The sequence below is a fragment of the Perognathus longimembris genome, chromosome 7 (genome assembly GCF_023159225.1).
Source record: "Perognathus longimembris pacificus isolate PPM17 chromosome 7, ASM2315922v1, whole genome shotgun sequence".
Classification (NCBI taxonomy): Eukaryota; Metazoa; Chordata; class Mammalia; order Rodentia; family Heteromyidae; genus Perognathus; species Perognathus longimembris.
This window is the reverse complement of record NC_063167.1, coordinates 44,584,090-44,833,488: the sequence shown is the minus strand read 5'-3', so window position 1 is coordinate 44,833,488 and position 249,399 is coordinate 44,584,090. Positions and strand designations below refer to the sequence as shown.

The window sequence follows — 249,399 nt, the reverse complement described above, 5'->3', positions numbered from 1 at the left end:
CCCACCTGTGATCATTTTAATGACAAATTTTCAACATTCTGTCTACATAGTACCGCTGCTACATTTGTTCACCCTTTGTCCCTCCATTTCTGTACTCCCTTATTGCCCCCCACAAAGACAGATAAGTGAACCAGCAAGACGAATTAAAAATCATCTTGTTTCCATTTCCTGGAATTCACTGGGCTAAACACTTAGTGAAGCATTCCACTGAACCTTTAGTTTTTGACAAGATGTATCAGGGTCTTCTCACTTTGTCTTTCCCTAAGATTTAGTCCCACATAGTTCCTGTGGAGATTACAAAACAATTCTGTAAGCAGAAAAACTATGGGTATTTGAAGTTTCCATTGTTTTTCCTCATTACTATTAGAAGCAGTTTAAGCTGAAATCTATAAAGGAAGCAGAAATTATCCAGATGAAGTAGCAAGATGGTCTTGGGCTTGGGGAGATGCAATGAGGCAACACAACTAAAAGGCAGTAGAAGAGTGGGTACTAACTGACAAGACCTAGGAGAGAAAGAGACTCAGGAAGCACAACCTACTACCAATTCCCAACCCCCAGCTGGGAATTGAGGAGTTGGTGGGGAAGGCTTACTGAACAAAGTCATTACTGACTTAGATAAGAGGTGTTGCTAATGCTCACCATGTCCAGTTCATCTTTCTTTCCTGAGCATTACTGGAAGGCAATCCTTTCTGGTGTCCCTTTAATTGATCTAGGTCACATAGCTAATTAATATCATTTCCTAGATGAGGCACTGAAAGACTCTCTTCCTGTGATGTAGCAGGCTGAAGCAGGAGGGTGGAGAGTTCCAGGCCAGCCTGGGCTAGGTAGATATTCTAGGCTAGTGTGTGGCATGTATAGAGATGATTTGTCAAACAAACTCCCTAACAACAACAAAATCCACCTAGTCTGAGCTGAGGTTGTAGCTTAGTGGTAGAACATTTGCCATTCATATTGGGTTTGATCTTCGGCACCACAAAAGTCTAGCAAAACAAACACCCTTTGCAGGAACTAGTGATTTATGCCTACAATTCTAGCTACTCAAGATGTTGAGATTTAAAAATCATTGTTCAAAGTCAGCCTGGACAGGCAAATCCAAAAGGTCCGTATCTCCAAAGAACTTACAAAAAGCCAGAAGTAGGATCCTACATTCAGGTCCTAGTAGAAGCACCGAACACAAAACAAAATAAAAACAAACTCTATTCTGTTTACACTAGTCATGATCTGTGGATCAGTCATTGTTGCACTGAAAAGAGTAGAGTGGAATTCTGTTGGGCTAAAGCAGATGGAGACCACTGTCATTCTTTGTTTGAGAGATGAAAATGACTCAGGCCAACAAACATAGTCACAGTGAGGGCGGAGAGAAACAAATTTGACATATACTTAGATGAAAGATAGGATTTGATACTTGTATGTTAGAAGCTATGAGGTGAGAATCAAAATGTCTGCCTTGAGTAGGAGGGCATGAAGATGGAAAATAATGAGCCAGTTGGTATGGATTACTATGAGCTAGCCAAGTATCAATACTCAGTAGGCAATTATATATATCCATTCTGAGACTCAGAACACAGGACAGTCAATGATCATGTTTGAAAACCAGGTTGGGGAAATAGCACAGCATAGAAACTTCTAGCCACCTTATAAAGTAGATGAAAGAAAAGCAGACTGAGAAATGAGGGTCTACCCTGAAGATTACGTACATGTGTTCCCTCCCTCCCTCCCCCTCTCTCCCTCCCTCCTTACCTCCCTCCCTCTCTCTGTCCCTTCTTACTTTCCTTCCTTCCTCCTCCCTCTATCCCTCCCTACCTTTCTTTCCTCCATATCTGTCACTATCTGCCTCTCTCCTTCCTCCTTCCTCTCAGCATCCTTCCCTCCTTCTTTTACATTGGGTGGTCTTGATAAGATATAGTCAAAAATAGCTTCATTCTTCCATCATTGCATTCAAACCTTTCCATGTAGGACAATATTGGTGTTTAAACAGATCCATTTTTCATACATATAAGCTGTCAGACCTGTCTAAGTTAGAGCTTCCACCTCACATGGAGTCCACCTTTTAAATTCCTTCTCCCACCTTGAGGCTGAACCAACTCTTTTTTTTTTTTTTTTTTTTTGCCAGTCCTGGGCCTTGGACTCAGGGCCTGAGCACTGTCCCTGGCTTCTTCCCGCTCAAGGCTAGCACTCTGCCACTTGAGCCACAGCGCCGCTTCTGGCCATTTTCTGTATATGTGGTGCTGGGGAATCGAACCTAGGACCTCGTGTATCCGAGGCAGGCACTCTTGCCACTAGGCTATATCCCCAGCCCTGAACCAACTCTTAATCAAGGAGCAGAGAGGGGAGGGCATGTGGTCTGTTCTTCCACTTTTGCACTTCACATTTCCCCCATGACTCTTAGTAAACTCCAAGTTAAGGAGGAATAGGATAAAATGTGGCAAAAACATTTTTTTGGTTATGTACCCAACCCTCATCTACCTGCAAATCTCTGTGGAGAGGGAAAAAACTGGAAGAAAACGAGGGAGGAGGTGACACTTCAAAAAGAAATGTACTCATTAACTGATATATGTAACTATAACCCCTCTGTACATTACCTCTACAACAAAATTTTTTTTTTTTTGTTTTGTTTTGTTTTTTTTTTGGCCAGTCCTGAGCCTTGGACTCAGGGCCTGAGCACTGTCCCTGGCTTCTTCCCGCTCAAGGCTAGCACTCTGCCACTTGAGCCACAGCGCCGCTTCTGGCCGTTTTCTGTATATGTGGTGCTGGGGAATCGAACCTAGGGCCTCGTGTATCCGAGGCAGGCACTCTTGCCACTAGGCTATATCCCCAGCCCTACAACAAAATTTAAAAAAAAAAAAATCTCCGCAGACCTCTATGGTACAATCCTCCTTGAAAACCCAAGTTCTAACTGATCTCTTACAATTTTCCTCTACTTCCATCTTTGTGTGTGTGTGTGTGTGTGTGTGTGTGTGTGTGTGTGTGTGTGTGTGTGCATGTGCATGCATTCATGTGCATGCTGACCCTGGGGCTTGAGCCCATGGCATGGGTGCTGAGCTTCTGTGCTCAAGGCTAGTTCTCTGCCACTTGAGCCACAGCTCTACTTCCAGTATTTTTTTTTTTTCAGTAGTTAATTGGAGATAAGTGTCTCACAGACTTTCCCTCCAGGCCTGGTTTTGAACCTGAATATTCAAATCTCAGTCTCCTAAGTAGCTAGGATTACAAGGATGAGCCACTGTACACCTAGTTCATCTTTGCATTCTTGATGGGGTTATTAGCCCTCATATAACCCACCTCTCAGGTACAATTCCTGTGAGACCATGCCACCTTCCTATCAGCTGGGTTATGCCACAGCAGCTCCTAAGTCTCAGTCGTGTTCTCTCACTTGTGTTCCATGTCCATTGCAAGTGAGCAGCAAGGCTCTGCTTCTTGTCTTTCAGGACACCAGGCTGATAATCAGCCTCAAGTCATGCTTGTGAGGCCCCTGGCAGATGGGGAAACATGGAGAGCCTTATGCTGACTCCTCAGATGCATGCACAGAAATGATCTGTTGGGTTACCCATCACATCCTCTGGGTTCACTGCACTCATAGAAAATGTTCTGGCCAGCTTCTGTCTTTCAACTCTTTATAGTCTTGTATTTGGCTCTGGTCAGAGCTTGAATGCAGGTCAGAGGTTTTTACATTGCCCCAAGCATCTAGATGGGTGTGTTTTTGCTGAAAGCACCTTCCATACATTCCTTCCAGCTTCACCTCTCACCTGGCCTGTGGGAATAGCATGGCCCTTACCTCTCCTGTGAGGGGAAAACTGTGGTTCTCTGTGCTTGGCCAGGGACCTTCTCTCAAGAAGTCATCTAGTGGCAAGATGTAATGGTACATACCTGTAATATCAGCTATCACTGGAGGTGAAAACAGTAGTCTTACAGCCCTGGCTCATCCCTGGGTATAAAAGTGTGAGACCCTCTCTGAAAAACAAACTAAAGCAAGAGAGTGGCTCAAGGGAGAGTGCTTGTCAAGTAAGTGCAAACCTAGTACTTCTAAGGAAAGAAGAAAGGAAGGAAGGAAGGAAGGGCTTCCAAAACAGGAAGAAAGGAAGGGAGGGAAGGAGGGAAGCCCCAGTGATCCCTTGGCAATCTAGGGGTGCAGGATGAGTCCTCTCCACTCCTCTCTTGCTTATGGGGATACTTTGCCATTGCTTCCAGCTTGGAGTTTCAGTTTAAATTTGAAACACCAGGAAAAGTCCTATTTAACATTTTGCTACGTCTCCAAATGACTGGCTGGACATCCAGAGGGGTACGAAGAAAATCAGGAGAATATAGATGGTCCTGGCAGCCAAACAGAGTGTTGTAAAAAGAAAATATTCCAACAGTTTGGAATTTGTTGAGTGGCCAAGAGAAATAAAGATGTGAAAAGTGTTCACCGAGTGTTGGAAAATGTGAATCCTTGGCACCCTTGCCAAGGTGGTGGTGGCATTGGTAGAAGGAAGGGCAGAGGCAGAGGAGCAAAGGGAAGTGTGGATGTGAGGGGGAGGGAGGGGAAGGTGAGGAACCCCAATAGTGAGCAGTGTGGATATGAGGGGGAGAGTGGGAGAAAAGGGAAGTAGGGAGTAAAAAGACGTTTTCTTATTATTTAAAAAAAAATCTAGTGTTGGGACTGGAGCTTAAACCCAGGGTGTGGGGCTGTTGTTTGGCTTTGCTCAAGGTTGGCCCTCTACCACTTGAGCTACAGTTCCATATCCAATATTTGGTTTCATTTTGTTTTGGTGGTTAATTGGACATAAGAGTCTCAGGGACTTTTCTTCCTTTGGCTGACTGCTAACCTTGATCTTTAGACCTCAGTCTCCCCAACAGCTAGGATTACAAGCCTGAGCCCCTGGTACCTGGTGAAAGGTTTATTTTTTTTAAATAAAAGATGTGACCATGCCGAAGTGTTATTATAAAAGGAAGTAGTTGACAATGAGAGATTAAACAGAAGATAGAATGGTTTTCAATTCCTTTTTTTTTTCATCTTCTAAGGAAAACAAACCCACACCACTGATGCTAACATTCACTGCACATATGCCAACAGGCAGTGGAGCTGGGTTTGGTGTGTGGAGGGGGAGGGGGGGGAGGAGAAGAAGAATTGGAGCTCTGTGTGTATACTGGTGGTGTTTGGCCAGTTGTGGTTTTCCATTCAGCAGAACAGAATGGAAAGTTCACAGGACTCTAAAACTTTATCTTAGCATCCTCAGTGCAGACTTCTATTCCCTGTACACACAAGAGGCTTATAACTTGTTTTCCTTGGTGCTATTTATACAGGTTATTAAAACAAAATTTTATTCAGTTCATTGCTTTTCATAGGAAAACCCCTAAAGGTACAAAGTTAGCATTTATACATAAAGAACTCATCTGCTAAGCACTTTGTGTCTTCCTACTCCCACTCAAGAACTTCTGGAGTGAAAGCCCAATCTCCTTTCCAGATATGCAAACCCTTTCATTTCTACACATTTTAAATTATTTTATTTTGGGTAATGTCTTTAAAAAAGAAACTAACTTCCTGTGGTATGTGTAAAAAAAAAGTGTCTCCACACCTCCATTTCAAACTTGCTTCCAAATTAAGTTAGGTGAATTGCTAAATTTCATTGTGAAACTTTGTAGATATAACTTAAATCCAGGTCATTATTTTGACCTCCTTTCCCTAATCATCTTGTGCCTGGAAACAGTAAGCATTTGTGCAGTGTCAGATGAAGGAACAAATGAAGTGATGGAGGAAGGTGTGAAAGAATAAAGAAATGGTGAGCTGTACAAAAGTAGCACTGACTATTTCATTCAAATCTCTTTCCAACCCCCTGGAGAGACCTAACTGAGCCATCAGAGCTGGAAACTCAGGACTACACAATTCACACTTCCTCACAGGGCACTTCCCATTCACAACCTCCCTTCCATACAGGAGGAATATATATGCCAAGGCTGGAAGATAGGAATGACTACTATGAGATGGAATGGTGTTTGTCATTTCTCATTTCTCTTTGGAGAGATTTTTCTGTAGCTTTGGTAACTGAGGTTCTAGTCTATGGTCCTTAACTGAGGGAATATTTGGAGGTTAATGATATGTCTTAATTTCCTAAGGAAAAAAAGAGGGGGGCTTCCAAAAGAAGAGGCTGAAGCAGTGTAGTCCCAGAAGCAGTTGCCATGACTACAGCTTCTGAAAATTTACAGAAGCATCAGTGACCTGCTGTGTCAGTTCTGCAGGTTGTTCTGAGCATCATTTCAGATCTTCCTCCCTCTTGGACCAAGCAAGGAAGTCACTAGAGCAGATAACTACATCTTATTTCTGGTTTCCCCTTTTCCAAGTATGGGGTAGGATCGCTTTACCCTGCCTACTTGGAGCTGGATCTGGCTAGTGTGACTTGCTGAAACCAATGAAAAGGGAACAGAGGTGAGTTTTCCAGAATATGGGTTCCCTTTCCACAGGGAATGAAGGTACCACAAAATGAGATCCCAAGGCAATTCAGTGTTCCCACAGCATATGTGAGAAGTAAACCTTCAACCTGCATCTGTTGATGCAGAGAGTAATCCCTTTTTTTGAGAGTGATCTCAGGTGAGTTCTGTCATCTACAGTCCCTCAGTTGACATTGACAAACAGTTTAGAAACTAACCACTGTCAGCCTTAGGAGATCACAGATTGCACACCGGTAGATTGCATCTCTCACCTTGTGGTGGTACCCCGATGAGTTACTCCTGATTTTTGGCAAGGCCATGACCCAAGCAAGCAGAGTGCTAGGAGTCTACCTGGAAAAGTATCTACCCTCATTCGTTTCAAAACAATGTTATGCTTTACTGAATTATTAACTAAGTTCATATAGTCATGGTGACTAGAAGATCCTGGTATGAAAAGCTGATTATTTGGAACCAACAGTATTTTATTAAAATGCTGAATACAAATCTGGTACTTTTGTTTCAATTCTGGTATTTTTTTATTTTGAGGTTTTAAGCTTCTAATCTATCATGAAACTGATGACAGATGGTGTACTCATTAGGATTAGGTCCAGCAGAAAGGTCCTAAATAACAGTGACTTACAAAGGGCAGAGATTTATTTCTCTTTTACACACATGTGTAATAGGAGTCTGCCTAGAATAGGTTTGCCTCTTGAACTTGTCAGGAGCTCAGGGATGTTGCCATCTATAGCATGTGTCCACCATGTCACACACCAGAATGGCCGATCGAATCAACATTCCATGTCTACATGCCAAGAAGTGAGAAAGTTAAGAGGGAAGAAGACTATATTCTTTCTCTTTAAGGAGTCACACAATGCTTCTGGTTGCATCTTACAGGTTAGAACTCTGCACACAGTCTTAGTTAAAAAGCTAAGGAAATGAAGATTTTTATTTTGGATAGCCCTAATTAAAAATTGAAGTTAGCTGGGTAACAGTGGCTCTCACCTATAATCCTAGCTAGTTGGGATGCTGGGAATAAGAGGATTTGGGTTTACATCAGCCCAGGCAGAAAAGTTTGTGAGGTGGGCTGGGGATATGGCCTAGTGGCAAGAGTGCTTGCCTCATATACATGAAGCCCTGAGTTCGATTCCCCAGCACCACATATATAGAAAACAGCCAGAAGTGGTGCTGTGGCTCAAGTGGCACAGTGCTAGCCTTGAGCAAAAAGAAGCCAGGGACAGTGCTCAGGCCCTGAGTCCAAGGCCCAGGACTGGCAAAAAAAAAAAAAAAAAAAAAAAAGTTTGTGAGACTGCTTCTCTGTCCATAGATAGGCATATACCTGTCATCCTTACAAGCTGCATGGAGGGCTGATGGGAAGCTCCTGGTGCCAGTCCAGTCCAGGCAGACTGTGAGATTCCATTTCCACAGAACAAATCTGGATGTGGTATTGAGCACCTGCAATCCCAGGCATGATGGGGAAGCCTGAAAGTAGGTAAATTACAGACCAGGTGGGAAGGGATACCCTATTCTGAATATAACCGGCAAAAACAGGAGTGGAGGCACAGCTCAACAAGATCGTATGTCAGCCTAGCAAGCATAAAGCCCTAAGTCCAAATGCCTAGGACTGACCAAAAAATAAATAAAAAGGAAAATGTTGCAGTTAATATTAATAAGGAAGAAGGAATAAATTGGAGGGGTATTTAGCAATCTATACTGCAGACAGTATAAAAGATTAAATAATGTCCCTCAACAATTTGAGTATACTATAAGCCGTAGGAGGTAACCTGATTTGGAGCTAGGCCCTTTACAGATGAAATCAGTTAAGGATCTTGAGCTGAAATCATCCTGGATCTAGAGAGGGACCAGAGTCTAATGGTGGTTTCCAAAGAGGATGACAAGAGGACATACAAACACAGAGAAAGCCATGGGAGGATGGAGACAGAAATGAGTTATATTATCAGAAGCAGAAGAATGATGTCAGAGATCAATTCAGTTGCAAGGAGATGAAGCTTTCCAGGCAGCTTCTTTCTAACAAAGCATTTCGAAGCAGATAAACTTACTAACATTTTATGTGCTGGACTCTGGCAGAGATACAAATGCTGAAGGGGAGCTACAAAGAACTGGGAAAGGCAACAAGAGACTCTTCTCTAGCGATTTCAGAGGGAGCATGGCCCAGCAGACACCTTCTTTGACTTCTGTCCCCCATCCCTGAATTATGAACAAATAAATTCCTATTGTATCAAGTCATCAAGTTTGGGTTAATGTGTTTCAAGACCACTAATACAGTTAGGTAACTATTGTAGCTATTAGTAAGGGCACAGCTGTAACAACAAGGTTTGTGCTTTGTCTCCATTATAATTTTTTATAGTGATCCAGAAGCCAGTTGGATTTTGCTCTGGTAGGGAGGGTATCTGTAGTTCTGAATCTGATTGCTCACTATCATCATAGAGCCAGGATTAGCAAGCTCTACACAGAAGGAAATAGGAATATAATGTAGATCATTTACATAGACCCAGAACCTGCCATGTAGCAAGAACCTAACATATATTTTCTCACTCTTTACAATTATTTATGCATTCAACAAATGAAGAAACAAAGAAAGAAAGAGATAACATAAGTAGGTATTCAAAGGTAGAGATGATGATGCTATCTGGGTCTGCCCAGATTGTCAAGTACAAGACTCTTCCTCACAGGAATATTCAGAGTGGGGAGACCCCCCCCCCTCCTCTACCTACCAAGTCATTTTATGCCAGAGGCCAATTAATTTCCAGAGGGAACAAAGATTTCCTATGACTGTGTGCTCATTTCCAGCCAACGTCCCTACAGCAAAGCAACTCAAAGCAGATAAACTCAATCATATTTTATGTGCTGGACCCTGAATCTAAGATGATTCTTCTCCAATGGATAACCATGTAAGCATTGGCCAGAGACTAAGGATTTCTTTCTTTGGCCAGTCCTGGGATTTGGGACTCAGGACCTGAGCACTGCCCCTGGCTTCTTTTTGCTCAAGGCTGGTACTCTACCTTTTGAGCCACAGTGCCACTTCCAACCTTTTCTGTTTATGTGGTACTGAGGAATCGAACCCAGGGCTTCATGCATGCTAAGCAGCACTCTACCGCCAAGCTACATTCCAAGCCCAAGACTAAGGATTTCTGAGAGGACACAATGAACATTTGTGAACACTGATTCTTATATGTGGTTGCATGTCAAAAATCAGTGGAGTGAACCCCCATAAATCTACATTGCTCTGCCCTCCCCTGGCCTGTGGAGTCAGACTATTCGAGAATGGGATATGGGATTCTGCATGGTTAAAAGAGCTCTCTCAATGATACCTCACTATTCTAGCTAGGTACCTATACCTGGTGTTTAAGGAAGAAATACTTTTCTACAAACCCATAAGTATTATGACAAATGAAAACACCAGCTACACATAAAAATACATGTTTTCCTAATAGGAATTACCCAAGACTGGTACACAGGAGCACTGGTTACATAGTTTCTATGTTCCTTGCAGTGCCCCTTGGAGGAAGGAAAAGCACCTCCTAATCCATAGATAAATATGATAGCATGTTATACAGAAGCCTGTAATCTAATTTACATGCCATCAAAAACCATCAAGCCATCATCTAGTTCTACCACAACTAGAATTTCCACATGGACCAACATGGTAATGGAGCTCTTTCACTGTGAACTTGCCCTGGGTGAATTCCTAATCCTGGGAGGCACAAAGACAGCTATAACTACCACCTAAGTTCCATTCACTGCAGTTAAATCACAAAATTATAATTAGACATGGGGTTCTTGCTGAGTACAATAAGCATTCACAATGAATTCATTGCAGTTTAGCATTTTCTTGAATCATATGCAACTTACTCACCACCCCCAGGAATTCAGGTTATTTTTCTTTAACATTCTTTCCACTTCATGGATGGAACACTCTGAAGATGGGCTCCACTTCACACAGGCACAGCAGCTGCTACCCAGGCTTCCTGCAAACTTTTTAAAATTTTTAATTGTCCTAGAAGATGAATACAAAAGGAAAAGACTATGTAAAATCCCCCCACGAGTGTGGCAATAAAACTATCCAAATGGTACTGGGGAAACCAAAGCAAGTGATTTCCATTTGGTGGAAATGTTTTTCTAGGCATGTAACACCACATTTCCTCATACAGCACCCCCCCCCAAAACAACCCCCACAAGTCCAAAAATATACTTATTTAATTAGATAGTATATGTTCAATTTATTGTCCTTATTGTCAAAAAAACTGAGTTTCTCTTAAAGTACACTCTTCCATTAATACAAAAAAATACGTTACAGCAAGAATTCGATGTTGGGGAAATAATTTATGGAAGGGACTATAGGAATGAGAGTGAATATTGAGGAAAGGAATCTCCCTCTCAGTCCCTCCGCCCAGTGTGGAAAAACAAAGACGTGAAAATATTTAAATGAGTCTTTATGAAGTAATCTTTTCCATTTCCATGAGTGGAGAACCATCCTGAATAGTCTTTAGTGGGGATGATGTACAGGGAGGGCCTATGTACTCTCAGCAAATACTGGCCATGCCCTGTCTCCCATCCAGACTCGCCAGATGATTCTCTTCTCTCAAGGTACCTGCTTGTGAGAGGCTCTGAGAATGGGGAAGGACACCCAGAGACTTTTGAGTCCACACTGACTGTGTGCTCATACCAAGCCTGCTTTTCTGTACCTCAGCTTCCTCCCCTGTAATGAGGACAGTAACCCCCACCTTAAAAGAGGTTTGCAAGAATGAAGTGACCTACTTATGTGTGATGTCCTTAGAACAAAGTGTGGCACAGAGAGGGCCCTCATTAATCTCAGCTGTTATGGTTACCCTAATTTATTTCAGGGTTGTCCTCTATTCCTTAGTGTACCAAAAGAACAAGGGTTTAGCATCTAGGAGATGGACAGCTAAGGGGCCTGTCTCACATATGCCCGGTTGTAATGGGGTCATTCCTCAGTGAGGATTTTCTGTCAGCTGCAACTGATCTAGGTATCTGAGATATATCAATGACCAAAAGGAAAAAAAAAATTCATGGCCCAGTGAAGCTTTACTTTTTATTAAAAGTAAACTGTATCCTAAGCTGTAAGGTAACAGGTGTTTGGTTAAGAAGAAAATAAGAGCAAGATACCGAGAATTAAGCTCAGGTAGAGGGATCAGAGTATATTAAAAAGGTGAAATTTGAGCCAAGACACAGAAGAGATCAGAAAGAACACTGTGAGGTATCCAGAGACACCCTCCATCCCCTCTGTTTCTGTCATGCTTAACCAATGTCATGACCTTGAATATCAACATTTGAACTATTTGGACTCCCACATTTATACTACCTAAACAGCCTTCTCTCTCCTCTTCTTCTACTGCAGCTCTCTTTTTATTTTTAACCAAATTTTTAGTTGGTGGCTACTCCAACCTTCCTGTTGTGCACCTTCACATTATTCTTCATGCTTCTTTTTCACATTTTTCATCCTAGTTATCAGGTAATTACATTTTGGTCCTACTGTGGATGAAGATGCCAAGGCTCATGTCTGGAGTTTCCATCCAAAGAATGATCAGTTTGTCAGGAAACTCTTTGGAGTTGACCTTGAACACCCTAACTCTGACTACTCCTTGCTTGCCCTCTGCATTATTCCTACCCCAGTGTAAATACTCACCAGCCTTTGCTGGAGTACTATAGTCATTGTCTATAAGGTAGAGTCATAGTCTCTGTATGTGTGGCAGAATCCCCTATGGATTGAAAGGCTAAGATTGGGTCATTCTTCTTCCCTAATACCTTCAGTAGTTCTCTGAGTAAAAGCTGAAACTCTTAAAAGGAACCAAAAGACCAGACACAATTGCCCTTCTCTTACTTCCTATATCTTAGGTCTTTAGTCTTCTCTTTCTTCTAGTCCTGGCATTACTCTCCATCTCATTCAAGGTACAGCGACAATGTTCTTGCCTTGCTGTTTCTTGATCCCCTGCTAGGCCTGTCATTGTTGCTGTCAGCCTGGAAGGCCCTTTCTTACATACCCACAGGACCTTCAACCCCTTCAGGTCTCTCCACTCTCACCTGCTCAGTAAGGACAATCATAATCATCTCCCTGTTTCTGTACATTTTTTGTTTAGTGTTTCCTATGTTTTTTATATCTATTTATTTTGTTTTTTCCCTCATTTGTTTTCTCTCTTTCTCACTAGACTAACTGGGGAGGCTTGTTGTTTTTTTTTTTTTTTTTTTTTTTTTTTTGCCAGTCCTGGGCCTTGGACTCAGGGCCTGAGCACTGTCCCTGGCTTCTTCCCGCTCAAGGATAGCACTCTGCCACTTGAGCCACAGCGCCGCTTCTGGCCGTTTTCTGTATATGTGGTGCTGGGGAATCAAACCTAGGGCCTCGTGTATCCGAGGCAGGCACTCTTGCCACTAGGCTATATCCCCAGCCTGGGAGGCTTGTTTTGTTTACTATCATATCCAAGTACCTAGACAGTGCTTGACACATAGCATGCGCCACAAATGATTAGGCAGCATTCTATTATGCTCACATTTCTATTTCTATGATAACCTTCTTTTTTTTTTTTTTTTTTTTTTTTTTGGCCAGTCCTGGGCCTTGGACTCAGGGCCTGAGCACTGTCCCTGGCTTCTTTTTGCTCAAGGCTAGCACTCTGCCACTTGAGCCACAGCTCCGCTTCTGGCCGTTTTCTGTATATGTGGTGCTGGGGAATCGAACCTAGGGCCTCGTGTATCCGAGGCAGGCACTCTTGCCACTAGGCTATATCCCCAGCCCCTATGATAACCTTCTTAAAAAAAAAACAACTGTATTAGAAAGCTGGACACCAGAGGCTTGTGCCTGTTATCCTACCTACCGAAGAGGCTGAGATCTAAGGATTGCAGTTCAAAAGCACTCCAGGCAGGAGTCTTATCTCTAATAAACTACTCTGTCCTCTCCCCCAACCCCCAAAGGCAGAAGTAGAACTGTGGCTCAGAGTGCTAGCCTTGAGCAAACAAAGCTCAGGGACAGCATCTGAGCCCCGAGTTCAAGCCTCAGGACCAGGGCTGATAAAATTTTCTTAACTTAATATTTTTGTTTTTGTTATGAGGCTTGAACTGAGGGCCTAAGTGCTATCCTGGAGTTCTTTTTCTCAAGGCTACTGTTCTGCCACTTTAAGCCACAGCCCTGCTTCTGGTTTTCTGGAGGTTAATTGGAGGTAAGAGTCTCATGGACTTTCCTGCCCAGGCTGGCTTTGAACCTCTTTCCTCAGATCTCAACTTCCTGAGTAGGTAGGATTTGAGCTGTTAGCACCATGCTAATTTTGTTTTTTACATGATAACAGCTTGAGTTAGGTTCTGTTCTGAGATTTGTTTAGACTGAGGTATGATGAGGCTAATCAACACATTAGGGGAGAACTGTGTTGAAAAAGTAAGTTCACAATTCATATGAAAAGGGGCCATGTCATTCTGAGTAGGGCCATAGGGGGCAGCACGGAGACAGATAAGGCACCAGGAGTGAAGGGGAAGCAGCAGCTTGGTTCTTGCAGCAGGGCAAGGCAAGGCAGGCCATGCAACTTAGGGTTGGCTTGCTTAAACTTTTTGATAGGCTTGCAGCTACAAGGGTGGTTCCCTCTTGTTCTGTACTGGCTCTGAGGCGATTTAGGGCAGGGGGATATGACTTAGACTATAGGAACATGCTAAAAGGCAGAGGCAGAGGTATGAATTCACAAGTGATTGGCTTGCCTATCAAAGTCAAGTTAGTTTGCTAGGACTAGTTAACTGGGAAAGGTAGGATCTCCCCAAATCCTCAAGGCCTCAAGACAGTACTGAAAATAAAGGTCCAAGTAACACAGGTTCATGAAACTGTACGTGAAACTGTAAGTTATAAGTCAAGACACTTAAAAAAAAAATCCAGGCCATCTAACATGTTATCTCCTGGCTGCAACACCTTCCATTTCCTTTTCTGAATGCCTGACTCACATGTCACATTTTACTTGAAGGTCATTTAGTACCCAAGCTGTGGTACACAGCGCTTGGGCTGTCCATTGGGGGTCTGGCAGGTGGTAAAGGCTCAAAAACTACTTTTATGATTTTATAAAGAAATTTGTCATATTAACCCTCAATTTATAATAAGCAAAAATTATGTCTTATTCCCAAAATTAATGAATGCTTAACACATGCTCAGTTGTAATTCAGAGTTTCTGCTTTCTTATTATTGACCTTACCCTTTTTATTTATTTATTTATTTATTTTGGCCAGTCCTGGGCCTTGGACTCAGGGCCTAAACACTGTCCCTGGCTTCTTCCCGCTCAAGGCTAGCAACTCTGCCACTTGAGCCACAGCGCCGCTTCTGGCCGTTTTCTGTATATGTGGTGCTGGGGAATCGAACCTAGGGCCTCGTGTATCCGAGGCAGGCACTCTTGCCACTAGGCTATATCCCCAGCCCCGACCTTACCCTTTTTAAAGCCATAAGTATGAAAAGGGTTTTGTTATACCTATTTATTAATTGTTTACCTATTTGCTATTTATTTATTGGCTGTACTAAAGTTTGAATTCAGCTGTTATCACTTGAGCTAGTTCCTCAGTCTTTTCTATCTGGGGTTCTGGGGCTTGAACTCTGAGGTTGGGCGATGTTCCTGAACTTCTTTTTACTCAAGGCTAGTGCTCTATCACTTGAGCCACAGCACCACTTCTGGCTTCTGAGTAGTTCATTGGAGATAAGAGTCTCACTGACTTTCCTTCTGGGGCTGGCTTCAAACAGTGATCCTCAGATCTCTGACTCCATTGGTGCCCTGTCCACCCAGCCTTTTTACTTTATTTTTCAAGTGGAGGGTTTCTTTTTTTTTTTTTTTTTTTTTTGCCTGGGTCAGACTCAGATTGCCTTCTACTTCCAGCCTCCCAAATAGTTGGAAGTACAGACCCAAACCAACTTACCCAGCTTTCTGATTGAGGTGGGGTCTTGCTAACTTTGTGATCAGGCCATGAATCACCATTTTCTTAATTTCTGCTGCCTGTATAACTGGGATTACAATTGTAAGCCAACATACCGGACTGAGTTTTAAATTAGCAATATAATCCATCACTTGATAGTCTGGCATCACAATTTAAAGGTAATCCAGTACACAATTTCCAGAAACTTTAAAAACTCTTATTTAAATTTAGTAGGTCAGGCAACTGCTTAAAGACTTCACACAGATACAACAGTCAGTAATGCTGTTAAATTTCTCAACTTTGGAAAGCATATGCTCCCATTTCCAAAGTACAATTTTGGAGTTGTTGGAAACTTTAGAAATGTGACCTGATTTCATCCTTTAAAAAATACCCAGAACTTTTCCAAGTGACCCTGTTTATACATCACACATACTTTATCCTATGCCTTGGGAGAAAGGATTAACTTCAAGTGACTGCATTTTCCCTAACTCACCATGATGTTTGAAACAGACTGGCATAGCAGCCAAGTGGATGACATGGCTACACTTGAATGGATACCTAAATAAAGGACACTTTTCTACCACAAAGTCTCCTGAGATCACATTTCTATCTCAATTTGCATTCTTTTCTTTGGGTGAGACATGCTCTGTATTTCCCCAGAGGAGGGTTTTACCCCTAAGCAAAGTTTTCAGCTACATTTAACCTTTAATTACAAGTAAATTTGAGTGCCTGAGAGTTACAGTACAATTTAACAAAAGATGACATGTCCCAGGCTAGCTATAACAAGCAATTTTCCTATAAGAGAAAATGTGTGTATGGAAGGCTCAGAAATGCTCTTCTCAACAACCCTAGTCCAATCATCCTACTTATTAAAAAAGAATATAAAGCAGGAAAGAGTGAAGGTGTAGCAATCAATCATTCACTCTTCCAGGTTGTATCTGACAGCCAGCCTGTCCTGAGCATCAAGCATTTGCTCCAAGTTGGGCCAGATGTTGGTGCTGTGCTGGGCGGGGGCGAGGCAGTCACAGATCAGTCCTGTTAAAGCTCCTCAGTGAATGAGCTAGGCTTCTAGTCTGATGCTATCAAAGATACTTACATTCATAGACCTTTTGACTTCAAGAAATAAAAGCTAACTTGATTTAGATTGGATGCAAAGGAATGTTTCTTCTAAGATGTAATATCTCAGTAGGGTAGGGTTTCACAGCCTTAGAGAAGATAAGAAGAAGGTCACAAATGTCGTGGGAATTTATTATTACCTTGGGGCTCTCTTTTTGCTCTGTACATCAGCAATTATCCTCTTCTCTTCTGAAATTGACTTTACTTCTTAGTCTACAAGGCAGACAATATGATCACCATCCAGTCCTTGAATAGACATTCAAAAGGACCTTTGATTTTTTTTTTAATCATTGTAATATCCCACCATGCAGGAAATAGGATCCGAAGGGCCTAGTTTGAGTTGGATGCCCACCTATGGACCAAGTGACTGTGGCCAAGGAAAGGAAGCTGTCTCATACATTCATGGGTCCCAGCAATCAGTTCCATGACACTGTAGATCTAGAATGGGCATTAGGGAATACCTTACAGACAAGTTTTCTGTTTAGCTGACTAGTTAACCCAATATTTGTTCAAAACAACACTGCAAAATAACCTTCCAGTTTTTAACTTAAGAAATTAATAAACATTGTGAAAAGATTGGAAAATAAAGAAGTGTTGAGAAAAATTATATCTCTGTAACATTCACAACACAGTTAAAAAATCTACTCTTAACATTTGCATAAGCAAAACGGTGAAGTGCCTATGCAAATGAATTCCTCTCTGTATTTTTAACTCTGACATTAAACATATAATTTCAAAATTATTTTCAAAACTTACAATTTGTAGTTTCCCCATGTAAGTATACACCCTTTAAAAAATCCATGTTAGATGTCTGTAAGTCATTCCATTGTCCAATAATTTCTTCTTTCACTCATTTTTTTTTTCTTGGTGAGGCTTGGGCTAAAGTTTTCCTTAATTCTCTGATTTCTATTTTCTAATGTTTTACTTTTGAAAATAATAAGATGAACATTCCCATAAACCAATCTTTATGTACTTCTAATCTTTATAAAAGGGACAGAAGCCAGCTGCTGGTTGGTGGCTCACACCTGTAATCCTAGCTATCCCGGAGCCTGAGATCTGAAGATCCAGGTTTGAAGTCAGCCCAGGCAGGAAAGTCAGGGAGACTCTTATATCCAATTATTCACCAAAAAGCTGGAAGTAGAGCTCTAGCTCAAGTGCTGAAGTGCTACATTTGAGCACAAGGGCTCAAGGACAATGGCCAGCCCCTGAATTCAAGCCCCAGGACCAGTACAGAAAGATAGAGGCAGAAATAAAGATTTTAGAGATATATGTAGTCTTAAGGAAGTATAAAAGAGCTTAATGGAACAACCAGGCTTCCATCACTCATGACCGGCAAATCCTAATATAGATAAATAATAACCATACAACCACCCTCAACCCAGGCACTTCCTTATTTCCATCCTCCTTTGACAGCCTGTCAGTGCTTAACTGATGCTAGTTTCTTTTCCAGCCCCCCTCCCCTTACTCCAAGAGAAATATAACCCATACGTACATTCTATCACACCTGCACAGGGCACTGTCTTTTTTGGTAACTCTAACACTGTATTATCATTATTCATGAGTTCCCAAAGGACACAGATGGATTCTGTGTTATTGTTCTTCATGTATTCAGTATCTGAGTGCTGGGTACATAGCATATGATGAATCCATCATGGAACTAATTAATTAATGAATAGATAAGTGACTTAATTGGCTAATTGTCCAACTTCTTGCCACAATGCACCTTTCTTTTTGTAGGCTCTTCTTGAACACCTTCAATGTTCTAGCCTGTGAGAAAATATGGAGTTAATTTAGCTGTTCATTTGTTCATGGAATACACGTCTCTCTGTTGTCTATTATACACTGGGTACTGTGACCATTGCTGGGGATTCAGACATCTTCAGATTCCCACACATGGATTTCCAAGGCCCCAGGGCATGGATACTGACAATGGAGTCTGTCTTAGGATTTCCCAGAGAAATAGAATCTCTCTCTCTCTCTCCCTCTCCCCCCCCACATACACACACGCACACACACACACACACACACTTTTATTATAAGGATTGGCTTACCTGATTATGGATGTAGGGAAGACTCACTGTAGGTCAGGCAGCAAGCTAGAGTAGAGCTAGATGTAGTTTCAGTATAAAGGGCAGAAGGATCCAGAAAAGATCCATAGAGTTGACATACTGGTACAAGTCTGAAGACAGAAAAGAAACTAACAACCCAGTTCCATTGCTGTCAGACATCATCTACTGAATATCTGATACTTTGTATCTTTAGGCCATTACAAGAATTTGGCAGTAAGGCTTCTGCAATGGACAAATCTACCTGAGTAGCTAGGAACAGTAGGGCAGAATGAGTAGAGAACAAGGTAGATACAGCTCCTGATTAAAAATCAAGAGACCTAGTTTTGAGTCCTAGCTCTAGCATCATATGGCTTTGGGGCTTTTAGCAAAACCTTTGTGACTGTTAGTTTCCTTATTTGTACAAAAGCAGTGTGTAGGGATATTTTCTAAATTCCTTGGAACTCTAACACCCAATTATGGAATTATCATTTCACAAGTCGAGGAGGTAAAAAGTATCTATCAATTGGGATAACAGAATCACTCTGGGAATAGTGATGGTGATTACACAATGTTGCACATGCTCTTAAAATGGTTAAAGGAGCAAGTGTTATTTTATGGGTCATGAATTGCTTCACACTGAGGAGACAGTCTGAGAAATGCATGGTTAGGTAATTTTGTGGAGTAAACACCTCAGCATGTACTTACGCAAACTAAGATAGCTACTGCCTTCCTAGGGAACATGTCATAAGCAGTCTGTAATTATGTGGTAGATGACTACATACATTTTACCATAATAAAAATATTGTTTTAAAAATCAAGTATCTGCATGGTTTTGGACCCTGTCCTCCATCATTGAGCTATATAATCCATTAATGGATGAGGCTTACAGGATGATACAAAGTGGACAGAATAGCCAGTAGTTTGGATTAAGCCTAAACCATGGACAGCTACAAGGCACAGGTGCTCTGGTCTCCTGACTTTGGTAATTTCCTAGCCTGCATGTTGTCTCGCTGTCTGCCCAGTCCCCTTCATGCCATGGATAACTGAGTCTCTAGGCTGTCCACACCTTCTAGGGAGCAAACTACTATTTCCTCCATTACTCTGATGATGCTGTAAGAATGATCTATTTCTCTCTCATTGCCTTTCCTTATGGCTGCTGTGTGTGTGTGTGTGTGTGTGTGTGTGTGTGTGTGTGTGTGTGTGTGTGATATTTGCAAAGAGCAAAAACAGACTGAAATTTCAGATGGCTTTTCATATTAGAACTTGTCCAGCAACTGTTAAGTAACTCTTACTAATGGCTCCATAATAACAAGCAGTGTTGTCAATGCAAGGATTCACTTCATTCTCACTCCACCCCAAGCATATGACATTGTACATCTTACAGTGAATTTGGCTTCTAGGAATTCCAGTCCTAGACCTGCGAGGAAGGGCATGTAACCTGCCTCTGTCCCTTCTCTCCTCTCCCAGGCTTGGTGAAGCTCTATGTTTGTAGTGAAGTTCCTGGAAGACGTGGAGAACTGAGCTAAGAGGGCCATGGCTCTGTGAAAGCCAGCAGAGACCCCAGTTCTGAGGCTGCTCTTTCTATCAGCAAGGCAGGCCCAATGGGCTTTGTCCCTTTGTCTTTTCCAGCTTTTCCATAATTAAAAGGCCAAACCAGTATTCTTTCCCTATTCATCCACTCTGCGTCTCATGTCTGTAAACTGATCACTGAGCATATGCTGATCAGTTAGCACGGTGGACAAGTGACTCACCATTCCTCTCGTGTCCTGTGGGTGGGGCTGGCCACACAGTGTCACAATTCCTTCTCAAAGCAGAATTCCAGCCAGCAGCTCTCATTTTCTGCTTTCCCTCAAACTATATTCTTATATGTGGCTAGGATGCCTGGTCATCTTCTCCAAGTGGTTTGTGTGGCTGGTAAATCTACAACAGGATGACAGAGATAGGAATTACATGATAAAATGAAGAGATATTTAATTTTAGAAAAAAATGATTCTATTTTTCACACTCTTGCTATGTAGCCCAGATTAGTCTTCAATTTGTGATCTTCCTGCTTCAGCTTCCCTCGGGCTGTGATTATAGGAATGTACCATGATACCTAGCCTTAAAAACATTTGGCACAGCTGGGTGCTGTTGGCTAAGGCCTGTACTCCTAGCTACTCAGGAGGCTGAGATCTGAGGATTACAGTGTGAAGTCAGTCTGGGCAAAAAAGGCCAAAAGACTCTTATCTCCAATTAACCACCAGGAAACTAGAAGTGGCATTGTGGCTCACAGTGGTAGAGCACTAGCCTTGAGCAGAAAAGCTCAGGGACAGCGCCTAGGCCCTGAGATCAAGCCCCAAGACTGACAAAACAAACAAAACAAAACAAAACCTTCAAAATCTCAATGCATGTGTACACAAACACTCATTATTAATTCAACTGTCCTCTATTGGCATAAATAACAGACTTAGAAATATTATCTTTCAAATTTAAGATTAAGCAAGATAATCAGAAAAGAATTTTGACTATGGCATTGCATCTCAGCCAGGAAAGTCAGCACTAGTGGAGAACAAAAAGAACACAAAGGAGGGCTGGGGATATGGCCTAGTGGCAAGAGTACTTGCCTCGTGTACATGAGGCCCTGGGTTCAATTCCCCAGCACCACATATACAGAAAACAGCCAGAAGTAGTACTGTGGCTCAAGTGGCAGAGTGCTAGCCTTGAGCAAAAAAGAAGCCAGGGACAGTGCTCAGGCCCTAAGTCCAAGCCCCAGGACTGGCCAAAAAAATCCAAAAACAAACAAACAAAAAAAAACCACAAAGGAGACTGGACTGCTATGTTTTAATGTAACGATTCTACCAGATACATATTTCCAAAAATAGTACCATGGGAATAACCCACTGCTACAAGAAAATCAGTCTAAGGGATGCAGGATTTCTCTTCACATGGCAGTCATCTGGTAGGCAAAGAAAGCCTATCTTAGTAAATTAACAATTTTTCCAATAAACATATTAATGAGGATTAGCTGAAAGTTTCAATTCAATCAAGTAATAGGAAAAAAACCCTACATTTCCAAAACATTTAAAACAAATATGTCTGAAGAACAGATGAATGTATGTTATAAGTATGGTTGGACTCTATTTGTCTTGAGCCACAAAGACGTTTCCTTTTCTCCCATACAAAGTGACTAGGAATACCCTGAGCTGGATACTTACCAACATTGATGAGCAGTGTTGGTTGTAGGTATCAGGAGGCCTTGGGGAGTAAGAAGGTATCGATAGTATCTTTCTTCAGGATTCCCAGGGAAGACCTTAATAAACAATGCTATCAGAGGTACATAAAACAGTGATGGCCACCATGAAAAAAAATTCCATCTGGGGATGGATGGTTCACACCTGTAATCCTAGCTACTCAGAAGGCTAAGATCTGAGGATCATGGTTTGAAGCCAGCTGAGGCAAGAAAGCCAGGGAGACTTTTATCTCCAATTACCCACCAAAAAGTGAGATGGAGCTGTGGCTCAGGTTAAGCACAAAAGCTGAAGGACAGCACCAGGCCCTGAGTTTAAGTCTCAGGACTAGTAGATGCACATGCACGGGTGTGCATGAACACGTGCATGCACATGCATACACGCGCACACACACACACACACACACACACACACACACACACACACACTCTCTTCCAGAATTTTTTTCGTGCCTGGGGCTTGAACTCAGGGTCTGGTCATTGAACTTAAACTTTTGGGCTCAAGGCTAGAGCTCTGAGCCATAGCTCCACTTCCAGCTTTTTGGCAGTTTATTGGTGATAAGAGTCTTAATCTTCCTGCTGGAGCTGGCTTTGACCCCGAACCCTCAGATCTCAGCCTCCTGAATAGCTAGGATTACAGGTATAACCCCCTGGCATCCCACTCCTGTTTTACTTTAAAACATAACAGCAACAACACAAACATCTTTTCTACCATGGCAAAATGTTTAAACATCATTACATAGAATGCTGGGGAAAGAAGATAAAAGATTAATTTAGAAGTGGATAACTGTAGCATACACTTCAGAAACCCATGTGTCATACTCCACAGATCTTTAAAGCTTGGCGAGATTTTCTTGCTCAGGTTATATACATTTGGCCACTTCCATCTAGGTCAGGATAGGAGAATTTCATTGTAAATGATGCAAAAAGGCATTTCTGTTACTGTGTTTGAGATGACTGGACATATTTTGTTGTTCTGCTCAGAGCTTTGAGAGTCTTGTCTTGGAAAGATCACAATTCCACTTGAATCCCTTTCCTCCTCAACCAGCAAGCTAGGCTCTTATCCCAGAGACCCTCATCTTGAGGGACAATAATGTAGTGCATGGAGAAGTTTACTTTTCTGAATAGGAAACCCAAGCAACTAACCCCTTTTCAAAGAATTAACCATTTAATACTAATGACACCCACTTACCTACTCAGGAAGAGGGAAGCTACATTTTACACATTTATTTTTATTTTTTTTCAGGATAAAATTGAACTCTAGACCTTATTTATAGTAGGTAAGTGCTCTACCACTGAGTCCTTTAAACAATTTTTTGACATTTCTCCTTATAGTTTAGGCTGGTTTCAAACAGATGATCTCCCTCTTTCAACCTTCTGAATATTAGGATTATCGGCATGAAGTTTGTGCCCAGCAGTTATTTTAATTTTTGTTGTTTTTTGTGGAGCTGGTCCCAGGGCTTGAACTCAGGGCCTTGGTATTGTACCTAGCTTTCTTTTTTCCACTCAAGGTTAGCATTCTACCACTTGAGCCATAACTTCACCTTCAGTTTTTTGGTGAGTAATTAGAGGTAAGAGTCTCCCAGACTTTCCTATCTGGGCTGGCTTCAAACAGTGATCCTGGGATCTCAGCCTCCTGAGTTGTTAGGATTGCAGCCACAATTGCCTGGATTTACACATATTTTAAGCACTTATTGTTAATGTTACCATACATTAAATTTCTTTGCATGCTTCAGGTGTCCAAGAAGGGCTACAGTTGGCCATAGCTTTGAAACGATGCCTGCTTTCAGTTTGGCAAATGACAGAATGAAGGAGACTTGTCAGCCAGGCACTGGTGGCTCAGACCTGTTATCCTAGCTACTCAGGAGGCTGAGATATGAGGATCACTGCTCCAAGCCAGATTGGGCAGGAAAGTCCATGAGAAAACCAGAAGTGGCGCTGTGGTTCAAAGTGGTAGAGTGACAGCTTTGAGGAAAAAAATCTCAGAGATAGTGGCCCAGAACCTGAGTTCAAGATCCATGACCAACCACCACCACCACCACCACCACCACCACCACCACCACCACCAATAACAACAACAACCTCTCCCCCCCACCCCAAGGGATTTAGAGCATGAGGACTGATGCAGTAACAAATCACTGTAACCATTCACACTGTTGGTTGCGTAGTTTATTTCACTAGACTGCAATTTTATACACAGTATGAAGGGGTCGCCAAGTAGCACATAATATAGTTTACTTTCTGTACTGTTGAAGAACCCATTTATTTTATATCATAATACCCTATCATTAAAACATTATTCAGTGAATTTTTTTCCCAACTACATATAAATGGAGGTTCACCAACACACGGTGCAAGGAGGTCTTTATAACATATCTGAATCACAAAATGTGAATCTAAAATACATCACTGTAATTAGAACACTACTTTAAAATTACAATGTCCCATGTTCTTAGTAGCCAGATTTGATCAATCCTTGTATAAATCAAAAGCAGTTTGGTGGGTAACTTCTTAATAACTGGCAGCAGCTTTATACTATGATTTCAAAAGAAATCTTTAATTAAGAACCAAAATTCCACAATTTTAAAATGCCATTCCTTATGTGAGTGATATTCTCAGAGTCAAAATGAGACATTTTAAAATTTAGTCTTTAAAACAAGGTGAATAAATGCAACCCTGACCAAGTTGAAAGGCTGGGGTTGTCATATTAGATTTCGTAGAAATCTAAGAAACGTATTATATGGGGACTGGAAATGAGTTCTAAAGAAACAAACTTCCTTTTTCAAACATCTTGGATTCTCTGCCCCTCCCCTCTGCCCCTTGGTCAATCACAGAGAAATACTGCATTAAAAATAAAATGTTCTTCCCAGGAAATACGTAAACAAGCCAGAGAGAAAGGTTTCTTCATTTTTTTTTCCCATTGTGCACACTGGGGCAGTGGGATGCTAAGCAGTTAAATAAGAAACAGAACTCCTTAATCAAACAATCACGTCATCACACATACATCAGGGAGGGCGAACTGCTGAGAAATTTTCCTGTTTCCTTTTCTCTCCCCCAAAGTTTGAGAATGTTTCAAAGTTCAATAAATAGTAGAAAAATAATCCTTTACTTAGAAATTTTGAGATGCATCACTTAGAGCTTAACGTTTGAGTGGCACACAGCAATCGTGGTGTCTAGGTACCGCTAAGAAACAAAGAACAATCTTCAATGCACACGTGGGGTGCCTGGGTATGCCACGTCCCCCCATCTCTGGTGGAGCAGCCTTTCCTCTTTTCCAGTTAAGGACAGCCGGAGGCTTCTGGCTCCTGAGAACATTCCTCTGGCTCAGTTTCCTTTACCCATGTGTCTGTGTTTGGAGGTTCGCCTTCTGTTCCATTCCATTAGCGTTTATGGCAGGCCCATTAATCAGGCTTCCTTCTCCCCTCCATTTCCGAGCCAGCTTCAGTCTTCACAAACGTGATTTGGTGGCAGTTTCTGTTTTTAAACATGTTAACCTGCAGCAAATGGATGAGACCACTCTGGACAAAGCACAAACCACAGGGATCTGCTGTGTTTTCTAGCAGGTTTGGGGCTTTTTCTTTCCAGGACATTCAGTGTGTCCTGGATCCCATCTTCTCATGGAGGTGAGGAGATCGTTAGCACTCTGCATCGACGCTGTGCACTGTCACAGCTGCCTGTAAGTGGTGGCTGTGGTGAAGGGCAGGGTGTGGGGAGCGGTAGTGATGGAACTTGTGGCTTAGTAGGGCTGCAGTCTGAGGCGGAGTGTCCAGGTCCAAGTCCTCCTCATGGTTTCCCACATCAACTCCGGCTGACAAAGGGTCATTGTTGCATGGGGGATTCTCGCTGTCCTCCTGTGGGCTCATGGTACTGTAGCCTAGAAAAGCAACACACAAAGATGCAGCTGACGGCTTCAAGACATAAAGAAGATTTATTCAGAACTTGGAGGATGGAGGAATTGCTCCTGTCTTTGCAATACATAAGTACAAACATTTGCACACTATCAGCAGATGCAGATAACTTACTTTTAAAGGGCTCTAAAGTTAACGTTTTTTTCTCTTAAAAAACAATAGCACAGGGCTGGGATGTGGCCTAGTGGTAAAGTGCTTGTCTTACATACATGAAACCCTGGGTTTGATTCCTCAGCACCACATATATAGAAAAACCCAGAAGAGGGCTGGGGATATGGCCTAGTGGCAAGAGTGCTTGCCTCGTATACATGAGGCCCTGGGTTCAATTCCCCAGCACCACATATACAGAAAATGGCCAGAAGTGGCGCTGTGGCTCAAGTGGCAGAGTGCTAGCCTTGAGCAAGCAGAAGCCAGGGACAGTGCTCAGGCCCTGAGTCCAAGCCCCAGGACTAGCCAAAAAAAAAAAAAAAAAGAGGAGAAAAAGCCAGAAGAGGCACTGTGGCTCAAGTGGTATAGGGCTAGCCTTGAGCAAAAAGAAGCTAGGGACAGTGCTCAGGCCCTGAGTTCAAGCCCCAGGACTGGCCAAAAACAAACAACAACAAAAACCAATAGCACAATCAATAGTCATTTTTAGACAATAAATGCATGGCAACTAGGATCCTTTACCCCAAATCTCCAAATCAACAACGACTAAAAAAGCAAAGAACATTAAAAAAAAGGGAATCACCTCACATATTTCTTTATTTGTGTGTGTGTGTATATATATATATACTTAGGAAGCTATACCACTAGTCTTCTTCTGGTGATTAAGAATTTTTCCTGTATTAAAGAAACCCAAACAAATAGACCATTAGTGGCTATGAGAAAGATGCAAACAGGACACAGATCCATTGGGCTGGGGCAGGAAAAGTTGAGCACTGAAATCCTGCATTTGCAGCCAGTAAGAATAAAACCAAGTGGCGCCATTACCTGCACACCTGCTCTTCAGCAGGTACTCATGTCAGGTAATTCTTGTACATCACTGAGGCATGCATTTTAATATCCATGACACAAAGGAGGGAAAGGATGATCAGAAATGTTAAGGAACTTTCCCAGGGTTCTAAGCACCTAATGAAACACCAACTCCAGACCTTCCCATAGCAATTGAAAGTGGAATCAACTATTCTCTGTGTGAGCTGGCTCACAGTGTTTAAAGATTAATTTCTTTCAGAATTCGAAGTCATGCATGTTTCAATAGAAAATGTCCTTGTTGATCAAAGGATTCTGTTTCAGGAATCCTGGCATGTTTTTAAATATTGCAGAAATCTCCCTTTAAACGCTTTGAAAAGTGACAGCTCATTAATATTTTTGCCACATCGACAGTTAGCAAATCAGCATTCACTCGTGGGAAGTACTATCACATTTGTGGCTATACAAGTTGATGCACTTGAACACAGCCAAGGAAGAGGAGCTTATGGTGGAAAATGTAATACATTCTGTGCAAGAAAAAAAAATGAGAAAGGCGAACAAATATCCTCAATGAAACATTATTGAAATGACAGAATTATTTAACAGTTGGTCCAATGCAGCAAACATTTATTAGGCACTTCCTGTGTACAAATTACTATGTTGGGCTCTGAGGGAGATAAAAAGATGCAAACTTGGTCCATCAGAAGGAGCTCAAAAGTCAGTGTGGGAGAAGCAAAACAAATACAAGCACAGGTGATTGAATTACTCATTAGCTGAAGACCATATGGGCTAGAAGGGGGGATGACAACCCATGAATAAATGATGTCTTCTTTCCTTAATGAGTTTACAATTGAGTATCAGTCGGATGCTTACAAAACTCGGCTTCTAATGCAGATAGTGAGGAAGGGTATAATGGAAGTATAATTGAAATCCAAAAGAAGGAATTACTAATTCTGGCTAGGAAGATAAGGGAGCATCTCAGGAGTAATATTTTTGTTGGGCTTAAATGTGCATGAATGTGTTCCACTACGTCCTTCTGCCATGACTTTCTATCTTGCCATAGCCCAGTTGATCATGGTTGGAAACTTCTGAAACCATGATCCAAAATGAAGATTTCCTCCATTTTCCCCCCTTTTTTCGGTTGGTTGTGGGGCTTGAACTCAGGGCCAGATGCTGCCCCTGAGCTTTTCTGCTCAAGGCTAATGCTCTACTTTGAGCCACAGTGCCACTTCTTGTTTTCTAGTGATTGGAGATTATAGAGTCGCTAGGACTTTCCTGCAAGATGGCTTAGCCTTCAGAGTAGGTAGGATTTTAGGCATGAGCCACCAGCACCTGGCTTTTTTTCCTTTTAAATTCTTTCTCTCCAGTATTTGTCATAGTGATGGAAAAACTAGCACCGATACTAGTGCTCAAACTCTCTGCATGTTCCTTTTTTTAATTAATAGAAATTGGAAGGTGTAGAAACAGGACTAAGACAAACATATTTTCTCACTGATCAAATGAAGCATTCAATAGCAGGTTCTGCTGAGGACTGGAAGCAGTGATAAAGCATAAGGACAGACAGAGACCCCAACCCCGGATGAGGAATCATTACTTGAACACAAATGTCTGCTAACACTTTTGCAGAACTTATTACTTTCCTTAGGTATGTATAGAAAAGTATCTGCAAAGAAGATCTCAGGTGAGAACAGGCCTCAGGAAGGCAGCCAGGCATCTGACTCTTATCTCATGGTCCTATGAAACTCTTTGCTAGGTCCCTCTAGGGATTCAGGTGCCATCGTGTGGCCCCAGAGAGTAACTGCAGGAAGATATGGGAGCACGGTTCTTCTCTTTTTCACTATTATTTTCAAGTCTCAGTATGTGCCGCTTAATTATTTTGGCATCTTCTGAGAACAAAGGAAATATTCATTTTTTTCTTTGCTGGGCTCATGCTTCCATGGCAGTTCCTTGAGCCATACTTTTGGACCATAATTTGAGGCCCAAATTAATTTACATTTCAACAGTTGGTTTTGGGATGGGATCTCACTTTATTCCCTGGGTTAGCCTGGGCTACAATCCTCTTATTAGTGCTTCCCCATGTTGCTGGGGATGACAGGAAGCGGATGCTGTATCAAGTTACTGTGCTTCTCCTGTAGCTGGGATACTAATCACACACTCCTAACTTTTCTGCCAGGACTGGCCTCCAAATGTCATCCATCCCTCAATGTCTACCTGACAACTAGCTAACAGGAGACTGCATGAGACTCTTATCTTCAATTAACCCACAAAAAGCCAGAAGCAGAGGTATGGGCCAATGGTAGAGTGGCTAGCCTTGAGTGAAAAAGTTAAGGGACAGCATCCAGGCCCTGAGTTCAAGACCTAGTTTCAGCAGGAAAAAAAAAAAAATGAACGAACTAGAAAGTTAAAGTCCAAAGTTGTTTGCTAGAATTTCAAGTTGGTTAAAAGAAACGAGCAAAGAGACAAACAAAAACAAGGTTGGTAGAATTCAAAATGAGGCTGGCCTGACTCTTCTACCCTCTTTCCACTGCACTCCCTTCACAGTGCCTAGCACACCGGAGATGCCCCCTACCGGCACCACACAAGAGAACATGCAGGTGAGCTAGCACCTTGTGGATAAAACCATGAGGTTGGAGGTGCATGCAGTTTACCCTGCCCTCATTACATGAGGTGCCACACGATGGCACCACTTCTCGTGAGCCACCCAGCCACCCGGCAGCTACAGGATGGCGACATCATGTGGTTAGCCTCTCTTGATTTGTTGACACATTGGGAATATGTGAAATGTCATTGCCTTCTATTTCTTTTGTATTACCTTCTGTCTGCCTGAAAAACTATAGTGTTTTATTCCTTAGGGAAAACAGGGATCCAATTACTGGGAAAGAATGAAAGCAAGCAAGCCCTTCGCTGGATTCTTTGGGTTTCAGATACTGACACTGCACTATGCGTTTTATCTCAGTAGATGCTTTTGGTATCATTTTACTAAGATAGTGGGAGGGGCTGAAGGAACTTTAGAAACATCACTCAGAATCCCAGCTTGCCATTGATGTGATGGGTGGTGGGATGGAGGAGACAGAGAGAGGGAGAGAGGAAAGAGGGAGAGGGAGAAGGAGGGGGAGGAAGGGAGTAAGAGGAAGGAGGGAGGGAGGGAAAGAGAGGGTGAGGGGGGAAGGCTGGAGGGAGAGGGGGAGAGAGAGAGAGAGAGAGAAATGCATTCAATGTCTCTGCTGAATTAGAAATTATTTCTGTTGAACTTTAGTAGCCCCAAGCCTACTTTAGTATTCAAAGGAGAGGTCACAAAACTGCCTAGCAGAAAGATTTTATGCAGGTTCAAAGTGGTGTTTTTTTTTGGGGGGGGGGAGAGCCAAGGAAGTCAGGAAACTGAAAAACTTCAATTGTGTGTTGGCTTTCCATAGGAACCAAAGGTTCTCTGCACTCAGTGGGAACAATGTCAGTGAAAACCCAAACGAGCAACAGTCTTACATTTTCCCTGCACAGCATCAGCATCTCCCAAAGGGAATCTGAAGCCTCCCAGCAGCCTTTCCCCCAGCCACACTGGCTGCCTGAAGGCTCCCAGGAACCTGATGTTCTTTGTGACATCAGGAAGGTTGGGGGTGGGAAACGGGGGTGGGTGGGGGTGGAGACAGTGCTGTTTCCAGGAGAACACATAGAATTCCCATTTCATGGCTTCCTTCACATGGCTCTCAGTGCCCTCTCAGCTTTGACTCTGCCAGAGCATTGGTTGCACTGAACTTTATGTCATTGATGACAGGACAAATTCAAGCCTGTGCACCTGACTTTTCATCAAGGCTTTCTTTGGTGAAGACTTCTCTGAGCATCCCTGACAAGGCCAGACAACAGGCTGGGAACACTAGGGGAAGGCTAAGACTCCAGTCAAGCCCCAAGGGTACTTGTGTAGGAGATCCTTTAGTGAGCTGATGTTCCGTCACCAGCACTGGGTGCCTATCCATTGCACTGAGAACCTAGTGGAGGAGTGAGCAGGTTCCATGCAGACAAAATGAATAACTGGTTTATGGAGAGAAACTTGGAAGTGAGCTCAGTGGCCAGAGGCAACCTGGCTTACACCTGGCAACACAGATTATGTCAAAGTAAGTAATGATTTGTTTGGGCTCAGCAGTTCAAGGTTCAAGGTAATCTCAGCTATGGCAGAGGCAGAGATTTGAAAAGACAGAACTTCAAGGTCAGCATGGGCAAAAAGTTAGAGATTGTATCTAAACAAATAAGCAAGTCGTGGTGGTTCATAGTTATGGTGATTTCAGTTGGGTCACAGGATAAGTAGGAATACCATGGTCTGAGGCCAGCCCTGGGCAAAAACACACATGACTTTACCAGAGAAATGACTAAAGCAAATAAGAGCTGGAGGTATGGCTCAAGAGAAGGCATGCCTACCTAGCAAGTACAAGGCTTAGAGTTCAAACCCCAGTACCACAAAAGCCAAATTACCAGGATATGGTAAAGACACTTGCACATCCATATTTACTACTGCACTATTCATAGTAACCAAATTATAGAAATAGCCCAGATGCCCTACAACAGGTGAGTGGGTTGATAAAGTGAGGTATATATACACAATGGAAGTTTACTCATCCAGCAGAATTAATTAGATTATGTCATTTGCAGGGAAATAGATGGGCCTGAAACAAATCATGAGGTTTGCTCTAAGTGAGGTTAGCCAAGCTCAGAGATCAACGGCGCATGATTTCCCTCATACATGGAAGTTAGATCTAAAATATAACTGGGCACGATAACACATACAGGACTCTAGGTATTCACACCCAATCAGACTAAAAGAGGATACCGCTAAGAGGAACACAAGTGTAACTCCTCTGAAAATTTAAATTACTATTTATTAAAATGAACTTTGTGAAAAGGAAACATGGTTTCGTTGTTGTTGTTACTGTTGTTGTTGGTGGTGATGTTTGTTTTTGTTATGGTGGGATAGGAGGGGTGCAGAAAGAGAATGGAGGAAGGGTGAACAAATGCAAGTTTCCTATTCAGTACACATTATGTAGAAATGACCTATGTAACTTGTAGGCAGAGATGGGAGGGGGAAATTGGTGGAAAGTTAATGAAGGGATGGCATTGTCTAAAAAAGAAAGAAGGAAAGAACGAAAGAAAAGAAAGGTATTCTCATTACTTAGGAAATTGTAGCCTCTCTGTACACCACAACAATAATTATAAAATTATTAAAACTAACCAAACAAAGAAATCATGCACAGAACAGGAGAATGGGGAGGAGGGGAGGCAGGCATGTGTGTGAGAGTCACACAGGAAGCCATATCTTACCATGATCACTTTCTGTTCCTGACCGGCCCCAGTAGCGCCGCCTCCTTTCTGGACTGTGTGCGTGCCGCTCAATGACTGCGGCTATGAACCGGGTGTTGCTGACTGTGGGAAGACAAGGAGAGTTAGCACCACTCTTATGCCAGCACCTTCATGGTTCAGTCCCCTCTGAGCATGCACACTCACACAGGAGCAGAGTACTCTGATAGCTAGACTAAATATTATTTGCTTTGTTTTCATGTTGGTCCTGGGGCTTGTACTCAGAGCCTGGACCCTGTCCCTAAGCTTCTTTTGCTCAAGGATAGTGTTCTACCACTTGAGCCACAGCTCTACTTCCAGCATTTTGGTAGTTAATGGGAGATAAGAGTTTCCTAAGTAGCTAGGATTATGGGTGTAAACTACTGAAACCTGGCTAACTTTTAAAATAATTCTAGAGCTGGGCACTGGTATACCTATAATCCTAGCTATTCAGGAGGCTGGGTTATGAGGATCAGTTTGAAGCCAGTGTGGGCAGGACAGTTTGTTCTTATTTCCAATTAATCAGCAAAAATCTGGCAGTGGAGCTGTGGCTCAAGTGGTGGAGTGCCATCCCTGAGTGAAAAAGGGACAACATCTAGGCCTTGAGTTCAGATCCCAATACCAGCACCAAACACTAAACAAAACAAAATCTTAGGAGGAGAGGGAGAGAAGAGAGGAGAGAGGAGAGAGGAGAAAGGGGGAGAGGAGAGGAGAGGGAAAGGAAGGGAAGGGATAAGGGAAAGGGAGTGGAGGATAGAGGAGAGAAGAGAGAACAGGGGAGGACTGAATGCAGATAGGTACTTACTCCCACAACTTCAGTTCTCAGGGAGCTGAAGGTCAGAGTACCTCAACATCAATAGGACTCTCCTTTGATAAGGAAAATGCTCTTTTTCCCCATGCACCGTATACATTAAGGGACTAAATGCATCCTAGAAACTTTCTCTTTTTAAGACAACATCTTGGAAAGTTAATGAGGAGAATGAAAGCAAAGCATAACCAAGCTTCTTCAGGCCACTTGATGCCAAAAAAAAAGATCTTCTGAGATTTTTTTTTCCAAAACAAAGCAAAGACCTTCACTTATTCCTAACAAGAAAGGGAGAACAGGATAGAAATAAAGAAAAAAACCCCAGCCAAGTGTCAAGGCTTCTTAAATTTTAATACAAGCCAAAAGGACATGAGAAGGAATATTTATTCTGGATTTGCCTCCTGCTGACAGCGGCTACAGGAGGCAGCTGGATACTCACTGATGCCTCTGTCTTCGTGGCTGTCCTCGTCTCTTTCATCTCTGTCATTCTCCAGGTTGGACATACGCACTGACATTTCTACCCATCATTAAAAAAAAGAGAAACATGACTATTTAATCAAACAAAACCACCCGCTTTAATCCCCTGCTGAGCAATCACGTGACGGCTGGGTGACAGCATCCACCCAGGGTGGATCTGGGATAGGGTTTGGGATTTAGCTCCATGGGAAGATGCTTGCCTAGCATGGGCTGGCTTCGATCCCTAGCACTGACACAGACAAAACAAAACCACCAGAAAGAAAGAGTGAATCTCATCTTGGAAGAGAATGGACTAATGTCCCCTAACCATCACACTTTTAAAAGGAGGAGGAAACAGGGACCAAAAGGAGAAAAGAAGTTGATGGAGCCAAGTGATGGTGAATCTCTGCTGAGGTCCCTGAGATGGGAGGAAAAGGCTCTACCCCATGGCTGACTGCTGATTTAATGGTGTTAAAAAGACTGTGAAAGGCCAAGTCTAGGGCAACACTGGATGATGGTCATCCTTGCCGAGCCAAACTTCAGCGAAGGTAGGCTCTGTCACCATCCCTTGGGGGTAACTCGGGCAATATTTCCCATGTGGTCACCAAACAGCCTAATAACCTGCAATTACTGCTGCAAGGCTGAGACCAGCCCTGGCAAGCAGATTAGACCTTTTTCAACCAATAGATGACATGTACTTGTTATCCCAGCTACATGGGAGGCTGAGATAAGGGAAGGTCACAATTTTAGGCCAGTCCAGACATAAGAGTTTGTGAGACTCTTATCTCAAAAGAAGAAAGTGGGCATGGAGATGTGCATGTGTCATCCCAGCTACTGTGGGAAGCATAAAATAGATGGATCATAGTCCATCTTGGGTGCCCAGGAAAAAAATGAGCCCCTATTTCAAAATTACCAGTACAATGAAGTGCTGTAGGTATAGCTCAGCAATACAATACCTCCCTACCAAGTCCAAAGCCCTGAGTTCAAGCCCCAGTATTACAAGGGTACAGGAGATGTGATTCTTCAAACATATGTACACACACACACACACACACACACACACGTAATAGCAGTTGTAGTAAAATTGTAATAAAATGGGCTTGTGATCATGGCAATAATGATCCAGGGTACCTCTGATTCACTCATCTTTTTAGAACTGCACAGGCAGCATATCTGACACACATGATTTTCTACCCTGCACCCTGTTCCTCTGATTGGCTTATCCATAGCAGACCATGGCAAACTAATGTAGGCAAGAAGGGAGAGGAATTCTAGGAGGCTGGCATGGTTTAGGCACTACATTTTTGAAATGTCTAAAACGACTTCAAAGCATTTGGAGATGTAGCACTGCCCTTTTAACTTTCTCACAGCTTAAGCAACTGACCATTGTCCTTGTAGCCTTGGACCAACCTGCAGGAGGCTCTGGGACTCTCTCTGCACTCACCTTGGGCAGCAAGAGGAGACATATGTTGGTGACTTCGGCGATGAATCTGGTGGCGGTAGGCATACACTGCCAGGACTAGTACCATGATGCAGCCCATGATCCCTCCGGCCACAGGTCCCACAGGGGCACTCTTGATCATATTTAAGGTGATCACCTCATCACCTGTGGTAAACCAGCAGATGTTTCTGATAAGATTTCCCACCAGTGGTGGAAGGCGGGTGGTGAGATGGGAAGGGCCACCATGGCAGGGGTATTGGTGAACAGCTGTGATACACCCCAGGTTCTTCATTAAACACCCACCAGATTGTGGGGGCCAAGACTTAACTACAGATTCTTAAATGTTGGCTGCTAGAACAGAGCAAGAACACACAGGGCAAGGCCTGCTGCAAGTGAGCATGTGGACATTCCTTATACACACAACACCCAGTGCTAACAGAATGCTTGCTACTCTTGGAAGAACAGAACTATCACCTTATAGAGAGGCCAGAGCACTCTGGGCCTATCTTAGGGGTGGGGGGAATGTCTTACGACTTACCCACTGAAACAAGGGACATGAGGAATAATGATGGTGATGGTGATGGTGATGGTGATGGTGATGATGATGATGATGATGATGATATAATAATAATAAAAATAGAAGAGATGTGCTACATAGATGGAATTTCAGGGCTCTGGTTCCTTCTAAGGGATCTACTCGATTCTTCCCACTAGGAAGTGCAGGTAGGCATACACTAACTTCATGAGTAAGTTCATGTCAACTGTGCCCCCACTTGGTTCATTAGTAATAGGCAAGTTCAAAACCTTCCCCTGCTGCACATCTATGTTCATTGCTGCACTATTCACAATAGCTAAGACATGGAAACAGCCCAGATGCCCCACAATAGATGAGCGAATCCAAAAAATGTGGTACCTATACGCAATGAATTTTACACAGCCATTAGAAAGAATAAAATTATTTGATATGGAAACAAGATCTCTCTTCTTAAACTTTTATGTCTTGGTGATTTGTCATCTTTTCTTTATGTATGTGTATTTACATGTGTATCTTCAGGAGGGTGGGGGAAAGGGTACAGAACTCAAGGGAAAGGGGGTGTACAAGTGCAGTAGTGGAGCTCACTGGACATGGATGAAAGTAAACTATACAACTCGGGGGTAGAGACGAGAGGGAGGGACTAGAAGAGAAGGAAACACTGTAGGAAATGAAATGTACTCATTACTTGATCCATGTAATTGTAATCCCTCTGTACATCACCTTTAAAATAACAAAGTGAAAAAAACAAACAACCCTTCCCTTGCATGATGGCTTTTCTTCTTCTAGGCAGGCTTATTAATGTGGCAGCTATTAAAAATCAAGGCTACTCAGGAGGCTGAGCTATGAAGATCATGGTTCAAAGACAGGAAAATCCATGAGACTCATTTCCAATTAATCACCAAGAAAGTCAGAAGTGGAGCTGTGGCTCAAAGGGTAGAACATCAGCCTTCAGTGAAAAGGCTAAGGGACAATGCCCAGGCCCTAACTTTAAGCCCCACCAAAGTTAGACAATCCCTAACTTTCGATGGTTTGGCTCCCCTCCCCCCCGCCCCAGCATTATGATGATAGTAAAGCGAATGAATTTTGTGAAACTGTGCACTGCCTTTGGAATCCAGGTCCTTTCCTAGGATGGTGACATGATGTACGATCCTGTTTCATGACGCAGGGCAGTAGCAGAGGGTGAGCTGTAGCTCTGCCAGCCACAGGATCACCAGCAAGGGTAAGCTGCCAGCGCCCTACTGTGAACTACATTGTTAATATTGATGGGCTAGGTATAGCAAACACACTTCAACTTATTATTATTATTTAACTCAGGATGGGTTGGTCTGGATTTAACCCCAGTCCTAAACTGAAGAGCCTCTGTATTAACTAAAGCATCAAATATTTGGCTCACCTGCCAGCTAAGAATGAGAATTTGGGGTTAATTCTAGAAAAACACTGAAAAAAATAAATATCTAATGAGGGATACAATCTCCTCAACAGTATTCTGCAGCTCTTGGGGTTGCCCTCCATTTGGTGTCCCTGTCCCCTCTTCTAAGGTGCTGGGGCATCACTGGGTCACTCTGGTGTCTACTGACCCTATGCCCTGAAATACTGACTTGAAGCTCCTGCCCTGTGAAGATTACAAGGAGAGAGAAAAGAAGGAAGGCTGGGAAGAGACAAGCTGTGATGGCTCTGCACACCGCTGGCTGTGAGTTTCTGACAGCTGCGATGCACATTCAAACACTCCTGCGTTCAGCCATGCGGAAATCAGGCCTGTGTTCCTCAGAGCAAGCTTTATGGGAATGAATTCCAGGCTTGCAAAATTTGGCAGGATGAGTTGGCTGCTTCACTGTCTCTGTACAGAGTACCGAGCCAACTCTGAAGGTAATTATCTGCCTCGGTTTTTTGTAACTAAAGACTACTGTCAAAGGAATCAGGAAAAGTTGGGCCAAGGATGATTATTTAACATGCTCAGTCCCAGGACATAGGTAGGAAAATTGCATCTAAAACTCAAAATTGCTCGAGGTTCCCAATATACATACCTATAGCTCCCATGTCATCAACGTAGGGACTTTTGGCTCCCACAATTCCCCCGAAGCATTCCTTCTGGGGTGCACAGTATGATTTGTCCAAGTGAGTCTTTCCATCACTGTCCACCATACACCACTCACAGTCGAGCACACCAAAGCAGTCCCTGCCGGAGACAAGGCTCTGTGCTACAGAAAGCGCAGGAGTGGGTGGGGTGGGGTGGGTAGGGAACATGCAGCCAGGCCATCAAACAGTTCTCTGGGCTCCAGGACTTACTGGCACTGTGAATACTGCCCTAGAGTTGTCTCTCCTTATAAAATGGTATTAGCAATAATCTGCCCAGGGAGAGCTGGTTTAGGCTTTTCAACTACATGCAAACGAGAAATGCAACTGCTCTGTGAATTAAAATCAGGACACCACACATCACGGATTGATTGTTGCAGGGTTACATAAAATCATCATCATAAAAAAAAAAAATCAACCAAATGGAAATTGCCCCCATGGTTTCTTAGTTGTCCTTTCTTTCTTCTTCTTCTTCTTCTTGTTTTTTTTTGTTTGTTTGTTTTGTCTAACATCTCCCATGTGTGGTCATCATTTAAATGAAAAGGAGAATCGAATATATTTAGGAATTACTAGGCCAGTTAAAACAGACTTCCTAACAGGCAATTTCTTCAAGCCTTTAACATTCTGTGCATAATGACTCTTAAGAGAACATATTACTGTCAGTGTTTCTCAAACCTAATTGGTGTGGGTTGCCACGTAACACCCCAAATTAGCCAATGCAGATGGTAGACACTTTCTCTGCTGAAGGAACAAAAGTGGATCTGGATGTTCCTTCTATGCCCTTATTCTGCTTAATTGAATGGTAACCACCAGCTATGAATGAACTGTTCTTCCTACTCTATTTGGTCTACCATAGTCACTGCTCCATAATATCTACTCTATAACACCCTCAGAAAGAGTGGGGAAAATAGGAAATATGTAGATTTTTGTTTTCAAAAGTGTCATTTACACAGTCATGGTGGAACATACCTGTAATCCCAGCTATTTGGGGGCTGGGATTGGGAGGATTGTGGTTGGAGATCGGCCTAGTCAAAAAGTTTGTGATACCCTATCTCTGCCTCATAAAAAGGTGGCTGTGGTGGTATGTACCTGTTTTCCTAGTTACACAGGATGTGTAACTAGGAAATAGGAGGAGTGTGGTCCAAACTAACCTGGGTAAAAAGTGAGATCCTATCTCAAAACAACCAATGCAAAAAGTACTATCAGAGTGGCACCAGTGTCCGTCTTGGGAAGTGTGAACCCAAGCACTGCTGAGAAAAATCATAAAAATGAAATGAATTAAGTAAATTTCAAAAATCTGCCAAGAAGCAAATATACTTTTTAAGAAAATAAAATGAAGAAGTTTCAAAGTATCACAGGGGTGCTTTTCTTTCTGGGCCCAGGTGATCCTGTTCCCTTGCCTTGCTTCTTTATACCATGTCTCCATTCATTTCAAGAAATACTTTCCCGCCACAGATGAGGCCTCTAGCTTACTGTATAAATGCTGAATAACTGTGAAAGTGGGAACTGAACATCTAACTTAGTGGACAAAAGGCTATGGAAATTTGTGTCACAGCTGAGAAATGGGTATCTTAGAGCACCCATAATGGGAAGATAAACATGGTGGGAAAAGCTAGACGAGGTTGCTGGCTGCTGTTCTAGGCTGGGTATGCTTACCCACTCTCTATCCTCTGGCTGCACCTGCTGTTGACACACTGGTGCAGAGCATCCTGCAGGCCAGGATCAATAGCTGTGTACGTCACTGGCTCCTGGTGGACCTCGCAGCTTGGGTTTCTGTGCAGGAAACAAGTCTTAAGGTCAAGATCCACTCCCTCTACCTTCTGAGTTCATTTTGCCCCTGATAGTCCACAGGGCCAGACACATCTGAGTTGCACTCCTGGCTTTGACACTCTTTAAAACCTTGGGTCAATTGTCTCACTACTCTGAGCTCCAAGTTGTTTATATTTATGTACGCTAGAAATAATATATGTGCATATATCTGTGACATACATATATGTATGAAATCATTAATATTCAACATAGCAGGACTGCATAAAACCAGAAGCAAGTGTTACCTTCCTTGCTCAGAGTTCTCTATTTTATTTTTCCAAGGTAACCAGTGTTAGTTGCTTAATGAGGACCCTTTGAGATAGTTTTCCCTGTGTCTAAACAAACATATACTGTGTTGGTATGTACATGTACAAAACACTGTTTGGAACTCTAGGGAAGGGATTAATCATGAATAACTGGTCTTAGAGTTTGCTAGTTAGTAAATATAAATAAATGACACTATATCACCTTGAGTACATGTGCAATAATTACCTATATACGGGTTAATTAAAAGCTAAGTGACTCAGTATACATAAAGTACTGGACACATAAGTATTTAGTAAATGCTTATAGTTCTAATTTTTTACATAGCATCTACATTTTTGACATTTTAGAACCATTTAAGTTTAACAGCATAATAGACATTATTTAAAATCTGCCTCATTGACTAGCTTCAGCATTAGAATGGGTCATAGCCAAACTCCAAATAAATTTATAGGAGGACTTACAGTATTTTGTATATAGAGATCAAATACATACAAATGCATATACATTCTCTCTCTTACACACACACACACACACACACACACACCACCACCACCACCACCACCACCACCACACTCTTACCTGTTCTCTGCATTGGTGAGGTTGCCAGTGCACTCATTGACCTCTAGGGGGCACTCACAAGGACATTCACACTCATTTTGTTCCATTCTGTAAAGAAAAAGGGAGTCACCAAGTCCAATAACAGCATACGGTACACACAGTAGGGAAATAAAATTTAAAAAAATAAAAATTCTTTGCCAGTTACAAATGATGGTTAAAACAGACATTATCACCAAAGGTTTAAATACACTACCGTTATTAATCCATACCCTGTGGGTAAGGACATGCAAAGCATTCAGCTTAGAGTAGTTCTGTAACCCAAACTTTCCTTCTCCTCAGGACACTGTCCTCCTCTTCCTCATATTGTGAATGGCTTCAAAATGCCCAGCATCAGTTAGAATATTAAACAGTGTGGTGAACTTGGACCACAACCCAGCCTGTCTTTACCGGTGACAGTTGAGGCAAAGCCGGTCCACCATGCTACAAGCACAGAAGGCGAGGGAGTCACACGTCTCATTGACAATGCCAACGAAGGCATTGGTTCCTGGGATCCTGGTCAGTCTGTATTTAGAACAGTGGCTGCCATGCACGAGGTTCGTCAGATCCCCCTACAGAACAACCAAGGTGTCAGCACAACAGACAACAAACAGTGCCTAAACTAGGCCTTTCTTTGGTGAAAACAGCTCTTTATTCATTGGCGAAAACACCATAAACTAAGACTTTGCTTCTGCTGGTAAAAGTAGTCTAGTCATTGTCAAAGATATGGGCATAATGTGGTCCAGAGAGAAGTGAAATCCAAGCATTGCTGATTGAAAGAGAAATGTGGGAAAGAATTCCTCATAATTCCACCAATCAGAGATAATTTCCATCTAGCTGCTGTGTACATGGAGGTATTCTTTTATTCACGCTTATACAAATTCAGATCCTTTTTAAATTTTTTTATTTTTTATTTATTTATTTTATAGATTTTTTTTTCCCCCAGAGCTGAGGACTGAACTCAGGGCCTTGCGTTCTCCAGGCAGGCACTCTTCTGCTGAGCTGAATCCCCAGCCCCCAAATTTAGATCCTTATAGCTGATCTTATAATGGTTCTTAAATGTCTCCTTTGTAAAACAAACAAACAAACCAAAACAAAACAAAAAAAAACAGGTCTGTTCTAAAATGAGGACTAAATGGGGGTAGTAATAACATCCTTTGCTTTGATGACATCATTCCATAACCACATACTTTTTTTCTTTTTGGTGGTACCGGGATTTGAACTAAGAATCTTGCTAGGCAGATACTCTTGCTACTTGACTTGAGCCATCATATAGGCCCTTTTACCTTTGTTATTACTTGAATATGGCCTTAGTGGTTTTTTTTTTTTTTTTTTTTGGCCAGTCCTGGGGCTTGGACTCGGGGCCTGAGCACTGTCCCTGGCTTCTTCCCGCTCAAGGCTAGCACTCTGCCACTTGAGCCACAGCGCCGCTTCTGGCCGTTTTCTGTATATGTGGTGCTGGGGAATCGAACCTAGGGCCTCGTGTATCCGAGGCAGGCACTCTTGCCACTAGGCTATATCCCCAGCCCCTAGTGGTTTTTTTTTTTTTTAACCTGGGCTTGCCTGAACTGCGATCTTCCTTTAAGACTTCTGGCACAGCTGGCTGGCTGGCATGTTGTGCTATGGCATCTAGCTATTTTTATTGGTTGAGATGTGATCTGGGGAACTTTATTGCACAGGCTGACTTTGAATTAAGATGCAATTTCTGCCTCTCAAATTGCAATGATTACAGGCATGAACCACTACACTTTGCTATTATTACATTCAATTATTAAGCTTCTCTTTTCTACTGCATAATTGATTTTTACAACCAACTTCTTTCAATTTAGTTTAGGATTTTCATTTTAACCTGGTACACTTGCAAACTTAATTTTTAGTTACATATTCAACAATTTCCATAACACCTAATCTAAATTAAAATTTTACTTCCTATAAATAATCCTCAAATTACACATAGTTGTTTTGTTTTGTTTTTGTTTTTGTTGCCAGTCCTGGGGCGTGGATTCATGGCCTGGGCACTGTCCTTGGCTTCTTTTTGCTCAAGGTTAGCACTCTACCTCTTGAGCCACAGTGTCGCTTCTGGCTTTTTTCTATATATGTCGTGCTGAGGAATTGAACCCAGGGCTTCAGGTATTCGAGGCGAGCACTTTACCACTAGGCCATATCCCCAGCCCTACACACAGTCTTCTAAGCCACAGAGAGAGCTTATTTTTGGATGACTTCCATGAGAGTTCCCATTTAACAGAATGATGTAAATTGGTCTTAGGAATTCAAGGAGGTTGGGCAATTTTAAGACAACAGGAAGAGAGAAGTACATGGTACCATGTACATTTATACAAGAGTGTGGGAACCAGCTTCAGCAGATATTTCAAAGGCATGGATTGGGAGAATATTTAAACAAACAGATCCCTAACAAAATACCAACTGTGAGACTTAAAAGCATCCCCTTCTCCACTCCAGGATTTTTTTTATCCGCTAGTCATCAAATTGGGAGCTGGACTAGAGTCTTGTCCCTGCTAAGCTTCTGCAATTATAAAGCAAGGATATAGGAGAGCAATACTCGTTTTTCTTGTTTCCTATTTTATGATGGGAATGGAGACATACTATTTGACAATGTTGAGGGAAAAAACTCACCACAAGGCTAGTGTTGAATTTATAAAACCTCTGGACTGTCCGGTCGCTGAAGCTGTTACACAGGTTCTTCTTCACAAAATTGGGGTGGTTTAGGATATCATTTGCTACCAGAGGCTCCTAACATGGCCAAAGAGCACAGAAGACAAATGTCAGGTAATGCAATGCAGGCTGTTGGGACCTGGGCACATCAACTTGGCAACAAGTACCTTGTGGGTGATATGTTGCTGTTCCACAGGTGCATGTCCTTTGGGGTCAATGAGAGTGGGGTGTGCCACCAGGTAACCCCTGTCTTCCATAATGAAGCACCTGCACCAAAACAAGTAATGTCCTTTATTCACCTGAGCTGCGTGTCTGGCCTTTCAGAGGAGTGTTTACTTGGCTAGTCTCGAAACAAATGGCTTTTATCTCAACTTCTCAAGAAATACTCATGGAAGATATGAAGGAAAGCTAGTGGGCAGCTAGACAGATACATTATTGCTGAGGTGATGGGTCACCTGGGATGTAGGTTAAGGAGAGATCCCCATACCTCTATGTGGTCACTTACATAGTTCACACAGAACATATCCACCCAGTTCAAGAAGGAGGGACTCAAAAATCTTTTGCAAAGATGTAGAAATGGGATGTTAATTTATGGGAGGAAGCAGTCTTGGGTATCTATAGTGACAAGCTTTAAGGGAACCATCTAATTTCTTCTCTCAGTGATAGACATACACACAACAGAACATTCAAGATATATAGAAAAACATACTCAATGGAAACAGTGCATAAGGCTGGAATAGCTTTAATTAAGACTATCTACTGCCTTATTTTGCTGTATATTAGTCATCTCAGTCAGCAATCTGGCATGTCCCCATCAAAGACCAATGGGAGATTCAGCAGTGACATGAAGCGTGGACCATGAGATTGAATTAGGAAGGCTTTTTTTTTTTTTTTTTTTAAGCAGCCTGCATTAAATCAAGGGAATGCCCTTGCTTTGATCAGACATGTTCTTTTGAAATTCAGAAGGCAAAGACTTTTAGTTCCATGAGCCTCTTTCTGGGGAAATGTAAAAAAGAGCAGTCTAAGCAGCTAAAATTTCACAAAGACTGGTTTAATGACTAAGTTAACATCAAAAGTACAACCCTAAAGTACCCTTTGGTCTTTCTAGTACCAAAGATATGGGAAGCCTCTAATTACTGACTTTGAGGGAAACAAGAGCTTTGGAGCATTATGTATTCCTCTTGTTATGTACTGTGTCTATTTGTCTAAATCATAAACAGCATGCATCTTAGAAAAGGGGAAGATGAGAGAAAGAACAAAAACCTCCATAATAGAACCCCCAGGCTATGAACTTGATTTCCTTCTTGACTATAACTATATGGATGCCATTCAAGGTTGGATTTTGGTGGTTCACAGGAGATTGTGTCCCTAAAGACCTTACCTTATTTTGTTGCCACCGTCTTGGTTACATACTGGTAACAGGTCCATCAGAACCTTGTAGAAGTATCTAAGTGTGAAGTCAATGCCCATCACAGCCACTGTGTGCCCGGAAGACAGCTGTGTGCTGGATGTGAGATCAATGAGAAAGAATGGATGGCTCATTTAAAGTAAAAGCAAGTCACAGGGACATTGCATAGTCAAAGAAATATATTCTCATTATCCCTGCCCTTTTCCTATGCCTGTAAAAAATGGCTCATTTCATGTATTGTGCAGATTTCATAAAAGAAAACATGAAGATTTAAGGTATGACTTTCTGAATAAGGGCAGTTTGGACCATGAGCAGTTGTGGAGTATAGCGGCTCTCTTGAAATCACAAAGGTGCAACGAGTTTGGCTGGACTTTTTGGCAAAAAATAATAATAATAATTTTTTTTGAGTGCAGAAGTATTAGGGTGGGAAGCTGAGTGCCTGGATACAACAGCTATGTGAAGTAAATCCTTAGTAATGAAACCTGAGCAACCCTCTTAATTATTTCATCTGTAGATAAGGACTGAGATCTCACAATGGTCTTCTTACTGGTGTTAGGTCACCCATAACTCGTAGGAACAATGTCAAGTCTAATCCTCTCTCCACAGCATTAAGGTGGCCTCAACTCAAAAGCACAGTTCACATTCAAGAACAAGTGTTGTCTGGTTCACAAGCCACTGTTTTCTCCATCTTTCAATGTTATCTATTCTCAGAGGAAGGGAGTCAGGGAAAGGAATGCCTGGTATCATAATACAGTACCCATTGCTAAGTTTTCAGTAGATCTCAAGTCAAAACATGGCCCTGCTGGATTCTATTTATGTGACTTCATGGATGCTATTTAATCTGAAAATGGAGACAATAGGTGCTACTTTATAAACCTGCTATTAAGATAAAATGAGATGGAGTTTGCAGTGATTAGCAGGCTGCCTAACACAGAGAAATACCCAAGTAGGTTGAGAATGAATTCTTTCAGAGAAAAGCACTTCAAGGAATCTCTAGATATGTCAACAGCATCTATCTTGTAACCTTTGTTCAGTGTGTGTGTGTGTGTGTGTGTTCCCCTTCTTTTCTTTTTGTGCTGGTGCTGGGTCTTGAATTCACAGTCTGGGCTGTCCCTGAGCTTTTGTGCTCAAGTCTACTGTTCTACCATTTGAACCACAGCTCCACTTTCAATTTTGGGGCAGAAAACTGGAGATAAGAGTCACATGGATTTTCTTGCCCGGATTGGTTTTGAACCATGGTCCTCAGATCCCAGCTTCTGGGGTAGCTAAGATCACAGGTGTGAGCCACTGGTGCTCAGCTTGTAATCTTTGTTCTTTGAAAACTATACACATGGGGCTGGGAATATGGCCTAGTGGCAAGAGTGCTTGCCTCATATATATGAAGTCCTGGGTTCAATTCCCCAGCACCACATATACAGAAAATGGCCAGAAGTGGCACTGTGGCTCAAGTGGCAGAGTGCTAGCCCTGAGTTCAAGGCCCATGACTGGCAAAAAAAAAAATCCTTATAAAAGAAAACTATACACATGAGTACTGGATGGGCCTGGACCACCTACCCATAAGCTCCTGTATTCTTTTGGTTGATGGTTTGCAGGGTTCATTCAACATGGCACTTTTAAGAGGCCATTGTTTATCACCACCCTATCTGATTTTTCTTTTTATGTTTTTGCCAGTCCTGGGGCTTGGACTCAGGACCTGGGCACTGTCCCTAAGCTTCTTTTACTCAAGGCTAGCCTTCTACCACTTGAGCCATAGCATCACTTCCGGCCTTTTCTGTGTATGTGGTACCAAGGAATTGAACCCAGAGCTTCATGTATGTTAGGCAAGCAATCTACCACTAGGCCTAACTCCTGGCCCCTGATTTTTCTTTATATAGAAAGAAAATGACAAAAAGTTCCCCTTGTGGGTTTTTTTTTTTAAAGTGCTGAGATTTGAATTTAGGGCTTCATGACTGCTACACATATGCTCTACCACTTGAGCTATACTTATAGCCCTCTCATATAATGTTATAAGGCTTTATCAATTTAAGAATACCAATGCCGGGCTGGGAATATGGCCTAGTGGCAAGAGTGCTTGCCTCACATACATGAAGCCCTGGGTTCAATTCCCCAGCACCACATATATAGAAAAGGACAGAAGTGGCGCTGTGGCTCAAATGGCAGAGTGCTAGCTAGCCTTGAGCAAAAAGAAGCCAAGACAGTCCTCAGGCCCTGAGTCCAAGGCCCAGGACTGGCAAAAAACGAAAACAAAAACAAAAAAACAAATAAGTATACCAGTGCCTAAGAGATGAGGTATTTAGTCAATGTTGTATAGTGGGTAACAAATAGATACAGGCATAGAAATTCAAGTGCCTTCAATTACGAAACATATTCTCTTAAGCAGTCAGGCAGATTAGAGGGCAGTCAGGAGTTTCTAGGCCATTTAAAACTATTTGATATCCTATAAAGAATCTGGGAAGGAATTATACTTCATACTTTATGAATGAAAACAGGCTTCGAATGGTTACAAGATTTACATGAAATAAATCAGGTCACCTTTTATTTTAGAGATTGGTAACCCAAATCTGTCTCTCTCCAAAATACTATAGCTTCCTCCCCTGCATAACTGCTATTTGCTTTCATATGACCAACCTGTCAGCGTGGCTCTTGACCACATAGGTCCAGTCTATATTTTCATCTGTATTAAAGATATTGTTACCATAGCAACTCATAAAGAAATTCCTAGAAAAATCCAGGCAAACCTATATTTCTAAGCATAACAGACTGGGATGTTTGTAGTGTTTATCTGAGATTTTTCTAGTTCAAAACACACATAGTCAACTCTAGTCCATCTTTAAGCTGCATTGTCATTCTCCAAGAATATGAAGCTAGATTCTCAGTCTACCAAAAATGTCTATGGAAGAATTGCAGCTGAGCTACTGAGAGTCACTGATAAGCAAGTGTTAAATTTGGAAACCCTTCTCCTGATTCTCAGTCAAACCACTTCTGGATTTTTATATATTTTTTTTTTTTTGGCCAGTCCTGGGGCTTGGACTCAGGGCCTGAGCACTGTCCCTGGCTTCTTTTTGCTTAAGGCTAGCACTCAGCCACTTGAGTCACGGCTCCACTTCTGGCCATTTTCTATATATGTGGTGCTGGGGAATTGAACCCAGGGCCTCATGTATACGGGGCAAGCACTCTTGCCACTAGGCCATATCCTCAGCCCTCAAACCACTTCTGAAAACCAATGGTGAATTGACATGCTTCATGGAGTGTGCAAGGAAGAGCTTACATACTTGCTTCTGACCTATTGAGGTGCCATGTATTTAAAGCCTGAATGGTATGATAATGAAAATAGCTACCAGTTATTTGAGTCTTAATAATGGCAGCGCCACACATTTTACATGAATTATCTCTTACTGTTATTATGGGCATTATCAACATGGCATTAAATATAGGCATTATCTCTGCTTTACATATGAAGCTTAAAGAGATCATAGAACAGAAAAATAATAAACAAGATTTTCTGAGTCCTTCTCATGTACCAGGCAGTATGCGCGCGCGTGCACGCGCGCGCGCACACCCCCCCCCCCCACCCACATACATACAATTTGATTTAGTTCTTTGTGTGTGCCTCAGTACTGGAGCTTGAACTCAGGGCATGAATGCTGTCCCTTAGTCTTCACTTCCATACTTTTGGGGGTTAATTAGAGACAAGAATCTCATGGACTTTCCTGCCTGGCTGGCTTTAAACCATGACCCTCAAATCTCAGCCTCCTGAGTAGATAGGATTGCAAGTGTGAGCCACGAGTACCTGGCATAGTTTAATTCTTAAAATAATCATACAAGTTGTGCCCTAGTATTCCCCTTTCCTAGAGTGGAAACAAAGGCAAAAGTATTTTTTATAGTTATACAACACTAAATGGCAACTCTACTACCTATGTACATTTTAGAAGGGGGGTTAGACTCTCAAGCTGACATATGAGGCCAAGATCATGTGTAATAACCTGAAAAACAAAACAAAACAAAAAAATAAACCTTTGCAAAGCCTATTGATTCCTCCATCACAGCCTTAGACTCTCACTGAGCGCCAGAACAGGTAGTTGATTTGTAACCTCAACTATGTTAAATAAAAAATTCACAGCTTTCAACAGTCAACTCACACTCAACCAAGCAAAATATGCAAATGATGAAGACTGTGGGCTGCATATTGAGCAGAGCCTATCTTGTGGAATACATATTCATCAAGTGAATTAGTAGGCAGAATCTAGGATTTGCATTGTCACATTCTGGCTTCTGTTAAATTTACATAGGTAAACATAACAATCTAAAGATTACCAAAAAGAAGATTTGAATTCAGGATTTTCTAATTTGAAAGTTTATCCTATTTCTGCCATGGCTTCATTTGGAAAGGCACAATCAATATTTGTAAATGAAAGAGTCAAAATTCTTCTCTTCATTCAAACACCAATCAAAGCATGTGTATCTACATACATAAGCACACTAATCTGTCTTGATTCTTACTCTCCTGCCAGGGGAAGAGAGCCAGATGGGACACCTAAAGGCTAAGACAGGCTTTACTGTAGCAATGGCTCAGTTTGGACATATTGTATTGTAATCATATTCCAAGAGGGTTGATATCCTCAAAGAAACTGCCTTTATTTTCTTTTCCTTTATTGATTAGGATATAGGGGAGGAATGACAAGTCTTACCCCCAACACTTGTAAGTACAGATGGCCTGTTAAGGAAAGTATGGAGAGATCGGTCTTAAAATAAGTGTTTACTTGTTTGTGTGTGAACTACTGTATTATGGAAGCAGCTGACAGAGACAGATACTATGCCCTACAAAGGGAATGAATATTGGGCTGGCTGCTAAGACATGGTTCCATGGAAACACAGGCCACCATATTGAAATTCTACACTACTGTTTCCCAATGAACCTGAGTTAGAGGAGTTTTACTATCATTTAGCATAGGAGCACAAGTTAAAAGCCATTAAGCTAAACAAGAAAATCTGTCCTTTATAAGGCAATCATCACAGGTTAAAAAAATCATATGGTTAAAAAAAAAGCGTTGATTTTTATAATGAAGAGATTATGTGACTTGCCTGTCCACCTATGCTTTCACTGACACTTGCAGCTTCATTAGCGAAGCCTCACATTGCTTCAGGAAATACAAAGCTATATAGATGGTGATATTGATATCATGCAACATTCTGGAAAAAAATCATTTTCAGAAGGCATTCCCTCTTTTTTGAGAGGCAATTTCAAAGGCACCAAAAGGAAATGTATGAAAACTCCCCAAACTCATATAATTCTACAGAGTTAAACTCAAACACAAGAGGGGATAGATTTGATGTTTTGGTATTTTTTCCTCATTAAAAATGCTCCTTTGCTTTGAAACCATTCTGGCAATGAAAGCTTTCTTGTTTTTATTGATATTTCTCTCACCATTTGAAAACTGGAACTTCTACAAATGACTCTAGTGACTCTAGCATCTTTCTTTTTCTTCCTCTTGTTACTGTGGCTGCCTAGATCAGGGCTTTCACTCACCCACCTCACACAATAACCCTGTGAAGGAGGCATTCCCTCCATTTTCTAGGTGTCAGGGGAAAGCTCAGGTCACCAGGGCAATAGCAAGGAGACTTCAAATCCTAGCTTGCCTCATTTCTAAGGTCATGCTCTTGCCACGAGTTTTTGGTGTCTCCTATTCTACTTGGTCTCTAAAATATTACTGATGGTACTAAAAAAATTAACCAAGAATTAATTAGATTACCTGGATGAATGAATTGTGTGACTGATGGTCACAACATAGCCAGCACCTCCAACATCGAGGTAAGGACCAGTCAAGGAAATCAACCCTGGGTTAGCGACTGCATGAAGATACCTAATGGAGACCAAAGAAAGGCATGTTATCTTAGGTCTAAACAACTACCCTGTCAATTTCAAAGAAGAGTGAGGTTGTAACTCTAAAAATATTATGTGCTTATATTAACATTAAAGTTCATAAAGATCTCAGGGTTTTGTTGTTGTTTGTAGTTTTTGTGCCAATCCTGGGGCAGCCTGGGCACTGTTCCTGAGTTTCTGTGCTTAAGACTAACACTCTACCACTTTAGCCATGCACCACTTTTGGCTTTTTAGTGGTTACTGGAAGATAAGAGTCTCACAGGCATTCTTGCCCAGGCTGACTTTGAACCTTGATCCTTAAATCTCAGCCCTCTGAGTAACTAGGGTAACAGGCTTGAACTGGTACACACTGGGGATTCTTAAAGTTTTTATGTCTGACTAGTATCAATACAAAAGGCTAAAATAATCTGAAATTCTCTTTCGTAAAACACAAATGAAGTCAGTATAAACCTGAGCCTTTGGATTTCTTATCTTTCTTTTTAATACAGTTTCATTACATAGTCCAGGGTGGCCTCAAACTTGAGATCTTCCTGCCTCCTCCTCCTAAGTACTGGCATTACAGGCATGTAACACCATGTCTAACTTATATCTGAGTGTTCTTTTTCTTTTTTTGGTTGGTCATGGGGTTTGAACTCAGGGCCAGGGTGCTGTCCTTGAGCTCTTTTTGCTCTAGGCTAGTACTCTACCACTATGAGCCACAGCTCTACATCCAGTTTTTGAGTGGTTAATTGGAGATAAGAGTCTCATGGAAACTTTTCTTCCCAGGCTGGCTTTGAACCATGACACTCAGATCTCAGCCTCTTGAGTGGCTGGGAATATAGGTATAAGCTACTGGTGCCTGGCTAAGGTTTTGTTTTTTTTCTTCTTCTTCTTTTTCTTCTTTTCTTCCTCCTCCTTCTCCTCCTCCTCCTCGCCATTGTGCAAGGGGGTTACCATTATGTGACCATTTATGTCTCCATTTAAGATAACCATTTATGTGTCCTGTGCTTCTTGATCATATCTGCACTTTTTCCTAAGATCTGTCATAGTGAGTAGGCTAGCAGTGAATATATAAAGAGATTAGTGAATGAAAAAGAAAGAAATGCACACGAAAATGCAGCCAGGGTTATTCGAGGTAGGAAGGAATGGGCAGGAGCTCACTCAAAAGTGAATCAGTTGATGTCTAGCACAGGATGAGAAATTCATTTCTAATGCCTGTGCTGTTCTACCTGCTTGTTGCTTTTCCTAGATACTACTGGCTTTGAAAACTTGAGTACAAATAGATTCCAGAAAGAAAAGAATGTTCCTGAATTTGTATGGGCTTATTTTCCACAGGCTACACATGAGCTATAGGAATTCCACGTCATCATCACATGTAATAAAATATCCAGGCCACCTACACCAACATCTATCAGGTAGGACTCAAACTGGTAGGAGGAACTGAAACCATTATAAAGCGTTTCAGTCTCAAAGTTTCAACAAAGAGATAGAAACACCACAGTGGAGAAAGCCTACAGAACTCTCCACAATGCTACTTTAAGAAAATGGCTCAAAACCAAGTTCACTCTCATATACAAGTGTCTTCCACATGTGATAACCTGATATTGTCCACAGTCATCATATCTCTCCAGGACTGGTAGGGGGGAGGACCTTTGACCATGGAGGGCCCCCCTTCCCTCCCAAACTCACCACTGTCTCCTAGTGGGATCAAATGCTTTGTCCATGAGGGAACCAGGATAAATTCTGAGGACGCCATTGGGCGTTGCTATGTAACGGCGGACAATGTAAGTGTTCAGGCTACTCATTTCCATTTGGGTCATCCATTCATCTGTGACGTGGCTGGTAGCCATTACTTCATTTCTGACCGAGAACTGGGAAACAAAGAAAGACATAGCAGGGCTTCTTTAAAACTCACATGAAAAGAGTGTGGGCTGTTGGCCGGGCTCCCTCACCCAGGTTGAGAAGCCAAATCTGATTACTTCTTAAATACAACAACAATCACAACAACAACAAACTTTGCACAGCAGATGGGTACAACCAAAGTGGATGAACACAAAACCATACAGAAATATACTTAGTAGATATGTGATTACTCTGTTCTTCACCATACCCAGGCTCAGTTGAGTAAGAAAAAAATCCTATAGTGACACACAAAAGATCTGCACACAGGCCCCCTTCCCTCCCATCTGGGCTCCTTGAAGGTCATATTTATTCCAACTGACAGCAGTGAGCACTTTTACTTCCTGATCCTGGGAAACAAATTGGGCCGAGAAAGTTCCACTGCTCTCCCCAACTCCACCTTGGAAAGGCTCAGGGTATGTGAATCCTGATAGAGATTCATTGTGTGGCCCTTTGGCCTCCTTAATCCATCAGAAGGCTCATAGCAGACCAGTCTGCCCTGGCTACCTGTCACTCTGGCTCTCTAGCGGAGAGCCCCAAATGCAGAGCTAGACTTTGGCACTTCAAAGATTCGGGGCTACATTCCCTCCTGGGCCTGTGGAGAGGGACACGAGAGATGGGCCTCCTGCCAGTACTCACTTTGAGCCCCGGGTTAGCAATGAGGCGGGTGTTGTCACTGAGATAGGCTGTGTAATGCTCCACCATGCGCTTTGTCTCTGGCTGGCTGAGGTGCTCGTATGGGGAAGAAAAGCTGCCAGCAGACAGCATGACGGTTGGATTTTCTGAAAGAGAAGCAAACAAAGCAGGCCTGAGAACACGGAGCCTTCTTCGTCTCAGGCCAAACAAAAGCATCACTCAGGCTCTGCCAATCGGTCTGCCACGGTGGCTTAATGCCTTCCAGAAGGAACAAAAGAGCTTGACACCGAGAGTAGAAGAAAAGGGAAAAGGGCCGCATATACTCCCTTCAGGGAGCGTATGGTCCTAAAAGTGAAGCAGCACAGGTATCCGTCCCAATAGGTACAAGGGCTGGAAATGGAAATTTAGAAGTGTCTTAGATCAATGTGTATGTATTAGGAGTGGGAAGCCAAATGGCTATTTCTCATTTGGTTCTCATTATATCTCCGTAGGGTATCTTGGAGAAAATTCTTTTATTAATCAAGAGAAGAAAAGCAGAGGCCAGAATGCCTTGCTGTGTGCTATTGATTCATATGCCCATGTACTCATGTGTCCTTTCATGCAAGCATGTACCAGAAAGTCAAACCACTTTGGATTTGGTCTGAGAGCCTAGGAGTGAGGGAAATAAAGGCAAATGTTAAGAATAACACAGTGATATGAAGGCATACACTTGGCATAGTCCTGTAGGTTGCAGAAGGACAAGAGCAGAGAGAAGTAGAGATGCTTTGGGAAGTGGCATTTTGTAATTTGTTGTAATGAGAGAATGGCACTTCAGGAAAGGCTGGTGCTTTTTTTTTTTTTTTTTTTTTTTTTTGCCAGTCCTGGGCCTTGGACTCAGGGCCTGAGCACTGTCCCTGGCTTCTTCCCGCTCAAGGCTAGCACTCCGCCACTTGAGCCACAGCGCCGCTTCTGGCCGTTTTCTGTATATGTGGTGCTGGGGAATCGAACCTAGGGCCTCGTGTATCCGAGGCAGGCACTCTTGCCACTAGGCTATATCCCCAGCCCGGCTGGTGCTTTAAGATGGATAGAGCACATGGGAGAGAAAGAATCCAGATATAGGACCCAAAGCTTTGTGATAGGAGGTAGACATAGAAGTTATACACTACATGCTGATGTACATACATGTGTACTAAACTACCTCAGATGACGCACTCTTAAAAAATGCTTTTTTTTTTTTTGGTAAACCAAAAAAGACCATGTTATTCTAAAATAATGTTCTCTCCCCCTTCTCCAGGTAGGGATTGGTATTGAACTGGGGTCTTTTTTTTTTTTTCTTTCAGTCGTGGGGCTTGAATTCTGGGCCTGGGTGCTGTTCCTGAGCTCTTCATCTCAAGGCTAGTTCTCTACCATTTTGAGGCACAGTGCCACTTCTGGTTTCCTGGTGGCTAGCTGGAGCTAAGAGTCTTATGAACTTTACTGCCAGGGCTGGCTTTGAACCATGATCCTCAAATCTCAGCCTACAGAGTAGCTAGTTATGGGCATAGCCATGGGCACTAGCACCAACAAACTAGGGTCTTGTACATGTTAGGCAAGGCTCTATCATGGGGTTAGCACCTCTCTCAAAATGCTGACAACGATTTAACATGTTGCCTCAAAATCCACATCACCAATGAAGTCAGAAAACATTTATTTGCCATTGTAATGTTAAGTGAAACTTGTCTGTCTTTGGTGACTCCCTCCACATTGTCTCTGGAGAGCTCTATCACCCAAGTAGCCATGGGTGGAATAGTGAAAGAGCCCCCAGGGAAGGTCATCACTTGCATAAGATCTGTTTTGGGGTCCTGTGATCAGTCAGTAAAAAGTATGGCATTTGAGTTGATGAGCTATCTTTAGCATTGATTCCAAGAAACAGTGCTGTCCAATTGAAATACAAAGCATTCCACGAATGTAACTTAAACGTTTTCAATAGACACAACACAAAATGAAAAGAAAAGGGTTGAATGCATGTTTACTGTTTATAAAATCAAACATTGAAAGCATCATTGTTAAGTTGGAATCAGTATAGACATATCATGCGTGTATTTTACACTCAGATCTTAATTAACTAGCCCCATTTTAAGTGTTCAATAGCTAACCTCAGCAAGGGGCTAATATACTGGATAGAATAGCTATGAGGTATTATCTAAGGGAAAATTTAAAAAAAAATCTGGTCTTGAGCCTCTTTCTCATAAAGAAAACTTGCACCAAACGTATACCTAAATTTTAGGGAAGTGATCTCATCTTCTCCAGTAGTAGTATTTAGCTTACTGACAGAGAACTTAAAGGGGTCACGAATATATTAGCTTATCAGTAAAAATTTTCTTATGAATATGATAAACGATGTCCTCTTTTGCGTAAAAGCAAACAACAAGCCCCACAAAATCAGTAGTCAAAACAAACAAAAGCATTTAATTTTTTCTTTGACCAATATTATAGGCTGTCTATAAATTGTGATGTTCTGGAATGTGTGATGGAACGGGTCACTTAGTCTGGCTTGGTCTTTCACTTTCATATTGAGGAAGTATTTTCTATAATGGAATTTAAAGGAGGAGCTCAAACCCCAGAGTTTTCATTTAGAATCTAGAAGAGTAGAGAAATCTTTCTTCCATACTCTTCCAACCTGTGCATACTCTACTGACGTTACTATATGTGATGATTTAAAACAACAACAACAAAAAAAAACTTTATTTTTTATTTATTTTGCTAGTCCTGGTCATTGGACTCAGGGCCTGAGCACTGTCCCTGGCTTCTTCTTGCTCAAGGCTAGCACTCTGCCACTTGAGCCACAGCACCACTTTTGGCCTTTTCTATATATGTGGTGCTGAAGAATCGAACCCAGGGCTTCATGTATACAAGGCAAGCACTCTTGACACTAGGCCATATTCCCAGCCCCTGTGATGACTCTTAGTTATTAACTTTTCTGAACTTAAATATTTTCAACATGGAAAAAGGGAACATCTGTTTTATTGTGTATACAGTAATATAGTGACAAGAACCACAAAGAGATGTGTGTATGTTGTGTATGTGTGTGTGTGTGTGTGTGTGTGTGTGTTGGTTTGTCTCTCCTCAAGAGCACTTAATCTGTTTGTTTTCTGCTTGCCTGCTTGCTTATTTAAAGCTCTTCCAAGTTTTGTTACAAAACAAACAAAAGAGCCACAAAGGCCTCCTATGTATCTGGTAAAATATAAATTATCACAGTCATTATAAAAAACATTATGGAGGTTTCCTAAGAAATTAAAAATAGTACTATCAAAGGAACTGGCTATCACACACTTGGAGATGTGTGTGTGTGCACATATATACACATACACATATATAATAATTACAGGAAATAAACTCAGCCTTTCAAAAAAGATATCTGTACTCTTAAGTTCATTGCAGCACTATTCACAATAGTCAAACAATGAACACAACGTAAGTGTCCATCACCTGGCCATTGAATAAAGATGATATTCAGACACAATGAAAATCTATGTGGCCATAAAATGGAAGAAATTCTGTGATTTCTGACAACTTGAATGGAACTGGAGATAATTATATTAAGTGAAGTAAGTCAGATACAGAAAGATAAGAACAGCAGTATGTTACTCATAATTGAACCTAGAAAAGCTGTTCATAGAAGTAGAATGGTGATTACCAGAGGCCGAGGTATGTGGTGGTTGGGAGGAGGGAGAAGGAATGATGGATAATGGGTACTAAGATATAGATATAGTTAAATTTAGTCTCATTTAAACATGACACAAGGTAGGAAACACTGCATAGTACCTTAATATGAATAAGTTTTGGCTTTGTACATCAATAAAAAATAAATTTTAAAACTCCAGAAAAAGTAGACTATAAGAAATGTAATAGGAATATACATAGGAATATAAGGATAAATTCACAGAAAAGAGTAATACATAGTAGACATTAATTAGTGTGTGTGTGTGTGGATATATATATATACATATATATATCCACACACACACACACACACACACACACATATATATGATCAACTTAAGTTTCAATGGTCTGAATAAATAATTTCACCAAAAGATTGTGGCTGAGTGTGGGGAAGTATACCAGTAGTTGCAGTACTAAGGAGGCTGAAGGAAGATATTTGAGTTCAAGGTCAACTTGGGCTAAATAGTAAGATTGTGTCTCAAAAAACAAGGATGAGGGAGAGAAATGGAAGAAAAGATAGATTGTCAAGATAGATTTTTTTTTAAAGCCCCCAAGATCAAATTATATGTTCTGTATAAGAAAAGCACTTTAGGATGTATATAGATTAAGTATAACTGTATGAAGATAAATCATGCCAATGCTAATCAAAAGAAGTTAGAGGTTGCTATATTAATTTCAAACAGAGCTGACTTCAGAGCAAGGAACACACAGAGGGACAAAAAGGGGGCTACAAAATGATAAATGCTACTTTTTGTGTTATTTTGGGAAGATTATTTATTTTTGCTGATCATGGGCTTGAACTCAGAGCCTTGATGCTATCCCTGCTCTCTTTGTCTCAAGGATAATACTGTACCACTTTGAGCCACAGCTCTACTTCTGGTTTTGGAGTGGTTAATTAGAGACAAGAGTCTCACAGGGGCTTTTCTGCCTGGGCTGACTTCAAATAACAATTCTTAGATCACAACGTCCTGAGTAGCTAGGATTATAGTTGGGAGCCAATGGCCTCTGGTGGGAAGATTATTTATTTCTGGTAATCTCTCTTTTTTTTTTTTGGCCAGTCCTGGGCCTTGAACTCAGGGCCTGAGCACTGTCCCTGGCTTCCTTTTGCTCAAGACTAGCACTCTGCCACTTGAGCCACAGCGCCACTTCTGGCCGTTTTCTGTATATGTGGTGCTGGGGAATTGAACCCAGGGCCTCATGTATACGAGGCAAGCTCTCTTGCCACTAGGCCATATCCCCAGCCCTATTTCTGGTAATCTCTATGTCCTCTTCTGTCACAGCTCAACTCTCTATTTTCCACCCTACCCCATATTCCATGTCTGCCTCCTGACTTTAATGAGGCCATAACTTTGCCTTTCTTTTTTCTTTTTCTTTTTTTGCAATGTTGGGAATTGAGTTCTGGGCTTTGAGCTTTCAAGGCAGTTGTTCTGTCACCTAAGCCAACCTTCACTTTTTTTACATTATTTTTGTGAGAGAGTCTCACTTTATACTCAGCCTGGCCTGGACCATCATTTTCCTGTTCATACCTCCTCGCATTGCTCAAGATAACAGACACACAGCCAGTCATTTGTTGGGATGGGGTCTGGAGAACACTTTGTTTTAGCCTGAGCTGGCCTCAAACTATGATCTCCTTATCAATGTCCCCCAAGTAGCCAAAATCACAGGCTTGAACCACTCACTGTATCCAGCTCTGACTTCCTCTATACACTGTCTTGGGCTCCCTCTTTCCTCAGCACTTGCAGAAAGCTGAGGGTGACTGAGGAACAAGGAAGGGAAAGTCTGCTTCTGGGTCCACACAAACTCTGCTGGGGTAGGCATTCAGAGCTTCTAGAGGAGCACGAAACTTCACCTGAAATCAAAGCTTGCCCATTTCCCCTATTTGTCCAGATTGGTTTACTCTGAGAGCTCTAACATCTACTTCACATGTTCACTCCCACCTGCTGCTTTGGGCATTGGTAGGTGGTGAGTAGAGGGGACACGATTCAAACACAGGAGGCTGCAATGCACACAGCTTTACCTAAGGTTGCTAGTTGCTTGAAGTGGAGGCAGGCACTAGGCTGGCCAAGGAGATCCAGACGGTGGTACAGCAACTTGCTGCTGGGCACAGTGTTGAGGTTCTTCAGCTGTTTGACAGGTATTTCTGGTTGTATTACTACAATACACAGTATAAAGGAAGTGTCTTGTACCTGGAAAACAAATCAGTAAGAATTTCTGACACAAAAAATGAAGGGTCCACAGAGAAAGGGACATTACCTAGATGATTTTCTGCTGTTTCTGTGTTTTCTAGACTCACTTGAAAGGTGCTAATTATATACTTGATGAGTGAATGAAAGACACCAAAACAAGGGACAGAAAGTATCATTCTGGCTTCTTTTCTTGTTGAGGGATGTTAGTCGTAAAACAGAAAATCATGGGGCGAATGAAATGATAGGAGAGAAGCACTTTTGAAAAATGGGAGCTTAGTCCTTCTCATGTGTATGAGTTCTTAGACATAAGATAAAAAATATAATAATGAACACTTCTATTTGGTTTTAAATGTAATTACAAGTACATAATTGACAGGCACTGGAAGCTCATGCCAATGATCCTAACTACTCAGGAGGCAAAGATCTGAGGATTGTGTTTTAAAGCCAGCCCAGGCAGAAAAGTCTTTGAGACTCTTACCTCCAATTAGCCACAACCAACAAAAATATAAAGCAAAAATTTTTAAAAGCTGGAAGTGAGCTAGGCGCCTGTAACAGCTTCATGCCTCTAATCCTACCTACTCAGGAAAGAGGTTGAAATCTGAGGATGGCAGTTCAAAGCCAGCCTGGACAGGAAATAATTAACCACCAGAAAATTGAAACTAGCACTGTGGCTCAAGTGAAAGAGCACTAGCCTTGAGCTGAAGAGATCAGGGGCAGCGGCCCAGGCCCTGAGTTCAAGCCCCATGACAAAAAAAAAAAAAAAAAAAAAAGCTGGAAGTAGATCTGTGGCTCCAGTGGTACAGTGTCAGCTTTGAGAGGATTTAAAAAAAGGAAAAAAAGGCTGAAGGACAGCTCCCAGGTTCTGAGTTCAAGCCCTACTACGGAACAACAACAACAACAACAAGTATAACTGGGGTGGGGAATGTGGTCTAGTGGTAGAGTGCTTGCCTCGTATACATGAAGCCCTGGGTTCAATTCCTTAGCACCACATAAACAGAAAAAGCCAGAAGTGGCTCTGTGGCTCAAGTGGTAGAGTGCTAGCCTTGAGCAAAAAGAAGTCAGGGACAGTGCTCAGGCCCTGAGTCCAAGTTCCAGGACTGGCAAAAAACAAAAGTATAACTGGTTTTGCATTAAGTGTTCTGAGAGTATTTTTGAAGGTGCCTGTGAATCTTCACTTTAAGAGAAAAGATCAGAGATCACCCAATAAAGAATCCATTTCATTCATCTTGTTTTCAAATAACACCTTCTGTTTTCCTGGTCAGAGCTGATCAAATCATCACTAAAACTCACGGGAAGCACAAATGCTACTGGCACTCTGGCCCAGGCTGGGTTTTCAGGGCAGGGTAGGGATGTATGCTCTAGCTTAAAGTTTGAAGCTCCTTTTCAGGAACAGTAGTACTTGCAGTCCCACGTGACTTATAGAAATGGGTGCCTGAACAAAATTTAGTGAGAAAACATTCACTGAAAAATCAAAAGCCAATCTCTGACTGCCTTGTCATCATAAAAGATGATGTACACATAACAATGAAATGGTTTTCTCAGATTATGTCTGTCTTTAAATGGGGTATCAATTAGATTAGGAAAGAGACATGTAAAAGATTTATTGTAAGAGAGTGAGGACAAGCTAAGTCAGAACTAGTGTTCAACTGTCTTATAAAGCATCTCAAATATCCTTGCTGATTAGGAGAAATTTTTAATGAGTCAGGTTAGAGTTAAGGGTTAGGACTTCTGAGAATGGCTGTAGAATCTTTAAACACAGAAGCAATTTAGATCTTCCTGGAATTGCTTTTTAAGTCCTGCTGGCAAAGATACTCAATTAGATTAGCAAATTTAATCCTCTTCCTTGATTCCCTGAATTGAAAAGTGGCAGGGTGTTCTGAGGCACCATTTACAATGCCCTTTCTGCTCAACCTCTCACAGTTGTCCTATAAGGCATTTTCCTAGGTTGCAGGAATAATGGGATATACTTTTATAACCGGGTCTATTCTAAAAGTAGCACTGTAAGGTATTTCTTTAGAAAGCACACTTAGAAAAGATAGGTATTTCTAATGCGTTCTTAGCTGATAACGTAGCTTCCACATTGAAAGGAACTATGGTGTTTTTGGAGGGGTGTCCATGACTGGGAAGTATCTGCCACAAACAATTAGTGGTCATATAAATACCAAAAGAAAAAAGGGTTATAAAACATCCATGGAATGCCTCATTTTTCCCAAACACTTTAAAAATTGTTCAAGTTATCTGCCCAGGTCCCCCAGAGCTCCTAGAAGAAAAACAGCACTGTATCTGTCACCAGTCACACCAATGGTGACTTCCTCCCACTCACCATCTTCCAGGCGTAGCTGACATTGTAGGCTTCCTTTCCAGTCTCCCTCAGCTTGTTTATGTGCCAAGACAGGGAGGAGTTCACAGGGACTGCAATAATCTGGCTGCCCAGAGGGAGGCTGTGTGGGAAAACAGAATTAAATACTTCAGGCAAAAGACAAAATTAAGCACTTAATTAAAAGGCAACGAAGAAGCTGTGAGTCAATGACCACCTCCTGATTTCTGAATAGCAATGAAGCTCATCACTTTTGAAAGACATCATGTGAGGTTTTCAATTTTGTAGAAGCATTATGTCAGCTCGGCATTAAAAACATTCCTTACTCTTTCTGCTTTCCCCAGTTCTAATTCTTTCCAGAGACCAACTTGTCTCAAACCACCCGGTCATTAATTTTCAACCAATGAGCACAAAGACCCATTTCTCTATAGGTTACCATCTGCCAAAATAATGTATCACAGTTGGGAAATATCCAATCTGCTTTTACTTTAAGAGAAAAAGTTGTATAAGACTCTGCTGTCCAGTTGGAATGGACACCACATTGCCAAGCTATTTTTTTTGGCAAATGCAACAGAACTGGTCCTCAGCCTTTTAGTTTGCTGATATTTTTCCAGTTTGGTAAAATCAGAGCACTTGAGATAATGCATACCTTATTTTATAATTAAAGTTAATGTGAGCATAGTATTTGATTTATAGAAGAGTACTCCCAAATCACAATCTAAGACCTTATTGGTTATATAAAGTTAACAAGATCTTGATTACTATTCTTATGGGGTTTGAATTCAGGGGCTGGGCGCTATCCCTTAACTTTTTCACTTAAAGCTGGAGCTCTACCACTTGAGCCACAGATCTACTTTTGAAATTTTGGTGGTTAATTGGAGGTAAGAGTTTCCCAGACTTTCCTGCATATCTGGCTTCAAACCACAATTCTCAGATCTCACCCTCCTGAGAAGCAAGGATTATAAGAGCATATTACTGTCACATGGCTTCAAGATACTTTTGTTAGCAATAAATATGATCTGTCCATTGTCTTACACTCTGCAGCAAAAATTAGCTTAGATGGGTCTCATTCCCCCCAAAATAAAAAGAAATACTATGACCTTCATCTTTTCCTTACCTTAGGATATTTTGCCGAACCAATTCAAATTTGGGGATATTTTCATAATGTATGATGTCAGTATGTAGTGGGGGTTCTGATAGCAAATATGGTCTGGTAAGGGATGGATGCATAAGTGTATACCCTGAAATCAGAAAATAAAAATGCACGCTGTAAGAAACAGGTTACTGGTGCTAATAAAAACGTCTACCACTGGCTTGAAATGTAAGATTGTCTGGGATGGTTTCCTTGTATTCATTTTCTCAGTATGTTGAATAAGAGCAGAGTTTGTTTTATATGTACTTGCTGAAAACCAGTGAAGTATAGAAAGAAGTCTTAAATTATTAAATACCAGTCTAATGAAGGTTTTTGTGGTGATATTATGTTTTTTATGTCATTAAATGTCTACCACACAAATCTTAATGTCAGTAAATCTAAAGATAATATTTTTTAAAAATAACCTAAAGAATCGCATTTTATGTATTATTCAATTCTAACTCTTCTTTCCTGGTATTAAAATAACATGTTACCACCCCACAGCTCAACAGAGGAAGGCAGTGAATAATCTGTAGATTCACTCAGCTATCTTTGTTCCCCTACCAATATGAAGTCCTAAGTCACACTGCTTTTGTTTAAATACTTTTTTAAATCCCACTTTATTCATGAAACATAGAATGTCTACAGATTATTTTCTTTAGGCTAATTTTAAAAAAAAGCAAATTCTTTCCTATGATGAACTTTGAGCAAATTACCTTTGTCGTCGATGAGAAAAGTATAGGAAGCCAAAGAATCTTGGTAATATGTCACGTCTTCAAGAATGTAAGCCAGATTCACGTCCACACCTACAATTCCCAGGAGGAGGTTTCCAAAATAACAGGGCTTGCTCACCGTCATGATTAAACCTATGGGTTAAAAACAGAAAGAATCTAAAGGACAGCATTGAAGGCTATGGAGAGAGAGTGGAGATGGGCTCTACTGAGCCCTGAAGACTATCTGCCTTCTTGGCTGTGCTCACAAGAGAAGTTTTCTTGTGATCTAGTAAGCAAGCTCTGCCTTTGCAGAAAGTATAGGAAGTAAGAGGGAAAGAATCCATTAGCAGTTCAGATTGTAGTTCATTTAAATGGAGGAAATTTTGATGTTTCTGCCACTTTTCAGCTAAGTCATGACATTCCAGATTAGGACAAAACAAAGGCAGTACCTATCACTCTATCTTCAAATGGAGACATACAGCTGGATTTGAAAAAGTATTGGGCAAATAATCTAAGAATTTAGATTCTAGTACGGCTGTACCCTTTTTGTATTGCATGCATGACACAGGACATGACTTCCCTGTGTCTCGGTTTATAGGTCTATTAAAAAGACACAGTGTTGGGAGCCTGTGACTCATGCCTGAAATCTTCACTACTCAAGAGGCTAAGATCTGAGGATCATGGTTTGAAGCCAGCTTGGACAGGAAGGTCCATAAGACTCTCTTATTTCCAATTAACTGCCAAAAAGCTGGATTGGAGCTGTGGGTCAGGTGGTAGAGCATTAGACTAGAGCAAAAAGGCCTAGATATAGCACCCAGGCCCTGAGTTCAGGCCCCAGGACTGGCACCAAAAAAGACAGTGGCAAATGTCTTACTGATTTCTAGGGGGTGCTTGGTCAAAAGAGATTGCAAATAAAGGAATACTTCAAGGGTATTGTTATTGGGTTAGAGTTATGGCTCAGAGGTTTGAGTGCCAGTCTAGGAAGGAAGAGAATTCAAGTTCAAATTCAAGTACCACTTAAAAAAAAAAAGATATTGATATTATAGCTCAATGTTGCACCCTTTCAAAAAGTGAGAAGACAAAAAAAAAAAAAAACTTAGAAAGTTATAAAATCTGACCACACAAAAATTTGATTAACTGGAGAAACAACTAAGTTTCCAAAGAAAAGCATTTTCAGTTACTTAGGCCAGGAGTCCTTTTAAAGGACCAGTAAACACACAGTGAGCATTTCAGGCTTTGTTGGCTATACAGCCTGTGGTGTACACCACATATAACACACACACACACACACACACACACACACACACACACACACACACACACACCTGCACACTTGGAAAAAGTGCAGGAAGACAGTGTGACCAGAAGGGAAGGCATGGCTCTAAGCATCTGCTGCTGGGCCCTTTTCCTGGTGTCCCTACAGAGCTGAGAAAGTTGTACCACCTTTAACAGTACAAGAAATGTATCCAATGCCTAACGTATGGAACTGTAACCTCTCTGTACATCAGTTTGATAATAAAAATTGGAAAAAAACCCTAAAAATAAAATAAAAATAAAAAAAGAAAGTTGTACCACCTTAATGATCCAAGTCTCTTTGTGTGTTTGATGTTGAGTGGAGACAAAGCCAACTCTGTAATCCCTAGCAATGTTACAATACTAAGTAAAACTAAGATGGAGCATTCCCCTCCATCTTGCTCTGGTACTTTTCTGTTCTTGGTGATTAGTGTATGCTTCAGTGACACATGAGAAAATCTTCTCTAATACCGAGCAAAGGGAACTGATCACTATAAAAGCCTCTACAAAGCATGGGCTTCCATAGAGAGAATCATACATGACGTGCACTCCAGGCATTGCCCATTCTCATGGACCAACCAAACAGAACATCTAAGAGTGGACATGACAATGGAAACAATTATGAAAAGTCATTCAAGAGTCGTTTCTTCTAATCCAAAAGCCATTCACCTTTACAGTGCTTTCTTGCTATGTGTTTTAGAACAGTTGGAAACAATGGATATTTAAGAAAGCCTTAAGTATGCATTTTGCAGAATTTAGCTCAGGTATGAGTTCTAAGAGGCAGGAGGACCTCTGTAAAGGCCAGCATGGAGACAGAGGTCCTAAAACATAGGCCACATTTCTCTGGACTTTAGCCTGGGATTAAAGCCATTTGTAAAGTTTAGTAATTTAGAACAGACAGCATGACTGAGATGCATGATCACTGCACATTTCTTTTTCCTTTGTATATGTAACAATGCCTTAAGAAAGAAACTCAATCTCACTTTTCAATGAGCAATTTGGACAGAGCATTCTTAATCCCAATGGGAAAAGGTATGCTAATTCTAGCACAAAGACAAAATCTTCAAACCATCTCTATACCTTAAACAAAAGCACATAGTTTTGTTTTTTTTAAAGAAATGTTACTGATTTAATCTGTGGTGGTTTTGAAATAGAGCCATGTAAATATGAGTTTCCTTATCCTGAAGTTCTCATGTCACAGAGCCGTAGGCTGTGTCACTCAATAAGTCTAGGGATGGAAAACTAAAGATGAAAATTAATATGCTCTAGTAGGGGTATTCAAGATCTGCAAAAAAAAAAAAAATGACTGGAGGGCTGGGAATATGGACTAGTGGCAAGAGTGCTTGCCTTGTATACATGAAGCCCTGAGTTCGATTCCTCAGCACCACATATATAGAAAATGGCCAGAAGTAGCGCTGTGGCTCAAGTGGTAGAGTGCTAGCCTTCAGTAAAAAAGAAGCCAGGGAGAATACTCAGACCCTGAGTTCAAGGCCCAGGACTGGCAAAAAAAAAAAAAAAAAAGGACTGGAATCCACTGCACGATTGTAATCCTAAGGATTACAATTGGGATGGTATCAGTAATCACCTGTTGACTAAAGCTTCACACAGATGTGGTTTAAAGCATTCAGGGTAGTTCTTGGGTTGTAGAGGCAAAATTGAGAAGGGTTCCATCCTTCTTAATACCACTACTGGAAACAGAATGAGCCTGCTCAGTCCTCTTGAGTTTCTACAGGACTAGGTTTCTTTATCTGTTCCCTTCTCACAGTATTAGCAGGATTTCATGATCCTTCTCGTATCAGACAACACCTTGGTGAGGGGGTGTGTGGCTTTCCCATCACTGTCTAGTACAATGCTTGATTGGACCCCGGTAGTATTGCCAAATGCATAAAAAGTCACATTCATTTAAGATGCGACATTGTTACTATAAAGGGAACCATGGAAAGGGGAAAGTTTCTATCTTATACATATCTGTGGGCCCTGCCAGAAAGGTGAGGAGTAAATAGAAATGGAAGAGTAATAGCAGTTACCATGTTTCTTATTCTTTTGGGGGACAGTACTAAAGTTTGAACTTAGGCTTTGTGCTTGCTAGGCAGGTGCTTTACTGGTCGACGCCTCAGTGATGGAACCCAGGGCCTTATGCCTGCTAGACAACTGTTCTCAGTCAAGCCCTCCATTCTAAGTTCGGTAATTATTGTAAGTGAAAGTTCTTTGAATATCCATGCTTTTGAGAGTTCTTAGTTAACTGAACATAAAAATAAGATCTCAGATTATGATGATGTATATCTAACTAGTAATCAGCTGCCTTTTTGACCTTCAGTGTTAAGTATATGAGGAAAAGAATATGTAAGGATGTAAAAATTAAAAATAAAAAACCCATAGTTTTTACTAAGAATATACTGTGGGCCAGTTTATTTTTGCATTTAATTTTCATAATTGCTTAAAGGGAAATGTATATTTCTCTCTCTTTCTAGTGCTGGTCCTGGGGCTTCAACTCAGGGTTTGGGCACTGTCCCTGAGCTTTTTTTTGCTCAAGGTTAGTGCTTACCACTTGAGCCATAGCTCCAATTCCAGCTTTTTTGGGGGGTAGGTAGGGAGGGAAGGGGTTAATTAGAGATAAGAGTCTCAAAGACTTTCTTGCCTGGGCTGGCTTCCAATAGCAATCCAAAAATATCAGCTTCCTGAGTAGCTAGGACTATAGGTGTGAACCACCAGTACCCAGATCTTTCACTTTCTTTTTTGGTCAGTCATGTCTAGTGCCACAGTGCCACTTCTGGTTTTCTGGTGGTTAACTGGAGAAAAGTGTTTCTCAGACTTTCCTGCCTAGGCTGGCTTTGACTTGTGATCCTCAGATATCACCTTCTGAGTACCTAAAGATTACAGGCATAAGCCACCTGTGTATGGCTTTTTTCACATTTTTTTAAGCCACGAGAATGATAGAATGATGATGATGACAGTAAGAAAGCTAAAACAAAATATTAAACAAGAATAGTAATTATTGGATGTCCTGCTGGTTATTGATAAATGGCATCTATCTCCAAAGTAATATTAAATTTTTAAAGAATTATTACCTTACTTAGCAGATGACCGAATGGGGAATTAACAAGATTAAATTAGCCATCCAGGACAATAATGTAGGAGGAAAAATGGAGCACGCACCTGATAACAAACCTGTTTGTTTGAGTATGGCCTGTATTTGAGGCTAAACCAGAAGCACCTCTGATCTTTATTTGTGACTTGAGATGCAAAGCTACTCTTTAGTTCCCACTGGCTAAATCTGGAAACTGGAGAATCATCATGAAGCTAATCAGAAAATGCATCATTTGTCTCCTGAGGCTGGGGCAATGGATGAAACAGGGATCGGGATTTCTGCTGCTGAATATAATATGCAGGTTAGCCAGCAGGGGCTCCATAATCCTATGCTCTAGAAAAAGTAGTGTCCATTTCTATCTGTTCTTTCCCTACTCCTACCTCCCGCCCTTTGTATAAAGTTTCTCCAAACTTACCATCTCCCATCTCATCAGAGAAGGGGAGGCTAAAGACAGCCTCGTCAATCATCCGGTTGGGAAGGTTAGTGTAGAACCTGCCGACCGTGGTCTCCAGGTTGCTCAGCTGGTTCAGCACCATCATGCTGCCCTTAATCACAGGCAAGGTCGTCCGGTCTGGCACACCGTACTTCCCAGAGTTCTGTTCAGCCAAGTCCCTCAGGAAAGCTAGCTCTTTCAGACCAGTCACTCCATCTAGAATCAAAAGCCATGGGGAAAACATGAAAGGCAAAGTGGCTATATCCATGTAGCATCTGAACATTTATTCTTATTATGGACAAAGTTGAGGTCTTGCTATGTCCAAGAGGTCTTTACAGGGACAATATGGACGAGTGAGGAAGACAAGTCTGAGACAGAGTCTTTTCTTTATCTACTCAAGAGGACAGGGGGATGCTTCAAAAGGCTAGAGGAACGGCAGTTGGGCGTTGAATGGCTCATGCCTGCAATCCTAGCTATTCAGATCTGAGGACCATGGTTCAAACCCAGCCTGGGCAAAAACGTCTGCAAGCCTCAGATCTCCAATTAAGCCAGAAGCAGAGCTATGGCTCACGTGGCAGGGCATGAACCTTGAGTAAAAAAGATCAAAAACCCCATGTAGACTCTGAGTTTAAGCCCTAATATGGGCACACATGTGTACCAGTGTGCGTGCCCTGGTGCGCATGTGCACACACACCCTCCCAATGGAAATGAAAAACAAAGATTAAATAGAAACTCATTTACAAGGGTGTATTCCCCCCAAAAATGTTTAATTACAAGATTTAAATTCCTTTGCTGCATTTAATATTTGAAAGCCAAACTAATGGTTTAAAAAGCCTGTATTTAATTTAAAGGAGATATAATTTTCAAGTTTTAAAAGATAAAACTTGACCATTTAATTCCTTACTTCTTTGCCTATAAAAATGCCAAAAATCTCATGAAACTAAATGACAGAATTGTGGGTTGCATTTAGTGATGTCTCCAAATCCTGTTCATTTTAATTATAAATGTTTTCCTGCTTGATACCGTTAGGATAATACTGAGTTTGATTTATTTAATGTGGACTTTTTACATTAGAGGGTTTTGCAAACTTTGTAAAAGATTTAAGCATAGTGGGATGTATTGTTCTCCAGCATCTGTAATCTATAGTGCAAAATAAATTTAATAAACTTTTTAAAAAAAGTTTGTTATTGTTGGCACACAGTCAAAAGGATTCGTAACTGGTCGCATATGGGTACCAGTGTAAATAAATTCAGATGATTTCAGTCATCACTGAGCGTCTACAATGGTTTTACTTCATATTCTTGAAGATTTTACTTCAATTCTTTTGGATTTCAATAGTGAACCAGTTGCAAAAACAAACAAAAAACCCTGAAGCAGTTGGGTACCAGTGGCTTATGCCTCTAATACCAACTACTTAGAAGGCTGAGATATGAGGATTACAGATCAAAGCCATCCCGGGCAAACAAACCTGGAGATTCTTATTTCTAATTAGCCACCAAAAAAACTGGAAGTAGAGCTGTGGCTCAAGTGGTAGAGCACTAGTGTTGATAAAAAAAAAAGCTGAGGGATAGTACCCTGACCCTAAATTAAAGCCTTAGTACTAGTGCATGTACATGCATGCACGTGCATGCATGCACGCACACGCGCGTGCGCACGCACACACACACACATTCAGAACCACCTGATTGATGCTTTCATGGTTTAGTTACAATTTGGAGTATATACATTTCTAGCATCAGAAACCAGAAGTCTATTTGTCAGTAGTAGCAAGACCTAAGTGATAGCCTTTCTTTCTTAAGACATGGTATTTATACAAACTGGGAGTTTACTCCACTCATGCAATCCGAAAGGAAAGCAAGAAAATATCAGGGCCAAATTAATCAGAATCAGATTACTCTTCCCTTTGCTTGGCACACAGCTAAGACATGGAGGTTAAGATATCTGCTCCAGAATAAAACAATACCAAAGACAAAACTCATCTATGACCTGATGCACTTGAAAAGCTTACGGAGGCAAAATAATAAAGGGCAACAACTCAGGCAATAAACACATTTCCTTTCTTGTGTATGTCTTGGGATTCTCAAATATAAGAAACAAGAATCTCTTCTGGACAAAGCAGAGCAGGAAATGGATGGAAAGTTATCAGTGTCGAGTATTAGCTTTGTCACTGTAGCATGAATTGTGAGGAAGGGGTGGCATTAGGGTCAGTGTAATGGTAATTGTGCTGCATTGTCTACCACCAGTAGGATCATGCTAGAAGCCACACTGCTCAGATTCCTCCTTGCTGTGTGCTTCCAAGTTAAAGATGCCAAATGTCAAGTATTGCAAGGCTTGGGAGATGAAGCAAGTAACGGAGAGAGATGGACACAGAGGCTCCAGAATGTTCCAGCTTGTCCCACTGTTGTTTGATCAAATTGAGTTCTCTTTCTCAATCTCTGGCTTGCTCATTAATAGTAAACCCTGCATACTCTAGATATTTTATGCATACTACATATGGGACTGGCAGCCATAAAAAGCCAATAGTGCTTCAGAGCCTTCTTCAGAAGGCCCCCTGCATGGGTCTTTAGACACTGTACTTTTAGGTTTCCCTGAAATCTCCAGCTTGGTGACAAAACTTTCTCCAAGTCATCAACTCTTTTTCTTGAATTTTCCCTTTTTTAATAACCTTCCTCCACTTCCTACTGAGTTGCTGCTTCAACCCTTTCTTGTGGCCATTTGTGAGCTAGTGTCTCTCACTGCCTGCCCAGGCTTACACCTGGACCCACAACCCTTCTATATTATATACAGTTGGGAAGTCGGGAGTGTACAACCACATCCAGCCTTTTCTATTGAGATGAGGTCCTATGACCTTTTTGTCCCTGGGATAGGCTGGATCCATGATACCCACCCCCAACCCCTGCCATCTGTTTTCCATGTAGCTAGGATGATAGACACAATTATTGGTTAGGAAGGAATCTTTCTAACGTTTTGCCTGAGTTGACTTCAAATGGTGATACTTTCAATCTTAGCCATCCACATAGCTAGGATTATCGGCATGAACCACTGTGCCTGACAATAAATTCTTTCTTCCCAAATTCTCACAGTAGTTAAACTGATAGAGCTGGGAAAGAATGTGTCTGCCTTAGTGAACAGCACTAAGACATTCTGAGAGGGAAACAAAGGAAAGAGAGAAAATTGGCAGTGCATGTATGTGTTGCTAGATAATGAGAAAGTGAAAAGGATGTACTACTAACTAGATTTTGTTGTTGTTCTTTTGTTTGTGCAGGTCCTGGGGCTTGAACTCAGGGATTAGGTTGTCCCCAAACTTTTGTGCTCAAAAGCTACTTCTAGCTTTTTGGTGGTTAATTTGAGATGAAAGTCTTTCCAACATTCCTGGCTGCACTGGCTTTGAACTGTGATCCTCAGATATCAGCCTCCTGAGTTGCTAGGATTACAGGCATGAGCCACTGGTACCTGGTGTAACTAGAGGTTTTAACCTGTGGCATTATCAGGACACTGAAAATGTGCGGGAGAGTGGTGGGAAAATTTATGATGGGAGAGGCAAGGAGGCTTTGTATCTGTCACAAAGAAGACGGGATCACTTTCTCTGGTCTTCTCACTCCTCTATTGCATTTAATTCACTTGGTTTATCCATCTGACTTCCTCACTGGGTAGTGAGGAAGACCAGGAAGCTCTTGAAGGCTGCAGGTGCTCGTGGGATTTTACATGCCACCTTTCTTTCCCACCATGAGTAAAAGATGCTTAATCAGGGGAAAAGATAACCAGAGATGACCATACAGGATATGTGCCCAGGCACAAAGAAGGCATCCTCCCCCATTCGAGCTGTGCTCTGTCCCCAGGCTGAAGGCTGAGTACACTCCTGTAAAGCTCACATTGCTGGAGTCAGTGGATGCACAGGGAGGAGAAGACAACATGTGAGCATCTCATTGTAGTACAGGGAAAGGAAGCGGGGCAGGCCGGGAGTGCAGTGGTAAATGAGCACTTACCTATACTACCTGAGACAAGAGACACAGTATATTCTACTACTCCATTGTAAACCTATTTTCCAGGTTCTGGCATATCACATCACATCATATTTTATTTGTGATGATACATTCCTATGTAATAGACTTTATTATTCTTATTTCATAGATAAAATTGAAACTGACAGCCAGTGTGGTACATACCTCTAAATCTCAGCACTTGGGAGCTATGTAGGGGGATCATGAGTTTGAGGCCAGTTTGGAGGACATAGTAAGTTCTAGTAGGGTAGAAGAAATTGCATGGTGAGAACTTATCTCAAAAAGGAAAGAGAAAATGAGAGGGGAGGTGGGGGGCTTAAGTAACTTGTCTATCACTAGTAAATGTATATTACAAGTACAGAGGCTGGACTAATACAGCTGGGCTTCCTTCAGGTGTGGTCAGTTACCTTTTTTTTTTTTTTTTTTTGTCAGTTGTGGGGCTTGAACTCTGGACCTGGGCACTGTCCCTTAGTTCTTCAGCTCAAGGCTAGCATTCTACCACTTGAGCCACAGCACCACTTCTGGTTTTCTGGTGGTCAATTGGAGATAAGAGTCTCATGGACTTTTCTGCCTGTGCTGGCTTTGAACTGTGATCCTTAGATCTCAGCCTCTTGAGTAGCTAGGATTACAGGCATGAACCGCTGGTGCCTGGCAAGAATTCCTGTTATGAAAACCCATATGTGTGGACCCCTTTTGAAGAGGATATGAAAAAGGATTTGAGGACAGTGCCTAGGAATCTGCATTTCAGCAGCATTCCTCCAACAATACTTAGCCTATTAAAATGGAATCACTATCCCTAAATCCACAGGGTTCTGCACGGATATTTGGGAGTGTGAAGAGCTGGAAGTTTCAGAGTTGGCCTCTGAAACACAGAAGCTGGCTGTCTCGATCAGTGGCGAGGGGCCTGAGCAAGAAGATGGTGTAGAAGACAAGCCACCCATGAGCAGGTACGAAAATATGACAGCCTACAGGTGGGAGATCAGGCTGCAGAGACTAGAAGATTGTGGGGAAAAAAATAGGACTATCCCCTCAATTTTGCCAATTTGCTAAACCCTTCCGGCACACAAATATTTAGCAACACAGTCATTTTAACAAAAGCCTAGCATGCACCAAGTGCTGGTTCACTTAGTATTTGAGGATGATCTTGCAAAAGCAGAGAGGTTTTGTTTTTTTTTCTTTTCCTTTTGAGACAGAGTCTCAGAAGGGCACCGGCTGGCCCCAAACTTGCTATCCTTTTGCCTCAAGTTTTCCAGTGCTTATAGGTGGGTACCACCATACTAAGCCATCACTTTTATCTGCATGTGAACACTAAAGAAGCTGGTGGTGATGCTATGTGAAAGAAAAGAATCTACCACAAAAAAGTGTTTTGTCTTCTGCTGCTGAAATCCATAAGGGGAGTAATTTAGCCTCTCTGTGTGAGAATCTCAGATAACCTCAAATAAGAAGGAAACGGGGCTGGAGAAAGAGGCAGTCATACAAAATCCTCTGGAGGATACAGAAATGGACATTTAGGAAAAAGCAGTTGGCTGGACAGAAAGATGCAGAATGATGCCTGCTGACTTGCTCTTAATACGAGCATTGGATACAGAAGGAACTGTTGGGTGTCCTATTCCAATAGCCTTCATCAAAGCACACTGTCATTGAATCTCTCTCTCTCTCTCTCTCAGCAGCATCCACTTAGAGAGAACTTTCATCTGAAAGCAAAATCTGGAACACTGCCTACCGTTCATGAGGGCATAGGTGAGAATCATTACAGAGTTGTTCAGAAAGCTATTTTCTTCATTGATGACACGAAGAGTTGCCTTTTTATCTTCTTCGGAGGAGTCCTTTGATGTAATCCCAGCTGACAGGTAAATGATGACCATGTCTGTATCTAAACAAAAACACACAAACTGAGGTTATACTCGGATTCTGGCTGGAGGCAGCTGTGTAGTTTCATTTGCACGTCCCTTGCATTTCCCCACCCGATGACCTTGTGAGCTCAAGTTTCCTTCCTTCCCATGTGACTGTTGTCTTTCATCTTCCTGCCTGTCCTCTCTGGACCACTAGGCCTCATTCTGCGTAGGGATGCTGTTGATGCATTTGCTACATAAAGGAAGATGCTCCCGTGGCTGTAAGGCTGTGTGAAATAACATTACTCTCTTTTGGACTCCTCCCCTGCCTTCTGAGGTAGAAGACTCAGAACATGAATTTGCCTTTCCTCAATGACTCAAAGGCACCAGCACAAGGCCATACTTTATTTTTTGTGGGGGGGGGGGGAGAGGGGAGACTTGAGGATGGAGATTCTTCAGGTATGTAAGGTTACTCTCCCTACACAATCTCCAAGTCCATTTGTATTCTGAACATGAATCAATGCAGTAAAATCACAAGAACATGGATATAGGAGCCTGTGCTCAAAATTCAGCCCTATTATTTCCATATTGTGTGGGGCATTTTAGACAAATGCTCTACCTCTCTACGTGTCCATTTCCTTGTCTACAAAATGATATAATGACAAGGTAGACCTCCCAGGGTTAGGTGTGAGGACTAGCTGGGTAATTTAGGTAGAGTGTACAAGCAAGAGGATTCTTACATGAGAGAATGAAAAGAAATCAATATTCCTCTCCCCATACACACTCCCCCCACCCCACACCTTCTATTAGTCTGAAGCAGTCTATGACTTGTGATTAAAGTCCTCCAAATCAGGCTGATGAGCAGAGAAATGGAAACTATTTTAGCTCAAGGAGACTAACTTCTAACAACCTTCCTCCTGCTGCTGATAACAAGCAGAGGCTGGACAGCCACTTTACTAACGGAAGGAAGGAAGAGAGCTGGATTTTTACCTTTCTTTCTAATCTGAAGCTCGCTTAGTCACAGATATTTTTAGGACATCCTGCATGGGAGCTTATCCTTTTATGGAGAAGTAAACATGTGTATGTTTTTTCCACAGGTTCCTATGGCTGTCATCTGGCTAAGGTTGCTTTATAGTGAGTGTGGTGGGCACTCTATGAAGCCCTTTTTCTTCTCTCCCATTCCTTGGGTCACTGCCTCCCTCTGATGGTGGGCTGAATTCAATGACTGCTTATAGAACAGAATGCATCCAAGAGGGTGGGATGTGGAGCCCAAGGTTAGGTGACAACACAGTTACAAGAAGACAGTGGCTTCTGTTGTGGTGCTGTCTCACTCTATGATCTGTCCTAAGGATAAGTGAGCAACAAGGCCCTCAGATCTGACCATCCTGCTGGCGGTGAGTGACTTCCAAAGCCAGTGCTTTTCCAGTTGAACTCTGATCTGATGTTATTAAACTAGGTTGCCATATCAAAGAGTTTGAACCAGAGGCACCCACCAATGGGACATCTAGACTCCTGTTCTATGGACTATCAGATGATTAAAGTTCATAGTTTAAGTTGTTCAGTACTGGGTTAATTTGTTACACAGTCAATCATAACAATACAGTTACCCCCCCCCCTTTTTTTTTGCCAGTCCTGGGGCTTGGGACTCAGGGTCTGAGCACTGTCTCTAGCTTCTTTTTGCTCAAGGCTAGCACTCTATCACTTGAGCCACGGCACCACTTCTAGCCTTTTCTGTATATGTGGTGCTGAGGAATCGAACCCAGGGCTTCATGCATGCAAGGCAAGCACTCTACCATTAAGCCATATTACTAGCCTCTACAGTTACCCTTAAAGTTACTCTACCAATGAAGATACAATGGTACAATTTCCATGGGTTTATAAATTTCTACTTTAGATTTTGAAGTATTCCTTATAAGGTAGGATTTCATAATTAAGGTTAATATTCTCTGTTATAGACAACTGAACTAAGTTTTAAAAATGTGACTGAAAAATTAGATTTAAATTTCCTTTATTTACTACTGGCATGCAAATATATTCTTAAAGTCAATTTTTGGGGGAGAGGGCGGAGAGAGGGGTTGTACCAAAGTTTGACGCCTGTCATCCTTGCTACTGAAGAGGCTCAGATCTGAGGATCACAGTTCAAAGCCAGCCGGGGTAGGAAACTCTGTTGGACTCATCTCCAATTAACCACCAGAAAACTGAAGTGGAGCTGCGGCTCAAAGTGGTAGAGCACTAACCTTGAGCAAAACAGCTCAGGGGCTGGCACCAGTGGCCCATGTCTGTAATCTTAGCTATTTAGGGGGCTGAGGTCTGAGGATTGTGGTTCAAAGCCAGCCCCAGCAGCAAAGTCCATGAGATTCTTATCTCCAATTAACCACCAGAACACTGGAAGTGGTGCTGTGGCTCAAAGTGGAGAGTGCCCAGGCCCTGAATTCAAGCCCCAGGACCAACCAAAAACAAACAAACAAACAAACAGATCAGGGTCTTGAGCTTGTTTGGATAGCACTATACTACTTGACCATGCTGCCAGCACTGCTTTTTGCTGATTATTTTGCAAGTGAATCTTGTGGACTTTGGCTTCAAAATTGGGATATTCCAGATCTCAACTTCCTGAGTATCTAGGTTTACAGGCGTGAGCCACCAGAGTCAGCTTTCAGGGATATTTTTCAGGATAGAATGGGCTGTTACCAAAAGCTACTTTTAGGACACAGGGCTATGATTAGAGAAGCAGAGAGGCCTGTAGCACTCAGGGTCCGCTAGCACTCAAGCACATTTTCTTTCTTTTTTTTTTTTTTTTGGTCAGTCCTGGGGCATGGACTCAGGGCCTGAGCACTGTTCCTGGCTTCTTTTTCCTCAAGGCTAGCACTCTACCATTTGAGCCACAGCACCATTTGTGGCTTTTTATGTTTATGTGGTGCAGAGGAATTGAACCCAGGGCTTCATGCACGGAAGGCAAGCATTCTACCACTAAGCCACATTCCCAGCCCCCAGGCATATTTTCATTCTATCAAAAAAATCATAAGACACATACTCACTAGCTCTGCCCAGATGCAGACTCGATTATTGCCTAATTGTCAAGCAAAACTGAGTTATTTTTCCATTCACAATGATCAAATCCATCAAATCTAATCTGATTTTATTATTTTACTTATCAAGATAGTCTCCTCCTTGTCATTCATTTAATCCTTCTAACTAGTGATGTTAAGGATGATTATAGGGATTTGGGGAACCAGAACAAAATACAACAGACTAGTGGGGAAGGGCAGGTCTCGAAGTCACAAGCATGTCTTGAAATCAATATAGCAGGGAGAAAAGCAATTACAATTTGAGCCTAGCCTGTAACAATCCTTAATCTAACCAGTTTACTCCTTCTGCTATAAAATGATCCTTCTGCCACCCCTTCCCCCCTCTGGAAAAAAAAAAAAACAAAAACAACAACTCAGAAGAAAACACCTAAAAGTATAAATAATACCATTTTGGATCTATCACAGCACTGAAAAATAACTTCTATTGCAAGATGAAAGGGGGTGACAACATCCAAGATGCATTGCACTCCCAAACTGATATGTTGAATTGAAACTCCTTTGTACAACTACTTAAAGACAATTTTTGAAAAGTGAAAAAACAAATAAAAGACACAGACACAAAAAAGAATTTGCACTGCATAAGGCCTTTAGATGTCTTCCTTGGTACAAATCAAGTTATGCAAAGCTGCAATGATTTAATGGAGTGTAACTTCTGTTCCTCTGGCCACTACTGTGGGCAGATGCTTCACACTTATGGGCAGGCAAATCACTACAACAGACCTATAGGACCTGTCTTACTCATTAAAATACCTTTATCTCCAGGCACCTTAAAGATGCACCAGAAAACAGAAGGATTCTACCTGTCTATACAGCGAACAGAAATAGTGATGCACCTCCACTTGGCTCTTACTGAACCTACTGGTGGCCTTTAGCTATCTTTGGGTTTAGGTAAAGTGCCTGGGCAATCTGCTCTAGCTTGACTACTGCTAGAAGTCTGAAAGGAAATAGAATAATAGTTACAACTAATGTTACCAAAAACTTATGATGGGATACTGGGTCTACTTATTAACTGCCAGCTTACAGATGACACCTGAAGAGGTCAAATAATTGCTGAAGATAACAAGATTAGAAAAGTTTCAGAGTAGAACACTAGTTGAAATTCAAAATTCACATTCTTAAGCACTTAGGCTCTAATGCTTGAGAACAATCTAAAACGTCTCCTAAATTTAGTAGACAATGCAAATCCCTGAATCATTTCTTTTTTAGTTGTTGATACTTCTTTTAAATTAAATTTTATTGACAAGGTGTTGTGCAAAGGGGGTACAGTTACATAATAAGGCAGTGAATACATTTCTTGTGATATCGTACACCCTCATTTTTCTTTCCCTTCCCTAGATCAGGTAGGCATATATACAATATCCAGTGTACCAAAATCATATACAGTAACCACGTAGGGTATGCTACAGGAAATTCACCTAGAACTTTAAAGATAACATCAACAGTAGAATCCTCCTGTGTCCTCTTGGAGTTGTTTCTGCTTATCTTCATCTTATACGATCATATGTACGTAGCTGTTGAGCTATGTGATCCACTGATAGGTTTATTCTAGACCTTTTTATGTTTAGTAATTGTTTGGTTTTAGATACATAATGTAAAGTCGCTGCCCCAACCATGTGGAAATACCATTTGAAAAGAAGTTTGTTGTTTTGCAGACCTGGTCTCTATTGTCTTCTTCCCTCCCTAACAGTCATATATCAAGGAAACCATGCCCCTTTGTTCTCTGTGTTCTAGGCTTGTCTCGCTCAATATTATTTGTTCAAGTTCTGACTATTTCTGCAAATACCAATCATTTCTGAATCATACCTGAATCATTTCCTTATGAAAACTAATTCAGCTTCCTCTTTTGCTTTGAACTGACACTACAAGCTATAAACTGGAGGATGGTGAGCTAAACCTTAAAATCATCTTACTTGGCCTAAAAAAAAAGAGGCTTCTCCTGAATATTTTAGAACCTGTACCCTTAAAAATTGTCCAAGTCTTTGATGGTCAGTTTTTTTTTTTGCCATGTTTTTGTTTGCCAACATTAACGGAACAAATACCCAATACCCCAGAGGAGATACATCTCCCACCCGTCCAAGCTCCTGCTACTATGAGCTGCAAGAAGGTATGAGAAAAGCGGTTTAGTAAGGCCTTTGTTCATAGTTTTAAAGCTGGAATAAAGGCCAACCTTTGAAAATCAGTTGACTTTTCCATTAAAAAGTGCAAATTCTGGCTTGAGTCAGAAGATGAAGCAACATTGGGCAGGCTCTCCCAGTGTGACAAGATGGAAGAGCAGTCACCCCGTGGTGAAATGCTTACCCTTCGAGCTAACTATGTTCTTAAAATGGTCCTCATGACTTAATCTCCACTTGCTTGACCCACATTCACTGTCTGGTCACACAGGCATCTGGGTTTTCAAGTGTTAATCTAACATTTCTTTCTATTCTTTAACTCACACAATAATCAAACTCAGACTGAAATACTAATGATGGTTCAAAACTCAGGTATCAAGTAGAAAGAACACTTCCAGTGACTGACACTGACAAATTCAGTCAATCTGCCTTCATTACCTATGAGCCCAGCAACTGAACTGAACTGTGGGCAACTTATCCCTCAGCAGGCAATATTGGTTTAGGGATAGCTGGTACTCGACAATGGCAGTAGGAAAAATACTTAAGATGGTTCAAAGGATCCCTAGGCTAAGCACCATATTGTTTGCTTGGGCATATACTATATGTTGCTTCTAACCAATAGAAAATAGCAATGGTGATGGGTTATCACTCCATTGTGCCATATATTGGCAGAGAGGGACAAAGGTTGCAGATGTAATAATTAAGTTCCTACTTGTGCCTCCCAAATCAGATACACTTTACATACAAGACAAAAGGTACAGAAATCAAAAACTGTGGCAAAAGGAGAAAAAAGAGGAAAAAAAATAAGGAAAAACACAAAAAGGAAAATTTTTTTTTAAATCTCATTTTTAAAATAAGAAACCTCATCTGATTTGGGAAGTATGAGGAGAAGCACAAAAAATGGCCAGACCAAAGGTGAACTAATTCAGCAGTATCCTCACTAGATACTATGTTGAAAATGAATTACATAACTTGTGGGGATGGGAGGTGGAAGGGATAAAACTGGGAGAAAATGAGGGAAGAGGTGACACTGTTCAAAAGAAATGTACTGAATACTTGACTTTTGTAACTACAACACATCTTTACATCACCTTTACAATAAAAAAATATAGTGCAATATAGCTTATATTTCATTCACTCATATACACACAACATAACACAACATAAAAGATGACCTAGCAGTGTTTGCCATTGGAAAACTTTAAAAAAAAAAAAAAAGGTCCCACAAAGTTGACATTGAATTAATCACAAGGGAAAGTTCCATGATAAAATTTAAAAAGCAAAAGGACAGTGCTTCTGGTCTAATCAGATGACTGTGTTAAAAGAAGGCCCAAGTCTTTCCTGAAGGCAGAGACTTAAACAGAAGACAGGTTCCCCTACTAGGCTCAAGGAAACAAATAAACATGAATTTTATACTTGCCAGGAAACAGATTCTGCCAGTGAGCAGGTGAGCTTAGGAAAGGACTGAGGAGCCTCAGCTGAGATCATAGCCCTGGTTGACTGTGCGTTTGTAGCCTTGCAAAGCTCTAGACAGGAGACCCAGTTAATCTGTAGTGACCAAGAGAAACTGGGAGCTAATACATATATGCTACTTTAAAAGCTACTGAATTTAAAGCCAATTCTTATAAAGATCAAGCCAATATGCCATCTATTATTAATTACCATGATTATAGTGACTTCTGTCACTCAGAGTGTATCACACGTGAGACACTATGCATTGTTTTGTCAGAGCCACTTTGCTTTAAATTCAGATACACAAGAGAACCTAAAAATGTATTCCTAACACTCACTTATCTCAGGAAAACACATTAAACCTGATGTGCTAGTGCATAATCCTAGCACTTGGGAGGCTGAAGGAGGACCATGAGGCTAGCCGAAGGTTACATTGCAAAACCGTGTCTCAAAAAATGAAAACAAGGGGGGGTAAAAAAACTCCATTCATGTTTTCCAAAAAAGGAGAGGGGAAGAAAAGCAATAGATTTTCAAATATAAAAGGGAAAATGAAATATTCTTTTTAGTAACTTCAAAGCAGAGTCCCATTTCAAGTATCTTTTCTTTTCCTTTAGCTCGAATCTGAATTCCAGATTTTCTTTAATACATGGAAATTAAATTAGAGTCCCTTTGCACATGTAAAGGGCCATGCTCATCTAAAGGAGAGCTGGTTAGAAGAGGCAGGAATCAAGGCAAGAATTCATGTGCACATGTGCACAGGCAGGGACCAGACTCAAGTCCAGGAGAAAGGCAAAGCTGACAAGCCACAATGGAAAGCATGTGGTTGTACTCTTAGGCAACAAGGGGGAATGTGTTCCTAATAAAGAAGCCAGATGGAGACGCTCTAGGAGTCAAAGAGATAATGTTCTGACTAATTATCTTTGATTGGAAGATATCTAGTGAGAAGCTCAGTAGTTAGATGAGCATGAAGACAATTCATGAAAAACGTATCCCAAGTCAGTTTAAAACATTAGCCCTAAACAGTGCTAAACATTCACACCATCCTTTTTGCCAGTTCTATCAATGATGGTCCTTGGAGAGAATGCACCTACTTGCTTGGAATCTTGTGTTATTGTTCGTGTTTCGGATTAACTGAAATGCCTTTTGAAATCCCACTGCATGCTGGGTGGGACTGTCTGAAGACTTGACACTGCTAACGAACGTCGACATCTTCCTTTTGGTCTCACTGGTGGCAGGAGACAGGAAGGTCTTATAGCACTGGTCTAGGGAGCAAGTCCGGACAATGTCTGCTACAGTCAACACAGAAATCTAGAGGAGAAGGCAAATTAAAAGAAAAACTGTTATCCAACAATTTAAAAGATTCAAACAAAAATTTAGAAATACCTTTTCCCTGAGTTGCCCTGGTTGATTGATCCCAATTGCTAGGCTTAAACTATTTTCCTTGCATTGAAGAAGTTGGTACTATGAGCATCTATCATGCATCCAGCCAGGAGTTTTACACAACAAAAGAGGCCAAATCAGTGGACCTGCAGAACAGTTTCTAAGTTTAAAAATAAATAACTACAGTCATAAGTCTATCAAATATGAAAAAGATGAGTGAGGCAGAGGAAGCCAAAGGCTTATTTTTTGTCTCCAAATTTAAAAGTAGTATTGTGTTCTTAGAATGGTGGCTCATGCCTGAAATCCTAGCTATTTAAGACGCTAAGATCTGAAGGATTGTGGTTCAAAGCTAGACTAGGCAGGAAAGTCCGTCAGACTCTTATCTCCAATTAAGCTCCCCACCCTCACTCCAAAAGCTGGAAGTGGAGCTGTGTGGCTCAAGTGGTAGAGTGCTAGCCTTGACCAAAAGAGCTCTCAGGGACAGAATCTAGGCCCTGAGTTCAAATCCCATAACTGGCACAAAATAAAATTAAAAAAACTACAAAACACATATACAGGGAGAAATGTTGGTTTTCAAACTGGAGGCAAGGATTGAGTATAAAGGAGTTGACTTGTGTTTGTTTTTTGTCTTGTTTTTGCTGGTCCTGAGTCTTGAGTTCAGGGTCTCGGTGCTGTCCCTGAGCTTTCTGTGCTCAAGGCTAGCCCTCAACCACGTGACTCAGAGCTTCACTTACGGCTTTTTGGTGGTTAACTGGAGATAAGAGTGTCTTAGACTTTCCTGCCTGGGTTGGCAATGAATGATGATCCTCAGATCTCAGCCTCTTTAATAGATAGGATTGCAGGTGTAAGCCACCTGCACCCAGGTGACGTGTGTTTTATGCAGTCGGATGAGTTAGTTTTGGAGATGGAATTATCCACAGGCAGTAGATTATCATTAGCTACCCACATGCCTGTCCTCGGCCATGTCCTCTGAGACTTGCAAACTTCTAACAGCTTCCCTCTCCCTCTCTTCCCATTCAGTCTTGGAATTAAGTTCAGCCCCCAACCAGCATCCAAATCCTTCTTAGCTTCTAATATGCAAGTCCTTGCTAAATAACAACACTAATAGGAAGCATAAATGTGAGACTCAGCTCCTGGTAGTGGGGGTTATGAAAGAGATTTTGGATTGATAGCTGCTTTCCCAAATATTAGAATTAGAATTTAGAAAACTGAATTACTCTTTCTTTCCTCCTCATTGTAAGGTTAGCTTAAGAAAATATACAAACTGAGTGCAATGGTATAGCATATATATATATAATCCCAGGACTCACAGGCAGGAGTGTGAATTGAAGACTAAGTTGGGTCACATCTTGAGTTGAAGGCAAGCATGATATACATAGAGAGGCCTTGTCTCATAAAATATATGTGTTTATGCATATATTGCTTTTAATAATTGGAGATATGCTCAGAGAGATGCATCGTTGGGAGATTTTGCACTTGCATAACATACATCCTATCATATCCTATGTAAATAGTACATTCTACTTACACAGCTTATATGGTATGGTTTACTATATTTAATAATTTTATTAGGCCACCAATATATATGTGGTACATAACTGTCTGAGATGTAGCACTATGAGGTTCAAGAGTATAAGCCATAAAACAATATAGGCATTCAAGGAGGTGTGACTAGCACAATGGTACCTTATCATGTTCATCGATGGCACTAAGGATGACTTGAGCAGCATCCTTGGCGATCTGGAGCTGGGTGTCCGTGACTGAAGCCCCGTGGTCCAGGATCACAACTATGTGTTTAGACTGTGGCCGAACGGTAGAGACATAGATGGGTCTGAAGGGAGGAGAAATGCTATGAGGTCAGTTAAAAGGCTTAAATCAATCCAGATGTGATGTATGAGCAAAGTAGTGTCCATATGTTCTTCTGGGGATGGCCCAAGGGTGGACAGAGATCAGGACTGAAGGAGAAACTAAACAAGTGTATCAGAAACAACATTTCAAGACAACAATGTACACTTGTAGAACGTGGACTGGGAATTTCTGACTTTAGAGATGGGGAAGCCACAGCGGGCATTTTCAAGACATAAACCTTCTGGGAAATTGCTTCTTCAGCACACTCCAATATCACCCATCACCTTTTCATGCACATGTTGCCTACTATTGGGTACTCTGCTGTAAGAAATGAAGTGGTGATCCCTTGGGCTGCAGAGACTGGCAAACAGGGAGAGGAAAGGCCATTAAAAAATAATTTTGTTGTTAAGGTGTTGTACAGAATGGGACATCACTATTTTCTAAGTCAGGTAATAAGAGAACATACTTTTTTTTTGGATTATGTCACCCCTTCCTTTACTTTCCCCCAGGTCCCCCTTCCTATCCCTGCCAACAAATTACATAGATCATTTTCCAAATAGTGTATGCTGAATAGCATGATTGCATTGGTTCACCCTTCCTCATCCCCTCCATTTCTGCACCTTTCATTTACATGCCCTCCCCCCGCCCCCGAGGGGAAAAAACCCAAAGTAATAACAAACACCACCTTAAAAAATAACAATAACAAAACACCCCAAACTACATTTCCATTTCCTAGAGCTCATTTAATAGATAATATTTTAAATGTTCAGAGAAGCTACACCTTTGCGTTCAAAAGAGTATCTTCCTTTTGTTTGACTGTTCATGTGGGAATGCCTGAAGTCCTGAATAGGTTATTATGTCCAGTTATATTTTAGATCTTTCACATACGAGAGAAAACATGTACCATTGGTCATACTGAGCTTGGCTTACCTCACTTAGCATGATTTATTCTAGGCCCATCCATTTCCTTGCCAATAATATAATCTTTCTAACAGATGAGTAAAATTCCATTCCACATGTTGTTAATCCACTCATCTGTTGTAGGGCATCTGGGATGTTTTCATAACTTGGCTATTGTGAATAGTGTAGCAATGAACATGGATGTCCAATGTCCAGGAGTGGTATGGCTGAGCCATAGAAGTTCTATGCTTACTTTTTTGAGGAACCTGCAAACCTCCTTCCAGAGTGGATTCATCTTTGCAGTCTCACTGAATGAAGCTTTGCTTCAAGCTAGGTAGCCCATAACCTGCCCAGCTCTGAATAGCAGATTTGGCTGCTCTCTTCCCATATGAGCAATCCTCTGAAGAGGCCCCCTTCCTTTTCTGTACTGGGACAATCCATACTGGTCAACCATCAAAAGTCTCCTTAGCTGAGCATTTAAAACCATGCCATCAAAATCTGTCTAAGACCCTGATAGCCACTCTTCTTGCCAGGGTTTTGTTTGCCAACATTAAGAAAAAGGGGGATGGGGTGAGGGCATGCCCAAAAGGCAATGGCTCTGATAAAAGTAGCCTTCTGCTTATGCGCTATACAAGGGGGTTTGTGAGAAAGGGTTTAATGAGGTTGCTATTCACAAGTTGTTTTTCTTCCTTCCTTTCTTTTTTTTTTCTTCTTACTACTCACAGTTTTAAAGCTGGAACAAATTAGAGGAGGCTTAAAAAAATCAAATTGGCCTCAGGAGAATTCTCTCTTTTATTGACACCCCTAAAACACTAAATTTTTCCTTGAAATGCTAGGTGCCAGTGAGTCACAAAAGTCTGAGTGTAAGTTAAGAAATGTAGGCAAAAATACCAAATCCCCTCAATATCTAGCCAAGTTTATACTAATTGTTCTCAAGCCAAAAGTCTTGCATTAACACTAACGTGTTACTTTCATAAGTCACTACCAGTAGTGAAATGGGATAAAGTGAATGTAAGAGATGAGGTTACAGAAATGGGACAAGGACTAGAAAAGAAGGTACATTTGACCATCTTCAACCCGACTACTCAGTAAAATGTTTAATATTCTAGGTTCTTCAGGCTCTAAGGAGAGGATTTTCTGTAAAATGATATTTTTTGTTTAAAAAAAAATTTGTTCCCAGTGGATGCACACAAATGCAAAGCAGGGTATGTGTTGGCATTGTCATAACTAAGTTGTTGAAATGGCTTTAGTGGGATACATAAAAAGCATTGTAGTTGGATGTCAGTGGCTCATGCCTGTAATCCTAACTTACTTAAGAGGCTGAGAACTGAAGATCACAGTTCAAAGCCAGCATTGACAGGAAAAAGAAAAAAAAAAAGCACTGCATGTTAAATGTACAAATGTACAAACTAGGAAGCATCCTCATACCATGCCTGCCCACCAGTCCCATTCTTGTCTTGTTATGCTCTGTCATGTCATGCTATGTCTTCCAAGGGATGTACAGAAGTTGCAAAGGTATCAGAGAAAAAAGCGAGGACAAGAGATGAGAATGGCAATCATGAGGAGAGAAATGCAGATTACTGAGAGAAGAAAGGCTCAAGGGTTAATTCACTGCAGAGTTAGGCTGAGAACAGCCTAAGAAACCTTCCAAGCTTGTGATGTAGGTGAATGGTTTGTGGCCTGGCAAAGCCCTGCCCTGTCATTTGGATTATCCATCTAGGTGATTCATGAGAAGCAGTGTGCCATCTCATCTGTCTTCTAGAAGCAAATAAAAATTAGATGACTTATGATAGCCTTGGCAATCTTGAGATGATCCTATTAGAAGCCAAAACCATGATGTCCAGTCCAGATTCCAAGATATCAGTCTTACTAGAATATCCAGGAAGGTCAAAACACACAGCAAAAATGTTTTGCTTTGTCTTTTTCGAGTAGAAGCATAGAAGAATTATCTTTCCTTGGACAAACCCTAGGTACTTCAAAGGAAAGATAAGGGGAAGCTAAAGGGATGGTTTAGATACTAGAAAATGGCAGAGCATGGAAAGCGGGCAGCTGTCACTGTTTCCATATGTTCTGGCATCAAACAACACAGAAAAAAATGAAACTGTCTAGCCTCAAAAAGAAAGCTTCTTTGCCTATGGGATTCCTACAAAATGATGAGTCTTGTCATACAAATGATCTCCCCATTACTCTCTCCTCTCTGGCTATATATAGTACAGTCCTAAATTGTTTCTGTGAGAAAAGCAGGACAGTAGTTATATCTAATCCAGTGCCTTTTGAACAATCTTAATAGTTGAAATAGTACTAGTTGAACGACTTCTAGTAGCTGAAGGGACCATAATTTATTTATGTTTCAACAAAAATGTCTGAAGTTCAAAAACGCTTATGTGGTTCCAACAAGCCAATTTTATAAGTACCTATGTGTTTGGCTTAGGTGGGCAGGTCTTGGAAAGATCGTCTGGGCTTTATCGCCTGCCCTGCACTAGCCTATCACATCCTCATGTATCAAATGGCGACATCATTTTAGAACAGCTCAAATTTCTCAACTTAGAGCTTTGAGGCAGAGCTGCATATGGCCTAAAAACTATGCTTCATGTGGGTCACACATTTTGCTATTTATTTGCACACTGGGGGTTGAACACCAGTGTCACCAAGGTTAGGCCAGGGTTCTACCATGAGCCATGTCCTCAGCCTGTTTATGTAAATCACCTTTAGCATATCAACATACCTACTGCGATGTTCATAGCTGCCTTTACACCGGAACTTGTGAGCTGGGAAAACTGTGAAAATTCCTTCTTCTGAACTGAAATACTGCCACTTAATTCCAGGGTTGGATTTCAGGTTGTCTGCAAGAACTGGAGGAGTAGGGAAAAATATAACCATCAAATCCACAGGTGTACATAATCACAGTCATCAGCATCTGTTTTGCATAACCTGCTTGTAGTATGAAGAAATTCCACTAGATAACAAGGTTGTAAATTTTCTACAAAATACTTTCTTTTTGCTCTTAAAAAAAAACAATATCCTGGGGCTGGGAATATGGCCTAGTGGCAAGAGTGTTCGCCTCGTATACATGAAGCCCTGGGTTCGATTCCCCAGCACCACATATGTACAAAATGGCCAGAGTGGTGTTGTGGCTCAAGTGGCAGAGTGCTAGCCTTGAGCAAAAAGAAGCCAGGAACAGTGCTCAGGCCCCTGAGTCCAAGGCCCAGGATTGGCAAAAACAAACAAACACAAAAAACAACAACAAAAAAAACCAATATTCTGTGAATAGAAAGTATAATGTTTCAGTTAAGTGAAACTATTATTCTTAACATCATAGGGTGATATTCTATGTCCTGGATTGTTTTTCTAGCACAAATGAGTCATTTGCATTAACCACTCTTCTTCTCGCATAGGGCCAATCCTTGTTGAGCCAGTGTACACTTGCTGGCTTAAGGTACAATGTCCAACTGAAGAATGATGTGATGTTAACAGACCTTGCCTTCATTTGTATCACTTCACAATGAGGGAAATAGCACAGATGGTGTATGAGGCCTAAAACCATAACCACTTAGAATCATGGCTGTTGTTTATAAAGTGATAGAATGATTCCTATGCTCCCAGGGCAGGGATAGAGAAGTACCTTTATTTTCCATCATTTCATTCATAAAAAAAAAAAACCCTAGGAAGTTGGTGGTTGATATTATTTTGTTTGGGATTCAAGAAATATGCCTACAAGCTGAACCAATTCATAAAGGGCTAGTTGGAGTTTAAGCTGGGGAGTACAGGTTCCTGCTCATCATATCATGTTGCACTTGAACTGTATGCCTTCCTGCCACTGGTCTACTCCTGACTTGCCCTCAGGCAGGGCCACCCAACTTGTATGCAAACTTGTTTCATTATTTATTTGTTTACACAGTGTGTCAGGATGTATTCCAGGCTGGCCTCAAATTCTCAGTTCTCATGTCCTTGCTCAAAATATAGGTATGCAAAAACACACCCAGCCTTATAAAACACACTCACAATCCAAATTCTCTTCTTTCTTTGAGCATTTAGGCACTTGTTCTGTGCTATACCAACTCAGTCCTTTGCTAGACACTAAGTACTTACTACATGTAGGTTAGCTTTCCACGCTGCTAGATGTATAAAGATGAGCAAGACTGCAGTCCTGGTGTCATAACTGGTAGATCAACAGACTTAAAGAGATGCAAATGGAGCACAAAGCAATTTAGTGAAGGAAAGAGCCTGAGCAAAGGCAAAAGGGAAGGAATGCAAGTGTGTTTGGCTAAGTACACATGGAAGCTGAAATGCCCAGTTGAGGATGTGTTTGTGGATGGGTTGGAGTGCTGAGTTGTGTCTGATAGGGATCCTGGACTTTGGCCTCTAGAGTGACAAAAAGCACTCACACAGGTATTTAATTATCCAAGATGAAACATGATTTGGGGTTCTAATTTCCATGTTGCAAATGAGGTTCCTGGTTCTTTCTAACCTTACTGTTTCCTTCACTGAACTTCCCCTTGCAAAAACTGTCATATTGGTTTAAAATACCAGCTTTTTCTTTCCCTCCTTGCCCTATGTTATATAGTTAGTGCTGTGCAAACAGTAATTCAGCATCATTCTCCTAGAGCCTAACTAGAGCAAGGTATGTAGAGAGTGTCTAGTGAATATTTCTTGAGTAAATGCAATTCCACAGTTAGCAGGTGGTAAGGTTGCTTCTCAGACATAGCTCTTCTGAGTCAACTGTGTGTTCTATTTCTTTCTTAGCAAAATCCTTCCACTCCCTATGACAAAAGGGAGGACAATTTACAAGACTATGTTTTAATACCATAGTAAACATCAAGGACCAAAACTCTGAAACAGAAATGTGAAGATATAGTAGTAGGGGTGCAGATACCTGGGCAGTTCAATAGAGGTGAGGTGATAATCATGTGCCTGCTTCCCTTCCTCCAGATCATCATGAAGGTAAGGCATGGGTCTTCTCTGTCTCCTTCAGTCTAGTACCTGGTCTGCCAGGGTGCCATTTTACATCGACTAGACTGAATTTCCATTTGACATGGGAAGCCCAGCTTCTGCTCACTTTCAGCTCACTGGGTTTCTCTACATGATCGTGATGCCTGCTTGGCTTGGTTGACTCACCTGCATTTACACTTGGCCTACCATTGGCAGGATGAAAGGAAGGGGAGCAAAATGATAAAATTCTTTCTTCAAAAACAATATGCTTGGTGCTGGTGGCTGACACTGGTAATCCTGGCTACTCAGGAAGCTGAGATCTGAGGATTTGGGCCCTTAGTTCAAGTACCATGATGGACAAAAAACCCCAAAACAAACAGACTAGTTGAGGGAGATTAGGAAGACCCACCAAACCATTTATTAATTAGCATACTGTCTGATTATCAGCGTGGATCAGGTTTGGAGAAGGGCTATCCAAAGATAGATGGCCCAGCACCAAAAACATTATGCTAGGTGTCTTGCACATGGTGCAATGGATTTTTGCACTTGGGTGTGTAGAATGCAAATGACCTCTCAAGATGGCAGCTGAAATGCTGACATAGTAAAATCGGAGGCCAGAAGCAAAGGCCTGATTGCAAAGTCATCCAAGGACAGCAGATGCAGCAATCAGCTGTGGTTGCCCTGAATGAGGTGGAACACAGAGTGAGACTCTACTTGGTTCATGACTTCCTCTCACCATTTGAGTGAGGCTCACCAAGTTTAGAGTTGTATTTACTTTGCAGGTGTCTCTCTGTCATGAAAAATATGTTTTCTAGGGACTCTCTTTCTGAACCATGACAAATACTTTGATTGTTTTCCAGAAATGAACAAATGTGACAGCAATTAAAGTATCAGACTGATGTTTACATGGCAGCTTCATCTTTATTCCTGGCAGTTACAGATGCAGATCTGGTGTTTGAGCCAGCTCCACCTGTCACTGGATCCCTTCCAAAATATAAAGCAAAGATCAAGATGTTGGTCAATAAACCCCATATTTTATGCTGCTCATTAACTCCAACTTTGGAAGAAAATGTGAGATAACATATGACTATGCCATAAACACTGTCAGCAGGCTCCTTCCAGGAACATCTGCCAGGGCTGACCCAGGGCTATGCCTATGAATGGTCTGATGAGACCACAAGGTGGACTTGACTGCAGCAAGCATGCGCCAGGCTTGTATGTGGCCAGTCATGTGCTAATACCTGCACATATGCTGTTGGATTCTTCCCTTAATAAACTGGTCATTTCACATGCAGTAAGGTTTCCAGTGTTTAGGTCAGAATGAGATGAACCCCACAAACATTCAGAAGCACTTGACATACACTCATTCCTTATTACTTCCTGGTTTCAACGACTAGATCTCAGCACAGAACTTTCCTTCAGTCTGCTATAGTGGTTGTCAACTTCTATTAAGGATCACCTAGTAGAACTCACTTTGCAGACCATAGGGTCTCTGTCAAAGCTACTCAACTCTACTTTTGTAATGAGAAGTCAACCACAGGCCCATGTAAATGAATGAGTGTGGCTGTGTGCCAATGAAAGTCTATTTACAAAAATCAGTGGCAAGCCCTAGCTGGTCAGAGGTCCTCTCAAAGAACCCTGTAAAACTTACTGCATGTAGGGCTTGAGGCCTTTCCAAAGCCTTAAACTTTTAGTAACAATTACCTCACATTCCCCTATCACCAAGGAGGGATAGCACTGTTTAGCCTCACAAAAATTGTAGGAGTAAAAATGATTACCTCTTTCAATGACTAAAGATTAAAAATTAAATTTTAAAAAATTACCTCTAAGTCACAGGTAAGGAAAACAGCTTTTGTGACATGCCTGCGCTTTCACTTTGGGCAAAAAGGGAATGTAAAAATCAAGGATTTGTGACTGCAATGCCCTTTTCAAGGTCATCATGAGGTGGAGTGGCCACACCCTTGTGAAACATCTGGTTGATAGGAATGTACCCACATGGATGAAGTTTCTCTGCCTTATCTCTTGGGGTCCAAATTTTGACCTTGATCTAATTTAAACGGTTCTATGAGCAGCCCTGTCAACCCTGCAATAAAAACTCAAATACTGCCTTTGCAAGGAAAGCTCAATTACTTCATTTAAAAGTAACATCTGTAATAATAAACAGGCTCCAGTGAAACTATTAAAAGGGGAGCCAATGGGACCAACAATGTTTTATAAATAAATCAGAAGTCATACGGTGCGTGACACATTTAGTTTTACCTCGTTCCCCTCCCACAGAATCATTCTGGTTCCTTAACAATCGTTCCAGCACTATAGTTCAGTATCAGGCAAGGTTTATCAGTTTCTCCCAGTGAGGTCTCCTTTGGCATGCGATTAAATTTCATCCAGTATTTGGTACTAACAGAAGATGATGGATGTGTTGACTATGAGCTCCCCCACCACCCCAACTCTGCCCCAGAAGTAATTTATCAGTGTGGCACAATCCAAGCAGGCTCCTCTCTGACCTAGATGTGGTGGTGAATGAGGGCCTTCCTATCCATGAAGGCAATCCAGAGGGGCTTTTTCCATTCATACAAATAACTTGGACCACATGGGCTAGTATTCAAACACAAGGTCCTACACACTCATTCCTTCTTTAAACATGTAGAAAGTTGTCTGGGAATAAAGCTGGGCAGGTGGTCAACCTGCTGGTCCTTGATGCACAGCGTTAGGCTTCAATGGGTAGGAACTGAATCCGTCTACATAGCTCTGTGCACTTTCCACAGATAGGCATGTTTTCCTTTTCCTCACTAAAGTTCATCCTCAGGCTGGGGGTTTCCGATGTCTTCTAGAATCGCTTATTGAGTTAGCGCCCCACCATCTACTCAGTGGTATAAGTTCCAGATCCCTCATTCTTACAGGCTGAGATGCTTCTGGGCTAGCCTTGTGTCTAACTCCCCTTTGTGTTTCTGAAGTAGAGTCCCCAGTCTTTTCACATTCAGGCACCTGTTCTTGGAGAATTTGTGGAACTGATGCCCTGTACCTGTGGTTGATAAAATTATAAGGGATAGGGTCCAGGCTATAAGCTTAAGCCCCAGTGCTGGTTCAAAAATAAAATAATAAATACGAATAGTAGAATATTTTAGCTGTCTACTCTTTTTTTGGTCAGTCGTGGGGCTTGAACTCTGGGCCTAGGCCACTGTCCTTGAGCTCTTCAGCTCAAGGCTAGCATTCTATCACTTAAGCCACAGCGCAACTAGTTAGTAGACTATTTTAGATTAGACAGGAAACTCTTAGATGGCAGCGAAACTATATAATTAAGATATCTCAATTTTCTTGTAAGTGTTGCACAGGTAAGAGATGTAAGCCTCAGGACTCTTTTCTTTCAATATCATCAATATCAAAGTCATTTGGACATGAGCTCAGTACCATTTTGTACTTTCTATTTATTTAAGGTTGGCACTTAACAACTATAAGGAAGACTGATAGTCAGGAAGGAGTGGGATTCATGTCCCATTGTTTAATCCTAGCAAGACTCAGGACCTTAAATTTCATCTCTATAGGACAGCATCTAAAGGCATTTTTCTAAAATATATACCACAGAGTATTTGCCTAGCAAGGGCAAATTCCTGAGTGCAAAATCTCAGTGCCATTAACCCCCCCCCCCAAAATAATAAGGGAAATCATATCCCAGTATTGCTTAGCTTGGAACTGTTCAAAAATCTTCCATGGTACCTACCATTAAATCCAAACTCTACAAGGCCCTATGTGGTCTGGCTCCTCTCTGTTTTTTCTACCGCTTTCTCTCCTGAAATTCACTGTCTACCTACCAACAGTTAATTCTTTCCATTCCACAAATGTGCAGACCTACTATAGGGCTGATAACCCCTTTCTCTAGCCACTATTCTCCTATTAGCTTTTTTGTAGCCTTCAAGTTGGGACTTCAAGTGAACTCTCTAGAGATCCTTGGCAGATACTGTCCATTGTTGCCATCTTCTATGATACCAAGTACTTTCCTTCATAAGAAAACCTTGACAATGTCTTGTTTATTCGCTTATGTGGCTATATATGCAACAACTCTCACACAGAGCTGTGGTAAGCTACACAAAGGCAGGAACCAAGGCTGTCTATCCATCACATTCCCAGTGTCTAGAACATGCTGGTTTAATAAGTGCTGTCAATATTTGCTGAGTGAATGCATGACTGATGACTTTGGCTAAAGGTTTTCACCTGTTTTCTGTAGGATCTCACAGTTTCTGCATTTATAAAGTAATTATTTTAGACAAAATGTTTTCAGAGATCATTTGGGAATGAAAAGATAGATAAAAGTAGGCAAAACACAGAAAAAATAGCAAGTAACTGATATTTCTGGACTTACGACCAGGTTAGTTCCTTGTGATACACCTGATAATAATGCGTCTACTTTACCAAACATCATAACTTAGTCTCGCTTACCATACACATATTCAGAATACTTGCATTAGCCCACAGTTGGGAAAAATAATCTCATAACAAACCTTATTTTATAAAATGTTGACTGTTCCAGCATGCACCCAGATGGAAATTTTGTAGACATGAGCTGGACTGCAAAACCCTAAACAAAATAGCCAAAAGCCACTAGCAACATGATATACTCTAGAGAATGGGCTATTTGCTCTAGGATAAGGAGACTGGCTGGGAGCTTGGATCACTGCCATTGCCTGGTATCATGAGAGACTATTGTGCCACATAGCACTCTCCTGGGAAGATTGAAATTCAAAATCCCAACTATAATTCTTACTGAATATGTATCATCTTCGCACCATTCCTAAACAACGACAACAACAAAACACCAACAACAAAGCTGGACCACCATAAACCAGTGACTATGCAGCTAGAGAGGAGGGCCAAAGTTCTATCTTTCATAAAGTGCATGCAAAAAGGGGAGAAAAGGAGAGTATTCTCACTTTCTGGGGATTTAGAAATTATAAGTGGGTACTATGTGCCAGATGTCCAAAAATAGTTGGAAATGTCTTTTAGATTAGCAGACAGAGAACAGTTCATGGTGGTCTTTAAACAAAGAGGGGCTGCCACAGGCTGTGATCTCTGGGAAGCAAAGAAGTGAGAGGAAGCATATTCTTGCCTCGGATAGTAAGTTAATTGTAGAGGCCACTATAGCACCTCTTACCACAAGCCCTAAAACTCAGGAATGATGCCTAAGAGTGTAAAACTATTTGGACAAAGCTCTGTGGACCATCATGTGGACATTGGTAGTTATACTGAGCTCTAAAAAGTTTGTTTTTCAATTTTGCTTCAGACTGTGTAATAAGAACATTTGTATCTGGTCATGAGTTCACAACAATACTCCATCAATCAACTCGGAGGTGGACAAGATTAACATTTCTATTACAATGGATTATATTAAAACGTTAGGCATACATATGTATGTTATACATACAAACATACACACACATATAGCTAGAGGAGGAGAGAAGAGAAGGGAGGAGAGGGGAAGGGAAGAAAGACTAAAAGGGGAAAGAATGGAAGAAGATGAGAGGAACTAGTGAATACTGACTCACTTTTTGTCCCTCATCACATAATGCCCTATGCTACTTCACAATTCCGCCAAAAGGAAAGCCACCCTTAAGAACTCCAGGTTACTATTATTTTTGATGTCCAGTTCAACTATATTAAGCCATATATATATATATATCAATGCAGCTTCTGGACATTGGACTAGAATTATGAGCTTAAAAAAATCTCTCTTTTAAAAAATATGTTAGCCTGTCTCAGGCATTTTGCTATAGTGATTGACAGTCTAATGCCTCTATAACTGGAATGAATGACATATAATGGTATTATAAGACATTTTCATCAACCATTACCTAGGACAAACCAGCTATGATTTCTTTGGATAAACAGTCACCAGCACAGCAAGTGCACTGTGGAGGATTGTCTTAATATATCATTGAATTAGAGACCAGTGAAAATAAAGACCTAATTCATTTAACATCCACACTCATGAATACCTTAATTCTTTGCAGGAAGCCCTTTGGAGGGGATAGGATGTGTAGACACCAGGTTACAGTACTTCTTGAACAGACCATACACTCTTGTTGCCTTTACTATTCATAGGGATTATGAATTCACTTAAAAGAAGTTTCATTGTACAGCTACAATGGTTTCACTACTGACATGAAGGAGAACTCTAAATACCTACACTCAGGGATGGGAAGGCATCGAAATACTCACTGTTCCCAAAGCTAGTATTGTTCCTGAAACTTTGTAGCAGTTTGGAGAAAAACCAAAATGCTTCTAAAAATTAAAAACATCCAAGGCCTAGGAAGAAAGACTGGTAAGATAGGATGCCACCAGCACAACCTTTTTCTCTGAATCTAAAAATTACCAAGATGCCAATCAGTGATAATCAGTAGAGACAGATGAGAGTAAGAGAAACATTGTAATAATGTTCCACACATTTTATTTATATTTTTGAAATCTTACAACATTAATTAATGTAAGTTTTACAAGGAGAAAACTGAAGCTAAGGCAGGTAGAGTGATTTATCCATGAGTCTACTATTATTGAAAGGCTAGGAGGTAAGCTCCAATCAGTGGATCTAGTAAGTTACCTGGCTTTCTTCTCTCCTTTCTGCCTTTAAAATAGTTACTGAGTCCAAACTGTGTGTGAAGCACTAGGCAGGGGTTATACCTCCTGCCTTCCCATCTAGAGCACTTCCTACTAAACTACAGGTAAGACTTGCTGGTAAGATGAAGAACACAGGTGAGACAGAGAGAGATGCTCTTAGATCTGACCTCTAAGCACCTATTTGTGTACTTTCTTGTTCAGCACAATCACTAAGTAAGGCTCTCAACTGTAGGAACTGTTTAATTTCTGTACCACTGAATGCCAACAAGTGAATGTAAGATGGCAACAGGTCTTCCAGCAAGCAGGAGATTCCTTTTCCCTTTCTGTGTAAGGACTTTATCATAATGACTAGTTTTCTTTGCAGTTCCTATATGAATTCTAAGCAAAGACCCACACTTTGCAAGAACCATTGGCTTATTTTTCTTTCATAATAGCATATAAACTATTGCCAGATAAGCAGCTGAGAAAAAACCATGCCTTCCTCCTCTCCTTTCCTTTCCTTCCCATTTATTCTCAAGATCCAGCAGCATACAGTGTATTCAACTCTCTGTGGATCATTTCAACATATGGACCCCAGACTCCCTGGTCCTCAGATGTTTTCCTTCTGATTTCACCATCCACATCTAACTGACTCTTATGTCATCGGCCACTCCAGTCAAAACAAAACCATCTATTTCCTTCAAACTCCTTGCCTGTCTTCAATGCAATAGGAAAGAGATGGATCACAAACTGCTTATACCTGGGTTGGGACTTTTTTTCCCCCCCTGAACAATATTTTCCAACAGGGGAAGGGACAAAAAGAAGAAAGTTTGTTGCTGCCTACCTTAAGAGCTCTAAATTTTTCTGCTGTCCAGCTCAAAACTATTCAGCCCATATGCCACAGATTTCCAAAGAGAACATACAGGAACTGTTCTAAATGCAAAGGCATAGACACACGACAATTCATATACTTTCTCAACAGACCAGAACTCACACAGCATGTCTCAATAGTAAGTCTGCAAAATAGCAGGCATTTTGGAGAGGAGGAAAAAAGCTTTCTGTTTTTCTGACTGCAAATGAAATTTAGACTCTAAATGAAATGTCTGGCATTGTATTTACCATACCTTTCCAGTTTCACTCATTGTTACACCCTAAGTACTGCTTCACCATGTATTCAGAAGGGGTCAGAATTCAGAGACCTCTGAATTCTGTTTACACTACTGCAGGCTGGAGTTAGTTGTAAGCATGTGGTGTACTTGACCATATACCAGGAGCTTTATTAATTCTTTCATACAGAATATTGTAGTTATTTCTTTTGTTGTTGTTGGTGGTGGTGGTAGATGTGGGGCTTGAACTCAGGGCTTGAGTGCTGTCCCTGAGCTTTTGTGCTCAAGGCTAGTAATCTACCACTTTGAGTCACAGCTCAACATATGGTTTTGGGGGTGGTTAATTGGAGATGAGAGTTTCATGGACTTTCCTGCCTGGGCTGGCTCTGAATCATGATCCTCAGATCTCAACTTCCTGAGTAGCAGGACTATAGGCAAAAGCCACAGTGCCTGGTTAACAGCTCAGTTCTGTCCTCTAACTGTTTTATTTATTATGCAGGAAGCCAAGGTATGGAGAGATTAATCTTGAAAGTATATTATAGTTAGCTAGAGCCAGAATGTGGAGGTCAACTAAAGAGCTAGCATAATTCTCATTTGACAGCTAACAGTATTTCAGTTGAGAAAAGGAAAAGTGACTTAGGGCTGGAACCCTGAATTGTACCCAGACCATGAAGTATTATGACAGGTGACCACACTTGCTCTATGTATAACCAATAATCCTTTCCTATTTCCTTATATTTGTAATAGTCTAATATGAAGGAAAAGACAATCTTAAATCTCTGATTCTGTTCTATGTCCAGGGCTCTTTATGTCCATTTTAAGTTACTTATTGTTTTTTGTTTTGTTTTGTTTTGTTTTTTGCCAGTCCTGGGCCTTGAACTCAGGGCCTGAGCACTGTCCCTTGCTTCTTTTTGCTCAAGGCTAGCACTCTGCCACTTGAGCCACAGCACCACTTCTGGCTGTTTTCTGTATATGTGGTGCTGAGGAATCGAACCGAGGGCTTCATGTATACGAGGCAAGCACTTTACCACTAGGCCATATTCCCAGCCCCAAGTTACTTATATAATGCAAAAAATATTAGGTGTAGAAAGGCCACTTGTGGTTCACAAGTAACCCTAGGAGGCTGTAACCCTAGGAGGCTGAGATCTGAGGATTGCACTTTGAAGCCAGACCTGGCAAGAAAAGTTATGAGACGCTTATCTCCAACAAAATACTCAGAAAAGGGGCTGGGGATATGGCCTAGTGGCAAGAGTGCTTGCCTCGTATACATGAGGCCCTGGGTTCAATTCCCCAGCACCACATATACAGAAAATGGCCAGAAGTGGCGCTGTGGCTCAAGCGGCAGAGTGCTAGCCTTGAGCAAAAAGAAGCCAGGGACAGTGCTCAGGCCCTGAGTCCAACTGGCAAAAAAAAAAAAAAAAAAAAAGGGTTGGAAGTGGTACTGTGGCTCAAGTTGTAGAACACTGGCCTTGAGCAAAAAGAAGCTCAGGGACAGCTCCCAGGCCCAAGTTCAAGTCTCAGGATTGGTGTGCAAGCAGGCATACATGAGTACACTATTTTTTTTTTATTCATTCATGGGCCCAGGGAAATAAAACTGTAAAGGTCCTATTGCTCTCCCTTCTCTCTCTACAGTATACAATCCCAGAGGATACAAACAGTGAAGAAATATCCAGATATTTGGGAAAAAGAATGACAGAAAATAATTTAGTAAAACCCAAGAGATGACAACTTTACAAAAATAAGATTTGTAGACAACAGCTACAAAATGTCCTTTGTACATCTATTTAATGATGATTTTTAAAAATTTAAAAATAGGGGCTGGGAATGTGGCTTAGCGGTAGAGTGCTTGCCTAGCATGCACAAAGCCCTGGGTTCTATTCCTCAGCACCACATAAACAGAAAAAGCTGGAAGTGGTGCTGTGGCTCAAGTGGTAGAGTGCTAGCCTTGAACAAATGGAAGACAGGGACAATGCTCAGGCCCTGAGTCCAAGCCCCAGGAATGGGAAAAAAATAAAGAAATGAAAAGACCCCCACCACCCCCCCGCCCAAATAACCCAACTCTTAAAAAACAAAAAAAAGCTACAAAATGGCCAAGTAGAAATGGAGAACCTTATTCAATATTTTTAATGAGGAATAAACAAGAGCACCTAAGTTTTGGACTTGATTGCTTAATTAATTTACATAATCATCAGTACAATGATATGGAAGTATATATATTTGCTAAGTTACAAAAAGCAGGCTGTATCCATTATGCCCATATATAATTACCATATGTTATGTGCTAACAAGCTATATTTACTATGATCATATAAAAATATATAGCATGTGGATCACAAAATAATCACAAATTAATAGGTTTGATTTTAAAGTATAATACAGACCAGACTTTTTTTTTTTTTTTGGCCAGTCCTGGGCCTTGGACTCAGGGCCTGAGCACTGTCCCTGGCTTCTTCCCGCTCAAGGCTAGCACTCTGCCACTTGAGCCACAGCGCCGCTTCTGGCCGTTTTCTGTATATGTGGTGCTGGGGAATCGAACCTAGGGCCTCGTGTGTCCGAGGCAGGCACTCTTGCCACTAGGCTATATCCCCAGCCCCAGACCAGACTTTAAATTAGCAATTTGAAAGGAAAAGTAGAGTTAAAAAAAAAAAAAACACAACCCTGTTTTGATACTTAATTTGCATGTATACATATATGTATAAGTAGATGGACATATAAACTGAACCAAGAATCTGGCTGAAGAATCTAGATTTTGAAGTGACTGAATTGTTTTTAGATGCTATGTAAGTAACTACCATAGCTTCAATGACCCTAATAATGCTGGAGGGATGGAGCATAAAAAGGAGCAGAAATTCCTAGTGTGGTTGATTTTTCTTCTTCTGTTTTAGACTGTGCCTTTTCATTGTACTGTTACTAGGAGAATGTTGCTAACATCAAACAGATAATTTTCATTGTACAGTTTGATCCATAATTTACAATGGGTTTACATCCTGATAAAATCATCATAGATCAGAAATATAATAAAGTCAAGGGTGCATTTAATATGCCCTGCATACACTACTAGATTAGGAACTAAGAATGACATAGAGTCTCTACTGTCTGTCTGCTTTTATGATTGAGTGATGGTTCAAAGCTGCTGCCCTGTTTGTGGATACAAACAGCTACCCCAGAACAAGACCAAAATTCAAAGGACTGTTTCTATAGAATGAGTAGAAACCTTTGCATGATCAAATATGAATATTAAAAATATCTTTAAAAACTTAATTTTTTAAAGAACATTTTTTAAAAAATTGAATCACTGTAATCTGGGGACTGTATATTTTGGAAAAATCTATCTCATGTAGGAAGACATGGCCATTCCCACAGAAGGAAGTGAAGAAGACACTGAAACACAGAACAGTATGCAGCCTCCGGCGCCCACCTGCACATCCTGTACCATTTACCTCTGTAACATGACTTCCCAATGCCCCTCACACCCCGTGAATCTGTATCTCAATGAAGACTGCAACATCACCAAGACTGAAGTTTCCAACTTCAAATGCTCTTTCAATCAAACACAATAAAGAAAGTTAGACGCTTTTCCTTTCAGCAAGAAAGACTAACTCCTACTCTCACCTCAATTACATAACTCAAGAGAGCAGAAGGCAACTTTTCTTGGACTCTTTCAAATAAACTCTCTTTAGGGATCAAGGCATGCTCAAGAAAATAGCACAGCAGGAAATTTGAAAGAAAAAGAAGGGGGAAAAAAAACACACCAAAGAATGAGAAACTTAGAATAAAAGCAGGGAAAGAACCTGAGCAAAACATTACCAGCACCATAATATAACACATGTGCTGTCAAATTTTAGTTATTTAAATGGAATCAGGGATAAGGAGTCAATTTAGAAAGTACAGATCTAGTGAGGCGTGGGGGGTTAGGGGATGGTGATTTAAAGTGAACCAAAAAAAAAAAAAAAAAAAGAAAGTACACGTGTGTTGGATGGATGGACACATGACCTAGTTTTGGATAAATGAATCTAAGAACAGTTTATAATTTATGTGAGTCTGTTTCCAGCTAGTCTGAAAGGCAATCTGAAACTGTGTTATCAATTAGGGGTCCATTGATGGATTATATACAGTCTGAAAGAGCCTGGGGCTGGACATCTTACAGATGTAAATATCAGACATGTGATAGCCTACAGAGTGCATTAATTTTGCTCTCAGAAGGGGCATGAGCTGAGGGAGGAGGAAAAGGCTGGGGGCGGGGAGGGGGCGGATTCTGAGGTCACATTACCCCATCTACCACTCTTCTCATGTTACAAATAACTGCTCTAGGATGTGGACTTTGGGATGCAGCCACTGCCCGGCAGAATGTCACAAAACTTCAATTGCAAGCAAGCCAGTTCTTAAATACCTAAAGATGGCCAAAAGTGGCATATAAATCCAGCTAAGTCAACTCTGCTGAGAATAACTCTTGATAGGTTGTAGGTTACACTTTGAGACATGGACTTAGAAATATCAGAAATCAAGATCTTACTCTTTAACTATAGTCTACTGAGTTCTGCCATCCCTAACAGTTTTAAAATTCTTTTACCTAGCTTATTAACCTTAACAATAAACATTGAAATAAAGCAGCATTATGTATAGCTTTTAATTTTTATTTACTATTTGGGTGATGGGGATCAACCCACTGATTTTTCTTTTCACACACTAGACAAGTGTGCTAAGTGACCCACAATCTCTAGATGTATAGTGTAGTCCTTTCTTATCCCCTTTCTCTTCCTTCTCCTACTAGCTAAATTTTACTCCAAAACCTCAGCATTGAAATTCTCGGATACATCTGACATCTCTACTCACATTTCCTCACTTATTCCTGTTACTATAGATGAATTACCTTGCCTCTTGTGACACCCCCTATGTCCTACTTCATCAAGGAAATGGCTACCGTGTCACTAGCTTTCCTTTCTTGCATTCCTTCAAACATACACATATACATGCTATAATTCCTCCAGGCTTTCTTCAAGCAATCCTTAAGAGTGTATGTGCTCACTGTTTCAAAATAATTGCTTCATTTCAACAGCTTGATTTCACTTTCAGGATCAGTCTTTCACTCTTATCTACTATTCCACTGAATGATCCTCTCCAAGCTCATCAATGATGACCACATGATCAGGCATTTAATCCTCCTACTGCACCTTCTTAACACAGCTGACCTTCTGCTGGAAGTACTGCATCACTTGCCTTCAGGGAGATCGCCTACCATACTGACTATGCCTTCTAATTCTTCTCCTGTTCTCTCAGTGCTCTCAACAAGGCAAAATACCCTCTGATCACTTGTGTGCCAATGCTACCTAGACTGAATGCAGCTCACATTTACATCTGGCTCGGTCCCTGCACTGTAGACATGCATATATAAGCATACGTGATGTTTTTCTAATTGGGTGTCTACTGAATACCACAATCTACTCTTACAAAAGTAGCATAAGTTGACCCCCATGGAAATGCTCTATTGCACTCAGAGCAAAAGCTGAAATCCTTCCAATGGACAGTAAAGTAATACTTTCCATGACCTGGTTCCCGATTACCTTTCTGACCTAATCTCACACACAAACACACCTGCCCCTACTTCCTATTCATCCAGTCACAGCCACAGTGGTCTTCTTACAGTTTCAGAGCACACCAAATATTCTACCACCCCAAGACTTTTGCCTGGAATACATTTCTTCCAGGAATCTTCATGATTTATAGCTCTGACATATTCACATCTCACCAAGTGAGCTTCTATTTTAAAATAGAAACTTTTTCTCTTCTTCCTGTCCCCAAATCCCAACCAATATTATCCACTATGCCTCATTTCGCAGTTGCTGCTCTTTGATAGCATTGTTGTCATCCATTGTGTGGTGCTCTAATAGAATACCAGAATGAATAGTTTATAAGTGATAGAAGGCTATTGAGAGGCCTTCTTGTTACCTGTTTACATGTAGAAAGCATCCTGTGCACAGAAGAGAAATTGAACTTGTGGTCTCAAGAACTTTGATCATTGTTACTAATCCATTCAGAAGGGAGGTGATGCTCATGCACACATTGAAATAGAGTACTACATCTTCATCTGGAATTGCATATGCACTTGCTTAAAATCTGTAAGGCTCAACCCCCTCATCATAAGTACCGTTTTATTTATAGCTTCAGAACGAGTATTTACCATATAGGAAGTGCTTAATAAATAACTGCTGAACAAATTCTATGTATGTATTTATTCCAGTTAGCAGATAGGAGGCTATAACTTGGAAAAAGCACTTCAGTATTCACTAAGAGTAAAGCATTACAACTGCTACCAATGATGTAGCTATAGACCAGCCATGTGCTTATTAACAGGAACAATGGACAGACATCAAATAAAGAAATGAGGACCAGGTCATGGCTGTGGCAGTTTCCAGCTCCTCTAGGTTCTGGTCTACCCACTGAGGTATGTGGTCTGGGTCAGAGCAGGAAAGCATCACTCTGGATCCCAGGTGAGCATGTACCACCCTCACTGACCAGTCTGCCATTTCTTATTCGCAGAGCTTCCAATAGAAGCTCAACGCCAGACTGAGGTTCTCTTACCAAAAATATATAAGAAAGTTACTACCTAACCAAAAAGAGTTAAAATTGCATTTGAAAATAGTCAGCCTTCCACCTCTGTGGATTAAGCCATCCTAAAATGAAAATCACCCTGGAAAGAAATTAAGTCTGTGCTGAACAGGTACAATTAAGCAATACCACTAAACAATACAATTAGACAATACAATGTAATAATTTACTTCACATTTTTCTAACATTAGGTATTAACAGTAATTTAGAGATGACTTAAAGCTTGTGGAAAGATGTATGCAAATATTGTGCCATTTTTATAGGGGCTTGAGTATCTCCAGATTCAGTCATCCACAGAGGGGAACCTAGGACTAATCTATGGATAATCAGGAACTACTGTAGTTTATAATTCCTTTTTCCCCCCACTCCTGTTTAGAAGAACAATCTATTCTTAGTTTAAAACTAAGTAAATAAGAAACTTGAAAGTACTCCACTCTTCAACTAGTAAAAGTTAACTGTTAGTTGGGCACTTGTGGCTCATACCTGGAATTCTAGCTACTCAGAAGGATGAGATCTGAGGATCACAATTAGAAACAAGCACAGAAGAAAATTCCATGAGACTCTTATCACCAACTAAACACCCCAAAAGCCAGAAGTGCACTGTAACTCAAGTTGTAGAGTGCCAGTTTTGAGCAAAAAGTATCTCAGGGACAGTGCCCAGGTCCCATGACAGCCAAAAAGATAACTGTTAAACTTAAGTGGTCCTCTCAATCTTATATAAATGAGTAATGCAGGGTTTTTCTTTATTAAGTCAAATTGATCCCTCACAGGTTAGCATGAATTATAAAATCCTTAACTATACACAATGTCGTATTTTGGGGGGAAGCACTTAAACTTAATTCTATTCAAAGATTTCTATTTCAACCTGAAGTCTTCATGCACAACAACATGTCTTGTGTTACTAAGCACTTTTGAAGAAGGAAAATACATTTTGAGACTCTGAGGAATCAAGTACTAGCTCTACACCTTCTGCTAGCTATGAAATCTTCCATAACTAATATTCTTACCATTTCATGTCCTATCTGTTCTCTCCTGTTACTTTTTAAATGGAAAACACTGTCATTTAACTTCCTTTCTAGTAGTAAACCTCACCTGCTCTAGAAGACTCCCAAGTTCTCTGATCATTCAAAAAAAAAAGGGGGGGGGGGCTGGGGATATGGCCTAGTGGCAAGAGTGCCTGCCTCATATACATGAGGCCCTGGGTTCGATTCCCCAGCACCACATATACAGAAAATGGCCAGAAGGGGCGCTGTGGCTCAAGTGGCAGAGTGCTAGCCTTGAGCAAAAAGAAGCCAGGGACAGTGCTCAGGCCCTGAGTCCAAGCCCCAGGACTGGCAAAAAAAAAAAAAAAAAAAAAAGACTGAATCATATACATGTATTTATGTCCAGAGAATATGCCTGGCAGATTTAGATTGAATCATTTGTCTACAGCTAAAATTTTATTATCCCTAAGAAACCTAAAGCTAACAGTTCTTTCTCTCCAGATCCAACAGATTGATTGCCTAGTTTGTGTGCATAATTCCCAAAGGCAACAATTTCACCCACCCCCCCCCCCCCACCCAGACAGGGTCTGGATGAGGACTCACAAGTACATATTCTAGGCTTCTAACTTGTCTCTTGAGTTTAATGTGTCCACAGTCGTCCTTGGCTTTGGGAATAAAATGCTTAACACTTAAAGATTAGATACATGCTTTAATTTCCCAGGAATAAGGGAAGGCTGAGGACCAGAAAATCAAAGCGACATATATTACTTCTAAAAATTCTTCCATCTGTTAGTCAGTGAAGCCTTTAAGTGTTGAGATCCATTAGTCAATGAGTATACATAAGACAAACTGAAAAACAAGTATGGAGTGGAAGTCTGAGGCAAGAGAGCATAGAGACAATATGACTTGGATGCTATGACGTAGTACATATTATAACTGCCTGTAGATGAGTTATAGTAAGACAAGGAAGCAAGTTCAACCCTCATGTACAGTGTTACAGTATCTAAGTGTGAACTTAATAAACTTTTGTGGTATTCAGAAAACCCACAAAACAAATTTGAAATTACAAATAGAGAAAGTAAATAAAAATCTAATACCTGTTGTTGCAATAATAATGTGGTCTCTAACCAACCTTTAGCAATCCAAAGGTAACACTCCTTACAAATAACAAGATGAATTAAAGAGCCTACCAAGTTACTTGGTAGGTGGTGTTTATAGCTGCATATAGATGTATGCCAGCTTTCTTTTCTTTCTTCATTGGGGGTTAACTTTCCAGAAAAAAACATACCCAGTTTTAAGTATATGATAGTCTTCTTGAAAACTTATAGAAAAAGAAACATGACTGAACTGGGCTTAGCAAACAGGAGGCTCTGATTTCAAACTCCAGTCCATTAACACATAAATGAAGGGATGAATAAACAAATAAGGCCATACATTTATTCAATTTACACATGGTGGTTCATTTTTCATTACTTACCTGAATTTAAATCTCGTCCTGGATTGAAGGCTCGGCTATTAACAGTAGTAGAAAGCCGATCACAACTAATTGTTCTGGATACATTAGTGTTAAAGTTCCCATCAAATCTGAAACAACAGAAGAAGATTTTAAAAATACTTACTTGGTCATTTTCTGTCCAGAAAAGCCAACCAACACAAAAATAATAGGTCACTGTGTGGGCAAATATGTCAGCCCATAAATAGTAATGGCTTTACATTGAAAGCAGTTATTTTTTCTAAAAAATCAGAATATGGAGAAAATCAACACTCAAATCTAGAAGATTTAGAAATTGAGTTAAATGCTAAGGAGTACAAAAAACAACTGATTTGTTAAACCATTTTTTTAAAAGAGGAACTTTTTAGTATCATTGATAAAAATCACAAAGAAAACAGATGACAAAATCCAGACTAGACTTAGAAAAATTCACACTTGAGCTCTAATTCTTTCAATTATCCTATATGAAAAATTAGTACGTATAAAAATAGCCAAGAGATGAAGGGAAAGAATGCTGGGAGTAACACAGGCCTGACTGGAACCTCTGCTCTGTCACCACTAAATGTGGAAACTTGAGAAACATGTTCAACTTTGAGCCTCTGCTTTCCTGAGAAGTAAAGATAAGATTTTCTGAAGCTGCCAAAAAAAAAAAATTAGAAATAATGTATGAAGTACCTCTTGTGGAATATGGCATATCCTGTGACTGCTATATTTTAGTTGGCGTGGGGCTGATAGTAGTCAGGAATTAATTATTAAATAAATAATTAATGTGCTGGTGATTGAATCCAGGGCTAGTCCTGTGGCCTCTCAATGCTAGTACTCTGGATGGTTGCTGATCACATATTTTACATATAGTTTTTAGGGCTATTTTATTTGTATCTAGTCTGAAAAAGCATTAAAAAAAAGCACAAGATTTTTAAACTTGTAATCTACTTAGGATATCAGATACTGAGAAGGACTCTTGAAGTTTTTAAGATATACTCAAATTCCATTTGATAATAGAACTTATTTTTTTAAGGCTAATGTTATGATGTACACCTTAATGAAATTCTATTAACATATAACCTAGTAGAAACATGGCCATTTGGGACGTCTGATTGTCTATTAGTCACATATCATAAAATATAAGAACTACTGAGCTGAAATGACTGCATCAATAAGCAGGTGAGGTTTTCACATGATGTGAGTTTCAACAGCACAAGTTAAACCACGTGTTTGTATACATATCACCACAAAGAAGGAAGTAGCAGATTTTATGAGCCCTGTCTTTCTTCCAGCTTCTACCCCAATGCAGAATTACATCAACAATGTCAACAGTGCCTCTGAGGACATAGTTGCTTCACCAACATAGCTGCTCTTCCTTGGACCTGATCCAATTTGTCTAGACGAGAAGATTGCTGTCTTAAAGCCACAGGTAGAGAGACATAGAAGAGGTAATACAGCAGCAGCTGTCTATGTGCATGCTGGGACAGCAGCACCACCCTTCTCTCTACATAGAGCCAGCAACACAGTATTTTCTCACAAATGCCTTTATATTACATGAAGCCAGATCATAAATGTTTTAGGGTTTGTGGGCTATACATTCTGTTGGAATAACTCAACTCTTCTTACAGCAAAGCAACCACTGAGGGCCTATAAGAGATGAAGTGCGGCTGTTACAATAAAATGTAGTTTTTAAAGCAGGAGGCTGCTAGACTTGTTTGACCAAGGAAGTCAAAGGTAAAAGTTCCTCCAATAATGTTTATGGCATTCGTTCAGTCCAATATTATAGCTATGTGTGCCTACTTAACATTTGAAATACATATAATGGAAACACTAAGGTTCCCACTTGATTGACTTTTAAGTGAATCACGGCACAGGCTTGCTGTATTTGACAATGAAGTCTACTTCCTCACAAAAAAACTGTTGTTGGCTTTCTAAGTCTATGCCATGTGTGCCTCCCTATTGTTTCAAAACATATGCCTTTGTTATGGGTGTGTGTGTGTGTGTGTGCGCGTGCGTGCATGTGTGTGTGTGTGTGTATTTTCAAAGCATCTTAACTAATTTTATTGAGGTAGGGTCTTGCTATATAACCCAGGCTTGCCTGGAACTTGCTATGTAGTTTAGGCTGGCTTTGAGTACATGACTTTTCTGTTTCTACCTCCTGAGTGCTGGGTGCTGGGATTACCATTGTTCATTAGTATGCTTGGCTCGTTTTTTTTTTTTTTTTTTTTGGATATTCTTAGGCTTCCTGCTATAGTTGGATGACATATGTCCATCACCATGCCCATGAATATCCATGGCGCCTATTCCTGTTCTGGGCTTCTCTTGAAAGCTTCAGATGTCTCAGTAGGTAAAGACTGTCACTCCTTTGAATGGTTATGAAATGCTGAGAGCCAAGCTACCCCAGAAAGCACTGATAGGTATGCTGGAATACACCTGCACCTGGGGTACACCCTTGAAGAGTTTGATTTAGTGAAGAAGGAGTAAGGCTCAGGAATCTGATTTTGATAGATTATGAGGAAGGAGAACAGCTTTCTGATGAGCACAGGAATATCTCAGAATGCCTCTAAAAGACCAAGAACAGAAGGCCTTGTATTTCATTTGGAAGAAGAGAACAGGCATCCTTAGGCATGGCTACAGTTTAGAGAGAGATTTTCCTATAAGAATTATGAACTTCTTTATTGCCTACCCATTTCACAGGAGAGAAACAACTCCAAACATCATGTAGTCAAGGACCTATGAGAGATGTCAGAACCTATGAATCAATGTTTCTAGATGGATAAACCATACATACTGCTTGGCTTCACTGACTTCATACTGTTACTCTGTGATACATACAAAGAAGAACTTGTTGAAAAGGTAGCTAGGATGATAACTGACAAATCTACCCAGGAGAAGGTACATTCAAAGCCAGCCCTTGTCTAGCTGGATGGGGAACTTGCAGCTCAAGATAGCTGCTATTTGCTTCACCTCTTGAAGGGTGAAGTACAGTGCTGAGGATGCAAGGATTTCTCATGCTTTTGTGAAATAAAAGCTGGCTCCCAGGAACCAGGAAGAACAAGGAACCATTAATATAGGTTCTTTTATTTCCTTCACAGAGAAGATCATCACCAAGGGCATTAAAGAAGACATTTTTATAACAACAAAAATGAAAGTGACTTATTAACAAAAGAAGGTGCTTGGTAAACATTAGTTAGTCATAAAATGGTTTCACAATGTAGTATGTCATCAATTATCAACCTGCCCTTCCCAATTCCCACCATCTCCCAACCATACTTGGCCCTTAAAGCATGTTTTTTTTCCTGTGGAACCTCAACTAAGCCAATCACCAGTGTCTACTTCACTCATTCTTTAACCCATCCTCCTCCCTCATATTTCTATCACCAGGTCAGCCAAGGATGAGTCCTTCTTCTTCAAGTCCTATGGCCCTTGGCACATGAGCTTTTTTTTTTTTTTTTGGCCAGTCCTGGGCCTTGGACTCAGGGCCTGAGCACTGTCCCTGGCTTCTTCCTGCTCAAGGCTAGCACTCTGCCACTTGAGCCACAGCGCCGCTTCTGGCCGTTTTCTGTATATGTGGTGCTGGGGAATCGAACCTAGGGCCTCGTGTATCCGAGGCAGGCACTCTTGCCACTAGGCTATATCCCCAGCCCGCACATGAGCTTTTTTAATCATAAGCCTGTGAGACTCTTATCTCCAATTCACCACCAGAAAACCAGAAGTGGAGCTGAGGCTCAAAGTGGTAGAGCCTAAGCCTTGAGTGAAAAAACGCAGAGACCGTCCCCAAACCCTGAGTTCAAGCCCTATTGCTGACAGAAAATAAAAGACGAAAAATGTATTTCTCATAGTTCTGGAAGCTAGTTAGTCCATGATCAAAGTGGTGGCAGATGCAGTGTCTGCTGAGGCCCACAAGACACACTGCTGGGTTTATCTGTGCTACACCTGATCTGTGCGGGATCCAGAGTCTCTTTCATAAGGGCCCTAAAAGGCCTCATCTCCTAACATGATCATCCTAATGATTAAGTTTCAATGTATTTCTTTCAGGGTCCAGATACCAAATAATAGTATCAATAAAAACTTTAACATTAAAATTTATTGGAAATAGGAAGCTAAGTTAACAGAAATCTCTGGGCATTGTATCTCATAAAATTCATCAAACAGCTATTTTTCTCTCACAACAATTTGGATTGCTTTAGATTTCTCTCATATGTACTACATGTCAGAGATGGAACACACACCCATCCATCTGCCAAGTTCAAGTGGAAAGCCTGGAAATAAGCCTACTCTGGTGCTTTTCTCACCACCCATGCCACCCATGTATCGGCCCAGTAAGGAAGTTGGTATCAACATAGGGCTTAAGAGATAAAGAAGGAATAGGGCAGGTGGGCCAGTTAGACTAGGAGAAGTAATTGCTAGAAACAGTAATGAAAGGGAGGGAATGTCTCTGACTCTGTACTCAACATGCCAATGCCTGATGTTCTGTCTGGACTCCGGATTTACTGGACTCCCAAACACAGGAACAAAACATGATTAGCCATCCACGATACACTAGCCACTTCCTGTCCCTGGCAGAATGGTTGCCTAGCCAAAGGCAGGAAGACAGAGAAGGCAGGAAGGCATTTAATACCTGTGTGCCTTTGAGAAAAGCAACTTACACACACACACACACACACACACACACACACACACACACACAGAGCATACTTTTTATTCATCCAGTTTGGAGAATGTGGAAATTTAAAGTTCATGCTTAAGATATTTTATTTAAAAAACAACAACAACACACTCCAGTTACTCCTCAGGGTTACGTTGAAGACTTTCCTTTGTGAAGCATATTGGCTTGAGACAGTACATTCATATAATTCTAGCTCTATGAAAAGGTCAAAAATTGAAGGGGAAATAATAGATTTTCATCAAAAATAAGCAATTCAATTTAAGAAGTTGAGTTTACTTCATTCTTTGTATTTATGCTTTTAGAAAGTTAGTAATGACAATAGAAAATCCTATCTAAATCTCCTTTAGACCTCAACTCTTTAAAAAAAGAGATATTGGATAAAAACTGCCTTCTGTGCTTGCTTTCATAAGATACAATTCTGTTTCAAGAGAAATAACTCCATCTCTCCCAGCCCCTTAAGAAAAACGTGGGAGGGGGGGTGGGGGGAGATGGGAGAGAAACTTCCTTCTGGATTTGCTTTCATGAACAACTGATCGAAACTGCATCCCGAGGGAGAAAACAGAACTGTGACTCCCACTTTGATCTCTTCCCCATGGAGAAATTCACTCCCTGCCTGCCTTGCAAGATGTTCATTTGATTGACGTTCGCTCTGATGTGCAAACTGCTTTGAACTTCAGACATTTAATTCCCATCAGGCTGCAGTCATTTTTATTCTCCTTCAACAGGATTTACAAGCAGGAGATCAGCAAATGTAGAAGATAAAATAAATTTGCAGAAGCTTTGAATCTTACATCAAAACAGTGTTCGAGTGAGTTCCAATTGGATTTCATTCAGCCTCAATTCACAGTGTAAATCAACTTTTCAGTGGAGTCCCAGTTTAGCAAGATATTTTTTAACACACACACACACACACACACACACACACACACACACACTTGGGGTTTATTTCCTGAATCTCTTTCTTGGTCTTTGTTTAAATTTCCTAAAGAAGGTGACTTGCCAGGCCAATCATTCAGAATCCTGGGTTTTCCTGAACATTTCTAGGGAAGCCTGCCCAATTCATCACATAACACACAGAAAACCACACCCCCAGTGTGGGCTCCAAGGGCGGTGGTGAAATGTGGTATTGTTCATGGATATGTTTTTAAGGCAATGATTTAAAAAGCAAATCCCTGTGGCTTTCTCAGAAGAGTAAGGCTTAAGCACTCACTGAGTTCATACACAAAGCCAATATCATGGAAGCTAATGAGGCAAAGGCTATTTAAAAAAATAATTTGTGTGCTTATATTTTTAATCACTGCTAAAATGCTGAGAAAAGTACACGAGGTTAAAAAACCATATCCTTTCTTCTGAAAGCAAAGAGGCTCTCAGGGGAGTTCTCCACATAAGCAAGTCCTGGCTGTTGGGCTGTGGCATCACCAAGCTCCTTTTCTGGAAAATGGAGGATCAAAAGCCCTTACTAGTAGCTAAGGGAGGTTGTAGATACCAAGTGATACCCCCTCACCTGGCAGAAGCCCTGGTCCTGGAGACAGCCTGACAGGGTCAGATTTACTGTGCTATGACTAGACATGGAGACTTATCTCACCTCTATAGCACTAGGCTCCTAGGCTCCTCCCTCCTTGCTCATTCTTTCTGGAAGCATCCACTCTCTAAATATTTGAGCAACACCAGTTGAAAAGAATTAAACAGAACCCCCTTATCTTCCACTTAACCACCCAGGAGAATAAAGTTAAACAAAGAAAGAACTAAGATAAGAATCAAACATCTGCCCTGGCAAATATTTAAACTCTGTTTGAATGGTACAGGAAAAAGACTAAGAGTAGGATCACTTCAAAAAGGAACCATCACATTTATAAAGTCAAGGATACTTGAACCTTCCCAACTGAGTTTACTTATTCAAACACCTAAATTAATGGGCAAACTGAAAAGCTGTCAAATAGCGTGTAATCATGTTTCAAGAAATGGTTTTTCCTTCTATCTAAGCAGTGATGGGAGTGATAAGTCACATTCTTTTTGTTCTTATCAGTAATAAGGATTAAACCTGCAGGGTTCAGCCTGTGGGCCAGACTGGAAAAAGGCTGGTTACAAACTCTTACAAGGTGAGGGTTTCAGCACATTCATAGGATGTGGCCCTCTTTACTCAGGTCTGTGTGTTATGCAAACCAACCACATAGCTTCTTCACTATTTCCCCACAACAGTCCTTGGCTCTGGTTCCATAGGTAAATAGAAGCTGGAGAAGTTGTACAGGTGACAACAAGGGCCAATTGAAACTGGATCTACAGGCAGAGCAAACATTTCTTCTTATCTACCATCAAGTTGGAATGGGATACATGTAGGGGGAGGAGTAGAAGAGAGGAAGAGGAGAGAGAAAAAGGAAGAGAATGGAGGAGACGGGGGAAGAGAATGGAGGATCAGGAAGAAAGGAAAAGAGGGGAAGGGGGGAGGAGGAGGTAGAGAAGGGAGGAAGATGATAAAAGAGGAGGAGGAGGAAGGAAGAGGAAGAAACTAGAGGAAGAGGAGGAAGAGGAAAAGGGGGGAGGAGAAGGATGGAAGAGGAAAAGGAGAGGTATCTGGGAGAATAAAAAAGGAAGCAGGCAGACAGTGGCCTGGTGGAACTCAATTACAGTATCCTATAGTACTTTTGTCCTGTGGTCAATGTCCAGCAGAGACTTACTATCCCACACCTTCTTTCTTGTTTGGGTCACATAAAGGAAGAGATCCTCTCTACTTCTTTATGGATAAGGCCTCTCCTAGAATCAGCCTGCGAAGAGGTTAGTCCCTAATACATCTAAATGTAGAAAACTTAAAGACCATTTTCTTAGTACTACACACTAGAGATTGCAAATCAAATGTTTTCCTCTTCCTTCATACACACAGAGTATAGAGTGAATAGCAGACAACCATGAGTGGTACAGTAGAAACATCAAAGACAACCACTAAGAACCTCAGTGAGCAGATGACCTTAGAGATGAGCTAGGTCCATCTTCCAGGCACCTGTGCACTGAGGAGGAAAGAGGACCTTCCAAATCTCCCTTCTGCTGCAAACAAAATAGGATGCATTATATGGAATACTTTGGGCTGTGTCAGTAAAAGGAATTACTGACCCACTATTAAATAGTTGATAAAGCTAGACTAGGAAGACAGACCTGCACATCACCACACTAGATAAATCCCCAGGAAAGGATCTCAGAAAGAATGTTTTTTAGATCTCAGCCTTCTTTGAAAGCACTTTGATGTTTTAGCACAATAAGACATACACAAAGCTAATAGGGAGATTTCTGGGTTTCAGTTAAAACAGAATCTATTTTTTAAAGCTAGTACTTCCCACAAGCTAGTTTCTTTTAGAGACAGATTTTAAAAAGAAAGAAAAGCCCCAAACCAACTCTATAAAATGTAGATGGGGTAATTAAATATTAGAGGCAGCAAGGTGGGCCTACCTAGCCTCTGTCTGTGAAGGCAGAGCAGGAAAATGCAGAAAGCTGGATTCCCACTCAGCTGACCCAAGGGCTCTCATGTGAGGGTGCTTACTTATAAATAATAGTCCCACAGATGCCCACAGAGGTAGATATCTCTCTGTTTATCTGCATTCATAGAAATGGTTAGTGGAACCATTCAGGAACCTGGCTTTCGATGAAGGAACAAAGTAGTCAGACTGTGGAACACCTTTATATACAGAAACTTATCTTCAGAAAGTTCAGAAGATTATTCTGAAAATAAAATGAAAAAATTTAAAAAGATAGGTGAGCACTTCAATGGACAGATTCCACCCTGATCAATGTATTTTATCATTAAAAGAAAAACTTGCTGGAACCAGATATGGTGGTATACTAATCTCTGCATTTGGGAAGCAGGGGGAGGAGGATCATTAGTTTCAAACAAGCTTGGGCTACATAGAACGATCCATTCTCCAAACACCAAGACAACAGAACTAATGAAACACAGCAAAGCAAAGCAAAACAAACAACAATAAAGCCCCAACTCATTTGGAATTAAGAAACGTAGCTTCTAAGGCCATGTTTCTGCTATAACCTCTCTATTTCCTTACTGGTACAATGGAGAGGGCAGGCAGGGATTAAAAGCTGGACAGAAATATTTCTGAACCTATCAGGTTATACAGATCATGTGAAGAATGTAATATAGAACAACTACTGTTTGCATAAGTAAAAGGCTAAGAATTTTAGGGAAACATAAGCAAGCATATGTAACTTTTTGTATATGTTAACTGATGTAACTGAGTGGGTTTTCAGAAATGCAAATGTTCTGCAAAATCTAGCTTAGCTCAAGGAAGGCCTGCTGGTACCAATATCCGTAAAGCCTGTATCTGTACCATTTAGTTTGCCTGCAGGTAATACTTGTTAGAGAGACTGGAGATGGAAACATGAGATTAAAAAGATTTACCACACAGTACTTTCTGGATTAAAAACCCCAAACACACCTTCTTGGAGAAGAAACAAGGCTTGAGATTAAATTAAATTCCATGGTTAGGGACCAAGTTTGTCAGTTTATTTGTCCTTGTGTCACAGAGTGAAAGCCAGGAGTCACGAGGGTGCCACTACTGAGCTGAGTCATGGTGTTTTATCCCATGCAAGAACAGAAACAGTAAGAAACAAAAGGAAAACATGTTCAAACACTTTACATCATACTTTCCCACGTGTATCACCTTAAAATCAGGCTTGAGAGAAAACAGAAGTGATTCGCATGTGGCTCAGCTATTCCAGCTAGAAGCATTATTAAATGATGCATGAATACAACATAAAATAGAGAAATTTCTGAAGTGGTAGATATGCCAATAAGGCATTGCATTCTACATTGTATGTGTGTGTTAACACTTTGCACTCTATTCCGTAAGTAAGAACATTTCTGTGCCAAGGAATACTTAAGATACATTAAAAATATACTTGTACATGTCAATTATGCCTTCTCTCCTTAACATAGCTCTCTTTATATGTCTTACATCGTTATGAGGGGAAAATATTTGTGAGCGGAAACTAAAATGATGCTACTGGTTGCTTTCAACTGCTTGCTAACCACTTCCTAAGAATGACCCACATGCAACTCAAAATCCAAATCAGCAGCTTCGTATTGACTTTATTTTTCTCTTAAATAGCTTTTGCTCTTATTTTTCCCCTTTAGTCAGCAAATGGTCATCCTCTCGGGTGTTCAATTAAAAATTTAGATCCATCTTTCTCCTTTATCAAACTACATTGTGTCTGTAGATGAAGATGGCATCGGGAAACTCATTGAAAGCTGTTAAAGAATAGAGCGGGAGAGCAGGGAAAGAGAGAGCAATGGAAGGGACTGATGAGGGTAAAATATATGTGTGGCAAGTGGTACATATGCTCAATGGAATTTTACTCATCCATTAGAAGGAAAGACATCATACCATTCCTAAGGAAATGGAAAAGACTTGGAAAAAAATATGTTAAATGAAGTAAGCCAGACCCCAGAGAAATTTTGCATAGCTTTCCTCATCTGTGATAGAATGTACCTATATATCTATAAGTAAACACGTTGGGTGGTATGCAAGTGGTTACAACTGAATTAACTGAGGTATAATAGACTATGGAGAGCTCAAATAGTACAATGTTTTAGAAAGACATAGTCAAAACCCAATAAAATCAGTACCCGGAAATGGGTACATGCAAGAGGGAGGGTGGAGTGAAGGGGTGAAGCATGGAGGAAAGAAGAGGAGAAGGGGGGCAGGATGCAGTCAAGAATTCATTGTATATACCACAAAGAAAAAGTAAGAAAAGTAAGGGAAAGAGGGAGCAAGTGGGTCAAGGAGGTGACAAAGTTGAAGGGGGTAATGATCAAAATGCACTGTATTCATAAACTGCTTATTAAATGGTACTTGCTTTGTTAAATGACACCTCCTCATTTTTAAGAGTGGAGATGGCCAATGTGGAGGGTGAATGAGGGTAAATATGGTAATACTTTATACACATATGAAAAATAGAAAAATGAAGCTGGTTGAAATGGTTTAAGATGTGGGAAAGACGAAGAGAGCAAGCACGGTAAAGAGGTGAATTTGGCCCAGATAATATTGTATTCATGTAGGAAAATATCACAATGAAACCCTCTTGCACAACAGAGACATGCTAATAAAATTCTTAACAAAATTAATGAAACAAAAAAAGGCAAATCAAATTCTATACCCAAACCTTTAATAGAACCTAATTGCCAGGGCCCACATATCCTGTACTCCTTGTCTTTATAGTCTGTGTTTCACCCCTGCCAGTCACATGTCTTCTAATTTCCCATGGTTGTCCCTCAACATATGATGCTTTTCTCTGTAATTATCAAATTGGGCCAACCTGCTGGGCAACATGCCTTTCAAACTCCCAACTTGGCTAAACTCACTGACCTGACCACAGACTTTCCTGGCTACAGAGAGAAACTGTCTAGGCAACCCCAGATTGCCAGCCCAAGTGTGTCCCTTGTCCACAGCTCCAGCAGCGTCTCTGCTTCCTCTCATTCAATTGCTGCCTGTTTTCTGGTCTGGAGCATTCTTATTCTAGAGCTAGCTGTAGAAACCTACTGTCTTTCTACCAAGCCTGAGTATTCAGAGTCCTCAGTAGCCTCTTTCTCCTGTAAAGCAATCTCTGCCTTCTCACATTCACTTGCCAGTTTGCCTTAGCTTAGTTGAACTGTGTCCTAGGAGCTCATGAAGGCAATTTTCTTCATCTAGACAGTGTCTACCACAATGTCTTGCACATTTACCATATTGAATATAATCAGGCAAATTAGACTGAAAATAGCACATACATAGGTTTGCAAATTTTGTATAGTTATGTACAATAAACTGATAAAGTATAACTGACAGCTAACTATGTCAACATCAACTCCATATGGCAGCTTGTAATCTAGAATCATGTCTAGGACAATGTAACAACTTATGAAAGGGCACTAAACTATGTATTGATACTCTCCCCTTTCTGTCTAAGGTAAAGTAGCTTGAAAATTCCATCGTCATCACTGCTGAGCCTCAAAAACTAAGTACAAAATCAGGTTTGTTACCAGGTATTAACTCTTTCAACAAATATTTACAGAGGACCTGTTCAAGCAAGGTATTGACACAACATTGGATGTGACAGGCCTTGAACTTCAATAATAAGAAAAAAGAGCACATACAAAGTGCAAACACACCTTACCTTACCTGTTTTTACCATTATGCTCACAGTACACAAGAATCAGCCTCAAATACTTGTGATTCTCCACCACCGCTCCCTCCCCCCACCCCCCACCCCCAAACAGGAGACAGTAGTAGGCACCAATAGGCCAATTCAGGTCTTGTCTTGTTACTTGTTTGCATAAATGAAATCAGACTACATTTTCCATTTGTTTCATGGTTGGAAAAATCTCACCTTGTCATTTCATTCTCTTTCTCCAGCATCTCTAATTTTTAAAATATAGAATAAATCCCTAAAGAATCTACTACAGAAATCTGAATGAGTCAGCATGTTAATTATCAAAATGAACATCAAATCTCCAGTAACTGATTTTTGGCTCATCTGCTATCAATGGTACTTAAAGAATCAGAAATGATAACATAAAAATTTATACAACTTCAAAATCATGCCAGAACTTCTTTCAGGTGTTTGATTAACATAGGCCTTAACTTATAAAAGAGTGTAGGAGGAAAGTACAGCAGAAAGTTCTGGGAATAAGAACTGACACTCTCTTGTCTACATTTGAAAGTTCATGGAAGCTTTAATGGTTCAAAAACCTCTAATCCTTTCTGTAAGAATATGCTAGTTAATTTGACTTGGTTTGATATGGTATCCAGCTATGTAGTCAAACATTACTGTAGACTCTGTGAAGTCATCTTTAGGTGAGATTAGTAGTTAAATTGTGAGTTTTCAGTAAAGCAGAGTACTCAGTGTAGGTAGGCCTCATCCAATCAGTTGACAGCCTTAGTAGAACAAACATGGACCTCCTTAAAGAAGGAATTCTCCCAACTTTGGGACTTGAACTGTAGCTCTTCTCCAGACTTCCTTGCAGACTTTGGATTTGTACCAATAATCACATAAATGAACTTCTTAAAATCAATAACCATGTCTCTCTCCATGTGTATGCCCTTATAAGTATTGGTTTTGTTTCGCTGAAGAACTCTGATTGACATAAAGAGTTGTAAGGGTGGCAATGTATCAGAACTATATAATCAGGAGCCTGAGGGTTCTTGCAATAGAACCTAAAGCTAATTGGTTTGTCTGCAATACACTGCCCTCCAGACTCCTGACATATCTCCTGAGAAAACACTCATAGAAAATTAGATGGATTCTACTTTCCTACTTCAGAGATGCCTATAAGACAGCAGGAATCCAATGAGTTTCTTCATGTTTTGAATCAGTGAAGCTTTTAAAGTCTTGCCTGATGGGCATGAGAGAATGATTATCTATTCAGGCGAAGTCTCCTAGCTGTAGGTGGCTGGATTCAGACAGCCTTGGAAACAAGTTGCTTACCAACTCCAACTCCATCACGGAATCACTTTGCTCACCAGGCCAGGCCTAATGGCTGCATGCCAATTCCATGATTTTCAAATGAAAAATAGTTAAGAGAATGGCAATAGTACTGACTCCTTCATGGAGAGGCGAAAAAGAACCTGAAACTAAGTTTATCGTCCTAGTAGAGCTTCTACCTTCTCCTTACTAAATAAAGACATTTAAAAAAACCAAAAACAGAAAGGAAGAATGAATGCTTGAACAAGCAGTAACACTTATGAAAGAAATTAAGTGAGAAATGGATTAAGTACTGTGGAAGATAAAATTATTGATTGCTTCATATAGAAGCCTAGGGAAAGCAGGGTGCTGAGAAATGGCTTTAGTAACATACAATAAAGCCTCATCTCTCTGCCAGCCAGGGTTCAGGGACAGACATTGCAAGCCTAATGTTCTCCAGCATTGAAGGGCTGGATCTGTTAAAATCTGAGGGGGTAAGAACAGAAGTTTAAGCTGGCAGAGTAGGGAAAGCACATAGACAAGACAATTTTCCCCAAGCCCAGCCTATTTACATTTTCAAATCACGAGTTGAACACTTCAGTTCTATCGTGATCCAAGCAATGACAATTGCCTGGGAAATGGTAGCAACTGTAGCTAATGAGAGAGTGTTCCAAGAGGAGCTACTCTTCATGAAAGCACAAATGTGACACTAGTCTTGCCTGGCATCCTGATTCTTCGAAAGAACATCCAAAATACGTTTGTTGATTTAATGTTTGTGATACCAAGGAAAGAATATTGGGCTTATATTCTACCACTTCAGCTTTTCTTAGTTTTGTTTTTCAGATAGGGTCTTAGACTAACATTGCATTGGCCAGAGTTGGACTGTGGTCATTCTACCTCTACCTTCCAAGTAGCTGAGATTATAGATACACCATGGCACCTGGCTTGGCTTTTTTTTCTTGGTGGTGGTGGTGTTTGTTTATTGTGGGACTTGAACCCACGGCCTGGGCCCTGTCCCTGAGGTCTTTAGCTCAAGGCTAGTGCTTGACCACTTTGATCCACAGCACTACTTCTGGTTTTCTGGTGGCTAATTGGAGATAAGAGTCTCACTGACTTTTCTGCCTAGCTGGCTTTGAAAGGCAACCCTTAGATCACAGCTTTCTGAGTGACTAGGATTACAGGCATGGGCCACCAGTGCCCAGATACCTGGTTTGTTTTTAAGATAGGTCTTGTTAACTTTTGCTTAAGCTGGTCTCTAATCATCAGCTTCTATCCAATAACTATGCTTACACAAATAAGCCACACTACTCAGCCCCCAATGTTTGCATTTTCTTATTTTGTTTTGTGCCAGTCCTAGGGCTTGAATTTAAGGCCTGGGTGCTGTCCCTGAGCTTTTGTACTTAAGGCTAGTGCTGTACCACTTGAACTATAGCTCCACTTTCAGCTTTTTTGGAGCAATATTGGAGATGAGTATCATGGACTTTCCTGCCTAGGTTGGTTTTGAACCTTGATCTTCAGATCTCAGCCTCCTGAGTGGCTAGGATTACAGATGTGAGCCAGTGGTGCCTGGCTCAAAGTTGGCATTTTTAAAATGTGTAATCCCCCAAAGTTTGAATGTAGGTAATGGATTTAAAAACTCATAAATATGGAAGACTTTCAAACATCTGTAGGACACTCTCCCTTCCCTGTCCCTCCCACACAAAAAATAACAACAAAAAAAACCACACAAAAACACCTGCAGGGCAGACATAGTTTGTAGGATTAACAAGTCTTTGAGTAACCCTTGCAAGAGAACAGGAACTTCTGCTCTCTCACCACAATATGAGAGCGCCATGAATAAATAAGCCTACCCTCAAAACTATGTTAAGTTACACCATTGAAAACTAAGTTTGTCTTAGATTAAGCCTTAACCTATTTGTTTTTCTACATTAGAGAATGTTAATTCTTTGGATCATTTCTTCAATAAACATTGACAGAGGACCTAATCACTATGCAAGGTCCTGAACAAAATCATTAACTTCTAAGGCTCCTGAGTAAAAGTTCTAGGAGTTGATGGGTCTGAGAAGGAAAACGTCAAATCTGTGTGAAAAATCAATTTTCTGCTACTTTGCAGGTATAACCTTCAGGATGTATTGTACAGCAAGGATGATGTTTTTATAAATAAGCCCAAGCAATGACTCATTGTTAATACAACTTTTTCTTTAGAGACAAGGTCTCACTAACTATGTGGCCCAGGCTGGGCCAATTTAAAATCCTCTTGCCTCTTACCATCCAGTACTGAGATTATAATCTCATGCCACTATACCTGGCTTCTAATAGAAAACTTTAAGGCACCTCTCTCTTTAGAACTAGACTTTTTTCAAAATAAGCACTATTAGAAGTGAAGGTGATGGGAGTTCTTTATATGCATGTATGCTAATAGAGCCTAATGGGGTGCTGGTGGCTCCCACTTATAATCCTAGCTACTCTGGGCTGAGATCTGAGGACTAAGGTTCAAAGTCACTCAGGCAAGAAAGTTTGTGAGACTCTTATCTGTAATTGAGCACCAAAAAAAGTCAGAACAAGTGGTAGAGTGCTGGATTTGAGTAAAGAAAGCTTAAGAAGCATAACCAGGCCCTGAGTTTAAGCCCCAGGACTGGCATCATCAAAGGGGTGGTGGGAGCTGGGGAAAAGAATAGAGGGGGTGAATTTGATTAAAACCCATTATAAGCATGTATGGACATACCACAATGAAATCTACTTTTGTACCACTAATATATGTTAAGAGAAAGAAAAAAAAATATGTACTATTAAGGCTTAGTGAGGAATCAAAGGCAGATTGTAAGTCAGCAGAAATGAAAAGGTTGCTATGAGACAAAAAGTAAAACCAAGCCACTGCTTAAGTTTATAGGTTCACATCTTAGTTCTAAATTACCCATAGTGCACTGGGAGAAGGAAGTGCACTGGGGGAAAGAGCGAGTGGAGTCACAGGCACTTAACAAACAGCTATTGCATCTTTCAGCCAGGGCTGAGTTTTAAAAAAAAAGAAATGTTTATAGAGCCCAGATGACCTACAAATGGACAAAATCCAGAATCAAGAGTGGAGATCTTTTATTTGAAGTCTAATTGCCTATATTTATTATAAAAAGCAGTATTAATGTTTACATTCAATGTGTAGGCATAACATGTTCAGGGAGTTTGCTTCTTGAATCACTACATCTAAATCTAGAAAGACTACTGTAACAATTTTGAGTCTCTCTCTTTCTCTGGTGCCAGGATTTGAACTTGGGCCTTGAGCATGCAAGGCAAGTGCTCTAGCACTCATTGTGAGATATGCGTCTATCCTCTGAGACCACAAACTTCAGTCATTACTACATATATACTCTTTGAATCTTGGTCATAAAATTCACTTAATATTTTTACTTAAAATAAATTTACTCTTTTTTTATCTGTGTTTATATTAAAAAGAAACTATGTTTTTGCTAAAAAGAAACAGTATCTTGGGCTGGGAATATGGCCTAGAGGTAGAGTGTCTGCCTCACATACACAAAGCCCTGCATTCGAATCCTCAGCACCACATATATAGGAAAGGCCAGAAGTGGCACTGTAGTTCAGGTGATAAGAGTGCTAGCCTTGAGCAAAAAGAAGCCAGGGACAGTGCTCAGGTCCTGAGTTCAAGCCCCAGGACAGGCAAAAGAAAGAAAGAAAGAAAGGAAGAAAGAAAGAGTATCTCTTGACAGAAATGAAACTGAAATAAATGCCTCATAATTCAATTAAAAAAAAAAACTTTGGCTAACTACAAAGTAAAAGCATTTCTCTACACCAACCCTGTGAGGTAGGTCATTATTCTCATCTTACAGATGGTAAAACTGAGTCTCAAATTCAAGGTAAAGCTGACTCAAAACCAAGTAAGATTAAGTTGTTTTTAGTCATGCCTCTCAGCTGTTTTATAAGTCTGGGAGTTGTTCCCTTTCATACTCCAACATAGATGCCCTGCGATTCAAAATGTAGACATTTGTGGAAGGGTTGCAATACAAGAAAATGTGTCCAACAGCATACCACGCAGACAGCATAAGAGGATGAAGACATTTTATGATGGGGGTGGGGCAAAGGCAGATAGCTAAGGATTCTTAACATGGTTACCAAACAACATATTACCCCTTCCATTTTTAAAATCCTCATTCAAAAAGCTGATAAGATCTTTTAATTTTAGAAAAGTATGTTCAGCCAATGAATCATCAGGCCATAATTTATTCTAAAACTTCCAATGCACATTTTCCTGGAAAGAAACTCCACTCCCAGCTAAGTAAGATCCACTCTAAAAATACAATGAAAATGAATAATAAAGGTAAATTTTTGCTTGCAACTTCCTATTATGAACTGTCATACCTCTTTTAATTTCTTTTATTGGTTTATATTAAATTCTCTATGCATCTTATATACTTTGATACATTTGTCACCCAAGGCTCCTTGCTTTAGTTGGCTGTATATCTTCTGATTACCCAGCATTATCCTCAAACTGCTCAGGTTTTACAAGATGACATATCTTGACTCTCTCAAACAACCTCTGAATGAGGGGAGAGGGCTATATCTCCAACACTGGATGCAAATGCCCCAATTCTACGGGAGAAATATCTATCTATACTAATCTGCTTTGTGATCCTTCTAGTGTACAATTCAGGCCTCTTGGATCTAAACTGAATACATGAGAAGCTCCTGGGTGTACAAATTATATTTTATGTTTCCTTTTCCAGAAGGTAGACAACTGGATTTGCCAGGTGGCTGATGTCTTAGTCCTGACCTCTGATCTCAGTACATTCAAAATGGAAATCACTTGTCTTCACTCCAATTCAATGTATCTATGTCCTCCCAAACTTTAATGGATGCACGTGTGTAAACATGTAGATTATGCTCACAAGTTAGCTTCCCAAGCATGGCTGGTATGTATGTGACTCAATTCAATTCCCTAATCCTTTATTAGAAATTGGGGTACTTAACATGGTACAGTAACTTTCTTATGTTTGATTAGTTTCCTGTGGTGTTCTGATTCTACATATGGTAATAAAACCCAACTGCTAGGTGCTAGAGGTAAAATTGGAAGAGATGTAATTCCTTCCCAGAACAACAGGGAAGGCAGACTCACCACCAGCAAGGTGTGAGTACAGTAAGTAGTCAGTTCTATACCAGATGGGGGTTTATAAAATTAGTATGGGAAGAAACAAGAAGCAACAATTTATTTCCTCCAGGGGCAAAAAGAAATAAAAGAAAAGAGTTAAATAGGAAACTAGGGAGAACGGCCAATTATTGAGTTCGTTTTTTTAAATCCCCCTCAAGGCTAGCACTCTGCCACTTGAGCCACAGTGCCACTTCTTACCATTTTCTATATATGTGGTGCTGGGGAATCGAACCCAGAGCTTCATGTATACAAGGCAAGCACTCTTGCCACAAGGCCATATTCCCAGCCCCTTGAGTTAGTTTTTTTTGGCCAGTCCTGGGCCTTGGACTCAGGGCCTGAGCACCATCCCTGGCTTCCTTTTGCTCAAGGCTAGCACTCTGCCACTTGAGCCACAGCGCCACTTCTGGCCGTTTTCTATATATGTGGTGCTGGGGAATCGAACCCAGGGCCTCATGTATATGAGGCAAGCGCTCTTGCCACTAGGCCATATCCCCAGCCCCTTGAGTTAGTTTTGAAAGCAACAGAAATCACAAGATAGTCCCCGGTGGTCTAGTGGTTAGGATTCGGCACTCTCACTGCCTCGGCCGGGGTTTGATTCCCAGTCAGGGAACCAAAAAAAAAAAAAGATAATAATCAATCAATCAATCACAAGATAGGCAAGTAATATAATAGACCTATCAGTAGAAGCCAGACAGTTCATATAATCTGCCCTCCCTCCCACCCCCTCACCTGCTCCTCTACTAGGAGTACTAGTCCTACTTGGGAGTTTGTGAAGGCCTTATCTTCTTCTAAGACAGGATTTTTCCAATGCAGCATGACTGGTATTTTGAGCCAGACAATTCCTTGTGGCTGTGCATTACAGGATATGTAGCACCACCCTGGCCTCTTATACTGCACACAGGCACAATTCCAGTACACCAACCCAAAAGGTGAACAGATACTGCCAAACATCCCTGAGCAGAGGAAAAAGTCTAATTCAACTTCTAGTGACTTGTTATCATCCTATCTTTTCCTTTCCCCTGGTCCTGAAAAAGGATATTTTGGGGGATGGGGCTCAAAACCCAGTTAGATACTCGTTTTATATCTATATTAGTGGTAAATTGGTCAAATGCACTGCTACTGGTTTCCAGTGATAAGAAAGGATGGATTTCTATGATGAGGCTTAACAAAAACTGAAACGTTCACTAAGCATATATGATTATTTGCTCAGAACATTACTGTTTACAATTTATTTTCGCTAAATGTTCACAACACCTTAGTGAAGCATTAATTCTCATTCCCCTTCTAGAAATGAAGACAGGCTGTCTTAAAAGCATCCAATACCCAAGACACATGGGAATTATGTGATGGAGATGGGATTCCAACCAGATGGGTCTTATTCCAAATTGAATACATTCTCTCTTCTGTATCAGAGAACAGCTAGTATAAATTTATCCAGGCCACAGACAAAGAAATCCAGACTTAAAACAAAAACCAAACTCATTTACTGTCATAGAAATGAAGAAGTCAGACTTGGATAAAGTGGACCAAAATCCACAGTAAATAAAAACTTGCTTTGGAAGTTGAACACCAAAATGCTATGCTGGGTCTATCCTTGCTGGGCCTCAAGAGTGTAGATGCATATCCTATGAAACTGAAACAACTGAGGGCAGGAGTTGGGTGGGGAGGGATGAGGGAGAATGATGAAAGGGGTGACATCAATCAAAGGTGAATTGTACTTATAAACTGATTTGTTGAATGGTAACTCCTTTGTACAACTGCTTAAAGTTAATAAAAATATAATGTAAAAAAAGCATTTATTGTTTTGTAAGAGAAAATGGTGCTCATATAATTTTTAAAGCATATAAGCATCTTTTACTCAATCCAAAGCTATAGAAAATTGATTTTGTAATTGTCTACACTAAGAGAAAACTGAACATAAAGATATATGTTAAACAAGTAGATTGAAGATACACAGCTAAACAAAAACCAAATTTGTGTACTACTTCTAGATTAGTGTTTCTTTCTACCATAATTTCTAAAATTACATGACACTCCATCTCTCCAGATAGAAATAACACTAGACTAATACATAAAAACACTCTGTCATGCAAATACTGATCCTTTATTATATGAAACTACATTTCCTTTATGTATTTTATTTTACTTTTTTAAAAATTAATTTTAGGGGCTGGGGATACGGCCTACATGAAGCCCTGGGTTTGATTCCTCAGCACCATATATATAGAAAAAAAACCAGAAGTGGTGCTGTGGCAAGAGGTAGAGTGCTAGTCTTGAGCAAAAAGAAGCCAGGAACAGTGCTCAGGCCCTGAGTTCAAGCCCCAGGACTGGTAAAAATAAATAAATAAATAAATAAATAAAATTTAAAAATATTTTTATTTACTTGTTTCTGTTTATATGGTACCAAGGAGTGGAACCCAGAGCCTCGTGTATGCTATGCAAGCACTCTACTACTAAGCCACGTTCCTAGTTCCCTTTAAGCATTTTAAGATAGTATCTTCCAAAGTAATGAGTGGGAACTTTTTGTTATTCTCAACACTCCCTAAAATTAACAAGTTACCAAATCTGTGAGACTGCCTTTTTCATGGCTTAGTAGTTAGCTTATGATAAAACATTTGTATTTTCCTAGATTTAGTAGAAATTGTTTGTTCTCAAACCATAGCTGATATCTCTCAAACCTGAATTCCACCAAGTCCCAAAGGTAAATAGAGAGGGGCCAGGAGGTTTCCAGCTATAGAAAGTTGAGTCACATTTCTTTAAATATTACTTACCTATGTAAAGCTTATTCTAAATAACAGGATGAAAATAACCTACACATTTTGCAATAAACTGTCACAGATAATTTGGATATGAAAGCTTGAGCAATTCAGTTCCTGGGAGGGATAAGAAAGTAGTAAATGCTATGGTCTTACTCCATCATGGAAGGTGGAATGGTGCAGCAGTCTTGAATGGCAGTGAGCGGGGAGGTCAGATGAGCTGTGTATGATGCTTCCACAACTTGCTTGTTCCGATTGACCACATCCAAGTATCGGTTGAACTTCTCACGGATTTTTTTGGCTAGCTGTGGACAGCAGTAAAATAAATAAATAAATAAATAAATAAACAAATAAATAAATAAATAAATAACAAAAACAAATAAATGCAAATCCCAAAATAATCTATTGTACTTATGCTAATTAACTCATTTGTGCCCAAAGCTTCATGCATTCAACTTCAGATAACACAAAAAGCACACTCAACTCATCTTCACTTTCTGAGTTGAGATAAATTCACAAAATGCCCTCAAATCATACTACAAAACTTAGACAGCAATAAGAGGTGATGGCATGTTATGAACTTCTTAGATCCGAATTCAAATAGAATGGCATCTACCTATATAAGATGCCTTGTAGGGAAAGGATAGCAAAGACTTGATATTGTGGCATGACAGTTGGCATTTGAGTTACAGAGCAAAAGTTACAGTGAGGAAAGAAAAAGAGTTTTGTTTTTTTTAATCACTTGTGGTTCTGCATTTGCATAGATGAAGGAATGAAGGTAACATTTATTACCTCCTGTGAGGCAACCTCAGAGGGCACTTTTCACAGTCTTCCATGAAAATGGCAATTCCCCTGAGATATACAATATAGACATCCATATAAAACAAAATGTATAGAGAAATATACTTGGATGTAGTCTATTACAGCTTTAAGATGGAAAAAATGTCTTTCTTCACTGCTGCGACAAGAACATTTTATCATGATTCATTTTCATGTGGGAATAAAGGGAGCAAATTGGTAAGCATACTGCTTTTTCCTCCATTGTTCTCATCAAACACCACAGCTTAATTACAGATCTCCAAGGAAAACAGTGTTGTTTTTCTTCCCCTTAAACAAAATGTTACCCAAATGAAATGACTGATAGAATTATAGCTAATTGGTTTTGCCGAGCTATTCATTACCAGCACACTGGAGGAGAACTAATCATCTCCTCTGGGTCAGGCAGCTCACACAACCCAATAGCTTCCAGGCTAAGAACATGAAGTTAAATCACACCATCTCCATTTGTTATTTTCAAGCCAATTTTTCTATTTTGATATTCTCAACTAAACAACCAGAATTCTGAACTCTCCTTAAAAAAAATTACACTATGTAAGTTCAGAAAAAATTTACATAGAACAATGGATTGTCCAAACTCATTTCGCATTTTTCAAAGGAGCGGCTGTATGTCTGGAAAAATTCACAAACCTGCCTATAGTTCTTAGACTTCTTACTATTTGAAAAAATGCAGGAACCTTGTTGGGGTTATTGCAATAATCCATATAACCAGTTGAATTTCAAATCTTAATTTTTTTTTCATTTTTTTGCCAGTCCTAGAGCTTGGACTCAGGGCCTGAACACTGTCCCTAGCTTCTTTTTGCTCAACACTAGCACTCTGCCACTTGAGCCACAGAGCCTCTTCTGGCTTTTTCTATATATGTGGTGCTGAGGAATCGAACCCAAGGCTTCATGTATACAAGGCAAGCACTCTTTTCACTAGGCCATATTCCCAGCCCCTCAAATCTTATTTTTTAAAAAGAATTTCATTATCTTTAAGTAGTTGTACAAAGGAGTTGTCATTCAACAAAGCTCAAATCTCCATTTAAATCAGGGGTGATCTCTGTATCACTTTACCCCAAGCTGGGATATTTGCCAATATGGCAATTTTGTCATAATTTGGCACGGCTTAAAAAGGTAGGCAAAGAAGGGCCAGAGATGCTCTTAAACACACTACAACGCTTAGGACAGCTTCCTGTAACCAAGAACTAACCATTCAGTCCTGAAATGCAGTTCTGAGAATCACTGACCATATCATTTCTTCTAATGATTCACTATTTCTTTAAAAACAGAATCTCCTCACACACTGGTGGCTCAAACCTATAGTCTTAGCTACCCAGGATACTGAGATCAGAAGATTATGGTTCTGGCATAGAGAAGAAAAGTCTGTGAGAATCTGTAAGATTTTCTCCAATTAACTAACAAAAATCTGGACTGAAGGCATTGGCCAAGTGATAGAGTGCCAGCCATAGGCAAGAAAGCTGAGTAAGAGCATGAGACCCTGAGTTCAACTGCCAATGCTTGGTAAGTGTTCCATGACTGGGCTATATCTCCAGCCTGGATCGTTTATTTTAAAAATATACAACAATGTGTGTTCTGGAAGCTATACTACAAAGCTGACCCCATCTTTTCTTTTGAGGTTATGACTTCTTACAACAGTAATAATCACTCATTTCTACCTACAAGTATCAAGAACATAGTACATCATTTGGGAACAAACACTCTGCAACAGGATGAAGAAAAAGTCTACTGGTAAGAACTGAATTTCCAAAAACATTTTCACTAATTCACTTGAAAGTAGACATGAAACGTAATCATTTGTCTTTCATGAACAAACACATTGTCTGTGTCTATATCTGTCTCTCTCTCATCTTACATTAGTTATGAAGGGAGGGAGGATTATATTTCATTGTTATATATATATATATATATATATCCCATATGTTTATAATATATTCCAATCTCACTGGTTCTTTTACCTTCCCTCCCCGCCCCCTTCCCAAAACAATTTCAACAGGTTTCACTGTTCTATCTTCATAGATGCAGTCTACTCTGACCATATTGATCCTCCTAGTTAACCCAACCCCACCCGTAGAACCCACTCACCGACAAAATATTTCTCTTTCCCAACTTATCCCTACTGGTTAACAGCTTTCATGGAGGCTCTTCATGCTGTTTTCATATACAGTTGCAATGTATATCAAGAATTTTCACCTATCTTTCTCTTTTCCTTCTCCTCCTAAATAGTCCCTTAGCTTCATGTTCTACTGTTTCTCAGTGTGTGTATGTATGTATATATAATAGAAATGGTTACATATATGATTATATATGTTCAGGAATGTGTATGTCTTTTTGATTGAGCTTCCACATATTGATGAATACACACATTATTTTGTTGGTTGGGGGGGGGGGATTTGTTTGGTTGGTCTTGCTCACTTGTATACATTTTCCTGCAAATGACATTTCACTTTTCTTTATAGCTGCATAATATTGGGGGGGGGGGGGTGCACCTGCATGCGTGTGTGTGTGTGTGTGTGTGTGTGTGAGAGAGAGAGAGAGAGAGAGATCTTTTTTTATCCTTTCATCTATTGTTGGGCACCCTGGATTCTGGCTGACTCTATCACTTGGCTATTATAAAGTGACACACCTAAACATGGATATGCAGATGTCTTTCTGAGGTATTTCTGAGAGTAGCATGGCCAGGCCATAAGGAAGGTCTATTTTTAGCCCTTTAAGGAACCAACCACCATACTGATTTCTGATAGCCATTTTCACCATACTATGGCAGAGTCAAGTAGTTATAATAGAGGCCATCTGACCTGCGCTGTTACAGGCAGAAGTCAGAGGTTCTAACCTACTTCAAGATGGAGCCACATTCCCAGTGGGGGAATTTTTATTAAAAATCTGCAGTACTTTAATATGCCTCTGCATTGAGAGATGGGATGTGCATTCCCTCTTCTCTGGAGTCCGAGTGGACTCATGATGGCTTCCACCAGCACAGTATACCAACAGTAGCATCATATACCTTCCAGGGCTGGGTCAAAAAAGGTCATGTGTGATGTCTACTAACCTACTAGACTGCTCACCTAATGCCAGCTCTCAGCTACCATGTGGAAGTCCAAGACACACTGAGAGACCATGGAATGTGTTTGATTTGCATCCTTGAATTTTCAGATCACCTCATCTCATGATTTAGATTTGAGTCAAAAAGCTTCCAGATAATATTAACCCTTTGAGACTCTTCTGATGAAGGCTCCTGAATTTCCTAGTGTCTCCTGAGACATCATCCTTGCTGGGCCTACAGAATCCCTAGCTTAAAAAAATAGTTATGTTATTAAGTGTTGAGTGGTTGGTTATGTAGCGACAGTGAACTAGAATAGCTAAGGAAAGATTGAGTTCTATCCTAAGAACTTATTGAAGCTAAGCTACAAACAGCTGCTGAAGCACAGGCAGAGCATCAATATTATCAAATGATCCTGATTGTACATGTGAACTGTGAAGTGAATGCAAAGAGATTTCAGGGTTCACCAGAAAATTTTAATAGCTGCCACCCTACCAGTGGCATTATCTTCATTTTATGTCAGTGAAATTAAGTGATTAGCTTCAAGCTACAAAATAAGCCAAAGAGTCATTCACTTATCCTACCTCAAGACTGTCTTGCTATATATAAAGCCTGTGTGTCTCAGACAAACGAAACCTAAAGGAGCTGCAACGGTGACTTGAAAGATGAAAATATGGGGAATCTCACAGGTTGAGCTTTTCTTATAAACGTAATAAACAAAATACGGAGCAGAATGTTAGAAGTCCCTTGGCTCTGTTCTGGATATGGAATGGATTGTTTTAAGGGGGTGGTGATGGTGAATTTGAATCAGTCTCAAGCTACATTTTCCTCCTCCACTCTCCACCTGATACTGGGGATTGGCCCTCCATGCAGGCTAAGCACACTTTATCACAGAGTTACAGCTCAGGCTACCTTCTATCAATGGAGATAGGACCTCCACATATAAAGTCCAGGTGCACACTTAGCAAAAGGTCTCACATTTGCAGGCTTCCTCCACCTCTCAGTCAGATCCCTCAGTCTTTCTTGCAGTGACACCGTTATCTTGCCTCATTCAAAAGAAAAAAAGAGGGAGGCGGAGCCAGCCATTTGTTGAAGGCTGTGTGCGGAGACATTTTCTAAACATCTCACATACACATAACCATTTAATACTTTAAAGAAACCTATACCTGGGTATGTTGAAGGTGCCTATAATTGCAGGTTCTAAGGAAGCTGAGGCATGAAGGCTGAGGATTGCTTGAACTTGTGAGTTCAACCCAGCCTGAGTCTTGTTTTTAATGTATGTGTGTGTGTGTGTGTGTGTGTTTTAATTCCTAGCCAGGCACCAGTGGCTCGCACATATAATCCCAGTTACTCAGGAAGCTGAAATCTGAGGATCACAGTTCGAAGTCAGCCCAAGCAGGAAAGCCTGTGAGACTCTTATCTCCAATTAACTACCTCAAAGCAGGTGTGGCTCAAGTGATAGAGCACCAGCCTTGAACCTTAAAACATAGTATCTATTTCACAATAGAGCTTCTAGAAGTACAAATCCTTTTTGATAAATGCTGTGAGACTCTTGGCAGGATACCATAAGCCATGCAGTCTCTTTATGCAAAGAATTAAGCTTTAAAAATGTAACTTCAGGGGCTGGGGATATAGCCTAGCGGCAAGAGTGCCTGCCCTATATACATGAGGCCCTGGGTTCGATTCCCCAGCACCACATATACAGAAAATGGCCAGAAGTGGCGCTGTGGCTCAAGTGGCAGAGTGCTAGCCTTGAGCAAAAAGAAGCCAGGGACAGTGCTCAGGCCCCGAGTCCAAGCCCCAGGACTGGCAAAAAAAAAAAAAAAGTAACTTAATTTAGAACTCTTTATAGTTCCTGTGAAAACCAAGTATTTTGTGGAAGTTTAGAATTGCTGGAATCTACCATCAACATGAAAAAAGACAGTGAAATGAATCCCCCAAGACTAAAACAAAGTCCACAAAACAATGCCTCCTAAATAGGACCTGGCTCCTTTCACTGTAAGTTACATCGAATAACTTCAAGTGTTCTGATGACTCAAACATCTTTAAAAGTTTGTAACCTGGAATAGAGGGAAATTTTGTCCCCTTTCTTTAAGGAGTGAATCTCAGAATTCAGTGTTTTCCTCAGAATTTATACCTTAAGAGATTGGTCTCAAAAAGACGGAATAAGAAGAAATTGTAATTCCATTTTCCTTTTCCTTTCTTTCTTTCTTTTTTTTTTTTTTTTCTGTTGACATTACCAGGGGTTGAGCTCAAGACCTTGTGCTTTCACCTGGCTTTTTCCCATTCAAGACTGGCATTCTACCATGTGAGCCACCGCTCCAATTCCAGACCTTTGCTGGAGATAAGAGTTTCACTGTCATTTCTGCCCTGGCTGGCTTTGAACCATGGTCTTCAGATCTCTGCCTTCTGAGTAGCTAGGATTATAGGCAGGAGCCATTAACATCCGGCATTATTCCTTTTTTCTGTGAAAGAAACGAAGGCAAATGGAGCTTAAAGGTGTCTTAACTCCCAAGAAGTGCTCTTTTCTCCCTAGGCCCCTTTCTGGTGACTCACTATGGAAACCTTACTTCATGCTACACTGTGGGGCATATTCCATCCTCCCAGGAAAATCAATCTCTTTTAGCATGCTAACCAACCCCAGGTTGCTGGGCAAGTATAACAGAATGCCTTAGAATAAAGATAGCCCACAGAGAGACTTAATCTAAATGTATCTGTTAAACTGAAGAGGAATAGCTAAGCACCGTGGAACTTTCCAAAAGGCCAGGCAAGCTCTGGTTCTGTATCCTGCCATGATCCCTGCAGACAAGAATAAACAAAGGACACTCACAACAAAAAAGCTACAGGTGGACCCACAATCCTCCTCAGTGTAATTAAAAACATTTTTCTTTCTACAGCTCAGCTTTCATCTTTTATCCTTCTTTATCCTTTCCCTTTCCTCCCCTAAGGGGTTTCTGAATGCTGATGAGACTCAGGACTAAAACCATCTTGTCATCTTTTGGGTCAATTCTTAGACTAGCCAACATCCAGCCATGGGTCAAATGATCAGTAGGTAGTGTGTGGTCCCCATGGGAACGGATTCTAATTTGTCATAATCTCCAGTGACAACGTTTCATCACATCAATGAATTTCTTCCTTACTGAATTTCCTCTCTCATAATTTTCCCATAGAAATGTCTGTCATTTGCATACATCCCAAGAGCCTCCCTTTTAAAATGCTCTTTTTACCTTTGCTTTGTACTTCTGAAGATTGTGGAGGTGGGCACATAGTTAGAAAAAGGTAAAAGAAAACAAAAATACAAAGACCTAGTATACATTGTATTTATGTCTGCTCCCTAAAAGGAAAGGCCAGAAGGAGTTTTACTGTGAGGGAAAAGCTTTATTTAAAAAACATAGCAATGAAGCTGACAGGCACAGACAGGAAATGTCCCTTAGGGGACTAAAGATTCCTAGTAAAATTCATATTGAATGTAGAAGAGTTTAACACTTGACATTCAAAATCTTTTGTGTCGTGATAAGAATTTAATATCTGATCCCTCCCTTCCTTCAACTCCAGCCTTATGACTCAAGAGTAAACCTTTCCTTTTGTTTTCTCACCAATTTCAGGATGTAGTTATTTAAATGTATGTGACAAGATAATTTTAAGTATAAGCCAAGTGCAAATATTTAGCATCTCTGAACCACACAGCACACCATTGCGTTCCAAGGTTCTTCATGTCAGAAAACATTCCCATTGTTTCCTTTTGCACACTGGATGCATTTTGTAGCACTGTATTTCTTTTCAGCTAGCAATAGCTGTAATATTCCAGATAGACTTATTTATTTGCTAGGAATTTGTTCAGATTCCTTGACTAGTCTTAGCATTGATTTCTTCATGAATAAAGTCAGTATAATACCTCTTAGAGGGTTTCTTGTGTTCAATTGAAACAATGAGTACGCTAAGCTAAGATTAAGTCCAGGGGGATTATTCTTTTTGCTATACCCCAGTGTCTATACTAGAAACTACATGTGAGGATGAGGGAGAAACACCATGGATCTAGATTCTTCAGCAATAGACCTTGAAGTGAAGGGACCAGAACTACTTGAATATTCATCATTTTATTCATTTAACATATCCTCATAGTTTAATTCTACATGGGATACAAGATCTGGGGGAAATATATTTTTTTCCTTGATTAACAGCCAGGTGGCATAATGGGTTAGCCTTTGAGAACAAATAAATTTGAGTTAAATCTAGCTTGAGCATTTACCAGCTAAAAGAGACTGAAGTTTTCTCTAAGTTTTGACTTAATTACCTAATAATACCTGCTTCCTTATGTTGTTTGTGAAGTAAGTAGGATAAGATTTATAAAGTATGTGAGAGAATGTCAAATGGATTTAAGGCACCAAATAAATGGTAGAGGCTGTTATTGTACTATAGTCACTGCTACTCATTATTGTTGTTGCTGTTATTGATTGGGGAATTTAATGAATTGGCTCAGGACTGAAGGATTCAAGAAAATTCTTGGTGCTTAGAGAAAGGTGAAAGGCCAATTCAGTCAGGATGAATATGTTAGCACTGGCCTGTGGCCTTCTTCCAGCTGTCAGGAGAATGCTGAAGCACTGTGGTGTGCAAGGTAGATAATTAAAAGTTTTCGGCAGCTCATATTCTCTTGAAATTTTTTTCTTTCTAAACTTCAGAATCTAGTTATTATCCTTGTGTTGCATTCCACCATTTTTCATGCATTTTTGTTTTAGTTGTCTTATCTGCATTGTACAACAATCCAGGGAGCTACGCAAAATCTGTCCTGCAAATCAAGGCTCATGTAAGTAGAAAACAGGTCCATCTATCCTAATTTAAAGCTCAGCTCCTTCTCTGCTATAAACTTCCTCAGTGTGTGTGTGTGTGTGTGTGTGTGTGTGGGTGTGTGTGTGTGCTTGCTCAGATCAAATTATCTCAATTCTGCATGTTCTTCTGATTCTAGCTAAATTCTATCCTCTCTAAATCCTTAATAGGCTCTCTTTTTCCAAAATTTCCCAGAACTCACCATATGTTCTATTCACATCCTGCTTCACATTACTGACTTTTTCTCAGCTAAGGACCCCATTTTCCCCAACAAAACAAAAGCATGACAATAATTAGCACCAGTTGATCCAATTGGTTGGTTGCTCTATGCATAAGGTGAGATCTTTCCTGATGTCTTTTTATCCTCACAATAGACTTAGCAATCCATTTATTTAGTGTCAATCCTGGGACTTGAGCTCAGACCCTGGGTGCTGTCCCTGAGCTTTTTTGCTCAAGGCTAGCATTCTGCCTCTCAAGCCACAGTTCCTCTTCTAGCTCTTGGTGGTTAAGTGGAGATAAGACTTTCCTGAGCAGAGTTGGCACTGAACTGAGATCTTCATATCTCAGCCTCCTGAATAGCTAGTGTTACAGGTGTAACTCAATGGTGTACAGCTCCTTCCTATATGGACTTAAAAAAAAAATAGATGGCTCCAACAAATTAACTTACCCAAGATAACCAGGAGGATTAGATCAAATCCATGTTCTGCAACTACCACACTGTACTGTTATTTAATATGATGCCTAGCATACAGATTTATAGGTATTGATTAATATATGCATTTGCTCTCTCAACATTTTTTGCCATATTGGAAAATTTTTCAGTACAAAAAAAGGCAGATCATAAAGTTTGGGGGCCTTTCTACTTCCCTGCTTTGACTTACATGTTAGGGAGAATAAGGTACTCTGAGGAAAGCCTTGCTGTCTTAGCTTTAGCTGCTATAACCAAATATTATAAGCTGGTTTGCCTAGTCAATAAACATGTATTTGTGAACCTGGAAAACCCAAGATGAAGATAGTCATCAGATTCAGTGTTTGTTTTAGGGAGTACAGCAGACTCCATCTTGATTAAGGAAACATAGTTAGGAAATGTTGGGGGCAGTAGCTTAGGTCAACCTGACCCCAAAATTCTGCTTCTGTAAATGACTTGTTTGCTGCTAGCTCTACTCCCTGCATCAACCTCCTACATCTGTGCCAGGCTTGCTTAACTTGTTGCTTGCTCTACCCCCTGCATCAAGCCCCTACATCTGTGCTACGCTTTTACCTTTATAAACCTCAAATTGAGGACTGCTTGGGGCCATGGTGGCAGCTCCCCAGTCTGCACTGTGTCCTTGGCCAGTCAGCCCGCTTTTCACTTTCGCAGTTTCAGCTCCCGAGTCTGTGCTGCATCCCTGGCCGGTCAGTTCGCTTTTTGCTTCCCCAATAAAACCATCTTTTTGCTTGACACTGTCTCTGAGTGATGGACTCTTGGAGGGATGGGGAATCCCCTCCCTCAAACTCCTTAACATTTCTTACTCCGTAACAGTTGAGACCATGTTCCTAGCTGGCTGCTAGTCATCTTGTTACTTTCTCACATGGTAGAGGGTACTTCTGTCGTTTTTGTTTTTTTGTTTTTTGTTTTTTGTTTTTTTTTTTTTGGCCAGTCCTGGGCCGTGAACTCAGGGCCTGAGCACTGTCCCTGGCTTCTTTTTTGCTCAAGGCTAGTACCCTGCCACTTGAACCACAGCGCCACTTCTGGCCATTTGTGGTGCTGAGGAATCGAACCCAGGGCCTCATGTATACGAGGCAAGCACTCTTGCCACTAGGCCATATTCCCAGCCCCTTCAGTCTCTTTTTGTAAAAACATTACTCCCGCCCCCATCAGTGGGGTTGTAGCAATCATAATCTCTTCTAAACATAATCACCTCTATTCCTACTATTATCATTTTGGGGTGTTACAGTTTCAACATATAAATTTCGAGAAACATTAACATTAGTGCATAAGATAAAAAAAAATGAACACCTATTTAGGAAAGTATCTGGATAGTGGTTGGCCACTGATAGGGTTTGAAAGTTCCTTCTAAAACTCATGTTAAAACTGAATTGTTCTCTGTATCTTATCTGAGTACATTGGAAACCGGGTATACTGGTATTAGAACCAGGAAATTGGAAGGGAATACCAAAATCAAGAGACACAGGGTAAAAAAAGACAAACAACTACAAAAGCAATACTTACAAACTGTTTGGTAAAAATGAACTGAACAACTCATGGGGGGGAGGAGGAAGGGGAGGGGGAGGGGGAATGAGGGACGAGGTAACAAACAGTACAAGAAATGTATCCAATGCCTAATGTATGAAACTGTATCCTCTCTGTAAGTCAGTTTGATAATATATATTGTTTGCTGAATTGTTGTTGGGCAGCAGTAGCTCACGCCTGTAATCCTAGCTACTTGGGAGGCGGAGATCTGAGGATCATGATTCAAAGCCAGGGTTCAACGCCAAAGGCAGGAAAGTCCGAGACTCTTATCTCCAATAAACTACTCAGAAAAGGTTGGAAGTGGTGCTGTAGTTCAAGTGGAAGAGAGCTAGCCTGGGCAGGAATGGTCATGAGACTCCTATCTCAAATTAACCACCAGAAAACCAGAAGAGGTCCTGTGACTCAAAATGGTACAGTGCTAGCCTTGAGCAAAAAAGCTCAGGGATAATGGCCAGGCCCTGAGCTCAAGCCCTATGCCTGACAAAAAAAACTCCCCCCAAACTAAATTGCCATTTTAACAGAATGAAGAGGTAGAACTTCCTAATATAAACAAGACCGTAGGTTCAATACCTAGCACTACAAAATAGAAAAGAAAAAATCTGCATGAATGCTGTTCTTAGAAAAATGGATTCATGATAAAGATAACTATTTCCTGGGCTTTCTCTCTTGTTTTACATATGACCATTTTCTCTTTTCCATGTTATGACACAGCATGAAGAAGGTCCATACCAGATGCCAGTGACAATGCTCTCAGACTTTGCAGCCTGCAGAACCAGAGCTAAATGCCCTCCTATTGTTTAAAAATTACACAGCCTGTGGTCTTCTACTATAGTTGCAGAAAATAGGCTGAGACAAGTCATAGTCATGCTATGGCTGTTCATTACCACGAGTTTGGGCCTCAATGAAATTACTCAATAGAGAAAAGCCTAGCCGTGGCAGGCGTGATATAGGACAAGACAGATTAAGACCTAGTAATGGAATAGGGCCACTCTGACTTTCCAGAGGCCCATGAAGGCTTCAGGGTTGTCAGACACATGTGTGCGAACAGCCATCCCAGAGAGAAGCAGAGCAGCCGCTGACAGATGATCTGCAGATGGACCACGAAGATTTATGTGCAAGGCTGCTGGGCTCCAGGGTCAAATACTCAGATCTTGTGAGAGGTGGGGCCCTGGGCTGAGCAGGGCAAACTACAATGGAAAAAACAGAAGGCAAGTGCTAACATGCCAGAGAACCAGGAGGCTGGGCCCTGGTAAACGTTGAGAACAGCAGTGTCTCTGGAAGCACAATGTAAGAGTTGCCTGAAAGATTATGATGGGTTTGCTTTGGCCAGCAATCTGTGTTAGGTTTGCAATAGTCACAGTGATGAACACTCAAGCCTGCTAAAGCCAAGGTTATCAACTCAAGGGCTCAAGGGGCTCTAGTCCTGCTTTTCACCCCACTCTACCCTTAACAACCAGATTATAACAAAAGGGGACAACAGGAAGGGCAGGGTTCAGCCCTTCTCCTCACTTCACTCTGTAATAGGAGACCCCCAGCTCCATTAAATCTGATCTAAGTAAGTGATCAGGGCTTGAAGGTTTATAGCCTGCTCCTTTCATAAGAAAAAAGACTCTGACTCATCTTGACCTTAGAAAGACCCTAGAGGCTGAGAACTGGGGAGGGAGAGAACAGGAGCTATAGAATACACTAGAATCTCTAACGTTTTCTTCATTACCTCTGAGATTAGTTTGTAGAGCATACTAAACCATGGACAAAGGGGAGAAAATATAAGGATCCATGAACTTAGAATCTTCCAGGAGCCCATGAAAGACACACTGTGTGGAAAAGGAAAACAAACCTAATCTTCCCACTTCCACTATGTAAAGCTGGGAATAACTTAGAAACATGGAAGGTAACATAAAACAATTTCAAGTAAAAGAAGCACCACAGGAACGGCTATTTTGTATAGGTTGGGAGGATTCTGGGAACCCCCAATTTCACTCTAGTTCAGAGTACCTTCCCCACACTCAATGCAAATCATGTCTTACTAGGAACCAGCCTCACCAACTGGGGTCGGGGCCTGGCACTGAGCAGCACCTGGGAAATGTATGCTGCTGCATAAGTGAAGGATGAGATGTGACTAGAACATTTCAGTGATCTTCATGGACCCATTTGAGAACACACTTGGCCACCAAGTATTAATTTGTTCAGCAATGGAATGGAAGAAGAACTCTGACAAGGAAACCAAACCTGGCAGCCACTGAATATTTTTTTATCCTGACATTGGCCAATGACCTAAAAGGACTTGCTTTTAAAATACCTTTTTTAAATTGAAAGGTTTCCAGTTTACCTTTCCTAATACTTGAACTGGATTTGCCCTTTCAATAGAATATAAAATCAGGCCACTTCATTGCTACATGGCTCCCATGGTAAGAGATCAAGTTTAGTGTAAGGTGTCTCCAAGTTCCAAGTCACAAAAAGATAAGCGAGGCAAGACAGTCGCATGAACAATGTATTTCCATATTTCAAGAGATTCATGTTCACAATGTAGCACACCTTTTAAAACTAAAGAGAGGGGCTGGGAATATGGCCTAGTGGTAAGAGTGCTTGCCTCATATACATGAAGCCCTGGGTTCAATTCCCCAGCACCACATATATAGAAAATGGCCAGAAGTGGCGCTGTGGCTCAAGTGGCAGAGTGCTAGCCTTGAGCAAAAAAAAAAAAAAAAAGAAGCTAGGGACAGTGCTCAGGCCCTGAGTTCAAGCTCCAGAACTGGCAAAAAAAAAAAAAAAAAAAAAACACCCACACAAAAAAAAACTAAGGACAGAACAGTATGAAATGATTTCTTTAGCAGCTTAAGACTGGTCTTGAGTATCCACATTATTGGGGTTGTTAGTATATTCTTGCTACTGCAAGTGGTTTGTGCATTCTCCCACCTGGTCCTACCTTTGAATAATGAAGTCAGCTTGCAATGTGCTTTTTTCATTCCATAGAGAAAAGATCATTCTAGGCTTTAAGATATTTGAGCAGCTACAAAATATCTCCTGGCATATGGGAAGCTTTACTGGGAAGGCAGATAGTTACAAGTGCTAATTCAAAGGTACAAGTTGAGATATTAGGGAAGAAGGGTTTTGTTTTTTTAAGCCAACAACAACAATATCTCCCACCCCACTCAGATGAAGCACAAATGTTGAATTGGCAGGAAATGCATCGCCTGCTATTAAGACTTACTAGAATCAACAACCAAAAGAAATGTTTCCCATGCGGATTCCAAACCAGAGGCATGAGGACATTTGCCTGAACCACAACAATTTTATTATATTCTTCCTGAACTAGTCTGTGTGTTCTCTCGCCAACTACATCTAGTATCACTCTCTTAACTCACAGTTGGATTTTAGAATGGTCTTCTCATCCCAGAACTGATGACAGGGAAGACTGCAAACAGAAGACCAGGGCTAGTCTGTTAGACTGCTGGTCCTAGAGTATTCCCTGCTAACAACTTCCGCTAGAGGCTGGGGTAGGGAGGGCCTGACATGGGTGTCAAGGGACATTCAGCATCTACTCTGTAGCATATAAAAGGGCTGAAGGCTGCTGAACACCAACACCAATGTTAACCAATCACTAACAGTGATTCTAATACGATGCCTGCCTGATAATATGAAAACAAAGCTATAGCTCTTGGGAACATTCCAGTATTAGTTCATGGGTCTGGTGTTTCAAAATATTTAGTCACCTCAAGGATTCTAGATTTTAGCAGTAATTAAATCTTGCACATCATTACTGAAGTATTTCCTCTTGCACCAAGGAATATAGTAGAGATGGAATAGTCCTTGCTCTTAGGTTGCTCCCCAGGTTTTAAAATACATTTTGAGCCAAGTTTCTGTTGATGCATTCTGTCAGTATAGATGATTTGAGGTTATTCTACTTTTCTAGAAGCAGCAGCAGTTTTGGGTGAAGGATCGAGTTATTTTCCAGTTACTTTCTTTTTCCAGAAGGTGCAGAAGTTTGGGGTGATTGGGAATGGGGGTAGAGTGAAGGGTAAGTGGGAAGGTTGAAGAATCATCAGTATTCCCTAGTAATTAGTAAACAGTGAACTATCACAATTGAGTGTAAGAATGGGCTTACACTCAGTTGTTGGCCAGTTTTAGTGGAATGTTCATTTCTCTCCTCCTGGCTTTCAGAATGAAGACTTCAACTCCATCTATGTATGCCCTTCTAGTTAAATGGAGCTCTGAGTGTCTGAGTAAAAAGCCAAGCCCTGGTTTGTTTTGCTGAAGGAAGGCTTAAGTCCTTTGGATGGTGGAAGTGAAGTTTCAGGCTCAGCAAGGAGAGATACATAGTGGGAGCTCACATGTCTTTTCTGGCTCTGCCCCAGAGGCTCCACCCACCTCTCTCCTGGCCTCAACCTTTCCCACCCACTGTGCCTGCCAGCAACACCCATTCCCCTGTACTACAGGAGAAACAGTGGGAGCCTCTTCATTTGCTCCTTTAGAAAGAATGGGAACACAAAGCATGGGAACCAAGGAATAAGGAAGTACACTAGCTTAGGTCTCTGCCAAAACAAGTTCAGTAGCAGTGGGGTTTACAAAGAATCCATTTCCAATGGAGTGTGTGTGTGTGTTTGTGTGTGTGGTGTGTGGTGTGTGTGTGTACAGACCAGGGAGTGTGGCTCATTGGTAGAACATATATTTAGCAGGTGTGTGGGGCTGGGTTCAATTACAGGCACCCTTTCCCAGAAAATAAAATATATTTATACAAACATAAAACATAAATACTGTGCACCCAAAGACTGTGAATATAGGCATGATACATACTGCTTTTTTGTGCCCAAGTAGAACACTTTGTATAAACTGAGCAAGCATGTGTGTGAGTGTGTACAAGCAGGATTATCTCTGCTTATCTCAATGCCAGACACATTTACCGGCCAATGAGCAGTTTGTATCACTGAACCTAGCCAGTCTATATTTAGGACTGGAATTTCAGCTTTCATCATGCATACACACATATTTTTAAATTTCAAATATGAATACAAGCCTAAAGAACAAAGGCTACACACACACGTGTACACACACGCACACTTTAAAACATAAATGAGATTGCTAAATACTATACATTCCCAATTGTCATCTTGTTAATAGTGAGATGAGGAGCTGTCAGTACTTTGTCTGAATGTCTTATTTTCTCCTCTGGTGCTGGCTGAGGAGTACCCCTCAAGAATCCCTGATTATTTTCAGACATGTAATAGGGAGAGAAATCTGGGAGTTCTGAGCCAATCTACTGGCTATCACATCCTTCTAGGAAACTGTTAATGAAATCTTTGCCAGCCAGTCACTCACTGAGAAAGCCAGAGTCATTCCAACTACACTGGTGTGACAGAAAGGAAGTGCACCCCATTATACTTTAATCCTACCTTACTAGCCCAACAGCTGTAATTCTTCACTCACTCAATTAGTTAAGGGTTCTTATTTAGATGATACTTACTTAAAAAACAAAATGAAACCCCGATAGCCCCATAGAAATTCCACAGTGACAGATATTATAACCAACTGTCTTAAGGTTATGTTAATAATGGAATGATGACAAATTGTTTAGAAGGACCAAAGAGTCATCAAGGACTTCATTTTTATATTTTGTTTATGTTCATGCAGGGTGACCCACCAGTAGTATATGGGACTTCTAAGATTCCAGTGTATCCTGTGATTTATGAGCACTCAAAGGTCTGTGACTAGCAATGTAGAAGACACTCACCACCATTGTTGTACTCTTGGCAACTAAGCATTCAAACAGCATCTTTTCCTCGTTTGGCAGCTAAGTTTCATCACACTACTTAGAATGTTTAGACATATTATTTATCTTACATTAGTTGATGTGTAAGATACTCAGGAGAGGATAAACTACCCATTCTTTTAAAAACAGAAAATGTATACAGCACACAGCGAGCAGATTTTAGGGGCAGACGTTTGTAGCTAAAAATCCCTGTCTTATCTCCTAATTCAAATATGATTTTGGAGATTTGAGCTTTCAGAGTCTTAATTTCCTCAACTCTAAAACAACAACAAAGAAAAGTTGGATTTCTCTCTCCAAGCTGTAGTAAAATTTGCTGAATTGACTTATTAAATGAAAACAAGTGATCATGCCAAATAATATTTCCCAACATGCCACAATGGATTTGTATTGATTCACTATGTATTAGGATTCTATAAAAGTGTAATTTGAATGTAACTGAAGTACTGCCATACTAGACAAATCTCAATCTCATTAAACTGCAATTGTACATCTCAAGAATACATTCAAGAAATATATCCGAAAGTGAGTCTGTCTGTTTTTTGTGCATCACCTCAAGAGATCAGCAAGATACATCAAGTGCATGAACAAATGTCTCCTGTGATTTAATGAGGTCCTTGGGAAAAGCTCCTACCTAGAATATATGACTCCTCACAGAGATAAGAGGCTAGTTTATCCATGCATACCCCGATGTCTATAAAGCATTAAAAAGTGAATTATCCTGACATGGTTCTTACACTTAGGAATTTAATATCAGGAAAAGAAACATATTATTTTGTTTGTAGAGAAAGTAAGAAAAAACCCCCACTTATTTTCTCTCTAAAAAATACTTGAGGGGCTGGGAATATGGCCTAGTGGCAGAGTGCTTGCCTCGTGTACATGAAGCCCTGGGTTCAATTCCTCAGTACCACATATATAGAAAACGGCCAGAAGTGGCGCTGTGGCTCAAGTGGCAGAGTGCTAGCCTTCAGCAAAAAGAAGCTAGGAACAGTGCTCAGGCCCTGACTGAGTTCATGGCCCAGGAATGGCAAAAAAAAAAAAAAAAAAAAAAAAAAAAAAAAAAAAAAAAAAAAAAACTTGATATTTTATTACCTCTTTCAAACATTAAAGAATATCATCAGATAATAAACATTGTATTTTTTTTTAAAAAACTGAAATTCAAATTTGTATGGTTTTTTTAAAAGTGTAGTATCTTTATAACTCTTTCTTTTTTCCTTAAGTAACAGGCCAGTAAAAAAATTAACTTGCATAAGAAACTCCAATATATGGAATAAATTAGGTGAACTGCCAGGGAAGGGATTGGGGATTGCAGAACTTGACACTTGATGTTCTGTCAGCATCCACAACTGTAGTGAACAGAGTTGTATAAACAGTGAAGCACTGAGTATAAATACACTTGAATTCAGAATCAAGTTCTCCAATCTTGTCCTTGGTGGCCTTAGACAGGAAAGTTCCTTATGTATAATTTTCCTTGTCAACAAGCCTTGTAGAGTTGATTCAGACTTCACTCAGCAAATGGAGTGTCTATACTATTCAACAGGGCAATGTCTTTATTAGTGATGGGGCTGTATCAAACAATGAAAGAAATGAAACAATGAAAGAAAAACTCCCTGTCATCCAAGAGCTTATATTCTATGAAGACACACACACAGAGAAATATGAATATATAAGTCCTAGAAGGTGAACTATAAGGATTATAAAGCAAAAAAGATAGTAATATGAGAGATAGAAGACAGATTAATTTATAAGTTTGTGGTCAACAATGTCCTCACTGAGAGATTACGTGAGCCAAGACTGAAAGAATATAAGCCATGGATGTTGCTAAATGAGCATGCTTAATTAATAGTAGACATTCAAGAAATGTCCACTATTATCATAACCACTAAACAGAAACAAAGGAAACACAAAGGGAGGGTTTAAAATCCTCTCTCTGCCACCTACCATTTTTATGAGGCCTTAAGCCATTTATAATTATGACTTCTCTGAGACAGAGTTTACTCATGGGAATTAAGCTAGATAATAACACCTGTTCTTCTTACAATGTCATTAAGAGGGTGAGATGATAAAAATATACATAGCAGCACAAAGAAAATTATGAGAGAAATAAAAATATTACAACTCTCATCTCCTCTGACTCTCTCCAAAATATCAGTTTACCACCCTGTCTTATGTCTTATTTGCAGGGCACTCGTCCATTTGATTGATAGACCAAAAGGGGGGTTTCTATTTCTAGGACTAACAACAAAAATTAACTGCTTTTCTGCAGAGTCAGACCAAGAAGAAGGGTAAGAGCCAAAACAGGCCAAGATTGATTCCTAATAAAGGAAATCTAAAGTTTAACCCCAAGTAAACTTGCTGGAATTGAGCATTGACAGAATTAATAGTTATCTGTTTTGTTTGCTCTGGTCTTTGGTAGATTCACTATAAATTCCCATCCTGGTGACTTTAGTAACTCTTGGTGTTTCTTTTCAACTTCCTACAGATTTAGGGCCTTTCGTTCACTCCTTCAATAAATATTTAGTGAATGTATGTAATAAACATGGAACCAAATGTGGATCTAGGCTGAGAGGGGACTAAACCAGGTCTCAGCCTAAACAAATCCCCCTGGGGACAGAGAGAAGAGAGGTTAGGGGCAAAGAAAGAATGGAATCCATCCACTCTACGGCCAGGATTTCTGCAGTCTGGACAAGTCTGAGCCTTGAAATACTTCACTAGGAAACTGTAAACAAAATGAGACCCCTCAGGCTACCACCATGCTAGATTACTCTTGGCAGGGCAACCCCAAAACAAATCCTGATTCTGGAAATGAGAATAGTAAGTGCAAGAGTACATCTAGTAGTTTTTCAACAAGTATTATCAAATGTCTCCTTAGTGCCAGGCACTGGGTGCCAGAATTAAGGCAAGAACTTTCAGAGTTCAGCTTTTCTGTCCCTCTTCTTGTCTGTTTTCTTCTTGTGGTTCAGGACATAGTTCAACAACATAGCCAACCCTCTCTTACGGCACAATTTCTGGGAGCACAAATACAGAAATGATAGAAATGGAAGACAAACATAAAAGGTTCACATTTCTCTGTTAGTATGGCCTCTATTTAAAGCTTCTACAAGTCCCTTCCAGGGTTTTTGCATGATTATTCTTTTTTGAAAATTCTCCTTTATGCCTTTAGAGATCTCCTACCCCAAAGAATTCATATAACAGAATAAGACTAAGGACTCTTCTCTTTAGCACACCATTACATTGATTCACTTAACCACTCTTTCATATTCTGGAAGCAGAGCAGAGACAACTGCAGAATATTTCAAACAACCTCTAACAATAAATTATTATATTTATTTCATAGGCAGAATTGGTATAGGGATTGAAAGGTATTTGGCCATAAAGTACACAGATAGCAATACAGAGTTCTGCCTGGATTTAATATTTTTCATCTCAAAAGGTAAGGGTGATGGTTTTCTATCCTAAAGCCCCTCCTACTGGGGCTGTTCAAACAAGAGTAAAGAGAAGTTCCCCTAACTCTTTGGGCCTTTTCTCTATGCCCTCTGAGGTTCCTAGCAGCTCGTAAATGTTGAAAGATTTATATTAGTTAGGACTCAATGTTAACAGCACATCTCTCAATCTCTTCAAAGAAAGTTACCTGGCATTATTTGTAAGCCACATGTAAATTCTTCTATCAATACAGCATCTTTCTTCTTTGTGAAAAGGACATAATTCCATGCAAATTCTACATCTACATATAGACCCTAAACCCTGAGTACAAGAATAATTTGAAATGCTAATATCAACTACCAGTTTTTGAAAAGCAATGTTTTGATTCAACATGTCAGTTTGAGTTGAACTGAACCCCTTTTGTACTACCTAATGATGATCATTTTTTAAAAGATGTCTCTTTTCTTATGTCCCAGTGACTATTTCATGAAATAAAACTTGAAATCTTAAATCTTACAATTCAGAAAAATACTTACATTTCAAAAAAAATTCTACCAGAACGTGTTTTTAAATTCATTTTATTTACTTATTGGCCGAACTGGAGCTTAAACTCATGACTTTGTGCTTGCTAGGTAGGCACTCTTACCACTGAGCCACCCTACCAGTCCCCACCCAGAATGTGTCTTAAAGACTAAAACGTGTTTGAAACATAACTATCCCTTCAAGGGTATGTACACTAGGCAAACTCCATTTCAGGATAAACTGAGCTGAGATTTGTGTGGGTATTTATGACAAAGTTTTGTGGTTTTGAGCCTAATCAAGTTAACTGCTTAATAAAACAAAGAAGCAAGCAAAAATATTCCTCAAAGGAATGTTAAGAGGATGCAAACATTTTCCACAATAGCAGATACAACTCAAAACTCTTGACATATCAAGAGAACACAGTGCTGAGGACATGGCTCAATTGATATTGTGCTGGTGTGCCTATTAAGTGGAAGTTAAAAATCTAGGAACATTTTTTTTTTAAAGAAAAAAAAAAGGAAGGAAAGAAAGAAGGAAGGAAATGCAAAGTTTAGCCAACTCTTCAGGAAAAAAAAATAGCCAACAGATGAGCTTCAAAATACTTTTAGATGTCATAATCAATACATTGGAGCCTAAGGCAGCTCTTCTATGTTCCCAGATGTAAAGGAAGCTATGCTTGCAATGTCTGGAAAGAAAGAAATCTATTAAAAAGAAACAAATGATAACCTTAGAGCTGAAAAGCAACATCGTCTGAAACCTATAAACAAGATATTTGGAGATATTAATGACAGGATGTAACCTTAGGGACAGATCAATAAAATACATCAATAACAATATATTTGGAGGTGTTAAAAGTAAACTTAAAACAGATCAATAAAAACAGGAAAAGAATAAAAGCCATAGCTTTTCCAGTTCTTGTAAATATCAAAATATCTAGCATACATGTAATTAGACTCTAAGAAGCAAAATGGAGAAGATATTTGAGTATCCCTTAGTACCATAAATTTGATGAAAGACATAGATCAAGAAAAGACACACACACACACACACACACACACACACACACACACCAACAAAACAAACACCAAGCAGGCAGCTATGTCTAAGCAGGCATAGCTACAGATGAATTGCTAAAAAGAAAATCTTGAGGACAGCTAGAAGAGAGAAATTAATTAATATCAGAGTGTTTTCAGTCCTCCTTAATGGACTGAAATGAGACATCAATAACTTTATCTAAAAACCTCACATCTTTTGGAAATTGAAAACATACTTCAGAATAACCTGTGGGCCAAAGAAGAAATCACAGGGAAATCAGAAAATATTTAGAACTCATAAAAGTGAAATATATAGTGGGATGTAATTAAATTTTGTGGAATGTAACTAAAGCAGTATTTGAAAGAACATTTATAGATTTAACTGTTTCTAGCTGAAACCAAAAAATATGTAAATATCAACAGCCTAATGTTTAAACTTAAGAAGCTAGAAAAGAGCGAAGTTAATCTGAAGTACAAGGAAGGAGATAATGAAAACACACACATTTGTAAAACAGAAAACACAAAAGAGAAACTTAAGGAAGGAAAAACTCACTTTTGGAAAAATAGGTTATCAGTAATAAGTTTTCTCCACTTTCCGTATTTCTCATTCTGTCTTGCTAAATGGTTATATATTTTGTTGGTCTCATCAAAGAATAAGCTACCTTTTCCTTTTATTGATTTTGTCCTGTAGTTCTTCTGGCTTATTAATATAATATAATATAAGAAACATATTCATGTTAGCAAATTTGGCAACTGAGATTACAGACTCACACCTATAAATCTGGCTTATTAATATAATATAGTATAAGAAACATATTCATGTTAGCAAATTTGGCAACTGAGATTACAGACTCACACCTATAAATCTAGCTACTCAGGAGTGATAAAGCACCCTAATCCCAAACTCAAGCCTCAGTAATGGTACCCAGAAAAAAATACTGGAAAAAATAAAAAGCAACTTATGAAAAGTGACAAGATTACCCAGAAAATCTTAAAGCAATTAACCACACAAAAACACTACATGACCACCACAAATAAAAAACCCTAACTTGTTAAACTGAAAAATGCTAACCTTCCCTCAAGGAGAATTACATGTCCAGAAGGTGCTACAATGAATTCTATCAAACTCTAATGAAGAAGCGACACTAATTCCACATTCCTTCAGAGATGCAAGAAAGAGAGATTGCTTCCAAACCACTTTTGTAAAGTCAGTGCCCTATAATCAGAAAGTAATAAATATAATGGAAAAAGAAATGAAGAAAGATAACGTTAAGTCCGAGTATAGGGAGCATGGTGTGCTGAGATATTAACCACGTGGCTCCTCTCAATGAGAAGATGACAGCTGAGAAGACTTGAAGATGGTGAGGGACCCCTGGGAATCTGTATAAAGGTCATAAGGCAGGAAGGGGCCACCTCAACAGGCACAAGGAAACCAAGAATGTCACCAAGAAGATGGAAAGGATCATCAGCTCAAATGACTGTTCATTATATACTTGAAGACTTTGGAATTTACAATGTGGAGGTTAACTGGTAGCCTGCAATATTAAGATGTTGTGTGAGATTAATGTTCTGCTTGAGTGGCTGTGCTTCAAAGAGAAACAAAGAAATGGGACACTAGTTAGAGAGGACGGTGGTTGAAGGAAAGGATTTTCTGTGTGTTTAAAACAGAAGACTGGCATATTTACATAGTGATAGATATGATCCAAAGAGCTTAAAAAAAAAAAAACGAGTTGGAGAAGGGGAGGGGCTGCTGGAGGAGTGCCCTTCGCAGGCTGTCAGGGTCATTTCCTGTACAAGTGTTTCTCTGACCACATTTGCCTACTCTAAAACAATCCCTAAGTCCTCCAAAACCATTGCTGCTGGCAATTCAACAGCTTCTGAATTATTAATTATGAAAACATATACATTTTATTGAGTCAGTTATTAACATAAATAATTACTAAAGCACTTGAGAAAAAGTTAGAGCAATTTGTTGAACTTGGGCCTGAAACAGGCTCAAGGTGCCTTCAACCCCTCTAGTGATCTAATCTTGTTCCCCAGGAACCTTTCTCTTGTTTCTTCTTCAGCACATGCTTTTTCAGGGAGTATATTTTGCTACTTTCTGGCCCACTTGCTCAAAAATTTATTTTTCTTGGTCCATATTCAATTTCATATAATTTCCTTATGTGTGTGCACAACTTAATTTCTTGAATTATTCAAAAGTGGGGTGTATGGGAGGTGTTCCACATAAGAATGTGTACTTTAGGTTTTTTCTTTTCCAAAGCGGTTGCCACAGTTTTTTTGGCAGCAGAACTACTTACAGTAAACTAATCAAAGATTTAAAACACATTGTTATGGAATTTAGACCCAAACTCTGAGAACTGATTTAAAAGAAATAATGGGTAAAAAGCAAGGGAGAGTATATGCCATGGGGAATTTTGTGGGAACAGTCAAGAATTGTGAACTGTTTTTTAATTAGTGTTAATTACTTTGCTCCCTTAACAACACATTAGATATAGTATGCACAAGTAAGTGCAACCCTTAATAAGTTTAGTTAGTAAAAGTGAGGGGGAAAAGAATTCACAGGGTTCTAGTTTTCATTAACTTAAAGGAAATAATGGCCCCAAATGCCAGGATTTTACTTGATATAAATAATAACAACACAACAAAAAGTGTAAAGACTGGTTCTCTTTCAGCTAGAGGTGGTGAGCTAACATGAATATCCAGGCCACGAATCAGTTTTGAATAAGTAGCTGTTTGGGGCTTGTCAAACTCGTCTTAGGAGCAGTTATGATATTTCTGATCATTGAGATGACAGTAGTATGAATATGAAAACTCTCGAGACCTCAGAGGTCTTGGAGGAAAGACAGGCCAGGCCAGATTGTTCTGTCATCCTCAGAATATAGGCACAGTTTGGACATCTTGAGCTTCCATTAGGAGACAAACATCAGCATATGGCCAGCAGGGAAATCAAGGAATAGAAAGTAATGGTGCTATCTTTCCAGGTATCAAAAGTTTTTATAATAGTGTAGCCAGCAAGAGAGTACTATGCTACTAGAATGATGGCAGATAAACAGACCAATGAACCCAGTCAAATTTGAACATACAGGGAAATTTGACTAATGACACAAGACCTATCACAGAACAAAGACAGGAGATTCTTCAACAGATAGGGATTGAACACTTGGGGCACTACACGGGGGCGGGGGGAGGGGGGGGGATGGACAAAGTTGAATACTACATATCCAACATCAAAAAATCAATTCCAAGTGGATGTCTTAAATGAGGTAAAGTTTTTAAGATTTTAAAACTGGCTCAAATAAAATGTTTAATTAATGTTTAATTCTGTAAAATATAAAATGAAGTGAAAAGACAAGTCAAGAACCAGGAGAACATAGTTTTGAAACAAATCTACTCTTGTATCCCCTTCCTGTGATTGTACCTGCACTATTGTATCTTATCTGAATACATTGGAAACCATGTATACTGGTATTAGAACTAGGAAACTGAAAGGGAATACCAAAATTGAGAAATACAGGGTAAAAAAGACAAATGACTACAAAAGCAATACTTGCAAAACTGTTTAGTGTAAATCAACTGAACAACTCATGGGGGGAAAAGGAAAGGGGGGGGGAATGAGGGAGGAGATAACAAACAGTACAAGAAATGTATCCAATGCCTAACGTATGAAACTGTAACCTCTCTGAACATCAGTTTGACAATAAAAATTAAAAAAAAAAAGAAACAAATCTAAAGGTAGAGCCACATGCGGCTGTATTCATTAAAGTCTAGGAAATTTGAAAATTTTTACTCAGTAGTTCACATTTCACACATGGCTAGTGGTGCTCTGGTGCAAAATAATATTATCACAGAATGCTTATTTTGGGTTTGGAATGCATGCATTTCTAAAATAAACGACTCAATAAAGAAGTGACAAAAAATAGTAAATGGATCAATAAGGAAATGACAAAAAGATATTAATAAAATACAAGGCAAAAACAAAACAAACAAAACAGCCCAGAAATGGCTGCTGCTGGGAATGAAGCTCGATGGAAGACCATTTGCCTAGCATGCCCAAAATCCTGGACCAGATCTCCAGCACTTCAAGAGATGGAGGAAGCGATAGAGGGAGAGAGAAGAAGAATAGCATACTATAAACATGTAAAAAGTCATTTCAATGTCATCAGTTGTGAAGCTGAACTCATAACTTTTAGATACCACTAACTAGCAAATGACTAAAAAAATCAGATAATAGTAAATACAGGAGGATGGACATCAATAAATCTGTAATACTGTCTTAGCAATTTATCCATGGCAACACTGTAGAAGTAATTTGGCATTATCTAGTCAGATGGAGCAATTCTAGTCTAGAAGTATTTCTTCTCCTAAGCTAAACAGTCATCCTCCATCCTGAGAAAACTTAAGGCATTTGGAAATGTGTGTGGAAACATATACACAAAACATGGTTCTGCGAGCATTTACTTTACAGAAGGCCAAGGATAACAAAGTTCCCGAAATAAAGAATTCCCCTATCTGTTGTTGGGTGTGGTAGCTTATGCCTATCATCCTAGCTACTCAAGAGCCAGAGATAAAAGGATCCAGTTTGGTGATTAATTTGGGCAAAAGTTATCAAGATCCAATCTCAACAAACTAAATCTTAATTTTTGTATGCATGCATACAAAACAACCCAAAACACTAAAGAAGCTAGGGCATGGCTTGAAAAGTGTTAGAGCAAAGTTATCTCTGAGAGAAGGAGGGAGAAGTCTTGGCAGGTCATAGGAGGGCCTACTGCCAAGTCTGCTAATGCTTTATTTCTTTAGCTGGCTACTTTGTTCAAATGTTCCTTTCAATACATTTCTTCATTGTGTGTGTGTGTGTGTGTGTGTGTGTGTGTTTTACACATGTTTTTAAATGTTTGATGAATTTCATCATTTTTTTCTTACAGCCAGCTTACTTAGTGTTCTGGAGTTCAAAGGAGCTAAAAGTGTGAGTAATTGTGATGGAGACATTTTACAGACTACACAAGAGTCAGCATGTCCCCCAATGGAAATAGGACCCTGCCCAGACTGATGGGATCCAGAATTTCCAAGCAGTTATTAATCATGTCAAGAAGATACCAGGAGTTTATTTGTTCACTATAGCATGAGATGTATTATATACAATATTAAAGGATATCATCATAGTGAAGAGCAGCAAGTTTTAAGTAATATTCAAATGTAAGCTTTCATTATTACTCTTACTGTGACCAAAATACTGAAAAAGACTTAGCAATTGTGGGGAAGAGAAAAACTTTAGGACTTAAGTGTATCAAAGTTAGGCTAAATGATAATGACATAATTATTTCCATGTATGAAAATGGACACACAAAATCCACTGGTTCTGAGTGCTCTGGTAGGCAGATGGAAAAGATTATGGAGGACTTGAAAAAATAGATTGTTACTCTATGAGAAAGAACTTTATGACAGCTAGTGAGAAGACACACAATGTGCTGATATTCCTTCACTTATGTCGATCAAGACAATTTAATAGAGTCCTGTTTTGAATAAAAACATACCTTGTTAAAATAAACTATCAAATTAAGAATACTGACAACATATATTGTATTAAAGTGATTTTGAAAACTAGGTCTCGGGCTGGGGATATGGCCTAGTGGCAAGAGTGCTTGCCTCGTATACATGAGGCCCTGGGTTCAATTCCCCAGCACCACATATACAGAATAACGGCCAGAAGCAGCGCTGTGGCTCAAGTGGCAGAGTGCTAGCCTTGAGCAAAAAGAAGCCAGGGACAGTGCTCAGGCCCTGAGTCCAAGCCCCAGGACTGGCCAAAAAAAGAAAAGAAAAGAAAAGAAAACTAGGTCTCCTACTGTGTACTCATTTTAATCTCTCGTGGCCTCAATTTCTCCATGCATAGTAGGATAAAGACTCTCCTTTCCTTCAAGTTTATTTGTAAAACATCAATGCTGAAATCAGTATTGAAATGGCCCTGCACTTGTGTCTTCTGGCTAAAATTTCTAAATATTATTATCAAAGGCTTCCAAACATCATCCCATCTAGATAAGTAAAGCAGTGACATGAGACTCAGAACCAGAACAGCTACATGTTTGGAAAGAGCCAAAGTAAGAGCATCTAGCTATTACTTCCAGGAAAGAGGCAAAACTGATACACCTGGGTCAGTTTCTTTAAAATGTTATCAAGTAGCCTTTGGTTGAAAAATTTATTCCCACATGCTTTGTACAGGAATAGTCACACGCAGAAAATGTTTCTATTGTCTAGATGGAATGACCCTAAAGTAAGTTTGAACTTGTGCCAGAATGAAAAAAAGGAGTCAAAAATTATGAAGATAAGACTTGGTGCATCAAGCCGCATCATACTTGCTGCAATTTTAGGTCATTAATTCTTAACTATATCTAAAGTTAAGAAAAAGAATGCATCATTAAAGTTCACCTGCCAAAACCAATAAAAAAATTTCAATGTCTATAAGCAGGAAATGCTGCACCATCACTATTAAACCACAGTAATTTCTTATGAATAAATAACTATCATATAAATAACTGCTCCCTAATGACACCTGTCTTCTTGTATAGCACATTTGAAGTTCAGATTAGATCAAGCTGTTCTCAAAGATCTTTAGGTTATAATGATCTAAAATTGCATTTTACTCTGAGGAAGCATTCTGCTACACTCTTGGTTCTTAGCTTGGTTCTGTTTTTTGTGCTTTTTTTTTTTTTTAAACTAGAGTTTCAGACCTAGCTTCAAATTACCAGTTGATAGTCACATACTGTAATGAAGTTGGTAGATTAGCTGAAACTAAAACCGACTCCTTTTACCACTCTTCTTCTCAAACCCCAATTAATTATTTATGACCAAGTTCACAAACACCATGTTTTACTTTAGGAGGCAGTCCCTTTGAAGCCAGCTACAAATAAATACAATCCGTCCTCAAAATGCCTTGATTAAATGGAAGATATAAGAGGAAGGAAAAAGAACAGAAGAAGCCAACATCCAATGAGCTGCTTCTGTGCTAGAATCTTCCATACATTTGATTTCATTTTATTCTCCATGAATTTGACAATACTTAATTGTCACAGCCCCTAAGGGCAGATGTTACAATCCCCTAAAAGTTGGGTAACTGTAACTCAAAAACAGGACAGAAGAAAACTGAGTGCTTGTGGCTTAGATCTGTAATCCTACCAACTCAAGAGGCTGAGATTTGAGGATCCCCATTCAAAGCCAGTCCAGGCAGGAAAGGTTGTGAGACTCTTATGTCCAATTAATCCCAGAGAACCAGAAACGGAGCTATGGTTTGAATAGGTAAAGTGCTGGCCTTGAGCACAATAGCTCAGAGACAGTGCCTCGGCACTGAGTTCAAGCCCCAAGACTGACCCCCCCAACAATAAAATGGTAAAAGACGTAGATGTGTGGCTCAAGTGGTGGAGCACCATCTTCTGAGTTCAAGCCCCAGTACCATTACAGAATAAAAAAATTTTTTTGAGGTAAAATTCTTTAGCAGGTCCAACAGAATCAAGAGGAACACCAGAATGTGACACACGCTTGTCTGATTCTCAACTCTGTACACTTCCACGATAGATGAGATTGTTTTCAATATTCTTAGATTTAAGTACTTTAGGGATATGCAAAACAAAAAGAGAATACTTCCCAGATAGAACATGAGTAGGAGAAAACTACCACATGACCATTATTTCAACTGTTCCTAAGGATCTAAAGTATAGGGTTATCATTGCTACGCCCAAAACGTCCAAGAAGGTATGCAAAAAGAGCATCAGGAGGCCTTTAATAGATTTTGCTTGGAAAAAGTGATAAAATCTGGTCTAGAAGCAAGACAAAGTCAGGGAAGGCCAAGTACTCCATGGCTTCTTACCTGCTGTACTTCGCTTTCTCCATTGGAGATTTTCTCAGTATAAACAAAGGAGTTGAATATCCGCTGCAACCAAAAGAAAACAAACAAACATTAGAGTCTCTAAATAAGTCATTTTCTATATAAGTGCGTGTGAATCATTTGTGGCATATAACACAAATAGAATCAAGTAGAAAGAAATTTAATTAAAATGCAGTAATTTTAACAGGGAAAAGCCCAAATATCAGCCAAAGTCAATCATGCTTATATAAGCATTACCCAGGCACTTCTGTAGTGAAATAAACCAGATGTTACACTATATTTTTTCTTTTTCATAAATACATTTAATTATAGATTTCCGGAGCCCATGCCATTTTATCCGACTGCTATAATCTGACAAAGTTGTGTTTCTCATTTAAATCCTGCACTGCCTGAATGCTGTAATTGTTTACAGACACTAAAATCTAATGCAATAAAGGTCTTTACAAAGAATTCTTTCCATGTGCTCTCTGGGCCCTATCCAGCCAGTACCTACCCAATAGTACCTACCACCTTGTTACTCAAGCATCCCCATGGGAGAATAACATTATGGAGCTTGCCAAGTATGTGTGGCCTTAAGAGAAGATCCAGTTCCTACATGCCAGAAACGCAACAGCCTTGCCAAGATGTTGGGAGGCCAAGCTATAGCTCACGATCTGCCACAATCCCTGCCTAGCTCATACCTCCTCCTCTATATGTTGCCTGTAGTGAACATGGCTCTGCAGACTTATGAGGACTTGACCAAATCAAACTCTTCACTCAGCAATCACAAGAAATGAAGCATGCAACAAATGAAAAAAAGGGGGGGGGGGAAGAACCCATGAGCTATGGGAGGCATAAAAAAGTAACAAAAATTTTAAAAACAGCAGCGTCATCATTTATCTTAAAGATATTTCAAAACTCCAGGTGAGTAGGGAGTAAGGTCTGGAGACATCAAGCCAAAATTTCCCTTTTCCTTTCTATCCTGCTGCCAAGGGTTTGTTAGCATCTGGGATAGTTACCCATATAGCTTAACACACCTGTTTGGTGGTGAGAAAAACCAGTGCCAAGTTCCTCAAGCACCATACAATCAAAATAAAATGCAAATGAAGGAAGAACAAGCCGCTGGGTTTAGGGAGGGAGTGTGGGTAAAATTGTGTGGAAGAGGACTGGGTGGAGAGAGACAAATAGGGTTGGGAATTTCTAATGACAGCTTAGAACACTGAAAGGGGCCATCAGGGTACCTCTCATCATTCTATAATATGCCACTTCTTCATTCAATAGATGTTGATTTTTCCTTCTTACCTGAAAATGACATAGCTCATTTGCATTACTAGTCATGCTCATAATGACAATTACATTGGCTAGGAAGTATTGAATGCTTACTACAGGATGAACAGTACGTCTACTTGCTTATTTTGTAAGTCTTAAAAAACACCTTTGTGACAGACATTATTATCATTTTCTTTATCCAGGTGAAGAAACTGAAGCTTATCTATTGAATGTCAAGTGTTATGCATACTTGGTGTTCCACATGCATGCCTCATTTAATCATCATTTTAAAGTTATGATAGCTCTGAAGATGAAAATCTAAGACTCACGCAGGTTTTTTAAAAGTTGCTTTAAAACACTTGGAAAAAAAATCACAAGACAAGGCTAGAATTTAAACTGAGGTAGTATAGCTCCAGGCCATTTGCTCTTAAGTTTATGTCACAAGAATTTGCTACTTGGTGGGTGACAATGACTCACACATGCAAACCTAGCTACTCAGGAGGCTGAGATATCAGGATCATGGTTCAAAGCCAGCCTGGCAGAAAAGTTTGGCCAGAAATGGAGCTGTAGCTCAAGTGATAGAGCACTAGCTCTAAGGGGGGAAAAAAGCTTAGACTGAGTTCAAATCCAGGACCAGCATACACATACATGCACAGAATTCTATAGTTGGCTGCTTTGCACACATAAGAAATATTCCAGTGTAGAGCTAATATCTAAACCTACTAATACAAATTTAAAAAATCCTGTATCTTCAAAAATTAAAAAGGCTGTGAAAATCAAGTTTTGTCTAACATGTTAACAAAATACAACATGTCCAGAATTTATCTGGCACTAAGTACTAGCTGGAACTTGTGTGTATACACAGTCCTAATGAAACTACAAAATTGGGGCTGGGAATATGGCCTAGTGGTAGAGTGCGTGCCTCGCATACATGAAGCTCTGAGTTTGATTCCTCAGTACCACATACACAGAAAAGGCCAGAGGTGGTGCTGTGGCTCAAGTGGTAGAGTGCTAGCCTTGAGCAGAAAGAAGCCAGGGACAGTGCTCAGGCCCTGAGTTAAGCCCCAGGACTGGCAAAAAAACCAAAACAATACTAACAAACACAAAAAAAAAACCTACAAAATCATTCATTTTGATACATATATCAATTAATCCATCTTATTATTGAGTTCTTTCTCCTCTGGATCTCAGTATGTTTTACAATCAAGCGACATAAGAATCCCCAATCATGAGACACGTTTTATTTTGGAAAAGGAATTATGAATCTATAGCTATTCACACCTACAAACTCTTTAAGTTCCCAGTTCTCTAGAGGTGAGGCCAAGGTCATTATGTGTATCCCCAGGATATATTCTATACTTTTATACAGCTTAATGTTCAAAAACTGTTCAGACTAAGAATATATTTCCAAATCTTGAAGAAGGTAATTGATTTTTTTGTTTTATTTATGGCTACAGAATCTAACAGAAGGTGTTCCCCTGGGAAGTGATGAACAAAGAAAGCCTGCTAGGACACTTGCTCCAACCACTGTGCTCAAGGCAACACTCACCGATGGTCCAATAAGATGGTTCTTTCTTTTGTTAAAATAAAGATGAATTACTCCACAGTAATAATAGTAATAAAGAGTGGTTTATGAGGCTATTTCAATTCTTATTTATTATCTTTACAGTAAAAATGACTAATATTTTATGAGACCATTTTATGGCTCATATACTTATATTTATATCCTGTACATCTAATAGATGTGAGTGGTTAAAAGAATATTGTGTGTTGAAAATAAACTATTCAACTTGCATGTGGGAGGGAAAAACTGGGAGAGCAAGGGAAGGGATGACATGGTCCAAAAAGAAATGTACTCCTTACCTGATATAGGTAACTCTAACCCCTCTGTGTACCACCTTTATAAGAACAATAACATTTTTAAAGAAAAAGAATATTGTAAAGCAAAGAATATGCTCTGGATATGAACACTGGTAATTCTGTGGGTGACCTGATATTCTACTCCTTAATCACCCTAGAAATGAAACATAAGGACCCAAAGTCATAATTTGGGACTGTCACCAAATCAAACCTTTCCTGCACTTCTCCAGGTGGCAATGTCTGAAGCATGGGTTAAGAACTTCAGTGAGAGGCCTGCAGAACTTGGGTGAGTTACTACTGTATATACCAGCCACATCTGCACAAGGTTAAAAGATTGGACTTATATGTGTGCACAGGACCTCATAGTACAGAATACATTTCTGCCATGCCGTAGGTCTATGGACTGCCTTTCTTAAAATGCAAGGGCTGCTAAGCTCAGCCTGTAAAAGCTTAGAACTTCTATAGTTTACAAATTCACATGAATTATTACCTTTGATCTTTACATCAACTGGATTTGATGGGCAGACCAGGGATTGGAAATTTTATTTCCAGATTCAAAAAATTGTTGCTCCAAATGGAGAAAATAAGTCACAGGTTAAAAAATGAAGTGCTATGATGGTGATGGTGCCCCCCCTCTGCAGATGTAAATTTTGTCTTGCCAGGGAAGGGGATAGGGAGGAGTTTTGACGTCTGTACCTAGGTCTTGACTTAAAAGAAAGCACTCTCTTTTGTTGAACTATTAAATTAATTTTGTTTATGACCGTCTATCCTAATGTATGCATGTTTTAGGAAGAATAAAAGATTTGAGTTTTCTAATTTAGGTGAGGAACACAATCAGGAGCAATTAAAGAGTTCCAGACAAATGCTGTCTACTTTATAATGCCAATTGCTATATGAAACTGTACAAGAAATGGTGTATGGCAAGGGTGCTTTTATGGAGATATGGGAAAAGTATAAAAATCAGGAATCCAGAATTATAGAATCTGACATTTCAGTGACCTTGGGGTAATTATTTCCTAGGTTATTAGTGGGCTTGAGAAATAGAAACAGTAAAGTTTTCCTAAAACATAATATGGATGGAATCCAGACCTCTCAGATCCTCCTTTCCTCTTCTATGATTTACATGTTCATCTCCTCCAGGGTAAGTGGAGGCAGTGACCAATCTGCACTCTATTCCAAGTTGTCACATTCCTTATCTTGACTTCCTGGAGAACCCAAGGAATTCCAGAAATCTGAACCCTTAAATCTGAGCACAACCCCAAAGGGAGTCAAAAGCCTCCAGCTTGCAAATCCCTAAAAATGATACCAAATATAGTACCCAACATCACCAACTGAAAAGTTCTCACCAGATGCTGAAACAAAAGCCTTATTGTATAGTGAGATCACTAAAAATAGCTGTAGATATTTAGACTAAATCCCCTTTTAACCATTAAGCTTATTTCTATGATGAAAAGAAAAAAAAAGCAATATCTTTATGTTCACGGAAACTGAGTAAGTTGACCTTTCTCTCATTAATGCATATGCTCTAGAGAAGTGCCCTAGTGGTTGGTCACATACATCTTATCACCTAGCAGTTCCCATTCTTGGTAAATATCTAGCAGCTATGCGATTGTGTGTTCCTCAAAAGACAAATGCCAAGAATGTCCAATGGCATAGTATCCCAACCTGGAAAATATCCAAATACCTATCAGCCACAGAAAAACAAATTGTGATAGATTGAGTATATTCACATTGTGGAATTTTTTGGGTAATGAGAATGAACAAACGACTTCCACATGCATCAACACGATGAGTCTTGCAAATATAATATAGAGAGAAAGGAGCCAGGTTGTAGAATGCAATTTGATTCTACTTATATCAACTTCAAAACCAGGCAAAAAAGACTTTTGCCTATTAAAATCTGGATAGGATAATGAATAGAAGAGGACAAAGAGGGGCTTCCAGGAGGCTGATTGCTCTGGTTTTCCATTTATTTCTGGTTAGTAAGTTTGGGGACTTCTTCAAGCTGTATCCCTAACATTCTGAACTTCGTATTGGTATGCTATGCTTCAATAAATTTATTTTTAGCTTACCTTCTAAGAGTGATGAATTTTAGAAAAGGAAGGGCAATAATCTACTGAGATGAAGTACATATTCAAAGAAAATTATACACCTCACTTCCTAATGCAGATGAAATGGGGGCTTACTTAGTCAACTAGCAATTCACAGACAAGGGCTCTTGAAGCCTTCCCTGAAGCTACATATTAATTGCTGCCACACTATAAGTATAAACCATTACTTAATTTTCCCATCCAGTGATACTGTATAAACCTATCTTTCCCTGACTTTCATCCAACTTCAATATTGTAAATGTAGTAAAAATACAATGTAATGAAATTTGTACTTTGAACTGCCTTCCCTTACTTCAACCAAAGAATGTTTAACTCGAAGTTAAAAATTAAAGTCACAAAGTATTTACAAAAGTTGTGTGGCCATTAAGTTAGTTTATTGTGTATACTTTATTTCAAGTTTTAAGACACAACAACTTATTTGTCATGTGTTGTGCTCATGCACATTTGGCTACCTTCTAGTTTTGATATATTATAAAATATAGGTGATAAAAACTTCTTGGGCTGGGGATATAGCCTAGTGGCAAGAGTGCCTGCCTCAGATACACGAGGCCCTAGGTTCGATTCCCCAGCACCACATATACAGAAAACGGCCAGAAGCGGCGCTGTGGCTCAAGTGGCAGAATGCTAGCCTTGAGCGGGAAGAAGCCAGGGACAGTGCTCAGGCCCTGAGTTCAAGGCCCAGGACTGGCCAAAAAAAAAAAAAAAAAAACTTCTTGAGCATGACTTGTGGTGAACATTTTTATGTATTTCTATGGAATCATATCTCATAGCAAATTACACAGTTTTTAAATGTTTATATCTAATAGATGAGGTTTCCACTAGTAATATTGATGAGAACAAACACATTTGGAAAATGAAACATTTTCTTAAACTCCTGAGTAACAACATACTAACTACACAGTTCCTCCTACCTGTATTGAGGGAGGGAGAGAGAGAGGGAGGGAGGGAGGGAGGGAGGGAGGGAGGGAGGGAGGGAGGGAGGGAGGGAGGGAAGTGAGAAAGAAGACAAATATTCTTTTCTGGTGTCCTCTCCTTTCCTCACCCCCCTCACTCCTTCCCCTTCCTAACTGTAGACTTGTTATCCTCTCCTTTTACAGCCCACACCTTTGTCTTTCCCATTCCTGACTACCTACAACTACCCTCCTAAACCATAATCTCCTCCCAAAACCTATTTAATTGAGCCTGTGCAACAGATGGCAATAGAATTCCACTTTGCTGGAACAAGAACAATTACAGGAGTGTTTAATAAGATGGTCAGTCCAGCCAGTTGGCCCCACCTTCACCCCACCAACAGCTCTGCCAAATGGTAATGAGATGTTTAAATGAACGCTACAGCAGAATGCCTTGGTGGAGAAATAAATACCCCAACAAGCCTAATGAGAGTCTGTTAGTCTCCTTCCCTAATCTTTGCTAAGGCAACAAAGACTGGATTTTTATTCAAAAGCTTTCTCTTGCTATTTCTGGGTGTCCATAGCAAGGACATATGCTTGCCAGTTCACTACTACTTTCATTTAGCTCTGGATCTGTTCCTGTGATTCTAGGCCTTGTGGACCATGGGGAAGAAAATATATTTTACCATCGTTACCTCATGAGGTTGACCAGTACTAACCACCCAAAAGGAAAATGCTATCTTTTAAATAAATGCCCAAAAATCACTGGCAAAGGGATTACTGGCAACTTCATTGAAGTGTTTAAGGAAAGAAAACATATGCACGACTATATTTTCCCCTAAGCATACTCCATGAATAATCTTTTACCAGGTTTTAAGGAACCCCTCCTGCCCAGATTAGACATCATCTGATTTTTACCAGACTATTTAACCTCACACTGTTAGACATATTTGCAAGGCCCAGAAAATGACTTGTTCTGAGAAGACTAATCATTCTGCATGCTTAGGTCACAAATTGATTGTTATAAGCTCTAGTCGTCTTTCTAATCACTAAGTTTGTTAACTTTGGATACAGGTGTCCCAAAAATAGTTTGCTAAGAGTGCTGGAAAAGTCAGCATTAAAACAAAAACAACAAACAAACAAAAACAATTGAAAGTAACTGAACTATCTAGCAGGGACCAATTAAATTACTCTCAAGCCAATCTAAAGCATAAAGTTTTTTAAAAGCAAGTTTATCATTTTTGTTATTCAGGTTTTAATGACACATTTTAATATATAACTACTATTCAAATTATGTGTATAGGTGTTATCGTGTAAAGGCTGGGAATGCATGCAAGTGTTTTAGAACTTGTGGTATTAAAATATTCATAATATTTGCAACAACCCTTCACAGTAGTTACTATGTCCTTATATGCCAGATAAGGAAACAGGCTCTGAAAGGTTAATCTGCTTGAAGTTGATCATTAGTAACTGGGTGGCCAAGTCTAGAAGCAAAGCAAAGCTTGCTTCAAAGTTTGTGTATATACATCATATTAATAGAGGAGACATATAAAATTGAGAAAATGACAATAATAAATAATGACAATAGGGCTTTCCTGTGACTAATGAATCTCAACTCTATTTTCTTCTCTGTTTCTATTAGCAATATTGAACACATATCTCCTTTGTAAGAGATAAAGATATTTTTCAAAGACTTATGAAACTCAAGCAAGATATGCATTTAGAGATACAACTCCACAAAGAACATCTGCTTGTGGGAGAGAAAATAAATGCAGGGGCTTATATTTCAGCCTCACCATAAAAACTAGATCGTGAATACCACAGTGCCTGGCAAGAAACAGGGCCATTCCAGTTTTATAACAAAGGGAAATGCCTAGTTATTGAATACCTTGGCAAAGAAAGAAACTTACATTGGAAGTTTAAAACAAAATTAATGAGTAGGACAATAGATGACCTTGCACAAATAAAACCATACCCCTACATATGTACAGTTTGTAGGGCCCAGCCCTCCAGACTTCCTTATTTTGTATGAAAGTTGCTAAAAATAATAATAGGAAATGCTTACATAGTATGTACTCAGGCACTAAGTGTCATTTACATTCTATTCATAAACATATATTTATAAACATTCTATTTCATAAACATATAGAAGAATTTAGCTAGAATGCTGTCAAAGTATCATGAATGTATTGTGCATGCCATTGTGACAACTCTTTTAAGGTCATTCTAGTCCACCATAGTTAATTTGCTAAGGATATATTCTCTTAATAATAAATACTTGCTCCATCACAGTTTGAAGGATAAGGAGAGCAAGAATATCTCTGTAGGTATTTACCAATCCTCATTCAGAAATAGAAATGGTGGTAATTTCTCCCTTTTATAAAGTGTAGCCAATACTGTCTATGTTACAATTAAAGCAATATGTTCCCCATGGAAAATTTGAAAACACATAATGAAGATTTTTTTTTAAAGCTGTTGTTCGCTCAAGAAGAACCAGTATTGTTCACATTTTTCCTTCCATTCTTTTAGATTTCTAGGTTTAATCTTATTTGAAATCCTTTAGAAACTAATCCATGCAATGATTCCACACCATATGGCATAAATGCCTCCATTACTGTAGACATTAGATCATATAAATCATTCTTATATTTTGTTTCATTAGTCAACTATCAAAGAGAAATATACTCTTTTATTTTAGGATAGAAAATGCCCCCCCCATGCTCTCAAGCATTGATTACTCAACAGAGCATTAACAAAATCCTTATCCACTGGTTTTTTCTTTCCAAAACCTCTCTTGCCCTCCACCTCTCTCTCCTTCTCCCTCTCCCTCATCTCTCTCTCTCTCTCTCTCTCTCTCTCTCTCTCTCTCACACACACACACACACACACACACACACACACACACACACAGCATAAGGAGTTTGGAAGCTTCAAATTATGAATTCCTTAGTCTGATGCCCTTTAAATTTAACACCCTTCAAACCAAAGTGAGGCTGAGAGCCTGTGGAGAGTCACAAGTTGGTGACAAGTGTCACTTTTACAAAGGACTGCCTGTTTGAGGCCACTCTATCCCTCAAAAGAAATGACAAGGCAAGGGGCCTCAGCCTGCACTCTGATTCAGCAGGGAAAATCTAAAGCAATCATCTCAGCAAGCGAAGTTCCTAGTCTTGATCACTTGATTTCCTGTTGGAGCATTCAAACCCAGGAGAGTAGTGGGTAAGCACAACCCAGAGAACAAAGACACCCAAACAAGCCAGAAACACTTTCTTAAATGCAATAAAGGTTCTGAAGGGTTACTGGGTTTTCTGTTGTTGTTTTAGCTTTTAAAGGGGGTAAGAGAGGGGAAGAGGAAAAAAAAGTCAAGAAAATCAGTTCCACATGTTCGAAAGATTCAGCCTTTGGCCAATGTAACTTGACTGTAAGTAATATTCATGACAATGCATGTGGCAGCCTCTCTAAAACGGAAAATTGAGTTGCCCAAACACTGTGCAAATTCCCAGGCCCTATTTTCACTCTCTAGTGTCCATATTCTTTTAGCCTCACCCCAGATATCCGTTAAAACATTTTTGCTTGCTCTTAAGCAAGGTATTTAATGGCAGCACATTGATGGTGGGGGGAACTTTATGTGCATAATCCTTTAATATATTCAGTATACTCTGTGTGCAAAAACCCATCCACATGCACAGGTCTCTGGGAATCTATCTACTAAGTATGATGGAAGGAGAGAAACCCTAAAATACTTAAACTCGCAGACTTAAAGTGTCTGAATAAATTTAATTAATATCTCGATCAAGTCCTTTCTGAGGGAATCAGAAGCCAAGTAAAATATGGTCCCATGACCTTAAGGAGCTCACAAGCATGTGGGAGAAGAAATAGAGGCAAGAGAAAGAAAAGGCTAAACACTGTAATACAAACTCCAAAATGAAGTCAGTCTGCTTGGCACAGGCCCAGTGTGTTTCCAAGTTCCACCGAGGGGGAAACTCTGAAGAGGTGAGAAATGGACTTGACTTGGAGGTAAGATTTAAGTAGGAAAACAGAAATAGTTTCTCTTTCTCTTGCTCAGAGAAGTTCTGAGCATTCGACAAGAGGGTCTGGTATATACTATGCATTCTTCAAGAAAAGTTATTAAATTCCTACTTTGGGCTACAAACCATTTTTGAACTCTAGGGATACAAGAGGGAGCCTAAAAGACAAATCCCTGAATATATTACCTTCTGGGGCCCTTGACCTCAAGAAAACCCTCATAAGAGAACCCACTAAGCATTGGTCTGTATAGTAGGTTGTGGGGTGTTCAAAGATACATTACTTCTTGCCTGAAAAAGCCTGTACATAGAGACCCCAAAGCCAGTCATCAGGACACAAAGTTCTGTGTGGAACAGAAAGTCAAGTTTCCTAAGGGAGCTTTTGGAAGTAGAACTGGGCTAAATGGAGGATAAAGGATAGGTCTAGTCTGGAGGGTTTTCAAACCAGAGAAAAGAGTTGCATGCAAATGAATACTAAATATTTTTAATGGTAAATGAACAAATGTATATATGGCAAAAAAAAAGAGGTTTAAAAGTATTTAAAGCTGGGAGTTGGTTCAAGCCAGCAATTCTAGCTATTTAAGGAGGCTGAGATTTGAAGATCACAGTTCAAAGGTAGCCTAGGGAAGGAAAGTCCATGAGACTCGTCTCCAATTAACTAGCAAAAAGTGCCAGAAGTGAAGCTATGGCTCAAATGCCAGAGTGCTAGCCTTGAGCAAAAAAAGCTAAGGAACAGTACCCCAACTTGAGTTCAAGTCTCATTACCAGCACATACACATACAAAATGAGAGAAGAGTGTGTGGGGGGGGAGGGGGTGATAAGACCAAAAAAAAAGATTAAGAATATTTATTTATTTTTCAAATTTTTATTATCAAACTGATGTACAGAGAGGTTACAGTTTCATACGTTAGGCACTGCATACATTTCTTGTACTGTTTGTTACATCGTCCCTCATCCCCCCCTCCCTCCTCCCCCCTTCCCTTTCCCCCCATGAGTTGTTCAGTTCACTTACACCAAACAGTTTTCCAAGTATTGCTTTTGTAGTTGTTTGTCTTTTTTTTACCCTGTGTCTCTCGATTTTGGTATTCCCTTTCAATTTCCTAGTTCTAATACCAGTATAGACGGTTTCCAATATACTCAGATAAGATTACAGAGATAGTGCAGATACAACCACAGAAAGGTGATACAAGAACATCATCAATAGTAGAAGCTACAGATACACATGGGGCATTGAAAGTAGTTACAACTGTGATATAACAATTGTTTTCATAACATGGAGTTCATTTCACTTAGCATCATCTTATGTGATCATAAGGGTATAGCTATTGGGCTCCTGTGATCCTCTGCTGTGACTTGCCTAAACCTGTGCTAATTATTCCCAATAAGGGAGACCATAGAGTACATGTTTCTTTGGGTCTGGCTCACTTCACTTAGTATAATTTTTTCCAAGTCCTTTCATTTCCTTATAAATGGGGCAATGCCATTCTTTCTGATAGAGGCATAAAATTCCATTGTGTATATGTACCACATTTTCCTGATCCATTCTTCTACTGAGGGACATCTGGGTTGGTTCCAGATTCTAGCTATGACAAATTGCGCTGCAATAAACATTGTTGTGCTGGTGGCTTTACTGTGATTTTGTTTGTGGTTTTTTGGATAGATACCCAAAAGTGGGGTTGCTGGGTCATAGGGGAGTTCTATATTGAGCCTTCTGAGGAATCTCCATACTGCTTTCCAGAGTGGCTGAACCAGTTTACATTCCCACCAACAATGAAGTAGGGTTCCCTTTTGGCCACATCCCCTCCAACAATTGTTATTGTTAGTTTTCTTGATATATGACATTCTTACTGGGGTGAGATGGAAACTCAATGTTGTTTTGATTTGCATTTCTTTTATGGCCAGTGATGTAGAGCACTTTTTCATATGTCTCTTGGCCATCCTCATTTCCTCATCAGAGAAGTCTCCAATCTTTAGCCTACTTGATGAGGGGGCTATTGGTTCTTTGCGGTTTTGTTTTGGAGGAAGGTAATTTTTTTAGTTCTGCATATATTTTAGATATGAGGCCTTTGTCCGTTGAATGGCCGGTAAAGATCGTCTCCCAGTCTGTGGGCTTTCTGTTTATCTTGCGAGCTATGTCCTTTGCACTGCAGAAGCTCTGCAGTTTGATGCAGTCCCATTTGTCCAACCTTTGTTTGATTTGTAGCCTTTCTGGGTCTTTGTTAAGGAAGTTCCGTCCTGCGCCAAGGAGCCCAAGTGTTTCTCCTACTCCTTCCTTTAGTGTTTTCAGGGTGTCTGGTTTGATTTCGAGGTCTTTAATCCATTTGGAATTGATTTTGGTGCAGGGTGATATATAAGGATCTAGTTTTAGTTTGTTGCATGTGTTGAACCAGTTTTGCCAGCACCGTTTGTTAAAGAGGCTATCTTTCTTCCAAACTATTGTTTTAGCTCCTTTATCAAAGATTAAGTAGGCGTAGTTCTGTGGGTTCATTTCTGGGTCTTCAATTCTGTTCCATTGGTCTTCAGGCCTGTTCCGGTGCCAATACCAAGCTGTTTTATTACTATAGCTTTATAATACAGCTTGAAGTTGGGTATTGTAATTCCTCTAGTACTGCTCTTTCTGCTTAGGATTGTTTTTGCTATTCTAGGTCTTTTATTGTTCCATATGAATTTCTGGATTGCTTCCTCTATTTCACTGAAAAATGGTGTTGGGATATTAATGGGTATTGCATTGAATTTGTAGATAGCCTTTGGCAATATTGCCATTTTGATTATATTAATCCTCCCAATCCAGGAGCATGGGAGGTTTTTCCATTTCCTTAGTTCTGACTTAATTTCGTTTTTCAAGGTTTTAAAGTTCTCCTCAAGGAGGTCTTTCACTTCTTTGGTTAAGGTTATTCCTAGGTAGATTAAGAATATTTATATTTCCCATTCTCAGGGCCATAGATGTAATGTTCCTAAACCTTCTCATGAAGAAACATCAAACTATCTAGTCATTTAGGTAACCACGAGTGGGCATCCCAAGGGTGGGGGGAACTTTAAAAACCAAATCAACTGGATCATCTGCTAGTGTAACCCTAAAAAAATCTTAACTTGCTATTTTCCATTTGTTTTATTTCCTCTGTAAGATCCCAAAATTCCAAGGGGGCTGTTTTACCCCAGTTATCCAATCCCTATAGTACTTGCATGAGGTAGTATGGTACAATAAGACAGTGAAGCACTTGTTTAAAGTTTTTCTTAAAATAACTTAATGAAAAACAAGTGTCAGGATTTAAAGTTGCAAGGCAATTTTGAATGGTGACATGCATACTAGCTTTTGACACTTCAAAATACCCTACCATGTGGTTTGGAATGTTTTTCTAATGAATCATTTATAACATATCTAGAGAAAGTATTTTTCTACATGTGACTGGTATACTCTTTTATTTAAATAGATACGCTTTTTCAGTATAATCATTGATGACAGAAACTATCAGGAAAAGTATCACATCCCTAAATAATGAATGATGTCAAATTACAGCTTTGTACAAACTAGCACTATGGCCTGGGAAAGCCATTTAGCTTCCCTAGGCCAAGTTTCCCTCACTTCTAAAATGGAAACTGAGTTAGATCCTATGATTCTGTGAGTCTAAAATTTCCACTTCTACAGCTGTAACAGAATTTTACAAAATGCCAACTACAGGACTTGTGAGAAGCTACTAATATTAACATTTTCCCAGTCCTATGGATATTGCAAAAAAAAATATATTTACTAATTAGATTTGATTTAAAATTTTTGAACTCCCCTCCCAGGAAATGCTTAAGATCAAATCCTTGGCTTTGTTTATGCAAGTGCTCTATCACTGAGCTACATCCTCAGCTCAATCACTCTGGTGCTCTCCTCTCTCTCTCTCTCTCTCTCTCTCTCTCTCTCTCTCTCTCTCTCTCTCTCTCTCTCTCTCTCCCCTCTCTCTCTCTCTCTCCCCTCTCTCTCTCCTCTCTCTCCCCTCTCTCTCCCCTCTCTCTCCCATCTCTCTCCTTCCCTCTCTCCCTCTCCTTTCCCCTTCCCCCTCCCCTCCTCTCTTCAGGGTCTACCTATGCAGCTCAGACTGGTCTCAAACATGTATTGTTCTTGCCTTTCACCATTTGAATGCTTGGAGCACAGCACCTTATTGGTTTGTTTTTGTTTATACTGGAATTTGAACACAGGGCCTTGCATTTCCTAAGCAAACACTCCACTACTGAGCCATGCCTCTAGTCCTTTTCTGTACTGGTTATTTTTGAGACTGGGTCTTGCTTCTTGCTCAGATATGTGTCTGGATCACAATCTGCCTACTTTAGGCTTTCTGTTTTAGGTGGAATAAAAGTGTATCATGACACCCATCTTCTTCCCTCCAGATGGCCAAAGTCTTAGGAGCTTTCTACTCAGGCTGGCCTGGAATTCTGATCCTCCTGATCTCAGCCTCCCATGTTATCAATTAATAGGAATATGCCACTACACCTAGCTCTCAGATGAAAAGGAATCTTGTCAATTTTTTTTTTTTTTTGCCAGTCCTGGGGCTTGAACCCAGGGTCTAAACACTGTCTTTGAGCTTCTTTTGCTCAATGAACTACAACTTGAATCATAGCACCACTTCTGGCCTTTTATGTTTATGTGGTATTGAGGAATGGAACCCAGGGCTTCATGCATGCTAGCCAGGCACTCTAACACTGCCACATTCCCAGCCCCTTGTCAACTTTTTTTTTCTAACCTGGACTAACTTCTAACAGAGATTCTCTTATCTCAGCCTTCCAAGTAAGCAGCTAGGATTTTAGGTATGAACCACCAGTGCCTGGCTCTTAAATTGTTGCTTTAAAAAAATTATATTTATGAACTTTGCTGTAGGGGAAAGTAGCTAAGTGTTGATGTTATGAATTTTGAGGATGAAAAGCTAAATATAGTTGCTCTTGAAAATGATGAGTTTAACTGGAAATTTAAGGCATGAATCAAAACAGTTAACCTTTCTAGAATAAGTGTGATGCCAATATGATTACATAAATGTTTCCTTGGTCCTCCTGATTGTGTCCTTTTTTTTCAGGTTCTCATCGCCAGCATGTCTGTCATTCATATTGAAAACCATGGTAACAGCCGTTGCCTGGAAAGGCTCTAGTATGACATGCCATGATTCTCAACAATAATTTATTAACTTAGTATCTTGGTTGAACAATAGCTCTCTGGGCTCATATTCATAATCTAATTTTAATGAGCAGATAAATTCTAGATAGAATTTCTCTGCAAGGTTTTTAGGAGAGAAACAAAGGTCCCCACTAGCAATGTGGCCTTATAGAGTTTAGGCAGTATTCAATTTCCTAATTTACAAAATGGAGATGATGTTAATAAGCTATTTTTTAGGGATTTTATGAGACTTAAAACATACACAACACTTATTTTTGATAAGAGTTTTTGATATGATAAGAGTTCGGAAATGTAGTAATGTTTAAAAAAAGAAACCCTTCAAAGGTGGGTGTGATGGTGCCTACCTATAATTCCAGTAGTATGGAGGCCGAAGCAGTGTGGACCAGATTATGAACAAACACACACACACTGAAAACCAAGATTCCCAGAAACAATCGATTCCCAGAAGTTGGGAATTTTCCCAAATCAGCATTGCTGAAGCCTTCCAAAGTGACAACTACCTGTTCAGGAATGGCTTTGACATTGCGGATCTAGCCGTGACAAGCAAGGTCACAGTGCCTCCCTCCAACAAGTTAGTTCCCAGGCTCAAAGGTGGCTCCTTCAATTTGTTTCTGTTTTGGTTTTATCTTCAGTCTTGGGACTTGAACTCAGGGTCTGAGTGCGGTCCTTGAGCTTTTTCACTCAAGGCCAGTGCTCTACAACTTAAACCACAGTGCCATTTCCAGTTTTCTAGTGGTTAATTGGACATGAGAGACTCACAGACTTTCCTGCCCAGGCTGGCTTTGAACCATGATCCTCAGATCTTAATCTTCTGAGGAGCTAGGATTACAGGTGTGAGCCACTGGCACCTGGCTTCAAGGGTTGTTTTGGTTCCCATTCTAGTGCTGCTCAAAAAACAGGGTTTCTTCTCTGGTATAAGCATCACAAGTACCAGAAGAGGTGAATAATCATGAAAACATTCTGGCTACACCAAGTAAGCAAATAGCTATGGGAGAAGAGAAAGCCAATCATAGCTACCTCACAACCTGAGACATTCCCAAGATCCACCCAAGAATGTCAAAAACTCAACCCTTTCTGGTGCAGTCACACTGGCTATTCACCTTCAGAATTTATTGCAAGTATTTACTTATAAGCATTCATTGGAAGTGGCCCTCAGAGAAGGCAAGCCAATTCCGGCTTGTTTGGAGAGGCAGCCTAACATAGGTGCCAAGGTCTAGAGTCTGGAAACATTCAGACCTCAGTTATCTCAGATGTGTGACCCAGAATAATTTATTTAAACTGTCTGGACCTGTTTTCTGAAAATTTAAGCAATATGCCTCCAACACCATAGAGGTGGAAGAGCATGGTAGTAGCCACCTACTAAGTTTGCTTCTAGAATTAATGGAATAACCACTTGATACTGTGTCTACTTACTGTTTTGGATCAATTAGTCTTTGAAAGTATTGACACTATTGTCTTCTTTCCTGAATTACCTAGCATCCAGTAGCCACTGGTATATATCCACTAAATGTTTTTTTGTTTGTTTTTGTTGGTCATGGGGCTTGAACTCAGGGACTTGACACTGTCCCTGAGTGTTTTTTGCTCAAGGCTAGCACTCTAACACTTTGAGCTACAGTGCCACTTCCAGTTCTCTGGTGGTTAATTTGAGATTAGAGTCGCATGGACTTTCTTGCCTAGCTGGCTTCAAACCACGATCTCAGTGTCCTGAGTAGCTAGGATTACAGTCATGAGCCACCAGCTCCTGGCTTTCCACTGAATGTTTAATGAATAAGCAAAGGATTTGGTCTGACTTACTCATTTGACCTAAGATGAAATCAAACCTCCATGAATATATGTGATTGGTTATCAACCAGAGACTGAGCCAAATGTACTTCTCCTGGTTTTCAGTCTCCTGCGATTAAATTTTATGCCATGCCAATGTCTCATGCAATTTTTAAAAAATCTGGCTGCACAGTGAATGGAATTAAAAACGGAACCATATTTATTTACCTCACCATGCCAATTGGAAAAGGAAGGGAAAATATAGTATCTAAAACTACTGCACAAGGACAAAACCAGAACATGAAATGATTCTCTCCATCAAGTAAATATTTAATTTGGCTGAAGTTCCTGGAAAGGAGCATGCCTGGTGGAATAAACATGGATTCTGGAAGTAAGGAGGCTGGACTCTGGCTCCTAGCTCTATGCTGACTGAGTGGCTTGCTGCTTCAATTCCCAGAGCCTCTACTTGCCTGACTCTAAAACTGGGTATAACAATATCTACCTTCTCGGAGTAACTGCTAATGGGGCCAACATTTCTTTTAAGGCTGTTGAAAATCTAAAACTAAAATAATGAAATATTCAACATCATTGGGATTTAACACTTTAAATGATGCCTTTATGGAATATTTCAGTAATCACTATCTTCTGATCACAAGTGTGAGGGCTCAGTTATTAATGTGTGTAAAAGATAACAAAGAACATATACTAGGTGTTCAATCATAGATACCTAAGTTGATTTCTGTCACTATTATTATCACATTCTAAGTATAAATAAAATGCAGACTGCTTTGCCCCATCTCTATAGATAACTGGTCCAAAATACTACATGAGGCCAGAATATGCAAGTCATCAGGATGACCCTTTGGTGGCTCACACCTGCAATCCTAGCTACTCAGGAGACTGAGAGCTGAAGATCTTGGTTTGAACCCAGCCCAGGCAGGAAAGTTGGTGAAACTCTTATCTCTGCTTAACTACCAGAAAACTGGAAGAGGCACTGTGGTTCTAAGTGGTAGAGAGGTAGACTTGAGCAAAAGAGCTCAGGGACAGTACCCAGGCCCTGAGTTCAAGTGCCATGACTGACTAACCAACCAACAAACGACAACAAAAAAAATAGAAGGTGGAAGACTAATCATTTTAAACACCAGAAAATGGGTACTTGACGGGGTGGGATCGAGGGAACAGGAGTAGAAGAGGAGAAGAGAGAATGTACTCAAGAATTCAATGCATACCCTATAAAAATTGAGAGGTGAGAGAAGACGTAGGAGGGATGGGTGAGAATGCTGAAAGGGATGACACCGATCAAGACACATTGCATTCATAAACTCCTTTGATAAATGGCAACTCCCTTCTACAACTACTTGAAAATAATACAAGTTTTACAAAAGGAAAGTTCTATATCAGGGAACCTTCTGAAAAGACATTTGCATTGTGAATCCCCTATACTGTCGGTCATAGTCCTCATATTTAATTTCTGTGTAAACCCGCATTGCAGCACTTTGTTTTGTTTTCAGACTGCCCCAAGTGCCTAGAACCATCCTGTGAAAGCAAATCAACTAAGGAACTCACAAAAAGGGCACTTGTTACACACCAGCAACAGAAGAACCATAGTCTAACAGGCTGTTTCCCTGTCTAGAAAGCACAGTGCTTCCAATTTCCTTATAAAGTCATGATTAATTTTCACCTCCTTGGGAAGTTCCTCTTGTTCTATCACTAAGATGCACTGTGATTATTTGCTTATAAATCTAATATTCCCTTTACTACTCTGTGTCCTATGAGTTGCTAGAAAACAATAACTGATTTTTATTCATCTTTGCATTTACAGCATCCAATGTCATGATATTTTTGAACATATGGTGCAGGACTGTCTTCTAATATGTCCCAGAGAGGCCATTAGTGTTCAGGTACAAGAGCCTGACATTCACCTGAACTGTAACATGGAAAGTTTTCCAGCCAGAGAGAGCACTACCCTAATAGTCTTTGTAGAAACATGCCCAGGCTGGGCAGGTGTGGCAAACATTCATTGCTTTTGAACAACAAAGAGACACAGGGGGTAATAGCAAATTAACAAGCTGAGAATCACAGTAAGCACTCTGGGTAAGCAGATATCGTTCTGCCAGAGTTTAATTTCTTGTTGACCTTGTTAACCTCCCTCCAAATAAGTTCTTCAAAGTGGTGTTTTAAATAATTGTTCCAGTCTTCTCTCTCCCTCTCCCTCTCCAATATACACCACTCCCCTGCCTAGACACATTCATGCCACATTCAACCCCAAGTCAATTACTAATGAAAATAGAAGGGATAGGAGAAGACAGAATTATTTGCCAGCAGCAGGAGTTCTGGGATTTCACTCATAAGATATTACGGTGGGCTTCTTTTCTCAATATTTTCAACTCTAAGTAATAATTGAAGGACCTGGACAATCCCAGATCACTCTGAAAACACAAGCAGGTGAAATGGATTTACTTCATGTCAGTGGTAGAGATTCAGACTACATTCAAACACAGTGAACTGGATTTCTGGTAGCTGTCTGATTTACTGACTTCTGGAGTGTTCTTTCAAAAAGGGGTATGGGCAAGCAGGAAACAGGACACTTTATTATATCAACAATGCATTCATTTAAATGAAACTAGAAGACATGTATGCCATGCAATGATCAGACTTGAGCTATGTCATAGGACTAGCTGAATCTGATACACTGTTAGCTACAATCAGATTTTTTTTTTAAGAATAAATTTGTGCTGGTGACAATGAGACTTAAAAAAGCAGCATTTTGAGGTAGGGTATAAAGATTGAACCCAGGGCCATAAGCATGCTGGGTAAACGCTCTACTACTTGAGTCACATACCCCCAGCCCCAGAAGCATTCATTTTCACTAACTCTTTCATCCTTAGAAATTATATTCCAGTAACTGATCAAGAAAATCATACATCATGACCAATTAGGCTTCATCCCTCAGTCACAAGGATGGTTCAACATCCATAAATCAATCAACGTAATTCACCACATAAACAGATCTAAAATTAAGAATTACATTGTTATCTCAGTCGATGCCCAAAAAGCCTTTGACAAAATACAACATCCATACCTATTAAAAGCTTTGGAGAGAACAGGAATAGATGGAACATTCCTCAAAACAATAAAAGCCATATACAACAGACCAACTGCTAATATCATATTAAATGGAGAGAAATTTAAATCATTCCCCCTGAACTCAGGAACAAGACAAGAATGCCCACTCTCCCCACTTCTGTTCAACATAGTGCTGGAATCCCTAGCCATAGCAATAAGGCAAGAGGAGGACATCAAAGGGATCCACATCGGCAAGGAAGAAATCAAGTTATCCCTATTCGCAGACGACATGATCTTATATCTGAAGGACCCAAAAAACTCAGTACCCAAACTCCTACACCTAATATACCAATTTGGCAAAGTAGCAGGATACAAAATCAATCCACAAAAGTCAGCAGCTTTTCTGTACACCAGCAATAGACAAACAGAAAAGGAAATTATAGAAACAATTCCATTTACAGTAGCCAAAAAAAGAATAAAGTACCTAGGAATCAACTTAACCAAGGACGTGACGGACCTATTCAATGAAAACTACAAAAATCTAATAAGGGAAATCAAAGAAGACACAAGGAGATGGAAAGACCTCCCATGCTCATGGGTAGGCAGAATCAATATAGTGAAAATGGCCATATTGCCCAAATTGTTATACAAATTCAATGCAATACCTATCAAAATCCCAGCCACATTCTTCACTGAAATAGAGAAACCAATCCACAAATTCATATGGAACAGCAAAAATCCTAGAATAGCCAAAGCAATTCTAGGCAAAAAAAAATAGTGCAGGAGGTATCACAATACCAGACTTCAAGCTCTACTACAAGGCCATCATAACAAAAACAGCATGGTATTGGTATAAAAACAGATCGGAAGACCAGTGGATTAGAATTGAAGACCCAGAAATAAAACCGCACTCTTACAGCCCACTGATATTCGACAAAGGAGCTAAAGACATACAATGGAATAAACATAGCCTCTTCAACTACTGGTGCTGGGAGAACTAGGCAGCCATATGCAGAAAACTCAAAGTAGACCCAAGCCTATCACCATGCACCAAGATCAACTCAAAATGGATCAAGGACCTCAATATCAGACCTGAATCCTTGAAACTACTGAAAGACAGAATAGGAAAGACGCTAGAACTTATAGGCACAGGAAGGAACTTCCTGAATATAGTCCCAGGGGCACAACAAATAGGGGAAAGACTCGACAAATGGGACTACTACAAATTAAAAAGTTTCTGCACAGATAAGGACATAGCCACCAAAATAGAAAGACAGCCAACGATATGGGAAAGGATATTTACCAGCACAGCAACAGACAAAGGCCTGATATCGGTCATCTACAGAGAACTCAAAAAACTAAGCCCCTCCAAGCCCAATAAACCTATTAGGAAATGGGCAAAAGAGCTAAAGAGAGACTTCACAAGAGAAGATATAAAAATGGCAAAGAAACACATGAGGAAATGCTTAACATCCCTGCTAGTAAAGGAAATGCAAATAAAAACAACCCTGAGATACCACCTCACCCCAGTTAGAATGGCCTATACTCTGAACTCAGGCAACAACAAATGCTGGAGGGGGTGCGGGGAAAGAGGAACCCTTCTCCATTGTTGGTGGGAGTGCAAATTAGTACAACCACTTTGGAAAACAGTATGGAGGTTTCTCAAAAAGCTCAATATAGACCTACCCTATGACCCAGCCATACCACTCCTAGGCATCTATCCTAAACAGCAAAATCCAAGATATCAAAAAGGCATTTGTACTTCCATGTTTATCGCGGCACAATTCACAATAGCCAAAATATGGAAACAACCCAGATGCCCCTCTACAGATGAATGGATCCAAAAAATATGGTACCTATACACAATGGAATACTACATAGCGATTAGGAATGGTGAAATATTGTTATTCGCAGGGAAATGGTCAGAACTTGAACAAATAATGTTGAGTTAGACAAGCCTAGAACACAGAAAACGAAGGGGCATGATCTCCCTGATATATGACTGTTAACAAAGGGAGACGGAGAGACAGTAGAGACCAAGTCTGTGAATACTGTATATGTTCTTGATACATTGTATATTGCATATATGTCTACCTGACCTAGACAAGGGATAGAAAAACAGGTCGTAAGATATCACAAGAAATGTACACACTGCCCTACTATGTAACTGCACCCTTTTTGCACAACACCTTGTAAAAAAATTTATGTTCAATTAATAAAAAATAAACAAATTAATTAATTAATAAAAAAAGAAATTATATAATATTTTAATATATGGGACACATGTATTTATATTTGTCTTGGATATATGGCCCATATATGTGCACATATACATAATACAAACATACACATGATATGTGTGATATATGGAGTATTAACATACATTTAAGCCCATTCTTTTCAATCAATTTTTCCAGCGAAGAGTTAGATAATAGAACAAACAAAAACCCTACCAGTTTTCAATATGGATAGGAAAATAAGGCTATATCACTTGATAGCTTTTTAATTTTAAACGTAATCTTTCTCCAATTAACTCCCCCTTTACTCCATTATATATGCGGACCTCATTCATGAGCTGAGTTTTCATCTTACATGTTATTTCCTAGAGCTAGGTTTTCACTGACCATTTAGATTGCATCAGTCCTCTAGGAATGATAGGAATCAGTGTGGAGGGTGAGGGTAGAATAGGAAAATGACCCCAGGTAATGTGAAGTTGTTTAAGCATGAGGAAGTGGCCCTTAGTTTTTATCCAATTGAGTCAAAGGACAAAACCCTGAACATAGTTTTCATTGAAAAACAAGATCTCAGTGCATTCACAACCTTACTGCAAGGGTATCTGTCTTATACTGCCAAGTACTGTGGAGGCCAGGAGATGCTAAGGGGTCATAACTATTGGATCATCAGTGTCTATCTTTACAGCTTACAAAGAAAATGATGAAAAAGTGTCATGGCAGATGTGGAGGAAGTACTTGAGAGACTCAGTAGTGGTAATGTTATAGAGGGGAATGAATTCTTTTAGTCAGGGCTTGGAGTAGAAAAACTTGAAGCAATAGTAAATGAAAACCTAACACTAGTCTTCATATGGATAAAAGAGCCAAAGGCTGTCAAACCTCAGCTCTTCCAATCACCAGTGAACCAGAGCATATAACCTAACCTCTGATTCTCTGTGGTCTGATTTTTTTATTGTCATACTGTTAGCATTAATGAGATAATTTATCTATCATGGGAACACAGTAGCCAGCACAGGGTAAACGTTAAATAAGTGATAACATTCACTGCTATTATTGTAATAAACCAAAAAGAAGATAGAGTAAAGGGATGGTTCTAGAATTGAAGGAAGAACAGAGATGTGCGGGTGGCGGGGTGGGGGGGACGAGGGGGGGGTGCTTTTTACAGATCGATGGTGGCATATTGACAAATGAATTGAAAATTCCAGAAATGTCTGAAAGTTCAGTAACTGTAGAAACAGCAATGGTGTGTGTGTGTGTGTGTGTGTGTGTGTGTGTGTGTACACTCAAGCACTAGTCCTGAGGCTTGAACTCAGGACCTGGGTGCTTTCCCTGAGCTTTTATGGTCAAGGCTAGTGCTCGGCCACTTGAGCCATAGTTCCACTTCAGACATATTGGTGGTTAATTGGAGGTAAGAATTTTATGGACTTGGCTAGCTTTAAAACCTGTGTTCAGATCTCAGCTTCCTGCACAGATAGAATGTCAGGCAAGAGTCATGAGCACCCAAAAGGTTCCATTCTGAGTTTGTTACCTAGTCAAAATGAAAGAAAGAGGAAAGGCAGGGAAGCAATAGTCTCTATGATCATATTACTATGGAGGCTAAATAAATAAAAATAGTTCATGAAAATAGGTTCTAACTTTTTAAAACAGGCAAAATATAGAGATCAAGCCACTTCTTTTAGAAAAAAAAGGTTTCTCAAGAAAAAATTGTGGGATTTAGCAACATTTTTTGAAACCACATATGTAACTTACTCTTTTATAAAAGCAAACATCAGACTATAGATTCATAAATTCAAATCCCATTTTTCCAACTCATAATACATACTCAAGACATTATGCAATGAGAATGGAATATAACCTAATAAAAGGTAGGGAAATATGATAAGAAAATATAGGAGTGAGTCTATTTTAAGTGTCAGGTATAAGCATAAAACAAATTCAAAAAGTCTCCTATTTTGCTGGATACTGGTCCTTCACACCTGTAATCCTAGCTATGCTGAAGACTTGAGATCTGAGATCCTAATTCCAAGCCAGTCTGGGTAGAAAAGTCTTCAAGACTCATCTCCAAAGCAAAAATCTGGGCCAAAGGAGTAGCTCAGATGGTAGAGTGCCAGCCATACGTAAGCAAGCCAAGCAAGCACGAGAACCTGAGTTCATGTATGAGTGCCCTATTTAATTTCAAATGACAGTAGAGAAATATCAGTTATTTTGGGTAATTTAAAAATAAAAATATCAAGGTCAACAAACTTATTCTTGAGTAATACTAACTCTTATCTTAGAAATCCTACCACAAAAAAAAAGTGTTTATTTAAAAGTCTAAGTCTCCTGAGCCTGGAAAAGTATAAAGTATGATTTGGGGCAGAGCTACAAATCTAGCTTTCTCTCTCTGGTCATTTTGTGTTAATCTTTAAATAAAATGGCGTAAAGTGATTAATCTCCAGAGACAAATCTAAGAATTTATTCAAAGTAAATCTCTGCTGTGATATTATTGAAAAGAATCCTCTTTATGTTAACTTCATTATTTAGGATGTCCCATGCTGATCAAATACACAATGTCATCTTCATTAAATATAATTAAGATTCCCCAGGCAGACATACTTGAAATGAAGGGGAGTGGGAATCTCAATTTTTTATACAACGGCTAGGTTTCCTAAAACTCATTCATATTTAATTTTCAAGGATGCTTCACAGCACATTGAATATTTAACAGTCAGAAGGTTTTCAAGCCAGAATGCTAAATGTCAACCTAGTCCTCCAAAAATACTTATTTCATTTGCTGTAAATTAGCTGGACCTCCCTTCAGAAACAGGAGAGAGGTGGGGAGAAGTCTTTATATTTAATTCACTTTAGAACATTGAGATAATATCGATTGACATAATTAGACCATGTAAGAGATTTAATTTTAAATACCAGGCTTATTAAGTATTGTGGAATTCTAAAGCAGTGCTGCTCACATTATAAATGGAGATAATCTTTCAGAAACCCACCCCCTCTTCCTTCCAAATTCCATCCTGCATCATGCAACATATATTAATATACAGAATAGATGTGATAAGTCAGTGCCAGCCCAGACAGAAACGGAGACTTCACAAGCACTGGGCCAATTAACAATACAAAATGACAACTGAGAATCCTCACTCCCTGTCAGAACCTAATGAGAAAGGAACATACAAAATCCATTTTGATTTTTATCTGAGGCAAATATTCTAGTGCCATAGTATTGGCTGGGGTTAATGACTATCAATCACCAGCAGTACTTTCTGATCCTTCCGGGACAAAAGAATAAGATAGGAGATTTTTTTTATAGGTTCGCACACTCATCCCAAAACTGTAAGTGGTAAAACAATTGACTTTACTTTCAGAGAGAAAGGATATTGCTTTTCAGCCCTGATAGAAGAATAAATGTACAAAGCAAAGGAAGAATAGAAAATCTCTAAGAGTTAATAGGATCCATGAGACATCAGCCCATCTTGGGCCAAAATTCAGTTCCTCCAAGCCTTAAAATCATAGCAAGTGCGGCCAGATGAAATGATTTCAGAGCAGGACCTGGTGTGTGTGTGTGTGTGTGTGTGTGTGTGTGTGTGTGTGTGTGTGTGTGTGTGTGTGTGTGTGTGTGTGTGTGTGTGTGTGTGTGTGTGTGTGTGTGTGTGTGTGTGTGTGTGTGTGTGTGTGTGTGTGTGTGTGTGTGTGTGTGTGTGTGTGTGTGTGTGTGTGTGTGTGTGTGTGTGTGTGTGTGTGTGTGTGTGTGTCCCACTGCCACTGCACAGAACAGAGCAACACAAGACTTCCCCACTAAAGGCCTTCTCCCACCTCAAGCCAGGAAAGGAACTACAATTTGCTCTGATGGCTCTAATTGGGGAGAATGAAATGGCCTCACATTTTGGTAATGTCACTTTGAACATGTCAACAAGGAGTTCACTCTGAATATCTGTTGGACAGCACTCCAGTTTGGGGATTATCTTTGATCTGTAACAATGTTTATAGAAATGGGAAGGGGAATAGGAAAACAGCACCCCCATTTCTTGAAAGCAAGGAGGTCTACATCTGTACCCTGGTGTTCTGTTCATGTTATTTAATGAGAATCAAATAGGTTTGGGTTAAGTGGCAGAGTAGTTGCCTATCATATGCAAGGCCCTGGGATCAACCCCCAGTGCCATCCTCAGTCTCCATCCATTACCAAAAATACAAAATAAAATTATCAAATTATTTTTCATTCATTTTGCTAAAGACATCTTTAAAAAGACAAATCTCTAACATTAGTCTGTTGGGTTTCCCCTCTATTCAACAAGAGAAACCAGGAAAGCCTGACTTTGGATTGTGTGTTACAGACCAAAGGTTTACTGAGTGCCCAGAAGAGTTCCAGTAGTTAATTAGTTGGGATTCCCATTCCTCACTATCTAGATGGAAGAGGAAAGAAGGGAGGGAAGATGGAAGAAAAGTTCTCATCAAGAGCTGAGGGTCTCTTAGAGCTGCGTCCCGGCACCTATAAAGAAGAGAACATGTCTCTTGATGTACATGGAAAATAAATGTGGAGAGTTTGCACATTAGCAGGAATGGGAAATTGCTTCCCTTCATTGATTTGCAAACTCTAACTTAATTACTTCTTCCCCTAATACAATCCCCCCCCCCCGCCCAATTCATAGCTTCTTTAAACTTGATGCTAAAAGAATCAAATTAAAGAAAGGGTAATCAGTCCTCTCAGGACTTCTCATGGATTCCAAAGCAAGTCATAGCAGGCTGCAACTTTTCTTCTGCAAATAATGCTGTTATTCTTATTAGTGACTTTTATCTCATTCTCAAACTTCCCCTCCCCTTTTACTAAGGCACTTGCTGTTCTCACCACCCCATAGGCTTAGATAGGCAAGAATCACTGCTTCATTTATCTCCAGTGAAAGATGAATGAAGAAGAAAGGGCAAGGATTAATAGTCATTAATCATGCATGTACCTAAGAGTGTCTCAGATACCTATACCACACAACAAGACTTAAAACAAACAAATGTCAGTTCATGATCCCACTCTATGAGGACATGACCAATCTGCAGGTGAAGCTACCACTACAAAAAAAAAAAAAAAAAAAAGGCCATTTAAAGCTAGGCCCTGGTAGTTCACACCTATAATCCTAGCAACCCAGAAGGCTGAGACTTGAGGATCCCAGTTCAAAGCTAACCTGTGCAGGAAAGTCTGTGAGACTTTATCTCCAATTAACCATCAGAAAGCTGAAAGTGGAACTGTGGCATAAAAGCTAAGACACAGTGCCTAGGCCCTCAGTTCAAGTCCCAGGACAGGTGCATGCTTGTGTGTGTGTGCGCGCACACGTACACACACACACATGCACGCACACACACAGGGCATGGTTTCAACTAACACACATGCATTCTGAGGGATTTTGGCTTGTCTCAAGAGTGTTTTGCTCAAACTCAAATTCTCATTTCTGATTCTAAATCTCAACAAGGTAACCTAGCTCATACAATCTAATAAAGTAATGCTGGAGTGGGCTTTTACAATGGAGATTCAGTTCCTTTCAGTTCCTAGATCACCTGTCTATTTAAAGGCAACAATAATTTTTAACAATAAACACATACCCAGAACAAAAGACAAACTAAACTGGCACTAGTGGCTGACATCTGTAATCTCGCTACTTACGAGGTTAAGACCTGAAAGAATGAGGTTCAAAGCCAGCCCAGACAGAAAAGCAAAAACAAAACAAAACAAAACTGGGCTGGAGGCATGGCTCAACTGGTAGAACACTGGTAGTGAGCAGCAAGTTAGCTGAGTGAGAGTTAAGCCCCAGTATCAGCATACACACACATATACATACACATACACATAAACACGCAAATCATAGTTGTGTACATTCCTAAGAATTCATAACCACATGAAAATTATGTATGCAGGTCATTCAGCTTTGCCTACAGTTTTCTGAGACAGCAATAAAATTAGCAGTGGTTGATGCTTTATTTCAAAGGGAGTCCCTCCATCCATTCTTTGTTCTGTATTTCAGTCCCGTCTCAAGGTCTCCCAAGCAGGCAGAAGAATGTACTGTTCCTATTATCTCAGTGTCCAGGAGAAAGTCTAACCAGTTAAAACACACCACACACATGGGATCAATTAGGTGGAGATAACCTTTATATTTGGAAAAGTACTGCAATGTGAGCCAAACCCATGAAAGTCTGACCTACATCTGAAACTGAAAAACAGCAATGATTCTAAAGATTTAAGCCCTTTAAGCTACTGCATTTGAGCATCAGTAAAAACAGTGTGGTGGGAAGGAAGCTAAATAAGGTGCTACATAAGCTATATGGAAAAGCAGCATATCAAAACTAACTGAGACTTTTCAAAGCATCCATCATGATGCAGGCATCATACAGGGAAGGTAAAGAATGTCTGGCAGGTTTGTTTCAAATCTTGAGTAAATTTCCAGTTGACACTCTTTGACTATATATTAATCATTGAGAAAGTCTTCACCATTTCTGTCAGTTTAAATCCTTGGAGGGTCCTATGTTTTATTCCCCTCCCCTCTGTCTCTGACCGTGAGTACTAATTTCTCAATGCCATTCTTGGCAGAAAACCAAATACCTATTTTCTGTGTTTGATTTATAGGAGCTTCAGAAGAATTAGAAAGCAGAATAAGAAACCTTAGTATTATGATATTATGACATATATTTCATTAGGAAAGAGAAAGGAGTGACAAGACTATCTATGGAGTGGTGGTAGAGCCAGGCACATACTGGGTGTGGATACATGGAGACATAGTTAAGGCTCTTCAGCTCATAAAGTTCAAATCCTTATTCCCCAACCACTTACTAACAGTGCCACTTTAGGCTAGTTGCTTGGGCAAATGCTTGCTCATGCCTGTAATCCTAGCTTCTCACAAGGCAGAGGTTGGGTGTATCAAAGTTCAAGACCAACTTTGGCAAAGAGTTCACCAGACTCCATCTCAACAGAAAAATGCTAGGCATGGTGGAATACACCTGCAATTCCAGCTATGGTGCAAGAGTAAATAGGAGGATGGTAATCCTGATGGGCTTGAACAAAAAGTGAGAGCCTATCTCAAAAATAACTAGGGCAAAAAGGGCTAGAAATGTGACCCAAGTGGTAGAGTACTTGCTAAGTAAGCACAAGCCCCGCCATGAGTTCAAACCCTACTAGCACACATATGCACAAAAAGAAATAGAAGTCTTGCCTACTTATGAGATTGCTATAGTAAGAAAGAAAAAGCAAACCAAAAGGAAAGGTCCAGGAATATAATAAGCACAATAAATAAAGCTATCATCATGTAATTATCATAATCATTACTGTTTGTTCCAGAGTTGTTTTTATCATTGAAAAACATTAGAATTATTCCAAAAAGAGCTGGGTGTGGTGGCATATGCTCATAATCCTAGCTTCTCAGGAGGATCATAGTTTGAAGCCAGACTGGGCAGAAGTTAGTAAGACTAACTACCTCAGAAACAAATCTGGCATGGAAACACAATGCCCATAGTAGTCCCAAACAAAAGGATGAGACCCTATCTAAGAGACAAATAAAGAAAAAGAACTGGAATGGGTAGGTGGCTTAAATGGTAGAGTGTTTACTTAGCAAGCATAAGTGCCTGAGTTCAATCGCCAGTGAACTCAAGTTTAAGGCCAGCCAGGGTAAGCTGGGTTACAAAGGTAGACCCTATAATCTTGCCATTTAATTATTCTTTCAATACAGAAAGTCATCTCTGGACCCATTCTTTTCTGGAATTCTTCTTTGGCTTGTGGTAATGTCCTACTGGCCACTATCAGCCTCAGAATTGGTGAAATTCACAGGGTAAAACATTCTACGAAGTGAAGTGCTAAATACTTCACTATTCCTACTCCCTTCTCATGATCAAGACAACCTGAAGCACAATACAGGCTTGAAATTTGAGTCATGTCACAGTCAAGAGCTAAAAACAAACAAAAACAGTAAAACAACATGATCTTGGGCCATGCTGCACAAAATCAGACATGGTGCCAGTTTCACAAAACATTATCTACAAGGTTCACTTCTGGTAAAAATGAAATTTTCCTACATATAAAGCATTTATGTAGTGATCACTATTCATTCCCAGACTAGCTTATCATTTTTTCAGGAGAGTGGAATAATTTATAGCCGCTTACCACAGCTCTTCCTTTCAGCTAAAGCAGCAAAGATAATCTCATAATTATTTTCACTGAAAGCTAGTAAAAACAAAAGCAAAAAGCAAACTCAAGAAACAAACCAGCAGAAGCTTTAGGAGTCTTTTCAGAGCCTGGCACCATTTACATCACAGAATTTAACAATCACAACGAGTTGGACTGCTCATGTTTCATTATATTACCAAAACCAAGAAGAAAGCATAGAATAATTTCCAGATGGGGGCCTTTCTTGTACAGATTTTTCAACTCAACATTGTTCTGGAAACTTTAGTCATCTGAATACAGAGCTGTCACAATTCTATGAAAGAATCTTGCTTGGAGATAAACAGATTCACATATTCCATTTACTCATTAGAAAGAGAGAACAAGAAGAATAAAGGATGCAAAACTCTCCTATAAACAGAACAACCAATGGCTGGAAAACAATACAGTTCAACACCAAGTTACCAGTTTCTCTCTAGAGAATATTTCTGACTTTTTCTAATTATCAAATATAAGCTCCCATTTATTATAACATCCTGTGTTGTAAGTTTCCATTTTCCTTATAAACTTAACATTTTAAAATGTGCAAAGATTTACAGAGCCATGGGTTAAGTGGCTTCAGAAATTGAAAACATCACAAAAACACAGAGCACAGCAGATCAGCACTCATAACATACAGGGCCAAAGGAACACTGGAATAAACAGATTCACTCTTTTAGCACTCTAGCTGGCCTCAGATGAGTCCTGCCTTTCTTAAGTGTGAGTTCCAAGAGCTGCTCCTCTTCCCCGCCCCCCACCCCAGGGTATCCAAATGTAGAAATACTACTATGAATGTAAAAAAAGCCTCTTGGTTCAAAATGGGAATGCCTTTTGTTATGGTTTAGATATGAGATGTCCATCCCTTCCCTCCCCCAATAAAACCTTGTTTGGAACCATAGTCCTCACTTGGTGGCACTGTTGAGAGGTACTTGAACCATGAAGATGCTAACTGAATTCATCAATGGGTCAATCCATGGATGGGTTCACACTGAACAGGCTCTTAGGAGGTGAGGTTTGGTTGGAGGAAATAAGTCACTGGCATATACTTTCAATTTGTATTTTGTCCCTGGCCTCTTCCTGTTTCTGTCTGTCATAAATTGAACTCTTGTTCTGTCACACCATTTCAACATTACATCCTACCTCCCCAGGAATAATGGTGTTGAGCCACTATGTATCAAAACAGCTGAAACATGGATTAGAACAAATCTTTCAGACAGGCCCAGTGTCTCACACCTATAATCCTTGCTACTGGTGAGGTGGATATTGAGAGGATCATGGTTTGAGGCTAAAAGTTCACAAGAAACCATCTCAAGAGAAAAAAAAGTTGGTGCTGTGGTGCACACTTGTCATCCCCAGCTACGGCAGAAAGCTTAAATAGGAGGATCACAGTCTGGGCTGGCCTGTGCAAAAGCTGAGTCAACTCAGAAAAGAACCACAGTAGAAATGGACTAGAGGTTTAAATGGTAGAGTGCCTGCAGACAGTGCAAGCACAAAGCCTTGCATTCAAACCCTAATACTTACCCCCTGACTGGGAAGAAAAAAAAAATCCTATTTTTCTCAGGTACTTTGTCACAGTAATGCAAAATGACTAAGAGACTTCTCAAACCTCCAACCACTATATTAAAAATAACAAACCCACAACTTTTTCCATTATGGAAAACCTATAAAAGAAGATAAAATGGTATATTAAGCATCCACATATCCATTCCCTAATGTCCATTATTACCAGCTCATACTGTCCATCCTGTCCATACTGTCCATATGCTTACTTTCCCCAACCAAGATTTCTAGAGAAAATTAAACATAATATGTCATCTACAATTAGTTTGTAAAACCCACAACCAAATACCTCTAAGACCTGACAATACCACTACAAGAAGCACACGAATCATAATTCCTGGATACTATCAAACCCTCACTCATGTTGAAATTAGAGTGCTGTACTGACCATGCTCTCCTGGGACAGGGAGGAGGAGGCAGTGATGAGTTCCACACCATGGCTCCTCATGGTTTTGCTTTAGATCCATGGCAGTGCTTACAACATAATATGATTTAGTGCCTGGGGCTGAAATCACTGCAGACTTCACCAAGGGTCCTCGCTTTGTCTTATAGCTCAAGTGCAACCTTATTCACTTCGAAGGGAAGATACACCACAGTAACCTAGGGGAAGCCATTTTCTGAGTGGCATTTTCATAATTAGGAGCAAACGATTCAATGAATTCAGGTCTCCTGGATTACTTATGCCCTAAGAACATTCCTTAAAACCACTTAACCGAGAACTGCTGGCTCACCTCTATAATCCTAGCTTCTTTAGAGACTAAGATCAGAGAGTATCTGTTGGAAGGCAGCCTAGGCAAACAAATCCATGAAATTCTTATCCTCAATTAACCAGCAAAAAGCAGAAGTAGAGCTGTAGCTCAAGTGATAGAGTACCAATTGCCAAACAAGAGCACAAGGTCTGAGTTCAAGCCCCCTGTACTGGCACCAGAGAAAGGGGCAAAATACTTCTCAGGAAAAGAAATTCAGATTTATAGGCTGCAGAAATAATCTAGCAAGTTCCCACATATTCCTCAACCATCTTCCCCAATGGTAACAGCTTACATAGGATCTAAAAACTGTATACATCTATAGTGACCTGACTTTAGAAAAGAGTATCAAGACTATCTGAGCAAAGCATCATTCCAACAAGCCATGCTGAAACAATTGGATAGACACATGCATAATAAGTTGGACCCTTATCTTACATCATATATCATAATTAACCCAAAATGGGCTAGGCACAATAGTTCACCACCTGCAATCCCAGTTATACCCAGAGTGTGACACTGTAAAGTTGTATTGTTTAAGCCCCTGCATTTTCAGCAAGAAGAAACGAATGCAGCTCTGAAGAATAGTCCTTCTGCATCTCTTTTGTGGCCTCAGTCTTCTCATCTAAGAAATGGAGCCAGATCTCTGATTTATGGGGTAGATGAGATAAAGTACTTAACACATAAGAAGTGCTCAATAAATAGTAACTAATGACTTACCACTCAGTAGCCAGAGATGGTTCCTAGTGTGTGTAAGTTACACTGCATTTGGAACAAAGAACTGTGACAAATAATTTCAAAGTCTATTCCAACAGTAGCAGTAGATTCTATCATGGGCTCCAAAGGCAATGTTACAACTAACTTAGTTGTCTTTCCATATAGGTGATGTGATACCACATGAGTCACTTACGTAAAACTACAATTCCAAGGTAATTTTCTATTGAGGTAGACACTCTCCAGATGTAGATAGGTCATGTTGTAAGCTTGAAGTTTATTCTTCAGCACATATAATCATATAATATTGCTATATTAATATAATAATTGCTATAAATGTTGCTATTATCTACTTAATCAACACCAGACCACTTGGCCAATTAGCAAAGTGAATGTCAGAGGTGGATTTCTGAGTGTCTTTGAAATGAATGGTTTTTAAAGCTAGCAAATGGGCCCTCGCTTGGGAAGTTAAAGATATGTTCAAATCATGAATCAAGTGTTTTAGAGGTACCTGTACCTCTTGTATAAATAAGGCTTCAGCCTTGATAAGTTTGTCCCCTAAGTGACCATGAGTCCAGCCCAGTTGGAAGATTTCCAGTCCCTAGGTGCTCCTGCACAGTCGTAATGGCATTAAGTAATGTTCTTCATACAAAGCAGTGGTGAGAACAACTGAATAAGAGAACTGGCCAGATATGGTGGCTCACACTTGGAACTACAGATCAGGAGGATCACAGTTTGAGGCCAGCCCAGAAAAAAGTTCATGAAATCCTGTCTCAACCAAAGTATGGGTATGGTAGCATGTACCTGCTATCCTAGCTCCAGTGGAAGTATAAATAAGAGGATCACAGCCCAAGAGAACTCAAGCATCAAAAGGAAGCCCTTATCTCAAGAAATAACCAATGCAAAAAAGGGCTTGGTAGACTGCTTCAAGGGGTAGAGCCCCCACCTAGCAATGCCTTGAGTTCTAACCTAGGACTCTAAAAAGAAAATAGAAGAGAGCAGAGACTTCATTAAGCACAGAATAATTTTGTATGGATGATTTTGTGTATGCTTCCTGATATGCAGCTGTTAATGATTGTCTTATGTATAGTAGAATCTTGTCTCTGTTTTATTTATCTATTTGGCAAGGTTGTGGGACAGTAGCTAAACTGCACTCACTACTATCAAAATCCACTTCTCCCAAACCTCTATGACTTGGACCTAACCAACTGGCTTAGCTTTGCAACAGGTGGTAGTGACTGAGAGCTGTATGCAATCTTTAACAGAAGGAAAAAATGTATGCTTCGGGGGCTGGGAATATGGCTTAGAGGTAGTAAGTGTGCTTGCCTTGCATGCATGAATGAAGCCCTGGGTTCAATTCCTCAGTACCACATGAAAAAGCTGGAAGTGGCATTGTGGCTCAAGTTGTAGAGTGTTAGCCTTGAGCAAAAAGCCAGAGACAGTGCTCAGGCCCTGAGTCCAAGCCCCAGGACTGGCTAAATAAATAAATAAATAAAATAACAAACCACCATCTTTATAAAGCAAAAAAAGTCTTTTTGTTTGGGTTTATAATGTAGCAATTTAGTATTATACTTGAGCTGCTCACAGGATCTGATTGACTGACAGTGAATGGACAGTCAGCGATAATGTAATTTTTTGCCAGTCTTGAGGTTTGAACTCAGGGCTTGAGTACTGTCCCTGGCTTCTTTTTGCTCAAGGCCATCACTCTACCTCTTGAGCCACAACGCCACTTCTGACTTTTTCTATATATGTGGTGCTGAGGGATGGAACCCAGGGCTTCATGTATGCGAGACAAGCACTCTACCATGTACTTTTTGCTGGCAGGAAAAATTAATTCAGATAGTGCAGGGGAGGCTGTTTTAAAGAACCAGAATGAAATAATGAGCTCACTGTGACTGAGCTCTCAGTCCTTTCATTTTAGAGATTAGGAAACTGAGGCCTGGAGCAGATGAATAATTTTTGCAAGGAAGGTCTCCACATGCTTCCATTTCTAAAGCAGACCTCCTCCATGAATGTGATAGGATTCCTGCACTGTTACCTGACTGGGCCTCCACCAAAAGCCTCCACTGCCTTAACCTGAGGGCCCCAAGTCAGAGTATTTATTCAGCATCTAGAATTTTCCCACATTTCCATTGCTGAAGGCAAAAAATTAATCAATCAGATCAAGAAGCTATTAGTGGATGACAGAGATTTTTGAGCAAATTCTTTCTTCAAGTCTTTGCCATTAAATGGGTAACTAGGGGGCTGAGGAGACTTAAAACAACAACAACAATAACCATAATTCCTCCTAGTGAAAAGCCTCTCACTTGTAAAACTTTAACTTCATTAAGCGGTCTCTGTCTCTAAGTTTGCTTTAAATGATTAATGTTGTGGAGGAAGGTTGAAACATAGAGACTCACAGAGCCCTTAGATGGAGGATATGCAGGAGGTGGGTGTTAGGTCCGGGCTGATGATTTAGACTAGGCCCTTATCCATCTCTGGGTTTCTGAGACATGACAGGACACCAAGAGCTGCATCTCAGTGGGAATGGGGCAGTGGGGAAATATACTAGCTCTGCTCAAGGTTAAACTTAGTCATCCCATTCTTTGTCCCTTCCCAAATAGTAATGTCTCCAGAAAGGTGCTTCCAAGCATGTGGAGTAAGAAAGCTAGTAACTTGGTGATATTTGAACGCCTCATATTTTCCTATCCTGGGAGTGGGAGAGGGCATGTCTGATTCCAACCTATTGTGGAGACTGTCTCTGAATGGCCTAGATGCTGGGCTGCACCAATTGCGCTGGGGAAGGAGCTAGGTCCTCTGCACCTGTCATCCGTGACTAGAATGCTACATCCGGACCTGTTCTCACCACTCTGCCATTCATTACCACATTCTTGTGTATGCATTAAAACAAAATGAATTCTGAAATAAGTTGGTTGAGAAGATAAAATATAAATGAAGGAGCAGAAAAGCATGTTGGGGTTGAAAGTGGTTGATTCTCACTAAAAACAGCACTGAAATACTTTCTGCTCCCATGTGTGCTGACAGTGGATCTGTGACTGTTAGCTTAGAGCTGAAAAGTTAAGCATAGGTCATAAGCTGACAAATGACTACACTTAAGCTCTTCCTCCTACCTTATAATGGATCCTACTCCCTGTAAGGAGATACAAACATTTTAAAAACACTAAAGCAAGCCAACACCTCCCAGGATCCTCTACAAAAGCTTCCTGACTCACTAAGGGAAGCCTACAAGAGATGAGTCATGTTCAAAGAGAATCACAAGCTGTGTTACCACAGGATTCCACTTTCTTTCCCTCTTAAGATCCAATCATCTCCTTTGTTTCCCAAGGAATACAACCAATATAGCCACAGGACTGTTAAGTTTAATCAGTGGCTTAGAGAATGGAAGGCAGCTGTCCTGGGGGTGGTGAGCACACCTCCTTATCCCACACTATCTCATATATATATATATATATATATATATATATATACACACATATATATATACGTATATACATATATATATACATACATATATATATATACACATACATATATACACACATACATACATATATATACACACACACCTTCGCACGTACACCTTTAAAATGCAAAAGGTTAAACTAGTAAGAAAAAGAAGCATTACCAGGTGCTCCACTGTGCGTGTACAGGTCCTGCCTGCTGATGAGGAGGTTTATAGTGACAGAAGCTTCATAACAGCTAATTCCAATCTAAAATTGATTGTAGGATTCCTCTGCTCAACATCCCCCTACCTTCCTGTTAATCTCACAGTGACCTCTTTTAGGCCACAGAAATCTTTCTTACTACTTTGCCCTACCAGCCTCCTTGCTGGTCAACCCGTCCTGCCAGGAACTATCTAGAGACAGATACCATTTATGGAGATGGCAAACCCTCCATTTTCTGTAAATCTAATCATTTCCTCAATTAAGCCTACAGTGAACCTTTCTTTAATTGCAGCCTCAGGACTTCCCCCAGTCACCTTCCCACAACCACTTGATTTACTTTATCTTAATTCACCTTTTATTTGATAGCACTAGCCACCACCCAACATATGTATTTCTTGGTATTCATTATGTCTATTAGACATCTAGCCCTCCTGATAGAATTCAAGCAGTAGGCAAATCCTTGGATGCAAGGATTTTTGTTTGCTTTGATTAGTTGAACCAAAATGTCCCTAGCACAGTATCTCACTCACACTCACACACTCTCTCTGTTCTTGCACACACAAACACCCCCGCCCCAAGCTGGGATATAGGTCAGTGATAGAAGACTTGCTTAGTATGTACATGGTCATGGGTCCAATTCTGAGCATTGAAAAATATGTGTACATATATATATATATATGATTACTTCTCAGCCTTTAGGTTAAGATAAAGTGTAATAAATAAATATAAATGGGTGTCAAGTACTAATGGCTAATGCTTCTAATCCTAGGTTGTCAGAAGGCTAAGGTACAGAGAATCACAATTTGAAGCCAGCTAGGGCAGAAAAGTCCATGAGACTCTATCTCTAAAAGAACCTGCAGAAAGGCTAGAGGCATGATTCAAGTAGTAGAGCACTAAATGAGAAAGTCAGCCAAGTAACTGTAAGGCCAAATTCAAACCCCAGTATTGGGCAAGGGGGGGGGGAGGTGTGAGAAGGAGTGGCTACTTTGGCAGCATATAGAATAAAATTGAATGTTACAGGGAACATTAATATGGCTCTACACAAGAATGACACACAAATCTGTGAAGCATTCCATAATTTTACTAAACATAGATCTACCTTATAATCTAGCAATAGCATTCATGGGCATTTATCCAAAAAAAACAAAAAACAAAAAAAACTAAGATACAGTAAAACCACCTGGACAACCATGTTCGTTGCAGCTACTCACCACAGTCAAAATATTCACCATAGCTAAGGCATGAAATCAGCCCAGCTGGCCCTCAATGAACAAATGGATCAAGAAAATATAGTATAGTTACACAATGGAATTTTGAGGCAGGCGGGAATTCAGTCATAAAATTCAACGCATAACCTACAAAACCAAGAAAATCAAAGGAAGAAGTACAGTTAAGAGGGATGGGGGGAAATGATGAAAGGGTAATATGGATCAAGATGCACTGTATTCATAAACTACTTTGTACAACTACTTGAAAATAATAAAAAAAATTTTCTTAAAGTGCTAGATGACTGGATGTTACATATTACTAAATTTTATGGGAGTTAGCATTTATTCAGAACTTATTATATCCCAGACACATAGCAAGAATTTACCTGCATTACCTCCTGGGAACTTCACAAAGCTGTGAGAGAGGATGTATAGTTTGAGTATTCCTCATTCAAAATTCTTGGGACCAGCATGCTTTCGGTTTTGAATGTTGGATGGGACCAAAGTCTAAACATGACATTAATTTCTGTCTCATATATGTCTTGTATACATAGCCTGAAGGTAATTTTACAAAATATTTTTAGTGGTCCCTTATTTTCAGTGTCACCCATCTCACATGAGGTCATGTATAGAACTCTTTACTTGCTGCATCAAATTAGGTTCAAAGTATAATTCAATACAGCTTGTCATAACATTATTTACAAGATAAATTTGAGGTAGGAATGGCTCTCCAACAGACAAGTCAGAATGAAAACAAGTCTATCTGATTCTACTTAATTCCAATGCTGCATTTCGTGTCCTAGTCCTGCTAGCCAGATTTTGTGGATTTTACTTACTAGGGAGAAAGAGCTGAAATATAAAAAGGCATTTTTCTCCCACAAATTCAGAGAAAACTCTTAAGAAAAAAAGTACCTATAAATATTTATTTGACATTATAGCACATCCCCTTGGGAAAAACAAAATGATTAATAATCAAACAAAGCCTGGGTACAAATCTAGACTTATCTTCTAACTCTTGAAACTCATGTGAAGGAATTAATCTTACACAATGAAGATAATGATGCTTGTATACGAATGTTGTATACAAGTATTGTAAAGATCAATAAAATGAGATCATCTTCATGAAAATGCATAATGTAGTATCTGCATTATTATTTGGTCCTTATTTCCAATGTGACAGTGTCATGATCAGAATTTGAAAAATGAGTAAATACTTGTTAAGCACCTAATGTGTCAGCTATTGTGTAGGTGCTGTAGTTACAAGAACATATCTAAAGATGATGCAGATCAATGAAACAACTATTATAGAACCATAGCAGAAATGACACTGCAATGTTACCTACTAGAATGCTATCTGCTGCTTAATGCTGTAATTAACTGCTGGCTGAAATAAGAATGGAAAGAAAGTGATAACTGATTGCAAAACCATGAAGCACAAAAGAAAAGTGTAAAAAGGATGGTATATTAACAACTGGACCTAGGCACAATAACTCATACTTGTAATCCTCTCTACTCTGGAGGCAGAGATTGGGAGGAAATCGTTTTAAGGCCATCTCAGAAAAAAATTTAGCAACAAAAAAGCTGAGCAAGCCAGGCGCTGGTGGATCATGCCTATAATCCCAGCTACTTAGGAGGCTGAGATCTGAGGATCACTGTTCAAAGCCAGCATGGGCAGGAAAGTCCATGAAAGTCTTATTTCCAATTAACCACCAGAAATCAGAAGTGGCACGTTGCTCAAGTGGTAGAGCATTAGCCTTGGGCTGAAGAGCACAGGGACAGCACCCAGGTCCAGAGTTCAAACCCCACAACTGACAAAAAAAAAAAAGAAAAAGAAAAAGCTGGGCACAGTAGTAGGTGCCTTTTATCCTAGCTAAGAGAAACAGGTAAAATAAAAGGATTGTTGCTTAGCAAAAAAGGCAAGACTCTGAAGTATAACCAGAAATATAACTAGAGTAATAAGGGCTGGTGGTAGAGCAACTAACTGCCTAGTGTTGTACCTGCTTTCTCCCCTTGCCCCTCAAAAATTTGGAACTACATTGCTCCAAAAGGGATACACAGGGCATTAGCTGAAAGTTAAAATTCTGAAAATGTTTAGAATTGGTCTAGTTTACATGCTGTTTACCAAGAAAAATCTTGAGTGAACACATTTTCTCGATTATTTGTACACTACATGTAAGAATGCCACTAACAATCTCTTCCAAGTCTCCAGCCCTATAAAGAACAACTTAACTTCCCCAAACTGAAAGATCTCAAAAATCTCAATTTCAAATACACTTTTAATTCAAGAAGTAGAGCTAAGCCAAAGAAGAAAAAACAAAAAAACAATACTCTCCCCTGTTTTTACAATTAAGACCAGTAGAAATAGAGCTGTAAGCCTCAGCCACTTTTCTCCTAAACACAGACAGATTAGCATATTAGTTTAATTTCTGTACACCACTTCAGACCACCTGCATCCCTAAATAATATCAGTAAAAGGGCCTTTCTTTGTACATTAATTTTACATTACCTTCTCTCCCAGGCAGCTAGGGAGCTAACAAGCAGTCCCTACGGCTCAATCTCAACTGTCTTGGCATGAATTCAGGCAACGCAACTACAGCTGTTGCAAAATAGCATTGTTCATATAAGGAAGCCGTATCAACATGAATACTAATAGTCAAAATGATCTAATTTGGGTAAAAAAATGCTTTGAGATATTTGGAACTTGCAAGGACAGATACTCATTTTCCTTTTTAATTGCATAAGCATATTATATTCAAGAGGTCCTAAACAAATGTCAAACCAATCAGACTGGAAATACAACCGAGTTGAGGAAAGTACTTAATTTCTCACACAAAATAGTAGGCTTTGTATTATTTCCCTACCTGTTTTAACCTGGAAGCCTGTAACAGTTCCTCAATTCTGTTTCTGAAGATGTCCCCCACCCCCACCCTGGCCAAGACATTACTTTTAGAAGTATCTAGTTCAGTTGAGTAGAAATAATTAAACTGTTAAATGGTTTACAGTGGTATATTGGGAAAAAAGTGTAATACATCCCTATTTATCTAGATTCCTAATCTTTACTGTTCTATGTCCTAAGCTTATCTCTAATGTATGTTCGTATCTGTGTGCTCATTTCCCTTCTAAATCATCCAATATGGTGCTATGACAAAAATCACATGGATACCACCCTAAATGAAGAGATGTATAGTGCTTAGATATAGGTAAGCTCTCTCTGTTTGATCAAAAAATCATGCCAGGTGCTGATGGCTTATACCTGTAATCCTAGCTATTCAGAAAGCTGAGTCTGAGGATTGGGGTGCAAAGGCAGCCTGGACAGGAAAGTTCATGACACTCTCATCTGCAATACACTACAAAAAGAGCTGGAAGTAGAGCTGTGACTCAAGTGATAGAGCACTGGCCTTGAGCACAAAAAGCTCAAGGACAGTGCCCAGACTCAGAGTTCAAGTTCAAAGAAAGGAAAAAAAGGAAAGAAGGGAAGAAGGAAGGAAGGAAAGAAGGAAGGGAGGGAGGGAGGGAGGGAGAGAGGGAGGGAGGGAGGGAGGGGAAGAAGGGGGTGGGGGAAGGGAAGGGAAGAAGGGGGATGGAGGAAGGGGAAGGGAGGAAGGGAAGGGAGGAAGGGGAGGAAGAGAGAGAGAGAGAGGAGGAGGAGGAGGAGGAGGAGGAAGAGGAGGAGGAGGAACTCTATATTAGCCAGCTCTATGAACTGGTTAACTTCATGTTCTTTTTGTTTTTAGATTAACAATACATTGTTTTCCTGTAATTATTAAGGATAAATAAGGATTCTGTAAGAATAAATCAGGTCCTGTAGTTACTATTCATAGAGGTAGAAATTGTACAGACAGATACATACACTTATTTCATCACAGTAGTGGCAATGTGTTCTATACTTGATGCTTAAGAACCAATGGTATGTGGTCACTCCTGGAATGTGGACAAGATCATTAAAAGCTCTACTCTTTCTTGCCAGGCATCTTTGGCTAATGCTTATAATCCCAGCTACTTAGGAGGCTGAGATGTAAGGACTGTCGTTTAAAGACAGCCTAGGCAGGAAATCTCTGAGACTCTTATTGTGAACTAACCATTCAAAAGACCAGAAATGAAGTTGGGGCTTAAGTGGTAGAGAGCACTAGCCTTGAGCACCAAAAGCTCAGAGATAGTGCCCAGACGCTGAGTTTAAGCCTTAGGAATGGCATAAAGAGTTTAACAATCACTGGTGGCTAAGAAACCATATATAGGAGGTGTCCTTTAGCTGTGCCAACAGTCCTGTGGCCAATCATAAACCCAGTGGTGCTGCATCCTTCACTCCTTAGTTCAGTTTTTCAAAACCTAACAGTGAAAGGAACAAAAATTAAAACTGAAAGACTTTTATGTAGAGCTCCACAAAGGAAAACTCACAGTCAGGCTGGCGAGAGTCTCAGCTAGATAGCCACATGGACAATTCTTGAAAAGAGCCATATGGACATATTTGTTGTTTCTGGCCTCTTTACCTTCTCGTCTTATATAGAGAGTCCTTTCGTTATTACCAGCAAGTGATAAATCACTTTGAATTTCCATGGCTACAAAAGGCATCTACTGGCAACCACCACAGGTTTCACTTTCAGCTGAGGCCTGGAGAATTCTTAAGTAAAGGCTTTCATGGTCTCCAAAAAATGCTATTTTATATAAGCTCGGTTAGTGCTTCAGATCCAAATGCTATCTTGATAGCCAAGGATCAAATGGGGAATGTAAACTAAGTGTGGAAATAAGCCATATAAAGTGGGCATATACCACTGAACTTGTCTTCCTGTGAAGAAGACTAAAAGTCTCCTCTAAAAAGATGTCCTGGAATATAGGGTGCAAATGGCAACTTCACTTGATCTGCCAAAGGACTTCTGTTTGATTGATACAAGTAGTGGTATTATAAATGGAGCCAAGGTTTAAAATTTCACATTTTACTTATTTATTTATTTATTTAGTACTGATACTGGAGCTTGAACTTGAGGTCTGAGCACTGTGCTTTAACTTTTTCTTCACTCAAGGCTGAGACTCTACCACTTGAGCCGCCACTCTACCTTTAGCTTTTTTAGTAGAGGTAAGAAATCTCAAAGAATTTTCTGTCTGGGCTGGCTTTGAACTGTGATCCTCAGATCTCAACCGCTTGAGTAGCCAGGATTACACGCATGAATCACTGGTGCTGCCTTCAGATCTCACAACTCATGAATATCCAAATTTCCAACATCTCTCGAAAAACTGGAAAGTATGGAATCACCATATTAACATTCTGGCTGCCACCAAATGGCTGGGATTCTGTGGTGACAGTTTCCTGAAGGTGGCTCCTCAACTTGTGGTTTTGCCATGGGCCATCAGAGTCCATTTCACTTCTTTCCTTTTTCGGGTTGGCAACCTAGCAAAAGACTAGAAATTAAGCCCTGGTTTCTTTCTCTATTCTTCCTATTGTATTATAACCCAAATACCAGTCTGTCTTTGAAATGTTTCCTGAACCCACAAAGCTGGCAAATTCTACCTTGTATCACTTCCAACTACTATAGCTACTAAGATGCTAGGACAATAACTTAAACATGATTGTGACTCCTTTTTCTCATAAGCACTTAATACAGTGCTTTATAAAAAGCAGGTTTTCTTCCCTTATTCCATTGTACTTGGACTTGAACTCAAAACCCTGCACTCACTGGATAAGTGCCTTGCAACTTGAATCATACTCTAGCCCCAAAGCAGATCCTTAAGAAATTATCTAGCAGTTAGTTGTCTTCCTGCTCTCTGGCTCACACCAGCCTTTCACAGGCTGACATAATGTTGTCTTAGAATAGTTTATTTCTCAACTGGGAATGGCTTGGATCCACTAGTCGCCAGTCACTTGAGATTTTTGGTTTGAACAACTTTGAGTTGGGAGAGGAGCAGTATAGGACATTGTAGGCATCTAGTGGAAAAGGCTAGAGATGTTGATAATTTCCTAAAATGCTCAAGACAGCCAGTCCCCAACATAGACACACCATTACCAGCACCGAATTGCATCTGGTAAGGTTGATAGAATAACATTGGTAGGATAAACAGACCAACAAGTACTGTAACAAATTTGTAGATGGAGAAATGAAGACCACAAAGTTTCCTCAAGGCATACTAACTTGCAATAAAATCAAGATTTTTAACTCCAGTGCCAAGGCTTTCACAATCTGACAATAGAAAACAGAAAACTGGAACATGTTCAGGAATTCTGTACCTGTTTAAGTAAGAATTCTTGAGTAAGAATGTTCAACAGACCAGGTATTAATATTCGGCCAACATAAACAGTATCTTGCAGGGCGTGGTAGCTCAAATGTGTAATCCTAGCTACTTGGGAGGCAGAGATCAGGGGACTGCTGTTTGAGGCCAGCCATAGCAAAAACAAGTTCCCAAGACTCATCTCAACCAATGACTGAGTATTTTCCTGTTATATCAGCCACATGCTAAGTACTATGGCTGGGGACACTGCCACGTGCCTGTCATCCCCAGCAACACTGGAAAGCACAAACAGGAAGATCACAGTGAAGGCTGGCTTGGGCATAGTGCAAAACTCTATTCTGAAAATAATCAATGGAAAAAGCAACTAACAGCAGGACCCAAGTGGTAGTAGGCTTGCCTTGAAAATATGAGGCCTCTGAGTTACATCCTCAATGTGGTATAAACAAATAAATATCTTAGCATTTGTATAGCTTGGTCAAAAAGAGTCAGGAAGATGGGTACCTTGAGGAAAAAAAGTGTAACAACTCTCCTTTCAAGTTTACCATATATATGTATGTGTATATATCCATGTGTCTATGCACATATGTGCATATGATTGTGTGCATATAGACATGCACATATGTGCATGTGTATTACATATATGTATAAAGCCTAGCACCCAGAAATATCATTCTCCTTCATGTATATATGTGCATATATCTGTTCATATGCATATTTACATATGTGTGTACACACATATGTTATGTATATATGTATGTATGCATGCATAATTTACCCTCCATCACAAAGTCTGCTGTCAACTATTCAAATCATATATGAAATGTCACCTAATTCATGTGCTAAGGACTTACGAACACAAGTAGCCAAAATAACAGTTTGAAAAGAAATTCGTTAGGCAAAAGAAGAAAGGTGGGCTGGGAATATGGCCTAGTGGCAAGAGTGCTTGCCTTGTATACATGAAGCCCTGGGTTCAATTCCCCAGCACCACATATATAGAAAAAGGCCATAAGTAGCGCTGTGGCTCAAGTGGCAGAGTGCTAGCCTTGAGCAAAAAGAAGCCAGGGACAGTGCACAGGCCCTGAGTCCAAGGCCCAGGACTGGGAAGAAGAAGAAAAAGAAAGAAGAAAGAGGAAGAAGAAGAAGAAGAAGAAGAAGAAGAAGAAGAAGAAGAAGAAGAAGAAGAAGAAGAAGAAGAAGAAGAAGAAGAAGAAGATTATACCTACAGAGTGTTTTGTTTTAGCTACTCCCATTGGCCTGCTATTCCAAGGAAAGGCACAAGGGGAGGTGCTCTTGTGGAAATAAGATTTCAAATCATATGCCCTTGGCATGTGCACACACACACATACACACACACCAAGGCACACTTGCTTTTTCTTTATCTAGCAGGCAGTAACTTTAGCCTCTAATAACTGGAAAATGTAATTAATAATTTCTACTTCATACACTTAAGGAAAATAGCAAACTATAATCTATTTTTTTTTAACTCACAAAAATTCGTAGGGCACACCAATGAGTGTTTTAAATGCTTTACCTCATTTGGTTCCTGTAAGAACACTGTAATGGCCACCACTCACAGTTAAGGAAACCAGGATGGAGAAAGGGCATGTCCCAGGCCCCACTAGCAATAAAGGAAAACAATTTGCTTCTAGAGTTCTCCTGATGAACACTTTGTTGTCAAGCTTCACCAGTTCAAAGTGCTAGTGGTTGTTTGGTAAAAACTAAGAGCAAAAAGAAATGGTGGAGCTCATAAGAAGCCATGTTCTCCTGGCCAGAGCTGTCCACAGACAGGACAGGTCACCTCCTGAAGAAGACACTGCTGGAGACGCAGGCTGGGGGACCATTTCATGGAGATGTTGGGGAGCAGATGGGCAGCTGGAGGACCCATGCCAGCCAAATAATTTTAATTTTATGATTCTTCGTCTAAATTCTTTGATTTCCAAGTAACCAATCTCTGGCACTTGGGAGTTTTATTTCATAGGCAACCTTAACTCCTTTCTCTCATCTTTCCTGTATTTCTTTTTTTATAACCTTCCCATAATCCTAGCATGCTATAGTGGAAAGAGTCTGAGCTTTGAAATATAGAAGCTGTGAATATGAATGTTTCATCTACCATGTAATAGCTAATCCACACTGGGCAAGGCATGAAGGTTTCCTCTCCAAGTGGATTTCCTCATCTATAAAGTAAGAGGAGGTAACATCAACAGAGAACACCAGATCAAAGCCCAATACCTGCTCTACACCAGAAATATCATTCTCCTTCATGCAATGTTCTCTTAGTCCTACCCATTACCTGGCCATATTCTTGCTGTCTACTTTAATGTCCTATAGTGCCATGGAGACCTTAAATACACTAAAAATAAGCAAATTGCTCAAATACCTATTATCTAACAGGTATTGTACCTACCACATAGGTATATGTAAAAAAAAAAAAAGTGAACTCTTTATTACAAAGACCTGAACCATTACTAAATTCTCAGTCTTTCACACTGTAAATCCCAGCTATTACCACAGCCATATTAAGCCCATAGATTTCTCCCTCTTCAAACCTCGAGGAATAACAAGTGATGTATGGGATGAACTATCAAGGCCCACCCACTTCACCAAAAAACACCTCATTCAAATCACACAACAGTCAAGCAGGGAGATTAAGAGGGTGCTTGACATTATCTGAATTGATTTCAGTCAGACACAATGTGCCAATCTCACTGCCAACTGCTGTCTAGTACAATTTAAAAGTGGTGCAGGCCTGAATGATGACCCCCCTAACAAAACAATATATGAAGATATAAATTAACATCAGAAAGGCAATGGATTAAATTGACATGAGAAATGATAAAAAGAGGTAGAAGTTAGCCATGTTAGATGTCAGGGAACATTGTCCTAAGAGATCAAGCCATTGTAAACCTCACTAGGCCACCATGGATGTCTGGTTGCTCTGCTACTGGCATCGTCTCTCTCCATAAGTTCAAAATCTCTGTCCCATTTCTATTGCTGCTGGAATATTCAAGGTCACAAGGTGACAGTCTCTGACTGCTTCATCTTAGTAACACACAACAAATTACCCCATCTGTCACACAGCCTGAAAAGGAAAGATCTTGTAACTACAGGCTCCCAGAGCAAAGAGAATACTCTTTGGTGGAACATCCGAAGAGTCACTGGATCTTCACTATGCTCTGTTGCACTTATGATTCTACTCAATTTCCTCATCTTTTTTTTTTTTTGTTTGAACAAGAGAAGATATCATGTAGCTTGTCAAAATGCCAACAGCACTGAGAATCCATCTGGAATTCCTAGAGCTTGACTTCCAGTGAAAATTTTATTATGAAATGTTTTTAACCAGCACCCCAAGTCCAGGTTCTATATGAATGTTGTAATCTCTTTTCACTGTTGCCCAAAACTTGACTTTGAATGTGCCTGGGAGTACCTCATTATCAGTTTTCTAGTTCTATTGTACCTGAATCCTATCATTTCTCCATGATCCTGAGTGGAAAAAAAAGTTAACAGTAGCTGTGACAAACAATATCTTAGACCATTTAAAAAAATCATTGTCTAATTTGTATGTAAGATTATTCTCACCATTAATAAGAATGGAATGCAGATGTCACTAATCTTAAAACAGTTATAATATGTTAGGTTTTGAAAGAAAATGTTATTATAAAATCTAACTATGCTTTTAGCTTTGATTTATATTTGATGTTAGGCTTTGAAAAAAATGTTATTATAAAAAAATACACCTGATAGTTTCAACTTCAAATTATATATAAAGTTGCAGTATTTTTCTTCTTTTCATGGAGATTTAACAAAACTATTTTAAAAAGCACCTTAGCCTGATTTCATGCTCAAAGAAAAATAAAGCATACTAAAATCACTGAATAACTTCACTGTTTTACCTAAGAAATTTTTCCTTCCTACCCCTTTTCTAAGCCATGAAAGATAAATGAACTAAAGCTGTTCGTCTTTAGTTGATTCAAATCTAGCTTTTTAATAACAAGTGGCTGAATCCAAAGAGAGGATTAAAGGTAGTGTTCTTTCAACAATTCCTTATTACGGTCTAAGATTTACTTTGCAATTACTCTTTCCTGGGCAGAGCTGAGGCCCAGTGAACTTGTTATTACCTCCTTTGGAGATTTCTAAAAAACAAAAACTACACTTGCTATAAGGCATAAATAAGCAGCACTGGCATGAAAAGCCTTAAAGTGGAGGAAGTTATAAGACCTTTGCTGGGGCTGGGGATATGGCCTAGTGGCAAGAGTGCTTGCCTCGTATACATGAGGCCCTGGGTTCAATTCCTCAGCACCACATATATACAGAAAACAGCCAGAAGTGGCGCTGTGGCTCAAGTGGCAGAGTGCTAGCCTTGAGCAAAAAGAAGCCAGGGACAGTGCTCAGGCCCTGAGTCCAAGCCCCAGGACTGGCCAAAAAAAAAAGACCTTTGCAAATGGTAGTTCAAAGACATGATGAGCCCCAACCCTCAGCAAAAAGCAGAGTGAGCATTCTTCATCCATACTTAAGAGATGGGAACAACATAACCAAGAAAATACAGACTTCATTAAATTCTGAATCCTCACTGTCATCTTTCTGGGTTGCCCTATTGCCTTTTCTCTGATAATTAGCAATAAAAAGCCTTTAAAAGAAAAAAAAAAACTTATCTGTGCTTGTCTTCCAAGCAACATAGTTTAGGAGAGCAGTCCCTAATAATGGTGGGGGTGGGAAGAACCAAGCTGGAGGCAAAGAGAATAAGAGAAGGAGGGGAGGAAACAAAAGATGATCAGGGAGAAGAGGAAAGTAGAAAGGGAAGAGGAAAGATGGCAAACACACACACACACACACACACACACACACACACACACACACACACACACACACACACACACACAGAATCTGGAAGCTCCAGTCCTTTTTCAAGGAGAAAAAGAGAAAGAACTGGAAGCAACTTACTTAGGTTCAAGAAGCTGCCTTAAGTTTAAGAGTGGCAAACAGGCCAGGTACAGTGGCTCATTCTCACAAGTATGATCTCCCTGCTACATGGGAAGCAGCAATGTAAGGGTTATGGTTTGAGGCAAACCAGGACAAAAACATGCAGGACATGGTAGCATGTACATAGCCAACAACTCAGGAAGTGTAGGTAGGACAGTCATAATTCAAAGCCAGCCTGGGGAAAGTTAGTGTAGACACTATTGGGGGGAAGGGGAAAGGAAAAAAGCAAAGGGGTTGAGGTGTGGCTTAAGTGGTAGAGTGATTGCCTAACAAGTTTGAGGCTCTGAGTTCAATCCCTAGTGCCACAAAACAGCCTGCAGAAATCAATGTCAGATTTTTGAGTGTCATCACAGACCACCCAGTATGGCTCACTGAATAAAGCACACTTTGTTTGAACTAGTTCAGCCAGTCTCTCTGTGAGGGAACAACTTGTAGATATGATACATGTGTAGGGAACACATCTGAGTACAAGCAACAGTGGTTACAGTCAATCTTTGACACAACTTTTCACAGACAGCTCCAAGTAGAGTAGGTACTATTATTCCCATTTTACACTCATGGAAACATGAGGCCTGGAAAGATTAATTTGCTAGCATGAAATCACAGGCATCATTATTCCCAATCTGTTGAGTCTAGATCCAGTGCTTTATTTTCCTTTCTTCCTCAGTAAATTCATTTTTTAAAATAATAGTTACTTATTTATTGTCAAAGTGATGTACAGAGGGGTTACAATTTCATATGTAAGGCCATGGGTACATTTCTTGTACTATTTGTTACCTCCTTCCTCACTCCCCCCTCCCCCTTCCCCTCTCCCCACATGAGTTGTTCAGTTGGTTGATGCCAAATGGTTTTGCAAGTATTGCTTTTGGAGTCATTTGTCTTTTTATCCTTTGTCTCTCGATTTTGATATTCCCTTTCACTTCCCTAGTTCTAATACCAGTATACACAGTATCCAGGGTACTCAGATAAGATACAGTGATACCATGGGGACAACCACAGGAAGGGGATACAAGAGGATCATCAACAAAAGAAGCTATGGTTTCACATGATATGTTCAAAGTAAGTACAACAGTAATACAACACTCGTTTCCATAAAATGGAGTTCATTTCACTTAGCATCATCTTATGTGTTCATAAGGGTATAGCTATTGGACTCTTTGTGATCCTCTGCTGTGACTAGCCTAAACCTGTGCTAATTTTTCCCGATGAGGGAAACCATAGCGTCCATGTTTCTTTGGGTCTGGCTCACTTCACTTAGAATAATTTTTCCAAGTTCTTCCATATATGCAGAAGTAAATTCATTTTTTGTTTTTTGTTTATTTTTGCTTTTGCCAATCCTGGGACTTGAACTTGGCTTGGGTACTGTCCCTGAGCTTCTTTTTACTCAAGGCTAGTGTTCTACCATTTGAGCCACAGTGCTATTTCCAACTTTTTCTGAGTAGTTTATTGGAGATAAAAGTATCACTGACTTTTGGAGCCAGCCCAAACTGACTTCAAACAGTGATCCTCAGATCTCAGCCTCCTAAGAAGTTAGGATTATAGGCGTGAGCCACAGTGCCCTGCTTCAGTAAATTCTTTCACCAGTCCACAATAGTATTTGTGTTATGCTTCTCACTTAACTCAGGAATGCTTCTTTGGGCATACTTATTTGATTCTTGTAAGAACACATTAGGAATTGGGGAGGAGTGAGTGGCTTAAGCCTATAATCCTAGCTGCTTTGAGAGTTAGAGACTGGGGATCATGCTTAAAAGCCAGCCGGAGAATAAAAGTTCATGAGCCTCTAACTCAACAAATGGTTGTGTGCAGTGGTATATTCCTGTCATCCCAATGATAAGGGGAAGAACAAGTAGAAGGTTCATAGCCCAGGAGCCCAGCCACAAAAGCAGAACCCTACCTCAAAAATAACAAGTACAAAAAGAGGCTGAGGTGGTAGAGCTTCTACCTGGCAAGTATGAGGCCCTGAGTTCAATCTCTAGTCCTGCTCCCCCCTACCCCCAAAGAAACTGATCAAGAAAGAGGGAAGATATATTATTTTCGCTCTTAAAAGAAAAGAACTATGTCCTAATCTTTAAGATCCAACCCTACAAGACTTGCCTTGGCATAAACTGAAGGCTTGAAACAAGGCTGTAGATATTACATAAAATAACACAGAGCATTTAGCACTTAGTGCTTTAGCCATGACAACAACGTGGTGTTACCCCCATCTACCCTTATCAGGACCTTTGGCCACTTTGAATCTGTTTTATTCCTCAAGACTAACACAAAAGCATATGCCAGTGCCTCTTACATGTGAAAAGACTGAGTGGCAGGTGGCCATCTAATTGGTCACTTGAAGCCCACAGGCATGGGACAGGGCACTTAGCAGCACAGGAAATGGCACACATTGAAGGACCTGTAAGACCTCAGTTCACTCTGGTGTTCTGTGACTCCCCCCCTCCCAGTGAAAAACAAAACATACCTAGTTTTTGTTACCACTTCAGTAACCTTGGTTGCAACAATAAAACACAGGTCAAAATGAAAAGAAGTGGCAGCGATGTAGCAGTCTTGCAAAAGGTGGCCAGGTCACACTAGATCTGAGAGCTGCCAGGGATTTTCTGGGCAGGAGCAAAAGGAGGTAAGAAAGTGAAATCCATGTACTGCAGGCAAAGGGCAGAGTGGTGACCGGAGAGGAGATGACACAGGGAACAGGGGGACCCAGAGGCATAAAGGAGTGAATAAAAGAGCTAAACCTTGAGGCATGTGGCAGCCCAGGGGTCAGAACACTGCCACAGGGTCCTGAAAGGGAAAGTGGAATTGAGAAAGGAGAGGGATCCAAGAAGGGAAGTGGAGGTGAGGCCAAAAGAAGATGGGGAAACAGACTGGGGAACTGTCAGGAGAAATGCTCATCAAGTCTCAGACAAGCATCTTAGGGACTAAGCCTGCCCAGCTACTGGGAAAACCTGTCTGGAGTTGTCCCAGGCTCAGAAAGCCTTCAGCAGTGGCCACTAAGAAAGAATGTGGAAGAGAAAGCTACTGTGTACCCTTGTCTCCAGACCTTCCTTCCCAACTAGACCTTGATGACCACTCCCGGGCAAAAGAAGATAGCCACTCAGATAGTACTGCTCTTCATGTTCTCTGTGCTGATCACCTGGGGATGATGTTTTAAAGCTCAGTAGTGGTATAAAACAAAGCAAGTCTCACTGCGAGCGACATGTGCGTCTAGCACATCTAGAAGTCTGATCTGACCCACAGTCAAGAAAAGAAATGCTCTTCCAGATGGACAGAACAATTTTCTTTCAGAGAAAAATGGACAAGTCTTGATCTCTTGAGCTCCTTTTTGAGACCAAATGCATCATAAAGTAACAAGCATGGAAATGCAACTATAATTGGATACAATTTGCAAAGGAGATTAGCAATAGTAATGTGCCTATGGTGATGCTCAAGTCAGTCTATATTTTGACTATTGTGCCCTGCTTCCTAAATATAGTAGTATTTCAGTGTTAACATTTTTAAGCCTTACAAAAGCAAAATAAAACCCCAAAGAACCTCTGTGCAAAATGAAAGAAAGAATTAAATCCAATGTGCAAATCCAACTAATAAAAAACTGACACCCACAAGGGTACTGGCACATTCACAAGACTTCATCTTGATTCAGATGTAAGTAAATATTTGAATACACAAATATATGCCATAAATCTCCTGTGGTAAAACATTAGTTGCATCCCTTAAAATGGGTGTTGCACCTTGAAATAATTTAATAAAACGAATGTGGGGAAACTAAAAGACTGAATGGTAGGCTTTGGGAGCGAGGTAGAAGGGGGTAGGTGAATGAAAAAGGGAATGTGGGACAAATACAGTAACAATATGCAATGAGCATATGTTAAAATGGGAGTGGGAAGTGTGAGGGATGGGGAAAGGGAGGGGAGGGAAGATGGAAAGGGTGACTCTGATCAAGATGCACTGGGTGCAAAAATAATGGACATGTCAAATTGTACAACTTGAAGAATAAAAGCTTAAGTAAAATAGATGTTTGTTCCATTTTTTTTTGAGCTGTCAAAGACAACAAGCATTTCAAAAGTGCACTGAATGAGAGAGCTGTAAGGATAACCTCCAACCTCTGAATTCATAAGGAAAAGGGAAACAAAGTCCCAGAGGTTCAGGTTCATCAATCTGCACAAAAACATGGACCAAATCTAAACCAGCCAGTCGTCTCTTTTTTTACATGCAAGTGTGTGTCTTAAAAATGTGAAATCATATTTTGCATGGACTAGAACAATTCCTAAAAGGCATCACTTAGTTTCTTTGGTCTGTATTTTTTCCCTCTTTTGTTTTTGTTTTGCTTTTCCACATAAAAATACCCTGTATTTTCTCTAAAGTAAAGCAGTGCTTTGACAGATTTTAGATTTTCCCCCTCATCTAAAGGCACTATTCAATTTCAATGTCCTTGGAGTGTTTTATCTGGGGATTAGAAAACTGTACCAAAACACAGCTGTTCCAGTTTTTTTCTCCTTTATTTTTCACATTAAAAAACTCCCACTATCGGCCAGTCCAATTAGTTACTCGCTATCAAAAGCCGGCTTTGGTCTTTCATCTTCTGGAAAACTGGATCCAAGTGACAGGGTGTCATGGAAACTGTATCTTGGGTCATTTCCTGTTCCAATTGTTTAGCTACAAAAAAAAAAGTTCTGCTCTATCAGATGGAAATTAATGAATACTTGTTATTGCCTTTTGAAGAGCATGCAACTAAATAAAAAAGTAATTATCCTTTTTGACCAAGTTTTCCCACCAACACCGGGGTATATGGCAAGATCATCAGTATACCTAAAATGGGGGAAAAAGGTACTTTGATGTAATAAGCCAAGCATTTTTTAATTCCAGTTCAATTTTCTTATTTTGGTGGTCAGTTTTAAGGCTGTCACTAGGTTTTGGGAAATATAATAGGCATTTACTTTATTCATGCTCTTCGACTTACAACAAAACCACAACCTTTCCTTGCCTATGTTACTTAAGCCCAATGTTTGTGTGTGTGTGTGTGTGTTCTGAAACTTGAACTCAGGGCGTGGTGCTCTTTCTTAACTTGTTGTTTGCTCAGGGCTAGCAGGCTAGCACTCTACCACTTGAGTCATAGCTCCACTCCTGGATTTTTGCTGGTTGGGTGGGGATAATTGTCTCCTAGGCTTCTCTGCACAGGCTGGCTTTGAACATTGATCCTCAGATTACAGCTAGGACTTTAATAGGCTTGAGCTAGTGCCTGGCTTCATCCCAATATTGATTAGACAGCATTTTCCTTTTTAACCTGAAAAAAATGTGTTCTACCCCTCCCCTTCTCTCTATATATATTAGAAACAAAAAACTTTACTTGAAAAGATTTCACCCTATACCTATTCTCTGCAACACACACACACACACACACACACACACACACACACACACGGGGAGGGGGGCAACACTTTAAAAAGCCTACAAGCATCAGGCAGGCACCTGTGTTTAGGAAAGGAAATCCTGGCTGGAATTCAGTAATAATGAGCCCCTTAGTGATCTAATACACACCAATGTACATTAAGGATAGAAACAGAGTGCCAGGCAGGACAATAGAGAACTCAACCAGTGCTGAATATATTACAGTTCTGTCTAAATAATTGTTGGCAAAAATGTGGAAGCAATATAACAAATCAATTTTAGAGCTCAGGAGGATTTGCCCAAATAAGCCAGCCTTAAAATGCACATTACCGGATAGGTTCACAGCTCCATTGTGAGAAAGCAGCTCTGCAGTGTTACTGTCCTACTTAGGTTGTGCTATATCTTTTCTATTCAAAAGTGGTGGGGTGGGGCGGGGGGGAATACCTGTGTTTGCTTCTGTATTTTAGCTTTCCAAAACAAAACAACTTGGGAACATCCAAGGACAAATAAACTTAAAATGCTATATTAAAAAATAAGAAGAAACTTATACTATTTATACCCAAACTTACTGTTAGGAGAATTTCTATGTAGTAGCGATGTGAAAGAGGAAAGGCCACCGCTTATCAATGGCACCTTGAGTTCCACGCCTTTTGTTTTTTTATCATAAAGTCAGTGTTTATTTAACCAGGACCACAGAGAGGCATGTGAGCCAGATTTGTCCTCAATTTCTCTCCTAGCCACAAGCTGCCCTCCTCTCAACACTAAACTTATGCCCTAAAGAGACTGGCTCTGTTTAAGGAGGCATACGATGAGGCTGGTAACTTCTAACTATTAACCACTCCTATTGCTTTTTCATCAAAATTCAAGTGAAGGAGACTAGCCATCCTTCGAACACCTTGCAGAAACCATTACCCCAATTTAGGAGAAAGGTAATATTTCCAAGGCAATATTTTCTATGTGTTTACATAATATTTACCATGGTTTCATCTTTATGTGCACAAAACACCTGAAGTAGAAGTAATTTCTAGAAGCTATTTTCTTATAGAAAAAGCAGTTAAGATAGGGAATTAACTGCTAAAGGCGTCAACACAGAAAGGCATAAATCAGTTCAAAGCAGTAGTGAACCCTGGACTAAAATAAATCCAAGTGTCCATCTACAAACAGACTGGAAAGCCTCTGGTCATGATAGTGGAGTTGGGTTTTTCCCAAGAGAAACATGAAATAAAATAAGGATGGAGCTGCTAGGAGGAGAGGTTGTGAACTAGAAAAGAGGCAAGAAATGTAGCCAGAGCAGCAAGACCATTTTATATCCTGACCGTAACTCACCCTTTCTTTTAAATTTCTTTCCCAGAAAATGCAATGGTAACAAGCTCATTGCACTATCCTCTTTGTTTATTATGCAGCAGGAGGAAACAGAGTACCTTCATTTGTTCAATTATGGAATAAGCCTAGTAATCTAATACTAGTTGCATAACAAAAGGTACATTCTTACAATTTGTATATGAACATCACTAATGGACTATAGGAAAGGTTATTTCTGGAGTTTCTTTTGTTGATCTGCCCAATCAAAGATACTATTTAGAATAGTGATATTTACTGGGCAAATCTGGAAATCACCTGTGAGAAGCTAACATCTCAAAACAGAGGACAACCACAGCATTCTTAGAAGACATCACTGGCCAAGAAAGAATTATAGAGTTGCTGGGATTTTTGTTTTCTTTTGTCTTGTTTTAACTGGTACTGGGGTTTGAACTCAGGGCCTGAGCTGGCTTATGTGGCTAGCTCACTTGACTGGCATTCTACTTCAGTCATGCCTCTACTTCTGCATTTTGCTAAGGGGAATAGAGTCTTGTAGACTTTGCTGCCCAGGCTGGCTCAAAGCTTGATCCTCCAGATCTCTGCCTTCTAATAGCTAGGATTACAGGTGTGAACAAATGGCACTCAGCTTATAGGGGTTATTTTGTAGTTGCAGCCTCCCTGGGGTAGGAGTTTCTAGCTTTTGGTGTGCCACAGAATGCAGGGGCAATGCAGGGGAGTACATGAATCCCTCTTTATCATTGTGTGTTTGAAGGCATAAAATGAGGGTGGTAAGGAAGACCCAACTATAAAGCATTTTAAGTTATGATATAGCAATGCATGCTTCTTTTTTTTTTTTTTTTTTTTGCGCCAGTTCTGGGCCTTGGACTCAGGGCCTGAGCACTGTCCCTGGCTTCTTTTTGCTCAAGGCTAGCACTCTACCACTTGAGCCACAGCGCCACTTGTGGCCATTTTCTGTATATGTGGTGCTGGGGAATTGAACCCAGGGCCTCATGTATACGAAGCAAGCACTCTTGCCACTAGGCCATATTCCCAGCCCCAATGCATGCTTCTTTATGACTATAAGTAAAAAGATCTGGAAGTTGGTATATCTGGCTTCCTTTTTGCCAGTGGTAGGTTTCTATCACTTACTTTGTGTTCTCGCCAATATTTCAAGTATGATGAAAACCACCATTATTCAAGTTTTTAGAAGTCAATTTCATGGATGTGTAGGTATCTTCAAGACTGTAGTTAAGAAAACTGACAATAATCAGCATGTAACAGGACTGGTTGGGTCATTTGCCAACATAAAACGTCACCTAGTTTGAACAAAATTGATCAAGAGTTGTACAAAAGGCACACAGAGTCTTGTCATGACTTGAAGAAACACAAAGGCACCTGAAGACTGCTACTTTGGAGTGAGGTTCAGCTCTCAACTGGTCAGTATTGCTTTTAGAAATTCAGGGCCAAACGAATAGGAAACTCAGATCCATTATTACACCCCTAAAGGCTAGGCAACACAAGCATCATACTTTCTTAGGCACATCCCTCCATTACTGGATGGGATGACTGATATGCATTCATATAAGCCACTATTTCCTCCTGAGGTATAGAAGTGTCTAATCAGCCCAACATGATAACTGACAATCACCTCAAGGTTCTTACACAGGAGACAACTGAGTTGTGGTTCTTAATCATCACAGGAAAACAAGAGACCAGAGAATTAAGAAAGTATTCCAAACAAAGTGATAAACTAACACTGTAAACCAAACTTGAGATCCAAGAAGTTGAGGCCTGGAACTAAGCCTTGCTTTGCCTTTCAAATACTGAGAGTTCAAATTATGGGATAGAAATGCCACTGGATTCCATGCCAAAAGACAGAGCTTTTAATTTAGGCCCCATCACCAATTACTTTTCAGTAAATATGGGCAAAAAGCCACATTGCTTTGTGCTTCAGATTCTTATTTAAAACATGGAAATCAGCTTTGAAGGTACCTTCCCACACAACAAGAAAGAGTAAACTTTGGAAATCTCAGGAAGAATTTCTCAGCAAAGAATTGCTATAGAAAAGCAATTCAAATACAGGTTGACATTGCAAGTTTTGTGAACAGAACATTTCAGTTGCAAATAGTGAAAAAAATATGGTAAGAAATAGTTTCCATGTAAGGGAATTGAGCCCTATGCTAGTCTTGGGTACCAAGCATCACATGATTTCAAAAGCTGTACTAATTGAGCTGGGGGTATGGCTCGAAGGATAGAGCATCTACATAGCAATCATGAAGCCCTGAATTCAAGTCCCAGTACTGCATTAAAATAAAAATAAAATTAAGTGAAATCTAATTAAAAATAAAATAGTAATAACAGTAATAACTGCTGCAGTGATCTGTATATCTATCTGTCTATATCTATATACTCTTGTCTCTGTGAGTCATCTCTGCTTTCTTTCTGATACTCATCTCCAAACTGTACATATCTGTAGAATTTTTCCACCCATACTCATCCTTGGTCTCCTCGTGAATTCTCCCAAGCTCTTTACTACTGGTATGGGCCACTGTTTTGGTTATTTTATCCCCATGGGCTGACTCATTTACTAGGAATAGAGGCTGTACAAATAAGCAGGAGAAAAAAATTCAAGCCTTATGTCAGCCTATTCCGGTGCTCCCTCGTAGGTACTGTTCCTGAACTATGACTCCAAATAGCCTCAGTGCCTAGATCTATCACATTAACCTCACTGGACTCTGAAAAAATCCTCATCTTTCCTGGATAAGGTCTTTCTCTGCCTTTCCCTCCTTTCCTTGTCAACTATGATTGCCTATGATTAATTAGGAGTAAAATGTCAAAACAAGGAAGGTCCTTTAGATTCCCCAAGTCCACTATGACAGTGAGCCGGTCAGATTTGGGGCATGTTCCTCTTTTTCTGTCTACCCCTGGTTTCCCAGAGCACTAGGAAGCACATAGTAGGTGGGCAGAAAATGGAGGATCAAAGGACCATCACTGACCAAAAATACTACAATGTTATCAACAGCTAGAAAGAAAAGGTTCTGCTTTCATTTGGAAGTAGACAGACTACGAAAACCAACAGACTATTTCTCTTTCTATCTCTTTCTCTCTCTTTCTTGCAAGCTAATAAATCTAGTAATGAGGCTGGTTACTTCTCAATTCTCAGCATTTTTTTTTTTAGTTTTAAACCACTTCATATATAGGATAATTTATTTTATTAGATGATGTTAACATAATATACTGTTACATAAAACAAACATGCCCAAATGATCATCACTAATTATAGTACTTTTGGAACTCGTGAGAGAAAGCACATCTATTTACTTGTCTAATTCTCAGTATTTTGGGAAGAAAAAGTAAATATACCCAAACAAACATACAAATGATTTAAACCAAAGGTTTAAAAAAAAGACTAAATTCTCATCCAGCTTTGAAACATAAATCTTAAAACCCTTCAGGTTAAAAATGACAGCTAGAGTCCTTTAATCTTGAAAATGTTCTCTCCATGGAAACCTTCAGGACAGGAAGCCACTTAAGCAAAGCTTTTTTTTCTCCTTCTAAGGCAACTTCTAAGGAGAGTCTAGGTTTTGAGGAAATTGGGCTTCCGAGCATGGCTATCCTGTAGAGAAGTAACCAGACTTTAGCATCTGATTTCACTGACCCATAAATTGACCCATAAATAAAGCTTTCCCACTTTGGCTCTACTGGAAGAGATTTTGACTCAAGTTACCTCTCTGGCTCTTGTTCTCAATTCCCAGTACACTATCTCTGTTATTAAAACTCTCATTAGGAAAACAAGAAGTCTTACTCTACCACCTACCATAGTTTACAAGTACAACAAGCACCCTAAATTTGATGTCACTGACTCCTAAAAGAGGAAATGTGAGTCAGCACATAGCCTTAAAAAATTAGACCAGGGAAGGTGTCAAGTGGATTCAGGAGCAGATTAAGGGATGAGCTACCTGTAGATAATTGTCTACCTTGAGGATGATTAGATTTTTGTCCACTCTCTTGCATACTACCTCTTAGGCTAAACTTAAAAATTACTACTATTAGCAAGCTTTCCTTTAAAAAAAAAAAGCAATCAAATATTTTCAGTAAGAATAAGGTGGGACTATTTTACACAATCTTGACATCCTTTATGAAATCTTGAGCTTATTAGCAGAGTGAACTATACCACATATTTCAAAGGTTCCTTCTCAAGCTTAGGGTTCAAACAAGCATTAAACATCAAGTTGCTTTCAACACCACCCATGTTCTAGGATGCACTGCCTGGGACCTCAGCCAGGTTGGCAAACAAATCATTATAAAATGCGAAGGTTTTATAAGTGCCCTCTTGCCTTTGGCAGTACATTCAAAGCTATTTAAATATATTATAGTAAAACTAAAACACAGCTACCAAAGGCCCAGCCAACAAAAAGGGTGACAAGTCTTTACATGTTTGTTTTTTAAAGAAATGAATTGGATTTTGCAAATTTTGTTCGATTTTCTTGTAAGAACAAACCCAGGAGGAAATTAATAAAGAAGGAGATGGAGGCATAAAGGTTGTAGAGGGAAATGTGGAAATAACTAGGGTGATATGAAGAAATTTGAGGACGTTAGTATTTGAGGCCCTCTGAAAACTCATTACATTGACACAGGTTTCAAAAGGAATCAAAAAAGAAGGCATTACTCTTGGTCGAATCAAAGGGGCACTGTATTGCTTCTCCTTTCTGTTCATGTGTATCTTTCCACCACTCTTCCAATCTCCACCAACCTCAATCCAGGCAGACAGGCAAAGGACATGGGGACAGGCCCTTTTGTGTGTATGGTAAATCTCCTGGAAGATAAGGGAAAATTTAACATCTCTCAAGTAGATGAAGAGATACTGTGAACAACAAAAGTAGCCACTTTATCTGTTTCAACATAGCAGGGCTAGAAGAAATAAATTTCAAATACACAGGGAAGAAAGCTTTCCCTAATACATCAGGAAAGACTTTCAGAATACAGGAGGGACAGTTTACAATCAAACGTACCCAACTGGAATATAGTATTGTGTGTTAAGATTTTCTTCCCCGTTTTTTTTTCCTTTTCCTCCAAAAAATAATGATTATAACACTTAACATACATATTCACTTCCTGTTTTCCAATGACTTCTACATGCATTTCATTTTCCCTAAGGAAAAAAAGAATGGAGCAAGGTCCACCTCTGCCTTCACAGAGCAGAGGACTGGACTAAGAAAATGTGTCTTCTTCCTCTGCAACTGTCATGTATATCCTGTTGACTGAGCCTTACTAATACCAGTTCCTCCCATAAGTCATGACCATATTCTCCAGAGCCTCCTACACGAAGAAACAAGATTTAAGCAGACAGCAAATAGTATGGGAATTCTTAATGCTGAGTTGGGTAATATAATCAATGTAAGTACTTAGGCAGAAGTTGACCTGGGTTTGAATCCCACCCACCTCTTCTACTTCCTGACTTCCAAATCTCAAAATAAAACATTTGTTCTTTTAGAAGTTAGTAGTTGTCTCCATTTAAAATAGAACTCTGAATGCTTAACATAATACCTGGTGCATAAAAGGTATCCCAAGTATGAGCACTAAAGTCTTGCCAATATAATAAGAGCCTCTCCCTTCCCTCTTCCCTAGCAATTATAGGAAAGATAAAAACCCCTGGTTTCATTGAAAAACAGGTAGTAAATAAAAGCATCTCCCACTTGAATTCTAGCTTAGAGTCTATAAATTAAATGTAAATGAAAAGAAAGTATAACAAAGCTTGGGAAGTTGCTGGGAAACAGAGTTTCTAACCTTTAAAAGTAAATCCTATCTTGGACACAAAATGTCCCTGACAAGCTTCGCTTGCACAGATTTCCTCCAAATTAAGGGAAAGATGGGGTGGGGGTGGGGGAAGATATTTAGGGGAGAGAAGAAAACCTCATGTGACTTAAGGGACAAAGCCAGAGTCTCCATTCCACATTACAAGCCCCTACCTGGTCTGAAAGAAAGTTATCTAGAGCATTAACTAAGAGGATCAGAAGCCACCATTGTGGTAGGCTTAAAGTGATCCACTTTCACTAGAGCTCAGGGCAGTGGAGCCTCATTGAAAATGCAAAGTCCACAGCTGGGGGTAAGAAGAAGAGAAAATGTTCAGATGTTCAGCTCGGGAAGGCCAATGCTGTGCTCTCTGCATTCCAAAGCTGGCCTCCACCCTGCCCCCACCCCAGAACTCTCCTTCCCCATTATCTAGGAGCAGGGTCCTTCCCAGCCCTGCCATTCAGTGTCTGGGAGACTTGAGAAGCACCCCACAAACTGCTGTGAGATGGATAAATACACAAAGGCTCTTTGCACAAAGCATTCTTTCACAGAGGCGCACTGTGTCTATTAAATACGTCCTCTTAATGTGCATACACTTCTCTAAGGAGCTTATGAGGACCACGGAGAGCTCACTAAATCAGCCCCACAAAATGTGTTTAAAGGAGGAGAAAAGGTGTGTGGCTGGGAGGATTTTAAACTGGAAGCAGGGGAACCTCTGGGTTCCATGGTAATTCCTGGGGTAATGAAGGTGCAGCCAGAGCAGTCAGCAGGCTGCTGGGGGCTGTCTGTGTGCCAGCTGGTATCTGCTCTGGTCTTCCCTACTCTAGCTTTCTCATACTGTCCAGTTATAGGCCCAAACACTTGGCCAATATGCCTTCCAATATCTAAACCCTAAGATGAAATCATTTCCTGTACCCGTAATATGCACTTTTCACACTGCTTTCCATATTGATGGTCATAGGAAGTGCAAAGTGTCATAAGTAATTTTTCCACAAAACTTACACATTTTCCCAGAACACATAAATCGAGGTGCCTGACTATATGTCTCATATACGAGATCACTGCTTAATGAGGAAGCACTTCATTTATTTCTTTATGACTGCTTCCTCCTGGCAAAGGATGAGTTATATAAGAGTAAGCTGGCTCACAGTCCTATATGGAATGGCCTCTTGTCTAGATTTGGAAAACAAAAAGAAGTTGTATTGTGGGCTGAGAATGTGGCCTTGTGGTAGAGTGCTTGCCTCACAAACATGAAGCCCTGGGTTCGATTCCTCAGCATCACATATATAAGAAAAGCCAGAAGTGGTGCTGTGGCTCAAGTAGTAGAGTGCTAGCCTTGAGCAAAATAAAGCCAAGGACAGTGCTCAGACCCGAGTTCAAGCCCCAGTTGGCAAAAAAAAAAAAAAAAAAGAAGTTGTATTGTTGCTCAAGAAGTATTTTCACACTCTTATATGTGCTTTATCTCAAAATTCACCAAGGGATTTCAGAGGCATCTCATGGGATATAACAACTCTGGGAAGAAATTATTGTTGTTAGTTATTGTTGTTATTATTTGAGGACAGAGATCCAGAAAGATTAGGTAAACCCCAGGCTTCACTCCCTAATTCATTCATTCATTCATTCATTCATCATTCTGTTCACTATTCTGCACTTCCTACAAGCCTATTTTGGTCCTATTGAAAGTGCTGAGGATTCAGAGAGAATAGACTTACCGCTATGTCTAAGGAGCTTAGAAGGGCAAGTTCAAAGCCCAAGTAGCCACAATAGCGCATAACTGAAACCAAATTTAGGTGGAAGAAAAGAGACAACTGTCTAAAGAAGGCAATGCCAAGGGGAATCTTCAGAGATAAACAGTGCGCTCTTCATATCCCAATGTCTTCTAGGACTCTCCAGCCCTAAACGAAGTTAAGGAAAAAAAGAGCCCTGACAGTCTCACCATTCATGATAAAATGAGCAGTGCCCTCAGGAGGCCCCATAGCAGGTACTGTCTTTGTATCTACTGTAACTCTACAATACAGTAATTGGAGTAGACCTAGTACCACTGGATCCTAGACAGATTCTAAGTAAGAAGTCATTACTGGGCCGGTGCTGGTGCCTCATGCCTATAATCCTAGCTACTCAGGAGGCTGAGATCTAATGATTGTGGTTCAAAGCCAGCCAAGGCAGGAAAGTCCATGAGATTCTCAACTCCAGTAAACTACCAGAAAACCACAACTGTAGCTGTGGCTCAAAGTGGTAGAGTGCTAGCCTTGAGACAAAAAGCTCAGGGACAGGGACCAGGATCTAAGTTCAAGCCCGATGACCAATAACAAGAAAGTAGCTGCTGTTTTAGTGTAGCATAGGATGAAGGTCGAGGAACAGAGAATACATCTTTTTTCTTTACCTTTGATCCAAACTTCTAATGAAATACACATAGTTACACATACCCACATGCATGCATGCACGCAAATACACACACATACACACAAATCCATAAATAGCTAGAGCCCCAAATTATCTTTAGCCATGAAAGAAAACTAATTAGAATATTTTCAAAAAAATCAAATGGTTCACACTGTGTATTATTATTTGTTTTTATTTATTTATTTTAAAAACACGTGTCACTCACTACATTGTCTAGACTGCCCTTGAACTCGTGTACCCCAGGTTAGCTTCAAACTAACAATCTTTATTCCTTAACTTTTCTACTGCTGAGATTAACAGGTGTTCACTACCACACCTAGCTTATATATAATTTTAGCATTGCAAAATAGAGCCTTACTACTCATTTCTATTAATTTTTTTTTTTTTTTTTTTTTTTTTTTGGCCAGTCCTGGGCCTTGGACTCAGGGCCTGAGCACTGTCCCTGGCTTCTTCCCGCTCAAGGCTAGCACTCTGCCACTTGAGCCATAGCGCCGCTTCTGGCCGTTTTCTGTATATGTGGTGCTGGGGAATCGAACCTAGGGCCTCGTGTATCCGAGGCAGGCACGCTTGCCACTAGGCTATATCCCCAGCCCTCATTTCTATTAATTTTTGAAACAAAGATGGACCAGTCCTTGATGAACATGGTCTCAACTGTGTTGAGTTACCATATAGAAAAACTTTGACATTTATGCACTAAGAATGAACAATCTAAAACACTGAAAGTAACATCTGCCCAAATCCTGATGTGGTGTTAAAAAAAAAAAAAAGTAAAGGCATTCCTAATAGTATAGTAACATCATAATGATCTCTATCAATTATATTAATGCTTAAGCAAAGGTTTTCTAGATTTTACTATCGATTTCTACATAAAGTAATTTGGACATAAAAGGAGAAGGACTTTTACTTCCTACCATTTGAAAGAGAAAACATTGCTCTGTGTTTTATTCCCCAGTATGCAATACAGTTAATGGCTTCTCCTGCGAATAACCCCAGGTATTAGGAGGTTGAGATCTGATGAGGATCACAGTTCAATGCCAGCCTGGGAAGGAAAGTCCATGAGACTCTTATCTCCCAAAATACCGAAAGCAGTGCTGTGGTTCAAGTGGAGGACTAGGGCTGGGAATATAGTTTAGCGGTAGAGTGCTTGCCTAGCATGCATGAAGCCCTGAGTTTGATTCCTCAGTACCACATGAACAGAAAAGGCCAGAAGTACAAAGTGCCTCAAATGGTAAAGTGTTAGCCTTGAGCAAAAGAAGCTCAGGGACAGTGCCTAGACCCTGAGTTCAAGCCCCAAACGAAAAAATAAAAATAAATAAATAAAACAAAAACATCAAGTGGAGGACTGCTAGCCATTAGCAAAAGGCGCTCAGGGACAGCCCCCAGGTCCTGACTTCAAGCCCCAAACCAGCAAAAAAAAAAAAAAAAAAAAGGAAATAAAGTTAGAACTCAAAAGCACAATACAGAGCACTTATATTTTTGTGTATAATCCTTCCTTTGGTTGCCACCACAAATCCCCACTACAGATAGAAAAACTTGAGGCTTCTTGGACCGTTGTACAACTTGCTTTCTAACTGTTCTTGAAAGGCCAAAGAATGTTGCTTCTGATTGCACCTTCCCTCCAGACTTTTAAGGTCAGGCATCTTCTTAGATGGAAAAACACCAGCTTGAGGACAGAATGCTAAACTGAAAGAGGCTGGGCTGAGAGGGAATGATCTGGCAGATTATTAATTTAGTCTTCTTTCCCAGCAAGTATGTGATGTAAATGGCAAAAGTTCAGAGGTCAGAGAGAAGGAAATATGCACTTTAATTTCTTCCCCCAGAGGTAAGTGAGTGTTTTCTATTAACGAAACCCCTGTAGCTAACAAACCCTGGGCTAGGATCAAACGTGCCCTCCATCTTTCAAGTCATAACATCACAGGGAGACATTTCCAGGCCCAGTCAGACCTGCAAGACCAGAGAGAGGGCTGTTGTCAAGTGACAGACAAAAATGTCACCCAATAATAGTCATTCTTCATGGATGGACTACAGCTAAGTGGAAAGAACTGGAAACAAGTGAGCAAAGGCTCACTTGCACCTTTGAACAAGGAAATCAGGAACATGTTAGTGGCCAGGTTTGTCCACTGATAGTCCACTGTGCTTAGCATGGTATGTAGTGCATAGTAAATGCTCAGTAAATGGCAGCTATCTGAATTATAACATTTCTTTTACTCCAGCCTTAGTAACATAGAAAAGTCATCCTATTACTTTCTCATTCCTGGATCATTACATCAAAGTCTGAAAACCCAGGAATGAGCCCTCACATAAAGCAAACGCTCACAATGAAATCTCAGGCATTGGGCATCATGCTTAATATTCTCACAAACCTTCTAACAATAGTCTCTTAAACCTACAACTAAATATATTCCTATTACCCCACCCCCAAGCTGTCCTGGAACCCCCTATGTACCCAGGGTAACCTCATTTTTTTAAAATCTCCCTGTTTCTCTGTATCTTGAATACCAGGAATATAGGTATGCACCACCCATGCCCAATCTTCTCCAATTTTCACACTAAAGAACGTAAACCTCCAGAGAATAGGAAGAGAGCTTGTATTAAAATCCAAGTTTCTCTAAACAGGCTTTTGTAATTTGCCCTAAGAACTGGGTCTTGGTTTTACAACCTCCGCAAGAGAATGTTGTTAAAAACAAACTTCACAAAATGAGCACTGGAAGCCAGGGTGTTTGCAAACTGTGGATTGCTGGAGATGTCCATATGTCCTGCCATCAGGGAAGGACTCTATATTGCTTTTAAAAATGGCTTTTAGTGTGAAGGCAGCATTCCTTCCAAAGCACATGCAAGCCTACCAGAAGAGCAGTGATGGGGACTTGGGAATGAGGAAAGTCTTGGGGCAACTGGCAGCTTCGCTCTAAAAGAAATCAAAAACCACAGAGAAAGAGTAAGGACACAGGGGAATAGTAAAGCATGGTAATAGTTTACAGACTTCTTGTGAGTCATCTGAAAATGTCATCAATAAGAAACACAACTTAGGACAGACTAGCCTGAAAAGAGTTAATCCCTCACAATCAGTCCTCCAGGGCACATGACCCAACCCCACCAGGGAAGCCAAGCCCAGAGCTCCTCACACAAACAATCCCTGCATCCCCCAACTGACCCTAGCTCCCTGTTGCTCCCAGCTGGCTTACAACCCACTCTCCCGAGAAGAAAGTTCACCCCAACCCATGAAAGCAGGCCCACAGTTGATTGACTACTTTATCTTCAGCATTCCCAAGAGTGTCTGGACAGTGGTAGGCATTAATAGATTTTACATGAAGCATTACTTGCTTCGTTATTTATTCAATTTTCCTGGTTAATTTAATTCACTACAAGAATCATTTGTACAAGTTTCAAGGTATTCTGTAGAGCTGTGAGTGCTTTGCAGAAAAAGGCATTTACAGAATTCTAGTGTGATAATAAAAATAATAATAGCCCAATGTCTGTCTATATAATTTTTTAGTCTTACAACAGAAAGATCAATGTAAAAAAAAAAAAAAAAAAGTCACGTTCTAGGGCTGGGAATATGGCCTACTGGCAAGAGTGCTTGCCTTGTATACATGAAGCCCTAGGTTCAATTCCCCAGCACCACATATATAGAATATGGCCAGAAGTGGCGCTGTAGCTCAAGTGGCAGAGCACTAGCCTTGAGCCAAAAAAAGCAAAGCTAGGGACAGTGCTCAGGCCCTGTGTTCAAGGCCCAGGACTGGCAAAAAAAAAAGTCATGTTCTAAAGAAATGGATGTTACAGTCAGATTTACAAGTGTGGATTCAACCAAATGACAGAAAATATTAGAGGGGAAAAAAACCTGCATCTGTATTGATATGTATAGTTTTTTTTTTCCTGTCATTATTTCTTAACAACTATTTACCTTGTAAATACTGAGTGTCGTTAGTCATCTAGGTTTATACCATCCAACTAGATGATATGCGGTATATAAGAGGATGTCTGTGTTAGTCCTATTCAAACATGGTCTCACCTTAAATAAGGAACTTGGGTATCCTTGCATTTTAATTTTGTGTGGGGTTCTGATATCAATCTTCTGTAAATGCCAAGCAAAGATATTCCTCAATTCACTGCATAAGGGATGCTGCTTGGCAGGTCTTAACAACACTATGTGTTGAAAGAAAGAAAGATGGAAGCCAGGCACTAGTGGCTCACACCTGTAATCCTAGCTACTTAGGAGACTGAGATCTGAGGATGAAAGTTCAAAGCCAGCCCAGACAGGAAAATCCATAAGTCTCTTATCTCTAATTAACCACCAGAAAACCAGTAGTGGAGCTGTGGCTTAAATGACAGAGCACTAGCCTTAAGCAAAAGAGCTCAGGGACAGTGTCTAGGCCCTGAGTTCAAGCCCCACGACTGACAAAAAAATAAAAAAGAAGGAAAGAAAGAAAGAAAGAAAGAAAGAAAGAAAGAAAGAAAGAAAGAAAGAAAGAAAGAAAGAAAGAAAGGAAGGAAGAAAGAAGGAGGAGGGAGGGAGGGAGGGAGGGAGGGAGGGAGGGAGGGAGGGAGGGAGGGTGGGAGGGGGAGGGGGAGAGGGGAAGGGGGAGGGAAGGGAAGGGAAGGGAAGGGAAGGAAAGAAGGAAGGAAGGAAGGAAGGAAGGAAGGAAGGAAGGAAGGAAGGAAGGAAGGAAGGAAGGAAGGAAGGAATAACAGTATAGTTATATCTACAAATGCTCCCTCTCTTCATTTAATGCTAGGTATTTTGGGAAATAGTAATACTGTACTTTTATGGCAATAATGACCCAAATACCAAAAATATATTCATTAAGAAATTCACCATGTTAATGTTCAAGTGCTATAGTAACTCTTGAGCACATCAAATAGAAGATGCATTTTAGAAGAATCTCAGAAAGGATATGTCATACTTCCTTGATTATGTTTACTATGTCATAATGAGATTCTCTACCCAATTAATTTTAATAAGTATCTAAACCAGATGCTACTTGTCTTGAGAGCCATAAACTTCTTAAAAATTGTTTACTAAAATCCAATGAAATTTGTATTTATGTTAATTTGGAGATATATTAACAATTACTTTGTAACCAAATGAATTGCAGACCTTAAGCTAGTAGTTCTACTTGTAATTTTTCTCTTTCCCTCTCCTCTTTCTTCTTCCTCTCTTTTCCCTCTTCCCTCCCTCCTCCCCTCCGTCCCCTTCTCCCTCTCCCTCCCCTCCCCTTCCCTCCTCTCCCTCCCTCCCTCTCTCTGCTGGTCCTGGGAGTAAACTCTGGCTTGGTTGCTGTCCCTGGGCTCCTTTTTGCTCAAGGCTAATGCTCTACCATTTAAGCCACAGTGCAGCATCCAGCTTTTTCTGTGATTAATTGAAGATAAGAGTCTCATGGACTTTCCTGCCTAGGCTAGCTTTGAATTGTGATGCTTTAAATCCTAGGTAGCTAGAGCCACCAGCACCTGGATCCAATGGTACTTCTTGGTATTGAACTCAGGGCCTTGTGCTTGCCAGGCTTCTACTAACACACCTCCAGTTTCTTTTGCATTATTTTTTTAAACTAGGGTCTTACTTTATTCCCCAGTGCAGCCATAGTTTTGCTTCCTTAACTTCCTGGGGATGAACGCAGCATTGTGCTTCCCCACAGCTGGGATAACAGGCCATACCAGCTTGTTCAGCTATTGGTGGAGATGGAGTTAAACTGTATTTTTACTTAGGCTGGTCTCAAACTATGAGTCCTCCATCTTCACCTCCCAAGTAGCTAGGTTTACTGACATGAACCACTGTACACAACTTACTCAAAACTTTTCTATACATCAGCCAGGAACAGACAGGCTTAGCCAAATGAGAAATGAAGAGGAAAAAACGGATTGGTAAAAAAAAAAAAAAATGTATACTTGAGCCTGGCGCTGGTGGATCATACCTGTAATCCTAGCTACTCAGGAGGCTGAGATCTGACAATACTGGTTCAAAGGCAGTCTGGGCAGGAAAGTCCATAAGACTCTTATCTCCAATTAACCACCAGGAAACCAGAAGTGGCACTGTGGCTCAAGGTAGTAGAGTGTTAGCCTTGAGCAAAAGAGCTCGAGGACAGTGCTCAAGCCCTGAGTTTAAAACTTGAAAAACACAAATTATAAAACTATCTGCCACTAGATGCTCACACCTATAAATTCTGGCTATGCAGGAGGCTGAGATCTGACAATACTGGTTCAAAGCCAGCTGGGGAAGTAAAGTTCGTAAGAATCTTATCTCCAATTAACCATCAAAAAGCAAGAAGGGAAACTATGGCTCAAATGGTAGAGCACTAGCCTTGAGCAAAAGCAAGCTCAGGGACAGGGCCCAGGCCCTGAGTTTAAGTCCCAGGATTGGTGCACACACACACCATGATTCTGTCTCCAAATCACCATTATGATGCATCTGCAATATGTTTATAAAATGTACACTAGCCTGGGCAATTCCAAACCACAATCCTTTCACAAAATATTAAAATTATATTATGCATATTAAGTATCAGATCTATTATTATACTTAAGTAACTTGTATTATTCCACTAAGCAAATGGATTAGGCAGTCCCAGATACTCACTGTTGACTTGGCACCATCACGTACTTCCCCTGCCTCCTGCCACCCCTGAGATTAGATAGCACAGCAGGTGCTGAGTAAGTCCGCATGTTCCTCAACTTACAAAGGGCTCACATCCACATAGACCCATCATAAAACAAAAATATGATGTCAGAAATGCATTTAATACACTGAGCTTATTCAATCTCATAGCTTAGTTTAGCCTTCCCTAACACAGCTCAGAACACTTTCAGCCTACATTTGGGCAAAATCATCTAACACAAGGCCAATTTTATAGTAATATAAATATACAGTCTCATATTATATCATTATATATTATATATAACATACAGTATTACTTGTTATGTATATATTAACAAACATGAGGAAATAACACACAAAATATGAAACCCACTGTCAATACAGTACTGGGGCAATCATGTGACCCTAATGGTGATGGACAGGGAGCCGGGTCTCACTGCAGCTCAGCCTCAGGTACCCCTCAGGTACCCTACCACATAACCATATCCTAAATACAGTCAAAAAGCAAACTATGGTTTCTACCGAATGCTTTATTGTTCTAGCAACCTATGTAAGTCAAAGAATCCTAAGTAGAATCGTAATAAGTTGATTTTTTTGTAAACTGAGAACAATTTGTGATCAAGTAAAAAATCATTTAAAGAGAAAGGATTCAAATGTAAATATGATACAGTCAAAACAGACAAGACTGGTCTCTATATTTATTCTACTGCCACTGGAAAGCTGACAGTGATTACTGACATGGGCATTTGAGATATGTCCCTTCTGTCCAAATCAATGGATTATGTGGCATCACAAGATGTGGGTAGAGTCAGAATAGCTCTAGGGTATCTAGGCAACTGGGCTCCAGAATTAGCTCCTGTTTGGACCTAATTATGTGATCCATCCCCTATATTTCACTAACATCCCATTAGGACAAGCCAGAAGCATCCTCCAGTGAGAGGTAAAGAAGTAAACTCTACTCCAGGGTATGACGCCCCCACCCCCCAGCCCCGTTTCCAAGGGGGCCTGGGATTATTGTGCTTCTTTTATTTCAGGCTGACCATAAGCCAACAGCTAAGGGTAATAGAACCAAGCAATGAAAGGGAAGATGTTGAGCCAGCTAGGTTTCTAACGCAAAGTCAACCTGGTTTTTCCTCTGTCTAAAAGCTTTCAATGGCTTCCTCCCTAATCATGCCAGAATAAAATGGACTCCATCACAATCCTATCCATTCCCATCCTCCCTTGGTGCCTTCTTTCAACCCTTCAAACACATCAATGCCCTTTCCTCTTCCCCACAGACCTGCCCCCCCACCAAGTCATCACTCATCTTCAGCTCCCCACAAAGCCTTCTTGTTCTTCGTGTGTGTGTGTGCTTGCCAGTCCTGAGGCTTGAACTCAGAGCCTGAGCACTGTGTCCCTAAGCATTTTTGCTCAAGGCTAGCACTTTACCATTGAGCCACAGTTCCATTTCTGGCTTTTTGGTAATTTATTGGAGATAAGAGTCTCCTTGTGGAGATAAGAGTCTATCATTTATATTTACTGACATAATTATTTGTTCAATGTTGATTTTTTCACTATCAGGATGTATATTCCCAAGGAGTAAAGTTCTTACACCTGTTCTTTCAAATTAACTTAAACTCAAGACTAAGCATAGACCTGATATACAATATGTACTCAAAAATACTTGTTAACTAATATGACTAATGAATTCTAACCTTAGGATAAAGCGGCTTCAAGCATTTTTATTTTCCTAAATTCAGCCCAGCTTTCTCTACCATGAATCAATTAAACATCAGATACAACTAATGCCCACTTAAGAGTCCTGATGTGCTTGTTATTATATTATCCACTTATCTGCAACATTTCAATCTTTTGCAGCAACTAGAGACCCCAAACATTTTCGATTAAGTCCAGAAAACGGCAAAAACTAATTTGCAGTAGTAATTATTAGAAAGTTACAAAATCTGTTATTTAAAGATTGTCTCGGTAGTTTTTGTGATCTAGACTTTTTTTTTTTTTTTTTTTTTTGGCCAGTCCTGGGCCTTGGACTCGGGACCTGAGCACCGTCCCTGGCTTCTTCCCGCTCAAGGCTAGCACTCTGCCACCTGAGCCACAGCGCCCCTTCTGGCCGTTTTCCATATATGTGGTGCTGGGGAATTGAACCGAGAGCTTCATGTGAAGGAGGAAAGCACTCTTGCCACTAGGCCATATTCCCAGCCCCTAGACTTTTTTTTTTAATCCTCATAATGTGCTCCAGATCGTGTTCACTACATCAAGACTACACAGATGAACAAGCAGGGCTCTCGCCAGCAGGAATTCATATCCTAATAATTCATCTCTATTATGCTTTACTGCTTGCAACTCTACCCACCTTTGTTATCCGAAGATACACACATGCAAATAAAATCTTCCAGGTTGCCCACTTCCCTCAGTACTGGGGACTGGACCCAGGGCCTCAGCTTGCTAAGCAACTACTCTACGACTTGAGCTATGCCTCAGGCCCAGGTCCCCTTTTTAAGATTATTTGAATATGCACTATCTCCAGGGATCTCCAACTTGAAACATGTATAACAGGTATTATGAGTTTATAATTAGCACATGATTTAGACACCTCTCCCCAAGACTACAGGAAAAGTAAATTTCCCCACCTCATAGAAGGGCTTGTTAAGTCAACTTTAGGTCAAATAGCGCAAGATTAAAGTATCCCTTACACACACACACACACAAACATGAGACAGAACAAACAGCAAAAAGTGCATGACTGTGTCTCTCTTACAGTGACCATTTATTCAGGAACCATTCACTCAAAAAAGACATAGCCATCAATCTAGTTTAAGACTGCCAGTCTCTAGGCCACTATGCAAGGCCTTAAAGAAAGATGATCAGTAAAAGGAGATGGAATTAGGAGAGGACAGTGACATGGCAGAGTTCAGGGAGCAATCAAGACAAAAAAATGGGTTGGATAAGAATCCCAATCTGAGTAGGCGTGGTAATGTAACAAGCAGGGATAGGAGAATCATAACCCAGGCAAGAAAGCATGAGACCCTACTTGGAAGACAAAGTAAAGCCAAAAGGAATGAGGCGTGGCTCAAGTTGGCAGAGTACCAGGCTAACAAGGGTGAGGCCTAGAGTTCAATCCCCACTACTGACAGAAAATAAACGAAAAATAAAAAGAATTTCAGTAGGTCTTTCTACGCCTCTTATTTCTCAGATACATTCAATGATCACAAAACAGTTTTATTTAAAATAATATGTGTGTATATATGTCTGTGTGTATGTGTGTATTCATATATATTTGATCACAGTATGTACTTAAAAATTACCTCAAATCCTTGATAAATACTGTACCATTTGATATCAGAGAGATGATAGTCTCCAAATATTTATTTCATGGTTAAATACAGCACAGTAATTGCCAAGGCTTTTTATATGGCTTCTCTGTGATCTTTCTCCCTACGTAATATCCTCAATTTATTTCTCACTTAGATGACATGGAAATATGGTGATGAATTTAAGCTAGCTATTTTATAAATGGAATTGATGAATTCATGTATTCATGGGTCATTAATTTCTAGCCATTTCTCTTCTGAATTAGGATTTTGAATGCATGGTTTAGAAAGAAAGAAAGAAGGAAAGAAAGAAAGAAAGAAAGAAAGAAAGAAAGAAAGAAAGAAAGAAAGAAAGAAAGAAAGAAAGAAAGAAAGGAAAGTTGGCTATCACCTACAAGGCGCAGTTTGTGTTGTTCCCCTAACACACATCTTATCAGCTCTGCCACAGCTGAAATGATTCTAAATTGCTTTATGACACACTTGGATTTTCTCCCACTAATAATTCCCCCTTCCTGCCCATGACTGGCAGGCGTCTTCCACACTGCAGTAATGTGGGACAGCTAATTATCTACCAATCCACCTTGCTCTACCACACTTGGCAACTTTTATCTGCACAGGACAGCTGCACTCTGGGTGTTTGAAGTAAAATGTCAGTCTCTGCTAATGCAACAAGACTTACATCACTAATGATGTCTCCACACTTTGAAGCAAAAACTCAAAGCCTAATTAAAAATTCAGATTTATTCTCACTGGCTTGCTGATATTCACTGTCCTTTCCACCAGGGCTTGGAAATTCTTTTTTTATAATACTTCATGTAAAAATACCATTTGTTTTAGACCCAAGGAGAATAAAAAGCAAAACCAAAAACAAACAACAAAAAAACCCCACAACTCTGCAGTCTTGAGCTTTGACTGCTCTAAAAAACAACAACAACAACAAAAAAAACTTGTTATGGTTGGAAAAGAACCAAGACATTATCATGTATAAAATAATAACTCACTCCACAAGCTCCACTATGCAATTACAATAAGGCATAATATTTCCAGAGGAATATAGGGCAGGAGCTACTTTCAGCTGCTGTACTCCGGTATTTAGGTCTTGGAACTTTTCAATCTGTGTAATTAACTCAGTTGACTATGTGAATCTTAAACTTGACTATGTGAATCTTAATCTTAATTAAGGAAAATAATCTCAGCTCAGAGAAAGATGACAAGGTAAAGAAGTATTTAAATGGCATTCATTTACACATTCATTCATTCATTCATTCATTCATTCATTGTGCTGGTACTGGGGCTTGACCTCCAGGCCTCTTGCTCCCTCTTCACTATTTTACTCAAGGAGCGTTCTCCACTGCCAGCTTTTTGCTAGGTGTAGATAAAGAGTTTCAAAGATTTTTTTTTTCTGCCCTTGCTGGCTTCTGACCTCCATTCTCAGATGTCAACCTCCTTAGTTGCTAGGATTACATGCATGAACCACCAATGCCCAGCTTCCAAATGACAGTTTAAACATCATCAATTCAAATAAACAGTTTCTCCAAAGTAATACTATTACTATTGCAATTTTTACTTTAAAAAGTAAAAGAACTGTATATTCCTAATAACTAGGGAGAAGTGAGTTATGAAGTCCATTTTCAAAACAAGTATGCCTGAAATTTATAGGTGAAATTTCCTTCTGTGGCTTTTGCATAAATCAACACTAAACAATCGAAGTTACTTTTACCCTAAGGGTTTTTTAAATAGTACCTTTCTTTTTTTTAAATTTAATGTGATTTTTATTTATTTATTTTTGTGGTAATATGACTAGAACCCAGGGTTTATGTATGCTAAACAAGTATCTCTACCACTGAGTTAGATCCACAGCCCTACTTTATCCTTTGGGGCTTGAACTCATGGCTTGGGCTTTGTCCCTGAGCCTCTCTGTGCTCAAGGCTAGCATTCTACCACTTGAGCTACAGCACCATTTCTGGCTTTTTCTGTGTAGCTTATTGGAGATAAGAGCCTCATGGACTTTCCGGCCCAAGCTGGCTTTGAACCATGATTCTCAGATCTCAGCCTCCTTAGTAGCTAGGATTACAGGCATCTGCCACTGGCAGAGCTTGGCCTACTTTATCCTTTTAACAAAAACTCACTTTGAGCCAGGTGCTGGTGGCTCACGCCTGTAATCCTAGCTACTCAGGAGGTGGAGACCTGAGGATCATGGTTCAAAGCCAGCCAGCGGGGCAGGAAAGTCTGTGAGACTCTTATCTCCAATTAACCACCAGAAAATCGGAAGTAGCTTAAGTGGTAGAGCACTAGCCTTGAGCTGAAGAGCTCAGGGACAGCACCTAGGCCCAGAGTTCAAGCCCCACAACCAGCAACAACAACAACAACAAAACAAAACAACAACAACAACAAAACCAACAACCCACTTTAGTGGTACAGGCTCACAGTAATAAATGGTTCCTGACCATTTTTGTTTTGTTTTGTTTTGATTTTTTTAAGAAAAATGTCTAACTTTCTACAAAGTTTCAGAATTACTGAACTTCCTTTAGTGGATCACTAACTTTTAGGTATTTAAGAAATAACTTAAAATAACCCCATCAACTGTCAAGTAGGATCATCAGTTTTAAATTCTTGGTCCTAAAAAAGCTAAAGCAACTTTCCTTTCAAAAGAGGAATATATTATTAAAACAAATTTCTTTTTCCAACTTAAGGCAATGGGGAAGATGAGGTTCTTACACTATAGTATCAAAAAAGTTATTAAAATGTTAAAGTCCTGCTGTGGACTGGTGGCTCACACCTGTAATCCTCTATACTCAGGGGGTGCCGTTCAAAGCCAGTCAAGGCAGGTAAGTCTACGAAACTCTTATCCAATTAGCCACCACACGCCAGAAGTGGAGTGGCTCAAGAGGTAAGAGTGCTAGCCTTGAATAAAAAAGCTCAGAGATAGTGCTAAAGCCCTGAGTTCAAGTCGTAGGACCAAAACACAACAAAAGTCCAAGTCCAAGACCCACGTGTTACTACTACTGGTATGTCTGTTGAGCCATGCTCCAACCAGGGCTCAGTTTCCACACAATTAGAACTTATGTCTGTGGTCCTTCTAGCCCTCCTTTGATCCTAGAGATCTGAGAGTTTAGACAGAAAAGGCATGTCAAGGGCAAGGCTGCTGTGTCTGGATTGGCACAGACCCCCCAGAGTGGATCCCAGTGGGCAGTCAGCCAACTTGTCTGTCGTTGGACCAGAACAGGCTCTCCTTTAATTGCATTTGGGTACGTGGGACCCAGAAATGGAACAGGCTATGGTAACAGCTTGTGCTTTTCTGTTTATTTTTTAAAACAGAACCCGAATTCTAAATCATTTCAGCTGAGTTTTCTAGATCCTAAGCATTCTCATAGAAAAAAAAAAAAAAAGTTCACCAATGGCTGGGTACAATGACAAGTGACTGTTATCCCAGTAACTCAAGCAAGAACAAATAGGATCACAGTCCAGGCTGGCCTGAGCATAAAGCAAGACCACTCATGAAAATCACCAACCCACAAATGGGTGGCAGAGTGGTTCAATTGATAGAGTGCCTACCTAGCAAGCTCAAGGCCCTGAGTTCAAGCCCTAGTACTTGGCGGGGGGCGGGTGAGAATATTTATTGTGAACGTGCAGAGAGAGAAACATGGTAATAGGCATACCCTGTAGACACAAATCCAGTCTTGCATACAAAGATCCACCCCAGACCATTCAACTACATGGGGGGCAATAGCTTCCTTTCTTGTTCAAGTCAGTGGGAGCTAGATGCTCTGTTAAACAAGTCTTGACTTATGTAAATGCTCTAGGCATCCCATAGCTTGACCTCTGCTTACTTTCTCAAACCTTTCTTGTGGCCTTTCTCCTCTGGAGCTCCAGATTCTAATGCTATCTTTCTATTCCTCAGAGTGCAATTTTTACTTTAAAAAAAAAAGTGAAAGGACTGCATGTTCCCAAAAACTAGGGAGACATGAGTTATGAAGTCCATTTTCAAAACAAATATGCCTGAAATTTACAGGTGAAATTTCTCTCAATAAGAAACCTGCTGGGGAACTCCACTCTGAAGAGTGTGCTATTCATTCCATTTTCTTAGGGAGGTCTTCCAGAAAAGAATGCCTTCACACCCTCAGGCAGGTTAACATCTCTGACATATTATCTCCAAGCAGTCTTCTCTCATAATTATGTTATATTGGAAATTAACTGATGGATATTTCAGGCTTACCACAGTGTCTGGCACAAGAGCAACATTCAAGAAATATTTGAAGTAATTATAATGATATAAGGACCTCATTTCTCAAGGCAATCTATTTTATAAGTGTTCATCAGAAATTTCTCTTTGGGGTTGGGAATATGGCCTAGTGGTAGAGCGCTTGCCTCGTATACATGAAGCCCTGGGTTTAATTCCTCAGCACCACATATATAGAAAATGGCCAGAAATAGCACTTTGGCTCAAGTGGTAGAGTGCTAGCCTTGAGCAAAAAGAAGCCGGGGACAGTACTCAGGCCCCGAGTTCAAGCCCCAAGACTGGCAAAAACAAACAAACAAAAAACAAAACAAAAGTAAAAGAAAGAAAAAGAAAGAAATTTCTCTTTATGGAGCATAAAAATATCCAGTCTTGTCAGGTGCCAGTGGCTCACACCTATAATCCTAGCTACTCAAGAGGTTGACATCTGAGATCATGGTTTGAAGCCAGCCCAGTCAGGAAAGGCCATGAGACTTACCTCCAACTAATCACAGAAGAAGCCAGAGTGGAGCTGTAGCTCAGGGCAGTGCACATGCCCATAGTACAAGTCCCAGGATTAGAAAAGAAAAAAAAAGCCTAGTCTCCATAACTACACAAAAGCACTGGCATTAATTACTGGAACCTAATGAACAATTTTTAAATTTTTATTTACTTTTTTATTGTCAAGTGATACATAAGGCAGTGCATACATTTCTTATCCAATTTGTTACCTCCTTCCTCATTCCCCCCCCACCCCCGCCAGTGGACAATTTTAACCCAGACACTGCAAACTGGTGGCCTCTGGCTTAATCCTGTCTGCACATGTGTTTGGCTTGGCCCATGCAGTGTTGTTTGATTTTTTTTTAATCTGAATAAGTTGCCAACATTTTAAGAATCAAGAGTTTTTTTTATATAAAACCACATATTCCACTTCCAAAAAAACAAAATGATGTAACAACACTGGCCCCATATTGCCCTGGCAGCCATCACTGAGGCTGAGCAGTGCCTGACTCCTTTAGCCTAGCACATGCCCTCCAGCCAACAATATCTATCACCTCTCCCTAGAGACCTACACCTGGCCCACTTACTCCTTCTGAGTATCTAACCTGTGTAAACATTAGATTTAGCAATGGAGCACTCTGAATCAAATATTTTGGTATTTGTTGAGCCATCCAAGCTGCTTTAGTCTCCCTGTTATGAGTGCCTGGGGAAGACATAAGAAGTCCCTGATGATTCTTGCCTCCTTGCAGCATCCAGTTTTACAGGGAGACATCATAGCCTAATCAGACAACAAATATGCGCAAGATCAGCTTTTCCTTTTTGGCCCTCCCCTGTCTCCCACCTACAGCTTGTCCTCTCCATTTTTTTATTTATTTATTTTTTTACTTTTGCCTTTTCTGCAAATGGGAGAGAACAGGGAGCAAACAGATGTGGCTCATGCTGCCTCTGACATACATGTGACCAGATTATAAATCGGCCATGAGGAAAATAAGGACCTCACAGCTTTGAAGGAAAACAAACATGAAAATGAGAGCCAGTAGGGTCCATTCAGAAGAGACTCAAAGGAGCTTCCCGAAGAAGCTTGGCATTCCATCTGGAAGGCTCAGGAGATCACTAGGCAAGGATACTAGCTATTTAAGTGCTGAGAATGTACTACATCATTTGTGGCCCAACATTTGCTTGCCATGCTCAAGATTTAATCTTTAGCCAGGCGCTCACACCTGTAATCCTACCAATACAGGAGGTGGAGATCTGAGGATCCTGGTTCAAAGCCAGCCCAGGCAAGGAAGTCTATGAGACTCTTATCTCTAATTAACTCCCCAGAAAACTAGAAGTGACACTAACTCCCCAGAAAACTAGAAGTGGCACCGTGGTAGAGTGCCCACCTAGAGCAAAAGAGCTTAGGGACTGCGCCCAGGCCAGGAGCTCAAGCCCCACCACTGACCAAAACAAACAAACAAAAAAAGATTTGATCTCTAGCTCAGCTATTTGTAAAGGCCTAGGGAGAATAAGCCAAACATCACAACAAAGATTATGTATATCACATGCTTCAAAATATTTTTATTTGCAATGAAATATTCTACACACCAGTGAAATGAAATATGACTTGTAACACATTAAAAATATACAAATTAAACCTGAATGCACATTAAAATGTACAAAGAAGCTGGGAACTGGTGGCTAATGCCTGTAATCCCAACTATTCTGAGGGCTGAGATATGAGGATCATATTTTGGAAACAGTCTGGGCAGGAAAGTCTATGGGATTCTCCTTTCCAATTTCCAGAAAGAGGTATGACCCAAGTGACACAGCACCAGTCTTGAGCAAAAAAGCTAATGGACAGGACACAGGCCCTGAGTTCAAGTTCCAGTACTGGAAAATACATACCCATGCACACACACATACATACACGCACACATGCATGCACATACCATGAAAACACGTAAGTTCAGAGTGATCTTATAACATGCCAGAAGTTATACCATTAGCTACATCAAATTTGTTCATGTTATCCCTATATATTTTAAATTTCAAATTAAAAAGTTAAATATCTGAAATTTGCTCCAAATAATTAGGGAAGGGGAAGAGCAGGTAGAGACAGACATAGAGACAAAATCAGCCTGACCACTAGTCAAATAACTGATTCAGCTGTATACTCTTAGCCTCTTTACTTCGTACATGTTTTTATTTTTATAATAAACAGTTTAAGGAAGCTGGGCACCAGTAGCTCATGACTGTAATCCTATGAGGCTGAGATCTGAAGAACCCAGTTCAAAGCCCACCTGGACAGGAAAAGTCTGTGATACTTGTAGCTCCAATTAACCACCAAAAAGCCAGAAATGGAGCTATGTGGTAAAAGCCTGAACACAAAAGCTGAGGAATGGCAAGCACCCAGGCCCTGAGTTCAAGCCCAAGAACTGGGACCAGAAAAAAATTTTTTTTTAAGATTTAAGAGTAACTATAGATTGCCTAATTAACTTATTTAGAAACCCCAACGGATGGGGGCAGCACATGTTGAAGAGCTCTGCACTGTGCCCTAGAAACTCTATGACAGAGGATTAACTACCATGAAATGCTGTTTCTAAGGGTTATGTTTCTATTTTATTCTGGCTCAGGAAATGTTAGTTGCCTTCCAGGTTCTGTGACCTGACACCAAATAGACTTCTCCTACATTTTTTTATTTCTGTTTACTGATTACTTTTATGTTAGGCCCTGTGCTAGAAATCATGTTGTCTTTTCAAATGTATTTCCCACTGAGCTGGGAATATGGCCTAGTGGCAAGAGAGCTTGCCTCGTATACATGAAGCCCTGGGTTCGATTCCTCAGCACCACATATACAGAAAACAGCCAGAAGTGGTGCTGTGGCTCAAGTGGCAGAGTGCTAGCCTTGAGCAAAAAGAAGCAAGGGACAGTGCTCAGGCCCTGAGTTCAAGGCCCAGGACTGGCAAAAAAAAAAAAAAATCTCAAAATGTATTTCCCCCTTAGACCTAGAGGAAGCATGAAGACAGTGCCCTCAGAGGGAGCTAATAGCATGCTGGAAGTTACATCATTAATAACTGGTTGAGTCAAAACTGTTTTCCCTGTTGCCCTTTCATATTTTGAATTTCAATAAATTCTTATACCAGGTGCAAGAAGGTACAAAATAAATCTCACTCTACCTAATACCAAAATTCCAGACTTTTGAAAGGTTCCTGCCTACTTATCCACTTAAGCTCAAGGAAGCAACTCAGCCAGCAGCAAACAGAAATAGCAGCACACATTATAAAGTGTGAAACTATCTTCTTCCCCTTCCCAAGCCCTTCCAAAACTCAAGTACCACTGGCAGGAAAAGTACAACCAATATAACTAATACAAGCATTAGAAAGATGGAAGTTGAGGAAGGACAAAACACAATAGGGACCGTTAAAAAACTCACTCGACATGGTTTCTCTTGGGAACCTTCTTCAGTTCAAGTTCAACTCTGTGCCATCTATTAGTGATCAGTTATCTTCTCTTCCAGTACTTGATTCCTGGTATGGGGCACTGGAATCTGAGGATAATGCAAACCTCCCCTAGACTGCAAATACTAGCAGTTGGAGTAGAGCTGCCAAGATATTAATGTCCAATCATTACAAAAGTGCCAGAATATCCAGGCACCCATGGCTCATGCCTGTAATCCAGGTTACTCAGGAAGCCAAGATCTGAGGACTCTGGCTCAAAGGCAGACCAGGCAGAAAAGTCCATAAGAGTACTTAGCTCCAATTAACCACTAAAAAAGTCATAAGGGGAAATGTGGCTCAAGTGGTAGAGTGCCAGCCTTGAGTGAAAAGCTAAGGGACAGACCTTGAATTCAAGCCCCAGTAACCCCCAACACACACACACACACACACACACACACACACACACACACACACACACACACACACACAAAAGGCATAAGACTTGGGAACCACAGAAGGACAGAGTCTGAGTCACTCTCCTCGAGGGGTTCAAGATGCACCAGCTACCTTGTCCAGTGCCACTGAAAGGATTGAAAAGTATCTAATGACTGCTTATTTCATTAACACTTCACATGTGAGGCTGCTGCCGCCACTTCCACACTGGCCTGTGTGTGTGTGTAAACATCTCATTGAACAGGCCAAACAGAGGACTCCCTTAATCAAATGATCAGCATGGACAAGGCTCTGTGTTCTCATAATACCTTGTTCCTCTCTGTACCATTACACTACTCCACCTAATGCTAATAGAAAGTGGGTTTATGTCTTTTTTTGTCTATTTTCATCATCAGTTGAGAGACTGATGGGTCAGGCCTTGGTCACTTTTCATTGCAAGACATTTGAAGACACCTGACATTGAAGCCCACCAAAAGACTGCTGCATATATATGTAAAAAATGAGAGTGCCTTTATTCATTGCTCTTTTATGGCTCACAAAGGAGGACTGTCTATTCCTGTTCAGCTACAGTCACTATTTACATTGCTCTCTTTTCAATGGATACCTCTCTACTCCAGCTGAGCCTGGGAGTTACTCTATCCCGGCTGCTACTTCTTCCCCCAATTGAGATGAAGCTTCAGTTTGTGCATCTGGTATTTTTTTCTGGCTGCCTGGAAAGACCCCATTCCACAGACCTCCTCCCTCCCTTCTCAGGCCCCATACAGCAGCTGTCCAACCAACCTGCTGGTATGACTGCCAAGTTCATACTGAATGAACATGGCCAGCGTGCCCAGCCCAGAAGAGCTGTGTTGTAGCTAACACCAAGGCGGGCACACTGGCCATGTGCCAGGTGCTTGCTGTTAGGAAGCCTGTATTGTCACATAATGTTAAATGGGCCTTGTAAGTGCCTGGTGAAATGGCTCCCAGAGCAGACATGCCTTCTAACAAGCAGGCATTGTTGCTTAACCATCTTACCTGTGGCAATCCTACTCCTCCTCCAAAAGGCAAACTCCATAAGGGACTGTGCGGGCATATCTCCTGACGGTCCCCCGCACACCTAGCCCACCGCTCAGTTCTTTCAGAGGTTATTTCTCCATTGAAGACCAGCTACATCCACCAATCTCTCAGTCCCAGCTGAACATTAGCAGGTGCTTTCAGATGCACTATCTCCATTAAGCCCACAAAGCAAAATTATTAGAAGAAACAGCATCCTCAATTTTGAAAGTTAAATTATCCAACTTGCAAGTGGCAATGCTGAAACTAACATCTCCAGATACCCAACATGAGGCTTTTTCTATTGATATAAACTTGCTGCATGAATGAATAAGCAGAAGTAAGTCTCCCTGGACCCCAGTCATTTTCTGCTCCCATGTCACACAATGATGGCTTAACTCCACTATACCCCTGAGGAGTTGATGATTGATTTTTGACTTTTACTCCTGATACATGAAGTCTGCGGGCAGGGGGCAGTATTCAGTGGCAGCTTGCCCAGAGGCACTGGCTAAATTGATTGGTGCAAAACATTTAAATTTTTTAAACTTTTGTTCATTATTTTTTTAAAAGAACAACAACAACAAAAAATCATGAGTAGGTAGCCCTCATTAGAAATCTCCAAGGAACTTTGTAAGACAGGTTGCCTTTTAAAATATCTTCCCTATCAGCTGGCACCAAAATGGTCATGGGAAACTATAGAGCTGAAAGAAGACCTGGTTTCTGCTTTTGTGCAATTACTCTTTGCAACCTCCGGTGAGCAGTGTACATGGCCATTCGAACTGCTGTAAAACAGCAGGCCTGGTTTACAGGCTATAATACAGTTTCTCAATATTAAAAACTGCCTTCGGAAACCTCAACAACAGAAACAATCAAAAGTCAAAAAATTTTTATTGTAACTAACAAACTGGCCTACAGAAACTTTGTCATAGAAGGAGCTGCTGTTCTAAGAGGGACGATGGTCTGCTAAAAATGCCAAGGTCAAGCGAAAGGAATCAGCCCCCTCTCCCTGACAACCATCTTTGTGTGGAGGCTAATCCAGCTCAACTTAACATCCGCAAGTGACATTTCTGAACCATCAGCTGGATAGAGCTATAAAACTCCAACATTCCAAAAGGGAAGATGGGAGGAGGGGGATTTTTAATCTACACTCAACACAACCAAAACCACATTCAACTTTCGATCCACTGCACAAATCCCTAAGGTTTACAGAAGCATGGAAGGTTCACAATCTTTATGCTGAGAGTTAGAAATCTAGCCTGTGTTAGATTGTTATTTACAAGCACACCCTCTGCCTTAAAAGAGCTGGCAATTCTAACTACATTAAAAAAGAGACTCTTTCCCCCAATTTTCCCAGATTGAAACAAAGTGGTAGATCAATGTACAACTCTAGAGGAAGAATTTAAATACAGTAAGTGTGATTCCTTTCAAAAAAGGAGAGGAGCCACTTCACATTTCACCAGACAAAACCCTGTCTGCAGGAGGTCGGTTTTTACAAAGAGGTTGCAAAGGTGTTGGAGGGAGGCCAGTAGGAAGGAGATAAAGGGCCATTTGGGCACAAACCCCCCACTGACCAGAGCTTTTTTCTAAAGTGTCGCCTTTTCTACCAGGGAAGCTTTTTAAAACTACATTTGCTTTGGAATCCTACCTGAATAACAATGTGTTGGGATCCAATTTCACCTTTTGTCAAGGACAGTGTGTGAAGGCTGTCAATATCTTAGAAAAAAGCAAGTCTCTGGTTTACAGGAGGAAGGGGGAAAGACCCAAGCAAGATCCTTTACCCAGCCATAGGGACAGGCTGGAAGCAACAAATGCCACTTAATCCTAAAAGCAAAGTCCAAGACTGCAACGCTTAAATCTCTTACAAAAAGAGGAGCTGGGTGCAAAAAAAACAACAACAATCTTGCTTGGGTTCTGAATTGAAACATTCTCTAGGGAAAAGAAAGTTTCAATTTCCCATCTCCTCCAAAAGTCATTTCCCTCTAAGAACTCGGCCACTGACAGGATTCAGAAAATGCATATGGAAGAAATTATAATTGAATCTGAACCAGAAAGATCTGCAGAGAAAGAGAGAGTTAAATGATGTATCTTAAAAGCTTATCTATTCTTATGCAAATGAAGAAAATCCGACTCTATGGCACTTCAGGACTGGGTGTGCAAATAAATGTAAAATTACTTTTCAAGCAAAGCCAGGACTTGACCTCCTATAAAATGGCCATTTCTACAGTGGAGATCTGTGGAACTTGCTTTAGGAAAACTGTCTCCTCTGGGGAATCTGGGGTGGGGGAAGGGTTAAAAAACAAAATAAAACAAAACAACTCTCAGAAACCTGAATCCCAAAGTGCTTCAAAACACCTCTCCCTGTGGGAGGTGGGAGAGTCCCTGAAGGATGGAAATCAGAAGCCTCTTCAAGAACACATTCCTGGAAACTTCGTTCTTTCGAAGACCACATTTATCACCATCACTGTGGTTAGACTGCAGTGTAAAAGAATGCTGTACCAAAGGTTTCACACTCACAAAATCGTCTTAACTTATCCGAACCGAGTGAGTCTTCCCGTTCAAGAGGACGATAATAAGTCCGAGATAGAATCTCCAGGTGGTTGCTGTTTAGCATTTTTTTTAACCTACTTTGCCTTAAGAGTAACAACATCGGGATTCCTTATTAGCCGCGAGCCATTTTTTTTCTGTAAGCCTCTCTTCCTCTCCTGGGAACAGACTGACAAGCTAAACAATCTGGAGAAATGGGAACGCTTTTTCACTTTGCTACACACACACACACACACACACACACACACACACACACACACACACACAAACAACAACAAAAGGCAAATGCAAAATAAAAATTGAACAGCCGACCGCACGCAACCCACAAATGGCAAAAACCTAAAGCAACAAAAAGAGTCCCACACCAGGACCAGACCAGGGACTCGACCCGGCCAGCCCCTCCCCCAGAATCACCCGGAAGAGGGGACTAGGGCGGCTGAGGCTGCTCCAGGGCTGTGCTCGGGGACCCCGGGTGGCGCTGGAGCAACTGGGTAAGCTCTAGTACTTTCTTCCTTCCCAGCACCCATCCATGCGCCCTAGCCCCAGGGAGACTGGGACGTGGCCAAGGGGGGTGGATGGGGGTCTTTGGGAAATGGCTTGAGCCAGGCGGGGCTGGTTGCCCGGGGCTGGGGACACAAAGAGGGCAGGAGACTCGGCAGAGGCCTGGCAGGGCGAAAACAAGTCGACGAAGGGAAAATGTATGCAGATTAGGAAAAGAGGTGCGAGGAAACCAGAGAATCCTAGACCGAGATAAAGGACCAGGTGTTCACACTTAAAGGGGGTGTTGTGCAGGCAAAAGTGGGCTCCGGGCAGAGGGGCTCCTGCGGAGCAAAGGGGGTGCATGAAAAAAAAAAAAAAAGAGTTGGTGCACAGTCAACGGGTCGAAGCTGCCGAAGACAGAGGGATGGGTCCAGCAGTACGGAGAACTCTGTGCGTACAAGAGGGGTTCGCGCCCGGCCAAAGACGCTGCTGGGCAGAGGGGAAGGCAGGATGACTGGGACGTTCGGGGCACGAAGACGCCGCTTACCTGCATGGTGACGACTCCCAGCTCCTCGGCCGCCAGCCTCCGCATCTGGCTGGCCAGCACTTGCGCCTCGTCCAGGATGGAGAAGTCGGCGTCGGCCACGGCGCCCAGGAGCCAGCACGCGATCAGACCCAGCAACCAGAGGGGCGGCAGCCGCCGCGCTCCGGCCCCGAGTCCGGCCCCGGCCCCGGCCCCGGCCCAGCCCGGCGAACCCGGACAGCTGCGGGCCGGGGCGGCGGTCCCCGCGGTCTCTTCTTCCTCCGCCTCGCGGGCCATGCTGCCTCCCGCCACTCCCCGCCGACGGGTTCCAGGCGCAGGGAAGCCTGGAGGACCGACCCGCGCACCCGGCAAAACTTTCTTCCCCGTCTGCACTGGGTTGTGTGCGCCGCGGTGGCGGCGGCTCCCAAACTTAGGGGGCGCCCGGCTACAGCGCGGGAGCGCGGGCGGCCACCATCGCGGGGCTGCGGCGGCCGGCGAGCAGGCGGCGGGCGGGTAGGCGAGAGGAAGTGGCCGCCCGAGCGCTTACGATCTCCCGGCACCCGCACCACCCCGCGGCTCCAAGGGCGGCACTGGGAGCCGGGGCACCCGCAGGCCAGGGCGCGCGCAGTGGCCGCGGGGGTGACAGGCGGAGCAGCGCCGCTTTCGCTTCCCCCAAGTCCCCGCGCGGCCAAGGCGGCGAGGGCGGGCGACGACACCGGAGGGGGAGCGGCGATCGGCTGCACGGCCGGAGCAGTCACGGAGCCAGGAGGGAGAGGGGGAGGCACACACACACACACACAACTGGAGGAAAGAAAAGAAAGAGGTGGGGGAAAGGGAGGTGTCTGGTGCCACCACGCTGGGCTCCGGCTCCGTGCACTTCCCGGCTCCGCCGCCGCCGCGACTGCGGTGATTTATGGCAGGAGGGAGAGAGGCGGGGAAATTCCCTCGGTCGCCCCTCCTCTCTCCCCCTTGCTCCCGCCTCTACCGCGGGTACCCGGGACGCTGGAGCCACCCCCTCCCCTAAAAAAAAAAAAACCAAGCCAGCCTCTCTTCTCCCGTCCCCGCCCGGCCCGCGGAGAGGGGCGCCCCAAGCACCCTCGCCTGTCCTCACCGCCTCCGCCCACGCGAGGGCTGCCCGGGTCCCACCCCGCGCCAGGTCCCACCCATCAAGTCCCTTTAAGTTCTAGCAGGCTGGCTTTCTGCCTGGTCGAGATTTGGGAAGGAGGCGACAGCCATTTGTGCCTCGGTGCTCTTCCTACGATGGTACTAATGACAATAGTACGCCCTTCTGGGAGCCCCAGAGTGCTTTGTTGTAACGGGCTACCCGGTGCCCTGCACCGCGCTCTGAGGTCTTCATCCATGATCCTTTAATCCCTGCGACCTACCCTGCCAGGTATGTATCTTTATCCCAGTTTTTAGGTAACAAAGACCGAAGCTCTGGGAGGTGGCATAAATAGCCAAAGGTCACCCAGGGGATAAGAGCCAGATCCAGACTTTAAGCACAGGCCTTACCGAAGCCTTTGCTCTTAAACTCAACACAGCCCTTTCTTTTTTTCAGAAATGAAACCTGTGATTCCATCCCAAAACAACGGAAAGGTAAAACAGTCCACACTTGTTCTCGCCGGCACAGGTGACTCCTGCTTCAGGAACCTAGGAAAGTCACTGGTTGGAATTGATTGGAACTTGCCAATGGTGTTGGTCTATGCTGTGAGTGTGTGTGTGTGTGCGCAAGTGTGTGCAAATCAGCCATGCACCTTTCCACAAGCTATAGTGTAGGTGAGATCCTAACAAAGCGGGGGGGGGGGGGGGGGGGGGGGGAGGAAGACAGCAGGACTGCCCAGAGCTTCATCGGGTGTTGCATAAGGACTAGAACCTGGAGGCTCTTTTTCATTGACCTGAAGAGAGACCTTCTGTTTTATTTCTTTGGTCATATATTTAAAACGCTCCTCTTGTTAAGCGTCTCTGGCCCATCTTACCCCACACTATGATCCTTTTTCTATTCAGAATTCTCCAGTTGGGCTGGGGGTGGGGGGGGGGTGGCTGGTGGATCACACCTGTAATCCTAGCTACTCAGGAGACTGAGATCTGAAGATTGCAGTTCCAAGCCAGCCTGGGCAAGAAAATTGGAAGGACTCATATCTCCAATTAGCCACCAGAAACCCAGAAGTGGAGCTGTGACTCAGGTCGCAGAGTGCTATCCTTGAGCAAAAAACTCAGAGAAAGCACCCGGGCCCTGAATTCAAGCCCCATGACTGATAAAAAATGAATAAACAAAGAATCTCCAATCGGTGTTGTCTGCTGAATTAGGGAATGTTTTCATAGTGTGACACTCTCCACTGTACACCACCATGAGACAGATGCATCAGAATCCTGGCAGGACCATCATTTCCTGTCTGCCATGTTTGTTTGAAATGGTGGAAAGAGGGTGGTGTTGCTGAGTGCAGAAACCTATCCCTTTACCGCCACACAACCCAGGAGTCTTCAAAGCCTTCCCTGATCCACCTGGTAAGCCCTCTTATGCCCATGTGACACCATTACTGTGAATGCCTTCTCTGAACCCTACTCTCATCCCCCATGGCTCCTGTTTTGATGCTGTTGCTTCTTCTCTCAACACTTACCACACCCCCACCCACCTCTCCTCCCCAAGCATTTAACAAGTGCCATCCATTTAAAGCTTTGTTTTCTCTACTCTGCTCTTTCTCAGTGATGACCATCAGCTATCTAAAGAGCCTTGGAGTGCCCTTAATAAACTAAATCCTGTGCTGTATTCCACGCTATTGAAGTAAAATCTCTGGGGGGCTGGGGGGAGGGCAGGGGACTTCTGGAGTATGCATTCTACATCTGCATCAATCCCTAGATTGAGATCTCATGAATCCCAGAGCTCTAATGTTTAACTCAGTAGGACCTCCATCTTCAGGAAGAAACACTCCACTCTCATACCAATGGAAGAAAACTCCCAAAGGAATAGTTATTTGCCTGAGGTAATACAGTTTTTAGAAGATAGTGTCGTTTAACTCAGGTCTTCAAATACTAACTTATATTATTCTCTGAGTAAATAATACTCTGAATAACTAATCTGGTATTAGAGAGATCTTTTATATGCACATCTGGTACAGAAAAGACCAGTAGAAGCTACCTGATAAACCACTGACTCTTAAGATCTTCAGTCCATGCGAACAACACTACCTATCCAGCCCCCTCACCCGCCCCCTCAGCACTATTGTTTTCCAGTGAGGCAATGTATGGGACCAAGATGGGCATGTGACATCAAGGTTGCAAATCTATAGCAAACTGATTAGCTGTAACAAATCTACATTTGTAGTGATTAGTGACTATTGAAACTAAAGGATATAGAGTATAGTAAGGGGACCCTTTAATATATATCACAGGTAAAACAGCATGTGTTTACATATGTGTATTGCTATGTGATCTCACAGATATGTATCTCTGTATACATTTGTATGTACATATGTAGAGATGATCACATATGTCTACAGACATGCATATATTTATGCCTGTGTATACCTGTATGTGTATATATGCAGTTATATATCATGCTATCTAAAAGTGTGAGTCTTTTAGACTTAGAAACCTTGGGTTTGGTTCCCAAGAGCAGTGCTTATATGTGTCTTCCCTGCACACTGTAATTTCTGAGTCTCAATTTCTTCATCTGTATGATGTCAACTATCACAGCCAGCAGGATTATTCTGGGAAGGTACATAGAGCACTTAGCATAGCATAGCATCTATTAAACAAATAATATATAAACAAATATATGTGTATATGCATATATACATACATAATGAGACAATAATCACAAATAAGCTAAGAAAGACAGAAGGGAAAGTGGAACACCAAGAATCTGAGACTCATCACAGAAGTAACTTCAGAATACTCTCCAATGGATATGCGCTTTTATAGTAGATTGCTGTTTTTTCCCTTAGATTTACCTCTGAGGTAGATAATTCTAAAGATTATTATTATTTTGCCAGTCCTGGGACTTGAACTCAGGGCCTGGGCACTGTCCTTAAGCTTCTTTTGCTCAAGGCTAGCACTCTACCACTTGAGCACAGCACAACTGGCTTGTTTTGTTTATGTGGTACTGAGGAATCAAACCCAGGGCTTCATGCATGCGAGGCAAGCACTCTACCACTAAGCCACATTAATCTTTGATTAATTTCAATTGAACAGTGATATCATGCCCAAAAAGGATACTGTTAGATATTAATACAAAATGATACAGAATGCTGAGATACAAAGTGATGAAAAAATTGGTAAGAGTGTCATACCACATCCTAGAAGAACATAAATCACCATGAAACTTGGCTGATGGCCTTACCTTCTCCCCAGAGAGTCCTGAAGGCCATGCTTATGACCAGCTTTGAGACTAGTTCATTGCTTGCTTCTTTTCCAGAAGCACCAGCATTTGCCCACTGTCTGTCTCCAGGTGTAATTTATCAGACAGCTGCAGCAGAATCTCCTGTCAGGTGCTAGACCTGCTGTGCTTCTTACCACAAAGTCTAACAGTTCCAAAGAATTGGGGAAAAGAGGAGCTACACTAACAACTTTGTCCTTGATTGCTAAAGAGCAAGAGCCCTCACCAAACTGGCTACTCTTTTCTCCATTTAGGAGAGCCAAGCCTCATCAGTGTTGGGCTACATCATGGTACTCACTGACTGAGATGTTCATCCAAGAAATAGACTCCATGTAAGCTATTTTTGAGGAGTTCCTGGTCAGGTTCCCAAAAATTTGGTATAGAGCCTCCAAGCTATACTGATTCCCCTTGCATGCACTGAGATGGAAATAAGGCCAAGTTAGCAAGTGTTCATCATAAAGTCACTGGCAGAGGTCAAAAGAACAACCCACTGCAAAGTGTACTGCATGATGATCTAATAGGATGCAGGAAAATGGGACTGGTAACTGAATACAGAAATGAACACCTGCTCATTAATTCTATAAAACTTAACAATCTCAGCAAGCCAGTGCTGATGGATCCTGTTTATAATCCTAGTTACCCAGGAGGCTGAGATCTAAGGATCAAAATTGGAAAACAGCTCTCAAGAAGAAAAGTTTCCAATTAATCAGCAAAGAGAAGAAACAGAGCAGAAGAGGAGGAGGAGGAGGAGGAGGAGGAGGAGGAGGAGGAGGAGGAGGAGGAGGAGGAGGAGGAGGAGGAGGAGGAGGAGGAGGAGGTTCTCAAGCTACAGAGCACCTTGAGCAGAAAAGCCAAGTGAAAATATGTAAGGCCTAATTACTCACACACACATGCATGTGTGCCACACACCCACACACATTCAAAATCTGTGAGTGTGATTTTATGTTAAGTAGGTAGAAATTGCTAATGGTCTAAACTGAGTTCTAGGACATGGATCTTCCCCATCTTTCACATTCCTCCTGCTGATTTTATAAATCATCAGATTTCCCATTTCCTGGGCAAATCAAATTGGGAGCAAGGAAACATGGAATAACAGTAGAAGATAGAAGTTTCTGAAGTCCCGTCATGGGCTGGCTATTGTATCCAATGTACAACATATCATTTCTTGAACTCTTGGCATGTTTCCTCTATCCTATCATTTAAGCATCAAGAGAGGAGACAAGAGTATTCCAATTTTATACACAGGGTAACTGAAGATCCAAAAGGTTAAGGAACTTGACCCATGTTACAGGCTACTGAGCAGCAAAGCTGGTCTGGAGACCCAGGTCTGGATGGTTCTCGTCTCAATTCTTTTGCCCTTCTTATTTCTCAGAATGTGAGAAAGAAAAATTTTAATAATCCATAGGGGCCCATGGATTTCTGCCTTAAAAAAATTCTTATTTCCAAGGCACCAAAT

At 40.5% G+C, this 249,399-nt stretch overlaps 1 protein-coding gene and 1 non-coding gene across 2 annotated transcripts; one reads left to right on the top strand and one right to left on the bottom strand.

The window, feature by feature from the left end:
- Positions 1-25,270: 25,270 nt before the first annotated feature.
- Cachd1 (cache domain containing 1) lies at positions 25,271-244,446 on the bottom strand. Its single transcript, XM_048351479.1, has 27 exons — positions 243,593-244,446; positions 156,021-156,083; positions 126,642-126,790; positions 105,467-105,573; positions 86,506-86,632; positions 82,719-82,863; positions 80,744-80,960; positions 72,895-73,044; positions 67,153-67,386; positions 62,360-62,509; positions 61,629-61,752; positions 60,518-60,635; positions 58,026-58,194; positions 52,328-52,470; positions 51,479-51,660; positions 49,680-49,790; positions 43,903-44,025; positions 42,689-42,788; positions 42,483-42,599; positions 40,260-40,420; positions 39,834-39,920; positions 38,835-38,951; positions 37,130-37,281; positions 34,574-34,735; positions 33,113-33,190; positions 31,854-31,955; positions 25,271-25,567 (listed from the first exon to the last, which is right to left on the bottom strand). Exons 1-27 carry the CDS (start codon positions 243,863-243,865, stop codon positions 25,329-25,331), a joined length of 3,900 nt encoding a protein of 1,299 aa, XP_048207436.1. The 5' UTR covers positions 243,866-244,446; the 3' UTR covers positions 25,271-25,328.
- Positions 194,209-194,310, top strand: LOC125355774. Its single transcript, XR_007211709.1, has one exon. It is a non-coding gene; the product is annotated as a U6 spliceosomal RNA (small nuclear RNA).
- Positions 244,447-249,399: the final 4,953 nt, after the last annotated feature.

Bases quoted from the DNA above. Each gene is read 5' to 3' on its own strand.
- Cachd1 (XM_048351479.1), bottom strand. From the start codon at position 243,865: ATGGCCCGCGAGGCGGAGGAAGAAGAGACCGCGGGGACCGCCGCCCCG. The intron at 105,574-126,641 runs GTAAGACCATAG...CTGTTGTTTCAG, and splicing joins ATTCCACCTTCCATGATGGA to ATTTGATGGGAACTTTAACA. The intron at 73,045-80,743 runs GTAGGTGCATTC...GTTTTTGTTTAG, and splicing joins TAACACAAGATTCCAAGCAA to ATACAGACATGGTCATCATT.